The sequence below is a fragment of the Lissotriton helveticus genome, chromosome 2_2, assembly GCF_964261635.1.
Source record: "Lissotriton helveticus chromosome 2_2, aLisHel1.1, whole genome shotgun sequence".
Lineage (NCBI taxonomy): Eukaryota > Metazoa > Chordata > Amphibia > Caudata > Salamandridae > Lissotriton > Lissotriton helveticus.
The window spans coordinates 485,989,938-486,278,295 of NC_136060.1; the positions used below are offsets into that span (position 1 = coordinate 485,989,938).

The 288,358-nt window shown below is 47.7% G+C and overlaps 1 protein-coding gene across 1 annotated transcript; it reads right to left on the reverse strand.

The window, feature by feature from the left end:
* Positions 1 to 82,085: 82,085 nt before the first annotated feature.
* Positions 82,086 to 231,450, reverse strand: LOC144821558 (retinol dehydrogenase 12-like). Its single transcript, XM_078678744.1, has 8 exons — positions 231,224 to 231,450; positions 200,331 to 200,570; positions 172,544 to 172,633; positions 139,842 to 140,033; positions 127,032 to 127,141; positions 92,241 to 93,225; positions 90,831 to 91,850; positions 82,086 to 82,807 (listed from the first exon to the last, which is right to left on the reverse strand). The coding sequence occupies exons 1-6, from the start codon at positions 231,378 to 231,380 to the stop codon at positions 93,031 to 93,033; spliced, it is 984 nt and encodes a 327-aa protein (XP_078534870.1). The 5' UTR covers positions 231,381 to 231,450; the 3' UTR covers positions 82,086 to 82,807; positions 90,831 to 91,850; positions 92,241 to 93,030.
* Between the last annotated feature and the right edge of the window lie 56,908 nt (positions 231,451 to 288,358).

The following is a 288,358-nucleotide window of genomic DNA, read 5'->3' on the forward strand; positions in this document are numbered from 1 at the left end:
TCATCCCCATAGGGTTATGTGGATGGTGTTAAACCTAGTGTTTACTTTGGGCACACGAATTTTGCCACATTATAAGGAGCACTACGACCAAACGCAATGGCATTTATTAATTGTTGTCTGTTTGTGTTTGTGTTTGTGTGTGTATTTTCACTCCACAGGTGCTGATACTCTCCTGATTTTGGAGGATTTTTGGGATTGAGCTATTCGCTCTCCTTTTTCATGCACTTTTTTTACCTTTTATAATTTTCACTTTCACGCCCCCAGGTTAGGGTGGACGATTAGAGAGTCCATACCGCCGGGGTATAGTCCTGATGAATGCCTTGGTAAATTTATACCTCCCATATGGCAGAAACATGTTGACTGACTGATTTATTGTATTTCTCTGAATTTTACCATTCCTAAACCTTGGCAATTAAATTCAGACACATAATACCTGTAATACGTGTCTTAGGGATCATCTATTAAAAAAAAAAATTTTGATACCCTCTTAGACACTTTTAATTTCACTCACCCTCACAACACGCCCCTCTTCACACAACCAGCTCCGCAGTCTTTCTGGCGTCGTAGTACACCAAAGAGGCACTCGGCCTCTTTGGTGGGGCCCGATGAGGAAGCATGACACTGACCAGGTCGGTGTGTGAGGGCTTTCCTATTCACCCAAAGTGAGTGTGTGATCCTTATCTATCTCGCTCCAACTTAGTGGCAATTCTGAGACTGATTTGGCCTCTCTCTTTTTGTTTATTTGTACGGTGATATGTGGCAGTTCACCAGGAGTGGAACAGGCGCCCTGGTGCATAATGAGATTTCCCCTTTCACTGGGAGTGGAACAGACACCCTGGTGCATGGTGAGATCTCCCCTTTCACTAGGAGTGGAACAGATTCCATGGTGCACGATGATATGTAGCATTTCACTAGGAGTGGAACAGACGCCATGGTGTATGGTGATATTTGGCATTTCACCAGGAGTGGAACAGACACCCTGGTGCATGGTGAGATCTCCCCTTTCACTAGGAGTGGAGCAGACGCCATGGTGCACGGTGATATGTGGCATTTCATTAGGAGTGGAACAGACACCATTGTGCACTGTGATATGTGGCATTTCACTAGGAGGGGAACAGACACCCTGGTGTATGGTAATATGTGGCATTACACCAGAAGTGGAACAGATGCCCTGGTGCACGGTAAGATCTCCCCTTTCACTAGGAGTGGAACAAACGCCATGGTGCATTGTGATATGTGGCATATCACTAGGAGTGGCAGAGACGCCATGGTGTACGGTGATATGTGGCATTTCACCAGGAGTGGAACAGGGCCCGTAGTGCATGGTGAGATCTCCCCTTTCACTAGGAGTGGAATAGACACGATGGTTCACGGTGGAATCTCCCCTTTCCCTAGGAGTGGAACAGACGCCATGGTGCACGGGAGATCTCCCTTTTCACTAGGAGTGGAACAGACGCCATGGTGCGTGGTGAGATCTCCCCTTTCACTAGGAGTGAAACAGATGCCCTGATGCACGGTGAGATCTCCCCTTTCACTAGGAGTGGAACAGACGCCCTGGTGCATGGTGATATATGGCATTTCACTAGGAGTGGAACAGACGCCCTGGTGCAAGGTGAGATCTCCCCTTTCACTGGGAGCGGAACAGACACCCTGGTGCACGGTGATATGTGGCATTTCACTAGGAGTGGCACAGATGCCCTGGTGCACGGTGAGATCTCCCCTTTCACTAGGAGTTGAACAGATGCCATGGTGCACTGTGATATGTGGCATTTCACTAGGAGTGGAACAGACGCCATGGTGTACGGTGATATTTGGCATTTCACCAGGAGTGGAACAGACACCCTGGTGCATGGTGAGATCTCCCCTTTCACTAGGAGTGGAGCAGACGCCATGGTGCACGGTGAGATCTTCAATTTCATTAAGAGTGGAATAGACGCCCTAGTGCACGGTGAGGTCTTCCCTTTCACTAGGAGTCGAACAGAAGCCATGGTGCACGGTGAGATCTCCCCTTTCACTAGTAGTGAAACAGACGCCATGGTGCATGGTGAGATCTCCCCTTTCTCTAGGAGTGGAACAGACGCCATGGTGCACGGTGAGATCTCCCCTTTCACTAGGAGTGGAACAGACGCCATGGTGCACGGTGAGATCTCCCCTTTCACTAGGAGTGGAACAGATGCCCTGGTGCATGGTAAGATCTCCCCTTTCACAGGGAGTGGAACAGACACCCTGGTGCACGGTGAGATCTCCCCTTTCACTAGGAGTGGAACAGATGCCATGGTGCACGGTGATATGTAGCATTTCACTAGAAGTGGACCAGACAGCCTGGTGCACGGTGAGATCTTCCATTTCATTAGGAGTGGAGTAGACACCCTGGAGCACGGTGAGATCTCCCCTTTCACTGGGATTGGAACAGACACCCTGGTGCACGGTGATATCTCCCCTTTCACTATGACTGGAACAGATGCCATGGTGCACGGTGATATGTGGCATTTCACCAGAAGTGGAACAGATGCCCTGGTGCACAGTCAGATCTCCCCTTTCACTAGGAGTGTAATAGACGCCATGATGCAAGGTGATATGTGGCATTTCACTAGGAGTGGAACAGACGCTCTGGTGCACGGTGATATGTGGCATTTCACTAGGAGTGGAACCGACGCACTGGTGCAAGATGATATGTGGCATTTCACTAGGAGTGGAGTAGACCCCCTAGTGCAAGGTGAGCTCTCTCCTTTTACTAGGAGTGGGACAGATGCCCTGGTGCACGGTGAGAGCTCCCCTTTCACTAGGAGTGGAACAGACGCACTGGTGCAAGATGATATCTGGCATTTCACTAGGAGTGGAACAGATGCCATGGTGCACTGTGATATGTGGCATTTCACTAGGAGTGGAACAGACGCCATGGTTCCCGGTGAGATCTCCCCTTTCACCAGGAGTGGAACAGATGCCATGGTGCACGGTGATTTGCGGTATTTCATTAGGAGTGGAACAGACGCCATGGTGCGATCTTCCATTTTATTAGGAGTGGAGTAGATGCCCTAGTGCACGTTGAGATCTCCCCTTCTACTAGGAGTGGAACAGACGCCCTGTGCATGGTGAGATCTCCCCTTTCACTAGGAGTAGAACAGATGCCCTGGTTCACGATGAGACCTCCCCTCTCACTAGGAGTGGAACAGATGCCATGGTGCATGGTGATATGGAGCATTTCACTATGAGTGGAACTGACGTCCTGGTGCATGGTGAGATCTCTCTTTCACTAGGGGTGGAACAGACACCCTGGTGCACTGTGATATGTGGCATTTCACTAGGAGTGGAACGGACGCCATGGTGTACGGTGATATGTGGCATTTCACCAGGAGTGCAACAGATGCCCTGGTGCACAGTGAGATCTCCCCTTTTACTAGGAGTGGAACAGACGCCATGGTGTACGGTGATATGTGGCATTTCACCAGGAGTGGAACAGACGCCATGGTGCACGGTGATTTGCGGTATTTCATTAGGAGTGGAACAGACGCCATGGTGCGATCTTCCATTTTATTAGGAGTGGAGTAGAACCCTAGTGCACGTTGAGATCTCCCCTTCTACTAGGAGTGGAACAGACGCCCTGGTGCATGGTGAGATCTCCCCTTTCACTAGGAGTAAAACAGATGCCCTGGTTCACGATGAGACCTCCCCTCTCACTAGGAGTGGAACAGATGCCATGGTGCATGGTGATATGGAGCATTTCACTATGAGTGGAACTGACGTCCTGGTGCATGGTGAGATCTCTCTTTCACTAGGGGTGGAACAGACACCCTGGTGCACTGTGATATGTGGCATTTCACTAGGAGTGGAACGGACGCCATGGTGTACGGTGATATGTGGCATTTCACCAGGAGTGCAACAGATGCCCTGGTGCACAGTGAGATCTCCCCTTTTACTAGGAGTGGAACAGACGCCATGGTGTACGGTGATATGTGGCATTTCACCAGGAGTGAAACAGACGCCCTGGTGCACGGTGAGATCTCCCCTTTCACTAGGAGTGGAATAGACACCCTGGTGCATGGTGAGATCTCCCTTTTCAGTAGGAGTGGAACAGATGCCATGGTGCATGGTGATATGGAGCATTTCACTATGAGTGGAACTGACGTCCTGGTGCATGGTGAGATCTCTCTTTCACTAGGGGTGGAACAGACACCCTGGTGCACTGTGATATGTGGCATTTCACTAGGAGTGGAACGGACGCCATGGTGTACGGTGATATGTGGCATTTCACCAGGAGTGGAACAGATGCCCTGGTGCACAGTGAGATCTCCCCTTTTACTAGGACTGGAACAAATGCCATGGTGCACGGTGATATGTGGCATTTCACTAGGAGTGGAACAGACGCCCTGGTGCACGGTGATAAGTGGCATTTCACTAGGAGTGGAACAGACGCCCTGGTGCACGGTGAGATCTCCCCTTTTACTAGGAGTGGAACAGACGCCATGGTGCACAGTGATATGTGGCATTTCACTAGGAGTGGAACAGACGCTCTGGTGCACCGTGATATGTGGTATTTCACTAGGAGTGGAACAGGCGCCATGGTGCACTTTAATATGTGGCATTTCACTAGGAGTGGAACAGACACGCTGGTGCACGTTGATATGTGGCATTTCACTAGGAGTGGAACAGACACCCTGGTGCACGGTGATATGTGGCATTTCACTAGGAGTGGGATAGACACCCTAGTGCCCGGTGAGATCTCCCCTTTTACTAGGAGTGGAACAGACGCCCTGGTGCATGGTGAGATCTCCCCTTCACTAGGAGTAGAACAAACACCCTGGTGCACAGTGAGATCTCCCCTTTGACTAGGAGTGGAACAGACGCCCTGGTGCACAGTGAGATCTACCCTTTCACTAGGAGTGGAACAGACGCCCTGGTGCACTGTGAGATCTTGTGTTAGACCTGGCACCTTGGCGTGAGTCTCCCTTCCACATTTTGCTGATGTGCCACCGATGTTTTGCTGGTGTTCGCTGCTCAGGGCACTGCGCCACGGCCAATCCGTGCCGCAGTGCAAGTGCTCCCAATGTAACTGTACCTATAATTTATTTCCATGATTGGCTCATTGGATTTACTGTCAGTCCCCAGTAAAGTGCACAAGGAGAGCCAGGGCTTGTAAATACCAATACTGCTAGTGGGTCTGCAGCGCTGGTTGCACCACCCACAGAAGCAGCCTTTTCAAATGTGTCTAAGGTCTGCCATTGCAGAACCTGCGTGCAGTCTGGTACTGTCATGCTGGCTGGGCAAGTGCACACACTTGCCAGCCTCTAAACCTTCCCTTAACTTCATATCAGTCACCCCTATGGTAGGCCCACGGGCAGGCTGCATTGTAAGAATAAGGTAGGACAAGCCCTGATGTGTGTGGCATGTCCTAATAGTGAATTACAGCCCTTTTTCGTTCTTCACTATTGAAGGACTACCTGTTCTCATAGGCCAGAATGGGCTGCTGTAATTATTACATGCTATAATCCCGGCAGGCTCAGGGAACACAGTGGCACGTTAAGTTTAGTATGCCTGAACTCAGAATAATAAAATACTTCTTTTAGTAAAGTTTATTTTAAAATCCTGTGTTTGCAAATGCTACTTTTAGAAAGTTAGCATTTACTCGCCTGACTATTTCAGCCCACCTCTGCCAGGATGTGTGTCTGGTTTGTGTGAGTGACAGGGCTGGGGAATTCCAGGGGACAGCCTGGGCTACCAGGTGGTGAATAGAGAGATTGCACCAGGATGAGTGGGAGGAGTAGCCCTTGACTCTGAATAGGGATGTGCTCTGCCACCACAATGCAGGCTCCACCTCCTGCGGAGCGTCTGATGTCCCTGCCCTGCACCCTGAAAGAAGAAGGCAGCTTCCTGTAAACAGAGTACTCCAAAACTGGGTTAAACCAGGCTCAGGCCCCCTGGCCTGCAAAGACAAAAGAAACTGAGTATAAATATAGGAGCCCTGCTCCTAACAAATTAGATCCTGTTTTGACCACGACGAACCTCTGCCCGACTAGAAGGACCAGGAATAGCTGTAGGATGGAAACCTGTTCCTGACCTTGGGGACTGGCCTGCAGTTGGTGCCTTGCTGAGAATGGAGAGGAAAAGACCAGAGAGGACTTTGAAGACTTGTGCCTGAAACGATCTCCAAGGGCTTGATCTCGAGCTTGCCCCCTGAACTGAACCCCAAACCAGTAGATTCAATTCTGCCTGTGCCCGTCTGCTGCTGGGCCCTTGCGTTCTCTTCCCTCACCGGAGCCGTGACTCTGGTGCCCTCACCCCTCCTAAGGTTGTGACAGCCCGGAGCCTGGCCGCCCCTGCCCGCTGAGAGCCCCGCTCGAGTTTGAGTCGCTCTCTACACGCTGTGCTGGGCCACCAGCTCTACTGTCACCTCGCCTGCTATGGAGCGCGTTGTGCGTCTCTCACCCTCTCCCGCCGGAATCTGCACGGAGCGCATCTGATAGCCCCAGACGGTCCGTATGTCGAAACGTACCTGACTGTCCCGCTTTGCCCTCCTGCATACCAAGGCCTGTGCCGCACCTCAAGAGAGCCTCCAGTACGTCCGGTACTGGAGGACCCGTGCCACACCTGTCTGCCCGAGAACGTGACGCTCCCACAGATCCACAGGTACTATCCTGCAACACGGACTGAGAAGAGTTTGCCGCGCATCTCTGGCGTGCTAAGACGTAGTACGCCCTGCAGGCCTGAACGGCACCTCACCCCGTGAGCTGCTCTAGACCCCAGATCGCCTGCAACCCTCCACATCGTCCCGCTCACCTGCCTCGCACCTCAAGGGGGGAAATTCAAGCCAGATAATTCCTCAGAGAACCGCCGGCCCCATCCCGGGTCCGCCCTCACCTGTGGCCATGCCTGAAATGCCTCGGACACCTGCAACAAGGTACACTTGAACTCGATCCAGGGTCGGATCCAGGGTCCGCAACGTTTGTTTTCCCTGTCGTCCTTCATTCACCTACGGGTCGCTTCACCAGCGCGAAGCGCGCATCGACCCCCAGCGTACCTGGCTGACAAGAACACTAAAGAACTTTTTGCCTATTTAAATCTGGTGGCCTCATTCGCTAAACGTTATATGGTCTTGTAAAGTAATCCTGCATATGAAGTATATCTCTGCATAAAGACTACGTATTTTTGATACAAACCTTACGACTGGTGTCCGTCTGTGGTGGGTCATTGTGTACTGTTTGTGATCATAAATGCTTAACTAACTAGCGCCCTGAGGATTAGCCTTGTCTGCTCACGCCAGGCCACCTGGAGGGTGAGCAGGGGTTATTCTTACGGAGTAGTTCCCTTGCCCTGACTAGAGGAGAGGGTCCCTGCTTGTCACAAGTGCATACCTGTGCCAACCAGAGACCTCCGATTCTAACATTGGAGGCAGCGGTGAGGATTTTTGAATTTGCATTTATGATTTATGTACAGTAAATTATTGATCACCACATAGTGAGAGCTGACCTATAACGCAGCCACAGATTTATTGTCTTTTTTAATTTTTGTTGAGAGATCTCCTATCGTTAAATCATGCCTGGTTCACTCCCCGCAAGAGCAGCCTCTATCATCTCTGGAGTAGACGACGTAGATTGGGGAGAAGAAGGACTTGAAAGCTACAAAGTGGAACAGTTAAAAGGTTTCTTCTTGAAGTTCAGAGTCTCCCAATCCGGGTGCAGAAATAAATTCCAACTCATCAAGGCGCTGAGGGCCTGGAAGGAGTCAAGGGAGCCAGAGAATCAGCTGGTGGTGGATCCACCAGATAGCATTGTCGAGGTGAACGGAGTCCTGTCGTCAAAAGAGCTGGCGGACAGGGCCGTATCCAGAGCGCATGAAGTGGAGATGGAAAGATTAAATGGACAAATGGAAATGGAAAAGCAAAGATTGGCAATGGAGGAGAAGAAACAAACTCCAGTTAGATCATGACATGAGAGTGAAGGAGTTGGAACTGAAAGCCAAAAGTTTGGAAACTACACCCTCTGGTGGCAGCACAACGCCGGTGCAGGTAGAGTCAAGGGTCTACATGCCTAAGGATGTGGTAAAGGAATACTTTAAGGACATAGGACAGCGGTTCAGGGCCTACGAGGTAGCCATGTCCTCCCACCGGGTCCTTGAGAGAGATTGGGGAGCGGGGTTGTGGAGGCGGTTCCTTACTGAGGGGCGGGACACTCTGCTAGATCTACCCTCCGAAGTTTACAATTCCTATTCCCACATGAAAGATGCCTTAGTATCCAGGCTTGGGTTAACCCCCGGAAATGTATAGACAGAGATTTAGGGGTTGTACTATGATTCCTGGGGGTACGTATGTGGAGTATGTGACCTTTTTCTGCAGAGCCCTGGATGGTTGGGTGAAGGGTAGCAAAGTAAATGATTTTCAAGGGCTTCTTGATTTAATGGCGTGGGAGCACTTGTCTAGTAATTGTTTTCCTGAGCTACGCCAGCACCTGATCGATAGCAAGCTGACTAACCCGAGGAAGCTTGCTGAGGAGGCGGACCTCTGGCTCAGCACCAGGGTCCACAAGGATCCAGTGGGAGACTCAGCCAAGGGTGGGCAGGGTCCCCAGCAGAAGAGTGGGGGGGGGGGACAGGGGTAAACAGAAAGGGTTCCAAAAAGGCCCCCAAAGTAATCCCCAAGGGAACCAAGGGAAAGGTTCTCAGCCTCCTCCGCCCCCGAAGCAGACCGGGCCCCGACAGGTAAACCTGTTCAGAGAGGGCCCATCACCTGTTACAGGTGTGGTGAACTGGGTCACATTGCCACTGATCCTAAGTGTCGCCTATTGGAAAACCCGCACCCACTGGTGCTCCACCCCGGCAAATGGCTAGTGTTAATTTTGGGGAGGAAGTAGCAGTCCAAGGGGGTGGGGATCCCGTACAGATGACCCTAGTCTCGCTAGGAGACAGTGAGATGGTCCCTGAGAACTACCTGCCCTCCAACACTAAGAAGTATGGGCAGGTAGTGACCATCAATGGTAAGAAAGCGGAGGCTTTTCGAGACACAGGAGGCAGTGTGACTGCCGTCCGGCAGCACCTGGTATCTCAAGAGCACGTTGTACCCCATGCATTCTGCCGGGTTGTCAATGCTGACAACTCCGAGAGCCAGTGTCCGATGGCTCAGTTCCCTTTGAGTGGGGGGGGTCTCTGGTACTCTGCAGGTCGCTGTGAGGACCGCCATGCCTGTAGATTGTTTGCTAGGAAATGATTTGGAGAGCTCCCCTTGGGAAAAGGTGGCGAAAACGACTCACCTGCGGATGGCGGGTTTACCCAACTGGGCGTGCGTGACCACCCGGTCCATGGCAGCCAGTAGGGGTGTTCAAGAAGTACTGGAGCCTGAGGGAGAGGCCCAGGAACCGGACTTAGAGAGAAGGCACAGGGGGTGCGGCAACCGGCCCACGAAGTTCCCACGGCCCAGGAGGAAGCAGACTTTGAGGGGGAAGCCCTGGAGCCTACCGGGGAACAGATAGCCGAACTGGGGGACCTGCCTGAGCTGACCCATTGGCAGCAAGAAGGAGGCCCCTCCAGGGAGGAATTCTGCAAGGAGCAGAAGGAACGCCCTTCTCTCGTGGGTATGCGGCAGCAGGCTGCAGACCAGGCCAATGGTGTTCAGTCCGGAAAACATTTCGTTTACTGGGAGAATGACCTCCTGTATTCAGAGCCTAAGGTTGCTGAACCTGGGTCAGCCCGTGCGCTGGTGGTACCCCAGAAGTTCAGAACCTTCCTACTGGGGCAGGCTCACGATGTGCCTTTAGCAGGACATTTAGGGATGGACAAGACCTTTGACAGGCTTGTCACCCACTTTTATTGGCCCCTAATGCACAGGAGCTCAGACGCTCACTGTAGAACGTGTCAGACTTGCCAGGCAAGTGGTAAGAGTGGAGGGAAGCACAAGGCTCCTCTCCAGCCATTCCCCATCGTCAGTGCGCCATTCCAGCGAGTGGGAATTGACATTGTGGGGCCTCTGGACCCCAAGACAGCCATTCATCCTGGTCTTGGTGGACCATGCCACCCGGTACCCTGAAGCCATCCCTCTGAGGACAGTGACGGCCCCCGTGGTGGGACGAGCACTGATGGGAATTTTCTCCCGAGTGGGATTCCCTCTAGAGGTGGTGTCTGACAGGGGCACCAATTTCATATCCAAGTATATGAAATCCCTTTGGCAAGAGTGTGGTTTAACCTACAAGTTCACCACCCCTTAACTAACCTATTTCCTTGGGCGTGGTAAGAGATTCAACCGAACCCCTAAAGGCATGATTATGAACCTAGAAGGACCAATGAGGCGTAAGTGGGATGTCCTCTTACCAGGCCTTTTCTTTGTATACAGAGAGGTGCCACAGAAGTCTCTCTGGTTCAGTCCCTTTGAGCTTCTGTATGGCCACCCAGTCAGAGGACCTCTGAGTCTGGTTAAGGAAGGCTGGGAGCAATCTCCCAGGAAACCTCCCCAGAATGTATACAGTTACATGCTGGTCTTCAGAAACCAGACCAGACGATTCAGGCAACTTGCTGAGGAAAACCTGGAAGCCAGCCAGGAAGAGATGAAGCGGGAGTACGACCAGAACGCCACTCTGGTAGAGCTTCAACCTGGACAAAAGGTGTGGGTCTTGGCCCCAGTGGAGCCTTGTGCACTTCAGGATTAGTGGACAGGTCCATTTGAGGTTGTGGAGTGCAAAAGTCCTGTCACCTACCTGGTAAACTTGCAATCTCCCAGGAACCCTTTGAGGGTCCTACATGTTAACCGCCTTAAGCCCCACTTGGAGAGGTCCGAAGTGGGCATGCTCTTGGCCACTGATGATGGGATAATAATAATAATAATAATCCACATTTGTAAAGCGCACAATCACCCGTAAGGGTCTCTAGGCGCTGGGGGCCGTCGGGAAGATTAAGCAAGCTATTGCCCAGAGTCACATGGTGCTGGGCTAACCTGCCGCCGGAGCCGGGGATCGAACCCTGATCCCCAGATTTCAGCGTCAGTTGCCCTGGCCGCGGCACCACACCTCTCCTGGAGGAGGAGACTGAGCCTCTTCCTGACCTCTTGGTAGCCTCGGAGCGAGATGGGTCAGTGGATGGAGTTAACCTCTCACCCACCCTGACCCCCGAGCAACAGAGTGACTGCCGCCACTTGCTGGGGCAGTTCTCTGATCTGTTCTCCCTGGTTCCTGGTGTCACAGATTGGTGCGTCCATGATGTGGACACAGGAGACAGCTTGCCTGTAAAGCACAAGGCTTACAGAGTAACTGACAGGGTAAGAGCCTGCATCAAGGAGGAGGTCTCGAAGATGCTTGCTCTTGGGGTGGTTGAGTCCTCCAACAGTCCTTGGGACAGCCCAGTGGTCTTGGTCCCGAAGGCTGCAACACCGGGAGCCACACCTGAACTCCGGTTCTGTGTGGACTACAGAGGACTCAATTCCGTCACGAAGACTGACGTGCACCCCATCCCCAGAGCTGACGAGCTCATCGATCGGTTAGGGGGTAAGAAGCAGCCCCGGAAAGTGATCTGGACTTACACCTGTCAGGAAGCATTTGACACCCTGAAGACTGCCATGTGCACGGTGCCCGTGCTCCTGACTCCTGACTTCTCCAAAGAATTCCTAGTACAGACAGACGCTTCAGAGCATGGTGTAGGGGCTGTTCTCTCACAGATGTCTGAGGAGGGCTGGGACCAACCTGTAGCCTTCATCAGTCGGAGGTTACTTCCACGGGAACAAAGGTGGAGTGCGATTGAGCGACAAGCTTTCGCTGTGGTCTGGGCATTCAAGAAGCTAAGACCCTACTTGTTTGGGTCTCACTTCCGGGTTCAGACAGACCACAGGCCCCTCAGATGGTTGATGCAGATGAGGGGTGAGAACCCAAAGCTGTTGAGGTTGTCCATTTCCCTACAGGTATGGACTTCACGGTGGAACATCTCCCTGGCATAGATCACGCCAATGCTGATGGTCTATCCAGGTTTTTCCGCTTAAGTGATGAGGAACTCCCTGGGGTAGGGTAGTTCTACCCACGTTTCAGCTGGAGGGGACACGTGTTGGACCTGGCACCTTGGCGTGAGTCTCCCTTCCACTTTTTGCTGATGTGCCACCGATGTTTTGCTGGTGTTCGCTGCTCAGGGCACTGCGCCATGGCCAATCCGTGCCGCAGTGCAAGTGCTCCCAATGTAAACTGTACCTATAATTGATTTCCATGATTGGCTCATTGGATTTACTGTCAGTCCCCAGTAAAGTGCACCAGGAGTGCCAGGGCTTGTAAATACCAATACTGCTAGTGGGCCTGCAGCGCTGGTTGCGCCACCTACAGAAGCAGCCCTTTAAAATGTGTCTAAGGTCTGCCATTGCAGAACCTGCGTGCAGTGTGGTACTGTCATGCTGGCTGGGCAAGTGCACACACTTGCCAGCCTCTAAACCTTCCCTTAACTTCATATCAGTCACCCCTATGGTAGGCCCACGGGCAGGGTGCGTTGTAAGCATAAGGTAGGACAAGCCCTGATGTGTGTGGCATGTCCTAATAGTGAATTACATCCCTTTTTCGTTCCTCACTATTGAAGGGCTACCTGTTCTCATAGGCCAGAATGGGCTGCTGGAATGATTACACGCTATAATCCCGGCAGGCTCAGGGAACACTGTGGCACGTCAAGTTTAGAATACCTGAACTCAGAATAATAAAATACTTCTTTTAGTAAAGTTTATTTTAATATCCTGTGTTTGCAAATGCTACTTTTAGAAAGTTAGCATTGGCTCGCCTGACTATTTCAGCCCGCCTCTGCCAGGATATGTATCTGCTGTCTGGTTTGTGTGAGTGACAGGGTGGGGGAATTCCAGGGGACAGTCTGGGCTACCAGGTGGTGAATATAGAGATTACACCAGGATGGGTGGGAGGAGTAGCCCTAGACTCTGAATAGGGCTGTGCTCTGCCACCACAATGCTAAGTCCACCTCCTGTGGAGCGTCTGATGTCCCTGCCCTGCACCCTGAAAGAAGAAGGCAGCTTCCTGTAAACAGAGTACTCCAAAACTGGGATGAACCAGACTCAGGTCCCCTGGCCTGCAAAGACAAAAGATACTGAGTATAAATACAGGAGCCCTGCTCCTAACAAATTAGATCCTGTTTTGACCACGACGAACCTCTGCCCGACTAGAAGGACCAGGAGAAGCTGAAGGATGGAAACCTGTCCCTGACCTTGGGGACTGGCCTGCAGTTGGTGCCATGCTGAGAACGGAGAGGAAAAGACCAGAGAGGACTTTGAAGACTTGTGCCTGAAACGATCTCCAAGGGCTTGATCTCGAGCTTGCCCCCTGGCCCGGAACCCCGGACCAGTGGGTTCAATTCTGCCTGTGCCCGTCTGCTGCAGGGCCCTTGCGTTCTCTTCCCTCGCCGGAGCCGTGACTCTGGTGCCCTCGCCCCTCCTAAGGTCGTGACAGCCCGGAGCCTGGCCGCCCCTGCCCGCTGAGAGCCCGCCTCGAGTTCGAGTCGCTCTCTACATGCTGTGCTGGGCCGCCCGCTCTCCTGTCACCTCGCCTGCTACGGAGCGCGTTGTGCACCTCTCACCCTCTGCCGCCGGAATCTACACGGAGCGCATCTGATAGCCCCAGACGGTCCGTACGTCGAAACGTACCTCAGCAACACCGGCATCCAAGACAAGGCACTGGAGTGGATCATCTCGTTCCTCGCTGGAAGAACACAAAGAGTCCGCCTCCCCCCGTTTCGCTCCGAGGCCACCGAAGTCATCTGCGGCGTCCCGCAAGGATCTTCACTCAGCCCCACCCTCTTCAACTTCTACATGAGACCTCTTGCTGCCATTGCACGCCAACACAACCTCAACATCATCTCCTATGCCGACGACACCCAGCTGATCCTCTCCCTCACCAGAGACCCCGACACCGCCAGAACCAGCCTTCATGAAGGGATGGAAGACGTCGCCGAGTGGATGAAGAACAGCCGCCTGAAACTGAACTCAGACAAGACGGAAGTCCTCATCCTGGGACCATCACCCTCCGCCTGGGACGACTATTGGTGGCCCCCAGCCCTGGGCACCGCTCCCAAGCCAACAGACCACGCACGCAACCTGGGCTTCATCCTGGACTCCTCCCTCTCGATGACCAGACAAGTCAACGCCGTCTCCTCATCATGCTTTCACACCCTCCGCATGCTTCGCAAGATCTTCCGATGGATCCCGACCGAAACCAGGAAGACGGTCACCCAGGCCCTCGTCACCAGCCGACTGGACTACGGAAACACCCTCTACGCCGGAACCACAGCCAAGCTACAGAAAAGACTCCAACGCATCCAGAACGCCTCCGCCCGACTCATCCTAGACATCCCCCGACGCAGCCACATCTCCGGCAACCTGAGGGACCTGCACTGGCTCATCGTCAACAAGAGGATCACGTTCAGGCTCCTCACCCACGCACACAAATCTCTCCACGACCTGGGCCCCAAGTACCTCAACGACCGCCTGACCTTCTACACGCCCACCCGCCAGCTACGGTCTACCAGCCTCACCCTTGCCGCCGTACCACGCATCCGAAGAACCACCGCCGGAGGCAGATCCTTCTCCTACCTGGCGCCAAGACATAGAACTCCCTCCCCATCCACCTTCGGCTGACTCAGGACCACCTCGCCTTCAGGAGACAACTCAAGACCTGGCTGTTCGAGCAGTAGCGGACCCCTTCCCCCAAGCGCCTTGAGACCCTTCCGGGTGAGTAGCGCGCTATACAAATATTATGATTGATTGATTGATTGATTGACTGTCCCGCTTTGCCCTCCTGCATACCAAGGCCCGTGCCGCACCTCAAGAGAGCCTCCAGTATGTCCGGTACCGCAGGCCCCGTGCCGCACCTGTCTGCCCGAGAATGTGACGCCCCCACAGACCCACAGGTACGATCCTGCAACGCGGACTGAGAAGAGTTCGCCGCGCATCTCTGGCGCGCTAAGACGTAGTACGCCCCGCAGGCCTGAACGGCGCCTCGCCCCGTGAGCTGCTCTAGACCACGGATCGCCCGCAACCCTCCACATCGTCCCGCTCACCCGCCTTGCAACTCGAAGGGGGGGCTTCGAGCCGGATAATTCCTCAGAGAACCGCCGCCCCCATCCCGGGTCCGCCCTCACTTGTGGCCGCGCCTGAAACGCCTCGGACACCCGCAACAAGGTACACTTGAACTCAATCCCGAGTTCACATCGGATCCAGGGTCCGCAACGTTTGTTTTCCCTGTCGTCCTTCATTCACCAACGGGTCGCTTCACCAGCACGAAGTGCGCATCGACCCCCAGCGTACCTTGCCGACAAGAACACTAAATAACTTTTTGCCTATTTAAATCTGGTGGCCTCATTCGCTAAACGTTATATGGTCGTGTAAAGTAATCCTGCATATGAAGTATATCTCTACATAAAGTCTATGTATTTTTGATACCAACCTTACGACTGGTGTCCGTCTGTGGTGGGTCATTGTGTTTACTGTATGTGATCATAAATGCTTAACTAACTGAGGATTAGCCTTGTCTCCTCGCGCCACGCAACCTAGAGGGTGAACAGGGGTTATTCTTACGGAGTAGTTCCCTTGTCCTGACTAGAGGAGAGGGTCCCTGCTTGTCACAAGTGCATACCTGTGCCAACTAGAGACCTTTGATTCTCACATCTCCCCTTTCACTAGGAGTGGAACAGACGCCCTGGTACACGATGAGATCTTCCATTGCATTAGGAGTGGAACAGACGCCCTGGTGCACAGTGAGATCTACCCTTTCACTAGGAGTGGAACAGACACCCTGGTGCATGTTGAGATCTCCCCTTTCACTAGGAGTGGAACAGACGCCATGATGCACGGTGATATGTACCATTTCAGTAGGAGTGGTCGCTGTCATAAATTAATTATGTGGGTGGGACCTGCCAAGTTTGTACCGCATGGGAGTGAATTAAGTTCATTCTGCTGACAGAAGTGAATATCCTAGCCCAGGTGGCAGGCAGGGAAATATGACTTCCAGAAACACAACACCCTTCCCTAATTACTGCGCCCTCCATGGAAATACTGTGTTGTCATTTATCCTTCGGGTAAAAGTACTGCCTGGGTGGAAGTGTCAAAGCTGCATCGGTTGCTTGCAGAGTAGAGTGCCCAACCTCCACAGATGCGCCCTCTTTCAGAGTAACATCCGTGCGGTAAATTCGGTGAAATCTGCACAGAGAGGCTGGCGGGAGCACGGTAATAACTCCCATGCTAGAAGAGCACCACGATGGGGTGAGGTAGCTCAGTGCGTTGAGCGCTGCTGTGGTGATCACGCTGGAGAGCTGCCGGGGGCTTGTTTATAGGAGAGCCATAGAATGAACATTATACACCTGTGAGATGGGCTGTTCCTGGAGCCCGCTGGACGTGTCAGTGTGAGGCGTTGGCTGCATTATTAAAGTTGAATACTCACCGGGCGGAAGAGCGGGACGGCCTCTGTCAACGGACCGGCTCGCCCAGTTCATGCCAGGGCAGGGGCCCAGGGTCGAACTGGAGAACCGTGGTAACCCCCAACACCAGTCACAATCTAAGACAGGGGTATTCAAACTGTGGGGCGTGAACCCCAGGGGGGCCTTGCAGTGATAGAAAGGGAGTCGCGCATTCCCAGTCACACTTCTGCCCAGGCCCATAGGACTACAAGAGCTTCAGACCCCCTCCTGCCCCGCCGTGTGTCTCACCCTGGGCTGCTGCAGTGCAGCTCGAGCTGCTGTGGGCTCGGCTGGGCAGTGTCTGGAGTCTTATCTCCAGCTGCCCGAGTTTTTCACAGGTCTTTAAAGACCATTTGCAGATTTACATAGCTTTTGTAAACTGGTTACCGAGGCTTAGTTTTTTTTGTGGTTCCAGTCCCCCCTGGGCCTACACTCTGCCTATTCCTTACATTTGTATTTTACATTTACTGGGGTAGTGTGAGAATGCATTTCATGAAAAGGAATATAAAGTAGGGTTGCCAAAAGAAAAATGTCAGCCCCGTGTAGTTTAAAGAGCTTGCAAAGAACTTCTCTTGACACTAAATATAGTTAAAAATAAAAAAATATGTCTACATTTGTTATGTGACTTTTCTGTCTTTGTTCCCTTTAATTATCAGTCATGGATCATTGAGTCAGCCCTAGAACACAATTAAAAGTGCTTTCTATTTATGTTTGGTGTTCTAAGTATGCACAGATAAGTGCTGATAATACAGCTTTAGGTGACTGCTTATTTTCGTACCATCTAGTACATCAAAATAATGAGCTGGCAACCCTAATCATAGGACTGGGTGAGGGGCAGCAGTGATATGGGAAGAGAGAGAGTACTGGGTTGGGTGCTGAGCAGTGATTCATTTGTAATAAAACAGGTGTCAGGGCCCTCACCAGTAGGCCACTGTAACCACCCACCTATTGCCTGGCCTGCGCGGCCAATGACAATACCTATGCAACTACCAACCATAACACTTGTGCAAGTGTGACTATTCAGAGTATATCAAGCCCCCCAAAGCTTTAAGAATAGCATGGGTGTCAGGAGTTTATTGTTTTTAATGTATATTGAATTAATAAACAGCTGTTCTGCTTATCTTTCAATCACACAGACAGAGCCACCATGTAGCAGACTGTCATAGTGCCTGTGTGCACAATTAGGTGCCAGTGTGGAGCACCGGAAACCACCTGCTCAAATTAAGCACTGGTGCTGAGCTACCAGGGGAGAGGGAAGTTGGTTCAAGAAGGCGTGGTAGAACAAAGGGGAGATGGGAAAGATGAATGGAGGGACTGAACAGGTGTAAGATACAAATAGACAAAAAGTTGAATGGAGAGACTTGAGGTGAATGAGAAGTGCTGAGGGGCACGGGGTGACGGTGCCCGAGAGGCCATGAAATAAATGTGAGAGACTGTTAGAGATGAGGGCAGTGAAAAGACAGAATGGCAGAAGGTAATTAAAGGTGAAGTGAGAGGTTTAATGGGGAGATTTCAGAAATTGTCAAATGGGGTGATAGAAATGGCCTGCAAAGTGAGAGAGGGATCCGGGATTAGGACAGGAGAGGGGGTGAGAGGAAAGCGGCATAGGTAAAGTGCTTAATTCTGCACAAGACCGCCAGGGTTTTAAGGGACCCCTGCTGGTCCCGGCCAGGGCCAGGTGAGCTTCTAATGTGGCAGCACTTATTCCTGCGGAGTGGAAGGCCCATCACAAAGGTTGACTAGACATCTTTCTGATGTTAATTGCTGTATTTTAGTTCTAAACTGCTACTGATGGGGTGAAATTGTTTCTCAGTGTTACTGTCTGTAAAAATAATGAAGCAATGCTTTCCCAAAATACGCAGCATTACATAACAATATTTACATTTTTTTCCCACACAATTTTGTCAAGCCTGTCACGTTACTTGGTCCTCACCTGCCTCATAATTCCAGTAGCCCTACCTACAGATTTAGACATTTTTGTCAGGAGGGGGTCCTTACGACTGAAAATTTTGACAGGGGGTCTTGGCATCCTAAAGTTTGAAGACCTCTGCTCTAAGAGGACAAACACCCTCTCCGACCCACTTACACATGCTCACGCTATCCTAGACAGCAGCTACACAGACTTTTACTTGTGACCTTAGGCATGCACGCCCACAAATAAAATCACATACTGACACGCAGATACTATAACACAGAGAAACATGCACGTGTGCATACACAAAGAGTAACACACGCACACCCACTAAAACACACACACAAACAGGCACCCACACAGACACACACACACACACACAGTAACGCACTCGGGGACATACACACATATACTAACACAGACAGTAGTGCACACACACACACAAAGAGTAGCACACTCACTAACACACAGACAAACAGGCACCCACACAGACACACACACAGTAACGCACCCGGCAACATACATACACATACACATACTAACACAGACAGTAGCGCGCACACACACACAAAGAGTAACACACGCACACTCACTAACACACACACAAACAGGCACCCACACAGACACACACACAGTAACGCACTTGGGGTCATACACACATACACATACTAACCCGCTCATACTAATACAGACAGTAGCATGTGCTTTTGACAGCATGATTGTTTAGATGCTATTAAAGAGTTAAACATGCTGTCATTGCTCAGTTGCGTGCTTTCAACTATTAATGCTTTCTTTTAGGTTTCAATCGCTGGTGAAATAAAACCAATATCAAGGGACGCCTTCTCATGCTCTCCGAACGCGGCATATAATGTGAGCTTACTTAACAATATATCCTGCAAGAAGACTGTGCAAAACCACAGCAGCATCAGCGCTGCATCAGCGCAGCACAACTTCAGTACTACTCAGCGTCACTTCAGCACTAGTCAGCATCACTCCAGCAGCATCCAGCATCACTTCAGCAGCACTGCTGCACTGCCGCACAACCACCTGAGCATCACTCAGCAGCACCTGAGCACCACCACAACCCCAGCACAGCCCCAACTCAGCATCACTTGGCACTACCGCAGCATCAGTGCAGCACCGCCTCATCATCAGCACAGCACCACCTCAGCAACATTGCACTGCCACCTCAGAATCAGCACAGCACCACCTGAGCACCACACACAGCACCATTTCAGCATTAGCATATCACCTCCTCTGAATCAGTGCCGCACCAGCGGTGCAGCCCCACCTCTGCATCAGCACAGCCCCACCTAAGCAGCAACACAGCACCAAAGCAGCCCAACTTCAGCTTCAGCGTAGCACCACTTCCGCATCAGCGCAGCATCACAGCATTGCACCAACTCAGCATGACTCAGCACCACCTGAGCACCAGTACAGCAACACCACCTCAGCATGACTCAGCACCACCACATCACTCAGCAGCAACACAGCATCATTTCGCAACCCCACAGCATCACTCCGCAGCACCACCTTAGCATCTCCACAGCATCACTCAGCACCACCTCAGCTTCTCTACAGCATCACTCAACACCACCACAGCACCACATCAGAATCAGCACAGCACCCTGTCTGCAGCACTGCATCACCACCAGCTTAACTTCAACTCAGCACCAGTTCAGCCCCACCTCAGCAACAGCGCAACACCACCAGCGCAGCACCACCTCAGCAGTAACTCAGCACCAACTCAGTACCACTTCATCATTAGTGCAGCACCACTACTGCACCAGTGCATCACCTCAGCACCATCACAGCACCAACTCCGCTTCAATCAGCACCACCTGAGCACCAGCACAGCACCACCTGAGCACCAGCACAACATCACTCAACAGCATCTCAGCATTCTCTCAGCACCAACTCAGTACCAATTCAGCATTAGTGCAGCACCACTACTGCACCAGTGCATCACCTCAGCACCATCACGGCACCAACTCTGCTTCAATCAGCACCACCTGAGCACCAGCACAGCATCACTCAACAGCATCTCAGCATTCTCTCAGCACCACCCCAGTACCACTCCGCATCACCTGAGTACCACCTCTGCACAAGCACACCACCACCTCAGTATCACTCAGCACCAGTACAGAACCACCTCATCATCAGCGCAGCACCACCTCAGCAACAGCACAGCACCACCTCAGTATGATCACAGCACCACCGGAGCACCACCATCACAGCACCATCTAAGCATCAGCACAGCACCACCTCCTCATCAGTGCACCACCACCAGTGCAGTACTATTTCATCATCAGCACCAGCACATCCCCACCTCAGCAGCAATTAATTACCAACGTAGCACCACCTCAGCATCCATGCATCATCTCAACACAGCACCAACTCCGCTTCAATCAGCACCACCTGAGCACCAGCACTGCACCACCTGAGCACGAGCACAGCATCACTCAACAGCATCTCAGCATTCTCTCAGCACCACCCCAGTACCACTCCGCATCACCTGAGTACCACCTCTGCACAAGCACACCACCACCTCAGTATCACTCAGCACCAGTACAGAACCACCTCATCATCAGCGCAGCACCACCTCAGCAACAGCACAGCACCACCTCAGTATGATCACAGCACCACCGGAGCACCACCATCACAGCACCATCTAAGCATCAGCACAGCACCACCTCCTCATCAGTGCACCACCACCAGTGCAGTACTATTTCATCATCAGCACCAGCACATCCCCACCTCAGCAGCAATTAATTACCAACGTAGCACCACCTCAGCATCCATGCATCATCTCAACACAGCACCAACTCCGCTTCAATCAGCACCACCTGAGCACCAGCACTGCACCACCTGAGCACGAGCACAGCATCACTCAACAGCATCTCAGCATTCTCTCAGCACCACCCCAGTACCACTCCGCATCACCTGAGTACCACCTCTGCACAAGCACACCACCACCTCAGTATCACTCAGCACCAGTACAGAACCACCTCATCATCAGCGCAGCACCACCTCAGCAACAGCACAGCACCACCTCAGTATGATCACAGCACCACCGGAGCACCACCATCACAGCACCAACTGAGCATCACTCAGCACCACCTGAGCACCACCTTAGCACCGTCCCAGTATCAGCACCAATCTTAGTATCAGCACAGCACCACCTTCTCATCAGTGTTACAGCAACAGTGCAGCACCAACTCAGCATCAGTGAAGCACCACTGCCACATCAGTGCACCACCAGCAGTGCAGCCCCATCTCAGCACCAACGCAGCACCACTTCAGCATCAGTGCAGCACCACCTCAGCATCAGTGTAGCATCACCTCAGCACAGCACTAACTCAGCATCCCTAAGCACCACCTGAGCACTAGCACAGCACGACCAGGTCAGCATGACTCCGCACCACAACAGTATCATTCAGCACCAGCACAGCATCACTCAGCACAACCTGCACCAACAAAGCATCTTCTCAGCATCACTCAAGACCACCACAGCAGCACCTCCGCTTAAGCACAGCACTACCTCCGCATCAGTGCACCTCCACCCCGAGCATCAGCAACTCAGCACCAGCACAGCATCATCACAGCATCAGCACAGTGCCACCTCAGCACCAGTGCAGAATCAGCCCAGCACCACCACATCAGCAACTCAGCATCAACACTGCCACATCAGTGCACCACCAGCAGTGCAGCCGCACCTCAGCGCAACGCAGCACCACTCCAGCATCAGTGCAGCATCACCTCAGCATCAGCACATCATCAGCACCAACGCAGCACCACCTCAGCATCAGTGCAGCACCATCTCAGTATCAGCACAGCACCACTGCTACATCAGTGCACCACCAGCAGTGCAAACGCACCTCAGCACCAACATAGCATCACTTCAGCATCAGTGCAGCATCACCTCAGCATCAGCACAACATCACCTCAGCACAGGACCAACTCAGCGTCACTAAGCACCACCATAGCACCAGCGCAGCACCACCAGCGCAACCCCACCTCAGCACCAGCACATTCCCACCTCAGCAGCAATGCAGCATCAGCGAAGCATCACTTCAGCACCACCTGAACACCAGTGCAACACCACCACCACATCATGATTTAGCATCACGCAGCACCACTCAGCATCACCTTAGAATGTACTCCACACCATCACACCACCACCTCAGCACCACCTCAACTTCACTCTGCACCACTGCAGTATCACTTAGCATCACCTCTGCACCACCTCAGCACAGTGCTTAATTTGTAAAATTTGAAGTCCAGGTGCTCAAATGTTTGTCGGAGGCCACACCCATTTCCCCGGCTCCACCCACCTCCTTCACTAGCTCCACCCACTTCATCTATTGGCTCCACCCACACCCTCAACTGGCACCCAAGCCATAAACCTTTAAAATGTCACACATGTCCTCAGGCCAGAACACATGGAAATATTACACATAGTGGTATTGGATCCCACCTGCACCAGTCAGCCAAAGACAGAGCCAGAGAGGCTGGCTCATGAGTCAGGGAAACCGAGGCAGCGCCGGTGGGGCAGTCGCAGTGAGAGTGGGTGCAGCAAGCTGCTGTGCTCACTGGTTGCAGCATAACTGATGACACATCGGTGGCAGTAATATATCATGCGACTGGGAAGGACCAAGCCTACCGGGCCGCATCCAGGCTCAGTTGCCCAGTGACGATCATGAATAATTATTAAGTGCGGTGCCTGAAAGAGCAGGTAATCTATTAACTAAACTGTACTTATCAATTATGGGCGGTTCGGGGGTCCAGGGGCCCCACAATGTCTATTCCCACCCGTTCGAACGGGGTGGTGACGACGGGAAAAGGCTGCAAGGGTGCTTTGGTTTTTCGGCCACTTTTTCCGCTGGCCTGGCAGGTGGGGCAGGCCCTGCAGTGGTTGGTGACATCTTTTCGCATTCGGGGCCAGTAAAAGTGGGTCACCAGGCGGTCGTACGTTTTGTCCTGTCCCAGGTGTCCGGCAAGGTGTATATCGTGGGCTAAGTTCAAGAGGAAATCTCTGAAGCGGAGGGGCACCACCAGCACCCGCCTGGCCCCCAGTTCTGCAATCCTTTGCTCACTGTAGAGCAGGTCATTGTCCCAGTAGATCCAGTGGGCCCCCGAGGTGTCCCCTGCGCTCTGGGCAAGGGCTTGCTGCCGGAGTCCCTCGAGGGAGGGACAGGTTCTTTGTTCTTGTTGGAATTGTTCCTGGGTGGGGCCCCCCTCTTGACGCCACTGGGCCAGGTCGGGGAGGTCCGGGAGCCGACCGGGTCCTTCTTCGGTTTGGGCCGGGAGACTTGCTTCTGGGGTGGCCTCCTCCGGGACAATCGCGGGAGGAGGCTCCGGCCACTCGGGTTCTTCTGGACTGGGGACGGCACGGGCGGTCATGGACCGGGTCGTAGCACAGACCCATTCGGGGAGGCCCAGCATCCCCAGGTGCTCTCTCCGTTCGACTGCTGCCCAGGGAGAACTTTCGAGATCGTTCCCCAGGAGGCAATCCACGGGGGCATCATCGCGGACAGTTACTTTCAGCATCCCTGATACTCCTCCCCATTCGAAGGGGACGTAGGCCATTTGACATAGACTTTCTGAGTTGTCGGCCGACCGGACAGGGCAAAGAATGTTCGGCAAGATATGGTCCGGGGCCACCAGATGACAGCGGACCGCAGTCACACTGGCCCCGGTGTCGCGGAGGGCTTCCGCCCGGCGGCCATTAATGTTGACCCACTGGCTGTACTTCTGCGTGTTGGCGGGAAGGGGGGCCCGAGGGATCAGGTCTCGTTCCCCTAAGCAAACCAGGGACATGGCGGCCGGTTCCCACTCAGGCTGGTCGTTTTCGTACTCTTCTTGGTCTTCTGGGTGCTGCTCTTCCCCCAGGGCTGCAGCAGCGACCTGGCGGGGTAAAGGGTTCGGGTTCTTTGGGCAATTGGGATCATTTGCGTAGTGGCCGGGTCGCTGGCATCGGTGGCAAGTGATGTTGGCTCGGAAGCCGGGTCGCATCGGGGGGTTTCCCCTGCCGGCCGGGGGCGGGGTGTTGCTGGCGGGAGTCACCGGGCCGGTGTCCCTACCCCGGCCCTGGCCTCCTCCTCCACGGGGGCGATGGGGCCCTTGGGCAGTTCTGTGCGCTTCGCTGGGTCCGTTTCGGCCAACTCGGGTGCTTTCCCATCGGTCAGCTTCGGCGGCGAGTTGCCGAGGTTCCGTTAGTTTACTGTCCAGGAGGTGCTGCCTGAGTTCGATGAAGCAGTTGTTAGAAAGGTGCTCCCACACAACAAGGTCAAAGAGCTGTTCGTAGGTGGTCACGTTGCTGCCCTTGATCCACCCCTCGAAGGCCCGGCTAAAGAAGTTCACGTATTCCACCCAAGTTGTACCCGGGATCCGTTTGCAGTCGCGGAACCGCTGGCGGTACATCTTGGGTGTGAGTCCGTATCGAGTGAGGAGGGCGGCCTTCATGTGGTCGTAGGATGTCATCAGATGGTCCGGGAGTTGCAGCAGGGCGTCTCGCCCTTCGTTGACAAACCTCCCCCATAACCCGGCTCCCCAGTCGCTTCGGGGAATCCGGTGGGAGGTCATGGCTACTTCGTACGCTTTGAACCATTGCTGGATGTCATCGTTCTTGTAGTACTCTCTGACGACATCTTTGGGTATGTGGACCTTGGGGTCTGTAGGGGCAGGAGTGTTTGTGCGCTCGGGGACCCGAGTTCCTTGTTCTGCTTCCGAATCTCTAGTTCTTTGAGGTTGCGCTCATGTTCGTAGGTTAGCTTCTTCTCTTCTAGCTCTCTCTGCCTTTGTTTCTCTTCTCGCTCCTCTCGGAGCCGTGAATGTTCCAACGTTATTTTTTGTTCCGCCAATTTGAGCTCTCCATCTAAGCGAAGTCGTGCCAGTTCTAATTCATGGAGCCTGCTTTTTTCCCGTTCCCGGACCTCTTCTGGGGAGAGACCCGATCTTCTTTCTTCCGTCGGCGTGGGGCTTGTTTCGGGTGTCTCGTGGCTTTGTGTTTGGGGTACGGTCGTACCCGTCTCCGCCCAAGATTCCAGGGCTCGTTTGAAGTCCTCTTTCGTGCTCAGTCCTGTGGTTGAAATGCCTAATTCCATGCAAAATTGTTTCAGTTCTCTGTGGTTGTATTCTTCCAGCTTTTCCATCTGGAATTTTTCTGTTGCTCCGCTCTCTTTTGTTGTCATGGTGGTTGTGTGTCGTGGGGCGAGTGACCCTCTGTACGATTATGCGTAGGTTCGGATCGCGCCGCTGGCCACCAATGTTAGACGGGGACCCAGAGGGTCGGCCAAATACTGGGGGAGAGGCCTCCGATGAGGGCCGTCTCCGGCGATCGTACAGACAAGTCACTACCCTCCCCACAGATAGACACCACACCAGGATGAGATCGACACTCTTTATATAGGGTTCTTGCGGCAAGGTTATCAGCGGTACAGGAGATTCAGGACTCAAGGGTCCTCTCAATTCTAGTCTCTGTAGGGAAAGGGGTAGCGGGACAGTCTTGGTACCGGGTCGGTACGGAGGGTGGTAAGAGAGAAGCTCACAATCCTCGAGCTTAGGAGTCTGCAAGGTCGGGCCGCGGCAGCGCCAGCCGGCTAAGATGAAGGTCGACAACGAAGGGGCCGCGGCAGAGCCAGCAGGCCAAGGCGATGGTTCAAGTACAGAGGGCCGCGGCAGCGCCAGCAGGCTAAGGCGATGGTTCAATGGGAAGAGGGCCGCGGCAGCGCCAGCAGGCCAAGGTGGTAGTCCACGTTGCAGAGGGCCACGGCAGCGCCAGCAGGCCAAGGTGGTAGTTCACGTTGCAGAGGGCCGCGGCAGCGCCAGCAGGCCAAGATGATGGTTTCACGAGGGTGGACCGCGGCAGCGCCAGCAGACCAAGACGAAGGGTTCACAGGGCAGGGCTGCGGCAGCGCCAGCAGTCCGTCAAGGATGAGTTCTTCTCGGTGTCTCTCGACTCCAGGATACAACTGCCCTCCTGGTCGGGGGCTCCCCCAGTTATAGGTCTGGATCCCTTTTATGCCCGGACCCTCGCGCCTTGAGGTCGGGAGGTTCGGAATGAGGGGGTCCCAACACCCAGCAGGGGGTTGGAGCCAGCGCCCAGGGAGGCCGGGGGTGATCGACACCCGGCGGAGGAGAGCCGTTGACGCCTTCTTCTTTCATTGACCTGCCAAGTGGTCTCTTTACCTCCTGTGTGGAGGTTGGTGCCGCGATGTCGGGGCCGGGCCAGGCCCAGGGTTGGGGTCGAGTCGAGGCCATGCGGCCTCGTGCTGTAGTGTCCAAAGATGGCGGCTGGGCCGGGGCCATGGTGCTGACGGGGACCAGGGCCAGCCGGTACGGGAGGGTTCAGGAGCTGGCGTCCCGTTGTGGACGGGTTGTGGGTTGCCTCGGGGGGATGCCGGGGTGGCTCTTGCTGGGGATTCAGGGAGAGCCGGGGTCCGGGCCCCGTTGTGCGGAGGGGGGACGGCCCAGCCACACGGCCTGTCCAACAAATTACATCTTTTTTAACACTGCTCTGCAGCTGTCGTGTATAGATTGCTGTTACAGTTTTGAGCTATGTAACTAGGTTAGTGTAGTACTAGTAGGTACTAGTACTTCTGATTCTTATTTCCTCCTTCAGCCTGTGCCCCAGCCGGGGCCCTCACTAAGTGTTCCTGTCGACACACCTGGCAACTCTAGAACTCTGCTCTGAGTCCAGCAGAGCCTGAGCCGGTGGTGTTTAGGGCAGGCGCTCGCACACTATCAGAGCTGTGCCACTGTGACTAGTTTTGTATTCAGAGCTCCTCACCAGCAAGGTGACTGGGGGCAGATTAACTTCGCTACCGGCTGAGCCAGTGAGTGAGACATAGAGAAACTTCTCAAGGACATCGGCAGCTGCATTATTATTATTTTTCCCTACCTAGGTGCACCAGTGAAATGTTGTGACTTTACTAGAGACAGAAGTATTTATTATAAAATTAACGCTACCACAGTGATTTTACACAGATGAGAGGTTAAATGTCCCTGTTGAAAGCACTTGACTGTACCAATGATGCACTGCATATTCCCAAAATTATGATCACTGTACAAGGACACTAGGTTAGTGCCCTTTCATTTCTGTGATTTGGAGCAGTTTTAAGATTTTCTTAGTTTCTTGTTCCTCCAATGTGTGTGTCATTTCTAATGTTTATATCAATTTCCCTTGTCAATACTGCTTGATTTTGCTTGCAAGTACAGTGTCACTCATAATGGTTGAAATGTCACTCATAATTACACTTAAATTATAGAAATGTCACACTAGCAATTTGAAACCTTGGCAGCTATGCATAAGCACCCATGCCATAAAAACCATAGAAATGTCACACATAAGCAAGCATCCAAGCCATAAACAGTGGAAATGTCTTACTTAAGCCCTCAGGCCAGAAAGCATGCCATAATCCATGACAATGTCACACATAAGCATCCAGGCCAGGGCTAGGCCAAAAATCGTGAAAATGTCACACATAAGCATCCATGATCCACGCCATAAACCATGGAAATGTCACATACAGGCATCCAGCCGGGGTGTGTTGTTGACTTCCAGACACAGTACAGCTCTGATCTCATATACGCATCTCTGGGGCAGGGCTTATCACCACAACACCCAGCTAAGCACCCATCGTGGTAGGGGTGGCTTAATTATGCAAAGTATAACGCAGAATTACTGAAATAACTCCTTAATTGAAATTCAGGCCAGGCCTTCTTGTAAGGAATCAGTGTCTCGGACACTACACCGTGCAACAAAACTGTACCAGCATTGATGGACAACGTGGCAGGGCGTCTGGCAGCAAGGATATAGAAGGGAACATCATCACAGACAGGAGGGGTATGAGCCAAAGGCTGACAAGAATGAGGCCATGTAGAGTGACGGAGAAAGAGAAATTGTGATAATGGGGTAGAGAGTGAGGGAGGCAAATATAAAGAGGAAGCAGGAGAAATAAAGGTAAGAAAGAAAATAATGTGGAAGGGAGAACAGAAAGAAAGATGCATACACGTGGAAAGAATGGGAGACTGAATGAATGAAAGGATGATGTGTGCGCACGTGAAAGGATGGATATTTAATGAGTGGATAGAAAAGTGGGCGCAAGGGAGAAAGCATAGCTAAATGGTTAGTTGGTGGGATGGAAGGATGGCTGGGCTGAATGGTGCAATGATGGACACATGAGGGGCAGAGTAGATTGGATGCAAAATCAAAGGATGGATAGATAGGTGAAGGTTGGTGGTCAGATAGAAAGGTATGATAGGAAGAAGAATGGACGGATGGATGGATGAATAGATTAACACATGGGCAAAAGGATGAATGGATATGATTGATAGATGGATGAATGTATGAAAGGGTAGACGGAAAGGTAATAAAAAGGAGGGCTGGAAGTGAGAGACGATTATAAATGGGTACGTGGGCGGATGAAAGGATGGTGGATAAATGGAGGGAAGAAATGGTCAACTGAGCTCTTCACAGGTGTGTTGTGTTTGCTTGCTTCAAAGTGGAGATTCTGGCTACTCTTGTTAGTTTCGTACCTGGGTTTTTGAAGCAGGGTTCGGAGTTATTTTGGCATAGTCCTGCCGAGCGCTGTTCTGGATTGATTTAAACACTGGAAACGTTGGATCTGGACAGTGCAACCGCGCTCTGTCCAATTCGAATTAGACATTACAATACTGCCCGGACATAAGAGGCCATACTCGTGATATGCCTAAAGGAAGTGGGTGTGTACTTCTATGTAACTGTAATGATAGGCGCGGGATCATATTTCGTAGGAGGTCAGAATTAACAATAGGTACCTGGCAGTGGCACCACTATTTCACGATTCTAAATTTTAAAAGTCAGCGCTATATCAGTATTAGCAGTATAGTATTATATAGCTCAGAGCCCGGTGCCAACACAGTTTGAATTCGAGAGAGGCAGCCTTCGGTCCGTGGTGTCTCCTGTTCCCTACACCCTTCAGTGGCAGGAGATATCCTTCTGGCGAGGGTAGGGGGGCTATTCCTGTCAGGCTGGGGGAGCCCCGCTGACTGTGGATTGGACTGGACAAGGCGAGTGCTCCAGGTGTCAGACAGGCTAAGTCAGGGGTGGGGGCCAGGATGAAAGGCAGCCGCTGAGGTGTGGGGGCAACGGATGGCTCGGTCTGAGTCCTGGGTATAAAGTTGAAAGCGGCCCGGGTTGCACAGAGAGCAGCAGCACCACCAGACACAGAGACAGCCTCGCCCATAATAACCACTCTGGCTCCGATGCTAGGGTCCGGGGCCCACATGACGGGGCCCGCAGTCCTTACTTTTCTACGATCCACAGTTAGAAAATACCAGGCAGTAAAAGCGGAGGGTGAGGTCCCTTACTCCTGTCCTAGTCCAACATTGTTGGCGGGGTGTCTTTGACAGCAATATCAGACTGGGGCAGAAACAGGCACATCCGTCTTACCTTATAAAAGCGTAAGGGCTGGGGCAGTGTCGGTCAGGCCCTTGCCTGCCCACATCCTCTTGATAGTCCGTGGTCAGAACTGGATTACCATAGATCTTTCACGCGAGTGCCCCTAGTTCGGACAGTCACAGACCAATACCTCAGAGTCTGGAAGGCCTAGGTCAGATTCAGCCACATACCGGTGCCCTTGAAAGACCAGTAACTTCTTCCTATATTTACTCCTTCTCTCCCCCATACCCAAACGCTTCTTGTAGCCTGCTGCCTTCTTAGCAAACTTCCGGCTCTCGCTCTGGCAACATGACTGGAGGTGAGGACTCCCCCCCCCCTCCCCCTGCGCCACCCCGGGCTGATTTTTTGCATAACATCCTGCCTCAGTGGCGCCGCGGGCATCGGAATAGGATACATTGTAGCAGCAGTGGCGCAGCTCCAATCACCACGGGAGCAGTGTGCAGGCCACAGCGCTGGAGCGATGACCCTGTAATTTGCGCCTGCCCGAGGCCACGCAGTGGCCATAAGGAGGGCGGGCCACTAGTCACGGAGGGCTGTCCCACCCCCGCATGACGCAGTTGTTTCCTCACCTGAGGCAGTCTCCCCTGGTTGGTGGAGACTGATAAGTGATGCACGTCCGGGGCGGCTGGGAGGAGCCGTCTGGAGTACATCAGACCTCTGCCCCGCTGGGGAGGCCTCTTTGCCGCTCCGGACGTCGCAGTTCCATGTTGGGACACTCTTTTTGTCCCGTCGGGACACTCTTCCCTAGGGTCGCCGTCTTGAGGTCCGGTGTTTCGTCGATGTGATAGCTCCGACGTGCCGCTTTGCGTTGCATCCGGTGAGTGGGGATGTGAGACGGCTGCTAGTTCTTTGTCCCTCGGTGTCTGTAGGTTGCCTCCCTCCATGGTCCTGTCGCCTGCCCCCAGCGCCACATGTTCGTGGGTACATGCGAGGCGCCTGTGGCGGGGCTTCGCGCCTGAGTTTTGGCGTGGTTGTGTATTGGCGCGTCTGGGAAGGTGAATGTAGGATTCCTGGGACATCCCCGTATTCTTTGCACCCTTTTGAGCTGCGGGCGGGTTTTTGTAAGTTTCTGTTCGTTCACCACGTACCCCACCCCGCCCTCGCGACCCTCGTCCCTTTGTTCGCTTTGGGTCCGTGTAGCGCACTGAGCATTATTTAGGTTACAATGTCGTTTGGACAAGGGGTCGTCTATGCGGGGGATATCAGTTCGTTTCGGCGTTTTCAGTTATGTTCATGCTTATTTGTCGCCTGATGCAAGTGTTGTTATTGTACGGGGTGGGTGGTATCGATACTAGTTAAAATATATTCGCTCTGTGTTCGGTGACCTGTCCACGTGGTCTTACGGACCCGACGAGCAAGTGAGACAGGCCAGGACATGCCAGACACATTAGTGGCGCGTTCATTCTTTCTGCCGAGTCTTGCCTGGGAAAATACGCGGGCGTCTGTGGCCCGACGGCTTGACTGTCGAGTTGGTACTGGAGTCCGGGGTTCGAGCCTCGGGGTCACGCCTCCCATGGGTGATCGGGGTATTTCACTTATTTGAATTTTGCCACTCCCGATTTTAATGTGAAAAGAATTCGAGCTCATCACAGGCCACGGTATGCTATGTGGTGTTTTCACCGTATGTACGCTGGCCTGCTATGGCGTTTTCTGGTATCGCAGGGCGCAGATGCCGGTCATTTATTGCTTGTCCTTTAATTTGCAGGCGTTTGCCTTGCTGTTCACGTGATGTGCCACCCCGTAAGCGGAACTTGTTGGTGGGCCCCTGCCTACTTGATTGTTATGGAGCCTGCCTTCTTCTCTTAATGTGTTCCTGCAGCGGGGGGCCCCCATGCTACAATATTGACGTTAACTTGGTTTGGCGACTATTGCTCTAAGATTGAGCGCCACCCCACCCCCCACCCCCCTTTGTTGTGTGTGTTTTCCTAGGGGCCTTCCTCCTCGTGCAGTTCCTTAGCCCGCGACGTTGGTCAAGTCTCGGCCCCCCCCCCTTTTTTTGGCCCATGATCATTCCCCCCCTGCGTCTTCATCGGCGCATTTTCGCGCTTGCATTCCCGTGCATGGCGTGGGGTAGCCATAATGCTGGGCCCAGTGGCTGTGTCGCTCGTGGGGGGGCTTGGCCTGCAGGCTGATGGAGGACCGTTTGTCCCGCCCCCCCCCCCGGCCATTTTGTCTTTGGGGTCATGTCTCCCAATCGCCCTACGCGCGGGGGGCCTTTTAAAAACTGCTTGCCGGGGTTATTCCAGAGTGGGCTCTACTCGTTTGGGTGTGATCGTTCCTTGTTTCTCCTGTAATATGATCGAATCGCCATCCTTGCGCCGTTTCGGTGGCCTGCATTACGTCATATTCCGAAACGCTTTCCGAGTGGGGGGACCTTTGGACACTGCTCGCCGGAGTGGGCCCCACTCGTTGGTATGTTCGTTTCTTTGTTTCCCATGCTACCGGCTCCCGGTATATGAAAAGGGGAGAGAGCTGCTCTCCATTGAGGATTTGTGTTTCGAGTCCCAGCCTGCCGGGAGACTGATGGTTTTCAGTAGGTGATTTACGATCGGATCGCCCGTTGTGCACCGTTCGGCGTCGTGCATTATGTGCATACTTCCTACTGTGTTATGTGTTGTTGCAGCAGTGAGCCAGTGGTGTAATGGATAAGCGTCTGCCTACGGAGCAGACCATTCCAGGGTCAACTCCATGCTGGCTTGATACTGAAGAGTGCTCTTGCCGGGGGGAAACCATTCGGGGGGGGTCAGCCTTTCTAGGGGTTTCGCGCGTGGTGTGGCGAGGATATGGTGCTCCACTGGGGGTACTTCGGGGCACTTCGGGGCACGTGGAACTTGCATGCTTCGATTCCGGGCGGTGGCGGGCAGATGCACCACCGATTGACACCAAAATTAGGTCAATTAGTAAAGGGTATTGTTTTACAGCCCTGCCCCAGGCCCATCCTCGGCGCGCCCGTCCTGGTGGTCGACCGCCCCCCCCTCCCCCAGCAGTATCAGTATTTCGTTGGGGAATGTTTACGCGGCTGTGTCGTCGTCGCCGGGTTTGTTTGGCAGCGTGCCACCCCCCCCGTGCGCATGCGACGGTATTCCTATTCCCGGCAGTACATGGCCCTCTGCATACCTGTTGCGGCCCAACCGGGTGTTATGACGATGTGGACGCTTCAGCCTGCTAGTCCACAGCGAGCCAATTTAGCTTGCGTGGTGCCCGTGAATTGCACGCTAGAGATCCTTTACAAATCAGGGGTACTTCAGTGTTAGTAGGTCCCTTCTGTGTTCACATCCTTCGACGTTGGTAGGCTACCAGTGGCCGGGCCATTCAGTATAATCCACATGTAAGATGTTGCCTGCCGCATATTTGTGAGAGCTGTTGACACGTTTGTGCAACCACGTTTGCGTATGCCCAGCTTGTGTACATGTGATTGGTGATATCCGCGTGCTTGCGGCGCTGCTTACGGCCAGAATATGTTTTAAGGGTTCAAAAAATGCAGCATGGTGTCTGACTCGCCAGCCTTGGCCTGGTTGGTGCGAGTCTGCAGGAGCCGCGGGACAGACCATTGCGGGGTGGGGGGGGTCTCGGCCCGGGTCTGTCTCAGCCCGGGGATGCTTCTACCCGGTGCCCACGCGGGGAATTCAGGGTCCCGGGCTTGTGCCTCGGTGAAGACACCGAACAACCTGTAGTACAGTGAGCTATTATCTGCCATCTAAGAGCTGCCTGCTAACTGCAAGTTTTAGGTCGAAGCCTTATGTTGTCTCCCGCCTTTTTCATTTCCCTAACGTTCCTAAGATGTGACGGCGTGGATAGGAATGCATTCTTTTAATAATGCCAATTCCAACCTCTGTGGTATGTTTGGAGTCCAGAGTTGGTGCATTCCCATACCAAACTCATTTAAATATGCTGTCTACTGGTAGGGATGCATTTCTTCCCCACACCTTGTTATCCTGTTTGTCTTGTTATCTCCTATAGACCGATTCAGCATGTTTGGTTCATCGTCTGTGTTTAATGTGTGCGGGTGATGTTAAGTGCTCTGACCCCCTACACTGGTGGGGTAGTGCTATGAAACAAATGAAATGCATGTGAGATACGTGCCCTATGCTGAATACTTCAGCATCGCGAGTTGACTTCCCCTTGGAGCTCTCCATTCGCCCTAATACCACAGCCGCTCTAGTGTACACACGATTAGATTGCGTAGCTTTCACAGTATGCCCCCCCCCCCGTTAGGCACTACAATGCGCCCCACCCATCCGAGGCCCGGGGTCTCTGGCTCACTGCCAGGGAAATAATCCTATTCACGTTGTTTTCCCCGAGTTGTGTAACACGCTTTCTTGAATAAATCGTGCGTGTTCGCGCTATTTATGCCCTGGGTTAGCCACTGGCCGGCCCTGGCTGTGGCGGTCGGTGAGTATTGTTGTGATATTAGTCTATACTCGGTCCTTTGTCTCAAGGCAAGCGTCCAGACCCCTGGTCGTGAGTGTTAATCTTTTAGGACTGCTCTCTAGGCCATCTATCCTACAATGTGATCTCCTCTCCACGGCCTCCCCGCTCACACCCCAGTCTGGCCGCAGTTCAGACCTATCTTTGTAGACTTGCACGCGGGTGTCGGTTCAGAAGTAATACTTGCGTGGTGGTGTTTGACGGTCTGGAGAGGGATGGTATGGTGTTAACTTGCAGGTGACAAGCGCTTATCGCGGGCTTGATTAGTCATTGCCTGGATATCAGTTTCTGAAAATTCTAATCATTCATTACAAGTTTGGAGCCGTTGATTCCAGTCCAGTGTCGGCGTACACGTGGAGACGTCTGGCGGTCGCGCCAATGTTTAGGCTTTCAGAAGCAGGGCTAATATCTCTCTAGTTTATCGTCATATATATCGCGGACCCAGGCACTTGTCTCCTGCTCTATTAGCCCATTGGGGGGCTAGGCCAATTTCTCTCACGGTGTTTCACTGTATGTCATGCTTCTACACCGGTGCCGGACAGAATTCCTTGTCAGGATGACGCAAAAGATGGTTGCATGCACAGGGTGTCTTGCTATGATGGCCTCTAACGACCCTGGATGGCCAGGTGGGTATCGGTGGTTGTGTTGCAACTGGCGTTTGCTTATGCATGTTTGCTGATACAAATGCTGCGGTCTTTCGCGGGGTGGTCAGTTTCCGCCGCAGGACCTCCTATCATTAAATGTTCTGCTACTACCGCCGGTCTTATTCTTGTAGTAGGGAAAGTGTTCCTTTCGGCAGCAGTGTGCAAAAGTCTGGATTATACCTGCGCTAGGAAAGTACTCTAGTGCCCTTAGCATCCCAGTGTATCGCTCTGGTATCCAGTGACACTATGTCCGGGGCATTAACGGTACCTGTCTTTCCATCCTAAATTGATAATTTGTATAGAAGTCGCTGGGGTCTCCTTTAAGTTGTCTGTGGTGCAGAAATGTCTGGACGGCCAGGGGTGTTTGCAATCTTGGTGGGGGCCCGCTGTGCTACCGTCACTATCATAACCCTTCGGTGCTGCGCCTCCCTCCTTTCCATAGCCCTCTCTCTAAGGTATTTCTTGGTGTGGGGGTTTCTTCTGTTACATATGTAGGGTGAAGGGGCCTTGCACTCGACAAGTAGTGGTAGTCACTACCTACCGGTGCGTCCTGTACAGTCTCGGGAGTATTCGAATACCCTGTACCCCTATTCTAAAGCCCACCAGTTGGGCCCGCTGTGTCGAGCTAGGGCCAGACCAGTTTCCCTTGTTACTTCACGAGTGAGCTTTTGGGTCCTTACAAGTGGAAAGGGTCCGGTATGCATGCGGCAAGAGTATATTATGTGCAGGTAGGGGGGTGTTTTTTAGGGTGTAGTGCGCACTTTCAGTAGTGGCCCAAGCGCAGAGAACAGGTAACTTGCTGCTTAATATGGGTGGGGGCAGTCCTTCACCCCATCTGTACTCCTTGGGAGGACCTCTGGAGCCGGGGGAAGTTTTTACCCTACATTGTGGCTCCTTTTAGTCCAGAGCAGGGGCTTGTTATTTCAGGGAAAAGTGACAATGCAGCAGTCTTCCTGTCCTACTCTTGGAACATGTAATTTAGTTTCCTGCTGCCCCTCTTTGCGAATATGGTGGTCGACCTGCGTTTAGTCTCTGTCATCTCTCTTGGCCTTGGTGGTGTGCGGCATTCACGGCCTTGTCCCACCTCAGGATCGCATACTTATATGTGGGGGGGATTGGCCTTTGGGGGCGTGTCGGGACTCCTTATCGTCATCCCAAATAAGATAGTGTTGCGACGGGCAGAACAGCAGGTATGTAAATCTTTCGGCGGGGAATCAGTGTGCATCAGGTGCTAATCCTTAGCCACTTGGCATGTATTCCACGTAGTTTGGTCTGTTTGGCTGGGTGGAACTTTTTGTTGGCACCTTATTTCATGCACATGTCAGTTTTGCCGCTGTTCTTCCTCCTGTGACGCAAAATTGGGTAGGACCCTCACACCTGGGGTTTTTATCTTACTGTCTGGCTAGGTTTGGCTACACGGAAGACAGTCTGGGATGTGCCGAAGTGGGAGTGTTAGCAAGTCCTAGGCTCAGCCCTACACTGTGGGAATATCCCCTGGCGCATTTCCACTCCGGGGGGCCTCATCCATGAGGTATAGCAGGTCCTCCTACCTGTACACCCCTGATACCGGCACATGTGTTGCTCTACCATGAGTAGGGAAGGTCATATGTCAATAGTCATTTCTCCCCTTCCATTGGTCCTGCTGTCTATCTTTTATCCTAGGCTCGGGTACCTGCTGGCAGCCCACCCGCAGTCTGCAGCCTTCAGTGTAACACTCAATTCAGGTATAAGTGGAACAACTGTGGCTTCCACAGCCCGAGCCCGGACTTCACAAGAGTGTACTAAGCACAACTTTACAATAGAATTTGGAGAACGGCGCTTCGGCAATAGCCGTACATCTCTGGGTGTGGTCTGCTGATGCTTTGTGTGAAGGTGTGTAGTGGATCTCAGTGTCAAGTGCCGGTTCTCCTATTGTATTTCAGGGAGAGATGCTAGCAGGGGTGGCACCCTCGTCACCTGGTCTTTGCCTGGGGTATGGCCTCACGAACCTGAGTAGTCTACACTATGGTTGTAGTGGGATTGCATTCGGGGGTATAGGCTGAGTAGAGTCAGAGGGGCATTGTTTTCTGCAGCGTGCCTTGATGCAGGTCAGGATCTCTTTGGGACACTTGGTCTCATTCAGCATACCCTGGTGGGTGGTTGTAAGTCAACCTACAGACAAGCTATCTTGGTGGTAGCATGGCCTAAGCTGCTTCAGACTAAACCCAAGAGGGCAGGTGATGTCTGCGGTAATACTTGATATATATCCTGGATTTAGCATAGGTTGGGACTTCACCCAAGTTACATAGTATATTCTGTGCTGCTCCCGCCAATGCCCCTGTGCTCTTTTGAGTACAGCAGCACAAGCGTGCTACGTAAGCACACCTTCCCAAAGGTGATGCAGAGGACGTCGTTGCAGCAGTTGCTGTATCTTCACCTGGGTGTAGTCTTCTATCGCTTGGTGTAAGGTGGTGTTTCGAGTACCAGTGGTATGTGCGGGAACGCCTATTTATGATAAGGAGGGCGTTCAGCAGTAGGGGACCCTCCTCCTCCTAGGTCCTTCCTGTTAGTATGGCCTCTCGAACCGGGGATGGTCTATCTATGTTTAGGACCCACGGGGGTCTACAGATTAGATGCAGAGGGGCCTTGGTTCCTCGATGCATGTACTGTTCATGTCAGGAGCCAAGGTCGCTTGGAGCTGGAAAGTGCCCCCTGTCATTGGTCCGGTCCTTGGACTGGCTAGAAGCTCTGCAGAGCTAAGGTTGTAGGTCAGGGGTTAATTTAGGCAGATGGTGTGCATCTCGCTTGTGGGCATAGACCCGTGACCTCCGCGATCGGAGGAAGCTTTCCTGAGCAAAGCTTGCAGGTAAGAAGTAGTAGCAATGGTGGGGGGCCCGTGCGGCAGCGGGTACCACCGCACGGGCTGTGGCGGAGTTTCTGGGCGATCCGGAAGAAGAGAGGTGCAAACGCTGGACGTCAGCGGGCACATAGGGGTGCCAGAGCATAACCTCAGAGCCTAACCTGTAACCTCATGGGAGGTGCAGGAATTCGTGTCGGCGCCCCAGTAGTCCTTCGGGCGGTTGTGGGCCTGTGCAACCGGGGGTTTGCCTAGTCACGCCCAGCAATGGGCGTGTCAGTATAATTATGGTAATTGTGCAACAGTTGGGTGGTTCGCCACTGTGTTGTTTGGCTCAACAGGCGGGCAGGTGGCGAAAAGGCGGCCTGCCCTAGGATCGCCCGTAAGTTATCCCACCGTCATTACATATGTTGTATGTAATAAACCTGCAGCAATTTTTTCCCAAACCTAACACTTGTGTCTTTGTGTTATTTGCGGGTTTGGGCATTTGTGGGGCGGGGGTTCTTGTGGCCCTGATGTGACTATGCGCCTGCCCGAGGCCACGCAGTGGCCATAAGGAGGGCGGGCCACTAGTCACGGAGGGCTGTCCCGCCCCCGCATGACGCAGTTGTTTCCTCACCTGAGGCAGTCTCCCCTGGTTGGTGGAGACTGATAAGTGATGCACGTCCGGGGCGGCTGGGAGGAGCCGTCTGGAGTACATCAGACCTCTGCCCCGCTGGGGAGGCCTCTTTGCCGCTCCGGACGTCGCAGTTCCATGTTGGGACACTCTTTTCCCGCCCTTCCTCTAACCCAGAGTGTCGGCTTGAGGGGGCTCCGGGGGGAGCTTTTAATGTGTTCCTTGTTTCGTTGCAGGCGGAGTTTCTGGGCGATCCGGAAGAAGAGAGGTGCAAACGCTGGACGTCAGCGGGCACATAGGGGTGCCAGAGCATAACCTCAGAGCCTAACCTGTAACCTCATGGGAGGTGCAGGAATTCGTGTCGGCGCCCCAGTAGTCCTTCGGGCGGTTGTGGGCCTGTGCAACCGGGGGTTTGCCTAGTCACGCCCAGCAATGGGCGTGTCAGTATAATTATGGTAATTGTGCAACAGTTGGGTGGTTCGCCACTGTGTTGTTTGGCTCAACAGGCGGGCAGGTGGCGAGAAGGCGGCCTGCCCTAGGATCGCCCGTAAGTTATCCCACCGTCATTACATAAGTTGTATGTAATAAACCTGCAGAAATTTTTTCCCAAACCTAACACTTGTGTCTTTGTGTTATTTGCGGGTTTGGGCATTTGTGGGGCGGGGGTTCTTGTGGCCCTGATGTGACTATAGGACGAGCAGAGGCCCTCCGGCCCTGGCAGTTTCTAAGTGTGGCAGTCTGCCTCTGAGGCGGGCTGCTGCTGCGGCATCCAATTTGCACAATTTTACCCACAATCGCGTGCAATACCATCTCTTCACCGGGGAGACCTGTGTGATTTTAGTGAACAGCCAACATCATGTGTAGACCCGGCCCTGGAAATTAAGTGCCGGTGCTTAGCAATGGAAAGCACCGGCACAAATTAAGCACTGCCTCAGCACCACCTGAACATCATCTCAACATCATTCAGCACCACCTCAGTATCACTCAGCATCACCTGAGTACCACCTCTGCACAAGCACACCACCACCTCAGCATAACTCAGCACTACCCCAGTATCACTCAGTATCACCTCCACACCAGCACACCACCACCTGAGCACCACCCACAGCACCAGCTCAGCCTCACTCAGCACCCCCTCAATCCATCCACTGAATGTGTTGTAATTCAGGTACTATTTACAACCTCCACCCTCCCCTTGTTTATGCCCCCCACCCGATAACAACAAAAAGCTATAACAAAGAAGCATTAGAACAGGCAGGAAGAAGTTGCTAGCATTACAAGGACCAAAAATCCAGAAGACATGTTTTATGTTAATTCTTTTTTAATTGGATCCTTCAGTTGTACATGTCTTCTTGGATATATATTTATACGGTTGCAGACACTCACCCGTCACAGATCTGGGTTGAATCCATCATCGTTCATTACCTCACTTTGCTACCTCAGTTCAGACCCAGCCATATGCAAATCAGTCTTGACCCTGTGCCTCATGGGAACAGTCCAGACCGAACTGCCAAGCCATGTCTTCCCTGGACCGGAATCAAGCATCCAAGGACCGGTTTCTGGATATCAGCCCTCATCAGCCAGGCTTGCTTGAATCCAGTGGCAAAGTGAGCCCGTCTCTTGTGGATCAGGCTCAGTATATGTGTACAAAGGGGTATGCTACCTTTACAACGCACCTTTTACCACGCAGTGCTGTTACAACGCATGTATTACAACGAAAACCATTACAACGCATTACACTGGGGGGCGCTCTAGGATAAGGAATAGTTTTAATTTACTATCCAACACCTTCCCTAGTGTCCACGGGGACTGGAGTTGGAATAGTAAATTAAACAATTCACTATCCAGCACCCCCAAGTGTAATGCGTTGTAAAGGTTTGCGTTGTAACAGCATGCGTGGTAAAAGCATGCGTTGTAACGTCATACATCCGTACAAAGGCTGTAACAACAGCCTTTCACGTTGTGCTCTTGCAGTGCAGACGGGCATGGCCCTAGTTGATTGGACTGCTAAGTCCACCAAAAAAATGGCCCATCAACTGGCGATGGCCAATGTCTGATCGCCCGCCTTGCCAATCTGAGCCTGCCCGTCTCCCAAAAATGAGTGCTGGTGACCCCCAGGCCAGCTCTAAGGCGATGCTATCGGTGCCACAGCAGTGGGCGCTGAATTCAGGGACCACTGTGTTGTCAAATATATAGTGGGTTTAAAAGAACCTGCTGCATTCCTTTCCTCCAGTGATTTTCAGGCAACAATAAAAATGTCACAATAACTCTGGCGATTAATGGACCTGCTGGAGAGCAATAGAGTTTTGTCTGGTGAAAGTTTTGACTCATCATAAAGTAGCAAAGAGGGTTAACGTGCCTGCTGCAAAGCACATGTACCATGCAGATCACAGAAGTGTATATAATGTCAATAGTTCAGTGGGTACTGTTTTTGTCGGAGAGATTCTATTGTTATGTGCAATTTATAAATGTACAGCCTAATATAGAACTGTGAGCTATCAAAGAGCTGCATGGAAACCGCAAGGAATAGGTTAGAGCATCATGACCCCCCCCCCCTCTCTCTTTTTCCTAATGCTTCAAAAAGGGTTCATTTGGGTAGAAATCAATTCTTATTAGTGAAGGCAACTGCTAACCACGGTGTAACATTTTAAACCCTGAGTTTGTGCTTCCCCAGACTTAAACTATACTGTCTACCAGCATGGGTGACGTGTGGCTCCTATTCCGTGCAGTCCTGTTTCTTATGTAACATTTTCTATACATGTATTTACATGTATGATTCCTTGTCTCTGAGTAATATGTGTGTGATGTAAAGTGCTCTGACAACCTACACTGGTATATGTGGCGCTATGAAACAAAAGAAACGCAGGTGAGAGAGAGCGGTTATGAAGACTTGGGGGGCACTGTTCAAGGGGGGTAGTGAGGGAATCCGTAGAAGGGGGTCTTTGGGGGGGCGCCAATAAACATGGTCGCACTGGGCGCTGTTGTGTTGGGGGATGGATTCTCCCAACTATGCACTTGATATGAGCGGCGTTTTCCCCTCCACCCTGAAGTATATGACCCCTATGGTATAGGCCTCTAGTGACAGGCAGTAATACAGGGCTCGAGGCCCCGAGGCTGAATAGTACCACCTTTGCCCGTGTGCTTACTTGCTAGGAGTCCTTCCCTTAGCCTGTCTGGGTTCCTTTGCCCCCATGGGCAGGGCCGCACCCCAACAGAACAGGTGCCACCAGCTGTTAAGCCGGCCCTAGGTGCCCCCCACCGGCAAGCACCGGCTCAAATTAAGCACCGTCCCAATGCTCCCCTGCCGAGTGCCCCTCTACGGGGTAGGTTTGGAAGGAGTTTTCAGAAACGCGTGGTGTTTGCTTCGGCCCCGGGCCCCTCAACAGGCCGGGGCCTGCCCCTGCTCCAGCCATCTGTCACCGGCCAATGCGTATCTTCATCGCAGCATCTCCGAGGAATGTCAGGGTAGAGAGAGAGGATTTTTGAGCACATACCTGTCCCCCACCAGGAGGCGCCTGGGGCCTCATTTATGAAAAGTGACGCATCTCTGCGTGAAAAAAGCGATGCGTCACTTTTCACTGCTCTCTCCCTGCGACATGATTGATGTGTCATATTTATAATATGACGCATCATGTCGCAAGGAGTTACAGATACGTCAGTATTTCTGCCGTATCTGTAGGCGCAAAAGTGACGCATTGCTGGAGTATGTCACAAAAGTGACGCAACTCCAGCAATGCGTCCTTTCACATGGGGCAAGCCCCATGTGAAAGGGCCTGCGTCAGTCTTACGCCTGCTGTGAGGCAGGCGCAAGATTTTGACGCAACAGCGTCCTAAAAGTGACGCAGTGAAATCTCATAGTTTTCACTGCGTCACTATTACGAGGCATTTTGCGGGTGAACGCCCCCCCCTGCATACATTATACCTGGCGCAGGTATAATGTGGCGCAGGGGTTTACAAAGTGACGCATCTGCTTAGATGCGTCCCTTTGTAAATAGTGCGCAACAGGAGGCATGTTTTACGCCGCCGATGCGTCACAAAAAGTGACGCATCGGAAGCGCAAAACTCACGCAAGCCTCATAAATGAGGCCCCTGGAGCGGTGAGCAGAGGTGGGAGGCGCTGAACACCAGGACCAGGAATTCATTCCACACCCGGCCACAACCGGAGCCCCAGGGCAGGGAGCGCCCCCGCCTCCAAGACCTGCTCAGGTGGAGCTGACAGCCCCCCACCCCCTACCCCCCCCCAAACACACACATCCCACCACCAGGGTTGGGTTGGATCAAAATTAGCCCAGCCGTCGACCCCCCCTCCCCTATTCCCCTTCCCCCATTAAATGTGAGCAGCACAGACTGCGCAAGGGGTCACTTTCCAATCTGGTTGTAGGATATAGGGGCATGTTCCCAAGGGTGACGATAGGCAATTATCGCCGGTTTAGCGGCCGTTTTCGGCCGCTAAGCGGCGATAATTCTATCGCTCTATTAGCAAGCTGTCGCTAACTGATGTTAGCTACAGCTGTTAGGCGATAGCGAGCGGTTTGGGGCCCACATTCCATGTCAGCGATATTTATCACTAATGACATGCAAAGTGGGCGTACCCAACCTGTTAGCGACTGAAAGCAGTTGCTAATGTCGCTATCGCCTATTAGCAAGGCAGGCGTAGCGATGGAAATATTCCCGCTATCGCCAAAAACGAACGCCTGCTCAGACCAGTTCTTAGCCATGTTATCCAATGGGAGGTGGATAACATGGCTAAGAGCATTTTGTCGCTAATTCGTGAATATCGCTGTATTCTCAGCGATATTCACGCATTTCGCCGCTATCGCTGGATATTTTAGCACAATGGAGAAAAACGTTGCTAATAGCATGTTTTCTCCGCTAACATATCCAGCGATAGGCAGCGATGAAATAATCGTCGCTAAGCCTATTTAGCGATAATTATCGCTACTTGTTGGTAATATGCCCCAGAGTTTTTTGTTTTCTCTGTTAGGGTTTAAAGTATTGTGGTTGCATCTTACAGCCCAAGCTGAGAATTTTGATATCTGTCAGGCGAGGTGGTTTTTAGGTCGAGCGTAGCGAAGGGACCTCTAGTATACTTTAGTATACTTTGTAAATGGGACAGGGGAGGTGCACGCGCTTTCCCTCGCCGATTTGACCTCGTGGGCGCGCACGCCCAGGCCGGCGCCGTGCACATCCCCTGTCCCCCTTTCACTGCAAGTCAGCCTCTCGCGCGCGCACACACAGCCACACTCACGCATGCACACACGCATACAAACAAGCACACACACACACGCGCACACAGACACACATACCGCCGCCCCCCACCCCGCGTCAGCGGACTCAGCCGCCACTCCTGACACCGAGACACTGCCAGGTAATTTATAGCCTAGGCCCTAGGGTGAGTTAGGCATCTCCTTGAATCCTGTATCCCTTAACTCGGTCTTCGGAGAGATCCGCTGCTTCTGTCTGAGCTGCTCGGGCGGAGTTTCCTTTCTGAAACACACCGGGGTCTGGACTGCAGCAGAGCATCTGTGGGCGGGGCGCACAAACAGGAGCAGGCCGCTCATTAGATCATAATCGCGTCTGTTCTTTTGTTAGTGTGGCGTCATCACGGATTCTCCCCTCCTGAGAACGGGTCTTCTCTCTTCGGGGGGCGACTGATCCCTTTATTGTGGGGAAAAAAAGCATTTCCGCTCCTCGTCTGCTTTCCAATAGGCGACTCCTTCGGCCACGCTATTATTAAAGCTCTACATTGTGACATTCCCAGTAGTTTTCCTGTGTATAGGAGGCAAATACTTTTTGACGTACCTGGGTCCCCTCTGTCGTGTTCCCTTCCCTCTCCACTCCATGTATTAGCTCTGCGTTGTAAGAAGGGCTGTGGCAGGGCCCCGGTGTAAGCAGTAACAAAATGAGCACCCGAGTAAAACTTCCGTAATGAAGGTGTAATGTTCCTTTAGACTCCTGGGCTTCGGTGTCACTGCACTCGCCGCACTATTGGCACCAATACCGCCGACAAAAGTAGAACTTCACCTTTAGTTTCATCTGTTCACATTTTCTTCTCCCCAAACATCAGAATGGATGTAAGACCCACTCACTAGTTTCTTCTTTCCTTGGGACGAGGCATCTCAGTGTCAAAAAGGTGACGCCAGGAGTTGCATACTCTGTAGTATAATGTCTCACTGTAAATCACAGAGGACAATGGCTAGTCCCGCACGTTAGTCTTCTGTCCTTAGGCGGAGCATCTCGCCGTGTTGTAAGACGAGGAGGACGCTTTCTGGCAGTCTGTCTTCTGTACTTAGAGCCCATCGTCTAATCGTGACGTTACAAAGTAAGAGCTACCCCCTTCACAGCTGTCTGTGGACGGGTCAGCTCGCCGTGACATCACAAGGTCTGTTCGTCTCAGTGTTTGCGTGAGGTGGATCATATAAAAGCGATGTCACAAGCAGAGGTGCTATACCCCACGATGTCTTATGGAGGGGGGGTAATCTAACTGTGACGTCACAAAGCTGCTCTTCTTATGTCTGCCTCATGTCCATAATGTGGACTATGTTTTAGTGACGTCAGAAATGTTTTTCTCCTCAAAATGCCTTCTATATATGGAGATTGGAGAGGGAGAGGATCATTTCATTGTGACCTCACAGATGCATGAGTTACCCTCCCCCACCACACCACACACCTTGTGACTGAGGCTGAGCATAGCACTGTGACGTCACAAGGGCTAGTCTTTGTCTTTAGTCCATGGAGCGGATCATCTCATCATGACGTCACAAAAGCTTGGACTGTTCCCCTCGCGGTTATCTTGTGTCCACGGGCGGCTCATCTCATTGTAGAAGCACAGATGAAGAGGGCGAGAAGCATGGCAGACTACTACCCAAAGCAGGAGAGGCTCCTACCCTCCGGCACTTCCCTGCCCCCCCCCACCCCTGCTGAGAGCTCCTGTGTTGCACTCGACCCAGGGGTGTCCAATGCAGCTCCAGGAGGGCGAGAAGCATGGCAAACTTCTACCCAAAGCAGGAGAGGCTCCTACCCTCCGGCTCTTACCTGCCCCCCCCTCCCCCCCCCGGCTGGGAGCTCCTGTGTTGCACTCGAGCCAGGGGTGTCCAACGCAGCTCCAAGAGGGCGAGAAGCATGGCAGACTTCTACCCAAAGCAGGAGAGGCTCCTACCCTCCGGCACTTCCCTGCCCCTCCCTGCTGGGAGCTCCTGTGTTGCACTCGACCCAGGGGTGTCCAGCGCAGCTCCAAGAGGGCGAGAAGCATGGCAGACTTCTACCTAGAGCAGGAGAGGCTCCTACCCTCCGTCTCTTCCCTGCCCCCCCTGCTGGGAGCTCCTGTGTTGCACTCGACCCAGGGGTGTCCAATGCAGCTCCAAGAGGGCGAGAAGCATGGCAGACTTCAATGCTATTAAAACAGAGACTTTTAAGGTCGTTCCTGAGCAGCGCATGTGCTGCTCTTCGAAGCACGATGTATTTAGGTATGGACTTGTTAAGATAAGCTTGCAGTTTTGTCCTATAGCTGAAGGTTGGTAGGTTGGGGAAGTAGTGTCTGGGGCGTCCTTTAAACAAGCATTTGCAATGCAATAGGTCTCATTTTTGCGAGAGTTTAACCTTTTCCATGCTCATGACGAGCTGAGCTCGTCATGGGCCATGGAACGCTCAGGTGCGGGGAGAATTCCCCTGCTGTGCTGAGCGTTCCACGGGAACCAATGCACCTATGACGAGCTGAACTCGTCATGAGCACAGGAGCACTGTAGCTCATGACGAGCTCAGCTCGTCATGAGCATGGGAGCGCTGAGCGCGACCCCCTCTCCCCCAGCACAGCGGGGGAATTACCCCCGCAGCGAAGGGGCTAAGCTATTAGCATTGTAAATGTTTAAAAACAAAAACATAAATAAAAGGCATTGCCATTTACAATGCCAATAGCTCTAACTTTAATAATGCGAGACCTATTGCATTGCAAATGCTTGTTATACACAGTGCTTTAATTTCCCTTCTACCCCATTGCGCTATGCATGCCCTTTGTGCCTAGACCAACATCCTTAAGGGGCAAGGTGTTTTCTGGGGGTACTTTTTCAAGGGCGTAATTGCAATTGTTTCTCTGTACATCCCTCATATGTGCCAGTTGTTTGGTTTTCATTCCTGTTTTTTCCTCAACCTTATTTTTCAGTATATGTGGACCCAGTGATATTGTTGCTTGTATGACATGCCACCACCTTTTTTCGTTTTTTCCAGGTTGCGCACCCTGTAAGGTGCAGTGATTGTATTTTACGTGCAGCAGTTTTGGGAGACCTATGGGTGCGCTGCGCGGTGCGAAAGTGCATGTGGCGTTAACGGGCGCAACTGCGCTTCAGGAAATTTACAGTTGTAGGAGACAGGCTGATAGGGTGGGAATGTGGTCCAGTGTGTGATCCTCACGCAGTTTATTTTAGATATTTTGAAAAGTGCGCGGCTTCCACTGGTGTCATGGCGCTCAAGGCGGAATTACTGGAAGCCTTGAAAGTAATTCAGGATGCGGGCAGAGAAGACCTGCTGTCTTCAGAGGGTGGGTTGGTGGCGGAGGCCCCTCAAAAGTTGCCCAAGCACCTAGCTGCTAGGGGAGTCCAACGTGCAGTTGAAGCATGTTTACCTCAGCATGCGTCACAAGGACGCGGCCCTGCATGTCTGCAGCGGAGTAGACCTCACAGCGTGGGTGCCGGTACGGATGTGGTGCGACAGGCGGTGAAGAGGAGGGTGCATTCTTTGTCCCCCGCAACCCCTTTGAGCCCCCCCACCAAGCCCAACAAGCCCTTAGTGTTTTTGAATCCGTGCACGGTGCGGTTGCGCCTGGGAGGGAAAGTGAGAGTGTTTTGCGAAAGCGCCGAGCGCCGCCTGCCGGCCTCAGGTCCCGAGGCGGAAGAGGCCGGGGGTTTGATAGGGCCAGGTTTTTGTCAAATGAGGAGGCGACAGGTATGCAGAGGATTGATTTGGGCGTGGTTTCGCATGATGGCCCATTTTTTAATGGACAGGGCGGCAGGCTGGGGAGATTTGTGCAGCAGCCAACCCCTCAGCTGGTCGAGTACCCTAGCGCCAGCGATGAGGAGTTTAGTTTTTCCCTACTCCCCCCCACCCCTTCCCCACCACCAGCCTATAGAGAGTTTTGTTTTAAATACTGTGTCTGCCAGGGAACTGGAACAAGATGTATTCAATGGGTCCACCATTACTGTTAAGGACCCTAAGTCTAGCGGTTTAGTGAGTCAGCCTCACCTGGTTGGTGTCCGCGGAAGCTCGGAGGGCTTAATTGAGATTGATTTAGGCTTAGAAGAGGTTAGGCCCCCCCATCAGGCGAGCTTGTGCGCTGGTGGGCAGTCAGGGGCCTGTGACAAGCCGTTAAGCCGCTTCCATACGGAGTATATTTTTCCACGCGCCTGCCCTCCTCCAGGGCAATGCCCCCCACCTTTGGTCCATGGTGGGAGCGAAGCAGGGGGTCGATGGGTGTGGATAGCTTCTGCAACCGACGTCGGTTTGGAACGGGAGGGGACGAGTCGGAAGTGTGTGAGGAAGAAGGATGATTCGGAGCGGTTGCACGGCTCTTTGGGTTTGAGCGACCCAAAGATGCAACTTGGTGTGGATCAAGAAGCTGCTCATGGAGTCCATAAGGTTATACGGCGGCACCAGTAGCGGTTGCCACAAATTTCATTCCAGTCTCTGAGGGGTCCTGTGCGGATTCTAGGTGTACGGGCAGGCCGGTGGAGTGTCGGTCTGTCATTGATTGGCGGTATTTTGATGGAGGAGTGGGAGAAGGGGAGTGTCCAGGTAGCAGTAAGGTTGGAAAGGGTGTGGGGGACTCTGATGAAGGTGGGGAAGTTGGTTTTGGTGATCTGGAAGAGGGTGAAATTTACGAAAAGTTGCACAAAGGATCAAGTTCTGTTGCATTGGAAAGGGAAAGGGAGGTGGGTGGAGGGGTGAGGACAATTTCCTTTGTTAACTAGTTGCAGAAGTCAAGAGCGGACCCAGCAGTTACAAGGAAGAGGCCTCAATACAGAGAACACGGGAATTTCAAGAAAGAGCGGATCAGTTAACATGTGGTAAGCAGAAGTGGTGGGGGGTATGGGATTCTAATGATATTATTGTGGGTAATGATGGTGATGAAGGGGATTTGTCACATAGGCACTTTAACAAGAAGGTTCGATTCCTGGGTCGCTGAGACTGAGGTAGTTGACACATACACTGGAAACAAAGGTGAGAGGGTGAAACAAGTTGTGCTTAGCAACACAGATACCCAAGGCAGTGTGGGGACAGGTGCTAATAAATGGCTTCTATATATTGGGCTGGCTATGCCATTGGGTACTCATTTATCAGAGGTCACTAAGAGACGAATTTGGGATCACGAGTACATGGATGTCTTTAAGTTATTACATAGGGAAGTGCAGATAAGGGAAGGGTCGAAGGAAGAAGAGTGGGAGTTGGCGAGGCACCCAAGAGTTCCTCGTAACATTGAGAATTGGACCTCGGCATTCCTCATTTTTGCGAGTATATATGCTGAGAGATATCCTGACAGGGCAGTCGCTCTTTTCAAGTACATGGACATAGTGAGGATGGCTCAGATGCATTTTGGGGGGTATTCCTGGCTCAATTATGATGAGGAGTTTAGAGCCAGGATGAGCATTTGGGATGAAAAACCCTGGGGGGAGGTTGATGCGGAGTTGTGGTTACAATTGATGTCGTCAGCACACACATCGGCGTCAATGCACACGGCAAGTGGCCTGCCCGTCTTATATCGTCCCTTTCTGCAGCGTCCCGTCCCGCAGGGGGCGGGTGGAACAGGTAGAGGTCAGGAGGCTGGATGGGGAGCGTGCTGGAATTTTAATCGGGGATTCTGTGACAGGCCAGCATGTCATTTCCGACACGAATGTTCACAGTGTGGGGGACGACATGCACTTCTCCAATGTTTGTCAGGGGGCCCAGGGACAGGGGGACAAGGTCCACAAGAACATGGTTTTCATGCCACAGGACGCGGGGCAGCATTCCCTCTTATGGCAAAAAGCGCATACCCCAGTTAAGTTAGAGGCATTGGCACCCTGGCTAGAAAGCTATCCTGACAGGCAAGCGGCAAGTAAGTTATTTTTGGGTTTTAAGGAAGGGTTCAAGATCAGTTACCAGGGACCCCGAGTAAGGCGTTGGGCGGATAACCTCCGATCGGTTAAGGAATTACCACAGATAGTTAGAGCAAAATTGGAGCAAGAAGTATCCCTGGGTAGAACTGCAGGCCCCTTTTTGCATTGCCCTTTGCCTAACTTGATTGTATCACCTTTAGGGTTCATTCAAAAAAAGACAACTGGGGATTACAGGATGATCCAACACTTGTCGTGGCCGGAGGGCGGCTCAGTCAATGATTTCATTTCTCCATCAGACACGGTGGTGTCATACACGTCAGTTGATGAGGCAATGCGAATAATACATTCCCTAGGCGAAGGTACTGAGTTGGCTAAATGCGACATAAAGTCGGCTTTCAGGCTTTTACCAATTCACTTGACAGATTTTGTGCTTTTGGGTGTATTTTTTGAGGGAGCTTGTTATGTAGATAGAGGGCTCCCCATGGGATGTGCGGTGTCTTGTGCACTATTTGAAACTTTTAGCTCTTTTTTACATTGGGTTTTTTCCCAAGTTTGTACGTCAGCCATGGCCTGCCATTACTTGGACGATTTTTTGTTCATGGGGCAAGCTAGGACACAGCAATGCCAACAGGCGTTGATGACATTTCAGAAGCTAGCTCAAGACTTTGGTGTGCCGTTGGCGCCCGAAAAAAAAGGTAGGTCCCAGCTCTCAGATGGTCTTTTTGGGCATTGAAACTGATACCAGCTCCATGATTGCCAGACTACCACAGGATAAGTTGCAAGAAATACAAGATTGTGTTGGGGAGGCGTTGGGCAAAGTAAAACTGGAACTACGCCAAGTGCAGCGTTTACTTGGATACCTCAATTTTGCATGTAGAGTCATTAGAGCGGGTCGTACGTTTTGTAGATCATTAGGCATGGCAATGTCTGGAGCGGTACACAGACAAAATATCGAAATTAAAATATCGACATACAATAATATCGATGTTGTAATATCGATAGTATAGAATATCGATGTCCAAAATATCGACAGACAGAATATCGTTTTTTAAGGTATGTATGTTACTAATATCGAATTTTACTAATATCGAAATTTTGTTTAGTGTTATGTATTTTAATGTGTTGTTTATATGTTTGTTAAACATGTTTTGTAATGTATGTTTGAAAATTTGTAAATTTGTTTAAATTTTGCGTTTTAGTATCAGAGCGGGTTGTGGGTTTATAGGGGAATAGGGTGGGAAGTAATTTAATAATAATTAATTAATTAATATATGTTTGTAAATATTTTTAATTAATACTTAATTGGTAATTAATTAATATTAATTAGTTAATTAATTGATATACTTTTGTACATATTTTTAATTAATAATTAATTGGTAATTAATTAATATTAATTAGTTAATTACATTAATTAGAGTAATTTTTTTATATATAATTTTTTGTTATTGTTAATTAATTAATTGGGAAACTATAATATTAATTAGTAAATTAAATTATTTACAGCTAATGTGCTAATATATTTACTTTATTGTTATTGTTAATTAATAATTAATTGATAATTAAATAATATTAATTATGTAATTAAATTATTTAGAGTTAATGTGCTAATATATTTAATGTGTTGTTATTGTTAATTAATAATTAATTGGTAATTAAATAATATTAATTATATAATTAAATTATTTAGAGTTAATGTGCTAATATATTTAATTTTTTGTTATTGTTAAATAATAATGAATTGGTAATTAATAATTATTAAGGGAATACATGATATGATTTATTTCTGTGTAGTGGGTTGTGTGTTTATAGGGGGATAGGGTGTGATATAATTAAATGTAATTAATTAAAAAGATTGTAATTTTCTTTGGTATTTATTGTTAATTAATTAGTAAGTAATATGTGTTATTTAGTTCATTTATAATTACATCAATTTAGTAATATTAATTGTTATTAATTGATTAATTGAAATTTATATTAATTGTCTTTTTTATATGTGTATTGTGTTGTGTGTTAAAGTGGGAGTAGTGTGGGAATTAATTTTTACCCCCATGCTATCCAACGCTTTCCCTACTGTTGCACCCTCTGGAGTGTGAATAGTAATTTTTTCCCCTACGCTATCCACCGGGGAAACAACCTTTACAACGCAACTTTTACAACGCACTACCATTACGAAATTTTTACAATGCAAAAACCATTACAACGCATGTGTTTACAACGCATGTTTTTACAACGCAGGTACCTTTACAACGCATACCATTACAACGTAAGTATAGGTAAGTATATAATAATATTTTAAATTTTATATGTTTTAGTTTTTTTAAGGGGTATTTTTAGGGTTCAGGGTCAGTTTTCAGTTTTTGGGTAAAAGGGTATTTTTAGTGTTCAGGGTCACTTTTCAGTTTTTTGGGTAAAGGGGTATTTTTAGAGTTCAGGGTCAGTTTTCAGTTTTTGGGTAAAGGAGTATTTTTAGGGTTCAGGGTCAGTTTTCAGTTCTTGGGTAAAGGGGTATTTTTTGGGTTCAGGGTCAGTTTTCAGTTTTTGGGTAAAGGGGTATTTTTAGGGTTCAGGGTCAGTTTTCAGTTTTTGGGTAAAGGGGTATTTTTTGGGTTCAGGGTCAGTTTTCAGTTTTTGGGTAAAGGGGTATTTTTTGGGTTCAGGGTCAGTTTTCAGTTTTTGGGTAAAGGGGTATTTTTAGGGTTCAGGGTCAGTTTTCAGTTTTTGGGTAAAGGGGTATTTTTAGGGTTCAGGGTCAGTTTTCAGTTTTTGGGTAAAGGGGTATTTTTTGGGTTCAGGGTCAGTTTTTAGTTCTTGGGTAAAGGGGTATTTTTTGGGTTCAGGGTCAGTTTTCAGTTTTTGGGTAAAGGGGTATTTTTAGGGTTCAGGGTCAGTTTTCAGTTTTTGGGTAAAGGGGTATTTTTAGGGTTCAGGGTCAGTTTGGGGTTTTTGGGTAAAAGGGTATTTTTAGGGTTCAGGGTCAGTTTTGGGTTTTTGGGTAAAGGGGTATTTTTAGGGTTCAGGGTCAGTTTTGGGTTTTTGGGTAAAAGGGTATTTTTAGGGTTCAGGGTCATTTTTGGGTTTTTGGGTAAAGGGGTATTTTTAGGGTTCAGGGTCAGTTTTTAGTTCTTGGGTAAAGGGGTATTTTTTGGGTTCAGGGTCAGTTTTCAGTTTTTGGGTAAAGGGGTATTTTTAGGGTTCAGGGTCAGTTTTCAGTTTTTGGGTAAAGGGGTATTTTTAGGGTTCAGGGTCAGTTTGGGGTTTTTGGGTAAAAGGGTATTTTTAGGGTTCAGGGTCAGTTTTGGGTTTTTGGGTAAAGGGGTATTTTTAGGGTTCAGGGTCAGTTTTGGGTTTTTGGGTAAAAGGGTATTTTTAGGGTTCAGGGTCATTTTTGGGTTTTTGGGTAAAGGGGTATTTTTAGGGTTCAGGGTCAGTTTTGGGTTTTTGGGATACAGGCGTACAGGGTAAAAATAAAATAAATGTATATTTAAATTAAATCAATTAAATGAAATTAAAAAAAATAAAATTACATTAAATTATTACGTTTTTAATTTATTTATTTTAAATGTATATGTATTAGTTTTAATTTTTTAATTATGTTTTAATGTTTTTATTTAATATTTGTAAAATTATATGTATTTTAAAATTATTTTTACATTATTATTTATACATTTAAAAAAACGATATTTTTAATTTCGATATTTTTGTACTACGATATTAATTTTTCGATATTTTTGTACTTACCTTTATGAAGATATGACTCCGATATTTTTGATTTCGATATTTTTGTGTCGATATTTTTGTATGTCGATATTCTGTCTGTCGATATTATGTCAGACAATCGTCTGGAGCTAGTTTGCCTCACCATAGAGTGCGCATTTGTAAGCAGGTGAAAGAGGATCTGAAGGTATGGCTCATTTTTTTGAAAGATTTCCATGGAGTTCCTTTGCACTTTGTAGAAGAACCTTTAGTGTGGCAGGTGCAGCTATATTCTGATGCGGCAGGCTACAAAGGATTTGGAATATTTTGGGATGGCCGCTGGTGTGCGGAAAGCTGGCCAGAGACTTGGTTGAAACAAGGACGGAGTATTGCTTTCTTAGAGCTGTTTCCCTTGCTCGTGGCACTGCTGGTTTGGGGCAATGAATTCCGGAACAGGACAGTCCCTTTTAATGTCGACAATATGACGGTAGTGAACTTGATCAATCACCAGAAAGCTAGGGATGTGAAAGTTTTGAGATTGCTGTGTGAGTTCATGTTGTTAAGTTTGAAGTGCAACATTGTTTTTCAGGCAAAACATATCCCAGGAGTGAACAATTGTATCGCTGACGCACTCTCACGTTTCCATGTATATGTATTAGTTTTATTATTTTTTATCTTTATATTTATTATCTAAGCGATGCGTCACTTTTCACTGCGCTCTCCCTGCGACATGATTGATGTGTCATATTTATAATATGACGCATCATGTCGCAAGGAGTTACAGATACGTCAGTATTTCTGATGTATCTGTAGGCGCAAAAGTGACGCATTGCTGAAGTGTGTCACAAAAGTGACGCAACTCCAGCAATGCGTCCTTTCACATGGGGCAAGCCCCATGTGAAAGGGCCTGCGTCAGTCTTACGCCTGCTGTGAGGCAGGCGCAAGATTTTGACGCAACAGCGTCCTAAAAGTGACGCAGTGAAATCTCATAGTTTTCACTGCGTCACTTCTACGAGGCTTTTTGTGGGGGAACGCCCCCTCTGCATACATTATACCTGACACAGGTATAATGTAGTGCAGGGGTTTACAAAGGGACGCATCTGCCTAGATGCGTCACTTTGTAAATAGTGCCCAACAGGAGGCATGTTTTACGCCGCCGATGCGTCACAAAAAGTGACGCATCGGAAGCGCAAAACTCACGCAAGGCCTCATAAATGAGGCCCCTGGAGCGGTGAGCAGAGGTGGGAGGCGCTGAACACCAGGACCAGGAATTCATTCCACACCCGGCCACAACCGGAGCCCCAGGGCAGGGAGCGCCCCCGCCTCCAAGACCTGCTCAGGTGGAGCTGACAGCCCCCCACCCCCTACCCCCCCCCACACACACATCCCAACACCAGGGTTGGGTTGGATCAAAATTAGCCCAGCCGTCGACCCCCCCTCCCCTATTCCCCTTCCCCCATTAAATGTGAGCAGCACAGACTGCGCAAGGGGTCACTTTCCAATCTGGTTGTAGGATATAGGGGCATGTTCCCAAGGGTGACGATAGGCAATTATCGCCGGTTTAGCGGCCGTTTTCGGCCGCTAAGCGGCGATAATTCTATCGCTCTATTAGCAAGCTGTCGCTAACTGATGTTAGCTACAGCTGTTAGGCGATAGCGAGCGGTTTGGGGCCCGCATTCCATGTCAGCGATATTTATCACTAATGACATGCAAAGTGGGCGTACCCAACCTGTTAGCGACTGAAAGCAGTTGCTAATGTCGCTATCGCCTATTAGCAAGGCAGGCGTAGCGATGGAAATATTCCCGCTATCGCCAAAAACGAACGCCTGCTCAGACCAGTTCTTAGCCATGTTATCCAATGGGAGGTGGATAACATGGCTAAGAGCATTTTGTCGCTAATTCGTGAATATCGCTGTATTCTCAGCGATATTCACGCATTTCGCCGCTATCGCTGGATATTTTAGCACAATGGAGAAAAACGTTGCTAATAGCATCTTTTCTCCGCTAACATATCCAGCGATAGGCAGCGATGAAATAATCGTCGCTAAGCCTATTTAGCGATAATTATCGCTACTTGTTGGTAATATGCCCCAGAGTTTTTTGTTTTCTCTGTTAGGGTTTAAAGTATTGTGGTTGCATCTTACAGCCCAAGCTGAGAATTTTGATATCTGTCAGGCGAGGTGGTTTTTAGGTCGAGCGTAGCGAAGGGACCTCTAGTATACTTTAGTATACTTTGTAAATGGGACAGGGGAGGTGCACGCGCTTTCCCTCGCCGATTTGACCTCGTGGGCGCGCACGCCCAGGCCGGCGCCGTGCACATCCCCTGTCCCCCTTTCACTGCAAGTCAGCCTCTCGCGCGCGCACACACAGCCACACTCACGCATGCACACACGCATACAAACAAGCACACACACACACGCGCACACAGACACACATACCGCCGCCCCCCACCCCGCGTCAGCAGACTCAGCCGCCACTCCTGACACCGAGACACTGCCAGGTAATTTATAGCCTAGGCCCTAGGGTGAGTTAGGCATCTCCTTGAATCCTGTATCCCTTAACTCGGTCTTCGGAGAGATCCGCTGCTTCTGTCTGAGCTGCTCGGGCGGAGTTTCCTTTCTGAAACACACCGGGGTCTGGACTGCAGCAGAGCATCTGTGGGCGGGGCGCACAAACAGGAGCAGGCCGCTCATTAGATCATAATCGCGTCTGTTCTTTTGTTAGTGTGGCGTCATCACGGATTCTCCCCTCCTGAGAACGGGTCTTCTCTCTTCGGGGGGCGACTGATCCCTTTATTGTGGGGAAAAAAAGCATTTCCGCTCCTCGTCTGCTTTCCAATAGGCGACTCCTTCGGCCACGCTATTATTAAAGCTCTACATTGTGACATTCCCAGTAGTTTTCCTGTGTATAGGAGGCAAATACTTTTTGACGTACCTGGGTCCCCTCTGTCGTGTTCCCTTCCCTCTCCACTCCATGTATTAGCTCTGCGTTGTAAGAAGGGCTGTGGCAGGGCCCCGGTGTAAGCAGTAACAAAATGAGCACCCGAGTAAAACTTCCGTAATGAAGGTGTAATGTTCCTTTAGACTCCTGGGCTTCGGTGTCACTGCACTCGCCGCACTATTGGCACCAATACCGCCGACAAAAGTAGAACTTCACCTTTAGTTTCATCTGTTCACATTTTCTTCTCCCCAAACATCAGAATGGATGTAAGACCCACTCACTAGTTTCTTCTTTCCTTGGGACGAGGCATCTCAGTGTCAAAAAGGTGACGCCAGGAGTTGCATACTCTGTAGTATAATGTCTCACTGTAAATCACAGAGGACAATGGCTAGTCCCGCACGTTAGTCTTCTGTCCTTAGGCGGAGCATCTCGCCGTGTTGTAAGACGAGGAGGACGCTTTCTGGCAGTCTGTCTTCTGTACTTAGAGCCCATCGTCTAATCGTGACGTTACAAAGTAAGAGCTACCCCCTTCACAGCTGTCTGTGGACGGGTCAGCTCGCCGTGACATCACAAGGTCTGTTCGTCTCAGTGTTTGCGTGAGGTGGATCATATAAAAGCGATGTCACAAGCAGAGGTGCTATACCCCACGATGTCTTATGGAGGGGGGGTAATCTAACTGTGACGTCACAAAGCTGCTCTTCTTATGTCTGCCTCGTGTCCATAATGTGGACTATGTTTTAGTGACGTCAGAAATGTTTTTCTCCTCAAAATGCCTTCTATATATGGAGATTGGAGAGGGAGAGGATCATTTCATTGTGACCTCACAGATGCATGAGTTACCCTCCCCCACCACACCACACACCTTGTGACTGAGGCTGAGCATAGCACTGTGACGTCACAAGGGCTAGTCTTTGTCTTTAGTCCATGGAGCGGATCATCTCATCATGACGTCACAAAAGCTTGGACTGTTCCCCTCGCGGTTATCTTGTGTCCACGGGCGGCTCATCTCATTGTAGAAGCACAGATGAAGAGGGCGAGAAGCATGGCAGACTACTACCCAAAGCAGGAGAGGCTCCTACCCTCCGGCACTTCCCTGCCCCCCCCCCACCCCTGCTGAGAGCTCCTGTGTTGCACTCGACCCAGGGGTGTCCAATGCAGCTCCAGGAGGGCGAGAAGCATGGCAAACTTCTACCCAAAGCAGGAGAGGCTCCTACCCTCCGGCTCTTACCTGCCCCCCCCTCCCCCCCCCCCCGGCTGGGAGCTCCTGTGTTGCACTCGAGCCAGGGGTGTCCAACGCAGCTCCAAGAGGGCGAGAAGCATGGCAGACTTCTACCCAAAGCAGGAGAGGCTCCTACCCTCCGGCACTTCCCTGACCCCCCCCCCCCCCACCCCTGCTGAGAGCTCCTGTGTTGCACTCGACCCAGGGGTGTCCAATGCAGCTCCAGGAGGGCGAGAAGCATGGCAAACTTCTACCCAAAGCAGGAGAGGCTCCTACCCTCCGGCTCTTACCTGCCCCCCCCTCCCCCCCCCCCCGGCTGGGAGCTCCTGTGTTGCACTCGAGCCAGGGGTGTCCAACGCAGCTCCAAGAGGGCGAGAAGCATGGCAGACTTCTACCCAAAGCAGGAGAGGCTCCTACCCTCCGGCACTTCCCTGCCCCTCCCTGCTGGGAGCTCCTGTGTTGCACTCGACCCAGGGGTGTCCAGCGCAGCTCCAAGAGGGCGAGAAGCATGGCAGACTTCTACCCAAAGCAGGAGAGGCTCCTACCCTCCGGCACTTCCCTGCCCCTCCCTGCTGGGAGCTCCTGTGTTGCACTCGACCCAGGGGTGTCCAGCGCAGCTCCAAGAGGGCGAGAAGCATGGCAGACTTCTACCTAGAGCAGGAGAGGCTCCTACCCTCCGTCTCTTCCCTGCCCCCCCTGTTGGGAGCTCCTGTGTTGCACTCGACCCAGGGGTGTCCAGCGCAGCTCCAAGAGGGCGAGAAGCATGGCAGACTTCTACCCAAAGCAGGAGAGGCTCCTACCCTCCGGCACTTCCCTGCCCCTCCCTGCTGGGAGCTCCTGTGTTGCACTCGACCCAGGGGTGTCCAGCGCAGCTCCAAGAGGGCGAGAAGCATGGCAGACTTCTACCTAGAGCAAGAGAGGCTCCTACCCTCCGTCTCTTCCCTGCCCCCCCTGTTGGGAGCTCCTGTGTTGCACTCGACCCAGGGGTGTCCAGCGCAGCTCCAAGAGGGCGAGAAGCATGGCAGACTTCTACCTAGAGCAAGAGAGGCTCCTACCCTCCGTCTCTTCCCTGCCCCCCCTGTTGGGAGCTCCTGTGTTGCACTCGACCCAGGGGTGTCCAGCGCAGCTCCAAGAGGGCGAGAAGCATGGCAGACTTCAATGCTATTAAAACAGAGACTTTTAAGGTCGTTTCTGAGCAGCGCATGTGCTGCTCTTCGAAGCACGATGTATTTAGGTATGGACTTGTTAAGATAAGCTTGCAGTTTTGTCCTATAGCTGAAGGTTGGTAGGTTGGGGAAGTAGTGTCTGGGGCGTCCTTTAAACAAGCATTTGCAGTGCAATAGGTCTCATTTTTGCGAGAGTTTAACCTTTTCCATGCTCATGATTAGCTGAGCTCGTCATGAGGCACGGTGCTCCGGTGCTCATGATGAGCTCAGCTCGTCATGGGCCATGGAACGCTCAGGTGCGGGGAGAATTCCCCTGCTGTGCTGAGCGTTCCACGGGAACCAATGCACCTGTGACGAGCTGAACTCGTCATGAGCACCGGAGCACTGTAGCTCATGACGAGCTCAGCTCGTCATGAGCATGAGGGCGCTGTGCGCGCCCCCCTCTCCCCCAGCACAGCAGGGGAATTACCCCCGCAGCGAAGGGGCTAAGCTATTAGCATTGTAAATGTTTAAAAACAAAAACATAAATAAAAGGCATTGCCATTTACAATGCCAATAGCTCTAACTTTAATAATGCGAGACCTATTGCATTGCAAATGCTTGTTATACACAGTGCTTTAATTTCCCTTCTACCCCATTGTGCTATGCATGCCCTTTGTGCCTAGACCAACATCCTTAAGGGGCAAGGTGTTTTCTGGGGGTACTTTTTCAAGGGCGTAATTGCAATTGTTTCTCTGTACATCCCTCATATGTGCCAGTTGTTTGGTTTTCATTCCTGTTTTTTCCTCAACCTTATTTTTCAGTATATGTGGACCCAGTGATATTGTTGCTTGTATGATATGCCACCACCTTTTTTCGTTTTTTCCAGGTTGCGCACCCTGTAAGGTCCAGGGATTGTATTTTACGTGCAGCAGCTTTGGGAGACCTATGGGTGTGCTGCGCGGTACGAAAGTGCGTGTAGCGTAAACGGGCGTAACTGCGCTTCAGGAAATTTACAGTTGTAGGAGACAGGCTGATAGGGTGGGAAAGTGGTCCAGTGTGTGACCCTCACGCAGTTTATTTTAGATATTTTGAAAAGTGCGCGGCTTCCACTGGTGTCATGGCGCTCAAGGCGGAATTACTGGAAGCCTTGAAAGTAATTCAGGATGCGGGCAGAGAAGACCCGCTGTCTTCAGAGGGTGGGTTGGTGGCGGAGGCCCCTCAAAAGTTGCCCAAGCGCCTAGCTGCTAGGGGAGTCCAGCGTGCAGTTGAAGCATGTTTACCTCAGCATGCATCACAAGGACGCGGCCCTGCATGTCTGCAGCGGAGTAGACCTCACAGCGTGGGTGCCGGTACGGGTGTGGTGCGACAGGCGGTGAAGAGGAGGGTGCATTCTTTGTCCCCCGCAACCCCTTTGAGCCCCCCCACCTAGCCCAACAAGCCCTTAGTGTTTTTGAATCCGTGGAAGGTGCAGTTGCGCCTGGGAGGGGAAGTGAGAGTGTTTTGCGAAAGCGCCGAACGCCGCCTTTGATAGGGCCAGGTTTTTGTCAAATGAGGAGGCGACAGGTATGCAGAGGATTGATTTGGGCAGGGTTTCGCAGGATGGCCCATTTTTGAATGGACAGGACGGCAGGCTGGGGCGATTTGTGCAGCAGCCGACCCCTCAGCGGGTCGAGTACCCTAGCGCCAGCGATGAGGAGTTTAGTTTTTCCCTACTCCCCCCCCCCACCCCTTCCCCACCACCAGCCAATAGAGAGTTTTGTTGTAAATACTGTGTCTGCCAGGGAACTGGAACAAGATGTGTTCAATGGGTCCACCATTACTGTTAAGGACCCTAAGTCTAGCGGTTTAGTGAGTCAGCCTCACCTGGTTGGTGTCCGCGGAAGCTCGGAGGGCTTAATTGAGATTGATTTAGGCTTAGAAGAGGTTGGGCAGTCAGGGGCCTGTGACAGGCCGTTAAGCCGCTTCCATACGGAGTATATTTTTCCACGCGCCTGCCCTCCTCCAGGGCAATGCCCCCCACCTTTGGTCCATGGTGGGAGCGAAGCAGGGGGTCGATGGGTGTGGATAGCTTCTGCAACCGACGTCGGTTTGAAACGGGAGGGGACGAGTCGGAAGTGTGTGAGGAAGAAGGATGATTCGGAGCGGTGGCACGGCTCTTTGGGTTTGAGCGACCCAAAGATGCAACTTGGTGTGGATCAAGAAGCTGCTCATGGAGTCCATAAGGTTTATACGGCGGCACCAGTAGCGGTTGCCACAAATTTCATTTCAGTCTCTGACGGGTCCAGTGCGGATTCTAGGTGTACGGGCAGGCCGGTGCAGTGTCGGTCTGTCATTGATTGGCGGTATTTTGATGGAGGAGTGGGAGATGGGGAGTGTCCAGGTAGCAGTAAGGTTGGAAAGGGTGTGGGGGACTCTGATGAAGGTGGGGAAGTTGGTTTTGGTGATCTGGAAGAGGGTGAAATTTACGAAAAGTTGCACAAAGGATCAAGTTCTGTTGCATTGGAAAGGGAAAGGGAGGTGGGTGGAGGGGTGAGGACAATTTCCTTTGTTAACTCGTTGCAGAAGTCAAGAGCGGACCCAGCAGTTACAAGGAAGAGGCCTCAATACAGAGAACACGGGAATTTCAAGAAAGAGCGGATCAGTTAACATGTGGTAAGCAGAAGTGGTGGGGGGTATGGGATTCTAATGATATTATTGTGGGTAATGATGGTGATGAAGGGGATTTGTCACATAGGCACTTTAACAAGAAGGTTCGATTCCTGGGTCGCTGAGACTGAGGTAGTTGACACATACACTGGAAACAAAGGTGAGAGGGTGAAACAAGTTGTGCTTAGCAACACAGATACCCAAGGCAGTGTGGGGACAGGTGCTAATAAATGGCTTCTATATATTGGGCTGGCTATGCCATTGGGTACTCATTTATCAGAGGTTACTAAGAGACGAATTTGGGATCACGAGTACATGGATGTCTTTAAGTTATTACATAGGGAAGTGCAGATAAGGGAAGGGTCGAAGGAAGAAGAGTGGGAGTTGGCGAGGCACCCAAGAGTTCCTCGTAACATTGAGAATTGGACCTCGGCATTCCTCATTTTTGCGAGTATATATGCTGAGAGATATCCTGACAGGGCAGTCGCTCTTTTCAAGTACATGGACATAGTGAGGATGGCTCAGATGCATTTTGGGGGGTATTCCTGGCTCAATTATGATGAGGAGTTTAGAGCCAGGATGAGCATTTGGGATGAAAAACCCTGGGGGGAGGTTGATGCGGAGTTGTGGTTACAATTGATGTCGTCAGCACACACATCGGCGTCAATGCACACGGCAAGTGGCCTGCCCGTCTTATATCGTCCCTTTCTGCAGCGTCCCGTCCCGCAGGGGGCGGGTGGAACAGGTAGAGGTCAGGAGGCTGGATGGGGAGCGTGCTGGAATTTTAATCGGGGATTCTGTGACAGGCCAGCATGTCATTTCCGACACGAATGTTCACAGTGTGGGGGACGACATGCACTTCTCCAATGTTTGTCAGGGGGCCCAGGGACAGGGGGACAAGGTCCACAAGAACATGGTTTTCATGCCACAGGACGCGGGGCAGCATTCCCTCTTATGGCAAAAAGCGCATACCCCAGTTAAGTTAGAGGCATTGGCACCCTGGCTAGAAAGCTATCCTGACAGGCAAGCGGCAAGTAAGTTATTTTTGGGTTTTAAGGAAGGGTTCAAGATCAGTTACCAGGGACCCCGAGTAAGGCGTTGGGCGGATAACCTCCGATCGGTTAAGGAATTACCACAGATAGTTAGAGCAAAATTGGAGCAAGAAGTATCCCTGGGTAGAACTGCAGGCCCCTTTTTGCATTGCCCTTTGCCTAACTTGATTGTATCACCTTTAGGGTTCATTCAAAAAAAGACAACTGGGGATTACAGGATGATCCAACACTTGTCGTGGCCGGAGGGCGGCTCAGTCAATGATTTCATTTCTCCATCAGACACGGTGGTGTCATACACGTCAGTTGATGAGGCAATGCGAATAATACATTCCCTAGGCGAAGGTACTGAGTTGGCTAAATGCGACATAAAGTCGGCTTTCAGGCTTTTACCAATTCACTTGACAGATTTTGTGCTTTTGGGTGTATTTTTTGAGGGAGCTTATTATGTAGATAGAGGGCTCCCCATGGGATGTGCGGTGTCTTGTGCACTATTTGAAACTTTTAGCTCTTTTTTACATTGGGTTTTTTCCCAAGTTTGTACGTCAGCCATGGCCTGCCATTACTTGGACGATTTTTTGTTCATGGGGCAAGCTAGGACACAGCAATGCCAACAGGCGTTGATGACATTTCAGAAGCTAGCTCAAGACTTTGGTGTGCCGTTGGCGCCCGAAAAAAAAGGTAGGTCCCAGCTCTCAGATGGTCTTTTTGGGCATTGAAACTGATACCAGCTCCATGATTGCCAGACTACCACAGGATAAGTTGCAAGAAATACAAGATTGTGTTGGGGAGGCGTTGGGCAAAGTAAAACTGGAACTACGCCAAGTGCAGCGTTTACTTGGATACCTCAATTTTGCATGTAGAGTCATTAGAGCGGGTCGTACGTTTTGTAGATCATTAGGCATGGCAATGTCTGGAGCGGTACACAGACAAAATATCGAAATTAAAATATCGACATACAATAATATCGATGTTGTAATATCGATAGTATAGAATATCGATGTCCAAAATATCGACAGACAGAATATCGTTTTTTAAGGTATGTATGTTACTAATATCGAATTTTACTAATATCGAAATTTTGTTTAGTGTTATGTATTTTAATGTGTTGTTTATATGTTTGTTAAACATGTTTTGTAATGTATGTTTGAAAATTTGTAAATTTGTTTAAATTTTGCGTTTTAGTATCAGAGCGGGTTGTGGGTTTATAGGGGAATAGGGTGGGAAGTAATTTAATAATAATTAATTAATTAATATATGTTTGTAAATATTTTTAATTAATACTTAATTGGTAATTAATTAATATTAATTAGTTAATTAATTGATATACTTTTGTACATATTTTTAATTAATAATTAATTGGTAATTAATTAATATTAATTAGTTAATTACATTAATTAGAGTAATTTTTTATATATAATTTTTTGTTATTGTTAATTAATTAATTGGGAAACTATAATATTAATTAGTAAATTAAATTATTTACAGCTAATGTGCTAATATATTTACTTTATTGTTATTGTTAATTAATAATTAATTGATAATTAAATAATATTAATTATGTAATTAAATTATTTAGATTTAATGTGCTAATATATTTAATGTGTTGTTATTGTTAATTAATAATTAATTGGTAATTAAATAATATTAATTATATAATTAAATTATTTAGAGTTAATGTGCTAATATATTTAATTTTTTGTTATTGTTAAATAATAATTAATTGGTAATTAATAATTATTAAGGGAATAAATGATATGATTTATTTCTGTGTAGTGGGTTGTGTGTTTATAGGGGGATAGGGTGTGATATAATTAAATGTAATTAATTAAAAAGATTGTAATTTTCTTTGGTATTTATTGTTAATTAATTAGTAAGTAATATGTGTTATTTAGTTCATTTATAATTACATCAATTTAGTAATATTAATTGTTATTAATTGATTAATTTAAATTTATATTAATTGTCTTTTTTATATGTGTATTGTGTTGTGTGTTAAAGTGGGAGTAGTGTGGGAATTAATTTTTACCCCCATGCTATCCAACGCTTTCCCTACTGTTGCACCCTCTGGAGTGTGAATAGTAATTTTTACCCCTACGCTATCCACCGGGGAAACAACCTTTACAACGCAACTTTTACAACGCACTACCATTACGAAATTTTTACAATGCAAAAACCATTACAACGCATGTGTTTACAACGCATGTTTTTACAACGCAGGTACCTTTACAACGCATACCATTACAACGTAAGTATAGGTAAGTATATAATAATATTTTAAATTTTATATGTTTTAGTTTTTTTAAGGGGTATTTTTAGGGTTCAGGGTCAGTTTTCAGTTTTTGGGTAAAAGGGTATTTTTAGTGTTCAGGGTCAGTTTTCAGTTTTTTGGGTAAAGGGGTATTTTTAGAGTTCAGGGTCAGTTTTCAGTTTTTGGGTAAAGGAGTATTTTTAGGGTTCAGGGTCAGTTTTCAGTTCTTGGGTAAAGGGGTATTTTTTGGGTTCAGGGTCAGTTTTCAGTTTTTGGGTAAAGGGGTATTTTTAGGGTTCAGGGTCAGTTTTCAGTTTTTGGGTAAAGGGGTATTTTTTGGGTTCAGGGTCAGTTTTCAGTTTTTGGGTAAAGGGGTATTTTTTGGGTTCAGGGTCAGTTTTCAGTTTTTGGGTAAAGGGGTATTTTTAGGGTTCAGGGTCAGTTTTCAGTTTTTGGGTAAAGGGGTATTTTTAGGGTTCAGGGTCAGTTTTCAGTTTTTGGGTAAAGGGGTATTTTTTGGGTTCAGGGTCAGTTTTTAGTTCTTGGGTAAAGGGGTATTTTTTGGGTTCAGGGTCAGTTTTCAGTTTTTGGGTAAAGGGGTATTTTTAGGGTTCAGGGTCAGTTTTCAGTTTTTGGGTAGAGGGGTATTTTTAGGGTTCAGGGTCAGTTTGGGGTTTTTGGGTAAAAGGGTATTTTTAGGGTTCAGGGTCAGTTTTGGGTTTTTGGGTAAAGGGGTATTTTTAGGGTTCAGGGTCAGTTTTGGGTTTTTGGGTAAAAGGGTATTTTTAGGGTTCAGGGTCATTTTTGGGTTTTTGGGTAAAGGGGTATTTTTAGGGTTCAGGGTCAGTTTTTAGTTCTTGGGTAAAGGGGTATTTTTTGGGTTCAGGGTCAGTTTTCAGTTTTTGGGTAAAGGGGTATTTTTAGGGTTCAGGGTCAGTTTTCAGTTTTTGGGTAAAGGGGTATTTTTAGGGTTCAGGGTCAGTTTGGGGTTTTTGGGTAAAAGGGTATTTTTAGGGTTCAGGGTCAGTTTTGGGTTTTTGGGTAAAGGGGTATTTTTAGGGTTCAGGGTCAGTTTTGGGTTTTTGGGTAAAAGGGTATTTTTAGGGTTCAGGGTCATTTTTGGGTTTTTGGGTAAAGGGGTATTTTTAGGGTTCAGGGTCAGTTTTGGGTTTTTGGGATACAGGCGTACAGGGTAAAAATAAAATAAATTTATATTTAAATTAAATCAATTAAATGAAATTAAAAAAAATAAAATTACATTAAATTATTACGTTTTTAATTTATTTATTTTAAATGTATATGTATTAGTTTTAATTTTTTAATTATGTTTTAATGTTTTTATTTAATATTTGTAAAATTATATGTATTTTAAAATTATTTTTACATTATTATTTATACATTTAAAAAAACGATATTTTTAATTTCGATATTTTTGTACTACGATATTAATTTTTCGATATTTTTGTACTTACCTTTATGAAGATATGACTCCGATATTTTTGATTTCGATATTTTTGTGTCGATATTTTTGTATGTCGATATTCTGTCTGTCGATATTATGTCAGACAATCGTCTGGAGCTAGTTTGCCTCACCATAGAGTGCGCATTTGTAAGCAGGTGAAAGAGGATCTGAAGGTATGGCTCATTTTTTTGAAAGATTTCCATGGAGTTCCTTTGCACTTTGTAGAAGAACCTTTAGTGTGGCAGGTGCAGCTATATTCTGATGCGGCAGGCTACAAAGGATTTGGAATATTTTGGGATGGCCGCTGGTGTGCGGAAAGCTGGCCAGAGACTTGGTTGAAACAAGGACGGAGTATTGCTTTCTTAGAGCTGTTTCCCTTGCTCGTGGCACTGCTGGTTTGGGGCAATGAATTCCGGAACAGGACAGTCCCTTTTAATGTCGACAATATGACGGTAGTGAACTTGATCAATCACCAGAAAGCTAGGGATGTGAAAGTTTTGAGATTGCTGTGTGAGTTCATGTTGTTAAGTTTGAAGTGCAACATTGTTTTTCAGGCAAAACATATCCCAGGAGTGAACAATTGTATCGCTGACGCACTCTCACGTTTCCATTGGCAGCGTTTCCAGGAGTTGGCGCCTGGGGCAGAAGCCACAAAGACTCCAGTTCTGTCCGGCGTTTGGGCCCTAGGGGACTGAGAATTGCGCAGCTCATAGAGAATTCTTTAGCTGAATCTACAAAGCGGACGTACAGACAAGCATGGTTGGAATTTTTAAGTTATGAACAGGTTTTTCAGGGCAACAGAAATACACAAGACCTCACTCCCCTTATTTTAGATTTGTCCCTGTTTTTGGCTAACAAAGGTTTGTCTTATACCACAAAATGGGGGAAGTTGGCGGGGGTGTCTTTTTATGGCCAGTTATTTTGGGGTTTTGATCCGGTAGACAGTGTTCTGGTCAAGAAAATGTTGAAGGGTTTGAGCAGGGAACAGGCCACGGTGGTGCAGCCCCGTGCTCCTATCACTTTTCAACTTTTACAATGCATTTTACTTCAGTTGCCAGTTTTTTGTTACAGTGAAGCAGAAGTGGCTAGCTTCAGATTATGTTTGATATGGTTGTTTTTTGGAGCATTTCGGATTTCTGAAGTTCTGGGTTTGAGGGACAAAGTGGGCCTTTGTTATGAGGACGTTTTCTTACTGGAGAACAAAATTAGGATCTGGTTAAAGCGGTCCAAAACAGACCAGTTGGGGAGAGGTGTTTGGGTTGTTCTTAAAAGTAGTGGTATAAAAAGTTGCTGCCCAGTGTTGGAGTGGGCACATTTCCATTCAGTGTCCAACCTTCAGCGAGGTGCCATATTTGTGCATGAGTCAGGTCATATGACTACCAGCCCCCAGTTGCTATCAGTTTTAAGGAAGGCATTGCTCTTGATTGGGGAAAATCCTACAGCCTTTGCGACTCATTCATTTAGAATTGGGGCAGCCACGGAGGCAGCGAGATTGGGGATGGGTTGGGAGGCTATTCGAAGAATAGGGAGGTGGAATCGAGTTGTTGTGCTCGATATGTGCGCAAATAATGCTTGTATTTTCTGTTAAGCTGTCTATTGTTGCTAATTGTTTTTTCCAATTTAGGTGACATTCGTGCTAATTACTATGAGAAACAGCAGGTGTGGATAGTTGGGCATTCTTTTGTGAAATGGGCGGCCCTCTTTGCGGAGTAGCAGATTTATGGACGAAGCTCTTGGTGTACCCAGTGCAAAGCATGAACTGAGGTGGTGTGGCAAAGGAGGAATGAGGTGGGACGATCTATTCCCGACCATTGACAAAATGAGGTATGACAGAAGACCACCAGAACTCCTGGTAATACACCTTGGCAAGAACAACCTAGTGTCTCTTTCGGGTTTAACATTGATAAAACAAATGCAGTTAGACTTGGCTGTTATAAAGAATAATTGGTTGGGCACCCGCATTGCATGGACGGAATTTATTTACAGGCAGCAGTGGAGCCAGGCACGAGACTAGTCAGCAATGGACAAAGCGCGCCGAAAAATCAACAGGGCAATGAAAGTTTTTTGCGCAGCAATGGGTATTAGTTATATATTTCACATGAACATATCACTAGCTAAGAAGGCCACTTATTCAGGAAAGACGGGGTACACCTTTCAGACTTGGGTCTTGCCTACTACTTATTGGAAGTGCGTGATTTCTTATCTCAAGAGCTTCAGGTGAATTTATGGTGCAATGTACCACATGTTTAATTGTGCACATATTTGTTTCAGTAGCAGGGTGGGGACCAGGAATACTCGTTGGTTTTCCTGGGTGGCGAATTTGGGGGGGGTGGGTAAGTCTGGAGCGGGCTTACCCATCCTTTTTGGGTGCTGAAGGAAAGGTAATAAAGCAAGGTTTTTTGGAAAAAGTTACAAATATATATATATTGATGTTTTTGCTCAGAAAGTTCAACATTTAAGTAATGAATTGTAAGGTTTTAACCCATTTTACCAAATTGTGTATACATGTGAAATAAAGAGTATTGCTATTTTAGAGAGTTTACCTGATCTAAATAAAGTGGCCTTTTTTGCTATACTGATAATGTGTTTGTCTGTTAATTTTGGGCGATGATCAGGAGATGAAACTCCCAGAGCTTCCCGCAGGCACAAGAATGTAGGTCCTATTGCTGCGGAGCAACAGATGCTCCGAAGGGGAGTGACTGGCGGACTCCTTATCAGGCGACCTGGAACAACCTCGCAGTGGACCCACGAGTGCTCTAACATTGTGGAAACTGTAGACCGGGATGCCTGACCCCATGATGGCAGGTCCTCGTGACCGGACACCTCCACAGTGTGGCTCACAATGATGGCGAAATGAGGCTTTCTGATGATTTCTGCCTCTTATTATCCCCCCCGTGTGCTTCAGTGCTTCTTCTCGCTCCGGTTCAATTGACGACCAACCCGGACGTGCCGGACTCAGCAACTAATTTGACACGGTAAAGAAATTTCCGATGCATGTCCCCAAGATGGTGGCCCCTTGCGACCTGATACCTCCATCGTGCAGACCACAATAAAAATAAGGTGTGACTTCTAAAGTCCCCGGACTCCTTTATTTCCACTGAATGCTCCCACTCACACTGGCTCCTCTGACATCCACCCCAGTCATGTTAGACTCTGCAATGACGAGGCATGGACACGTAACCATGGATGCCTGACCCTAAAATGGCGGCTCCTTGTGACATGTTACTTCGAATTCAACATCAAGATTCCACTTATTTTCCTGAAAACTGCCTGTTGTTTTGAAAATCAGGCTACAACTCGAAGGGTGTGGGGAAACCTCGGCAGCCCCCCCGCCTCCGCCCCGAACGAAATGGAACTGGCCTGACTCGAGTGAGGTCATTAACAGTTATTTTACTTCCAAAGAGACCCACCCAAGTCCTTGTCTAATTCCATCAAGCCCTTTCACCTCACCAACCTCCATCCTACTTCAGATGCCTGACCTTAATATGGCGGACCTACCTGCAATCAACCACCACCAAATTGGCCTCCACCCACCCCCTTCTCATTCCATTGGTCTGCAGCAAAGAGAAAAGCCTCTCCAACCACACCGGACTACATGGACTGGCTCTCCGAGCTTACACCAGCGAGGGATGCTCTCCCACAATCCTCCCCCACTCAGATCACCTATCATGATTCTGAATATGTGATTCATCTTTTTTCTTTAAATGTTTTACCAGTAACTGCACTTTGATATCTTCAGGTTTAAGCTATTTTAATCCTGAATTCTGAGACCTGAGCAACATGGCTGATGCCCGGTGGAGCTGCTAGACAGCTAATGAGGAGATTGGCCCTGGTTTCCCCTTCGACCGTCACCTACCCAGCCGGACATTGGACACAGGGGCATATTATCAAGGAGGTTTATCTCCGCTTTCTTGGCTTTAAAAGCCAAGAAAGCGGAGATAAAATTATCTCCCTATTACCAAGCTGTCGCTAACACCAGTTAGTGACAGCTAATAGGAGATAGCGACCATCTTGGGCCCCGCTTTGCATGTCAGTGATATTTATCACTAATGACATGCAAAGTGGGCGTGCCAAGATGTTAGCGACTGGAAACAGTCGCTAACATCGCTATCTCCTATTACCAACTTTTGGAGATATTCGCGCTAAGCGCGAATATCTCCAAAAGCTAACACCTGCCCTGAGCAGTTCTTCACCATGTTATCCAATGGGAGGTGGATAACATGGCTAAGAGCATTAGCTCGGTAATGCATGAATATCGCTGACTTTTCAGCGATATTCATGCATTGCGGCCGTTTTTTATCGCATTTGCGATAAACCTTGCTAATAGCAAGGTTTATCTGCGATAAAAATCGCCGCAGCTCGGCGATAATTTTTGTCTCTAAACAAGTTAGAGACAAACATTATCGCTAGTTGTTGGTAATATGCCCCACAGTTCCTCCTCGTCTGCCTGCTACTGACTCCTTCCTTCCCTCCCTCCCACAAATTCTTGCAACATTATATTTGTGTACTGTACCTTTCCATGCTCTTGTAACTGATGTAACTTTTAGCATAATGATCCTAAATGTAAAGGGCTCTGATACCCTCTTGGGTCAAGTTCGCGCTATATAAAACTTTATGAATAAATAAATAAATAAATAAAAATAGGTATCTTCTGTGAGCTCCAGTGCTGTAACACAGCTCTCCTCAACCTTTTCATATCTGTGGACCCCAACCAAGTTCACTAATTGAAGACAGGGACCCCAACTAAGCTAATTTCCATGATTTAAGGGTCAAAACAATAATAAAACATAGAATCGAGTACATCTCAGGCAAATACACACGTTTTAAAATACTAGCTCTAGTAGGAATCCATGGGAGGACCTCTCATTTACCCCAGTTTATCTTGTGTCCCGACAAAGACTCAAATCTGGACATCAGATTTTGGAGAGAAGTATCAGGGCTGGTGACTGTTAGAAGTACGTCATCAGCTTGGAGAAGACTTCACCCAACCACATACTGTATCAATCCCTTCGATGATCGGCGATGATCGTATGGCAACTGATAGGGGTGCTATGGCAAGGAGAAAGAGAAGGGTATTTATTTATATATGTTTTAATTTGTATAATTGTGCAACTACCACTAGGTGTCATGGCGATGGTATAAGGCAGCTAAACACTGTGAAGCTAGAGAGGGTTACATGAAATTCAGAGGCAAGGACAATTGAAGTTCATGAAATCGGTAGGTTTTTAAGGCCTTACAAAACTTTAAAAAGTTGAGGGGCAGATTTACAATCCCCTTGCGCCACCAGTACGTCACTTTTCGTGACGTACTAGTGGCGCAGGGGGCTCCTCCATATTTACAAGGACAGGAAAAGCCACCCTGCGAGACTTTTCCTCTCCTTGTAAATACGGCCCCTTCACACGCAGCACTTTGCATTGAAGGGGCGTTCCATGGGTGTTGCTGTGGGTGTTCCCACGCAACACCCATGGAATAAGACACATCTCCAGATTTATGAGCAATCGTAATTCTGGAGATGCGTCTGAATGCTACGTCACCCTAGAGGTGGCGTAGTGAGGCGCAACGAGGAGAAATGTTTTCATTTCTCCTCGATTTTTCCACTTTCAATGCGTGCTGCATTCTACAGCACGCATTGAAAGAGGAAAAAGCCTTCAGTGATTGTTTTTGAGCAGGAAGGGGCTCCTTCCTGCACAACAACAATCTCCCCACGACGCAGGCATCCTTGCACCATGGTGCAAGGATGCCTGCGCTGGCGCTTGGCAGCTGGTTGTGCGCCAGCGCAGGGGAGAGCACAGGAATGCGGCATTTCATTGTAAATATGTCACATTCCTGTGCTTTAGAAAGTGCTGCAGAGTGGCGCAGCCAAAGGGCTTGCGGTGCCCCGCTGCGGCACTTTCTTGTAGATCTGTCCCTGAGTTTGGAACGAAGTTCAGTGGGCAGCTGGTTCCCCAGCTGTGGAAGGACTATTGACTAAAGACTCGTCCGCCCATTCTTGATCTGCGAATCTTAGGCACAGTAACCTTATGTTCCAATGAGGAAGGGAGCACTCTTGAGCGGGCTGGTTTTTTTGAACATAGAGGAAATATTGTAACCAAGTTTGGGGCAGCAAGCCTTATGGGATATACTGAGAGCCTTACACCAGCATCTCTTCTGTACTGGGAGCTAATGTAACTTCTTTCTATATGCCGGACTGCTGTCAAATATCAGTCTAGTAGCCGCGTACTGAACTAGCTCCAATTTGCATACCAAATAGACAGGGTGGTTAACATAGAGTGCATTGCAATAGTCCAGCCTGCGGATAATCAAAGCTTGGATTAGAAACTGTCTGGACTGTTGAGAGGTGACTGGTAAAACCTTTTTTAACTTCTTCTTAATCATGAGGCAGATATTCATAAGTTTCCTTACGGGAAGCTCAAATGACAATTTATTATAAATAAGACACCCACGTAGGGAGCAGTAGTTGTCGGGGTTGGACAGGGTCCCAGTGGAGGAGGCCACCAGGTGGAGGGCCAACAAGATCGGTTGCCGAACACTAATACTTCAGTTTTATCCAATTTTAATTACAGATAATCAGCATTCATACAGCTGGCTACCTCAGCGAGACAATGTTTAAACTGGTCTTTCTGGTTGCTGAGATGACCCACCATGTGGACAAAAGAAACAATCAGATCGGTAAAAGCACCACGTAAATGTTAAAGAATGTATGGCTGAGTGTGGAGCCCTGAGGGGATCCGCGGACTAGGGGACTTATTTACGAGAAGCTTCCGTCATGTTTGAACCACGCGAAGTGGTGTATGTGTGGCACAAACCTCTAAGTCAGATTTATGAAGAGACGCATGGCAGCCGATGGTGCACCCTCGCAGGAGGAAAAGTCAGGAATCCTGCCGTATGCTTTAAATACAGTGCATTTAAATGCTTAAAAAAACATTGCAGTGAATACCGATTTTACCCGGTCTCTTCAAAAGAGCCGTATGAGAGACCGTGTCAAAGGCCGCCGACAGATGAAGGAGGATCAGAGCAGCAGCGCTCCCTTCGTCCAGGATCGTACGGCTATCATTGCAGCAGCTGTACGCGCTGTTTCAGTGCTAAAGGAGTACCTAAAACCCATTGAAATTCATTAACAATGTTATTTTCTTCAATGAAATATATCTGCGTGTTTACCCAACCTTCCAGAATCTTAATTTTCAAAAAAGGGCCAAGAAGTGGGGCAAGAGGACAGCCCAGGCTCTTTCTGTGATTGAGGAGGAGTTCCCCAAAATAAAGTCACCTCAATTGCCCTACGCTAATGTGTTTTGCATAATACCATTTGACTTTAAAGATAAAGCATTGCCCCAATCCCACTCTTTCCATTGTGCGGAAGAGGTAACCCCAATTAATGCCGTTGAACCTCTTCTCAGCGTCTATGGAGACCGTTTGTGCTTCTAAGGGGCTATCGTACATATACGAAAGAAGATTGGCTTGTGTTCTCAGGCGGTCTTGTGAGGACCGTCAGTGCACAAACCCCACTTGAGGCTCACGTACAAGGCAGGCAATTACACTGCATAGAGTCCAGACCAACACCGTTGCCAATATTTGAACCATGGTGTTGATCAGGGAGATAGTGCGACAGCTGTCACCTTCTAGAGAGTCTTTACCTTCTTTTGTGACCAGAGTTATGAATGTCTTTTTGGGAGTCTGCCCTAAGAAATCCAACATGTCCATCTCTTTGAATGCCTCATCCAGCATGGGTACCAACAGTTCTTTGCCCGTTTCATAAAATTCAATGCGGAAACCATCCCCCCCTTGGTATTTGCAAGTCATTACTTTTGTCCGACATGGCAAGAGTGAGCATTTAGTGTATCATCAATTTTCACAAAAGAGGTAACTTTCAATTCTCATGTCTTTGATGTCCAATCCATTAAGAATGAAAGTCCAGGAGCACACTCTGGGGCATATTGCCAAGCTATAGCGATAATTATCGCTAAGCTTGGTTAGCGGGTATAATAATATCGCCGCGCTCCGACGATTTTTACTGCTGAGATACCTTGATATTATCAAGGTTTATCTCAAAAGCGGTAAAAATTGTGGGAAATGCATGAATATCGCTGTAAAATCAGCGACATTCATGCATTATTGTGACAATGCCCTTAGCCATTTTATCCACCTTCCATTGGATAACATGGCTAAGAACTGCTCTGGGCAGGCGTTAGCTTTTGGAGATAATTGCGCTTAGCGCGCTTATTTCCAAAAGTTGGTAATAGGGGATAGCGATGTTAGCGACTGTTTCCAGTCGCTAACATCTTGGCACGCCCACTTTGCATGTCATTAGTGATAATTATCGCTGACATGCATAGTGGGCCCCTAAATGCCCGCTATCGCCTATTAGCGGTCGCTAACTGGTGTTAGCGACAGCTAGGTAATAGGGCGATAAAATTATCGCCGCTTTAGCGGGAAAAATTCCCGCTAAAGCGGCGATAAGGCCCTTGGTAATATACCCCTCTGTTCTTCTTGGACCATGAGCTCTTCTTCCTGTCACTAGGTATGTTGCTTATATTTATTTATTTATTTATAAAGTTTTGTATAGCGCGAACATGACCATTGCAGTTATCAAAGCGCTTTGCAAATAGGAGAATTCGAAAAAGAGGTTCAGAATTAGATGAATAATAAAAACGTCAACTCATTGCCTTGTTCAAGTTACATTCAGAAATATGTGAAGTCTTGTTCAAGTCTGATTTTTGTTTTTTTGTAAAGATGTTTTCAATGTGATTTTTTGTAAATTACATGTTTACTTCCAAAGGACTGTAAATAATGTGCCTTACACAGAATTGTGGTCTGAATAATATGTTTAGATGTCTATTTATTTATTTATAAAATTTCTAGAGCGCACAAATACCTTACGGTGTCTCGGCGCTGGAGTTCACGAAGATTGCAAAGGGTTCCTGCTAAATCTACTGGTTAAAAAGCCAAGTTTTAAGGTGTTTCCGGAATATTAATAAGGATGAACTTGATTTGATGTAAAGGGGAAGCTTGTTCCACAGTTTCGAGGCAGCAACTACGAAGCGTTTGTCTCCCCATGTTGCTTTTATAGTGCGTGGGATGTTTAGCAGCTGGGATGCCGAAGAACGTAGAGATCGATTGGGTTTATAGACACTGATAGATTTTTTAAAGAAATCTGGTCCAGTGTTGTTCAGTGTTTTGTAAATGATGCACAAGGCCTTGAACTTTGTGCGACATCTAATCGGCAGCCAGTGTAGTTGGCGAATGATGGGAGATATGGATGAGAATTTATGTGTGGGCCGGTTAGGATCCTTGCAGCGGCGTTTTGCACAAGCTGTAATTTGTTCAGTACTTGCTCCTGTGCATTCAACAATAGGCCGTTGCAATAATCAACCTTTGACAGAACCAGAGTGGACATTAAGGTTTTACCTGTGTTTGGGGGTAGAAAAGGGAGTAATTTCTTCACCATTCTCAAGGTGCAGAAGGAAGCTGATACTACTGCGTTAGCATGGCTGACAAGGGTTAGCCTATCATCGAATAGGACTCCAAGATTCCTGACTTTTGATACCTGTAGGGGAGGAGCTCCCAGCTCTGATGGCCACCAGACTGGGGACCAGGACGGGGTCAGTTCACCAAATAGCATGACCTCCGTCTTATCGGAGTTTAATTTTAAACAGTTTTGGTCCATCCAGGTGCTAATCGCTCTCATACCTTCCTGGAAATTAGCGGCCACTACTGCTCCGTTTTTGTGGATAGCCAGGACTAACTGAGTGTCATCGGCGTATGATGTCAATCCAATGCCAAATGACTTAATCACCCTCGCCAAGTCCGACACATAGATGTTAAAAAGCGTCGGACTTAGCGAGGAGCCCTGGGGAACTCCACAAGGCAAGATGAAATCAGGCGAGTAGTAACTCCCCATTTTCACAGACTGCTCTCTGTCCGATAAAAAGGATGCCAAGAGAGCCTTAGCTTTGCCCTGAATGCCAATGGCAGCGACACGGTCGATCAAGATGTTATGATCGACCGTCTCGAAAGCTGCAGACAGATCTAGCAGTATCAGGACCGCTGTACCGCCTTGGTCCATAATTATCCTGATCTCTTCTGCTGCTTTTATCAGAGCAGTCTCGGTCCCATGGCCCTTTCTAAACCCAAATTGGGTATCATCTAACAGCTCGTTCTTGTCAATAAAGCTTGATAATTGTAAGTTAATTGCCTTCTCGAAAACCTTAGATGGGTAGGGGAGCGAGGCAATAGGTCGATAACTTTTTAACTCTGCTGGATTTAGTGTTGGTTTTTTTTAGGAGGGGTTTCACAATGACTTTCTTCCAGATTATAGGGTAGTCACCTGTCACCTGTCTATGAAATATAAACAAATATTATGAAGTCTAAAAAACCACAACATTAAGGCATTTAAATTACTTGATCTTATTTTTGACTGAATAATTAAAGTCTGTGTTCATTTGAAGTTTTTGGATTTAAAAGTGGCCCAACCCAGCTGGTTAAAGGCCCAATCCCTTTGCATGTAACTTTTAGAAAGTGCGCATTTTCTTGCTTAACCATTCTGTGCCTCTGCTTGTCTGTAGAATACACATTTGAGTTTGCTGACAGTTGGTCTCTTGTGCATTCACTCTAGACAGTCACACAAAGGGAGCTGAGGTGTGGCTTGCATAACCTAATGGGCCATCACCAGGCAGTGTCTGGAGCCAGGGCAGGGTAAGGCAGGGTCTTGTGCACTACAAAGACTTCAAAGGCAGAAAAGGGTATGAGTATTGAACCTCTTACACTCCCAAATCAGAAGACTTCTGGACTGAGGACTTTCTGCCGGGCAGGAGAGCTGGATTCTGTAGGAGGGACTGCTACTCTGCCTGTTGCATTGTTGTGCTGGCCTGCTTCTTGCTGCTTCTGCCCTGGGAGTGTTTGACTCCTGTTAAGAACTGTCAGGGCCATCAAAGACTTCACCTTCCAGAGCCTGGGCTCTTCTGCTGAGAGTCCGGACTTGCCAAGTTGTGCCAAATTCAGTTCCTGGGCCCTTGGAAGTAGACGCTGGTGATCTGAAGGAGAAAATCCATGCATCGACTCCCAGCATCTGTTTTTATTGGCACATCGCTACAAACTTCAACGCATTGCCCCTGCCACCACCAGAGCATGGTTCCCGCTTGACACAACGATCGGGGCTTACAATGAGGGCCCCAGCTTTCCATCGCAGTGCGTCTGAAGAACTGCTTGAGTTTTGACCACCGCATCACCAAACTCCATGACACACTGCTCCAACTCTTATGCAGTGCCTGCTTCATCGATCTGGAATTGATGCAACACCTGCAATGCCGCTGTGAAACCGATACAGTGCTTGGGGATTTTTGCTGCATCATCCCTGGGTGCCTATTCTTCATCAACACCGCAGCGTAGTAAGGAACAGAGGCTCTGTGTTTGTAAACCAACGCATCACCTCCCCTTCCAGTAAAGAGCCAATGCATCACCACTCCTGACATTAAGGAATCGACGCATGACCTCTCCTGCCTATCAGTAAGGAACCGGCGCATCACCTCCCCTAGTAGTAAGGAACCAACGCTTCACCTCCCTTGAGAGTAAGGAACCGATACATTGCTTTGCTTTTCGTGCGCCTCACCTCCCCCGCACCTTACACCATCTTTGATTTTTGACGCATCCAAGATACTTTGTGCTCAAAGAAACGCATCCATACATTTCAATAGACTGAACTTATTTAACCTTTAAAAAGTGATATCTTTACTTACGTGCGTTGGATATTTGTGTTTTGGTCTTGTTTTATTCAAATAAATGTTGGCTATTTTTCTAAAGTAGTGTGGTGTCCTTTTGTAGTGTTTCACTGTGTTACTGTGTGTGTGTATATGCTTTACACATTGCCTCTTAGATGAGCCTGACTGCTCATGCCAAGCTACCAAAGGGGTGATCAGGTGTCATCTTAGATGTGTAATCCCCTTACCCTGACTAGAGTGAGGGTCCTTACTTGGACAGGGTGCAAACAACTATGAACTAGTGACCCCATTTCTACCACCAGTGAATGTCCAATTATTTGCATACTCGGAACCCCACAGTGCTCCTAGTTTTTCAAAACAGTGATTCAGCTTCCAGCAAATAAGGATGCCGGCAGCGCCCGTCCTATTCCTATGCAGAAGTCGATTCAAAGTGATGGGGCTCTCAGCAGCTTGCTGCGCCATGATGATTGTATTTAGTGTGTGCCTGGAGCTGCTATTGGTGGGTTATTAGGAGGGAGGTGCAGCCCTTGTGGAGGCCTCCCATGTGCTTCCCAATCCTGATCTTCTCTTGGGTGTAGGTATTTTAGGTAGCATGGCGGAGCAACATGGAGGGTCTACTGGTGTGCGGCTCCTCCAGTGGTTGGCGCAACCTGCTGCGGCGGCCACCTTTACGCTGACCATATAATGGTGCAGAGGAGAAGAAGGACTAAAGCAGGTCTTGGATCCTGCAGCCAAATATCTAACACATTACCACATGGCAGACATCTTTGAATGTCTGCCTTGTGGAGTGATGCAGATGAAATGGGGAGTATAACAGGACAGGCGTCTATACAGAAAAAAGAAAACAAGTGCAAAGCCTGAGGAAAGAGTGCAGAGCTCAGATGCCACTGTGGAAACAACTGTCACCAGCAACTCATGTGGAGGCAGGTGAGAGTGTCACTGGCACGGGACCGGGGCGTTCAGTTATCAGTGCAGCTGGGGTGCCAGTTATAAACAGTTTGGAGTCCAGTCACCAATTAAAAACTGCAATATAAACTCCTCAGAGCCACCCTTGCTAATAACAAATGATGATGGAGATGTTGAGGGACAACAGACACAGAGGAAGGACTAATGCACATCTTAGGGCTTGCTGACAAAGCTATCCAAAGCATTGCAACACAGCAGCCATCTTTGCCTAGTCCTCTAAAAATCCTTCTGCCTGGGGTTGGGACTTACAATGCTGAATCCTGAGTCACAACCCCATGCCTTTCACATGAACCAAGGCAATCCTCGGTCAGCGGGGGAGGCTGTAGGATCAGCACTCTTACTTTAAGCAAAATATGGATTTGAAGCACCTCTTAATTGGCACACCCCTTGCCAGGGCCATTTTCTGCTCACACCACACACATGTGTAACAGATTTGTACTTATTTATTTACATTTCTAGCACCAATTATTTGCACATAACAGACACATATGTAACTGATTTGTGCTTGTTTATTTACAAATTGATTGCTATCCCAGTCTTGCTGGAAAAACAGGTGTTAATATCACCCCAGTAAAGTTACTTATTTTACCAACTTCAGAAAACTGTGTTGTCCACGAGATTTGTACATGGCCTTCAAGTTGTGTAAACATTTCAACCATATTTTTATCTATTTCCCAGTTCTGTATAGCACCACGTGAATATTAGCGCGCTACATGCTAGTCACATACAATAGCATATTAGTAAAGAGGACACGACAAATGTTGACAACATAATCAGGTCAGAGAGGACTCAGAGCCTGGTTTGGACTTTGGCAGACAGGGTGTTCTGTTGCAACCTTGATGGCTATCCTGCCCACCTTATTACAAGTGCATTATATCCTGTGACACTTGCAAGAAGGCTCTTAGTCAATATTCAACAAAGAAAATGTATACTTATGCCACAAAGTGGCTGAAAAGATGCATGTTGAACTGATATCTGAATGTGAATACAGTGATTGAGTTCTGCGATCCAAAGATGCGAGATAATTCCAAGAAGCAGCATCAGGACCATGAAGGATTAGTTTGAGCTTGGGCAATTTTGATTCTTGGAACTTCCAGATGTAAGGAGAACAGTAGGAACATTAACCCACTGAGCTGTCTGAACAGCTATATCTTTTGGTGAAATGTAACAGCTAGTACAATAGGCTAGCAAGTTAAGGCACCCACTGTTACCCAGTAGAACCCAGCTTCCATTACTAAATAGATGGCTTGGCTAATTTTTATGTTGCAGAACACTGGGCCATATCTACAGTGACGTGGCGGAGGGAGGCATTAGCCTTCCTTGCTTAACGTCTCTCTCCGCCTCTGCAGCCTTGTGTTTCACCCTGCGATGGCGCTAAGTAAAGCAACTTAGCGCCAACGCAGGCACCCTTACTCGTTGGTGCAAGGGTGTCTGCGTGCAGAGGAGGATTGTTTATTTGTAGGAAGGTGCCCCTTCCTGCACATAAACAAACCTTAAATGCAATGTTGTCACTTTTATGTGTGCTGCTTCGTACAGCACACAAGAAAGTGACAAACTGGCATTTAAAAAAAAGTTTGTTTATGTACAGGAAGGGACACCTTCCTACACATAAACAAACAATGGCATTTTGCTTTTTCCATTTGTGCTGCACAAGGGAGCACATATGAAAAAAGCAAATACGAGGAAAAATAATGCATTTCTCCTCGTTTCGCCATCTTAAGACCAGTGTTTACCTGGTCATAATGTTGGCGCTGCCTCCTATGTACGCCACCCTTATACATAGGGGGCAGCATCAAAATGAATGGGTGTTGCGGTGGAATGCCCACCACAATACCCACTGCCCACCCCTTTCACGATGACCATAGCATGAAAGGGGGCCTATGTACAAGGCAGGGTTAAGCCACCTCAAGTGGCTTAACGATGCCTTGTACATAAGGCGCAACCCCTATCGCCATCACAACGTCACTATAGGTGATGTTGTGGTGGCGATAGGGACTTGTAAACATTCCTCTGTGTGTGTAGTTTCCAGATCACAGGTTTGAAGATTCTGACAAGATAGCTCAGTGGACTATGAACCTAAAGCAAAGCGCTACATGTGATCTGTAGGTCATACATTTGAATTTCTGAAAGGCTTTTTCAATCTTTCAAAGGTCTGAGGTTGAAGCAATGATTACCACAGAAATGGGTAGTAACTAACTTAGCTGAAACCCTGAAAGTTCTGCTGAGGCCTGTGGAATACAGTGAACCAGTAATGACAGACATGGGCCTTTGCTCCACAATTCCAATGTTTCCCTTTCTGTTTCTTCATGTTTAATTTAGAACATCCCACCCTCTGCAGTAGACCTGTTCTGATATCATTATATCCCTTCTGCTTATGGCAGTTGTTAAATGCCCTCTCTGCTGTCATCGGCCAGTCCCCGCCTCCAGTGGGAGTTGTACCTCAGGGACAAGGAATTTAAAAACCAGTGTGCTCCTCTGCAGTGGTCTGTCATGTTATGTAAATAGGAGACAGCAAACAGTTAAGTTTGTATTCTACACATGTTTGACATTTGCCCTTTCTGCAGGATCACCCCAGGTTTTTACTTTCTGTTGCTGAACCCATTTCTTGTTGGCCTTAGGACTTTGTGCATGTTACCTCTGTTAACCGGTGGTAAAGTGATTGTGCTCTCCTCTCTAAACATGTTAAAAGTCCAATTGTTGTTTTGAATGTCATTTTATATATTAATATATATTCTCATTTTTCTATTCTGGTATTCTGTATTTCTGGTTTGGGATTTTCTTCCTTTGTGTTTTCACTTTATTACTGTTTGAGTGCTGTATACATATGTTACACATTGCCTCTAAGTTAAGCCTAACTGCTTTGTGCCAAGCTACCAGAGGGTTAAACACACATGTATTTAGTGACTTTTGTGGCTCGCCCTGACAAGGACTGTCTTTATTATTTGAGGTGGCTTCTCAATTCATTCAACCAATAACCCAATTCCTCACAACATAGTTAATGCTAGTATAAATATTCTGTCAGACTTACAGAACATGAACTATATTGGAATAACAGTAACTTTCTATATATCAGTTTGTAACATAGGACGGCCACTTCTAAACCCTGTAATAACAGATGGGGTTGTTGCCCAGTTCGATGAAGCTTATACACTACATGGATGCCCTTCTTTCCCTGAAGACAAGACTTCAACAACGTCTGCTGTTTCTCATCCCACAAGCTTTGCTCACTTTGTTGTTGAACATTGTTTGCCTTTTTAGCAGTCAAATGATTTTCAAGCTCTTGAGGGATTTTTCAAACTGAGGCAGAGTGCATTGTGGGAGAGGCATCATGGCGCCCAGACTTACTCCAGTGCCTCTGACCCTCCATAGACTTACCAAAGCAAGGCTGAAGGGTAGTTATTGACTGTCCCTGCTCTGTGATTAGACAGGACTTGGACCCCCTATTCTCATCTGCACCTTTTACTCCTCTGTAATCACCTGGGCAGGGCAGCCTGTTTTTATGAGTGCTTTTGCCTCGTCTTTCAGTGCTTTCTCCTTCTTTCTCCCCATGTTTCTGTGTGCTTTCTCCTGCTTTTGCCTCCTTTTTTAATGCTTTCTTCATCATCTCCTCAATTTTTCCGAGTGCTTTCTCCTGCCTAATTTTGTTACTACTTTTTCCTTCCTTCCTTCATGTTTTTCTGAGCACTTTCTCCTGCTTTTGCCTCATCTTTTACTGCTTTCTCCATCCTTTACCCCATTTTCTTGAGTGCTTCTCCAGCTTCTGCCTAGTTTTTCTTTACTGCGTTCTTCTTCCTCTCCCCTTGTTTTTCTGAGTGCTTTCTCTGGCTTTTGACTTGTTATTCACTGCTTTCTCCTTCTTTTCCTCACATTTTTTAGTTTTCGTTTGCGCAGCACTTCCGCTATGCTAGTGAAATCTATTGTATTCAATAATTCTTAAAAGGGACCTTCTCTTTTTATTGGTCTGTTTGCTTGCCACTTTACTTTTCTTCCATTTTATTGTGGTAGCATTTTCTCCCTTCTGTACTTTCCTTATCAGTTTCCCGTGGCTCAAGTACTCTTTCCCATCCGCTGTGGAGACTGGGACTTTTTTCTTTTGAGCCTCCTTCTGTTATGTACTTTTTCACGAGTTGTCGGTACACATTTTGAATCAGCTTCTCTAGTGCTGCATGTGATAAATCCTCCCCAGCCCCAGTCCCGTACATGCAGCCAATCTTTCCTAAAACCAATTTTCAGGCTAGCTTTTGCTGAAGGTAGCCGTGCTCTCAGATCTCCAAGCCACTCTGATGACAGCCCTAGCTGAGGCGAGGTGGCAGCTAGGCATCGATAGGGCTTGAAGTGCTCTGTGTGCTCCTTGAACGGATGTGGAAAATTAGTACGTTTTGGTGAACATTATCTGCGCCATCTTGCCTCTTCCCCTGATGCCACACTTTTGTCGTGCGCGCCCGCCATTTTGAGATGCCCCGATCAGAACAAACCCTTTTGCATGCCGCTGGCCCCTGACATAGCCCTTTGCCTTCACTAAGCCTGCACGCTGACCACCCCCTGCTTGCACCTGCCTTGAGTCATAAACCCCTCTTCGGCGCTGCTCTGCCCCAGGCCCTCATCCTGTTCCCAGCGCGACACCTCCCTGCTTTCCTTTCATGATCTCCGGCCCTTAGATGCAAACCCCCTTTTCCCCGTGTGCCCGTTTTATCCTCCCCGTTCCCAAGCCGACACCCAGCTCTGCCGATACCATCCTTGCCCCTCCCCGTACAATAGAAAGCTTCCCCCATCAAAGAATCCCCGGGTTGATCAAAGCCCCCACCCCATGAGATCCGATCAAACTCCCCACATTCCATGAATCGGCGGATTATCCAGCTGCGCGATGCTCATCACCCGTTGTGACTAGGGTGGGGACTTCAACTGTAAATGTGTGTGGGAACGGGCCCAAAGGGGAGTTCCGAGAATGTCTTTTCCGTACATCAAAGCTTTAAACATGTATGTGTAATCTACAATAAAGTCATAAATGTGGGTATAAGAGGCCAGGCCTCAGAAATACAGTTAGAGCACCTCAGAACGATACCTTCTGTCCGTTTCGTTGTGTTCTCCTCCGGAGAGAATAAAAAACCTTGTTTCCTGCTTTCCAGTCTCCAGCGCCTGCCTCTTCATTGATTTAAATAACTAGGGGGTCACAGAGGCAATACCGCCGGGCAAATATCGATTGTCCCCGACCGATTGAACTTTTTACAATTGGCGTCCCAAGCGTGGGGCCCATCAGCGACTCGTGGATCCAGTGGGAGAGGTCCCGACGACAGAGTGAACGACTGCAACGATCGGGAGAGCTCTTGCCCAATAGACCCTCGTCTGGCAGCCGATCATCCGAACTTCACTAGTTCCGAACAGACCTCTCTCGAGTGATCTACGGTCCTGACTGGGAACCATCAGGAGTGCCGTGAGAAATACGAGAAAAAGAGGACGATCGGGCGCTGGATTCGGAAGACAAGAAACTGTCCACATGGTCCGGGTAAGGTCGTGTTGCCACGACAAGTTGCGAAAAAAATTTGTTTTGATTGCTTGATTGTTCAAAATACTAGTATTGCTCTGTTTATTTTTATTTGAGATTCACTGTCTGCAAACGGAGAAACAACAGGCTTTCTCTCCCTTTGCAAGCAGTGGAGGATAGGTAGGGTAGCAGCCGTGCTTGTTCTTTTTCTCCCCCACTCAATAATTGCTTGAAACTGAACTGTTGTTCACAAAACTATTGTTTCCTGGAGATTCCCTGTCTGCAAGCAGGGAAGAGACCACCCTTTTTGCAGATAGTGAAAAGGGTAGGTAACGCAGATCTTTGCGGACCTACTCATTCTCCCCATTGTTATTTATTGGTCGTTTGGTTTTATATTTTTTTTGATCCATGAGGTATTCACTACCTGCAAACAACGTAGAATAGAAATATTCTGTCTAGTCTTTGCACCTAGTGATAAGATAGGCAGTGCTGACTTTTTAGTCCCTCGTTACGAGCCGTCATGTCTGTCTTCTCCCCACTGATAAATAGCCTGTTTAGCCCGGACCGGGTGTTGGAGGTGGACCATATAGCTCCACTAGAAGGCACCCCTAATAAGGACATGTTCATAAACTATGGGTTAGTCACCATAGCTTATAATAAATTATGGCACAGGTATACCGAAGATAGCCAAGACAAACAGTGGCCACTGGCAGGATCCTTTGACCTTGATAAAAATAGAAACGTTAGAAATAGCCCTTCGAAATAATAAGACGACGCCAATTATGCTCGACAGTCTCGGTATGTGGCGCAGAGAGGCTACGAAACGACAGAGAAAAGACGAGGATAAACCAAGTAGGGAAATATACCGACAGGACAACCCCAGGACACCGCTACCCACAACTTATCCCCCGACACTATGCAAAGGACGACCAGACTTAGGGTCAGACCAATGCGCTTTTTGTAGGTATGTCGGACACTGGAAAGCCCAATGCCCGACTCTACTGAGCGTGAGTAAAGGCAAAGGGCCGACAAGAACGACAGACCGACAGTACGAGAAAAGGCGCGAGACAGAGAAGAACCCGACTTACATAGACAGACCAGACAGGACCACCACGTTTGATTATGCCCGATGGCACAGATTTCGCCAGGAAAATCTCAGCGGCATGCTCAAGTTCTCCTAGGTCGGGCAATGTCAAGACGGGAACCCAGCCTCGTTTAAAATTCACAGACGGAAAGAGATAATTATGACCAATAACTGTTTTATATTCGTCTTGGGTCTTTGTATGTCGTACTTGTACTGTCCCCCGTCTGAGTTTGTGTGTATGTAATGTGCAAATCTGCGTCATCCCTCTACACGTGTTTCCGTGTTACTCGACCTCTGTTAGCAGAAACTTAGCATAAAAAGCAACCTGGAAAGAAAGAAATGGTAAAACAAAATCCGTAGACCATTAATAAACTTGAACTTTTAATTTAACACAACAAACAAGGAATAATAACGATAAACTGTAGAAAATGAAAGTCAAACAGAACATTCGCCCCCCCCATTCTGGAACCTTCCAAAGTAGGGCAGGGTTACGGCTACGCCCAACCAACGGCAACCCAAATAAGGCGAGCCCCGCCGCCAACTCTTGGTCAGGAAATCTTAACGTATGGGGGAGCCGGAGGAGAGGCAGGAGCCCGCAGCCTGGGCATTTGCAGGTAGTCCCGCCACATGTCTCCTTGGCCGGCAGCAACGGGCCTGGAAAGACTAAGGTAGTCCCGCCACATGTCCAAAGGAGAACGAGGCACCTCTTCCTTTTCTCTTCCGTCACAGCCGCAGCAGTCCTGGACGGCGGGATGTCCTGCACGTACCTCCACAACAATTTGTCCAAGTTGGGCTGGGAGGGAGAGGCGACGCGGACGAGCCTCTCCCACCTCCACCGGTAGGAGGTTTCCCAGCCCCCAGCCCGACGCCGAACATCCCCAGTCAGGCGATGGTGCCCATACTTCCACAGCACCGAACACACAATGGTGGCACCCCAGTATTTGCGCAGCACCGAACGTACAATGGTGGCACTTGGGGAACACCGGATGTGGAGAGGCCTTCATGCGGGGCGATGAAAAGGAGCGGCGTGGAGTGCACCGGGAGAAGGAGACGATGTGAACGAGTCTCCCTCGCCCCCCCAGGTGGGGGCATCACAGCTGCACCCCAGCTGAACGTCCCGCTCTCACAAAACAGGGACCTCTTCCTTTCACTCCGAAGGGTCTCTTCCATTCTTGCAAACTCGACGAGAGTGGCCCCTGTAGGGCCTCAAAATGGCGTCTGGATCCGCTGGAAGGCGGGCCCCGGCCACTAGAGTAACTTTGGCCAGCCGTATAACTCGAACATTTGTCCCATGGAGCACGAGCCCCCATCTCCGACAGCATCTCCGCAGCCTTGAAGATCATACAAAGGTCCCCGGCGGAACCTTCGGCCTTTGCAGGTTTCCGGTAAGGGACGGCTGCCTTGATCGCCAACGAAACAAACATGACATTGCCACACCTTCTGTTAGCGTGAATTCTAGAACTGCCGAAAAGGACTCTGGTCCAAACTGCCAGTAAAGGAAACATTTCCCCCTGATGCTGCTTCCGGACTGTGCCGGCCCCGCCCAAAATGGCGCTGGTATCAATCGGAACTTACAAACACCTCGTGGTGTTCCTTCGCACTAATATAAACTTGATGTTCTGAGATTTTATATGATCCTTTGTACACTTGGCTAGAAAAGACGAAGAGAACTCACTCGACGAATAGTGTGAAAAAGATCCCCGTTACAAATGTTGATTACGAATGTACAATGTATTATATTTTTATAACTGATGTAAACCCCATTTACGACGCACACGTACGGTATGCATATAGGAAATCTGATTACAACTGTTATGATTATGCTTCTAAATTATGAAAATATATGCCCCCGAACCCCCAGCCAATGAATAGACGTTTTAGTCTCTTACAAATGAATGAGTAAAACTTTCCGATGTTTTTATTGCTGCAAACGACACCCCCCACTGTACGCACTTTAGCCATTGCCACGACCGACCAAATACGACCGCACCCTCATAATCCATATGCTGAAATGATTTTGCAAAATAAAGTCTTTGAAACTATGGACGGGTATTGCATGCTTTATTTTAAAACAATATGGGATGGGTGGGAAAGTTCTTTTCTGTGCACCCTACTCTGCTCTCTCTTTAAGGTTAAAAGAAGATGGTTGCCCAGCCCTGGAGGACGGATCGGATCGACAACACGACACTCCGCCTCCAAAGTACGCGACTGACTCATGAACTCTCGCGTGGAGGAAGACCTTGACTTCCAAGGATGGGTAAAACGAATGGTGTAAATGAGGGAATGTAAAAGGAGGGTGAAATGAAATAATGTAAATATTATAAAGTACAACGTTCCAAAGTAGCAGGGACCCAAGAACCGAAGAACTTTAGAACGCCACGGCGTTGAAAGAGGTTTAAGGATCCCGATAGTGAGATATATCCTTTGACTAGATACCTCGCACTAGGCACCTCTGGTTTCCTTTTTATGTTTCCCCGCACACGCCCTACATGAACGCACTACCCCCCCTCGACTCCGGAAACCATATCCCCGGGGACCCTGCCCCAAGGAGGAAAGACGAGTAAGAGGTAAGTAAAGGACTTATGAATCCATGTATTTGAATGCGCGCGAATGCTGTCTCCCCCCCCCCCCTTTTTCCTCCCTCTGCAGGTTACATCAGAGATTACAGCCAAGGTGTGGCGAAGATCTGAGACCTTGCCATGTCTAAATACACGAAACGGACTAGCGCCGCAGGGTGGTGTCTAAGCACGCCTGCAAACTACTCACGTATCGAACAGACCCGGAAAATTAGCACAACTTGATAGAAAGTGATCACCCTTAAACCAGACCGGACGAATGAACCCATGTCACGTATGATGCGAAACTGTGAGGAAATGTGTGTGTGTGTGACTGAGGCGTTGACCCAACTGGTCAAAGGACCGAGAATGCGAGAAAGTGCGACAAAATGGTACCTCCTTTCTTCTTTCCTTTTTCTCGAGGCACGTCCCCTCTACCCTGTCTAATGCTCAAACTGCATGATTACAAGATTCTAACACGGACTCGTGAATACCCTTTACTGTGTAATGCACTAAATAGCCTTTCTTGAATACACTGCCACCCTCTCTGTTGCACGTGTACTATTTAGCCTGCCGTTGCACTCTCTCTCTCTCTCTCTCTCTCTCTCTCTCTCTCTCTCTCTCTCTCTATTTCTGCACTCCCACTCTTCCGAGTGGTTAGCCCCGAAATTGGCAGATCGCCACCCCTAGCACACCACCTAATTGGCTTCAAATACCGTCAGTATTTGCACACAAACTTGTCTCTAATACAATCACCCTGAAGCCGCGTCATTACCTCTCCTTTTCCGCTAGAAGTCAATGAACCCAGGTTGGGCCGTAGGGGAAAGGACAGGTAAGGCGACAGAGGTTCCCTAATCTGACCCGAAATAAGGGAACTACATGTCAAACGGCTCCTATAGTATAAAACAAGGACCTCAGAATACGCGACCCTCCCCTCCCCGAATTGTCGCAATACCCAAACCGGAAAAGTGACCACCCCCGTTACCTCCCCTGTCTATGTCCCTGGTTGTTTCCCATAAAACCCCTGTCCTTCCTAGTTAAGTAACCGGGCTGTAAAAGGTTACGTAGGACCCAGAATGATGTTTTACAAGGTTAACAGACTAGACCAAGGTAAAGAAATCATCAAAATGAACCCCGCAGTAGTTGAAAAACAGGATGCACCGATAGAAAGGAAATGTTTAGCCATGTTCGTCTCTCAGCAAAATACCTGTGTAGTACCATGTTGACGACTCACTGTACCCTTTTGTAAATGTAAAACTCTAGAGAACGGCATATCTTTGCCAGATTTGTCTCCCGAAGGTGGGTTACCATCAGATGAACTGTCATGCCTGTAATAAATAATTATGAAGGAAAGTCATAATAAATCCAACAGGTCCGTCACCGGTCATTCATATGCCAGTTGTGAACATTAAATATAACGGACATTTTCATTCTTTGCCTGGAGCTGGGAGAGAAATAGACTTTTTGATTATCTTCATCTGCAAATTTTCTAAAGACTGTCTTTTCAAACTTGTTTAAGGGTACTGCTGTTGGAGGAGAGAAGGACCGGATGTGGGAGCACGAGGCCCGACTGCAGACTAAGGAACACCTGCGACATTAGCCAAGGCGAGACCACGACTGAAAAGAGCTGCAGGACGAGGCACTGTTTTCGACAGCATGAAAAGAAAGGGTCGACCTGATGCCCCTGCTCGACGTCCAGTGCCTGTCGACAAGTCCCCGCTCTCTGAATTCCGTCACACGCCCGCCTATTTGAAGTCTCTCGTTCCCCTAGTTTGTTCCCAATTTGGCCTTGCTCCATCCCCCTTTTTCCTCTGACCTACCCTATGGACTGTTTTGAACGCTCTTCTTCCATCGGAACTTTCTGACAATCACCTCAAAGGACACAGGGCGTAAAGGACCTTTCCGACCAGAAACGCGAGGAAAGGGTCGTGCCCTGCAACGCAGAACTTAGAACAGAGCTGGACTTGTAGCTCCACCGCCGGTGCTCAACAGCGCCAACGAAAGATCACAAAGAACAATGAGAACTCATAAAACTTCGAACATTTGACATCCCCAACCACCGTTTTGCTACGCCTCATTTCTCTCCCAGCCGCCATTGTATTGATCCTGCTCCAATCCGAATCTGAAATATGTATTAACCTGCCAGTTCACGTTATGATATGTACTTGCTGCTCGCCGTTTTTGTATTTCATTCCTATGACTTTCCTGCTGAACAAATTTATCAAAGTTTATCGAATAGGTGCACCTCCTAAAAACTAGAAACCTCAAAATGTATTGTTTGCAACTCTTTTTCATCTAGGGTTCCTACCGTTTTCTTTCTCATGCTCACCACAGTAGAACCGAATAGAAAATGAACCAGCAAGATGTCTTGAATATGTTAAAGGGAGGACTGTGGAAAATTAGTACGTTTTGGTGAACATTATCTGCGCCATCTTGCCTCTTCCCCTGATGCCACACTTTTGTCGTGCGCGCCCGCCATTTTGAGATGCCCCGATCAGAACAAACCCTTTTGCATGCCGCTGGCCCCTGACATAGCCCTTTGCCTTCACTAAGCCTGCACGCTGACCACCCCCTGCTTGCACCTGCCTTGAGTCATAAACCCCTCTTCGGCGCTGCTCTGCCCCAGGCCCTCATCCTGTTCCCAGCGCGACACCTCCCTGCTTTCCTTTCATGATCTCCGGCCCTTAGATGCAAACCCCCTTTTCCCCGTGTGCCCGTTTTATCCTCCCCGTTCCCAAGCCGACACCCAGCTCTGCCGATACCATCCTTGCCCCTCCCCGTACAATAGAAAGCTTCCCCCATCAAAGAATCCCCGGGTTGATCAAAGCCCCCACCCCATGAGATCCGATCAAACTCCCCACATTCCATGAATCGGCGGATTATCCAGCTGCGCGATGCTCATCACCCGTTGTGACTAGGGTGGGGACTTCAACTGTAAATGTGTGTGGGAACGGGCCCAAAGGGGAGTTCCGAGAATGTCTTTTCCGTACATCAAAGCTTTAAACATGTATGTGTAATCTACAATAAAGTCATAAATGTGGGTATAAGAGGCCAGGCCTCAGAAATACAGTTAGAGCACCTCAGAACGATACCTTCTGTCCGTTTCGTTGTGTTCTCCTCCGGAGAGAATAAAAAACCTTGTTTCCTGCTTTCCAGTCTCCAGCGCCTGCCTCTTCATTGATTTAAATAACTAGGGGGTCACAGAGGCAATACCGCCGGGCAAATATCGATTGTCCCCGACCGATTGAACTTTTTACACGGATGCACAGTATCCTGCGCCGGGTTGGGAAGTCTAAGATTTACACACCCCACCACTGACCAGAACTGGACATGGTTCTACGCCATGAGTGCCGAGGAAAAGCCGGCACAATCTGACTGCAGAATGGAGTTAACTTCAGCACATACATATTTCAGGTCAGGGCATTGGAGCAGAATCATGAAAGTACCCAGACTAGCAATGAACACTTAAAATACTCCAATGTCATTAACATACTTGAACGTGAAGCAAGGGCAATTGGAGCACATGAGACATCATGTTTAGTCCACAATTTACTGGGTCAAGAAATCCCATGCATTTATTATATTTAGCAACAATGATGTTTACATGGGACTCCGTCCAACCAGTTCTTTGGCGATTTCGACAAGCAGAGCCACTCTGTATCACCCATCCCGCTCAGTTCTTTCAATTTCTTACTACCGTTCCCTCATTTGGGTTGGAGCTGTATTTTTTAACACCGTTTTGATATAATAATTATTTTTACCTTGGCTTCCTTCATTACATGCCAAGTCCTAATTTCTATTTGTACTTTAGCCAGTATGGCTCGTCACCACTGCTTTGACACATTTTGCAACACAAGCGCAATCCAAGATGGCCGGATTTTGTGGTAGTTCCTCTACACAGTCTTCTCCTTTAGTCCACTCTTTATTTCATGCATGAAGGTAAAACAGCGTCCTGTTCCTATGCTTAAGACGCCACACCGACTAGCGAGACCTAATTTTCATGTACTTAGCTCAGGAGATTTATTTTTATTACTACTGAGTTTAGTCTCTGCTTCTTAATGTTAGTGCTAATGGTTATTTTATTTAAGACATACCGGTGGGATCTTATCAGGGACTCCACATTTCATCTGCTGACTGACATCAAACGCTATTGTCAGCACATTCTTTATGTTCAGCAGGCGCCATGTGATACCTTCAGCCAGGGACAGCTTTGAACACCCTTAAGCCCACAACTGCTCACCAAACAACTTACAACAAAAAACAGCTGAGTATTAACAAAATAGGTGAAACCTAATGCATTTACCAATGCTTGTTCTAAGTGTTTTCTTCTGCTCTTGCCCTGTTTTTCACTGATTTCTCCTTCCTCTCCTCCATTTCCTGAGTGATTTCTCCTGCTTTTGCATCATTTTTCACTCCTTTCTCAGCGAAGCAGATAGCAACTCCAGCGTCTCGAGACCCTCATGGGTGATTTGTTGTGCTTTATAATCCCTGATTGATTGATTGATTGATTGAGGCAAGGTGTTGCAGTGAAAGGTGCAGTAGAACTCCTTCTGGAAGAGTGCATGCTCAGTTCGAGGTCTTCAGTCTGAGCTAAGGGAGGTCCGGAATCTGAAGCGTTGAATTGGATCAGAAGGTCGCTGCATTGACATCCGGCATTGCTTGGACTCTGAAATAATATTCCCGCCATGGCCCAGGGTAGAAACAACTGAAACCCATTTTTAGACAATCACATGCATCTGTGAAAACTTCTAAAGAGGTAGCTATTTTCGCTAAAAGTCACACTTAAATCAGTGCTTAATTTGAGCCGGTGGGTTCCTGTGCTCGGCACCAGCACTTAATTGTCAACACCAGGGTTTGTAACAGTCTGCCACATGGAGGCGCTGTCTGATTTAACAATGGCCACAACAACAGTTGTTAATTAATTAAATATAAATTAAAAATGAATATTAACTGCCGCCCAAGCCATTCTTATAGATTTGGTGGCCTGGAATAGTCACACTTGTAGGAGTGTGAAGGTTAGTAGCTGTGTTGCTACTGCCATTGGCAGTGCTGGGACGGGCAATGCGTGGTGCCAGCTGCAGCGGCCCACTGACGATGGCCCTGGCACTTATTGTTTTTACAAATTAAGCACTGACATAAATGCACCCTGGCCAAACATTTACAATTGAAATCACCAGCAAACTTTGTTACTGCAAACTCCATCTTCTACGCCTTTCGGACAGTCACTGATGAATTCACACTTACAACCACTTTCAGAAAGCGACAACACCCCGAACACACTAATAACGCTCAGAGATACTGATACACCAATAAACACACCCAGTCCAGTACCTATGGAGAAACACAATAAATTGCTACTCACAAATAGGCACCCAACACTCACAGACAATGACTCACAGAACTTCACAATTACCCCTAGTAGATGGGGGCATGTCCTGGGCACACTTGCTACTATTTCATCACTTATTGGTCTTTGGTGTCACTGAGTCCAGTCGCCCGCTCACAGGCGTCCCAGAGTTTAGTGGCCAGGGCCATGTCTCTCGCCTCTTCGCTCGGCAGGACGAGCGAGCAATCGCTGTCGAAGTACTTCCCGGAGATCCCGGACACGTCCTCGGCGACCGCGCAGTAGATGGTGCTCGATGCTCCTTCCTCAGGCGACTGCAAGACACAATGCATCTAACCAGTTAGCACTGTTACATTGATTCATTTATTATTCTTTTTTAATGTTTCCATTTTAGTTTCCTTTACAGCAACATCAAATTCTTACAAAGTATAAGAATAGGATTATATGGTTAAGGTTAAAAGAAGGTAACATCGATAGCAAGGATGACATTTGATGCTGTACACACCCAAATCGTGCTGAGGTTATATCTATCAGCAATTTTCAGTACATAAAAATGATACAGAGAAAATCAAATAATTTAATGAGGGCTATCAGGAAGAATGTGGTGGACAATGGAAAGAAACTTCATATGCTGGGTCAGTTCTGAGGATGACCTAATTTCAGAAGGATGCACTTGTGATCCCTCCGATCTCATGAGTGTCCTCAATGGTAATGATATGATTTACTTATTTGTATCATTTCTAAAGTTTCAAATTTGTAAGTTTCAAATTAGTGTTTGTAGAGGACGATTCCTTACACACTAATGGGCATATTAGCATGAACCTTGTAAAAATTATTGCCGTTTTAGCGGCAGGAAACTGCCGCTAAAACGGCGATAATGGGCTTGCTAATATGCGTTATGGAATTCCAATAGAAGCCCAGGTTAGATGTCCTGCACATCTAACCTGGGCTTCTATTGGAATGCTATAACGCATATTAGCAAGCCCATTATCACCGTTTTAGCGGCAGTTTCCTACCGCTAAAATGGCTATAATTTTAACAAGGTTCTTGCTAATATGCCCCTTAGCTATTTCACAAGTGACATTTACCAACTCTGCTTTACATGCACAGAGTTCTCATCCACCCAGTCTTATACCTAGTTTATCCCACGGTAAGTGAGGTATAACTGCTCTAAAACATCAAACTTTCATCTGGAAACAAAGGTTCATCTCTAGAGGGTATTCTTGTAAATTGATATGCTTAGTAAATTCTTGGGTCCTGGGTGAGATAAGAGGCACTTCACTGGTCCCAAAGAATAGACATATTAGAATGAAAGACAAATATAGGTTTATCACAAAATCCGTGATGCACAATACACGATTTGGAGGATTAGTTATGTACGCCCTGATTTAGAAGGCTAACTGCCATATTTACAAGAGGACTGTGCCACAGAAACGCCACTTTTACTGACGTTACGGTGGTGTAATACCCTGCTCCATAAATACCAAGTGGCATTAACACCGCTTTGTAACTATGTTACCCTTTCATGCAGTTTTTTGTGTGAAAGGGGTGTGTAATGGTTGTTGCTGTGGGCAGTTCCACCACACCACCCATTGATTTTTAATGCTGCCCCAAATTTTCAAAGATGTGTAAATCTGTGGCAGCGCGAAAAATGAACGCCATGCAAGAGAACACGTTAGAATGGCGTAACAAGAAGAAACACTTTTATTTCTCCTTGTTTTTGCAGCTTAGACCCCAGCAGGCTGCCTCTCTGGATAAGCCGGAGCAGCTCTTATGTGGACTACTTAACGTCCGGTCCCTCTGTAAACACCACACGGAGATTGTCTTTCTTATTGAGTCCTGCAGACTCGATGTGCTTTTCCTTACGAAAACTTGGACTCGGGCGGACAGTGAGGTAGAACTCGGTCTGGCGTGCCTTCAGGGCTATAAAATCAGGCATACTCCTCGCTTGAAGAACAGAGGGGGAGGTATAGGCTTTATCTTCCGGGAAACTCTAGCACTTTCGCAGCTTCAGATCAAGGAGGTGCCGGGCTTTGAGCTTATGGGCTTCTCCTTTAAAGGACAGGAGAAAACGCTACATTCAGGGGTGCTTTGCTATAGACCACCGGGCAATGCCCCTTCTACTCTGCCGGATTTTATTGATCTTATTTACGATCTTTCCAACTCCCACAATAGACTGCTAGTTCTGGGTGATTTTAATCTATGGCCGCACGGGCCTCTAGACTCTGCCTATCATGATTTCTGCCAGGCCTGTAGCAACATTCAGCTGCAACAGCTGGTTCTCTCTGCGACCCATCAGAAAGGCCACGCTCTAGACTTGGTTTTCGCTGACGCCCAGCATGTAGTGGTGAATGACATCATGTCCCAATGCTGGACGGACCATGCGCTTGTCTCCCTTCATCTTTACCTTCCTGCAGCCCGAGTGATACAGGGCTGAGTAATACCAAAATGGGCAGACCTTGGTCCAGACTCCTAAAATCTCCAGCCCTGCCTATCCTCCTTCCGGAAGGTTTTGCACTAGGAAACGGTGTCAATGAAAGCTATGCCAGTTTATGTCGGCAGATTTCCGACTCCCTGGATAAGGTGGCCCCACTGCGCAGATCAAGGATTAGACAGAACCGTGCCATGCCGTGGTATACCCCTGACCTCTTGCAGCTGAGGCTGAGATGCAGGCGGGCAGAGAGAGTGTGGAGGAGGCACTATCTGGACTCTGCGGAAATCACCTTTAGATTGACATTACAGGAATACAAAGCACAGATTAAGCGTGCCAAAGCAGTCTATTTGGAGGATATGTTAAATCAGACGACTAACAAGTGTCAGTCCTTGTTTAAGATTGTGAATGACCTTTCCCAACCGGCTGGTGCCATGAATACTATCCCAATCTCACAGGTCTTGCGTGATTCTCTGGCAGCTGCTTTTGAGGATAAGATCATCACGATTCTGAGTGGACTTGCCGGGGGGGTTTCGCCTTTGTCGGCCCCCTTGGACAATCTATCTAGTCAGGCTCCCCTGGGAGGTCTCCCATGCTGCTCTCAGTTGGGAGTTCCGGGTGAACCTTCCAGTCGACCCCAGCGGAGTTACTTGTACCTCGGCGCGGGAGATCTGGAAGAGTCCTCCAGTCGACCCCAGCTGAGTCGTCCTTCTCCTAGTCCGGGAGCTCCGGGCGAATCTTCCAGTCGACCCCTGCCGAGTTGTTCTTCTCTCGGCGAGGGAGCTCCGGAAGCGTCTTCCAGTCGACCCCGGCAGAGTTGTTTGTCGCTCAGCTTGGGAGCTCCGGAGGAACCTTTTAGTTCTTCCCAACGGAATGATCCCCCTCTTAGCCTAGTAAATCCGGGAGTACTATCCAACTGTCTCCTGCCAAGTCGCCCCTCTTCTAGTTTGGTGGCTTTGGAGAAATCTCCCAGTCAACCCCGGCAGCACTGCTCTCTTCGTGGCCCGGAAGCCCCGGGTGAACCTCCCATTCAACCTCAGCTGAGCTGCTTCTCTCTTCCCTCCTTTGAGGAGTTTTGTAAACTGGCACAGACTGTATCTTCAGGCTCTCCGCTGGATCCTCTCCCGCATAAATTCTGGAAGTTATTCCAGGACGAACTCTTCCACCCTCTGTATTCCATCTGCCATCAGTCGCTTGTTACTGCGACTGTTCCGGAGAGCTGGAAGCTGGCGGTGGTCTCTCCCCTCCTGAAAAAACCTACACTTGACCCCTCCTGCTTGTCAAATTATAGGCCTATCTCCCTGCTCCCTTTTCCGGTTAAGATCTGGGAGAAGTTGGTCACCCGCTCTCTATCCAGTTTCCTAGAGGATAACAGCTGGTTGGATGTGGCCCAGTTTGGGTTTCGGCCAGCGCATGGGACGGAATCTGCGCTGGTCGCCGTGTTAGACAATCTTCGTTCGCGGATCGACACAGGTCGGGCAGCCTTTTTAGTGCTGCTCGACATGTCGGCCGCGTTCGACACGGTCAGCCACTCCATCCTCATTGAGAGACTGGAGGAGATCGAGGTTACGGGGCTGGCCAGGGACTGGTTAGTCTCATATCTTAACAACAGACAGCAGGTGGTGGCTCTGCCGCCTTTTAAGTCGGATGTGCGGAAAGTTGGGCAGGGGGTACCGCAGGGCTCAGCCATCAGCCCCATATTATTCAATCTGTACCTCCGCCCTCTGATCCAACTGATAAAATCTTTCGGTATCTCGGTGTTTAATTACGCCGACGATACCCAACTGCTCTTTTCTTTGGAGGGTAAAGACGCAGTCTCTTTAGAGACATTCCATCGCTGTCTGACTGCTACATCAAACTGGTTACGCTCTAACTCCCTCCAGTTTAATGGATCTAAGACGGAGGTGCTCTACTGCTCCAATGATCGTGTCCCGCTTGTACTACCGGATGATTTCTGGCCTCCTTCCTTCTCCGGGACAGTGACTGCTGCAAAGTCTGCTCGAAATCTGGGGGTCATGTTTGGCCCCAACTTACAACTGGATCTTTTCGTTAACAAAACCGTAGCTACCTGTATGATGTTGCTTCGGATGTTGCGGAAAGTCCTACCATTACTCCCAACGCAGGCTAGGCCGGAGGTGGTGCGGGGTCTGATCGTAAGCAGATTGGACTACTGCAACGCACTGCTCCTGGAGGCGCCCAAAACGCTGGTGGGCAGGCTGCAGTGGGTCCAAAACATGGCAGCCAAGGTGGCACTTTCTCGACCGCGTGCCGCCTCCTCTACCTTGGCACTACAGGACTTACATTGGCTGCCTGTTCATCAGCGGATCCTTTTTAAAGCATCCTGCCTGGTTTTTAGAGCTGTACATGGGCAGGGCCCAGTTCTGTTACAGAACCTTTTCTCTTGGTACTCTACATCTCAGAGCCTACGCTCCTACTCTGCTTGTCTGGTGATGGTTCCCAGAGTTCAGAGGATCAGGATGGGAGGGCGGTCGTTCAGCTTTGCGGCCGCCAGGATTTGGAATTCACTCCCACTCTTGTTAAGGAGTCAGGGTGAATTCTCGGCTTTCAAAAAAGGGCTGAAAACTCATCTGTTTCCTAGAGTAGCCTGAGCTCTGCATCGGTGGTTTCGGCTTGCTGAGTCAAGCGCCAGGATACCCTCTGGGTGACAGTACAGCGCTATATAAGTATGCAAATACATACATACATACAGCTCCATGCTCTGCCATTTCCTTGAAAATATGCCCCTGAATTTCTCAATTCCCTAAGATCATGGACGGCTGATTCCATTAGAGAGATCATCGTAAGAAGTACATTTGTGAATTAGAAACAAAAATACTTGTTAAATGTTTCTTCTGTGTGCCTTTTTATAGGAAATAAATGTAAAATGCATTAATTATTTATGAACAAGTGTACAAGCATTCAGAACTTCCATGAGGATTTAAGTGTGAGATCCGATTCATGGATAAATTGTCAATCAGGCTTTGAAGAATATGCACTTATTTGCACTTATTTTTTCTTTGTAATTTCTTGTACATAGGCAAGCGTTAGTGCAGGCGAGCCATTATTTTATCACGCTGCTGCTGCGCTTGTTTTTCTAGAAACACCTAATTCTAACTGTGGATTGGAACTTAATTGTTTTAGCTGCCATATGCTCGGCGCTTAAGAACGCGAGTCTGTGCATTTTAATTTTCGTAATTTTATAGCAACTCTTCACCATTTGGAATCGTGGTGCTTAGCGGGCTTCTTAGGACATACCTGCATTTAAAAAACTGATATTTCCACCGCTGTTCGGCGGCTCGTTAGCTGGTCTGGGGGTAGGCGCCATCTTGGGAGGGGAAGTGCCGGCAAGGCACGCCATCTTTGTTGCCGCTCTAGTTGTCGCGGCAGACATAGCACGATTGGGTGCTACTTAAACGCCCCCATGACGACGCGCAGCGGTGACGCGCAGCGGGCGCGCCTGAGACGCGCCGGAGGCTCGCCAGAGGCGAGCCCATCTTTGCCCATCAGTGACCATCCGGGACCCAGGGCCAGAACCCCTGGCCCTTTCATCCGCTATTCTAGACGTGATCTTCTGGGGCTTAACTTGGGTAAGTCCCTTCTTGCCCAGGGTTGCTTAAATACGCTTGCCTTAGAGGGGCTTCTTTCTACAACTAGGGACCCTAGAGAGGGGCTGCGCGATTCCAATGCGCATGCTCTAAATTTTGGCCTGCTGAATACACGTTCTTTGCAGGCTCATAAGTTGGAGGTCTTTTCATTGCTGGAAGACGGTGAGCTAGATGTTCTCGCGCTTACCGAGACATGGCTGGAGGACTGCTCGGCGCCAGACTTAGTGGCAGCCTTACCAGGAAAGTATCTGGCTCTCCATTTTAATAGGGAAGGAGCCAAGAAAGGAGGGGGAGTAGCCCTTTTCTATCAGGCCCATCTCCGGGCCGAAATGTTTCTATCTGAAACCCTAGGGGGTGCAGAGGTCATGGGGGTAAAACTCAGGCGGGGGGCGGTCTGTGTGGTGTTTTTGGTGCTATACCGACCACCCTGGGCTCCACCTGAATTCCCGGCTCTTCTCATCCGACTGGTTCAGGACCTCCGTTCGAGGTACGACAAAATGATCATTGTCGGTGATTTTAATTATCACTGGGAAAAATCCCCTAAAGAAGGACAAGCGTTGCTGATCGAGGAAGCATTCTCCTCGTTGGACTTTACTCAACAAGTGAGTGGACCAACACATGAGAAGGGACATGTGCTTGATCTAGTTTGGACCACCATGCCAGCCCAGGACCCTTTAGAAATCTTGCCATGTGTGTGGTCTGACCATTCCTTGTTAAGAGGAAGAATTCTACTGAATGGGCATTTGTCCAAACCGGGGGAAGGTTGGAAAATGGCCCGGAAGTGGAAAAATATTGATGGGGAGAAATTGGTGTATCTCCTGGAAGAATCCCCCCCAGCGATGGGGCAGGAGGGCAATATCGATGCTCTTAGTGGACAACTTCAGCAGAGACTGGGGAGAGCCATTGATTTGGTGGCTCCCCTTCGGAGGATGAAGAAGGTGGAGAGAGGAGCTGGTGCTCCGTGGTATAATGACACCTTACGGGATTTGAAACGTGCGGTGAGAAGGAAGGAACGAGCATGGCGGAAGGAGTACGACGCCATTGCTAAGAAAGATTATATTTCTTCCTTGTCGGCGTATAAATTAGCCATTCAATCTAGGAAGGCTGTGTTCTTTGAGGAAAGAATAGTTGCGGCTAGAAATCCGCAGAAGGAAATCTTTCGGGTCCTTGCTGAGCTCAGGACAAATGAAGGGCAAAGCACTGAGTTCACCCAGGCGGACTGTCAGAGGTTCCAGGATTTTTTTGTGAATAAGATCTCCAATATCCTGGGAGAAATTGCCGCAACTATACCCCTCGATTGTCCTTGCCTATCCGTTCTCCCCATCCCATTGGACACTTTACCGCTGGTTGAGTTCATCCCAATGGCAAAACAGGAGCTACGTACGATCATGGATCGGGTTAAATCTGGATCTAAGGTCGATCTTTGCCCTCCGGATGTGTTCAAACTGGCTCTGCCAGGCATTGAGAATGAAGTTCTACATTTGCTGAATGCCTCTCTTTTCACAGGACAGGTGCCTTTAGCTTTTAAAGAGGCTCGCCTGATCCCTTTAATAAAGAAACCTGGATCAGACACGAAGTGTCTAAAGAATTTTCGACCTATCTCCCAGCTGCCTTTTCTGGCTAAAGTTATTGAGCAGCATGTGCTGGCCCAGCTCTCGGGACATCTGGAGAGCAACAACCTGCTGGAGTCCAACCAGGCAGGGTTCCGTGCTAATCATAGCACGGAACTAGTTATGCTCTCTATTTTGGATGAACTGAGGAGTCGCGCCGATATAAAAACATCGAGTGCCCTGGTACTATTGGATCTCTCCGCGGCATTTGATACCGTGTGTCACGAACAACTACTGTCGCGGTTGAGGTCCTTTGGTATCAGGGGTACAGCGCATGCATGGCTCACTTCTTTCCTGCAGGGCAGGACACAGAGAGTACAGCTGGGGGATTTGCTTTCCACTTCCTCCCCTATTACTTGTGGGGTTCCACAGGGCTCCGCCCTGTCACCCCTACTCTTTAATGTATACCTGCAGCATCTAATAGCACTCCTGAATAGGATGGACTGCTTGGTGTACAACTATGCTGATGACACCCAGATAATCATCCGGCTGGATGATGGCCCGGGAGCGTCCACCAGGTTGCAGGATATACTTAAAGTCACCACCAACTGGATGTCCGAGAATTCTTTAAAAATCAACCCGGACAAGACGGAAGTGCTGCCCATTTCCATCACGGGCAACCCTTGGAGCGAGAGATTCTGGCCTGTGGAGCTGGGTGCGTCGCCGGAGCCGGCGTCTGCAGTAAAAAGCCTGGGTCTATACGTGGATGATAAACTTTCTATGAAGAAACAAGTCACCACGGTAGTGGGCACTTGTATTGGCCTGCTGCGACAATTGAGGAAGCTCTCCCCTCTACTCTCGTTTTCCACCATGAGACACGTGGTCTCAGCCACAATTCTAGCTAGGCTAGATTACGGTAACTCCCTGTATATTGGCCTACCCCAACGGCTGTTGGATATGCTACAGGGGGTTATGAACGATGCAGCTCGGCTGATCTATAAAAAACCTAGAACTGCCCACTCTTCCCCACTGATGCAGGAACTACACTGGCTCCCGATTCGGCAGAGGGTTGTTTTTAAAGGTTTATGCATCGTACACAAGGCGCTGTATGGTAATGCACCAAGTTACCTGAAATCTCGCTTGTCCCCTTATACACCAAGTAGGACTCTGCGCTCGTCGGATGCGACCCTCTTGTCCCAATCCCGCTTCAAATTGGCCACGGTGGGAGGACGTGCTTTTTCTAACACGCTTCCTGCCCTGTGGAATAAATTAGCTCCAGAGCTAAGGAAGGAATGTAACCTGCTATCCTTCAGAAAAAAATTAAAAACTACTCTGTTTAGGCAAGCATGGTGTAGCCTGTAAACGCTGTGGTAACATCAAGTAAAGGCCTTACCCCCACTACGTAATTCTGGACAAACAGCGCTTAGAGACCCCGGTGGTTATAACGCGCTATACAAATTAAATTAATTAAATAAATAAATAAATAAATACAATTAGAATAGTGAAGTTAGAACATCTTCACATAATCAAACATGTGGATGCAATTTATTTATTTTCCCTTCATTTTGCTGAAAAATATGCAGGCAACCCTATTGCGATTAAGGCAGTCGGCCTATATAGAGAATTAAACTGTGACTGTGGTGGTGATAGCAAACAGTTTAAGCGACACGTGCAAAGCATGAAATAATCTGCAGAGAAAATAGGCCTGGCCACCAAAACAAAAGTGGCCTCCATTGGTGAATTAGAAAGGGCATATTTGCAAACTGGGGCAGTTTTGAACTCGTAAAGACACGCTGTGTAAGTGTTTTGCAAGGTACTGCATGGATTTGAGCTTGCTGCGGGTAATGTTAGGGAAAACCGGGCCAGCAAACCATGAAACAGGCTCACAAACAGCCATAATTCAGCACACACACTGGCCTGTTAGTCTAGCCAATCGGGCACTACCTGATTGCCCTTTAGGCCACTCCGACCCTAATGGAAAGTAAAATTATAGTTACATTACAGACAAACTCACCAAGAGGTCTTAATTCAGAAGAGAAGCTACATGTTTTTGTAACTCTTAACCTGCTTACTGCCCTGTCCTTTCTCTTTATCAACTGAACAATGAGCAACACAGGATCTGTTTACTTGATATTCCCCTAAGTCATTTGTATATTTTTTGTGCAATGGTCCTTGTTACAATTGGTGAACAGGATGAACAATAAACACTCCATTTTGGGATTTGAGTATTGCCCTAAGGTAACTGTAACCTGCGCCTTCGAAATGAGAAAACTGTGCATGACGGGGGCACAAGTTATAGTTACTCTAGGGCACAAGCCATAGTTACTTGAGATAACAATAACTATAACTGCTGAATTTCTATGGTTTTGTGTGTGTTAAATCTGAACCTAACTATAACACCCCTATAAGATTTGCTTTTTTCAGTGAATATGTATATATATATATATATCACCCACTGGGAGTCGCCACTAGCAAGTTATAGTTGGGACCATGTTTCCATAGGAAATGGATTCTGTTTTGGCGCAATCAGTCAAACGGGGGTTAAGAAAAAGGTGGGGGGGGCGTGGCCAAGATGGCGTCGGAGTAAGACGCACTTCTGAGTCGCTCCGGCGCCCGATTTTCTTAGCATTGAGTAGCGGTACCAGCGGGACCTAGAGCCGCTCTGCAACGTTCACGGAGGTCGGCGGTGCTGAGCTGAGGGGTCCGGTGCTCTCATCGCGTCCCGGAGCGGCCATACGGCGTCACCCGGTGTCCTTCCGGGCCCGGCCCATTGAGCACCGGCCTGGAGTAGAAGCGAGGCCGCCGGAGAGTGCAGCGACTCGGCGTCGACTGGGCGGGGCTTCGCGGAGCGGCGGCCCCTTCCTTCGGGCTACATAAGCGGAGCCCGCCCGGGTCCACCCATAGTGGCCCCCGCCAAGCAGAGGCCGTCGGAGCTGCAGTGTGACCCGAGGCGACCAGGAGCCCACCCTGTGCCTCGAGTGCCGGAGCACGGCTGCCCCGGTGGGGCCGTGCGGGGAAGGGGCGGCCTACCGATGCCCGCCCGGATCACCCGTAATCAGCGGAACCGCATCGGAGCCCACCCGAGTGGAAGGTGACGGCCTGTGGACCGGCGGGGAGCCCGGCCAGCGGCCCCCAGTGGCGCAGGACCAGCGGAGCCCACCCGAGGCCTGCGGATGATACCTGCGACGTGCGGTGATCTGCCGAGCACCGTGGCTAAGTGCGGACCCTACCCGCCGAACGAGGACATTGCTCTGCCTGTGACGGCGTCGGACCCTGAAGTTGTAGTGGCGCGCGGGGCCGGCTTACCCTATTACCGGCTGCCGCTGCACAGTGCGGACTGGGGAAGAGGAGTGGCGGGGGCCCGACACAGCAGCGAGCTCCTCGAGGTGTGCAGGTGAGCTTGGGCCGACTGGAGAGACCCTGCACCTAGGTGCCCGGGCGTCATCGGGCGTCCTTTCGGCCTGGGGTGTTTCATCTATCCTTGGCCCTACGAGACCGCGCGGGGGGCCCCCCGAGCACTGCGCTGCCTGTGATCTGGGACTATCTGGGACTATCGGTGTGTGCGGAGCATCTGGGATTCGCCTTTACCGTGGAACCTTGCGCGGCCTATCTCCCGACGGCCTAGTATCCGGGGCTCTGCCACGATGTCGAACTTGCCACGCAAAGGGAGGACGGTGAAAGAAGGGGCCTCGAAGGGATCGCAACCGCCGAATTCCCCTGGAGCGAGTGGCTCGACCAGACAATCAGACGATGAGGCACCAGCCACCAAGGCCTTCATGGCGGAACTCTTTGCCTCGATCAAGGAGGACATTTCTGAGCTCCGTGCTCAGTTGGCGTCGGACCTGCGTGAGCTCCGGAGAGATGTGGACGGCATTGGAGAGCGGGTGGCCGTGCTAGAGGATCATGACTTAACTATGGCAAACGACGTTCACCAGTTACAGCAGGATGTTCTTCGCCTTGCGGATCAAAACTTGAACTTGCAGGCATATGCCGAGGACCTGGAGAATCGCTCCAGAAGGAACAACATCCGTGTCAGAGCGGTCCCCTGGGATGGCGAGGCTGGTGACCTGAGGGGGTATGTACATGCCCTCTTCCTCCAGGTGCTGGCCGAGGAAGATGTGCGGGAAATTAAGTTGGATCGAGTGCACAGAGTTGGCCTACCCAGGCGGGGCGGCCCCCCCCGGACATTCTTGCGTGTGTCCACGACTTTCAGATTAAAGAACGCATCCTCCGGAATGCCAGGGCTCTCGGTTCCCTAAGCTTCCGAGACCATCAGCCTCAGCTCTTCCAGGACTTGGCGGCATCCACACTGCAAAAGCGGAGGGACTTCCGGCCTGTGACTGCCTATTTGAGGGAACAGGGCGTCTCCTACTCCTGGGGGCACCCTTTTAGGATTATCTTCCGCTGGCAGAACAGGTTGGTGCAGCTCCGCTCTCTGAAAGCCGCCAGGGACCTGTTGGGTCTGGAGGAAGATTCGGCTTCGCAGGCGACACAGTCCTCCTCTTCGCGGCGCCGACGCCGCTCTTCATCCTGGCACCGAGTTGGAGCTTCCCCGGAACGGCTGAGACCGGATCACTCTGTTAGCCTCCTGGAGAGGGGAGCGGCGGTGGAGTCGGTGGCCTCGGCCACTCTTGCGGACTCTCAGCGGTCCTCTGGTGCGGCGTGACCCCTGCCTTCTTTGATGTTCGGGCGCCGGAGCGCCTCTGTCCCTGCCCTGGGGTACTATGGTACTTTTGGAGAAGACACCCCGGGCCTTGGCCCTGGGGGCCCTCGTTCTGGAGCCCCCACCCCGATACCAGTCTGATGTGGACCCTGTGCCTTGTGGCCCATTGGAACTGCCGAACCTTCGTTTCATGTTATGGGCCTGGTGCTCTCTGTTTTTTGTGTGGGGGTTGTTTCCGGGGGGCGGGTTGGTTGGTGCTCTGCAAGTAGTTATAATGGCAGTGCGCTTTGGGTTGAGAGGGGGGTTGGGGGGGGTGGTGGTGGCGACCTTGAGTGTTGAATGTATGATGATGGTGACTTCGACGGTGTTTGCTCCCGTAGCTCTTGTTTTGATCTGCCTGATGTCTCCCTCAGCTCTTATTCTTCTTGGAGGAATGTCCGTCCTGAGTGGTTCGAGGAGTAGACGGGCGGCCCCCTTCCTGTGGTTAGGGCTGGAGTCTTGCCCCCGGTTCCCCTTGCTTGATTGTCCTCGATGGTCTTGGGCTCCACAGTGTGGCGAAGGGTTGTCTGGGCTGAGTGACTTTCTAGAGTGTGCATGGCGTGGGATTTCAATTTACCATCATGCCTGTTAGCGTAGGCACTTGGAATGTCAAAGGCCTTAACTCCCCGCAAAAGCGACAGAAGCTTTGGAAGTACATTTTGGACCATCATTTGGATGTGGTTGCTCTCCAAGAGACCCACTTAGCTAGGAGGGACGAACTGAGACTTCGTCATAGACAGTTCCCTCTTATCTATAGGGCTTCTGCGACCACGAAGCATAGAGGGGTGGCCCTTCTCTTCCGGGCTTCCCTACATTTTCAACCTGTGGGGGTGAGTGCTGATAGGGAGGGCCGCTGGCTTATGGTGAAGGGGATGTTACATGGCCGCCTCTGTACTTTTGCAGTGCTGTATGCCCCAAATACAGGCCAGAATGGCTTTTTGCAAGGTTTGCTGGACAAGGTTGGGGACTTTGTGGAGGGGCATTTGTTTTTGCTGGGTGACTTCAATATGGTGTGGGACAGGGACTGGGATAGCTCTGGTGCGCGTAGAGCGGACACTGGCGTTTTCACGGAAGGAACTAAACGCCAGGTGAGTGATTTGGGGCTCATAGACAGCTGGCGCTTTATTCATACGCAGGCTCGGGACTACACCTTCTTTTCTAGCGTTCATCGCTCGTACTCCCGCATTGACTATATCTTGGTTAGTCAGGCTCTTCGGGGGGATATACGACTGTCTGCTGTCTTCCCACTCTCAGTGTCCGACCATAGCCTGGTGGTTCTGGGGCTACATTGGACCGCTGGGGGGGACGGTTGGCGTAAGTGGTACTTTCCGGCCGCTCTTGTCAGAGACGAGCTGTCTTGTAAGGCCCTGCGCAAGGCTATTGGCGAATTCTTTCTCCTCAATCCTCCTTCGGATACCTCGGTATATAACACGTGGGACGCGTGCAAGGCCTCCTTGAGGGGCACGTGCCTTGCTCTTAACGCGAACCTGAACAAGCTGAGACGCGAGGAGCGGGAGGCCCTCGAATCGGAACTTGCCACCCTGGAACAGGCCCATAAGGCGAACCCTTCCAGGGTGACTCTGCGCCCCCTGACGGCGGTGCGAGGGAAGCTGAGGGCCCATTATAACAACAGGGCGGAGTTTACTCTTTTGCGTCTGCGACGTGCCTCCTACTCCCAAGGCAACAAAATTGGGCGCCATCTGGCACGGCAACTTCGTGACAAACGCGAGCGTGATTATATAGGGGGTATACGTGACCGCGCGGGCTCTGTTCAACATAGGGACGCGGACAAGGCGGCCGTCTTTGGGCGCTTCTACTCGGAACTTTACGCGGGTGATACTCTCGATTCGGAGGCTCAATCCGAGTTTCTGGAGGGTTTGCCTCTTCCGAAAGTCTCTACGGAGTGGAACGACTTGCTGTCCTCCCCCTTCACGCGAGAGGAGGTACTAGATGCCATCAAAGGTCTGAAGCTGCACAAGGCCCCTGGGCCTGACGGCTACACGGCCCTTTTCTACAAGACGTTCGCGGCTGACGTTTGCGACTATTTAGTCTCTCTCTTCAATGCCATGGCGACTGATGGTCGGACCGCGGACTCTATGGCCGAGGCGTTGATTACTGTCATCCCCAAGCCAGGGAAAGATCCCACTTCTTGTACATCTTATCGCCCAATAGCGCTTCTCAATCTTGACGCTAAATTGTATTCCTCCATCTTGGCGGGCAGACTGCAGGACCTGATGCCTGCCCTGATCCACCCTGATCAATCTGGGTTCATTAAGGGTAGACAGACTCACGATAATCTGCGCCGCGTTGTCCACCTCATTGAAAAAGCGGAGCGGTTCCGCGTGCCTGCGGTATTGATCGGACTTGACGCGGAGAAGGCCTTCGATCGTGTCGATTGGGGGTTTTTACACAAGACTCTGGTGGCCTTTGGGTTTTCGCCCCGCTTCGTGCGAATGATCGAAGCTAACTACAGTAGCCCTACTTCCCGAGTGTTGGTCAACGGCCATAGATCCGGAAGCTTCCGCCACTCCAGGGGGACTCGCCAGGGATGTCCCCTCTCGCCTCTCCTCTTCGCTCTTAGCATAGAGCCGTTGGCGTTGGCGGTGCGGGAGAACGAGCGGATTCTGGGGCTTCCTTTTGCAGGAGAGCAGCATAAGATCTCGCTCTTTGCCGACGATATCTTGTTGTCCGTTCGTGACCCAGCGTTGTCACTCCCCTTTGTTCACTCGGTACTCTCCGCCTATGAGGGTGTTGCAGGATTTCGGGTTAATCTTGATAAGTCCTACCTCTTGAACTTGACCCTGTCACCGGAGGAGGCACAGCGGATCCGGTCGCTTACCCCGCTTCCATGGGCGTCTTCATCCTTGATCTATCTGGGAGTGCGGCTGACTCCCACCATAGGTGCCCTGTTCCAAGCTAACTTCCCATCCATCCTGTCCTCGACTCGGGCTGAACTGGAGCGATGGAAGCCCAAATTTATTTCGTGGCTGGGCAGGATCCCTGCACTCAAGATGGTTCTCCTTCCCAAGCTCTTATATCTGTTTCAGGCGTTACCCATCCCGATAGGGCTGGACTTCTTTCGCCGACTGAAGTCCATGATGCTGAAATTTGTTTGGCAGGGTGGCCGAGCGCGACTTCCGTTTGTGGTTCTTCGACGCCCGCGATTGGAGCGTGGAGTGGGCTTTCCAGATATGCATCTGTATTACAAAGCTGCCCAATTGAGAATTTTGGTGGAGTGGTCCCAACAGCTTTCGGAGAAACATTGGCTCCATATGGACCGAAGTGTCGCGGGTCACTCCATCTGGGATTTGGCCTGGAAGCCCAAGATGGACCGACCAAGAAATGCGTACATTAGCACCCCCACGAGCACGGTTTTGAAGGTTTGGGATACGATAAGCGGCGATGACCGTTGGACCACATTCCCATCACCATTCACCCCCATCCATTTTAACCCAGCCTTCCCCCCTGCTCTGTCGAAGGGTCCGTTTGAGACTTGGAGGGAGGTGGCTGCAGAGCCCTCACCCACCTATTCCATGGCACCGCTCCCCTCACTTTCCACAACTGTATGAGGGACTATGGGGTTCTACCTACGGAGCGCTATAGGCATCTCCAGCTCCTGCATTGGGCGACGTCGCCTGCAGTTATGGACGCCGCCACCAGACCTCTGACGAAATTTGAGTCCTTTCTTCTCTGCACTTCCACCATGAGAGGGGCGATCTCTTTTCTGTATAGATTACTCTTGGATACTACTGTGTCCCCGCGGCCGCGCTAACAGGAACACTGGGAGTCCGCCCTGGGGAGGGACATCTCCGTCACCGAGTGGCAGGGATTATGGCGGGATGTAACGGCACATAACCACTCAACTGACCTTAGGGAGGCCCACATGAAACTCATCTTTGACTGGTACTTATATCCGTCTAAACTACACCGCATATTTCCAACTACCTCAGATAGATGCTGGCGGGGTTGTGGGATGCTGGGAGACTTTAGCCATATTTGGTGGGATTGTCCCACCATTCGGCCGTTCTGGGCCGAGATCCTCTCCCATTTGAAGGATATTCTGGGCTATCCGATTCCTGATTCCATGGCCTTTGTCCTATTGGGCCTAAGAGATCCGATGCTTGAACACCAAACTAGGGCAGATAAACGTGTCATGTGGTTGTGTTTGGGTGCGGCTAAGATGACTTTGGCGGCTGCTTGGAAGTCCCCATCTGCCCCGGCTGTTTCCCTGTGGCATGCCCGGTTATGGCGTTTGTTGAGCATGGAACGTCTATCTGACATATTCCGGGGGAACTTTCAGAATTTTATGTGCAATTGGGGCCCACTTGTGAGATTTCTGTCCCGAGGCCTGCCTTCGGCGGTCTGCCCATCAGCGCTGAGGTCCCTCCATCTCTTTCAAATTTGAGCACTTGAGGGTGGTCTCCCGTGCGTTGCGGGAGTCGCTGTGTTGATCTGTGTGCTTGACTGTCGCCACCACTGGGGGGGAGGGTGTGAGGGGTGGTTGTGGGAGGGGGGGTAGTTGGGGTAGTTAATTTTGGGTTCATTCTCCTGTTATGACTTGCCTGGCTCTGGGGTTGGTCATTGGACCTCGGCTGAGGTTGGGGCTGCCTTTATTAATCACGACCACTGCATCCACGGCTGGGGCGCCGGGACTGATCTGAACGCTGTGCTGGGCGGCCTTCTGGCCCGAACCTTGTTGCTTTGCCTGGCCGCTGACATCATGTGGTGGACTTGGAGTTCTACTGCCCCCCCCTTTGCGAATGCTTACCTCCCCGAATTTTTTGCTCCCCCTGTGTGGGGATTTGTGGTGATGTGTCGCCTGTTTTTCCTTTCCTCTTTCTTCTCATCTTGCTCTATTTCCCCTCCCCCTTTCCGATTCACTTGCATATTACAAAATAAAAAATTTTAAAAAAAAGAAAAAGGTGGGGGCCCAAAACTTGTTTTCCTCATGCAATTTTTCATAGGAAAATTGAACAGCAATACTGCAAAAATTGCTGAATGGACTCACAACAAATTTGGCAGAAAGCTCGATCTTGGTCCAGACCGTGTGCTTTTTTGTGATATGGTGTAAATCCATTCAGTAGTCTTTGAGAAATGAAGGTTACATTTTTGTGCATATATAGGGATGCGGATCCTCAGCAGATCCAACGGATCTAAAGATAAGATCTGTTGGTTGCCACTGTATCAAGAAAGAGGTGGAGGCAGCAGTTTTAGGACTTGAAGACTCAGTCCTCGGTTCTGTAAAACAATAAAAAATATAGGGACTTATTTATGAGCTCCTTGTGACACTTTTGCACCGCAGTTGCATCACTTTTCGTGGAGCAGTGGCGGCATCAACAATGCACCATGTTGCACCATATTTACAAGGTGAGGCATCATGGCAGATGCACCACCATGTAAATCCCTGCGCCACATTATACCTGCGTTAGGTATAATATATGGAAGGTGGGCATTCTGATACAAGACAGGCTTGTAGAAGTGGCGCAGTGAAATCTATCAAATTTCACTGCACCACTTCTGGGATGCCACTGCGCCAAATCCTTACGCCTGCCTGATAGCAGGCGTAAGGGCGACGCATTGCTATAATCATATCCCTCTCCCTGCATTGCTGGAGTTGTGTCATGCTTCCAACACAACCACAGCAATGCGTCAGTTTTGTGTCGACAGAAGTGTCAGTAATACTAACGTATCTGTCATTCCTTGCAACATGATGCATCATACAATAAATATATCATGCATCCAACATTTTGCAAGGAGGGCGTGGTAAAAACTGTTGCATTGTAGTTTTCACACATCGATGCAACAGTTTTCATAAATAGGGCCCATAGAGGGCACTGTAGGGATACCCTGCCCACCCTCAGACCTAGAAGGCAAAATAAGGAATTACACTTTTTTTTTAAAAAAATAAGCCCACCAGGTTGGACTAGGGCTTATAGGGTCGCTAATTTCTTTTTTGGGGGGGGGGGGGTTAGGAGGTAGCCATGCAGCCTCCTTCTTCCGGCTTTTCTAAGACCCTAAGGATCCCATCACGTGGGTTCAATGTACGAATTATGGAGAGGGGGTAATGAGGCCCCTTTCCCTGAGACTCCGTAAGATCTTCAGGTGAGTGAGTTCTCTCACTTGGGAAAAGTCACTGTGGATTCAGAATTTGGTGTTTGAGGGAGTGAGTTCAGTCACTTGGGAAAAGGTACTGTGGATCCACAAATTGGTATTCAGGGAGTGAGTTGCCCCAGTTGGAAACCGTCAGTGTAGATCCAGAAGATGGTGTTCGAGGAAATAAGTACACTTAGGGACATATTCACAAGGATTCATCTCCAAATTATCCTCACTTTAACGCATTTTGGGGCATATTAGCAAGAACCTTGTTAAAAGTATTGCCGTTTTAGTGGCAGGAAACTGCCGCTAAAATGGCGATAATGGGCTTGCTAATATGCGTTATACAATTCCAATAGGAGCCCAGGTTAGATGTCCTGCACATCTAACCTGGGCTTCTATTGGAATTCTATAACGCATATTAGCAAGCCTATTATCGCTGTTGTAGCTGCAGTTTCCTGCCGCTAAAACAGCGATAATTTTAACAAGGTTGTTGCTAATATGCCCCCAAATGAGGTGATAGAATTAACACCCCATTCACAAGCTGGTGCAAACTGCAGACAACACCAGTATTCCCGTGATAACTGCCCCCAAATTTATCTCCACGGTGGACACCACCAACGTACACTAATGAGATGCAGAGTAGGCGTTCCCATGCAACAACACATGAGAAAACCACAACACCACATTCACAACGAACTACCAGATCTGCGAAGCGAAGCAAAAGCAGGGGATAACCCGCGGTAGCACCTGGGATTTTACACCTGCCTTTTGCTGGTGTTAAGCAGGATGACAACCTGCAGCATGGACGGGAACACTGCCAGGAGCCTTTTAAGATGCAGGTATTCCAGAGGGACGGTGTCTGCCTAAGTTAGTACCACTAAAATGACAGTGTTCTTGATTAAAACAAATGGTCAGACTTTGAGGAAGCTGATTGCTGCGGTCCCCATGCTACCAGTCTCAGAGTGACACCTGGCTTCCAGCAGGGGCAGTGTTGGGCTGGAAGCTAAAAGTAGTGATGATGGGACTTTGCAGCTGATTATCGGCCATTCACAACATATCCCCTGCTAACGCAGGATTTCAATGCGCCATCGCGATGATTAGTACGTCGGTTTTGACACCCCATTCCCTCTTACTATCGCCATGCTTAAAAATACCCCGCCAACTTGGCGATGTGAATCAGGTTAGGCAGTGTTACATTTTCTGCCGCTAAATTACTATGGCGATAGTTATCGCACGTTCTTGTGAATATGGCCCTTAGTTGGGAACAGTCAATGTGGATCCAGAAGTTGGTGTTCGTGGAGTGAGTTCATTTAGTTGGAATTCATCACTGTGGATCCAGAAGTTTGTGTTGGGATGAGTGAGATCACTCATTTGGGAACAGTCACAATGGATTCAAAGGTTGGTGTTCAGGAAGTTAGTTGAATCAATTAGGAACAGTCACTGTGGATAAAGTAGCTGGTTTTCAGAGGAGTGAGTTCATACAGTTGGTGGAGGAGTGTGACTCAATGGTTAGAGCGTGGAAGGGTATACTCAGATGTGAGTCCCTTGCTCATTGCACCATCAGGATTCAAGCAAGCCGGGCCGACGACGGCTGAAATGCCAGAAACCGGTCCCCGGAAGCTTGTTTCCTTCCCAGTATAAGAATTGGCTTGGTAGTTTGGTTTGCCCTGTTCCCATCATGCACTGGGACAGGAACAGACTAATTTGCATGTAGCCAGGTTCTGAGCTGGGATGGTGCAGTGAGCTAAAAAACGGTTATGGATCAAGCCCTGATCTTTGGACTGGGTAAGAGTGGTCTGCTTAATTCAGACACTCTGTTCATCACCACACCCTTTTCTGAATCAATGGTTAGAGCGGCAGACCCTGATGCACAGTTCTGGCCAGGGACCAGGGTTCGATTCCCACCTCGGCGGGTCTCGGGCTCAATTTCCTCGGGCCTGTTAATTCTCGCCTCGGTGCCTACTCTAATCAAGGGCCCCACGCTGCAACTCTGGGCAATAACTTGCTTAGCCTCCACACCGGCCCCAACAGCGCTAAGGATGCCTGGCTTCACCCTGGGGGTGCTCAGGAGTGTACACTTCACAGGGAAAGCCAGGAGGGGTTCCACAGCGGTATGAGTATCAGCACCAGGAAGCCGAATAGGCGACACCGCAAGGTGACCGTCTGGTGACAGTGCGCTCTATAAGCACCATGACATTTACATTTACATTTACAGTTGGAACAGTCGCTTTGGATCCAGAATTTGGTGTTCGTGGAGGGAGTTCACTCAGAAATAATCACCGTGGATCCAGAGGTTGGTGTGAGGGGCAGTGAGTACACTGGGAGCATATTTACAAAGAACTGGCACAGGGCAGCACCACAAAGCTTCTTGCTGTGCTCCTGTACGCCACTTCGAAAGGACTGGTATGCACCGCATTTACAATATACAGTGCATTCCTGTCCTTTCAGCCAGTGCCAGTGCACAATCAGCAGCCATGCGCCAATGCAGGCTCTCTGTGGTGTTGACACAATTGCTTTTGTGCAGAAAGAGGCACCTTCCTGCACAACAATAATCGCGAGAGGCATTTTCCTCGTTCCGTGTGCCCTGTAGAATGCAGCACATGTAGAAAGAGGAAAAAAAAGGCGAAATCTAAACATTTACCCCTGTTACGTCGGCTCTAGGTTTTGGCGATGCCCTGATTTACAAGAAGCTGTTAATCTGGGGCAGTGTTAAATTCCATGGGTGTTGCATGTGAACACCCACTAAAACACCCGTGTAACGCCTCATTCACGCAGAGCAAGGCAAGGGAGCGGCTTGAGCTGCCTTGCCTCACTCCACATCTACACGTCCATGAAAAGCCTTGCAAAGTGGCTGTACGTGGCCTTGCAGCTATGGGTAAGCCCTGCGCGCCACCGGAATATCATGAAGAGAAGCGTGGCTCAATGGTTAGAGCGGCAGACCCTGATGCAGAGGTCTGGTCCGGGACCAGGGTTCAATTCCCGCCTCGGCGGATCTTGGGCTCAAAATTCCACGGACCTGATAATTCTCGCCTCGGTGCCTATTCTAATCACGGGCCCCACTCTGTGACTCTGGGCAATAGCTTGCTTAATCTCCACAACGGCCCCCACAACGCTAAGGATGCCTGGCTTCACCCTGGGGGTGCACAGAAGTGGACATTTCACAGGAAAGCCAGGAGGGGTTCCACAGTGGTATGAATACAGCGCTGCAAGACCTCTGGGTGGAAGCGCGCTATATAAATACAAACACATGAAAAGTGATGTACCGGCAGCGCACAGGGCTTCTAAATATGCCCCACAGTTGGGGACAGACATGGCGGATCAAGGTTTTGGTGTTGGGGGCTGAGTTCAGTCAGTTGGGAACAGGAGTGGGGATCCAGCAGCTGGTGTTTCACTGCTCATGTGTTTTTTGATTGTGCCCAAGGTTTTAGAAAGCATGGACAGTCTAAAAGTAATTGAAGTGACAGAATTTACATTGCAATCAGCAGAGGTAAAGTCACCAGCTTTAACCATTTAAAAGCTTTAACTTTTTTTTTTTAGCTTGTCTAATGTTCAATCGTGGAATTAGTTAAGATAATTCAGTGAGTTTTTCTTGCCAAGTAGTGCATAGTTGAAGAAATTCATTATATGCATCCTGAGTAAACAAAATCCAATTCACTGTTATTCCAAATGATAGGGACAGCACAGATCACGTGGATTGCTCTGCACGTGGCATATAAACTACAAATATTTTCACTGTCCGATCAGTGGAAAAATAAAATTTGCCACCAGTTAATTTGTAGAAAAATAAGTGCAAAGATGCAGGGGCTTTAGCGTGATATATTTGCACTTTGGTGAAAATCTGCAATGGATCCGCGTGTGTAATATACCTATTTGAGCAGAAATATAGATAGATCAGTGTTCAACAGAGCTGTTTTTGGCGCGGCATGAACACGTCAGACGTGACGTGTACACAACAACAGTAAAGTGTAAAGTGCAGCGTGGGGTGACCATGTCCTCGGCTTCTTTCCAAGGCACGGGCGCGCAAAGTCCACAGCGATGGACGCATCAGCGGAGCCCAGAGCTCAGGGCGTCACGTGTGAGGTTACACCTCCACTGCAGGTCAAAGTTCAAAGGTAAATGTAAGCTTGTTAGGGGGCGTGTCCCTGGCTGCCACCCGTAGAAGGCCTCGCAGGGATGGGTCAGGTGTCCAGACTCCTTAACGAAACAGGCACAGTGTTAGGAGGCGTGTCCATACCTACCACCAGTAGAAGGCCTCGCGGGGATGGGTTAGGTGTCCAGACTCCTGAAGGGAACAGGCACAGTGTTAGGGGGCGTGTCCATACCTACCACCAGTAGAAGGCCTCGCGGGATGGGTTAGGTGTCCAGATTCCTGAAGGGAACAGGCACAGTGTTAGGAGGCTGACCCTGTCTACCACCTGTAGATGGCCTTGCAGAGATCAGGTGTCCAGACTTCATAAAGGGTCAAGAACAGTGTTGGGAGGTGTTTCCCTTGTTGTCACACAGGCCTCGCAGGAATGGGTCAAGTGTCCAGACTCCTTAAGGGAACAGGCACAACGTTAAGAAGCATGTCCTTTGCTGGCACCCATAGAAGGCCTCGTAGGGAAGGGTCAGGTGTCCAGACTCCATAAGAAAACAGGCACAGTATTAAGGAGCAAGTCTCTGCTTGACACCAGTAAAAACCCTCACTGGGGTGAGTCATTTGCACAGACTCCTTAAAGGTTCAAGCATAGTGTTGGAAGGCGTATCCCTGGCTGGCTCCCCTAAAAGGCCTTGCGGGGATGGGTTAGGTGCCCAGACTCCTTAAAGTTTCAAAAACAGTGTTAGGATGTGTGTTTCTACCTACCAGCTGTCGAAGGGCTCTCAGGGGGGGGTCAGGTGTCCAGACTCCTTAAGGAAACAGGCACAGTGTTAGGAGGCGTGTTCCCACCTACCACCCGTAGAAGGCCTCGCAGAGATGGGTTAGGTGTCCAGACTCCTGAAGGGAACAGGCACAGCGTTAGGAGGGGTGTCCCTGCCTACCACCTGTAGAAGGCCTCACAAAGAGCCCAGGTGTCCAGACTTCTTAAAGGTTCAAGAACAGTATTGTGAGGTGTGCCCCTGCTGCCACCCATACAATGCCACGCAGGGATGGGTCAAGTGACCAGACTCCTTAAGGGAACAGTCACAGTATTTAGAGGCGTGTCCCTACCTACCACCTGTAGAAGGCCTCGCAGGGATGGGTCATGTGTTCAGATTCCTTAAGGGAACAGGCACAGTGTTAGGAGGCATGCCCCTGCCTGCCGCGGGTAGAAGGCCTCAAAGGGATGGGTCGGTGTCCAGATTCCTTAAGGGAACAGGCAAAGTGTTAAGAAGTGTGTTCTTTGCTGCCACCCGTTGAAGGCCTCAAAGGGCCCCAGTGTTGGATGCCTAGAGTGCTTAAGGAAACAGGCACAGTGTTAAGAAGTGTGTACCTTGCTTTCACCCATCGAAGGCCTTGCAGGGATGGGTCAAGTATCCAGACTCCGTAAGGGAACAGGCACAGTGTTAGGAAGTGTGTCCCTTGCTTTCACCCATAGATGACCTTGCAGGGATGGGTCAAGTATCCAGACTCCGTAAGGGAACAGGCAAAGTGTTAAGAAGTGTGTCCTTTGCTGCCACCCGTTGAAGGCCTCAAAGGGATGGGTTGGATGCCCAGAGTGCTTAAGGAAACAGGCACAGTGTTAAGAAGTGTGTCCCTTGCTTTCACCCATAGAAGGCCTTGCAGGGATGGGTCAAGTATCCAGACTCCGTTAGGGGACAGGCACAGTGTTAAGAGGCGTGTCCCTGCCTACCACTGGTAGAAGGCCTGAAAGGGATGGGTCGGGTGTCCAGACTCCTGAAGGGAACAGGCACAGCATTAAGAAGCGTGTCCCTTGCTGCCACCCATAGAAGGCCTAGCAGGGATGGGTCAACTATCCAGACTCCGTAAGGGAACAGGCACAGTGTTAAGAAGTGTGTCCCTTGCTTCCACCCATAGAAGGCCTTGCAGGGATGGGTCAAGTATCCAGACTCCGTTAGGGAACAGGCACAGCATTAAGAAGCGTGTCCCTTGCTTCCACCCATAGAAGGCCTTGCACGGATGGGTCAAGTATCCAGACTCCGTAAGGGAACAGGCACAGTGTTAAGAAGTGTGTCCTCTGCTGCCACCCATAGGAGACCTAGCAGGGATGAGTCAAGTGTTCAGGCTCCTTTAGGGCACAGGCACAGTGTTAAGAAGCGTGTCCCTACCTACCACCCATTGAAGGCCTTGCAGGGATGGATCAAGTATCCAGACTCCATTAGGGAACAGGCACAGTGTTAAGAGGCGTGTCCCTGCCTACCACTGGTAGAAGGCCTGAAAGGGATGGGTTGGGTGTCCAGACTCCTGAAGGGAACAGGCACAGCATTAAGAAGCGTGTCCCTTGCTGCCACCCATAGAATGCCTTGCAGGCATGGGTCAAGTATCCAGACTCCGTAAGGGAACAGGCACAGTGTTAAGAAGTGTGTTCTCTGCTGCCACCCATAGGAGACCTAGCAGGGATGAGTCAAGTGATCAGACTCCTTTAGGGTACAGGCCCAGCGTTAAGAAGCGTGTCCCTACCTACCACCCGATGAAGGCCTTGCATGGATGGATCAAGTATCCAGACTCCATAAGGGAACAGGCACAGTGTTAAGAGAAGTGTCCCTGCTTACCACTGGTAGAAGGCCTTGCAGGGATGGGTCGGGTGTCCAGACTCCTTAAAGGAACAAGCGCTATGGCTCTCTCCCTTGTGTGCTGCTTTCCCGTATCAAGTACCCCTCTGTCATGTTTGTTCCTTCATCCCCCAACTTACTCTTCCATTGGACCCCCAGCTTGCATGCCATTCCCCTTCCTCACCTCAAGGGCCGCCACTGCCTCCCCACACTAGCCATGCCCTGTTTGCTTCACCCTGCATTCACTTATCCCCAAAGTTCTCCTTCGTTGTTGGTTCTCTGCCCCCTCTGGGCAAGTATTTAAATAAAGAAACTTTCTTCTTACCTTTTTTGAAAAGTCCGCGATCTGCCTTTTATTGCCAGGCCATTCCTTTGGCAATATGCTTTTTTGCATACATTTAAATTGATTTTTTACTTACCGCTCAAGGATCTTGTGATCTTGTCATATACACATATATCATCCCTATGGGCCACCGTAGCACCAACCTCATGAAGCAAATACATGCACGTGCCATGACGCATGTTCATTTAAGTCACTGTGCTTTTTCCATGTTTTTTTCATATGGTTCACAACATCGGCAAAAAGCTGTTCTTTCTGCGGATGCTGAGCAGCATTGGGAAAAAGCATTGGAAAAGCCAACAAATAGATCAGCGGGATGTAGGTAAGAATGCCACCTTGGTGGGGGGTCCTGGTTGTGACGGTGGCCACACCCAGAGCTGTGGTGGAGTTACAGAGCGATCCAGAGGCTGAAAGGTACAGAGGCTGAAAGGGACCACAACAAGGGTGCAAAGGCCAAATTTCCCCACGGGTTCCTCGCGTTGGACCCCGGAGGAACGACGGCGACCTGCTAGTCCTACGGGCGGTTGTAAACCTGAGCAACCGGGGGCTGCCTGGATATGCTCCTCCCCCTTCAAGGGGTGTGAGTAGATGGGTAGACTGGCGCATCCACAGGAGGGAAGGGGTAAACCCTCCCCCCAGAATTGGTAAGCGTGGATTGGCTAGTGCCACAATGCCGTTTGGCTCATCAGATGGGCAGGCAGCAGAGGGGCTGCTTGCCCTTGGATCGCCCGTAAGTTAACCCACCATGTTGGCATATTTCGGTATGCAAATAAATCTGCAGCAATTTTCTCCAAGAAAAGGGTGCCTTGTGTGTTTATTTCATCATAAATATGCACCACAGTTTCAATGTATCTCCCTGTAACAACAGTTAACCTGAACTGTATGCGCAAAAGGTGATTTACAAAGAGCCTGCAGTATGAAACCCCTGGCCTGCCCTACCTTGCATAATGCTGATATTGCACGTAAATATAATAGTGGTATTTGTGAGACGTACTTGTTACATTTACAAAGTATGCAAGCTTTTGCACCCGCTTTGAACGCCGCCACCTCATCTGTGACCAGATGCTTTGAAATGCAACTGTCCTCCCACTGATGAAGAAACCCCCCATGAACCCTTCAACGCTTGGCAACTACAGACTGATATCTCTGCTATCATTCCCAGCCTAGAGTTTCAGAAAAAATCAACAACAGATTCCTCGCTAAATGCCTCATTGACCACCAACTTCTCAACATCACCCAGTCTGGCTTCAGACTCAGGCACAGTACCAAAACTGCCCTCATCACCACCACAGATGACATCTGCATGACTCTGGATGGAGGTCACACGGTGGCTCTCAACCTCCTGGACCTCTCCACAGCATTTGACTATCCTCACCAATACCTGCTCGACATTGGCAGTCAAGGACATGCATTTTGATGGATCTGCTCCTTACTGACTGGAAGAACCTAGTCAGTCTGCCTGGCACAGTACACCTTGCATGCCCACGACCACTTCTGTGGAGTCCCACAAAGATCCTTTTTGAGCCCGACGCTCTTCTGTGCATACAAGATTAAATATGAGCACAAAATCCGTTCCGCTCGCGGATTTTGCGGATTTTCGGTAATTTCACGATCCGCGAACTCCCGCGAATTTACCAAAAATCTGCAAATCTGCAAGCGGCGGATCCGGGGGGCAAAAGTTCAAGCCTTCAAGCTTGAAGTTGTTGTAACTATTTTAGGATGGCGCCGGCAAGCTGCCAGCGCCATCCTAAAATAGTTACTAAGTTAGCTTCAACAGGAAGCACTAATAGATAAAATAAAGCTGGTGCTCGAGCACCTGCTTTATTTTATCTATTAGTGCTTCCTGTTGAAGCTAACTTAGTAACTATTTTAGGATGGCGCTGGCAGCTTGCCGGCGCCATCCTAAAATAGTTACAGGATGATGGACAGCTCACTCAAGGGACCCCTGCGCACATCGGTGATATGAAGGGCAGGGTTCATTCTGGCACGATGGTCCTGTCACAAAAATTAAACCTCAACAGGAAGCACTTACAGATATCAATAAAGCATGTGCCCTAGTTGAAGCTCAAATTCAGTGACGCATTCATCAGCCCAAAAACAATCGTGAGCGTTGTAGAGGCTGGGCAGGTGTGCTTTCTTCCCAAATCTACCATCGAAAATCAGCTGTGATGCTGGATAGAGGCCTTTGTATCCTTGACTTTTACGAGCGCAATCGCCGTGCTGTTCCTGTGACCAGGAGCTTCCTTCTCCTTATCTGCTGCTCTGATCGGTCTCTGACCTTTTATACACACTAGAGGCATGTGAACTCGCATGGAAACCCTGCCCGTTTGGCCCCGCCCACACACTCGCGGTATGCACAGTGTTCCCGCCATTTACCCACTATGATGGACAGTTGAAGCTCAAATTCAGTGACGCATTTATCAGCCCAAAAACAATAGTGAGCGTTGTCGAGGCTGGGCAGGTCTGCTTTCTTCCCAAATCTACCTTCGAAAATCAGCTGTGATGCTGGATAGAGGCCTTTGTATCCTTGACTTTTACGAGCGCAATCGCCGTGCTGTTCCTGTGACCAGGAGCTTCCTTCTCTTTATCTGCGGCTCTGATCGGTCTCTGACCTTTTATACACACTAGAGGCATGTGAACTCGCATGGAAACCCCGCCCGTTTGGCCCCGCCCACACACTCGCGGTATGCACAGTGTTCCCGCCATTTACCCACTATGATGGACAGTTGAAGCTCAAATTCAGTGACGCATTTATCAGCCCAAAAACAATAGTGAGCGTTGGCGAGGCTGGGCAGGTGTGCTTTCTTCCCAAATCTACCGTCGAAAATCAGCTGTGATGCTGGATAGAGGCCTTTGTATCCTTGACTTTCACGAGCGCAATCGTTGTGCTGTTCCTGTGATCAGGAGCTTCTTTCTCTTCATCTGCTGCTCTGATCGGTCTCTGACCATTTATACACACAAGAGGCACTTGAACTCGCAAAGAGGACACCCCCCATTTAAAAAATTCGCAAATCCGCGAATCCGCAAATTCGTGAATTTTGCAGATCCGCGAATATGCAAATTCGCAAATTCGCTAATCGTGAATTCGCAAAATTCGCCCATACTTATACAAGATCCCTTTATCCAACATAATTTGCTCTCATGATATCAACGTCCTCTACTACACTGACAACGCACAAATCATTCTCTCCCTCACAGACAAGACGTCCAGAACCCAGATCAAGTTCAAGAACCAATGAAAAAAAGAGGGAGAGTCACCCTTAATCACAAGGGAACAGGGTAAGAAATCAAGAAAAACAAGAGGATTCCCTTGGATGTATTAATTTTCGACAACCAGTATGGTACTGGCCTTTATCCACTAAGATCTGTTTTTATGGACTCATAGACCGTACACCACTCACTTCATGCACCCAATGAACTATTGACCCTTTTGCTAAAAGTGACACCACAAAAGCACTTACAATCTACAAGGAGTAATTATGCTGCCAAAGAGAAAAATATTTTCATTGTTTTATTTCTATATTGGTAAAAACAAAGAGAGTCACAGCCTATGCACAAACTCTTGTGCTTCTGATTTTTAGATAATCTACTATATCAAAAGCAAATTGCCTTAAAGTTGGTGCAATACAAACAATATTTCAATATTCACTATTCAATCAAATATACGGGATGTATATGTTAAAAACATTTCATAATACAAATATTAAAAATGTGTCGACGCGTTTCGGTGGATCCTGCTGTGCGCACCACCTTCTTCAGGACAATTAAAAAAAATCTTACTCCACCTGATGGCCAACAGAGCTAGTTCCGACACTCCAGAGATTAAATTATACTGGTGTTTTCTAATGTTCGGCACCAGCACTTATTTCTTAACACAACACATATTACTGACAACCAGCCACATGGTGGCACTGTCAGCCTATTTTTAAAAGGGCAAAGGAGCAGAGTGTTTAATAATCTAATATTAATTGAAAATTATAATACCAGCGTGCCTAAGCCATGCACCTAGCGTTAGTTCCCCTGGTATAGTCCAAATTGTCACTTTTGTAGGAGTGTGAGGGATAATAGGTGGTGTTGATACTAGTATTTGACATGTTCTACAGATCCTGTAAGTGGTGGAAGCTACAGTGGCCTCCTTGGGCCCTGGCACTTCTTTTGTTTTTACAAATTAAGCACTGCAACACCCACTCTCACCAAGATACTCAGAATTGTCATTGACCGCAAACTCGACATGACTGCTCAAGTCAATGTCGTCACTGCCTCATGCTTCCCAAAAACGGTTAAGCATGCCCTTGTCACAAGCAAGCTGGAATATGGTAACACCCTCTCCTCTCCGCTGCGGTCAACAAAAAACCATCATAAGGCTGCAGACCATTCAGAACTCGGTGGCAAGAATCACTCACAACCTCCCACACTGCACGCACATCACACCACACCTGAAGGAGCCCCACTGGCTCCCCATTCACAAACAAGCAAAACTCAAACTCCTCATCCACACTTTTAAGGACCTACATAACTAACACTGGCCCAGCATACCTCAACAATCAAATCTGCTTTCACAAACCTTTCAGACACCTTTGTTTGTCCGGACTCCTACTTGCACTCATCCTATACATACGGAAAAACAGATCTAGTGGTCGAGACTTCCCCTACATCGACTCTAAAGCATGGAACGGCCTGACTCTACACATAAGAGCCTCTTCCTCAATTCTTGCCTTCTGCAAGAAGCTCAAGGCCTGGCTTTTCGAGTAGTCTGACTAGGCACTAGGTGTGGTGAGACTCACATCTCCTCGGTGCCAGGATACCCATCCTCCACCCCCCGGTGACAGTGTGCCCTACAAACCTGCATTACATAACAAGCTTCTCCATTCAGTATGGTCTCATATTCCCAAACTGCGTTAAACCTACCTGGATACAATTACCTGCAGTTCAACCTTTGGTATTTGAGTGTAAAGAACTGTCCTTAAAGTTTTCACCAGGAAAATGAGTGTACCTGCCCCCCACGGGATGCCCATTGGGCCATTCACAATCTGTCTACCAGGAGTTTACAATGTACTGGATTGAGTGGATTGGTGTAATCTAGTTGTATGTTTTAGTTAACTACTAGACCTCAATTCTGAAATCCCAGAAACGCAGGAGTTCTTACACGGTTCCATGTGCGGGTCTAAAGCCAGAACCAATTGTTGACAAACCTCATGACCATTCAATACGGATTAAAGATGGCTGCCCACTCACTATTGGTTGAGAGTTATCTGGAACAGTTGTGCAGATTTTACCCTGGTTGTATCCACCTCAAATGGGCCCTACTTAGAGTGTACAGCCAGGATGCGCTCTCAATAGGGTGGGCAAGACAGCCGCTAACCTTTGGCAGATGATCCACATCCGCCAAATTCTAATAAAATCCCAAAATGTTTTGACTTAACCCCTCGCATGCTGGTGACGAACCCCAGCCGTCACGCTCCGCGGTGCTCGAGTGCGGATGACGGCTGGGGTTCGTCACGGCCCCGCCCTGTTAGTTTGTTTACCGCACAACGGCGAAAACGGGCCAGCAGCGAAGGGGTTAAAGGATTCACCAGGTCCTCTTTAAGAGACTTGAGTATCCCTAGTAGATATATTATTGACATACTGGTCAATGGGGGAACAAAGGAGAGGGGATTGCCTCAGTAGCCTGACTCAGACGGAGTCTGTCAAAGAGTCTGGTTTTAAACTATAACGACTTGCGGAGAACAGCCATAACAACGCGGGGATTACCCCACACTGCCATTACAACGCGGGGATTACATCGAAAGTCGTTACAACGACTTTCGCTGGAGGGCGCTGTTGGATAGGGAATAGTTTCATTTTCTATACAACACCTTCCCTACTGTCAACGTGGGCTGGAGTTGGAATAGAAAATTAAACTATTCCACTATCCAGCGCCCTCCAGCGAAAGTCGTTGTAACGACTTTCGTTGTAATCCCCGCGTTGTAATGGCATACAACCCGACGTGCGCCCGTGTCACCCAGAGCTTCTGGTTTGAACTGGACATGACTGCGCTGTGGAGACTGGCCAGTATTGACTGGAGGTGTACTGAAGTGACCTGGTCTCCTGTCACAATTGTCAACACTGACCAGGTTCAGGAACACTGATCACCCTGACCAGCTGGCATTCTGAGAAGTTATCCAGTATAATTAGGCAGGACCCCTGGCAGGCTGGCACGTGCAGCATCAGATTGTTAGTAGTACACAAAGTTTGCTTGCCTGGCACCGGATCAGTGACGGCATTAAAATCCGACACTGAATTTAAACCGGTTGTCATTTCTCAACAGCATTTACTCAGAGGGCCACTACACCCCAATATTTGCATGCTGTATATCCACTTTTCTATTCCTTCCACAATTTTATAGACACATATATAGGGTTCTGAATTGATGAATGCTGCTGTTGGTTACTCTATCAAATTCTTTCATACAAGAACTTATGCTACTAGTTGGTATGGCTTTGATCCAAATATTTGTAACCATGTAGTAACCATTTAGTAAAATGGATAATGTGAACCCATTACTGAAACCATTTTTGGCTTAAAGAACCCTCTCTAAACATCCCCCTGTCCTGGCGCTATATTCAGCTGCCTAACGACAACGCAGGCAGCCTTGCACCATAGTGCAAGAGTGCTGGTGATGAGGGGAAGATTGTTTATGTGCAGGATGGTGTCCCTTCCTGCACATAAACAATCTTTAAAAGCTGTTTTGTAACTTCTATATGTGCTGCTTAATGCAGCACACATAGAAGTTGCAAAACAGCATTTTATTAAAGTTATTGTTTATGTGCAGTAAGGGAGACCTTCCAGCACATAAAGAATCATTGGCATTTTGCTGTTTCCAAGTGTGCTCAAGGCAGCACACATGTAAACAGAAAAAACGATAAATAAAGCATCTCTCCACGTTTCGCCTGTTTAAGACCAGGTTTCCCTGGTCTTATTTTTGGCGCTGCCTCCTATCTACGCTGCCCTTCTAATTTGGGGGCACCGTCAAAATCAATGGGAGTTGCAGTGGAACACCCATCACAACACCCCATTGCACACCCATTTCACGCTAAGTGTAGCATGAAAGGGTGCCTAGTTTACAAGGCAGCATTAAGCCACTTTTAGTGGCTTAACACTGCTTTGTAAATAAGGCGCAGCTCCTATCGCCATTACAACGTCACTAAAAGTGACGCTGTGGTGGTGATAGGGGCTTGTAAATATGTCCCCAGGTATTTTACTGTGGTAAGTTCCCCTGCAAGGATGTATTCCATCAGTAAGAGGTACTAGTGCACTTAACACTGTCCATTAGTCAAAATAGTCACTAGACAAAACTCCATCTCTCTCCAGCAGGAAGAGTAAACACCAGAGATATGTTGACACTTTTACTGAAAACTTCTGGATATACAATGAACGCTGCATCAGGTGCTTTTAATCCATAACATATTTCAAAGCACAGGGAGGCTGGATCGAAGGTGAGTGCTGGGTGGATTGTGCTGCACTCCTGATTTTGCATATAGCCATGTCTGAACTGGGGTGGCAGAGTGGGCTAAAGAACGGTGATGGATTAAACCCAGATCTTTTGACAGGGTGTGACTGTTTGATTGGTTCAGATGCTCCGTCCATCACCACCCCCTTTTGTACTGCTTTGGCCGCCATAAGTGTGGCAGGGTATGCTCAGACGTGAGTCCCTTGCTCACTTTGCCACTGGATTCAAGCAAGCCAGGCTGAAGACGGCTGTAATGCCAGAAACCGGTCCTCGGAAGCTTGATTCCGGTCCAGGGAAGGCATGGCTTGGCAGTTCGGGCTGGACTGTTCCCATGAGGCACAGGGTCAGACTGATTTGCATATAGCCATGTCTGAACTGGTGTGGCTGAGTGGGCTAAAGAACGGTGATGGATTAAACCCAGATCTGTTGACTGGGTGTGAGTGCTTGATTGATTCAGATGCTCCGTCCATCACCACCCCCTTTTGTACCGCACTCCTGATTTTGTAACAGGAGGCCGATATGGCAGCACTGCTGCAAAACCGACCCTCCCTCGCCTAACAAACCAGGCCCCAGGCACAAAACCATCCCCCAGAAACAAAACTAGCCCCCAGTAACAAACCCAGCCCCCCAGAAACAAAACCGGCCCCCAGAAACAAACCCAGCCCCCCTGAAACAAAACTAACCCCCAGTAACAAACCCACCCCCTAGAAACAAAACTAGCCTCCAGTAACAAACCCACCCCCCAGAAACAAAACTGGGCCCCAGAAACAAAACCAGCCCCCCTGAAACAAAACTAACCCCCAGTAACAAACCCAACCCCCAGAAACAAAACCAGCCCCCCTAAAACAAAACTAGCCCCCAATAACAAACCCAGCCCACCAGAAATAAAACCAGCCCCCCTAAAACAAAACTAGCCCCCAGTAACAAACCCAGCCCCCCAGAAACAAAACCAGCCCCCCTGAAACAAAACTACCCCCAATAACAAACCCAGCCCCCAGAACCAAAACTGGCCTCCAGAACCAAAACCGGCCCCAACCCCTCCAGCCTCCCTGGGAAATGCCCGATGCCCGGTATGGCCAGTCCGGCCTTGACGTCAGGAGTAGAACCTCTGGTGAGCGCGAGCTCTTTTTGCAAGACGCAGTGTAATTATTAGCCACTGACACATGAATCCGTCCCCCTGTCCATTGTCGCGCACCTACGCCCACAGCCCCGCCTACCTTGAAGAAGAGTAAACCAATCGCGTGAAAGAGAAGGCGCAGGATCCAGGAGTAATTCCGCATCACTTCCGTCCTCACGATACCAGGATTCACAGAATTCACTATCAGTCCTGTAGGAGAGGAACAGGAAAGAATAGTTCAATTCAGGCTACCTTTCCCCATCTGTCTTACATTGATCCTGGAATTGACATGGAGAGCTCACTCCTGTAGAGCAGATCAACAATCCCAGGGATAAGTAGTTTCAAAGTTTCCTTTGAAAGTTTTACAATTGAGCAAAGTGCTGTGCCTTTAGATTCCCTTCTTCACTGTGCAACCTTTTCAGTTCTACTTGAGCTAGCACCCTGGCCTCTTGACCTCTGACCTCTTGATCTTTCTGCCTGGCATGGGTCTACTTAACAATGTCCTGAGATCCTTCTGGGTATGAGTTTCTCCCCAGTGAGCCCTCAGGCACCAGTCATGGTCCTTCCCCAGCCAGCATCTCATTACCCCTTACCACGTATGTCTTACTTCTTCTTCCAGGATACCCCCAGCACCCCTGCTCCAGCTGGCCCGACCGCACATGTAATCTCCCATCTACCTGCTGCTGCGCTTTATTGACTCCACCCACCAGCGTCGGATTGGTAACGCGGCACTCCGGCAATGCCCGAGGAGCCGGTGCCGAGTTCCAACTGTGGGCTGCTTTTTGGAGCAGTCTGGGGGCAGATTTGGGCAGTGTCGCTGTTGTTCAGATACAGCCAGCGGCCCAGTGGGTGTCTGAGTGTCCTTTCTGGAGGCAGATGGGCGCTCATTACCTCACATTTAGCAACAGGCCGAGGTGTCACTTTTTTTCTCTTGCACAGCCGGCCCATTAATGTATGCATACCTAGTGGGACAGGGGGCCTGAGCAGAAGTAGCCTCACTTGTTTTCAGTCACCAGTGTAAACAAACCTGAGCATTTTTTTGTATTCCCCCCCCCCTTTTTTTAAATAAAATTTCGCCGAAGCAGTGTTTTGAGGAAAGGCAATATGCAAATGTGGGCCACTTTTTTTTAGCATGCCTGGGCATATTTTTGAATTCCATTCCAACCCTGCCACCCACATACAGATGATTTCTCTGAACTTCTGACATCTTCGTCTTATCTCACTGAGGTCTGGGAAGTTCATGGAGAAAACAACTGTGCAGCAGGTTGGGTGCAACTTTTGGGCCATTTCCGGTGAGCAAGAAGTGAGTAATCACATATGTCTAGATTTCCTGGCAATCCATGAAGCAATATATATTTAAGAACATTCACAGAGCAACCTCTGCGGCCAGACCACCCGAGCAATCATGTATGCCTCCCTGTCATCAGCAGGGTTCCACAGAGGACTAAAAATGTCTGAGATCAGACCAATTTTCAAGAAGCAAAGTTTGAACCCAGATGACCCAACAAATTACAGAACTATGGGCCATATGTATCAAGCCAAATTGAATTCGCAAACGCCGAAATTCGCAGAATTTCGGCGTTTGCGAATGCAATTTAGACTAATGGTATGCATCAAGCAAATCTGCTTTAAAAATAAGGAATCGCAAAATAGCGATTCCTTATCTTGCGATTGCATTTAAGGAATCGCAAATTTTGCGATTCCTTAAATGCAATGTAAGAAGCCAAAAAAATTTGCAAATTGGCCTTAAAGAAACGCAAATTGCGAATTCCTTTCAAAATGCATATCTTTTCAATTTTCTAAGTGCCATGTGACGCACATACATGCCCTTAGGGCATGTATGTGCGCCACATGTGCACCCATGCCGATTTCAGGGGTGCAACAGGGTGTCCTTGGGACACCCCTGCACCCTTGAAAATATTCACAATTTGCGATTAGCAAATTGCGAATCGCAAATTTCCCCTTCATTCCTATGGGCCTCCTGGCCCATAGAAATGAATGGGAAATTATTCCCTAATTGCGATTAGCAATTTGCTAATCGCAATTAAGGAATTTTAAGAAATCTCTAAAAAGAAGCTAATTTCTACATACATACCATTTTGCGATTTCTAAATAGCTATTCCTTAAAAATCGCTATTTAGGAATCGTAAAACGGAATGTTGATACATATGGCCCTAAATCAAATGGATCTTTTCTGGGGAATCTGCTTGAAAAAACCTGATTCATTCAGTTTCTGAATCTGTTTAGAAAAAATAAAATTCTCTGGGATCAATAGGAGGGTTTTAGACCAGGAAGAGGCATTCAAGCAGACAATGTCTGGGACCACGTCAAGAATGACGTAGATTCTGATTGGGTCGCTGTTGGAACTCTACTGATGCTTTCAGCAGCTTTGGACTCTGTAGAACACAAATGACTACTCAAAAGGCAAACAATACAGGACAAAGGTATAGCTAAAATGAGTATTCATACCTCTCTGGCAGAACACAAGTCCTGTCATTGCCTCCGTTGCTGTCATCACCACCCCACAACAGGCGGTGTTCCCAGGGATCGGCAATCCACCTCTGATTTTAGCTAAGCCTGACCCCGCCCTCTGGGCTTTAAACTAAACTATGCATATACCACATATATAATAGACCATGGACATCATATGCTAGGGTCTTAGAGGTAAATTAAATATGCCAATTAGAGGTATGATGATTGCATGCTGAAAGCTGGGAGCCTAAGCATTTTACAACTGGCCAACAAAGGGGAAAATACACAGAGGTCTATTAGCCAGCAAAAATAGGGTTCAGCAAAAAGGAAAACAAAATCTGGGGTGATGCTGCAGAAAGGCAAATTTCCAGCAGAGAAGAACTAGGGGATGTGGAAGGGTGGGTCACGGAAATGAGCCAATATTACTTCTTTGGACGTACTGAAGTTAAAGCATGCCAGCGAAAATGGTGCCAAGATACTTGCAAAAGAGGGGAATACTCACTTATTTGCACTCACATCCTGTGATAGCCAACATTAGTTGTTAGGAACTGATATAGGAACTATGGGGTGACGGGTTGGTAATGAATTGGGGAACTGCAGTGCGGGCGAGGTGGAGGGAGATAAATTGGAATTACTTTTCATTTCCCACAATTGCAATGCACATGGAACAGCACTGCTGATATGTGCAGTAGGCGTGGAGCACAAGTAGGGACACGCCGACCGCGGCCACCCTCATTGGATACCCTGGCAGAAAATAACAGCAAGATCCAATTGTATGGGAAGATGACAGTTCTATCATGGAATGTGAACAACCTGGGAGCAAATTAAAGAGAGGGATTTTACACAAATTATTAAGAAGCACCTCCTCCTCCCCCCAGACATGACTCTCCAACAAGAGACCCATCTTACAGGTGCACATTGCCAGTTGTTGGAATGAGGTAACTATTGGTTGTTCTTGTCCTTGGCAAGAACATGGACTCTGGAGTGGATGTATGACGTTACAACGCATACTTTTACAACGCCTACCTTTACAACGCGGTTTTTACAACGCATACCATTACAACGCATAGCGCTTTGGGGTGCTGGATAGTGAATAGTTTAATTTACTATTCCAACTCCAGTCCCCGTGGATAGTAGGGAAGGTTATTGGATAGTAAATTAAACTATTCCCTATCCTAGAGCGCCCCCCAGAGCAATGCGTTGTAATAGTTTGCGTTGTAAAAGTTGCATTGTAATGGTAGCTCGTTGTAAAAGTTTCGTTGTAAAGGTTGTATACCCTCTGGAGTGCGGGCTATACTCATCACAATATTGTGTCCCCTCCACAGTCATAGAGCGATCCTATGTTGATCTGCAGGGCTGCTAAGCAGTGTTGGCCAGAATGTGGAAGAGGGTATGAGTCCTGGTTTGTTCTGCTAACCTCCCATCTAGGCATCTGTAGTTCTAGATATGTTGGGTACTCACCCGCTGCACAATAAACATAAAGGTATCCCTCTGCCTGAGACAATTTTCAAGAGGGTGGCTGATAAGTGCCATGCCCACACACCACCTCAGGAGACAGGCAAAAGAAAATTAATCCTTTTTCATAAGTAGCTCTCACATACTCAGTAGTAGCATGTTTCATCAGCGGGTTCATTCTGACCCCTAACAGTCAGGCTTGGGAGCTCTTCATATATTTCTATCAAGGGGGATGTAACATCTAAAGAAACAGTTCTCCTCCACTCCCACGGTATCCCTTTATTAGCAGGGTGGATGTTAAAGATTAAACATAACTATGAAAGGGGCACTGAGGATACTATGGCACAATGACCCTTATTGCGCCAACATGTTTCTGCCCTACACTACTAGTCATTTAAGGTCCTGGGCAGTCGTCAGGGTGGGTTTGTTTTTCTAGCACTCCCCCGATGACTTATACAAAGTCCTCAGAAACTTTTATGTGGCATGCATACCAAGATTAGGTATGCAAAGGCAGTTTATACTTGGCTATCCAAAGTTACCCTAGTACTGGGTAAATTGTACCCGTCTGGGGCAGACGGGGTTGGTGGCCCTGTAGTCAAACAATTGTCAAGGGTCTCTACCATCCATTACACCTACTGTGCGGCCGCTCTCCCCGGTCCAACTCTGGCTACAACTTCCAGAAGGAATACTGATGATGGAGAAGACAAATCTCACAATGGACCAAGAATTAGGCAGATAATATGGTGGAGAAACTCATATGGATGTCTATGGCCAGGCAGATGTTTGGCAACAAAATGATCCAACAGAGAAGCAGTTTTTTTTACTTTTGGGCTCATGTCTCCTACTCAAGGATAGATTAACCCATTACATAAGCGATGTATGTAAACAGATATAATAATGTAAACTACGTTGCTAGGGGCATGTCCAATGTTTCACCATTCGAAGTAGATGTAGATAAAAGTAGAGTATCAGATTACCAGGGATGGAAATTGGATATCTGGCTCCTTAACAAAAGGAAGAGGTAGATGGGTTACAACGAACAATGGAGAACGATTTCATTGAAAATGACTGTAGGCTCTGGGAATAAGGTCTGGGAAGCATATAAGGTTGCGATCAGAGGACATAAACAGATGCACTAAAAAACATAGAGATGGAAAGAAGCCACTAGAATAGAGACTGATATCATTCAACAATGTCATATGCATATTGATGATGGTGAGCTACAATATCAGCTTAACCTGAAACAGCAGGAGTATCAGGCACTTTTTGGAAATGAGGCTAGAAATCATTTTGTGGCATCACAAAAAAATGCTAAATATAATAGGTTGTAAAACTGGCGAAACGCTGGCCTCGTTAGACAAAAGAGGTGAACGCATGAGATGGGAGCCTGGAATAAAAAACACACTGGGGAGAAAAGTAGAGAGAATGTATATTGTTGAAATATTTCTGAAATATTTCAATACATCAGAAGGTGGATCTGGGAAGAGGAAATTCAGGCTTTCTTGGCGAGTGTCCCTCTGTGATGCCTCCCTGACCGGTAAAGCATAGAAGCAGACATGACAATTGAACAGGGTCCAATGGCCTACTGAGCTAATTGTGTAAAACACCTATCTAGTGGACTTACGGCACACTTAATGAGAGTTACCAAATCTATCAGAATTATATGGTCCGTGGAAACATCACAAACCTGTTGGACTTGACCTGCTTTTCCTGGAGCCAGGAAATTGTACAGAGGAATGGAGAATGACTTGGATGCAAAATTACACATTCACACAGCAGTTCTTCATATCTCAGGGTTCACCTAAGAATACCTGCTAGCTATGCCCTCAGGGAGATATCGGGATCCCTAGTTGTGCATCTGGGTGTGGGTCCAGGACACTCAGAATGAGGCCAGTAATGCCTGGCACCTCAGAGACCCACAGTAAATAACACTGTAAGCATTGTTGACTTGACGAAAGGCTGTCCCTACACTGGTCACACTAGGCCAATGGCCAACAGAAGGATAGCCTTGACCCCTGGTCTGTGCTCAGGAGTGTTGACCTGGTTCAGGTCACACTGGTCCTACATCAGCTGTTTACAGAAGGTTCCTGGGAAGCCTGTCCCATCGGTGCAGACCTTTGGCCCTTGTTCCACAGGCGGCACATGCCCGGGGAGGGTTCATCCCTTTCTAAGCACAAGATTTAAATAATCTACCAGAGTCAGATCCAATCCCTCTCTCTGTGAATGCAGGAAAATGACATCAAATTCACCCTTAGGAAACACATTAAAGAGAGTCCTCTTTTAGGCTTTTATCTACTGTATGATGAAGAAAGGAAAGCCCAAATTTCCATGAATTACGAATTTTAAGACGAAACCCTGAAAAGGCCATTTTAAGAGGAAACCCAAAGGCATGTGTCGTAGGATGGGTCTTTCAGATAAGGGATTGATTACAGCTAAAGAGATGTTAATGAATCTATACAACTTACATCACTTCAATCTTACTGTGTTATTAGAGAGAGCATTTTGAGAAAACCTCAAAATCAATCTTGTGAATGTTAAAGATTGTTTTTTTATTATTAAATTGTGTTTAGTAAGACAGAAGCTACCCAAACATTTTCAGAACGAAATTTCAACATGAAAAATTAAACACAAACATACACAAAAGATAGGTAATACTAAATACAATATATTTGATATATTATCCATAAGATATCATCCAACTTATATTTTCAAATCTTCCAATACTAATCTTCTGAGGTACTGCACAATGAATTACGGGGCATATTATCAAGGGGGTTTATCTCCGCTTTTTTGGCTTTAAAAGCCAAGAAAGCGGAGATAAAATTATCTCCCTATTACCAAGCTGTCGCTAACACCAGTTAGCGACAGCTAATAGGAGATAGCGAGCATCTTGGGCCCCGCTTTGCATGTCAGTGATATTTATCACTAATGACATGCAAAGTGGGCGTGCCAAGATGTTAGCGACTGGGAACAGTCGCTAACATCGCTATCTCCTATTACCAACTTTTGGAGATATTCGCGCTAAGCACGAATATCTCCAAAAGCTAACACCTGCCCTGAGCAGTTCTTAGCCATGTTAACCAATGGGAGGTGGATAACATGGCTAAGAGCATTTGCTCGATAATGCATGAATATCGCTGACTTTTCAGCGATATTCATGCATTGCGGCCGTTTTTTATCGCATTTGCGATAAACCTTGCTAATAGCAAGGTTTATCTGCGATAAAAATCGCCGATGTGCGGCGATAATTTTTGTCTCTAAACAAGTTAGAGACAAAAATTATCTCTATTGGTTGGTAATATGCCCCTGCATCCTTTCTCACCAATAATTTCCTACTTTCAACAAAAGTTTTCTCAGTGATATCGCACATCTGAACAATGCTTTTGGTCCTGTGGTCATATGGCACAAGGACAAGGTTCAAAATAGAGACAGTTGTTTATATTTATCAGTTTGTTTATGTGAAAACAAATTATTTTGAAGAACAGCAGGTAATGGCATGGAATATGGATGCCACACACCACCATATCTCCTCCACTATGAGATACTTAGGAATTATAATAACTCAGGATGTTGGGAAGATCCCTGAATTTAATCTTGATCGTATCTTTAAAGTCTGCCAAAAACAGTTGAAATCCTGGGCCCACCTTCCTTTATCCATTCTGGGTAGGATAAATTTAGTTAAAATGTCTATATTGCCCAAGTTAACATTTCTCTTTAATTCCATTCCACTAGCGTTTGACACGAAGCAAATAGTGAAATGCCAAGGAGAATTAAACTCATTTGTATGGAAATACAGAGCTACCAGGTTAGCTTGGAAAAAGCTTAGGCGGAAGAGGGAGAAAGGAGGACTGGCAATGCCTGATTTGCAATATTATGCGTGGGCATTCCAGTTATCCCATTCAAGAATGTTGTTGAAAATGCCCACTATTACAACTGTGGGAGAGATGTTCAGGGCCATGTTAAAGGGAGTTGGATTGTCGGAAGTGGGTTATTTGTTTAAGTTTGGGGACCAGAAATGTAAAAAAAAAGTTAAACTGAAAGTCCTTTAGTCGATAGCATGAAGTTGGCTAGCAATAAGAAGGAGAGTAGGGTTGGGATACTTCTCATATTGTGCATCTTTATGGGACTCTCCGGGCACTCCTGCATGTTTCCAGGAAAGTTTGAGTATCCCGCTGAGAGATTCGGGGATCTCAACGTGGGGGGACCTGTTGCAAGGGGCCTCTTTGCCCTCTTGGGAAGATCTCCGGGAGAAAGTGGGGTCCGGCCTCTCTAAATTTAAGTATTATCAAATGAATAGCTGGATACAGTCACAGGCTAAGCACGACACATTATTAGGGAAGGATAGTTACTTAGAAGAACAGCTTGTGGCAAAGCCGGCAGGCAAAGAGGAGGTCTCATTTTGGTATTGGGCTATTGAGGAGGAAGCAGACGGAGAATTTAAACTTGCCGATGAATTGTGGGGAGAGCAGATGAATATGCATTGCGATTCGATTTGGATGGATTCATTTAACACTCTGTATAGAATAGTTAAACCTGCTTGGCTTAGGCGTCACCACATTTTCACAGCCCACAGAGCATATCTCTCCCCGCTTAATGTTATGTTATGTTAAAGGGGATTTCTATAGCGCTCGGCTACTCCGAGAAGTGTCCCGGCGCTTACGATCCTCATCGGCAAGGGAATGGAGGGCGAGAGAGGCAACTACTGATCAAAAAGGAGAGTTTTAAGATTTTTCCTAAAGGCCAGCAAATTGCCGTTAGTTCTGAGTGTAAGAGGTAGAGCGTTCCATAACTGCGGTGCGAGGCGTTTAAAGGAGCGTCCACCGGGCGCGATGAATCGCCGAACTACGGCCAGGGCCTGAGTGGAAGATCTGAGTGATCTGGAAGGAAGGTAGAATGATATCCGCTTCTGGAGATACCTGGCGCCCGAGCCATGCAACGCTTTGAAAGCCATCGTTAGCGTTAGGAATACGATACGCTTTCGAATAGGGAGCCAGTGAAGAGTTTTGAGCAGGTCACTGGCGCTGGCTCTCCTATTAGGACCGAAGATGGCACGAGCCGCAGAGTTCTGGACGACTTGTAAGTGAGCCAGGAGGAACTCGGGCAGACCCAGATACAGCACATTTGAATAATCGAGGCGCGAACCTATCAGGGCCTGAACCGTAACTCTTCAATGGTCCACAGACAGAAGGGGCAGAAATTTCCTAATCATCTTGAGGATGGCGAAACATTTACCCGCCAATCCCAGGACCTGGGTTTTGAGCGAAAGGCAGTTGTCGATCTGTATACCCAGGTTTTTCGCGGCCTCAGAGTCGCTTACAGGGGGAAACATGGCAGTAGGCCACCAGTCTTTCCACCTGGGGTCCGAGGGGCATCCAAAAAAGAGCACCTCCGACTTGTCGGAGTTGCATTTAAGGCTGTTCTGACAAAACCAGTTAAAAACCGCCTCAAGGCAATCCCTGATGTTCGCTCCATCAAAGTCGGAATCTCTGTCGCACGTGAACAGGAGTTGCGTGTCGTCAGCGTACGACACAATCTGAGCCCCGTGAGCTTCTGCCAGTGCCGCCAAAGGGGTCATATAGATGTTAAAGAGAGTTGGGCTCAAAATAGAGCCCTGAGGGACTCCCACCTCCAATGGCGGCATGGTGGCAGAGAAAGGAGAAGCCCAGATCGTTTGTTGTCGATTGGCTAAGAAGGACTTAAACCAGCTGAACACCGGCCCCCTTAGACCTATCTCCCAGAGTCTAGCCAGGAGACGGTCATGAGGGACGGTGTCAAAGGCCGCCGAAAGATCCAGCATTATCAACATAGCTTTCCCTCCCTGGTCCAGTGTTTCCTTAATGGCCTCGGTGACTTCAAGCAGAGCGATCTCAGTGCTCAAATTAGAGCGGAAACCGGACTGCGACTGGTGAAGAATATCATGTGTCTCGAGGAAGTTAGCGAGAGTGTGATGGACATGCTTCTCCACAACTTTTGCCAGTGCAGGAAGGAGGGAAATAGGTCTGTAATTTGCATGGACCTTTGGGTCTAGGTTGGCTTTTTTTAGGAGAGGCAAAATCAGGGCCTGTTTCCACGGCTGAGGGACCACCCCTGTACTGAGGGAGAGGTTCAGCAGTGGATTGATTAGAGAGTTAAGCACAGGAGCCACGTGAGCGAGGAGTTTAGCGGGGCAGGGGTCTAACGGGGAGCCTGATTTCAGTTTGGAAAGGAGATCCAGGGAGGTTTGGAGGGTGAGCGGTGGAAAGTCCCAAAGAGCGGGACCTTCCGGGTTCGGGAGCAAGAAGGGCAAGGGCTTTTCCTGATCACCGACCACATTGGCTGCAGTGAAGGAGGCCTGGATGGTCTTTATTTTATTGGCGAAAAAGTTGGCAAGCTCGGTGATCCAGAGCTCTGAGTGCAGCGTTTTGGGGGTGCACCAGGAAGGGGAGATGAAATCCTTTACAACCCTGAAAATTTCTTTGCAGGAATTAGAGGCTGCATCTATTCTTTTCGCCAGATAAGATTTTTTCCCTGCGGTAATGGCATGTTGGTATTCTCTAATGAGCTCCTTATAAGCTTCTTTAGCACTGATGTCGTAGTGCCTGCGCCATGCTCTTTCAGCTTTTTTGCATTGTCGTCGCATCGCAGCAAGCGAAGAGGAAAACCAAGGGGCGGAAGCAGTCGTGGAATTGGTCCGATGGGCCCGGGGGGGAGCCAATTCATCGAATCGTTGGGAAAGCCAGGTTTGCAGAAGCTCGAGATCCGTCTCCAGCCGCCCTGACAGCTGGCATGGGTGGGTACAAAGAGCCTGAGCCAACATGGCTGGTGAGACCCTGTGGAAGACTCTAACATCATGGGCTGGACGAACATGCCCACTGAAGGAGCCCGTCACAACGTGAGTGATCTGAAATTCTGCTAAAAAATGATCGGACCAAAGAACCGGTACGAGGGAGGACAAATTAATCGGGATTGTGGAGAATACCTGGTCTAAAGTATGACCCTTACTATGCGTAGGGGCCAAGAGATAGGGAACAAGCCCTAGTGAGGAGGTGATGTCAATCAGCTTGATGCTGTCTGGGGCATCCACAGTGTCCATATGAATATTAAAGTCTCCTAAGAGGAGACAGTGTTTAGACCTAAGACAAAGCGTGGATATAACAGAATAGAGCTCATCCAAAAAGGAGCCCAAGGGGGCCGGGGGCCTATAGACCAGGAGCCCTACACATGCTTGATGTGGCGACAGGGAGAGAGAGAATCCTAAAGTCTCGCAGCCCTGAATGTAATCCGTGGGTATAACTGAGCAGGCCATGCGCCTGTCGACCACCATGGCGACTCCGCCCCCCTTCCCGGAGAGTCTGTCTTTCCTGAGGATTACGTGACTGGGGGGGATAGCAGTGGCAATATCTGGACCTGAGCTCTCTCCCAGCCAGGTTTCAGTCAAAAAAAGACAGGAAGGATTTGTATCTATCAGTAGATTGAAAACATCCAGAGCATGCTTCGCCAAGGATCTGGTGTTGAGTAAGAGACAATTACTCTTGTTGGGCATGGGAAGAGGATCTGAGATTGTGCCCTTACCAGGTAGCCAACTGCAGCCAGGACAACGCCGGTTACCCTTGGGAGGTTTGGGGAAAACCGTGCGACAGGATTTGCAGTGTTCCCTGAGAGCAAGGAGCTCCTCCTGCGTATATAAAATCATCCTGCCCACTAGCCCCGCCCGCGCCTGGCCACCTCCACTAAATTCGTAGCGCGCACTGCATGGCAAAAAGCAATGCTGTGCGCGCTATGAATTTCGTTTTATTAATTAAATTGTGTACTTACCTGCAATGATCCATATGCCTGTTTTTAGCACCCTCTACCCTGCCCCTCCCCCTCCCCGCCTCCCTGCCCCACCGTAACTCCCTCCACGGCCCGCGGCTGATTACATCGCAACATCCTTTACATAGCATGCCATTACAACGCAGCCATTACATTGCATGTCACTACAACGCATGTCATTATAACGCATGTCACTACAATGCAGGCATTACATCTTAAGTCATTACAATGCATACCATTACAACGCATTGTACCTTTACACTATCTAACACTTACCCTATTGTTGCACTCACTGGAGTTAGAATAGGAATTTTTACCCCTACACCATCCAACACTTACCCTACCGCTGCACTCACTGGAGTTAGAATAGGAATTTTTACCCCTACACTATCCAACACTTACCCTACCGCTGCACTCACTGGAGTTAGAATAGTAAATTATTACCCCTATACTATCCAACACTTACCTTAAATGCAATGTAATGGTATGCATTGTAATGGTATGCGTTGTAAAGGTATAATGTGATGTAATGGAATACGTTGTAAAGGTAGTTTCTGAAAATGTGATGTAATGGCATGCAATGTAAAAGAATGCGTTGTAAAGGATGTTGCAATATAAAAACGGCGTTGTAAAGGCATGCATTGTAAATGTATGCGTTGTAACGTCATACATTCTGATATTACTGACCACAGCAAATTAGGATATTTTGTAGTCACTCACTTATATAATAATTTAAAATGGCAGAAACATGTATGCAGGTGAATTTAGTGGTATTAGCAAATTCTGGCACAGCATCTGTAAGGGCACAGGTTTTTAGATGACAGGTATTTTTCACGGGCTAGAATGTTTCGCAAAGGCACTTCCTCTGTTGCGGCACACATATTGGTCTGCTGGGCATCCAGTATTTCCTGCCCATGGAAAGGTTTCGGATGGACAGATAGATGCATTGGCTACCTCATGGGCGATTACTCCATGCCACAGTACCAGACGTCAAAGTTTTGGTTAATTTCAGAAGCCATATTGATGAACTTTCTCTAAATCTTGTGTCTTAGTAATCAATACATTTGAATACAATGCCTTACACTGTGTGGTTTGTCCAATTTTTTTAATAATATTTGGGAGAAGCTCAGGGTGTATCTCCCATAGTTGAATGGAAAGACTCCAGTGGTGTACCACACTCCCTCTCACCCACCTGTGCCCTGCAGCCTCCTTGCCAGCTCGTTGCTGAAGAGGACGTTCATGAGTTTGGTGTTGTTGTACGCTCCATTCATGCTCAACTTTTGCGTTCCCTCTCCTTTGAGGTGCCTGAGGTCCACCTTCCCTTGCCGGTGTGTGAGCGAGGAGACAACCACGATTCGTCCTTCCGTGGACTGCCTCATCAAGCCTGTAAGATGGAGAGGTGGTTAAGCACAAAGACACTGCAAAGCAGGAGTTGGCCAGAGATTTCATAAATAACAACAACTGAAACCTGTAAGAGAGACAGAAGTAAGGGGGGCCCCCACAAAAGACAATTCTGAGAAGGTATAAGCTCCACATGAGATGTGAGCACCCCGCTCCTCCTGCCCCATTTCCTTACTGACCGGACACCTCTCTGCACCAACACTACAACGGATGTACGGCATTACGACGCGTACTTTTATAACGCGTGCCGTTACAACGCGTTTTTTTCAACGCAAGTCGTTACCACGACTTGCCTTGGAGGGGGTGCGGACTTAGGAATTTTTTAATTTACTATTCCAACACCAGCCTACGTACAGTAGGGAAGGTGTTGGATAGTAAATTAAAAAATTCCTTGTCCTGCAGCGCCCTCCAGCGCAAGTCGTGGTAACGACTTGCGTTGAAAAGACAGCGTTGTAACGGCACGGCGGTGTAACAGCCACGTCGTAAAGGCTGTTCACCCACTACAACATGCATCATGTCCTCCATCCACTCAGAATCTCCTACTGACCCTTGCCCCTACCACGCCTTCAACCTCAGACACAAAGAAATCAGACCCCCGCTCACCATCATCATCAACGCAGCGTAGAGCTCCACCACCTTCCCAGGTTGATTGATGTGAGCCATGCTATATGGAGTACACTTTCCTCGAGGACCATGACTTTATGCATGTACATTTACTTGATTACAAACAATATAAGATCATAATAGCCAGTATGCTGTACACCCTAGACGCAATTAAGTTGCCGTTATCGTCTTACTGTAGGAATTCGCCTGTCATGTTGCTCACAGTGAGAGAGGACAGTCTCAGCCAATGCTTTACTAAACCAGTCACTTGTGAAGCAATGGGGGATTTAACTTAAATGTACTTATTTATCCTTTTGTGAAGAGGATGATGATAAAAAGCTTTGGCTACAGTAAATTTAACTAGGATGAACAAATGACTTGTTTTACGAGTGTAACTCTACATTCATGATTCTTAAAGAATGAACTTACAATTGTGTAAAGATTGACCTAAACTTACCTGTGCACAAGGGCAAATCTTCTTCAAGGCTCAGTGATAGCAGGTCAGGGATGTTGCAGGGTGGGGGTGCACACAAACTGATGAGATTATGGTGGCATTTACTGGAGACACTGGAATTATGCTACAGAAGAGGGCTAAATTATGCAGCAAGAAAAGGTAAATTATGTGGCATAATGTGGCACATTTTGTAACAGTATTGCCTCATTATTTCATCATTTTTAGGGCTCGGGCCTACGTCACCACGGAGTGGGGCGGAGCTCCGAGCTCTATAGTAAAAGAAAAAAAAAAAAAGTGTCTTTAGGGGTCCGGACAGCCACATTCCTTAGTGCACGCGCTTTTTTTATGGCATGTGCATGTTCATTCGTCTTCGCTGTGCTGTGTTTTTAGTAGCCTTGACATGATAGGCTATCTGTAATTTAGCGTGCGTCATCTTGGCATTTTCTCAGTGGTTACGCGCACAGGAGTCCATTAATTTCAATTATGAGCTGTCAGGGTGCCGCGATAATGTAATGCAGATGTTGTGGGCGCGTTCACCAGTCTGCTGGGAATGGCGGCATTCGTGCTTTTCCTGTGTTTTCTTTCCGTGTAGGGCAGACTTGAAAGGCATTGTCTTAAGAGGAGAAGGCCATATATCTTCAATTATCTCGCCATCACGGTGGAGATAATTGAAAACATATGCCTGCAGTGGCGAGGCCGAGAGCTGAGCAGGATGACTCCATGCCACAGTGTAAGAAAGCATCTGCATCAAAGCAAAGTGTAAAACTTTAAAAAAAAACAAATTGAAAAAGCGAGTGGCTGTGGGTGTCCAGGGGTGCAGCAGGTGCAGTGACACCGGGGCCTCGAGGGTCTCCTTTAACCCAGACAGTGCTGTATTTTACTACCAGTGGCTGTGAGGGTGCAGCAGGTGCAGTGACACCAGGACCTCGAGGGTCTCCCTTAACCCAGACAGTGCTGTATTTTACTACCAGTGGCTGTGAGGGTGCAGCAGGTGCAGTGACACCGGGGCCTCGAGGGTCTCCCTTAACCCTGACAGTGCTGTATTTTACTAGCAGTGGCTGTGGGTGTCCAGGGGTGCAGCAGGTGCAGTGACACCGGGGCCTCGATGGCCTCACTTTACCCTGACAGTGCTGTATTTTGCTACCAGTGGCTGTGAGGGTGCAGCATGGTGCAGTGACACCAGGGCCTCGAGGGTCTCCCTTAACCCAGACAGTGCTGTATTTTACTACCAGTGGCTGTGAGGGTGCAGCAGGTGCAGTGACACCGGGGCCTCGAGGGTCTCCCTTAACCCTGACAGTGCTGTATTTTACTACCAGTGGCTGTGGGTGTCCAGGGGTGCAGCAGGTGCAGTGACACCGGGGCCTCGAGGGTCTCCCTTAACCCTGACAGTGCTGTATTTTACTACCAGTGGCTGTGGGTGTCCAGGGGTGCAGCAGGTGCAGTGACACCGGGGCCTCGAGGGTCTCCCTTAACCCTGACAGTGCTGTATTTTACTACCAGTGGCTGTGGGTGTCCAGGGGTGCAGCAGGTGCAGTGACACCGGGGCCTCGAGGGCCTCACTTAACCCTGACAGTGCTGTATTTTACTACCAGTGGCTGTGGGTGTCCAGGGGTGCAGCAGGTGCAGTGACACCGGGGCCTCGAGGGTCTCTCTTAACCCAGACAGTGCTGTATTTTACTACGAGTGGCGGTGGAAGTCCAGGGGTGCAGCAGGCCTCACTTTACCCTGACAGTGCTGTATTTTGCTACCAGTGGCTGTGAGGGTGCAGCAGGTGCAGTGACACCGGGGCCTCGAGGGTCTCCCTTAACCCTGACAGTGCTGTATTTTACTACCAGTGGCTGTGGGTGTCCAGGGGTGCAGCAGGTGCAGTGACACCGGGGCCTCGAGGGCCTCACTTAACCCTGACAGTGCTGTATTTTACTACCAGTGGCTGTGGGTGTCCAGGGGTGCAGCAGGTGCAGTGACACCGGGGCCTCGAGGGTCTCCCTTAACCCAGACAGTGCTGTATTTTACTACGAGTGGCGGTGGAAGTCCAGGGGTGCAGCAGGTGCAGTGACACCGGGACCTCGAGGGTCTCACTTAATCCAGACAGTGCTGTATTTTACTACCAGTGGCTGTGAGGGTGCAGCATGTGCAGTGACACCGGGGCCTCGAGGGTCTCCCTTAACCCCGACAGTGCTGTATTTTACTACCAGTGGCTGTGGGTGTCCAGGGGTGCAGCAGGTGCAGTGACACCGGGGCCTCGAGGGCCTCACTTAACCCTGACAGTGCTGTATTTTACTACCAGTGGCTGTGGGTGTCCAGGGGTGCAGCAGGTGCAGTGACACCGGGGCCTCGAGGGTCTCCCTTAACCCAGACAGTGCTGTATTTTACTACGAGTGGCGGTGGAAGTCTGTCTGCAACCCTTAACCCAGACAGAGTAGTGAGTGCAGAGTAGTGAGTAGTGAGTAGAGTAGTGAGGGTATGTTACCTTTATAACGCAACTTTTACAACGCACTACCATTACAACGAAAATTTTACAACGCAAAAACCATTACAACGCATGTATTTACAACGCATGTTTTTACAACGTAGGTACCTTTACAACGCATACCATTACAACGTAAGTATTGGTAAGTATATAATTATATTTAAAATGTTATATGTTTGGTTTTTTTTAAGGGGTATTTTTAGGGTTCAGGGTCAGTTTTGTGTTTTGGGGAAAAAGGGTATTTTTAGGGTTCAGGGTCAGTTTTGGGTTTTTTGGGTAAAGGTATATTTTTAGGGTTCAGGGTCAGTTTTGGGTTTTTGGGTAAAGGGCTTTTTTTAGGGTTTAGGGTCAGTTTTGGGTTTTTGGGTAAAGGGGTATTTTTAGGGTTCAGGGTCAGTTTTGGGTTTTTGGGTAAAGGGGTATTTTTAGGGTTCAGGGTCAGTTTTGGGTTTTTGGGTAAAGGGGTATTTTTAGGGTTCAGGGTCAGTTTTGGGTTTTTGGGTAAAGGGGTATTTTTAGGGTTCAGGGTCAGTTTTGGGTTTTTGGGTAAAGGGGTATTTTTAGGGTTCAGGGTCAGTTTCGGGTTTTTGGGTAAAGGGGTATTTTTAGGGTTCAGGGTCAGTTTTGGGGTTTTGGGTAAAAGGGTATTTTTAGGGTTCAGGGTCAGTTTTTGGTTTTTGGGTAAAGGTATATTTTTAGGGTTCAGGGTCAGTTTTGGGTTTTTGGGTAAAGGGGTATTTTTAGGGTTCAGGGTCAGTTTTGGGTTTTTGGGTAAAGGACTATTTTTAGGGTTTAGGGTCAGTTTTGGGGTTTTGGGTAAAAGGGGTATTATTAGGGTTCAGGGTCAGTTTTTGGTTTTTGGGTAAAGGGGTATTTTTAGGGTTCAGGGTCAGTTTTGGGTTTTTGGGTAAAGGGGTATTTTTAGAGTTCAGGGTCAGTTTGGGGTTTTTGGATAAAGGGGTATTTTTAGGGTTCAGGGTCAGTTTTGGGTTTTTGGGTAAAGGGGTATTTTTAGGGTTCAGGGTCAGTTTGGGGTTTTTGGGGTACAGGGGTATAGGGTAAAAAAAGTAAAATAAAAATTAAATTAAATTAATTAAATGAAATTAAATAAAAATAAATTAAATTATATTAATTTCAAATAATTGACATTTAAAAAATTAATATATACTTACCAATACTCACGTTGTAATGGTATGCGTTGTAAAGGTACCTGCGTTGTAAAAACATGCGTTGTAAATACATGCGTTGTAATGGTTTTTGCGTTGTAAAAATTTTGTTGTAAAGGTAAGCGTTGTAAAAGTATGCGTTGTAACGTCATACATCCAGTAGTGAGTAGTGAGTGTAGTGAGTAGAGTAGTGAGTAGAGTAGTGAGTGCAGAGTAGTGAGTAGTGAGTAGAGTAGTGAGTAGAGTGGTGAGTAGTGAGTGCAGAGTAGTGAGTAGAGTAGTGAGTAGTGAGTAGAGTAGTGAGTAGTGAGTAGAGTAGTGAGTAGAGTAGTGAGTAGTGAGTAGAGTAGTGAGTAGAGTAGTGAGTAGTGAGTGTAATAGTGAGTAGTGAGTAGAGTAGTGAGTAGAGTAGTGAGTAGTGAGTGCAGAGTAGTGAGTAGTGAGTAGAGTAGTGAGTAGGACATCACAGGCAGCAGCTGTGCAAGCTTCTTACACTCACAAGTAGACCACAGGCAGCTGAGTTGCAAGCTTCTCCCACTCACAAGAAGGACATCACAAACAGCAGCGGTGCAAGCTTCTCACACTCACAAGAAGGACATCACAAACAGCAGCGGTGCAAGCTTCTCAAACTCACAAGAACGACATCACAGGCAGCAGCAGTGCAAGCTTCTTACACTCACAAGGAGACCACAGGCAGCAGCGGTGCAAGCTTCTCACACTCACAAGAAGGAAATCAGAGGCAGCAGCTGTGCAAGCTTCTTACACTCACAAGGAGACCACAGGCAGCTGAGGTGCAAGCTTCTCCCACTCACAAGAAGGACATCACAAGCAGCAGCGGTGCAAGCTTCTCACACTCACAAGAACGACATCACAGGCAGCAGCAGTGCAAGCTTCTTACACTCACAAGGAGACGACAGGCAGCAGAGGTGCAAGCTTCTCACACTCGCAAGAACGACATCACAAGCAGCAGTGGTGCAAGCTGCCCTTACACACTCACAGCAGGTACTGTGCCAAGGCAGCAGCAGCAACAGAGCAAGAGTCCCTTACAAAGAACAGGAACAGCACAGAAATGCACAATGCAATCTTCTCATACTCCCAGGCAGCAGCGGTGCAAGCTTCTCACACTCACACGAAGGACATCACAGGCAGCAGCTCTGCAAGCTTCTTACACTCACAAGGATACCACAGGCAGCTGAGGTGCAAGCTTCTCCCACTCACAAGAAGGACATCACAAGCAGCAGCGGTGCAAGCTTCTCACACTCACAAGAACGACATCACAGGCAGCAGCAGTGCAAGCTTCTTACACTCACAAGAAGGACATCACAGGCAGCAGCAGTGCAAGCTTCTTACACTCACAAGGAGACCACAGGCAGCAGAGGTGCAAGCTTCTCACACTCACAAGAAGGACATCACAGGCAGTAACGGTGCAATATTCTCACACTCACAAGGAGATCACTGGCAGTACACACCACATGAACACACTCCATAACACATAGCAACAATACATTGGCATTTACAATGCCATTAGCTCAAACTCAAATAAATCCGAGCCCGATTGCATTTCTAATGCTTGTTAAACTTGGTACCACTCCCTAGGCATCGGCTGTGCCTCATTAGTAGCAGTTTAGCACCCATATATAGCAATAAACAACCGAAAGGTGACCAGTCCAGTTTGAAAAGGGCCTTCCACTGTGCGGAAAAATGTGTTGTTGCATTTTTAGTAACTTTTGAACCCTTTTAGCTCGAAACAAAATTGTTTTTTTGTCAAAATCTGCAGATCTTGCGTAGATGATGGATTTAAGTGGCAAATGCGCCAAGTCTAAAATCATGCGAAAATCGCGACAGCCGCAGAATTGGATAATTCCAGTGGCCCTGCTTATTCCCAATCTCGATACAGTTGGATATTTATTTGTGCCGAAGATATCCCTATGTTAAGAGTGCACAGAAACCTCTCCCAAACTGGAAAGGGTTGAAGAACAGGGTTTCTCCATAGGGGAACATATTTTTCCTGTTTAGAAAAAAAGGTGAAAAAGTGTTTATAGCACAATTGCACTACTGTGTGATTACATATGTACATTTTTGTGTTTAAAGGTATAATTAGGGGTCGCGTGGCTTGGACGCCACCAAGATGTACACCAGACCCTAAAGCTCCTGATCCCCCAGCCTCACAGGTGAGGATTTCCACCATCTTTCCATCCTGTGCGAGATGACGAGGGTGAGCGGGGTCAACAGACGCATCAGGAAGCAGCATGGTCTACTTTTCTAGTCACATTAGTGCCTTGTAACAGTTTTACCAATCTTTTCTTCCTATCCTCAGGGGGACTAGTTGGTCTCATCCTACTCTATTTTTTCTCATCTTTCTTCCTTTCTTTTATATCTTCTTATTTTTCTACTTTTTTTCCATTATGCGTTACGTATTTGCTATGGTACCAGTTTAATCTTATGCTATTTTTCACCAGACTTGTTACTCTTATTATGTATACATTCAGTTTTTTTTAACCTAACGGTACAAGCCCTAGTGCTGCCAAAATTGTACGACGGAAGCACCACTCTATGCAGATTTCCCTCATACAACTTTGCCCGCTGAGGGCATCTCTTAATGCTGCGGGCAGGCTGGTCTCTGGAATAAAAAGAAATAACCACATTTCTCTGACCATAAAAGAACTGCATTGGCTACCCTATGAGGCAAGAATACAACTAAAGATCGCCTGCATGACCCATAAAGCCCTTCATTTTAAACCCCCAGTTACTTAGCACAAAAGTTAGAGCTGTCTGGAGGTTGCAGACATTCGCGAAGCGTGAGCTCACTACTACTGAAACCACTATCCTTTCATAAAAAGAGAATGTGCTGCAGAGTCTTCTCTGGTATCGCACCAAAGATTTGGAACTCCTTACCTCCAGATGTACGCAAAATCCCTTCCTTCTCCAATACATAAGTGAAAATGCTTCTAATGAACAAATTCACATCCTAAAACTTTAAATCATACGTTACTGTTAGCAACATATCTTATCTTATCTACCACTGTCTACCTCTTTTTGTATTGAATGTTGAATATTGAATGTATGTATATTACCCCTTGAACCATCTAATGTTCCTGAATGTTGTAATGTAAAGCGCTCTGATACCCTCTAGGGTCATGTTCAAGCTATATAAAACTTTATAAGTAAATAAATAAATAAATAAATAAACTCATAGTATAACAATAATATGTACTTGTAGCTATGAACTGCCTTTGAATAATTTCCTGGCATGTCAAAGGCCTGCTAGACCCAATTAAGAAACAAAGGGTTATTATTCTAGCCCAATTAAAATGCCAAATTGCCCTCCTGCAAGAGATTCACTTAACGAAAAAAAGACTTAAATTCATTAAAGAAAAATTGGGTTAGGCACTCCTTCTGTTCTCCTGCTACAAATAACAAAAATTGGGTTATTATTTCACTTCACAAATCTTTATTGGTCCCAGTGGATCATCAAAAAACAGATGATGAAGGTAGATGGATCTTGCTACATTTTAAGATTAATGATATACCTTTACCGTCTATGGTCCTACTGGGGTTGATTCAAATATTTGGCATAATGTTTCAGTAAAGTTAATGTCTTGTTCTAACACTAATTAGGTGATGGGAGGTTTCTTGATTTTCTAATGTCGTGATAGACAATCCTCTTCACGCTATATACCTAATAGGATGAAAAAAAAGATGAAACATTCTATTTCTTCTAGGGGTTTAGTTGATCCCTGGCGTATTTATAATCTTGATCTTGTAGAATATACTTTTTATTCACCTTTACATCACTATAGATCCAGGATAGGTTATATTTGTTTGAGTCCCACCATCTTAGGTTCTCTAGTAAATGTAGAAAGAGATGCTATTCTGATCTCAGACCATAGATCTAGATCTTATTCTTGATACACTTAGATCCAATAGATGGCGTTTCAATACATCATTGCTAAGAGATAACCTGTTTGTTGTCAAATTTGAAATTATCAGCAATGAATTTCTCTTACTCGCTGATGCTCAAAATATGTCATTTGACATGATATGGGATGCTTTTAAAGCAACAACCAGAGGTTTTATTATCAATTACATAGCGGTAAAGGAAAAAGAAAGCAATAGCTGAAACAGGCTCCATTTTAAAATGAATCAAAGACCTTGAACATGAATATTTCTCCTCAAAACAAACTACATTAGCCCGTTTATCCCTAGCTGGATTAGATTTCAATAGGAACTCTACCCTTTGCACATGTGGAACATTAATTAAAGTTAAATCTAAATATAACGGTTGACATAATAGAAATGGGAAGATGTTAGCTAACTATTTAAAAATATGAAAAGAAAGGTAAAAATTACTTTTATTGCTGATAAGCAAGGTCACAAACACCATAAAGATTCTGTGCTCTTTGGTTGTTTTATGGATTATTATCAGCAACTGTATACCCCACAAAGGTCACCCTCAGATATTGAATTAGATTCATTTTTGCTACCAAACCCAAGATTCCCCAAAAATGGGTTGATATCCCTGCGTTAAACAAAGACATTAATATTCAGAACATTTCTGCTGCTTTCAAAAATGTACCTCATGATAAAGCACCCGGTCCTGATGAATTCCCTGTTGAGTTTAATTTGTGTTTTTCAAAACTTCTTGTACCGAAACTCCTTTCTTAGTTCTTTCTTCTCAAAATCTGGTGCTTGTAGGACATTTTGAGAAGCTATGTAGTGTTTGGTTTCATAAGAAAGACTGGAATGTATCTGCTGGTAAAAACTATAGACCCATTTCCCTTATTATCACAAAATGCGAAAGGTTGGTTAAACTTTTAGCCTTCAGAATTTCAGAATGTATTCCTGACTTAATAAGCATTGAAAGAGTCAGGTTTTGTCAAAGGCAGATACATCACAGATAATTCCATAACCTTCCTTAAAGTTACACATGCTGCATCTCGTAGTATGCTACCAATTGCTGCACTTACACTAACTGCTGAAAAGCCTTTGATAGACTAAAATGGAATTTTTTGATGAAAGCCTTATACTGGCATGGATTTGGCCCTAATATTTTAAGATGTATTAACCTATTTTATTCTGCACTTTCAAAAGTCTGTGTTGTCAAAGATCTCCAATCTGCTTATTTAAATTTAAGAAAGGGTACTAAACAGGGCTGCCTCTTCCCCATTTTTATTTATCCCTGTTATCTGGAACACATTTGTAGATCGCCTGGTTATAGGGACTTTAGGCATGGGGATTTCGAGGTCAACAGCATATGCGACGGCATTCTATTATTATTACATCTAATCCAGGATTTTCTCTCCCAATTTTATTTATTCATTGCAGTAATATTCTTGGGTAGCAGCACACAATTTAAATACTGATAAAACAGATGTCATGCCATTGAAAAAATATTGTTTTAAAGACATGCTTTAAAATTCTGGCTTCTCATGGAACTCTACATGAATCAAATGTCTAGGTGTTAAATAGTCCTCTTCAATTTATAGGGGCTATTGCTAGTAATCTGGAAACAATCTAACATCATCTCCGTCCCCTTTGTACATGATAGTCGCCTTTATTTATTTCTTTACGGGGAAGGTTAGACACTATTAGGATGATGATGTTCCCAATTGTCAACTATAATTTAGTGATGCTCCCTGTTAAGATTCCTCACCAATTTTTAAAATCCATTGATACCATTGTAAGGAAATTTTTGTGGAATGGTAAAACGTCACGCATCTCCTTATAAAAACTTTAAATTTCAAAAGATAAAGGTGGAGTCAACTTCCATGGCTTCATTAGTTACCATTCTGCTTTTGACCTCAAATGGACCTTGCTATCCTCATGATTCTGTTGTCACTCCCACATTTTGAAAGTGTATTGTACTTGATTCTATTTCTCCTTTTCATTCAAAGATTTAGTATATTTTATGCATAAACCTCATTTTCTTTCCTCACTAATTATGAATCACTCTCTATTCTTTGTTAAACCATTTATTCTTAAACCCACATTTCCATCATACAACTTTTGATTCTCCTACCTATGGCATAATAAAAATACCAAAAGTAATAATAGTTATTTTCTGGCATAATTAAGTTCACAGATGACTGATCCTTCATTCATTGTCATTGATTTTGGTATTGAGTGGAAAAAGTCTCCCATTTACAATGCTTTATTTCCTTCAGACATCTCCAGAGAAAAAACTATAGTAGAATTACAGTGGGAAAAGGTTTATCTCCGCTTTTTTGGCTTTAAAAGCCAAGAAAGCGGAGATAAAATGATCTCCCTATTACCTAGCTGTCGCTAACACTTTTAGCGACAGCTAGTAGGAGATAGCGACCATCTTGTGCCCCGCTTTGCATGTCAGTGAAATTTATCACTATGACATGCAAAGTGGGCGTGCCAAGATGTTAGCGATGTTAGCGCGAATATCTCCAAAAGCTACCACCTTCCCTGAGCAGTTCTTAGCCATGTTATCCAATGGTAGGTGGATAACATGGCTAAGAGCATTAGCTCGGTAATGCATGAATATCGCGGACTTTTCAGCGATATTCATGCATTTTGGACGATTTTTATCGCTTAGGAGATAAACCTTGATAATAGCAAGGTTCCTAAGCGATAAAAATCGCCGCAGCTCGGCGATAAAAATATTGCCGCTAAGCCAACATAGCGATAATCATCGCTAGTTGTTGGTAATATGCCCCACAATTTGGTCTAAAACTCACTCCACTTCCCATTCAGTTAGCACTACTCAAACACTATTTTTCTTTTATGATAGGTTATATTTAACCCCTTACTCTCTTTATAAAATGAATCTCACTAGTGCTGGTCCAGCAATGCAGATAATAGTGATGTTCTACATATATTTTTTTAATGTCATAGTGTATTTTTTTGGATTACAGGTTTGGGATAAGACTGTTGATATATGCTCTGCTGAATTACCATGTGATATAGTTTACATTTTACCAGGAAGATCCTCTTGTACCTGGAAGGCTGATCCCATGACTGGAAAATGTGTGGACCTTCGTATTGCTTTTCCTTTTCAAATAATAACTTTAAAGTGGAAAGAGACTTCGCAGATTACTTTCATGAGATGGCGGATCTTAACATGTCTTAATCACAGACATGGTAGTGTTTATTCATCTTCTGTCCAGTACATGATAACCTACTTTTTGTCAAATCATGCTCAAAATACTTCTCCTGAACACAGGGTATTCAATCCCCTTCAGGGCTCCATCAATGTATGTATTAGTTGATTAAGTTAGCTCATTTTACTGGTGTTCTTACAACAGTTTCCACGAATTGTTCCTTTTGTTAGGATCTTCTTTACTCTTCTCCTCCCATTTCTTTTCTCTCTTTTCTTGTTTCTTGATACAATCTACATAAAAGCTTTGTAACTCTATATTAGCAGCTTAGTATAATATTGAATTTGCTTCTGTTCATTGTGTAATTCCATGACTGAACACTGCATTTAATGGACTAATTTGGAATGGTAAAATTTCTATGGTTATAAAAAAAGCATTTTTAAATTTAAAAAAAAGGGTGTAATTACAAATGCACAAAATAAATCACAGAATACGTCTGGGATTATGTCTGAATCTCAGGTGTACTGCTGGTCTCTGTTGTGAATTAAAAAAAGTGAGAAATTTGCTTGAAATGTAAGAGCAAACCTGCGGGATTATATTTCGGAACACTAACAGCCTTATTCATCAACGGGCCGTTTTGCGAGCCCCTAATAGCGATTCATTGCGAATCGCTATTAAGGGCTCGCAAAACGGTATTCATGTAGGAATTGCTAAATAAATAGCGATTCCTACACATTCCTTATTTGCGAGTAGCAAATTGCTAATCGCAAATAAGGAATAACTCCCCATTCATTCCTATGGGCCCAAAGGCCCATAGGAATGAATGGGGAGTATTCCTTATTTGCGATTAGCAATTTGCTAATCGCAAATAAGATAGCGATTTAAAGGGTGCCAGGGGTGTCCAAAGGACACCCTGTAGCACCCCTTAAATGCAAATTGAAACAGGTGTTGCGCACACACATGTCCAAAGGACATGTGTGTGTGCAACATGCAACTTAGAAAAATGCTTTTAAAAGCATTTTTCTAAGTTTTTGCTATTTACCGAGAGGTCTGACCTCTCGGTAAATAGCGGCCCGAAATTGCGAATTAGCAATTTAAAAATGGTTGATGAATTGCATTTAAGGAATCTCAAATAGAGATTCCTTAAATGTAATTCCTCGCAATTTAGCGAATTAGCAATTACCGATTTTTGCATTTGGGATGATGAATCCCAAATGCAAAAATTGCGCTTGCAAAGGGCCAAATTCTCAGATTCTGGCCCTTTACGAGCGCAATACGGCTTGATGAATCAGGCTGATAGAGACTAGTAGATCCCAGGGACAGGCAGGTAGGAATTCTTGTGGCTTTGGTTATTACATCTTCAGGTGCAAGAATGAAGGACCAGGTGTCCGGCTGGCCGGAGCAGTATTTTAAGGTTGGTAGACTATGCCCCTTCATCACTGTATGCATATATTTTTGGTTTTTCAAGTTTGTTCAAAGCTAGGAAATTGTTTCTTTAACCATTTTTTTAAGCTTGTATATTCAGTGTCCACTTAAAATCTTATTTAAAATACATATTTGTCACCTTACATCTGCTGTCAAAACATGTGCCTTCATTTCCAAAAGCACTGAACAAACTGTTTTTGCACCTGCTTGAGAATGTTTGTGTACTGAAAATACAATTTCTTGTATGTAATATGTCTAATTATAAATATGTATTTTAGCTCGAAATTGCGCACCCGAACACTTTTATGTAACCGATTTGAACTTCATGTTTGAAATGTAATATGTGGTTTGCTCACCCATTCTGTTATTCGCACACAACAGTTGGTTCATTACATACCACTTTCAAGCTCTTTAGTCGATGTAAACAATCAAATCCATCTAATGCCCTATGTATCAATGTATTCTTCAAGCAACATTCCTGATCAAAACAAAATTATGAATACTTCACAATTTAGATACCACTAGGATAGACATCTTTGAATATATTTGAATCAGAATCAGGCACATGCAGCAAAGCTTTTTGCGATCGCAAACGGTGCGATTTGCTAAAATCGGCCGTTTGCGATCGCAAAATTAGCTTTTGCGATGCATGAAACAACTCGCCCCTTGCAATTTAAGAAATTGCAATTTTTTGCGATTTCTTAAATTGTGATTGCATCAGGAATCGCAATTTGCGATTCCTTAAATGCAATAAAGTAAAAAGAATAGCGATTTCGCTAATAGAGGGTGTAAATTACATGAAGTTGAACTTCATGGTAATTTGCAAAAACTTTGAAAAATGCACTTTGGTGCATTTTTCAAATTTTCATATGTGCACATATCAATTTCAGGGGTGCAACAGGGTGTCCTTTTGACACCCTTGCACCCTGAAATTGCATGCGCAATTTGTGAGGACCTATTGGTACTCGTAATTTGCTCATGCAATTTCCCATTAATTCCTATTGGCCTGTAGGCCCATAGGAATGAATGGGAAGCCAATCCTTATTTGCGACTTGCAATTTGCGAGTCGCAAATAAGGAATGTGTAGGAATCGCTATTTTCATAGCGATTCCTACATGCATAGGCTTTTAAGAGTCCTTAATTGTGATTCCTTAATTATCGCAATTAAGGTCTCGCAAAATCATACCTTGATGTATGTACCTGTAAATGTTTAGACTAGTCAAAGAATAAGCCTTTATCTAGTATTAACCTATTTTTAGTTTCTTGAGTTGAGAACTGATACCAGTGTTTTTTTATATTTTCTTTAATTCTTATTTTATTTGTGTGATGCCTTTGTGAACTTAACAGGATATCACTCATTGATTCATCCACTGCTTTGATTCGTGGATTCACTTGGCATGTGGTAATGCAGGCATGTTGCGCACAATAGAGTCAGGCAAGTATCATCTAAGCCTACAAGTTCAGGTTCGGTCGTCACTTCCCCTTTCTCCTCTTTGACTCTCAGACTTAGCTAAACCCAGCTGAAATTTAATTTACACAGCCATAATCTTGCATATTTTTTTAATTTTTCATTTCAGTTGTTAGGCAAAATGTCTACTATATTGCCAGGCTGGATGATGAAATTTCCTTTGGTTTAAAATACTATTGCAGGAGCACAGAAACAATGCAAATTGATCAAACAACAGGGCTATGGTCTGCATTACATTGGTTTTTGCACTATTATTTAGAGGAAAATAAACCTTCGCGTCCAATTTGGAAGTAAGATGCTACCCCAGTATTTTGCATAATGAAGTGCAATTTCAGTTAATAGAGCAATTTTTTTGGGCATTTTACGTAATTTCCTCAGAGGCAATTTCACGAGTTTCACGCATGCCACAAGCTAGTGCTGGTCTGCTTGTTCAACAATTATATCATAGTGTGAATACAAAATGCTTCATCAATTCTATGTATCACACTTATCTAAAATATTGACCCCCCCACCATGGGAGGCCTGTTCATTGGAGAGGCTGTACCAAAAAGCCCAACTTACTCGGCAACCTATTCAGAGACTTTTAAATATTCCAAATTGGTTCCTAAACCCTATAAATACTCAACTACACCAAAAGGATAGGAAATCTAGAAAACAGATGGACCACCCATCAAAGGCCTTCTCCATGGCAGATTTTGAAATTTCTCTACCTGTGAATTGAATTTGAAGCCCTTCTGCTGCAATTCTATCTATAAACTGGCCTCCCTAGGAAAATTCTCCACCTGAAGGGTGCCTACGTAAAGTGACCAAGAGGACTCTCCTGGGGAAAACACTACCAGAGGTCATCTCTTAACACAAAAGTTCCCCTTAAGAAACCCACTTTGGGTTTTTCTCTGGTAATGGCTGAAAGATATAAAAAGTTTTGTAAATTTGAAACACTTTCTACTCAATACAAAAATCAATGACAGTCAATGAAGGATCTGTCATCTGTGAACCCAATAATGCCAGAAATTAACTCTATTATTAATGTTGATGTTTTATTATGCCATAAAGGAGAGAACTAAAAGTAGTATAATGGAAATATCATTTGAATAAAAGGTTCAGCAAGGAATATAGATTGGTGAGGAAATTTGATAATTGGTTAGAAGAGAAAACAGGGTTTAGAGTACTATATAAGAAAAGAGAAATATAGAATCCAGTTCTATATGCTTCCAAAATGTGGGAGTGACGACAGAATCCAGGGAAAGCGAGGTCCATGCTTGAGGACAAAAGCAGAATGGTAACTAATGAAGTCAGGAAAGTTAACTCCACCACTGTCTTTCGACATTTTATGTTTGTATAAGGAGATATGTGGCATTTTACCATTCCACAAACATTTCCTTAGAATGGTATCAATGAATTAAAAAAAAATGTGAGGAATCTTCACTGAGAGCATCAATAAACAGTAGTTTACAATTGGGAGCATCACAATCTTAATAGTGTCTTATCTTCACCACCATCCCCACCAAGTAAGAAATAAAGACGTCAATATCATTGTTAGAAAGTGGCCTTTTGACATAGTTAGCCCACGCCCCCACACTTTTTGCCGGGTACCTAGTGCAACTTTGACTGACTGAAAGTGTACTGGGTTCCTGCTAACCAGGTCCCCATGACCAGTGTTATTTCACAAAACTTTTATGATTGCTTCACAATTAGCACACCCTTAGGATTCCTGTAAGTCCCTAGTAAGTGATGCCCCCGGTACCTAGGGCCTTGGAACTAAAGACGGTCCATACGGGCTGTAATATGAATTGTGTCACCCTAAGGGACCCCTCACCAAGCTCACACAAACTGCCATTTCAGCCTGCGCGCCTAGGTGCAGAGAAAAATGGAGAGTCGACTTGGCACACACCTCAGTGTGCCATACCAGCGAAACCTTGCATGTGGTATAGGTAAGTCACCCCTACAGCAGTTCTTACAGCCCCAAGGCAGGGTGCACTACACCCATGTGAGGGCATATCTGGGGGAGTGGATATGTCCCTGTGATATTTAAGCTCACCCTTGGATATCAGAAGTGCATAGGGAAGCCATGACAAGCACATGGGCTGGACACTCGTGATTATGAGTTCCCCAGCTACATGGTAGGTTCAATTTACCCCAAGGTGTTTGATGTCAAACACCTCGTCTTGATAAAGCCTCAGTGATGTCAGTTTTGAATCTATTAAAGAATGCACCCAGAGAGTACCTTAGAGGTGCCCCCAGAAAATCTACTGATTACTGGTGTGTGGACTTCCTAGTCTGGACCAGCCAGCCACCATAGACAGGTTTCTGACCTCCTGAGGTGAGTGCCTTCGGTCTCATAGGCCAGGAACAAAGACTGCTCAGGGCGGAAGTGTTCACACCTCCTCCACTCAGGATGTGCATTCTACAGTGGGAAGCTTCAAGGGCCCTGCCGCCTTTGTTTAGGTGAACCAGGCCACTCCAGATAGTGGAGATGCCCACCCCCCTGTCCTGACCCCACTTTTTTTGCGGGAAAATTTGCAAGATTAGAAGGTGTGCCCACATTCAGCCGGCACCACCCTAGAGTGGGACAGCTGATGTTGACCCCATTTTTCAAATTCCTCCATCTTGTTTTAGATGGACTTAGCATTCTCGGGTCAGGGTTATGCCTACTTCCCACAGGAAGTGGTGACATAGAGGGTGTAGATACATTAAAGGTAGGCAGCCCAATGGCTACTAACTGTCACTCCCTTTAATGCCCCAAAATTGAGTATTTAGGTGACACTCTTGAAGCCAAGAACTCAGATTCGACGGATGTAGAGATGAAGGACGAAGAAAAGTCACTGCCTGATGAGAATTGCAGACCTGTGGACTTTGGCACGAAACCCGGCCGTTCCCAGCCCTCTCTCAGCAATCGCAACAGAGTGACTCGTCATGAGAGCTGCAGTACTACCAAAGCCTGGGGTTGCCTGCCAGCACTTTGAAAATCATCTACAGTCTCCCTTGGAGTAGAGGAGCAACTACCCTGCAGTCCACAGGCACTGACTAGCAGAGGCCGGTCCACCACCTTTCAGTTCCCTGGCCCGACCGATGCGGCAGACAACCAGGAGAAGGCACTTGTGCTAGGGAAGGTCAGATCTGTCTCCCCACTGAGTGTGAAGACACCAGGACCAACCAAAGCCGTAAAGCACCAACTCCCAGGGTAACGGACAACCTACACCAAACACCCACAGAGTCAGTCGAGTTCAGATTTTCACTGCACCAGGACCAAGCAGCAGTCAAGGGATGTCGGATTCACTGAGACCGCTACTTTGAGAGTGGCCCAGCTGCCTTGATTATGCCTCTGCCAGCTGTTTGTCCCTGACTGTGAAGTGCATCTTTGCCCACCAAGCCCAGTTGACCAAACCACTCTGCGCTGAGCCGCCTGGCCTGGGTCCGAATGAACTGGCTGTGCCCCCTTGTTCCAAGACCCCTTGTGACCTAAGCCCTCATTTGGAAGCTCCCGGACTTTCCAGGTGCCCTCCTCCTCTGTAGTGTGCCAGCTACCAGTAGTGTGCCAGCTACCAGCCCCACCAGCACCCTGCTCCCGGAAGACCCCAGGTGATTTCTGAAGACCTGCTGGTAGTACTTTGGACTGTAGCATCGTGCTACAAATAACTACAGACGCTGATTATGCTTAACTAGAGCCTTTATTACATATGTCCAGCTCTCATCCTGTCCCTACTCTAACTGCCCACCAGCCAGTCCCGGCTCCTCCTGTTCCCCTTCCTGGCTCCGCCCTCCCAAACACTAGACTGCACAGAACAATGCTACATGGACCTTGGCCCAGTATGATTCGAAACCCAGATGGTGAACCCCGGAACCTGACTGTACGTACCTTTATGCATCTCTGACTTTTCCTCCCGTAGGATTGCATTGTGCGTAAAAGTGCACAGGTGGAATGTTTTACTTACCTGTGAATAATGCTAACTTTGAACAAAGTCCTTGGTTTTGAAATATATTTTATTTTTTATTTGTGTGTTTTGTAAAGCGCGCAGTTGCCCCAACGGGCGTCCAGTCGCTTTTTCCAATTTGGTCTCAGATTTATTCTTTGAGAGTGTATCTTACTTATTACCTCTTTGAGTACAACAAATGCTTAGCACTAACCTCTGATAAGCCTAACTGCTTGCACACACTACCACAAAAAGAGAGCATTAGTATTATCTTCTTTAACCTCTGTTAATCAATTGGGGACCCACTGGACTCTCTGCACAGTCTACTTCATTTTAGTGCACTATATAGAGAGCCAGCTTTCTACAATCGTGTAAAAAAGGGAATGGAGATGCTGTTAGATTTCTTACAGCTTAATAGCAATAGCAATAAATCGAAGAGGAGTATTTAACACCTAGGCTTAATAGTCTACAAGGTAGCTCAGTGAGCTGGACACCAGGTGCTAACAGACGCTTGTACTGGTGTCATGCGCTTGAATCCCCGTACTGCAGATTACCTCTCCATTTATTTATTCCTACAGCTGGTATAGATGTATGTTACCTGGGTATTTTATTCCCTATTCTAATCTTGTTCCGGTTTTGGGCATAAAGGTCTGTCCTGTGTTGTATACTAAATTGCCCTGGATGCAGTCCTTGTGCTGTTTCGATTGGTTGGCAGATCCTGTCTGACCTGGAAGTCCTTGCTCCTGTATCTCAGCCCTTGCCTCCTGTCAGTCTTCCACAATCCCTGCACTTGTGGCCTCCACCTTTTATTGCTCTTTTCTCTGATATCTTCTTACTCCGAATATTATCCTGAAGACACAAACATTGACCCATTTCTATGACTGAGAGCATGACTGTAAACAGAAATGACAACATACTGCCAGCTTCACAAAACGTGTTTATTGCACTTTGTAGAAATGGCCTTGTGTGCTTCTCTCTGGCTTTAGTCTGTGAAACAATAACTTTTGGGTTCAATGAACTCTGGTCCGTGTGGTCCAGGGCCTGCCTGACTCCAAGGGTCACTTTATGTTTGACAACAGATAACAGTTGTGGTTTTGTGTGACCCTCAGGATCTTCACCTGATCCAAACAGTAGTGACTTTGGGGCATTTTGTGTGGGAAAGGTGCACAGGGCAGCCCAGCAATTGACCTTGCTTATCTATGATGCTGCTTCGGATGCTGCGTAAAGTCCTACCATTGCTTCCAGCGCGGGCTAGGCCAGAGGTAGTGCGGGGCGTTATCCTAAGTAGATTGGATTACTGCAATGCACTGCTTTTGGAGGCGCCCTGAACACTGGTGGGCAAGTTGCAGCGGGTACAAAATATGGCAGCTAAGCTGGCACTTTCTCGTCCGCGCAATGCCTCTTCCACCACGGCAGTATTGGATCTACACTGGTTGCCTGTGCATCAACGGATCTTATTTAAAGCATCCTGTTTGGTTTTTAGAGCCTTGCATGGACTGGGCCCAGTTTTACTGCAGAATTTATTCTCATGGTACTCTACATCTCGGAGCTTACGCTCCTCCTCTGCGTGTCTGGTGACGGTTCCTAGAGTCCAAAGAACCAGGATGGGAGGTCGGTCATTTAGTTTTGCGGCCGCTAGACTTTGGAACTCTCTTCCGATACAGCTGAGGAGTCAGGGTGAATTTTTAGCCTTCGAGAGAGGGTTGAAGACCCACCTGTTTCCAAGAGCAGTGTGACTCCTGCATTGGTGGTTTCGGCTGTGCTGAGTCAAAATGCCAGAATACCCTCTGGGTGACAGTGCAGCGCTATATAAGTATGCAAATACATACATAGATACATGTGCATCACAGCAAAAGGGCAGGAACGCACCCTATTTATCAATACCTTGCATTCCTGTCCTTCCCCCTTGGCTGGCGACGTTTTTGGCAGACTAGCGCCAACGCAGGCACCCTTGCACCATGGTCTAAGTGTGCTTGTGTTGTAGGCGGGATTCTTTTTGAGCAAGAAAGGGCCCCTTCCGGCACCAAAACAATCCATAAAGGAGTTTTCCTTATTCTAAGTGTTCTGCACAATGCAACACACATGGAAAGAAGAAAAATCAAGGAGAAATAGGCATATTTCTCCTCATTATGTCTCACCTGGCGATGTATATATTTTTGGAGCATTTCCAGGTTTACTAGGTTTGGTACATCTGGGAATGTGTCAAACACCATGGGATCTGTGTGGGAACACCCACCCCAACGCCCATGGAATGCTTCCTTTGTGCAGAGTAAGGCAACGCAGCGATTTGCGCTGCGTTGCTCTCCTCTACATTTATGAAGCCATTAAAAGCCACGCAGAGTGGCTTTGCGTGTCTTCAAAATCTGACTTAGAGGCTTGCGTCACGCGCGCACCACTTTGTGTGGTGCTAATCTTACCCACGCCTCTCATAATTATGCCCCTCTGTGACCTGCATACTTGTGAGGTGGCGGAGGAGGACACGGGGAGGTGGCATGGAGGCGTACGTGGCAGGGGGTGGCATGGAGGTGCACGCGGCGGGTGTGGTGTAGGAGGTGGGCTACAGGTCAAACGGGTGTGTTGGCCAGAGGAGTGGCTTATCCTGAGTTGTTTTTCATGCATCTTCTTATTCCAAAACAGAATATAAATCAGATGCAGGGGATGTGAGAAATTCCTGAAAAGGGATGTAATTAAAACTTGCTCATCATCCAAATGTTTTTTTTAATTGCCATCTCCGAGAAAACTTGTGATAGTTGTGTACAGTAAATCTGCACTTCATAATATCTTAAGTGTAAAAACACAGTGGGGCTATGTTATGATTTATAATGATTTATGCGGTCTGGTATAGAGATGACTTTAGATCATGAATGAAAAAAACAAAGATTTCTACATATGTAGAAGGGCTATAGGTCAGGCCTATTCCACCATGGGCCTGTTCAACTATCACCCATATTTTGCTTCCAGTCACCCCAGCTTACAGCATGGGGCAGTTGTTCAGCCCACTACAGCCACTGGCTTTCTCGCACGTGCCTGGTGGTATTTTTCCTGCTCACCTAAAAAGAAGTGCACCTGAGGGCCAGGGCTGGTGAGATTATACGTCCTTAATGTTTTTTTTCTTCTTGTTGGTATTTTTTCTTAAGTTATCCAACTGTGGTCAAACTATGTATTCAAGTTGCAGCAATAGTCTATTTTCTTTATGCCCAACAATCATATTTTCCTGTGAATTGCATTAAAACGAAAAATGTCTTTCTCTACCTGTTGTAACTTAGGGTGACCAACCGTCCGTAAATTTCACGGACAGTCCGTAATTTTGGCCGTCTGTCCGTTGTCCGTGAAGGATTCTTTAACGGACGCCATTTGTCCGTAATTTTAACCAGGCACAGCTTCCACCCACCTCCCTTCTTGACACCGATGCTGTTCCAAAGCTCAGATACCCCGCAGCATTGGAGAGGCACAGCGGGATGGCAACCCTCACACCTTCAGCCCTTGACTTCAGCCTGTGATGAGCTGTTAAGAGGTGCTTGAAGGTGACAGAGGGGGGCGGCAGCTTCAGGAGCAGGGGCATCTATTCAGATGCAAACAGCCCTGAATGCGTCACCTCTCTGCAATTTAGAGGGGCCTCACACATTCCATTTCTGCCAAGGGCCCCAAACATCCTAGACTCGGCCAGATTACACAGAGGCAGCACGTGGTTCTCTCTCGTCACAGAGCTTAATTACTGCACTAAATTGTAAGCAAATCTCGGTTCTTCAAACATGCAGTCTATAATGTAATAAAATTAAGAAATGGCACAATCGCACCCACACCGATTAACAAAGTATGGAGGACAATCAGTTAAACCAGTTCTCTTAGAGTATCTCCTGTAAGTACTGTACATCACAGTGGGGGATGGCATTTTGGACAGAGAGCCTGTCATCTCGTTGTCCTGAGCAGGAGGGGGTGAGGAGCCCAAGATGATACTAGAATACTGCATGCCCACCCCTGTGTCCACCCTGGTTGATCCTATTCCCCCTCCTGTGATGGCTCCTGTCCCCCTCCCCTCCGCCTGTAATGGCTCCTGTCCCCCCCCGCCCTGTAAATGCTTCTGTCCCCCCACTGTGGTGGATCCTGTCCCCCTCCCCCACCCCTGCCTGTGATGGCTCCTGTCCCCCCCTGTGGTGGATCCTGTCTCCGCCCTGGGTGGCTTCTGTCCCAGTCCTGGAACGGCTCCTGCAGCGAGGGTGAAGTTCCTGATGGGCCTCTTCTCAAAAGGGCTCAGCTCAAATTAATATGGAAAGGTGGGCGAGTAAGTAAGTGAAGGGATGGGTGGATGGCTGGTGAATTAGTGAAAGGGTGAATGGATGAATGAAAGTTTGAATAAATGGATAATGAGAGGATTGATGGATTGATGAGTGAGGGGAAGGTTGGATGAAAGAAAATGTAAATAGCTGGATGTATGGGTGGAAGGGTAGCTGGATGATGGATGAGGAGAACGATGGATGAGGGGAAGGATGGATGGATGAGTGGAAGGATGGATGGATGAGGGGAAGGAAGGAAGGATAGATGAGGGGAAGGAAGGATAGATGAGGGGAAGGAAGGATAGATGAGGGGAAGGATGGATGGATGGAGGGGAAGGATGGATGGATGAGGGGAAGGAAGGATGGATGGATGAGGAGAAGGATGGATGAGGGGAATGATGGATGGATGGAGGGGAAGGATGGATGGATGGATAGATGGGTGAGGGGAAGGATGGATGATGGAGGAAAGGAAGGATGGATGAGGGGAAGGATGGATGGATGAGGGGAAGGATGGATGGATGAGTGGAAGGAAGGATGGATGGATGAGGGGAAGGATGGATGAAGGGAAGGATGGATGGATGAGGGGATGGATGGATGAGGGGATGGATGGGTGGGTGGGTGAAAGGATGGATGGATGATGAGGGCAAGGATTGTTGGATGGATGATGAGGGGGAGGATGGATGATGGGGGGAGGATGGATGGATGATGAGGGGAAGGATGGATGGATGATGAGGGGGTGGGTGAAAGGATGGATGATGAGGGGAAGGGTGGATGGATGATGAGGGGGTGGGTGAAAGGATGGATGGATGATGAGGGGGAGGATGGATAGATGATGAGGGAAAGGATGGATGGATGGATGATGAGGGGGTGGGTGAAAGGATGGATGATGAGAAGGGTGGATGGATGGATGGATGATGAGGGGGTGGGTGAAAGGATGGATGATGAGGGGAAGGATGGATGGATGATGAGGGGGTGGGTGAAAGGATGGATGCATGATGAGGGGAAGGATGGATGGATGGATGATGAGGGGAAGGATGGATGGATGGATGGATGATGAGTGGGTGGGTGAAAGGATGGATGGATGGAGAGTGGGTGAAAGGATGGATGGATGGATGATGAGTGGGTGGGTGAAAGGATGGATGAGTGGGTGGGTGGATGGAGAGTGAGTGAAAGGATGGATGAGTGGATTGGATGGTGGGTGGGTGGGTGAAAGGGTGGATGAGTGGGTGGGTGGATGAGTTTGATGGTTGGGTGGATGATGGGTGGGTGGGTGGATGAGTGAAATGATGGATGGATGGATTGATAGATTGATAAGTGCATGGGTGAATGAATGTACGTATGAGTGAAAGGGTGGATGTAAGGATGGATGAGTGAGGGAAAGGGAGGGTAGATGGACAAAAGGATGAATAGATGTGTGAAGGAGTGAAATGATAGATGGATGAGTGATAGGGTCAATGGATGGATTCATGAGTGGATGAGTAGATGGATGGATAATGGATGGATGGATGGAAGGAAGGATGGCTAAGTGAAAGGGTCGATGGAGAGAGAAAGGGAGGATGGATGGATGACTAAAAGAGTGGATGGGTGGAAGGATTAGTAAGTGAAAGGATGGCTGGATTGGTGAACGGGTAAATGGCTGGATGGATGAGTGAATGGATTGATGGGATGAAGAGTGGATGGATAAGTGTACAGATGGATAGGGTGAAAGGGTGGATGGATGGATAATGGATGGATGAGTGAAAAGATGGATGAATGGATGGATGAAGGGATGGATGAGTGAAATGATAGATGGAAGGATACATGATGGATAGGTTTGCAAATGGTTGAATATGTTTGGAAATGGCTGGGCTTAATTATATACTATTGCGCAATCTCTGATGTGTCTGTAAAACTTACCTATTGTCCTGAAGTTTTGTCCTGAATTTTGACCTCCTGTCCTGAATTTATGTCCTGAATTTTGACCCTTTGTCCTGAATTTTTACACTCACCGTCCTGAATTTGCACCAATGCCAGTTGGTCACCCTATGTAACTCCACCTGCCTGCTAGGAAACACCTTGTTCTGTTCGAATGAAATTACACACAATGGTTATTATGTCTATTAAATATGAAACATTGTATTGCAAGCATAAGGCCTCCATATTTAAGCGGCTACAAGATTTATTATGCTTCCTCCTTTTTGTCTTTGGATCATATCCTTGCAATAAAAACAAAATCAACACACAGCTTGTCAAGACCAGACATATTGGCTTTTCCAGTGCTTGTTTTTTACATAGTGCTTAAGACCACAGACGCTAGCATTTCTAAGCTCTGTAACTGACAGGTATTACTGTTACCCAAGGTAATATTGGTTAACATATTAGCCTCAGGCAGCTGTATCATGTCCTTGATAGACTTCAGACGTGTTCTGTGGATCATACACACGTCAGTGGAGGGCTCATGACTCGCTAAGACATCTACTAACCAAAAACCTTGGATTGGGAGCACAGAATGCACGTTCTTTGTATGGAGAGCCATGATTTCTTGGCAGATCACCCCACCCCCTCTGAGCATGAAGCCCAAGGCTCAGAGATGCAGTTGTGGATGCTGCAGGGGACCTGCTGCCACGGATGAACGATAACACTTGTAGCGCCAACACTGCCCGCGACAGGCTCTTCGATCAGGATGCAGTTGTTGCTTGTGATATTGTAAGGTTCTGCTTTGCTTTATGTGATAAGCATTATATTACCCCCCTCCTCCTGACTCCATCCTCCTTTTGTGTGACTGACTAGCTGAGACCTGGCTGTGGGAGTCAAGGGCGGGGGGTGGAACCTTAACTTGCTTTGTATTGTCTGCTGTTGTTATTGTCTGGAAAGTTTTATTTGTGCATCACATGAGAAAAGCAATAAATATTCTTCTCAAAAGTATATTTAAGTACTGTTATATAACTAGATTCCACACAGGGCACGGTAAAGAAGAAGCCGCATTGTTTGCAACACGGGAGGATATAAAAAATTCGCTTGATTCCAATGGATCAGAAGTACTACTCGTACTGGACCTTTCATGCTCTATTGACACTGACACTGTGCATCACCCTACATTCCTCGACGTCATGAGTTCCAGGTATCAGCTTTGCAGCTCCTGCATCTCCCTGGTCCATGAACTCCCATACTTCTCTAATTGTCCCTCCATCCACAGCTGGTGTCCCTCAAGGGTCCACCATTGCCCCTCTCCTCTACAACGAGGACCACAGCCTCATCTCCTCCATCAAACTAAACTGCAACCAGCAGCACACAACAAACGCGCAAACATTCACAAATCTTTCAAAAGCTTAAAAACCCATCAGATCGTGATAATGTGCCCTACCAAATGAGTGGTTGACAAAGTAGTTGCTAATTAACCACCTCTACCTGAAGACATTAAAAACTAGAGATACTAGCTCCTGGCAAATGGACCATCTACCATCCGCCCATCATCTGGCCATATGTACACCAAACCTGTGCACAACTTCCCGTCATTGTGCAATTTTGCATAATTTTCCTAACATTTTGAGCAATTTCAGAGAAAGAAATTTGTGGTTTCAGACACAATGACCAAACCCTTCAAACCAATTAAGGAAACTGGAGGGGATTCCAAGCTCTAATCTCTCCCTGTTGGCCCCAGTTAATTACATTTCCAAAGGATCTATGTACGTAATTCAATCCCAGCATAAAATGTTCCCATACCTAAATCTCCATCTAGGGGTAGATGCCTTGGAACTCCTCTCCTCTTCTCAAACTTCAGACAAACAACACATCAGAAAGAAATGAAGAAAACCCACTCAGGGGCCCCAACGGACCCCTGTCCACCGCACATATTTCACAGGGCCACCGCCGCCATCACACCCAAACTCAGACTTACCATCAACGCATCCTTCATGTCTGGCATCTTCCCAGAAAGCTGGAAACAGGCAGAGGTTAAACTACTCCTCAAGAAACCCACGGCCGACCCAACTGACCTGAAAAACTACCAGCCCATCTCTCTCCTCCCTTACGCGGCCAAGGTCACCGAGAGACTTGTGAACACTCAGCTGACAACCTTCATCGGAGAGCACTCCATCCTTGATTCCTCCCAGTCTGGATTCCGCAGCAACCACAGCACGAGACCGCCCTTCTCGCCGCCACTGACGACATCCGCATGCTACTCGACCAGGGTCACACCGCAGCCCTCATCCTCCTAGACCTCTCCGCAGCCTTCAACACCGTCTCCCACCGCACACTCGCAGACAGACTTCACAACGCAGGGTTACAAGGAACCACCCTCAACTGGATCCAATACTTTCTTGCCGGCAGAACCCAGAGGATCAGACTCCCTCCCTTCCTCTCTGAACCCACTGACATCAACTGCGGAGTACCCCAAGGGTCATCGCTCAGCCCCTTGCTCTTCAACATCTACATGGCCCCCCTCGCCACCATCGTCAGACAGCATGGGCTCAGCATTGTATCCTACGCCGATGACACCCACCTCATCCTCACACTCACGAAGAAACCCAAAGACACCAGACTCCGCTTCCAGGAAGGAATGAAGAATGTGGCTGCCTGGATGAAGGATAGCTGTCTGAAGCTCAACTGACAAGACCGAGGTCCTCATCCTCGGACCATGCATGTCTGCCTGGGACACCACCTGGTGACCCTCAGCCCTCGGGAACCCCCCCATCCCTATGGACAACGCACAAAACCTCAGCATCATCCTAGACTCCTCCCTCTCCACGAACTTCCAGATCAACGCCGTCGCTTCCACCAGCTTCAATTGCCTGCGCATCTCCACAAGACCCTCAAATGGATCCCCACACTGCAGAAAGACCGTCACCCACGCACTCATAACCAACAGATTGGATTACGGCAAGGCCTTATACGCCGGAATCAAAAGAGGTTTCCTACGCAGCCTTCAGACAATCCAGAACGCTGCCGCCAGACTCATCCTTGGGACTGCGCCACAAACACATGACCCAACACCTGAGAGAGCTCCACTGGCTCCCTGTCGAGACGGGTCACCTTCAAGCTCCTCACCCACGCCTACAAATCTCTCAACAACGTCGGACCCAAATACCTCAACAAGAGAGTCTCCTTCCACGTACCCAAAAGGAACCTCCATTCCGCTGACCTCGCCCTGGCAGAAGTCCCCCGCATCCGCAGAACCAGAACAGGCGGGAGAGCCTTCTCCTACATCGTAGCCAAGACATGGAACAAGATCCCCGTGCACATCAGACACTCCGCGACCCTGCACAAGTTCAGGAAGGACCTCAAGACCTGGCTCTTCGAATGAGCCGAGGCAGCGACTGATCCAGAACTGCCCCTCCTCTAGCACCATGAGACCCTCATTGGTAATTAGTGCACTTCACAAACCCTTGATTGATTGATTAATCTAAATAAATGGATCAGCCTTTTAACAACTGTTCAATAATTAATCAAGCTTTTTGTGGTTTGATCACATTGAAAGCAAATGTGTCATCAATGGCACAGTTCCACTGTTGTTTTAGCACAAACTTGGTAAATATCCCAGACCAGCATCCTCTAGGCTGCAACACCTCCATCTATTCACAATGCCCTGTATTTGTGGGCGGTAAGTCTTACTTCAGACAGTCAGAATCTGAAGATCAATTCTTTCAAAAAAACTATGTTCTGTGGCGTTCATTTCATGGTTCATAAAATCACTATAACCCATGCGCTTTATTATAGCCTAATAGCCCGCCGTAGAGGGCTATACCGGCTATTAAAGGCCCTCTCCAGCGTGCGAGGGCCTTTAACAAGGGAGAGGGACTTTAATAGCCAGTATAGCCCAGCTACTTTAATAGCCAGTATAGCCCAGCTACAAAGGGCTATATAAGGCTATTAGAGGGCAGAATGTTCTAACAAAAAAGAACAAAGCCTTATGGGAGCGCGAGGGGATTGGAATCCCCTCAGGCTCCCTGAAGCCTTTGTTCAAAGCCAAAGCTTTGAACAAAGAAACTTTGGAATGTTGGAGCTCCAGGCTTATAACAGCCATTAGAAGCCCGGAGCACTCCATTGTTTTCAATGGAGCTCCCAACATTCCAATGTTCTAAAAGAACTTAAAACATAACATAACATAACTACTATCAGTTAAGCAAATTTTTAGCAAACCAATGTGTAGAATTGTGTCAACTTCAAATGGATTCACATAATAAGCATTCACATCATCAATTGTTTCAGTACATCACTGCTTATATTTAACTTTTTGAAAAAGAAGTCTTTAACGTTTCTGCTCAGGAATTCTCCACCATTGTTCCATGCTCAGCTTCCTGCAATCAGACCCTCCAAGATTTCGCGAATTCGCGGTTTGCTGCGAAATCGGCACTTTTGTAAAAATGCCGTGATTTTTACAAAAGTGCCCGCGAAATCGGCACTTTTGTAGAAATCGCGGCATTTTTACAAAAGCCGCTATATCCTGGGGGGTCTGGCTATAATTGTCATCAATAGCGGTGTATGTTGTCATCAATAGCTGTGGTTGTAGTTGATGTCTTGCAGTCAGTATGTGTGTTTCTTCCTTTTGGCTGACACTGCTCCATTATCTATGAATTGCCTGTTTCAGGGTAATATGGTGATGTCAGTGTGCACCTACGCAAAATAGTGTTGCTTTGGTCTTTCATTGGTTGCTGTGTTCATCTATAAAGACCGTGTGCCTTCCTTAATTTTCGTCCTCCTCAATCACCGGAACCGCGAATCTTTACTTAGCGTCGGTTATTTGCTGCCCTTGCAGCTGCTGCCCTTCCAGGGCCTGATCCTTGCTTTTGGGGAGCCGCCGCCGCTGCATTTAATTGCGCAAAGAGCTTAACACCTTGGCTGCTAAGGCTTTTCCCCTCCAGTGCTGGAGATTTATGTTTCCCATTATACATGACGAGTTGACCTTGTCATGAGCACAGATTCAGTGTGCCTCATGACGAGTTCACCTTGTCATTAGCATTGAAAAGGTTTTAAATATGTCTTGAGAAGTGCTGGGCACGGCACATTTCGCAGAATGAGGCCCCGCCTGAGAGGCCGAGATAGCATTTATTTCGATAGCAAATGCGAAACCTGTAAAGCCTGGTTGAGGTACTGTCGATGAGCTTTCGAGTTAAGGTAGCTAGCGGCGCCATTTTATAGCCCACGATTCTTCGTGCATCACCTCAAGCTGTTCTCAGTCGTCGGCAGCACAGAAACACAATCGAGGAGAAATAGATTGGTGTGACTGTAATTTTACGGATTGTGGAACCTAACCTCCAGAGCCTATAGGTATTTCTTGCTTGTGAACATTTATTTTTGCTTTTAACAAACTTTCGGTGGTCCCTGTGGAACACGGTGCGTCCTTTGCGAAGCACAATTATCAACACAGTGATGTAGGGGGTTCCTGAGAGAGTAACATTGCTGAGTCTGGATAAATTGCTAGCAGAGAAATGTTGTAAACTCAAGTTGTTAAACACTCGGAAAGAAACACACCTCCTGTCCTAAATGCTGGGGAAAATGACACATATTCTAGGATATTGCGGTGCAGATCCAGCAATACATTAAGGCGATTATAGTGGGAAACGGCTTTTACAACGAAGCCGTTTCCACGAAATCTTTAACCACGCATGCAGTACAACGCATGCGTGGTTACAACTAATGCCTTTACCACGCATGCCTTTACTACGATGTTTGTAGTAAAGGCATATGTGGTAAAAGTAAAAAAAAAAAGGGGGGGGGCTTGGGGGGTCTCCCCCCCAAATAAAACAACTCACCATAAGTCACGTCGGCATCAGAGTCGATTAAGAGAAATCGGTAAAAATATGCCGTTTTCTCTTCACGACGTATGACGTCACCACGCAAATAGTCGGTGAAAGGTTTATGCGTGCTAAACGAATTCCGTTGTAACGCATGCGTGGTAAAGGCATGCGTTGCAACGGAATTCGTTGTATCATCATATATTCGATTATAGTCAGTGGCTTTATAGGGCACTACCAGTAGTAGAATTGTTTTTTTGACTAAATAACATTGCACCAGAGTTTCAGGAGTGTAGGGATATCCATAACTGAGATAAACAAGCATTGGCAAAGCCAATAGGCCTCGTCTATGTGTGATCTAAGAAGTTCATTTGTTATTGGGAGTGTGAAATGCCGCAAAATTGCCGCTTAATTTCCATATTTGTGCCGCTAAATTTCCATTTTTGTGCCACTAAATTTGCTAATCCATGCCGCTATATCCTGGTATTAGCTCAATGTATTTGATTACTTTTTTCACAATACAAAACATAAGCTAAAAGAAGAAAAGCACACATACATAACTGTTCTTTTCTTATCGCCTTCCTACAGAAGTTCTGACTTTGATTGTACACTATCTCATTCAATGACATGCCAAGAGGCAGGTATTTATTTATTTTTGTAGTTTTATATAGTACGAACTTGGCCCAAGATCACCAGAGCTCTTTCATGAGAACCAGACATTATACATGGGAGCCAGACATTACGGCCCGGATTATGATGTCGGTAGTAGTTGCCTCCGACCGACATCGATGCGGATGGGAAACCGGCCAACCTCAAGTTGGCGGTTTTGGCACTGCAATTAGGATACTATCACATATGGTGTAGTCGCAAGCTTTCATTTTGCAATGGGAGGTTGTGTGGCCGGCCAAAACCGCCCGCAGACCAAACACCCATTGAAAGATTTACGTTTTTAAACATCTCTGCACCGTGTGGCAGGCACCTGATGGTGCCTGCAACATGGTGCAGGGATCTGAGAGGGTCTCCATAGGTGCCCCTCAGGGAATAAATATGGAGGGACTGAGGGCCCCAACGTCACTTTTCAACAGCAGTTCCATGTTGGAAAGGCCGACATGGAACTGCTGTCGGAAAGTCATTATCTAGACGGCAGCGGCATCGCCAGCATATTACTATCCTCACGCCGCTGCAAGACGACCCCTGGCAGTCGCTGTGGTTCTGTGGCAGTCTAACTGCTATAGTCAGAATACGGCGGATGGACCGCCACCACGACCACCGTGGCCCAATGGACTGCCTTAGTTGTAATAAGGCACTTTGTATTCTTTGAACTACTTTGTGCATTCACGTGTCTTAGGTTTCCTCCTTCTGACATTTGGTCTCTCTGTTGCCTTAACATACTGATTTAATGTTGCAAAGGTCCATGCTTGTTCAATCGTACTCAATATAGTGTGGTAATCCACCTATGTCAATAGATGAACTAAACCTTAATTACAAAATATAATTGTTCACAAGCTTTAAAGCAGAGATAAAAGACATAGGAAACATTCTTTTCTATATAAATCATGTCAGTAGAGTTACATACACATGTTGGTCACTGTCTTCTTGCTTCTATGTGTTCGGATGTCTTGTTTTGTCAGTTTTTAACACTTTTTTTTGCTTTTTGTTTTCTGAAATTACATTGGCGGGGGTAATTCCCATATTATTTTGGTTGAATGTATTTGTTGTAATAAAAACTCGAAAATCTGATCATCGAATCGGACTATGGGCAACAACCCGTAAAGCGCCCACTTCGGAAAGCGCCTCAGGACCTTACAGATGTGGCAATGAGTTATACAAATCATGCACTGATCATAACACCAGGCAGGAGAAGATTCTGCAATAACACAGAGGGAGGGGCACTCACCTCCTCCGCCAAAGACTTACTCCTGGCGACCCCGCGCCCTGGTTCTTACCTAGCAGGAGGTTGGTGAGCAGGAAGGCGCCCAGCTGGTTAGTGGCATACGTGAGCTCCAGGCCCTCGGAGGTGACAGATAAAGGGAGTCCTGGCAAGCACAAAAAATGCTCTGAGTTATACTTCATTCACATATTGGGTCATAGATGTTCATTTCTTCATCCTAACTTGATCATTACAACCTAACACCTTTATAGGTGTGTCTTATGAGCGTACAAGCTCACGATAAATATGGTGCAGCTCGGCAAGCACGTAAATAAACAGACAACAAATATACATAATTCATATGTAAAAATATAAATAAATATATATGCACCAAATAAATATTTTTAACACTGTTGGTTCTAGCTCCTTGTCCTTACCTTTGCTGTTCCTGTCAAATATGAGGTATCTCGCTTTCATTACAAAGCTGCATTTGTAAACATCAAACTATGTTAGCTAAACCTGTTTCAGCCAATAAGTGATAAAAATAAATGTCCTCATTTTATCACTATAATCCATATAAATATTTTATTAATTTTGGCTCAAAAGAAGTTTGGAAGAATTGTATTCGTTTTATCATGGCCAGCTCTGGTGACTTAGTCTTATAAAATAATCACTAAATTATATTCTTATAAAAATATCACACTCATATGAACATATCTGATTTTCCACAGATAATCATGTTAGCTCAGTGAAATTTTTTTTTACCAACAAGAAAAAGTTGACCTCACAAATGGCCTCCCTGCAGGGTGAACCAGCCATGTCTGATTGACACAAATCTCTAAATTTCACCTTACTAAATGGATCACAGCTTTCCGCACCACAGCTTCTCCCAAATCCATGGCACAGCACCTCAGACATATAAGATCAGCCATTAGAAACAAAGGGGCTCACTTATGGGATTTTGGTGTAGGGCAGCGCAGCAAGGCGCTGCCCTACACCAAAGTGAACATGCAGGAATGCACCGTATTTAACCCTTTCGCTGCGGCGGCAATTCCGCCGCAGCGCTAAGGGGGTGGGGCGGCCGCGCGGCGCTCCGACGCTTATGACGGAACCGCTCCGTCATGGCCCTCGGGTGGGCTGTGCTTGTGACGGAGCGGTTCCGTCATGGCCCCGCCCGTTCTTTAGAACGTCAGCGCAGGCATGAAATCAGCGCCGCGCAGGCGCAGCGAGCGGGCCATGACGGAACCGCTCCGTCACCAGCACAGCCCACCCGAGTGCCATGACGGAGCCGTTCCATCATAAGCATGGGAGGGGTTAAGCAATACTGTGCTTTCCTGTCCTTTCTGCCTGTATTGGTGCCGTTTCGGCAGCCTAGCGTCCACAAAGGCAACCTTGCACCATGGTGCAAGGATGCCTTCAGTGCATGCAGCACTGTTTTTGTGCAAGAATGAGTACCTTCCTGCGCACAAATAATCTTAAGAGGTGTTTTCCTCTTGTATATGTGCTGCAGAATGCAGCACACATGGAAAGAGGAAAAAACAAGGAGAAATTAGCATATTTCTCCTCGTTACGCCTCACCTCAGGAGGCGTACAGATTTGGCGCTTCCCCAGGTTGTTTACATCACTGTGTAAATCTGGGGCCGCCTCAAATTCCATAGGCGGTGCATGGGAAAAATCGACCGCAACGCGCATGGAACGCCTCCCGAGTGCAGAGTAAGATGAAGCAGCAATTTGCGTTGCGTCCCCTTACTCGTGATTTACGAGGCCACCCAGAGCCACGCAGGGTGGTGCGTGGCTTCATAAATCGAAATGAGAACCCTGCATGTACCGCTTTATATTCGGAGCAGGGGTCATCAAAAAGATGAGAAAGTAGAAAAAACGATATAAAGGGATACATTTCACATTTAATGTTAGGAATCAAGAAAATTTTTAATTATCTTGTTCTATACAACTTAATGTAACCACATCTAATTAAACAAAATGTATATGGACATATAAACGTATCACAAGAACAAGTGGCACACAGAATTAATCCTATGGAAACACAGATCACAAAATATACATATATACAACAATTATATACAACATATACAATATATAAACAACGGCGTACCCTAAGAGAGGCAATAGAATCCTTTCTCAAAATATATACACTCCCACTTATGAGTGATATAGATTTGAAAGGAAGTCCTAAATGGCGCCTGAGAAAAGAATTCTCTCACAAAAGTACCTAAATAAGGCGCAAGGAGTTGAAACAAGTACAAATAATGATAGGGGGACTCCTTCAAAACAGAAGTGTCGACGCAGTCGCGGTCGCGTTTCCGCCAGTAGACTCTTTATGCCTTCATCAGGACAGGGGTACTTGCAGAAAACCGATCAATAAACACGCCACTCCCACCAGGGGAGGGCAAAAAGGGAAGAAATCCTCTCAAAATAATGCCCGGGGCCCTCTTGGGCAATCACTGGCGTGCAGGGTCCACTTGTCCAAATAAATGGGGAGATAACACGCGTGGAATGTGTTAAATGGCACAGGAAAGCAGGGCGCCAAAATTACGCTCCTACAGCTCCTTACAATGGAGTCGCACTGGCTCAAAAAGCGGCATCAACAATCCACAGGCAAACAACTCACAAGTTCGTCTACCGCTTTATATGGCGCAAAAGTGACCCAGGGCTCTTGTAAATAAGTCTTTTAGTACTTCTCTGCGCCAGTGCCATAGCCATTGCTATTTCACATTCTGGTCCATCAAATATCTCATTTCCTGTCATACGATAACAAGGGCCTTGGAGTCTAGCTTGGCTGTTATGTACTGAGATGGAATGGAGTAGGAGTTTGAGACTGGCCAGTAGATACCAGTGGCTACATTCAGATGAATATGCTGAACGGCTATATGCCAGATAGGGAGCACATTTAAGATGATGCTGAATATATATGGGTGTAAACATCAACAATGAATTGCTCAGGACCCATCCCAGTCCACTGTTTTTCATCCACCATGCAACCTCAGTTTGGACCCAACCATATGCAAATCAGCCTTGACCCTCCTCCACTGTAGATAGTCTAGCCCGACTCACCAGGCCAGGTCCTCCTTGAACCACAATCACCAAAGACCGGTCTGGCCGTGATTAGGACTGATCAGTATCTTGCTTCCAGTGGCAGTGTAAGCACGGGACCCACGTCTCGGCACACCCGTCACACTTAGGGTGTCAACTGCAACAACAGCAAGGTGATGAATGGAATGCTTGAATTAATCTCAGCCAATGGCAGTCGATCAGAGCCGCATCTCAGTCCATCGTTCTTAACCCACATCAGGGGCGGCTCTAGGCTCATAGCGGCCCTGGGCAGGGAGCGTAGGTAGGGGGCCCCAGAAGAGGGGGTCCGGATGGGGCAGAGCGTGGGGGCCCGTGAAGGGGGGAAGTCAGGGTGTTTGGAAGTGGAACAGAGCCGGTGGCTGCCAAATCCCTGCCCGGGGCCGCCACGCAAATATGTATCCATCCTCAGAGGATTATTATATTAAGGATATATGTTGACGTGGTGGCCCCTGGGGTTTGGTGGCCCTGTGCAGGTGCACAGCTTGCACATACCTAAGGCCGCCCCACCCACAATGCCAACCCAGTTTGGACCCATATGCAAATCAGCCTTGTTCCTGCTCCAATAGGAATAGTTCAGCCTGAATACCCAACATTTACTTCCTGGGTTCCACTTATGTGTGGAATAAGCCCTAGACTCAGCTCCAGTGTAAGGTGCATCCCTCTGCAGGAGGGACTGGAAATAACTTGAAAACATAAGTCCAGTCAGGAACACTTCTATATACGAAAGAGGAGTCAACACGGGTGAGCAGTGGGACTCGTACACACGTGCTTGGTGCCTCAATCACATTATCACAGTGGAGAAGTGTGGCTCACTGGTTAAAAGCGGCAGTCCCTGATGCAGAGGTCTGGCCCGGGACCAGAGTTCAATTCCCGACGCGGCAGGGTCTTGGGCTCAATGTCCGTGGACTCGATAATTCTCGCCTCGGTGCCACTCTAATCATGGGTCCCACTATGCAACTCTGGGCAATAGCTTGCTTAATCTCCACAACGGCCCCAACAGCGCTGGGATGCCTGGCTTCACCTTGGGGGTGCCCAGTAGGGAGCATCTCACAGGGAAAGCCAGGAAGGGTTCCACAGCGGTATACAGTGCCAGGATGCCCCGAGATGGGGCGGCAGTGCGCTTTGCAAGTATACCTTTTAGTGCATTTGTGCTGAGCAGCCTTAAAAGCTGACTGTAATCACATCCTGAGTGATGAGCGGCCTAAGAATGATGTCTTCACATGGTGCAGAAAGCACCTTTCAGCAGATGCCACGACGGCCTAACTGAGGTGCCGAGGACGGATGCTATAACGTCGCTGTACACACAGCGTGTCACTGGCTGGCAAAATACACAATTTTACTAGGGCTCAAGATACAACACGTACTCGTGTGTGTCGGAACCGATAAGGACAAAGAAGCGGCGACTCTTCTAAAAAAAATTTACCCAGCCATATTAAGGCCGGGACGGAATTATAACCGGCCAGAAGGCTCAACACATCTTCCTGAACATATAAAGCCCTGAGGAAGTCGAGGGTCTTATTCCCGATCGCCGAAACACGTTTTGGCTGGAACAACAACAAGAAAACATTAAATCCACCTATATTGGTCGTACTTGTTTACCTTGTCATAAGTTATTAACTACTTGTATGTAAATACTGTCTGTATGTGTGTCAGGGCCTGATACTAATTTCGTGGTGGAAAATACTGCACACCGAAACGCTGCGTCGACTGTTTTTAACTCATTGTAAATGTCTCACATAAAAAGAGACATTATAATTCATTTTCATCTGTTTAGACTGTAACCATTAGGGAGGCCCCAGGTTGATGATATATGAAGAAAATAAAAAAATAATAAATTCTTGTTTTTAATGACTTTTTGTTTAGATGCGGTTTCATAAACGCTTTGTGACACCCAGAATATTATTGGACTATTCTTCCATTGCTTACTGTTGTCCTGCCTGTTGTAGCATAAAAATTATCTTAGACACATGCAAGGAATATACCTTGCAATCAATAGCTGACCGTTTATATACTGCTACGTGACAGCGTTGATGTCCTTTTAGATTTAATTAGGTGGACAGTGGGAATTGTGGCCACCCAAGTCGTTCTCTGTGGAACCGCTGTGCTATCGGCCCATTATAAACTTTCACGTACGCTCGACGGATGGACAGGGAGTCTGAAGTGCCCAGAAAGTCATGGATTTGTGGTTCCAGACCGTAACTGCAGGGTGCATACCTTGGGTGTATTCCGGTAAACAACCTTTACAACGAAACTTTTACAACGACCTACCATTACAACGCAACTTTTACAACGCAAACTATTACAACGCATTGCTCTGGGGGGCGCTCTAGGATAGGGAGTAGGTTAATTTACTATCCAATAACCTTCCCTACTATCCACGGGGACTGGAGTTGGAATAGTAAATTAAACTATTCACTATCCAGCGCCTAAAAGCATTATGCGTTGTAATGGTATGCGTTGTAAAAACCGCGTTGTAAAGGTCGGCGTTGTAAAAGTATGCGTTGTAACGTCATACATCCGTGTATTCCATTGGCGGAGTCGTATTTAGACTTGAATTGGTATAGAACATGGAAGATCAGGACAGGTTATTCGGAGCAGGTGTATTAACTAGCACAGATGCAGGATTTATTACTGCAGTGCAAAGCTCAAAACCTCTGTTTGTGCCATAGTAAAGCTGTGTCTTCTGGAACTAAATCACTGCTGCTCACTGAGGCCCATGCAAAGGGATTGTGTGGAGTCTGCTTAAATGTCTATAATGCACGAGCAGGAAGATAATGCAATAAACCATACATGTGAAGAGGAATACTATTTTTAATGGGGATCATAATGACCCAGTCGAAGCTTTGCCTCATGAATCGTCACGCCTTCCCACACACAATGAGTATATACATATTGTACTCTGTATAAATGTCATGGGGATTTTCAGAGTGTATATGCCACTAATCAAGTTTCAGCAACAGACCTATTCAAGCATCAGGTGCTCTGCAGTAGAGGTAGGCAAGCCACTTGAAGGCTCGAGCCAGATGCTTGACTCTGGCTGAGTGGGAGTAACTTTTGGGCCCCGAAGCATAAAATGAGTGAACCTTCAAGTGGCTATGCTTGATGCCCGTGAAACTCATTCGCCAGGAATTAAAGAAAAAGTATGAACCCATTGATTTGAGAAGGAGAGTAAGATGCCCATCTATTGCGTAATGAGAAATCTGGAAAACTTGAGATCAGGCCTGGCTTTCCCACTCGTCCAAACTGTGTGATCTTATAAGTTTTGTCACTGTACCTACCATTTCTTCATTATGAGAACACCTTGTAATACCGGAGTTCGGGTGTGCGCTGTGCTAAAATCTCGTTTTATTTAATAACGATAATACTTCTCAGTGTTTAATCTTCTAGGCCACATATGGTGCATATGACCGCTGACCTGCCTCTTAGTTAACAGATTATTGTGGTAGTGGGCCTGGTGACTGGGAGTGATCAGATGTATGTGTGGTAACCAGATGAGTCCACTCCTGAGTCCCGACAGAACCAGACCCAGTAAGTCATCTTCGCTATGTCCTTGTCGGCCTGCAGACTATAGGGGCACATGCAGCCTGCGGGGAATGAATGTATGGTATAGGTAGGTAATTCCCGCAATCAGTGCTTGAAAGGAAAAACTGAAGATTTATAGAGGATTTAAAATTTTAAAAAAGCACTGAGCGGCATCGCCGTCCTTACGCGCAGGGATCACGGGACCTGAAGTAGTCTGTGCCCGAGCTGGGCATGCGTGGCACCGTGGAGGAACCTGCACGGCACAGCCTGTGACCGGTTCCAAAACACCAGCGCCTTCACACGTACACACTCGCGCCTGATTCTGCCGGAGGGCGGTGCTCTTCCCAAAAGGGAGGGCATCCCAATGTATTACAAAAAATGCTTCAGAAGGGATACGTAGGGTTGATATGGTGAGCAAGAAAGGAATATATGACGTTACAACGAATTCCGTTGCAACGCATGCCTTTACCACGCATGCGTTGCAACGGAATTCGTTTACCACGCATTACATTTACCACAATTACTAGCGTGGTGACGTCATACGTCGTTAAGAGAAAGCGGAAATTTATTTTCCGTTTTCTCTTAAACGACGCTGATACCCGACGTGACTTCAGGTGAGTTTTTTTTGGGGGGGGAGACCCCCCTAAGCCCCCCTTTTTTTCTTTTTACCTTTACCACATATACCTTTACTACAAACCTCGTAGTAAAGGTATGCGTGGTAAAGGCTTTCGTGTTAACCACGCATGCGTTGTACTGCATGCGTGGTTAACGATTTTGTTGTAAAGGCTTCGTTGCAATGGCCGTTTTCCCAAGAAAGCAGTGTAAACAGACCCCTGCAGGTCATTAATAGAAATATGCCCACGTCTAACACGTGTTTGGTCCATTTTAGCTGCACATATAGGAAACGTATAATCCAGGCTTCAATTTGGATGAGATCTGTTTGGCCAGAAAAGTCTGTTAGTTTCCATTTTAGGTCTTGCAGACCTGCGTGGCAGCGCATGCGCGCTGCTCGCTCGGCGAGACCTCTCGTGATGAAGGACATTTCAGAAGGGGATTTGAAGCCCCGCCCCTCAGTTTCTTCGGAAGGTGTCATCGTTTATGGTAAACAGTGGCCTTCCATTGAAAATTATGCTTCTTTGTTGCCTCCCTTTCGCCTTTTGGTCCGGCCCATCTGGACTGGATCGCCTGCTTCACGGCTGTTGTGAAGCAATTTCTTATCTCAAGGAGGCGTGTTATATAAACAAACCTGTTGAAATCCAGTCCAGATGGGCCATCCCAAAAGGAGACAGGGCACCATGTGTTTTTATTTTTGCATCAAGTGAAAGCGTGATGCAAAAATAAACAGCGGATGCTTTCCCCAAATGGCCAGCGCTAGTTCTTTACAGCGGGTGCCCCCGCTCAACCGCTGCCCTCCCCACTCCGCCTCTAGGCTTTTCGCCACTCAAAACTGCGGTGCCGTTTACTTAAGCGCTGCAGCGCAGGTGGTGAAATGTACGTTGGCATAATTAGAGCATGCTGCACTAAGCCATGTTTTCAAGGCCGTTCTCTGCGCCTTGACACATCGTTTGATCTTGTTACCTCCACTGGGAGTTTCTGAGATCAGCTTCCCTGTAGGCCGTCCACCTTATACGAATGTAGGCATTCTTGAAACGTGTTGGCAGGTTGCGGCGTAGAAGGTGGGTCGGATTCACAATGGGTCAGGTAGGCATTTTTTATTTACTCAGTGTCAGAACCATTCTAAGTCCCTGTAGTCGCGGGACATGGAAGCTGGCTTTGGGTTCAGCGATCACAGACCCTGCTTGGTTACCTTTCATCCTCCGGCTGCATCAGAGCGGATTTTTTTTTATTTAATTGCGCAATGGCGACAGCTTTTTTTTAAAATTTTAGGACTTTTGCCCTGTGCCTATTTGTGAGTGAGGGAACAAAGCAAGGCGCATACATACCAGTGGGCGTGAGGAGGGCACATAGGCTTCTGGAAGGGAACATGGCACAATTTTGTAGGCCTTTTGTGCGCACGCCATGCGCTGTGCTGCCCTGCAGCCCTGCCAAGTATCACGCATCAGGCGTGATACTAACGCATTTTTGTGCAGTGATCCGCATCACCGCACGAAAATGTAAAGTCACGCATTTGTATTGCCTCCTTGACACCACCGGCGGTGCAGGAAATCGTTATCCTGGCCAAACAGTGCACTCCCGATGAGCACGCGTATACTGCTCTGGCAGAGTGTGTGATTGTAGTAGTGTGAAAGTCTGCTCAGGTCAGGAGCATCGCGCCGAACTGGTGGCTCATTGCTGTCCTGTCTGCAGCAATGAGCATTCATAATTAGCCCAGCTGCTGCCGCCGGCCGGTTAACACGGCAATCACGTGACATGGTGAGGTCACGTGATTGCAACAGACACTGTATTCGTAACTCTCAGAGAGCGCGGCAGGGTGAGTGTAGTAGTATTTTTCTTTCATTTGCCACTGCCCGCCACTCTGCATTCATTATTTTGTCAATGGTGCCCCCTCACCGGCGTTCACTGGACAGATCACTCATGACAAGAGGCAGGAGCAGATTATTATTATAAAGATCATCCAGAGCAGCTGAGGAGAGGAGCACGCCAGCGCTCGCACCACCACCAGCCTGCCTCCGCCTCTCTGAAGCTCACCGACCCCCCTACGTTGGCTGCTGATGACCCGCTGTTGTGAGCCTGCTGCCGCCCTCACTGCAGAGAATATTGTTCACCAGTGCACTTTCGGCCTGCTGCTCAGTGCACAATGCGTAGTGTGGTATATATTCATGATCCTGCCGTATTAGGGGTCAGTGACTCGGGGGGGGCGTGGCTAAGCGCCCGATCTGAATGGCGGTGCGGGAGTGAAGCTCCGTCCGTGCCGGGGCTGACAGGCGGACCGCGCTCAGCATTTTTCACCGCGGATACAGCGGCAGCCATGAGACAGAGCCAGGCATCCAGCGATCGGACTTTTGTTCCGTATTGAAGCCCCTATAGGCGCAGAATCTCCTTTTCGTTCCGGTCGCGGCTCTGAAGCGGCCGCGACCGCCATTTTGTCTACCATTGCGGAGCTGCGCACCGGCGCTTCAAGTCTGCCTTCCAATTCTATGCAGCCTCCAGGTTTCTCCACATCTTCTCTCCTGCTATGAGGACAGCTGTGAATTAATTCAGGTGACTTTTCTTTGCTCTCTGGACCTACCAATGGAACAAATTTGGCTCTTTGCATTCTCCTCAGAGCGAGACGCCATTTTGTAATGCGCTTTCTTCATTGGCATTATTCTTGCGCTTTCTACTAGGAGTTTCCTTTCTCCTTTGATCGTTTTAATATTTTCCTTGCTCCTCAATCTGCATTGACTCTTTTTTGGGCTTCCGCTTTCTTTTTGGACGCTTTTTGCCTGTGTCGCCCATTCTTTGCATGCTCAGACTCTGGGAGTGCGTCTTCTAAGATCCTCCGCACGCACGTCTGCATGGCGAATCTTACTGGGAAGACCCCCAAGCGCACTTACATCAAAAATTCAAAACTATTCTCAGCGTTGGCTCATTTAGAGGCTTCCACATCCATTGACGCCTGTGACTCAATGTCTACAATGGATCCTTCTCCACAGAACTCCTCTAAGACCACCCCAAAGAGATTAAAGAAAAACCCCCCTTCTCCCTCAACACCCTCCTCAGCCATCTCCATGGAGCTTTTACTTGAGGAGATTAGAGCATTACGCCCATACATGGAAGAGACTAATACCAAGTTGCAAACGCTCACGGACAATTGGTCTCAGATGGACGCCAGGGTCTCCACTGTGGAAAAATCTGTCTCAACTCTTCGAGAGTCAGCCATCAAAATTCCCCACATGGATGCGCAGCTGTCCTCTCTCCAGAAGCAGGTGGAAGACCTTGAAAATAGGAATAGACGCAATAATCTTCGTCTTTACGGCCTGAAAGAGGGAAGCGAGGGGAATGATCCCATCACCTTCTTCAAATCCTTTTTGCCCAAGCTCCTGCATCTACCCGAAGACACCACGCTCAACATTCAGCGTGCCCACAGGCTGGGCCGACTCCCTTCTTCTCTTTCTCCAAATACGAAACCCAGGGGAGTCATAATGTATTTTCTGGAATACACGGATCTTTTGAAGGTCCTCCTGGCGGCTAAAGCTTCTCCGCGCTTAATTTGGTCTGACTCCACCCTTTTCTTCGCCCAAGATTACGCCAAGGCCACAGCAAGTCGACGTAAAGCCTTCCTAGACATGAGAGCGGAACTTCGATCTATTGGAGCAAGATATGGCTTATTCCATCCTTGTCTATTCAAGGTTACCCACAACAACAAGACCACGACCTACGAAGATCCAGTGCGCCTTCGCAGTTTCCTCAACTCCTGTGGTCCTGGCAATATGGAATTCTCCGGCTCCGGTTCTTCCTCATCATTTCCTCCGTGACTTTCTTGCACTGTTGTCCTTGGATTTCCTGATGCTCTGTTACCTTGTTTATCTTTGTTCTTCTCGTTCTATTGATTGTTCTCCCTCGACCTGGTTCATGATTAGTCTTTTTTGATGGAGACCCTGTTTTGTTGTCTCTTACATTTTCTGACATGTTTGTCTCATATTTATTGTTGTCTCTGTGATATTTCTTCTCATCTAACTGTGCTGTTTTCCCTCTTTTTGCAGATCCCTGTTTTAGCGCCCCATCATGTCTCCCTGGCTGGACGTTTCGTCGCCCCGTTCCCGCCCTTCGTTGGTTGGCCTTACCCCCCCCCCCCATCTCATCTTGTCTCCGTTTTCATCCCTTTCGTCTTCTCTTCAGATTTTGTACCCTCACTTCTTCACCCTTGTAAGTATCTGGCCATTTTTCCCTCTCTCGTTATTAGTTTTCCCATCACTGTTGGTCGATTTTGTTTACCTGAATCTGCCCTTTACATGTTCTTTTTCCGTGTTCTTTCCCTTTTTTTATTCTTTCGATCTTTTTCGTATCTTTCTTCTTGTCTTGTTCACAATGCATTTTCTATATCCTTTCCTTTGTTTCTTCTCTTTGAGGCTTTCTTCTTTTTTATCTTCTTTTTTTCATCTCTCTTCTTTTCTGAGGCTTTCTTAAGTCCCTTCTTTTCCTTTCCACCTGCTAATTATTCTTGATGTCAGTACGCGTTGTTTCCTGGAATGTTAAAGGTTTACATTCACCCATTAAGAGGCAAAAAATCCTTTCTCATCTAGCTAAGTTAAATGTTGATGTCGCCTTTCTGCAAGAAACCCATTTATCTGATATTGAGGCTGCTAAACTTCAAAGGGGTTGGGTTGGAAAGGTTTTCTCAGCTCCTGGTGATGGCAAGAGAAATGGGGTTGCTTTGTTACTCCGAAAGACTTTCTCCCATTCTGTGGTGCATTTTGAATCTGACCCCGATGGTAGATGGTTAGTTGTCAAATTGTCCTCAAAGGGTGTACCTATTTCCCTACTTAATGTTTATGCCCCCACAGGTGGGAACCCTATTTTTTGGAATGCACTTGCCTCTCGTATTACTGAATGTATTGATGATAATTTTATTTTAGCTGGTGATTGCAACATGCCATTGGATCCCTTTTTGGATCGACACTCCAAATCTTTTTTTACTCCTAACAAGTCCCATAAGTTATTCACACACGCCATCTCTCAACATAACCTAGTCGATGCATGGCGCATTTGTAACCCAACCAGTAAGGAATTCACATTCTATTCCCCGGTTCACCACTCTCAATCCCGTATTGATTATATTTTTCTTTCTCACCATGTTTCCCAATCCCTCACCCATGCTGAAATTGGTCCCATTGTTTTTTCTGATCATGCCCCAGTTCTCATTCAGATTGATCTTTTACCCAAATCCACCGGTCCTAAGAGATGGCGTTTCAACAACGCCCTCCTTCTAGATCCCAAATTCTCTGCCTCCTTTATTGAGTTCACCACTGAATTTTTTGCCATCAATGATACCCCCTCCCTAGCCACTCATACTATTTGGGACGCTTACAAAGCGGCGGCCAGAGATTTCATCATCAGACATGTTGCCGCTAAGCGCAAGCTTGCCCGTCAACGTACCGCCGATCTGCTATCTCAGATCAAAGCTTTAGAACACTCCTTTTATACCTCACACACCCAGAACAGCTTAACAGCTCTTGTGACTGCAAAAATTAATTATAACAAACAGTCTACTGAAGATGCATCGTTGTATTTATTAAAATCTAGTTCTAAATTTTATGGGGGGGAAAAATAAGGCGGGGAAAGTTCTTGCAAATTATCTGAAAGTTAAACAAAACAAATTGAATATTGAGTCTGTTTTTGATGCTAATTCTGTTTTGCAACATAAAGATACTGCTATCTTGGAGGAATTTTCTCGTTTCTATTCTACACTTTACTCTTCTGAAACTCAACCCTCTGCTCAATCTATTTCCACCTTCTTTAAGAGCATTCAACCTCCTCCCAACTTTCCTGTTGACTTGTCATCCCTTGAAACTCCCCTCACCACTCAAGAATTACAGACTGCACTTCATTCTCTAAAAAAAGACAAGGCCCCTGGTCCGGATGGTTTCACGGTCGAATTTTACCAGCACTTTGCCCAGATTTTATTACCCAAGCTACATCACCTTCTTGACTCCTTCAAAACTTGTGGTGCCTCCTCGGGTACCTTCTCTGACGCTTATATATGCATTATACCGAAGGAAGGGAAGGACACCCAACATTGCAAGAATTACAGACCGATATCACTTGTCAACATTGATTATAAATTATATGCCAAGTCTTTAGCCATCAGATTGGATCCTTTTCTTCCGGATCTCCTAGGCCCTGAACAGTCAGGATTTGTTAAGGGACGCTTTATCTCAGATAACACCAGACTCCTTTTTAATGTTTTATCTAAATCGTCCCGATTTAATGATTCCTTGGCTGCAATCGCCTTAGACGCCGAGAAGGCATTTGATAGGGTTGAATGGCCTTTTCTATTCTCCGCATTAAAATGGTTTCGGTTCGGTCCTTACTTTATTTCCCTCATCTCCTTCCTTTATACCAACCCCAGAGCAGCAGTTTGTGCTAATGGCCTGATCTCCTCCTTTTTTAACCTTGGCAGAGGCGTCAGGCAAGGTTGCCCTCTTTCCCCTTTTCTTTTTAACCTTGCCCTAGAACCCTTTCTGTCCAAGATACGTCAAAATCCAAATATCCACGGTTTTTCTTTATCTCATTCACAAGTCAAATTGGCTGCCTACGCTGATGACATTTTACTATTTATTTCGAACCCATCTGTTTCTGTCCCAGCTTTCCTTACCGAAGTAAACACTTATTCTCAACTCTCCGGTTATAAATTGAACAACGATAAGTGCGAAATTCTTCCCCTCACTAAATTCACCTTTAAACCGGACTTTGTAATGTCCAACTTCAAATGGAGTCCGACCCACATAAAATATCTCGGTTTGTGCATCACCCCTTCTATTCCAGACACCATCTCATCATGCCTTACTAAATGTATCCAAAAATTATCTGACCTTACATCCAGATGGCACCCGCTTTATCTCTCTTGGTGGGGCCGCCTCGACACCATAAAGATGATGTTAACCCCAATTGTTCTCTACACCATTTCTAATATCCCTATTTCCATCCCTGCCAAATTCTTTGCAAAAATCAATACCACTTTATCTTCCTTTTTATGGTCTGGCAAGACACCGCGTATGTCTTTGTCACGATTACGCCTTCCCAAATCGGAGGGCGGGGTTAACTTCCCACATTTCCCTGCTTATCATAAAGCTTTTCTCCTGAAACAAGCTTCTATTTGGCTTAAAGATCCTACTGAGCCTCTTCCCCTCTGGGCTGAACTCGAACGCCTTTCTCTCTCCCCCTTCTCTTTTGCTGAATATCTTTCCTTTTCCCGTAAACCCCAATTCTTATCCTCTCCCATTCACAAATATACTGCGAAATTACTTTTGGCTTCCACTCCAGATCCTCCTTCTTCCACTACTGAACTTCTTACCACCACTATCTGGCATAATACTAGCATTCTCATCAACTTAAAACCTTTTTACTGGAAAACCTGGAGGCAGCGCGGTTTGATCTGGGTTTCCCAATTATTCACGGGATCTGCCTTTACAACTTTTTCTGATCTTCGCCGTACCTTCTCCCTCCCCTCCTCCTTTATTCATAAATACACCTTACTCAAAACTGCGGTTCTGTCTGCATTTGAATCCCTCCCCCACTCTTCTCCAGTTACCTTTGCTACTACCGCACTCTCTTCTCTACATTCTCAATTGCGCTCTGTTCCTTCAGCATCCTCCATCTACCATTCTTTCCATCATCCTCCCTCGCCTCGGCCAAAAACTACAGTGGAAGAGCAATGGGAGAATGACTTAGCCGTCTCTTGGCCCACCTCCTTGTGGGATAGAATATGGACCAAGCTTCGCAAATCCTCTAGAGCTGCCTCTCTTACTCAAACACTTTTCTTCCTTTATAATCGTCTCCTTCACACACCAGCTATCCTTCACAAACGATTCCCTTTGGTCCCGGACATCTGCTGGTCCTGCTCTACCCCCAATGCAACGCTTTTTCACATGCTCTTTCTCTGTCCTCTCACACACGCCTTTTGGATTATGGTATGGAACCAAATTAACTCTATTTTCCACACTTCTATCCCCTTTTCTCTCCCTGACCTCTTCCTTGGCTCAATCTCTTCCTCCTGGTCCGCAGTTGACATGAATGTTCATATAATCGATTTATTATTAGCTGTTGCGTTTCAACAGATTACTGTGAATTGGAAAGACTCAAAGGGCATTACTTTCAAAGCTTGGTGGTTTAATGTATGTTATAATCATAGATTGGACACTGCCTTTGTTTATCCCACTAACTTGGCCCCGAAGAGACATGCGCTATGGCTTCCTGTCACCCTCTATCTTGATGTTTGTGCCAAGCGTACCTCTCAATTGTCCCCAATTCAGCAAGAAGTTTCGAAACCCCCCTGAGTTACCTTTCGTTCCTTCTTTTTTCTCCAGTATTTATTTCTTTGCGTATATATGCATTACTTCCCATGTTACTATGCCTCTTCTGATGTGCATTTTCCGTTTATAGCCTCATTCCCTTCTCCTTTCCTTTTTCTTCTCTTTCCTCCTTTTCCCCTCTCGCATTTTGTACCCCTTGATACTTATTGCACCATTTTACTCCATTATATCTATTGATGATACTGTTTACTTTTCATTTTTGTAATATCAAATTTGTTTCTCCTAATAAAATTTTTATTTGAACTTTAAAAAAAAAGTTAATAACGAATAAAGGTCTAGCGACCCAAAAAAAAAAAAAAAGGGGTCAGTGACTCGGGCCGAGCTGCTGCCTGCAACTGTGAGATCATGTACCAGCCTGCCTCAAATCCAAGTAAGCAAGTGCAACATTAAACATTACTTATAACATGTGAACTCGTAAAACGATCAGTTCAGTGCTCTTAATAAAATGTAACGTTTGTCAGAGCTGAAGAAATTAAGAGGAACACCTGCTCAAAATTTCGGTAGTGGAGTCTGCGCCTCGGATACATTCAGTACCCCAGCGACCGATGATGTATGATTTCAAGTGATGAGACCCAATCTGGAAAACAGTCTTCATCGCCTTCTTTTCTCCCCCCCCCCTCTCCTCCTTCCCCCTTATAGCAGTAATTTTGTTATTCTGCACGTGTTGCGCCGGTTTTGCAACACATAATCTGACCCTACTACAATAACTCCTGTTGCTAAAATTTAGAGAAACCTTCTTTTGTTTGCAGTGGTGCGGCGCGCACTGCCAATGAGTGGTGCATATCTGCGTCCTCGTTTTGCTTAACAGTATGGTCAGCTTAGAAGGTCACTTGGTGCTTCAGTTTCTGATTATTTCCAACAGTTTAAACATCTTCTTAGAGAGTTTTGTTGCTCAAATGGGTGCAATTGCTGTTATTTATATGTTTACCTAGTCTTCCTTGCTTGATTTTGTTTGCGATAAAGTGTCACACATAGTCCTTGAAATGTCACTCATAATTTCACTGGAATTATGAAAATGTCACACACAGCAATCTGAAACCTTGGCAGCTATGGCCCTGTCCTTTAAATCAAGCACATCGTCCATAGAACTGCCTGCTCTACACACACACATCTGCGCTTGAAGCGGACACCGCTGGAGTTCTGGATGGCGCGTGCTCTCCGTCCCTGTTTATCTGGCGCATGCGCACTTCCACCCAGCGGCAGCCCTGCATGTCTCCACCTCGTGCTTCACATTTAACCTGTGGCGATTATTAGAGACGAAGGGACATGCCGAGTGAGCTGCAGGCAGTCACAGGCTGGCATGTGCGGACTGCCAGGCAAACATAGCGGACCCACACATGAGCACATTTCTCTCTTTGGGCTCTTTTTTTTTCTGATTCGATAACATAATAAATAACTTTACTTTACCACTTACAGTACCCTGACTGACAAGGGCGCCTGGAGTTCCGATGAGCAGAGCTAGGGAATTGAAGCCCTGTGCAATCTGAAGAGAGATAACACCTCTTTATGGGAAATTTATCAGGGACTGGGTGACCTGGAGAGTCTGATAGACCTGACAGAAGCTGCATTACTAGGAGAAACTACTGTTTTATTTCAGAAACATTAGTCGCAGCCAGACAGCGCCTTGAAACTTTTGGCTCCTGGGTTTGCCAATATTCCAAAAATATCTTCACAAATGTATTTGCTGATGAAACACGTCTTGCATGTGTTCTGCTAGCCTGCTTCAGAGACCCCGCCATTTGAATCTGTAAATATTTTGTGTATATGAACGAGTCATTTTGACAGTGCGTCCCTGTGCAGTCTGATGCCTGTTGTTGCTGCGCTCTTCATTGCGGACAGATTGACAGACAGACAGATGCATCGGTGCTTCACCGGTGATATGCAGCACCGAAAGGCTGCCACGGTCCTCCAGGGAAGTCGCGGCCAGCCGCCCTCAGATGTCTGCGGGGTTTCTTAGGGCCCCTTATGTTGAGTGATTCGGACCCTAAACCTTCTAGTCCGGCGAAGCGGGACCAACTTGCATCGGTATGGAGCTCACTCTGTCTGGCTGTGTGATACTTCAGTCTTCAACTGACTGAAGCTTGAAGGCTTGGGCTTTGGAAGAGGGAATTTTCAGGTCTAACCCTCACTTCCCATTGACATTTTACTCCCCCTTTCTTCGACTTGTCCCTCCCCAACTCCTATCGCCTGAATCTATAGCCGTCTGCTGTTCTTTTTTATTTATATAAATTGTGTTGTAAGCTCAATCATGTTATCAGCCCCATATCAGTTCAACGATTTCATTAAAAAAGGAAGCCACCATATGTTCTTAAGTTTTCTTCAAGTAGGATTATCGCAGCTAATCAGCTAAGGTTGCATTATTTAAAAGAATTAATTAAGATCATAGCGCCTTCTTTTCGACTGCTTTCTACTTGCAGCCAGGTCAGGCGCCATGGCCTCCTTTCTGTCCCTTCATGCACTCTCATATCCCCACTTCACAGGACGGCAGCGCCTCGAGTCAGCACTTCGAGGCTGCCTTCACCTGTTGGGTAGATTGTAGCCTATAGCGCGCAGGCTTTCTCAGGGCCGACCGACTAGCTGTCTTTCCAGCACTTGTTGTCTCGTAATTTGTAAGTACAATGGGGTCAAATTAGAAAATTCGTTCAAGGTGTGTGTTCCTGGGAGCATTAATCGGTCTTCCTTCGGGGACCTTAACTGCTTTCAATGCTGGGATAGCATAGGGAACACCCCTATGTAACCAACTCCAGACTTCACAGCAGACAGCACATCAAACCTACCTAGCGCCATACATTTCCGACAGAGGAGGTCCATGCGGTAAGTCGTGAGGGGGTGACACCATGAGTTACCCGCACCGGGTGACACCAACCCTAGTGACGCAACTGCTGGGAGGCTCACAACACACCGAGCAGCGGCCTCACAAGGGTGCATGGTGGATGCAGGGAGTGGGATGACAGTGCGCAGGGGACAAGAGTGCCCCTCACTAAGGTAGATGCCTTCAGAGCAGTGCTTAATTTGAGCAGGTGCTTTCCGGTGCTCAGCACCGGCACCGAATCCTCAGGACCGGCACTTAAAGCACCAATTAAGGACACACTCATTTGGAAGGCAGATGATTTTCCCCAGAATCACAGGATGTTGAGCCACGCAGTGACTCGAACCCGGTTCCCCAGCTCTGATATCAGCAGCTCTAGCCATTAGGCTAAGTCCTCTCCAGAATAATAAGTGCCGAGGCTCTAGTCAGGAGACAGTTTGCACCAGCACATTTCTCCTGTTAGCGCTGCCACCTGAGGAGAGCCCCTGCAGTTTTTATTTTACAAATCAACCACTGCTTCAGCGTGGACGCCGTCTTCCCACAGGCAGGCACGAAGGATTCACTCTGGGAGCAGCGGAGCAATATCGTGGCTGAGCTACAGATATTTCTAACTATTATTTAGTGACAATTTAGAATAAAAAGTGGATATTTGCACGATTTAGTTACGTTATACGGTTTACTGTTGTTAGTGGTTACGTGACGGGTACAATCTAACTCCACTAACTAAAAGCATGGTGCACCAGATGCAAAGTACCGACCGCGGCTACTCGGTCCCAGTGCTTTGCTCGTGCACTGGAAGCGCAGCACACTTGACCAACTGTGCCCGGGGCAGTAATCCCTCTCATCCCCAAATGCACACACTTTCAGTAGACAAGTCAGAAGGGTTTGCCAATCGTTCAATTGCGCTCGGACTCTGGGGATTTGATTTGCCATTGATGAGTAAGTGACCTCTGTGAATACCAAAATGAGTAAGTGCCTTCTGTGAATACCAAAATGGTAGTAAGTTTAGGATTTTGTCTTAAGTTAGTTCTGTGAATCGAGCCTAGTGTGCATATGGAACAAGGTAGGGCTGCTATTGGGGAAGCATTGGTTTCTCCCTGGAGCCTGAGGGGGGGAGGGGTGGCGGTGAGTCTGCAATGGTGGGTGGGGTCCGGTTGAGCAAGTTTGTGGTATTTTATTTTGGGTCGCAGTTCATCTAAAGCTGGCTTGTGTAAACGTCAGCAGTTGCGGTTGGCACCTCCAGCCACGCCGTTGAGTTTCACCTTTAAAACAGTTTGAGGTTTTTTCACCAGCATGAACTCATTCTTATTCTCTCTCCCTCCCTCTCCCTGTCTCTCACCCACTCCGCCCATAGTGATATGCACCTGTCACTCTGAAGCTTGAATAAAGACATTGCATGCCCTCGAGGGTAAACCAGCCAATGCAAATGAGCGGTGACTGGGAGATTCGAGGAAGAAAAGATACTCCTCAGTGTCTTACCACTAAATTCAATTACATTTGAAAGAAAGGAGGAGTGAGTCAGACGCGAAACTCTGAATACTCAAACTTAATTCATATGGTTTGGAGCTGTGTGGCTGTTGCTAGCTAGTAAAATGTAGTGGTCTCCAGACAGAAGTCAGTGGTAGGTAGTCTGATTGGATGTACAAATGAACATTGTCAACAGAGGGTAAAATACATTGTCATTTACAACGACATTACTTGATTAATGCTCCACGAAGGGAAAAAAACAATGTAATTCAATCAATCAATCAATACATTTGTAGAGCGCGCTACTCACCTGTAAGGGTTTCAAGGCGCTGGAGGGGTGGGGGGTGGGAGGGTGAGTGCCGCTATTGCTCGAAGAGCCAGGTCTTGAGGTGTTTCCTGAATGTGAGGTGGTCCTGGGTCAGTCGTAGGTGGGCAGGGAGGGAGTCCCACGTCTTGGCCGCCAGGCAGGAGAATGATCTTCTTCCGGCGGTGGTTCTTTGGATCCGTGGGACGGTGGCGAGGGCGAGGCTGGCGGAGCGGAGTTTGCGTGTTGGAGTGTAGAACGTGAGGCGGTTGTTGAGGTATTCGGGGCCTATGTCGTGGAACGCTTTGTGTGCGTGGGTGAGGAGCCTGAACGTGATCCTTTTGCTGACGGGGAGCCAGTGCAGGTCTCTTAGGTGGGCTGATATGTGACTGTGGCGGGGGATGTCGAGGATGAGTCGTGCGGATGCGTTCTGTATGAGTTGGAGTCTTTTCTGAAGTTTGATTGCGGTTCTTCCATACAGGGCATTCCCGTAGTCTAGTTGGCTGGTGACGAGGGCCTGGGTGACCGTCTTTCTAGTTCCGGTGGGGATCCAACGGAAGATCTTACGGAGCATGCGCAGGGTGTTAAAGCATGAAGATGAGACGGCGTTGACTTGCTTGGTCATCGTGAGAGAGGAGTCCAGGATGAATCCCAGGTTGCGTGCGTGGTCAGTGGGTGTCAGTGCGGTGCCCAGTTCGGTGGGCCACCAGGAGTCGTCCCAGGCGGATGGGGATGGTCCGAGGATGAGGTCATTGCGAGACCTATTGCATTGTAAATGCTTGTTCAAATCGGCAGTGTTGGCAGGTACCGTAACTGTATGCGTTGCATTAAAAGGCAGATTTGGAAAGTCTAGTTTCTTGTAGGTCTTTGGCCTCGTTAAGTAAAATGAATAAAATGTCTCTGTATATGCACCCCCCACACACACTGCAGTATGTGTGAAATTAAAATAAATTGCCTCGATGACGTGATATTAAAGTATATAGCAGGCCTGGTGAATGTACATTCCCTATCAGCTGGCATCGCGACTTGCTGGTGTGCAGCAGTCCAGGAAGCAGTCAGAGGCGACTTTATTCTCGTGGCGCCCTGGGTGCAAACACATTTGGCACCCAGGCTGCTGCTGGTCATTTAAGCGAGAAGCAACAGGGATCCCGGGCCTTATTTATGAGGCATTGCGACAGTTTTGCATTTCCGTTGCGTCACTTTTTGTGACGCATCGGCAGCGCAAACATGCCTCCTGTTGCGCCCTATTTACAAAGTGATGCATCTAAGCAGAGGCGTCACTTTGTAAACCCCTGCGCTACATTATACCTGCGTCAGGTATAATGTATGCAGGGTGGGTGTTCCCACATAAGTAAGCCTCGTAGAAGTGACGCAGTGAAATCTACCAAATTTCACTGCGCCACTTCTAGGGTGCAAATGCGTCAATATCTTACGCCTGCCTCACAGCAGGCGTAAAACTGACGCAGACCCTTTCACATGGGGCTTGCCCCATGTGAAAGGACACATTGCTGGAGTTGCGTCACTTTTGTGACACACTCCAGCAATGCGCCACTTTGCGCCATACAGATACGTGAGAAATACTGCCGAATCTGTAACTCCTTGCGACATGATGCGTCATACTGAAAATATGACGCATCCATCATGTCGCAAGGAGGGCGCAATGAAAAGTGACGCATTGCTGCTTTCACACAGTGATGCGTCACTTCTCATAAATGAGGCCCCCGTTTCTAGTGCTACCTTACGCAGTGAGTCCCTCTGAACGCAAACACTAATGTGCCTCCCCCAAACTCCCTTAACGACCCACCCCACATCTTACCTCCACACTGGCGAGAAGGCGGTGGGGTAATGGGGTGTGAACATGTGGGATTTCAGGGAGCTGGAGGGGGATGGGAGGAAGATTGCAGGAGTTAATGGGTGCTGAACAGGGTGTGTGCAGCATATTAAAAGAAAAAAGATTATATGCAATTGTGAAGAATAGCGATCCCAATTGAAAGGTAGACTACTGCGTGCACACCCTTCATGCAGACATGTCTGTGGGCCCTTCTAAAGTTTGCCAACCTGGGCCCAACTCGCCCATGCCAAAAGCAGACACTGGAGGCAACTCCCTCGGGAGCACACAAAGTTAGAACAAGCATTGGCACAGCCAATAGGTCTCACCTTTGGAACTTATAAGCGTTTAGCCATGCAACAGTTGATGTTGTTGCACCAAGGATATTGTGCTGGATAACTAAACACTTATAAGGTCCCAAAGGCGAGGCCTATCGGCTATGCCAATGCTTGTTTTCTTTCTCTCTAGATCTGTTATTCTCAGTCTGCCTCCCTATATACCCATCTCTCACCATCTCTTATGTCTTCGCTCTCTCTTTGTCCCTCTCTTCCCTACCTCCCTCGTGTCCATCTCCCCCTCCTTATTTCTTCCCTCCTGTAATGGGTTGTTTTGTCTTGTTCCATAATGCAGTTTCTTTATTAGCTTATATAAGCTTAAGCCACCTCAGTTAAGTTGCATTCTCCGTTTGGTTTAAAATCTTTAGAAAAATGTATGAAGCCCTCTCGAGGTTGGGGTTATCTTCTCCATCAGATCAAGAACGCGAGCAATCTAATGCACATTCATACATAACATAATTACCAAAAGCTGGGTCATTTTTAACCATGTCAGTCTTCACTCCCAGACTCAACCAATGGAGTTTTTCTTTAAAGGTACAGAAACCATTATAAAGTTTTCTTCCAAATAAAAACAAAACAAACATCAAGCTCCTTTAAAGACCTCTCAAAGGGCCTCCAAGCTATGAGTTGTCAGCAACTACCTTGACAACATGTGCAACACAATCATAGGGAAATTCATTGAATGCAAAAGACCACTGAGAACATGACCCATAAAGTCAAACCCTTGAAAACTTCATACTCCTAAGACCTCTCATAGAAGGCATGCACTGAGTATTATTATTATTATTATTATTATTATTATTATTATGCGTTCTTATATAGCGCTCGATTACCCGCAGGCATCTCGGCGCTTGCCTTGGGAACCCGTCCTGGCTTTTTCCCTGTGAGATACCCGTAATGGGCATCCCCAAGGTGGAAGCCAGGCTTCCCGCCGCGGGGGGGCCGTAGTGGAGATTAAGCAGGCTAATGCCCAGAGCTGCAGAGTGTGAACCCGTGATTCGAGTAGGCACCGAAACGAGAATTATCAAGTCCGTGGATATTTGGGCTCAAGACCCTGCCACGTAGGGAATTGAACCCTGGTCCCGGGACTGACCTCTGCTTCAGGGTCTGCCTCCTCTAACCAGTGAGCCACACTTCTCTACTCCGGGAAAAAAGATGGATAACCCTCCCCCCATGACCTCACTCTTCTCAAAGCAGTCAGATTGTACACCACTATCAAAGCCACCTCATACTAAAAGAAATAGTCCAGGAAAAGCAAACACTCTTCAAACTGTCCAGCATTGCACCACTGTCCCTGTCAGAGACTTCGATCCTTCTATCAGTCAACAAGTGTAAAACATCAATCGCTTCTTAACCCAGAAATCCACAAAAAGAGATCCCATTTGAAACAAACATTATATCAGATTACTCTTCTCCAAACTGGAAAGCCTTCAACCTTATTTCACACAATGAACTCACCACCATCTTTTTCACTCAAGGACACATCATAGAAAGATAGCACTTTCAGTCATTAAATGCCTTAGGTGAGAAACCATGACCCTTGTCTCAACTTGGTCAGTGTCTTCCTCAGCTAAGGCACCTTCATAAAAACCATAAAACAGGAGAGATCCTATTGTTGCTGTAAAAAACGGATCCAGTTGACCTCTCCAACCAACACCACATAAACAAGCATTGGAAATGCAATAGGGCTCGCATTAGGAAAGTTTGAACTATTGGTCTTATAAATGATTTTTTTTATGTATGTGTTATTTTTTCAAATAGTTAAATTAATAGCTTTGTCATTTTCAATGCCAATAGTTATAACTTTCGCAAATGTGACACCTATAGCATTTGTAATGCAACATGTTTTGTATTTACGTGACTTAGATGCATTGATATTACAAATAACAAAGCTTTTAATTTTTTTTAAAATAATACTTAAATAATGTATTTAATTTGTAATGGCAATAGCATACATTTTTGTAAATAACTTTTGTGAAGATTATGTTCAGTGTTTTTTATTGTGATGAAAATCCAAGAACAGAAGTGAAATATTAACATCTTTTTGTGATTTGTAATAAAGCATGAAAGCTTGAAAACAGCTTGAAACATTGAAAGAACATATTTGAACCAGTGATGCTGTGGTGGTGCTGAGTGATGCTGTAGTGGTGCTAAGTGATGCTGTTGTTGCACTGAGTGATGCTGTTGTTGCGCTGAGTGATGCTATTGTTGCGCTGAGTGATGCTGTGGTTGCGCTGAGTGATGCTGTGGTTGCGCTGAGTGATGCTGTGGTTGCGCTGAGTGATGCTGGGGTGGCGCTGAGTGATGCTGGGGTGGCACTGAGTGATAATGTGGTGGTGCTGAGTGATGCTGTGGTGGTGCTGAGTGGTGCTGTGGTGGTTCTGTGGTGGCGCTGAGTGGTGCTGTGGTGATGCTGAGTGGTGCGCTGAGTGGTGCTGTGGTGGTGCTGAGTGATGCTGTGGTGGTGCTGAGTGATGCTGTGGTGGTGCTGAGTGGGAGATGGGGAGAGGAAGAAAAAGGAGAGGAGGGAGAAGGTAAAGAGAGGGAGAGAGGAGAGAGAGAGAGAGAGGAGAGAGAGAGGAGGGAGAGAGAGGAGAGAGATAGGAGAGAGAGAGGGGGAGAGAGGAGAGAGAGACGGAGACGGGGAGAGAGGAGAGGGACGAGAGGGAAAGGGAGAGAGGGAGAGGGAAGTGAGGGAAAGGGAGAGAGGGAAAGGGAGAGAGGGTAGAGGGAGAGAGGGAGGTTTAGAAGAGAGGGGGAGGACGAGAGCGAAGGACGGAGGGGAGAGAGAGGGGCGGGAGAGAGAGAGGAGAGCAGGCAGAGGGGGAGATGGGGAGAGGGAGAAAAAGGAGAGCAGGGGGAAGGTAAAGAGAGTGAGAGAGGAGGGAGAGGGGGAGAGAGGAGAGAGGAGAGAGAGGGAGAGGGTGAGAGAGGAGAGAGGAGAGAGTGAGAGGGAAGTGAGGGAAAGGGAGAGAGGTAGATGGAGAGAGGGAGAGAGAGAGTGAGGGGAGGGAGATAGAGGGAGGACGAGAGGGAAGGAGGGAGAGGAGAGGGAGTGGAGTGAGAGAGTGAGAAAGAGAGAGGAGGGCAGGGTGAGGGATAGAGGAGGAGAGAGTGAGAACCATGTTATCGACTCCAGCACCATGAAATACCAGGAAGGCACGTTTGGTTTAGGAGCTTGATGCATAATAAACAAGTACAGAAAGAAGAGAATTGAAGGCTTCCCCTGCTTGCTGGACAGATAGCAGCAAATCACTAGTCAGACGGCTCGTGTACAGGAGATCGAACTAGTGCCAGGATTGTGAATTATACTGGTGCCGTCTCCAGTGCACAGGCCAAGAAGTGCTTCTATAGGTCAAAACTCACTGTGAAGAAAACCCGAAGGAAACGGGCTACTTAAGCACCTCAGGTCAGTGCAACGATGTTGAAAAGATCTTTGAGGGGCGTCCAAGGTAAGAATTCTACAGCAGGAACAAAAAGCGTGTGCCTCCATTGAGAACACATTAATCCGGTTTATCAGGGCTAAGACATAATAAGCTTCTGTGAACGTACTCCTTTTTACGTTAGCTAATAAATACTAACCCCAGAAATCCAGAAACCCAGCTGGTGGTTGGTGTTTCACACCTAGATGCACTCTGATTCGCAAACTGGGCACTAGTGCTCTTACATTTGCAAGTAGCGAGAAATTCCGGTCCAATAAGGTATCGAATCTGAAAAATATTTCAGAAACGATATCAACACTTGGGACATTTTTGTACAAGGGTTTCCCCAATCAATGTTAATAAAAGAATCTCAATGCCTGGAGGCGATCACAGTTCAAAGGCCAGGTACTGTGCGAGGTTAATTAGAGGTAGTGGGCACGTCCGTAGGTTCTTTTCACATTAGCTGACTCGCCAAAGCCAAGGATCACCAAATAAAGAATAACTCGGAAAGTTAAAATATAAGGAGACACGGCCTGCCGGCAGTGAAACTGAAAGCACGGCGAGGCGCTCTGGGAAAATAAGTAGGCACCTATCAGAAAACGTTCAGAACTGAATGAGCAGAGCGATTTTAATGAAGCCACAAAGAGGAAAAAGAACAGCAATATAAAAAAGCTTCAGAACTGAATGAGCAGAGCGATTTTAATGAAGCCACAAAGAGGAAAAAGCACAGCAATATAAGACAGCAGCACACAGCTCTAAACATTTACAATGCCCGTAACAAGCAAAAATCAATCAAATCTCTCAGCGGAACAATTGCTATTTTCTTACAATAATGTGCAGAGCTCAAAAGACCTCAAATGCTAACACCGCGACAGACACAGCAACTAATTTAAGTCCAATTTTCCACAACAGGGAAAATACAATCTGCCTTTTTTGAGTGGCAAGAATAACTTGGAAAGTTAAAAGAAAAGGAGACACGGCCTGGCGGCCGTGAAAGCCTTTGATGCAGCAGGGGGCGGAGCGGGAAGAGCTGCTGGCGGCACCAAGCTGGGGAACAGATGGCTGGCTTTGATGTGCACGCGCTTTTTAGGTCAATGCGCTTGCGCATTGACCTAAAAAGCGCACGGGCACAGCATCAAATCGCCAGTTTGTTAAGCTCTGGATAAGCCCCTTTATGTCTCGACCTCTGAATGCGCAAGCGAATTGCTGAGGTCGAGCCCTAAAAACGAGCTGCTTACCAAAAGAAACGGAGAAGAAAATTCAGAGAAAGAAGTATCCACACGCGCCCAAGAGTAGATCTGAAAGAATAACATCTTCAGGATTACCAATCCATTTTAAGATAAAGGTGTAGCAGGTGAGCAGCTACTCCTCAAGTTTTTGACAATGCCCTGCTCATCAGAGGCAAAACAGTCCTTTCTCCTGATCTTGCTGAGCCTCTCTGCAGCCCCAAACACAGTCTGCAGTTTGATAACACGCATGGATTTCTCTAACACATTCCTGCTAAGCCTTTCTGCTGTCTCCAGCACAGTCTGCATCTTTGAAATATGCATTGATTTATCTAACAAGCCTGATAAGCCTTTCTGTAGCCTTCACCACAGTCTGCAGTTTGAAAACACACATGGATTTCTCTAACACAATCCTGCAACTGTTTGCCTCCTCTCCAGACAGCAGCTATTGCAAATGGAAGCCTCAACATCCTAGAGATTGCCCATGTCCTGCAAAGTTCCATAGGGTTATATATAGAGCGCCATCTACTGCAAGTCGATGTAATGACTTGCGTAGTAATGGCATTGCGTGGTAACAATGCGGTCGTTGTAATGACAGCATTGTAATGGCATTGCGGTTCAATGACTGTAATGTAAAGGTCGTTTCCCATCCTATGGTGCTTTCAATACCACCGATGGATATCCGTCACGTTTGTGATGGAGTATCCTATCCGCCATGATCGTAATCAGGCCTTATAGACATTGCTAGTGTTAGTGGGTTTGGGCTTTTTTATTAAATCATGTTTGAGAATCTAGTCTCAGAGGATTAGCATTACAGGTAAACCATTCAATCTTCACTGAGACATGAGTAACCATCATATTTTTAAAAAAGAAAGCCACACATACCTGATGCACCAGCATTATTTACAAGGATATCCAGGCGCTTCTCTTCGCGGAGCACTTGCTCAGCAAATGCGCGCACTGAGGCCATGGAGCTGGTGTCGATGATCCTCAGGACCACATCTGGATTTCCGGTCTTCTTCTGTATTTCTGTCAAGGCCTCCTGCCCCCTCTCTCTACTTCTGCATGCGAGGAGCACACGGGCATTCCGCCGTGCCAAATCCAAAGCAATGCACTTGCCAATGCCTAGAGCAGAGGAGGACAACAATAAAAGGTGATTGCCTATTATTAGCAGATAGAAGTAAATTTATGGTGCAAAAACAGTTTTATGTATCCCTCCTACCCTATCATACGAACAGCATCACACAACAAGCCTTCATCGTGACTAAGTACTACAAGATGGAGTGTACACCAACACAAAGCTACAATGAAACTATTGCGGTAGACTGATATATTGGCCTCACCTTATATTTATTTAATCTCCCTCACACCCCAGGGACACTGGACATTACATTCTGTCTATTGACAGAATTCCATATTCAAACTCTTTACTTGATTGGAGGGATGTCCTACCATGCACAGAGTCTGTTCTAAGGCACACATGTGGTCCAGGATGGAATTGTGGGGCACTCAGTCTATTCTGTAGGTAGGAGATATGTGAACTAAAACATTTGCCAAGGAACTATAGCACAGGTAGGTTAGAGGAAAGCAATAGAAGCCAGGAAATTGTTCTTCATTGAAGGCATGGTCAAGGTATGACAGGTGAACAAGTTACTAACCTTCGGTAACAACCTTCCTGCTGGATACCCTAATTAATCGTAAACCCCTCACCATGCAAATATTCCCCAGATAATAGAATGGATATAGAAACTTTTAGAACCTATATGCTGATCGGTGGCATCGTAGGGCATTAATGTTGTTCCGCTATGAAAGTGATGAGCAGAGCTGCCTATTGGCTCCACCTATGCGTGCTGACGTCAGTTGCTTTCTAGGCTGTCATTGCCATCAGATGCAGAGCCAATTGGGGTGGGTATGACCAGTGTGCAGAGCCCTAGACTTGGGACCTTTTTGGATAAAAAAAAGAAGAGTCCACTTCACAGAAGAGGGGCCAGATGGGTCGGTGAGGAACCTGCAGTTGGACAGAGTTTGGAGAAGTGTGGCTCAATGGTTAGAGCGGCAGACCCTGATGCAGAGGTCTAGCCCGGGACCAGGGTTCAATTCCCCGCCTCGGCGGGTCTTGGGCTCCAAAAAAATTCCACGGACCTGATAATTCTCGCCTCGGTGCCTATTCCAATCATGGAGTCCCACGCTGCAACTCTGGGCAATAGCTTGCTTAATTTCCACACAGGCCCCAACAGTGCTGGGATGCCTGGCTTCACCTTGGGGGTGCCCAGGAGTGGACACCTCACAGGGAAAGCCAGGATGGGTTCCACAGCGGTATTCGTACAAGCGCCTTGAGACCCTTGCGGATGAGTAGTGCGCTACACAAGTATCAATTTACATTTCTGAAGACTTATTACTGAAGATTGACAACTTGTTCTTCTGATGTATACTTTTAACCGCTGATTCCTCACCTAGTGAATAAATACCATAGTTGTACCTTCCAGCGTGGTGGGTCTGTGAACTGGCTCATACAAAAAGGTCCTTCAGGGCTGAGTGGGAAAAATGCATCTCTTGACAAGCCTGACTGTCAGGGCAGTATTGCTTTGTGAACTTGTTTACTGAGGCCCATGTAGCAGCCTGACAGATTTCCAGAACAGGTACTAGGCCTGCTAACACAGTGGTGGCAGCTTTGGCCCTTGAAGAAGCTCCCAATCTGCTGGGGGATGCTTCTTTGCCAATGTGCAGCAGATATTTAAGCAGGAGACAATCCATCAAAAGATAGGTCACTTTTGCATTGTCCTGTGCTTCTTTGCCGCAGTGAGCTGGTGGACATGACAGCTGACGGCTGTGGGTGTTCTGGCCAGTGGCATTAAGATGTTTATAATTCTCAACATAGTCTCTCTAGTGACTGGTGGTAGAGGTGACAGCCGCGGGCTGTGGGTGTTCTGGCCAGGCGTATTAAGATGTGTACATTTCTCAGCATAGTCTCTCTAGTGACTGGTGGTGGAGGTGACATTCGCGGGCTGTGGGTGTTCTGGCCAGGCGTATTAAGATGTGTACATTTCTCAGCATAGTCTATCTAGTGACTGGTGGTGGAGGTGACATCCGCGTCTGTGGGTGTTCTGGCCAGGCACATTAAGATGTGTACATTTCTCAGCATAGTCTCTCTAGTGACTGGTGGTGGAGGTGACATCCGCGGGCTGTGGGTGTTCTGGCCAGGCACATTAAGATGTGTAAATTTCTCAGCATAGTCTCTCTAGTGACTGGTGGTGGGGGTGACAGCCGAGGGCTGTGGGTGTTCTGGCCAGGCACATTAAGATGTGTAAATTTCTCAGCATAGTCTCTCTAGTGACTGGTGGTGGAGGTGACAGCCGAGGGCTGTGGGTGTTCTGGCCAGGCACATTAAGATGTGTACATTTCTCAGCATAGTCTCTCTAGTGACTGGTGGTGGAGGTGACAGCCGAGGGCTGTGGGTGTTCTGGCCAGGCACATTAAGATGTGTACATTTCTCAGCATAGTCTCTCTAGTGACTGGTGGTGGAGGTGACAGCCGCGGGCTGTGGGTGTTCTGGTCAGGCACATTAAGATGTGTACATTTCTCAGCATAGTCTCTCTAGTGACTGGTGGTGGAGGTGACAGCCGAGGGCTGTGGGTGTTCTGGCCAGGCACATTAAGATGTGTACATTTCTCAGCATAGTCTCTCTTGTGACTGGCGGTGGAGGTGACAGCCGTGGGCTGTGGGTGTTCTGGCCAGGCACATTAAGATGTGTACATTTCTCAGCATAGTCTCTCTAGTGACTGGCGGTGGAGGTGACAGCCATGGGCTGTGGGTGTTCTGGCCAGGCACATTAAGATGTGTACATTTCTCAGCATAGTCTCTCTAGTGACTGGTGGTGGAGGTGACATCCGCGGGCTGTGGGTGTTCTGGCCAGGCACATTAAGATGTGTACATTTCTCAGCATAGTCTCTATAGTGACTGGTGGTGGAGGTGACAGCCGCGGGCTGTGGGTGTTCTGGTCAGGCACATTAAGATGTGTACATTTCTTAGCATAGTCTCTCTAGTGACTGGTGGTGGAGGTGACAGCCGCGGGCTGTGGGTGTTCTGGCCAGGCACATTAAGATGTGTACATTTCTCAGCACAGTCTCTCTAGTGACTGGTGGTGGAGGTGACATCCGCGGGCTGTGGGTGTTCAGGCCAGGCACATTAAGATGTGTACATTTCTCAGCATAGTCTCTCTAGTGACAGGAGGTGGAGGTGACATTCGCGGGCTGTGGGTGTTCTGGCCAGGCACATTAAATGTGTAAATTTCTCAGCATAGTCTCTCTAGTGACTGGAGGTGGAGGTGACATCCGCGGGCTGTGGGTGTTCTGACCAGGCACATTAAGATGTGTAAATTTCTCAGCATAGTCTCTCTAGTGACTGGAGGTGGAGGTGACATCCGCGGGATGTGGGTGTTCTGGCCAGGCACATTAAGATGTGTACATTTCTCAGCATAGTCTCTCTAGAGACTGGAGGTGGAGGTGACATCCGCGGGCTGTGGGTGTTCTGGTCAGGCACATTAAGATGTGTACATTTCTCAGCATAGTCACTCTAGTGACTGGTGGTGGAGGTGACATCCGCGGGCTGTGGGTGTTTTGGCCAGGGGCATTAAGGTGTTTACATTTCTCAGCATAGTCTCTCTAGTGACTGGTGGTGGAGGTGACATCCGCGGGCTGTGGGTGTTCAGGCCAGGGGCATTAAGGTGTTTACATTTCTCAGCATAGTCTCTCTAGTGACTGGTGGTGGAGGTGACAGTCGCGGGCTGTGGGTGTTCTGGCCAGGCGCATTAAGGTGTTTACATTTCTCAGTATAGTCTCTCTAGTGACTGGTGGTGCAAGTGATAGCCGAATGATGCAGTTCCATTAGAGTACTGATATATATCCCGGAGTTTCAGTATACACAAGGTGCTCTTCCATGTAACCTCTATGCTGCCCGCTGGTGATGACAGCACTGTGCTGTAGGAGACAACCCTCCTATCCATTGCAAGGAGTGTATTTCTCAAAGTAATGTCCGTGTTGTCAGCCGTTGATCACAGCAGAGTGCTGCAGAATACATACCTGCTACCCATTGCAATGTGTACATTTCTTAACCCGTTTACTGCGGCCGTTATTTCGGCATAGTGTGGGCGTCCTGAAGAGTGGGCGGGGCCGCGTCAGCCGTTGAACATTCGCAGCACCAGCCAGGTAGTGCTCCGAACGTTCAGCGGCCGACGGCAGCATCAATGGGGTTAACATAAAGTCTGTGCTTTCAGCTGGTGATCACAATAGAGTGAGACGACAGCGGAGTGCTGACAGTGTATTGCCTCTTATTCAGGGCTGGATTGGGATCACAATTTGGCCTGGGTACTGCCAAATAAAGTGCCCCACATTCACAGTGCATGCCCTTTCTTGAAGCACCATTTAGTTACACTCATGTGTAGAGAAATGTTTGGTAAATTAAGCATTTGAAATCTTATAGAGCCAGTAACATTGGTGAAGACTTAGAGATCTCCTTTTTAGCCCCAAACCGGAGGTCACTTTCTGACAGGATTTTCATGTCGGAAAGCCCGAAATGCAAAGCCTATGGGAAACCATCATAATCCCAAAGGCAGAAATGCCATCCTTAAGGGATTATGTGCCTGTTCCTACTGTCCGACGGGCTCCGTGAGTTTGTCGGAAGCCAGCTGGAATGACCGTCTCGTTTGACTTCCGACCGCCTACATTGTTATTAGACGGTTGGAGGTCAAACCTTGGATGTCGGTCGGAAAGCCACTGACCTGCCGACAGAGGCTTCCCGACTGACATCCAAATGAGGCCCTAAGTAGTAAATGTGTTCTAAAGCTAAGCAATTGTTGTGTAGGTCCTATAAACCTATATAGGATCTGCACGTTTCGACAACATACACTGAGGGCTTGGTGTCCAAACTGATTCCGCTAGCTCACAGTGCCTCTACAAACCCCTCTTACCAAGGGGAGAATAGTTATTGGCAACTATCGTACATGACAAACCTGATCCCTCAGAATCGTGTAAACAGTGAAACAGTGCAACTAGTCGCTCAGTCATTCGTGCTCACTTTGTCTTAGAGAGATACACAGAATAAACGATGGGGACGTTGCTCAACAAGTATTCATTGAAACAGCTTCATTCTAGTGTAAAATAGATGAGCTGAAACAACCATTAGACAGTAACAGATATAAATGATTATGAGCACTAACAGAGTAAAAGGATGGTAGATTTCTACCATAGTGCTAAAACAACGAATACAGGCAAGTATATAAAATACATGACTGTAATAAAAGCGTACTCCTTCGATGCGTCCCTAACTAGATGTACCTAAATGTATCTAGCATGAATGTGGGTGTAAAGCAAAGACTCCCTCTAGGATAAAGTCAACCCCATTACCTGAAGTGAGAGATTGTGGGACCCGGTCCTGGTCTCGAGGTGGACATGTCAGACCAATGCGAGCTGGAGTGTCTGCCTGAAGGAGCCTCAGCGTCTCGCGTCAGTGTGTCGGCATGGGAGTTCTTTTCTCCTCTCTCGACCTTAGCAAGAGATGATGTATATATACTCAAAAGTGATACCTCCTGGGGATATACCTCACTGTGTCATGTCAAACTAGGATGACGGAAGGAATGACCCTTGTACATAGTTTTCATGCAGGAGATGTTCGGCCTGCTGTCCAGCTGTGATTCCAAAAATTCTCATGCATAATGATCGAGGCTTAGGCCTTTCGGAGAAAACCCCAGGTCCTGTAGTCATTACCTCAACTAGGTAAAAGGTCAGTCGTAAGAACCGTTATGTGGTGCAATGTGAGGGCAATGTAGGTTACAAGTGCCTGTAGTACCTGAGCCGATATTGGAGTACCTATATGAAAAATAAGACAGTTAATGTCCATGTACAGAAAAACATTGTATTGTTCACATCTGTTTCTGCCTTGAAGTCTGGGCTGTGGAGAGATTCAGTATTACTCAATCAAGAGTTCCTACCGCAATGCACTTCTGTTTGCAACTAGGGACCTCATTTACAAGAACTGATGCATCGCTGCGTCAAGGCAAGCATGCATCAGAATAAGTTAAACTGTGCACTAACAGAAAATAGCGACATGGATGAGCCATTTTTATGGTATGGTGCAACATGTCGCAAGCTCTCAGGGTGAGTCAGAAATTCTGACCCATCTGTGAGAAGAATGACACAACGCATCTACCCCCAAAGTGACGCACAGCTGAATTTGTGCTTAGGACAAGCAATGAATCCCAAAACAGAGGCGATGTGTCGGTTCTGACTGACGCTACTGGCCTACTATGTGGGAACTAATGTAATAGTATGTGAAATGGTGGAAAAGTCACCTTGGACACTATTCAATTGGTCTTGTATGTAAAGCCTACAAGTATGGAGTATCACTACTGTGTCATGTTACACACTACAGGCATAGTCTACTTATGTGTACAAAGATACCTAAGTATGTGTGACTTATTGAGTGAAACTTTAATGTGAGTGGATACAAGTAATTAATGTAATATAAAGGGACAATTCCTGTGTTACCTACCTTTGTGGTTTGGAGTAGGCTTGGCTGAACTTGAGGACCCATTCCCATATGGATATGTGGCAACACTGGACTGTCCCTTACATGCAGTACGAAGCGTCATGTTAAATTGCTGCAGTAGATGATAACATATAAGGGTCATGTGTAGGCCTGATACTAGTTGAGGGGATGTGATTTAATTAGTTATTACAGTGTTTTAAGAGACTTCTGCTGCTCACTTTACTATAACTCAGCCACTGCGTCATTCCCTATGCCTCGGTTAGCTGAGGCACAGGAATGTTGGCGCATGCCGGGCTCTGTACGCCGCTGCCCGATGAAGTGTCACTTTTGGAAAAACTCATGAATATCACAGTGTGTATTTTTTTGGTGGGTTTTAGCCTACCTTGCATATATTAATTTCTGTGTGCCACAGCTGGTTCTAGTGCAGGTATTTTCTGAGGTAAATGACGCATTGGGCCTAATGCATCGTCTTGTAGATATGGAGCAAAGAAAGCGTCACAGAACCATAAAAAATATTTGGCGCAACAGCGGCGCAAGCTTCTTGTAAATATGCCCTTGAGTCTATAATGTCATCATCTTTCAACTGAGGAAGCACATTCCAATCCAATCCAATCCAAAATTCTTTATTTCGGTCTATAAGACCATAAAAGATACATAATATACATTTAACAACAATTTTGGAAACACATTACATAAAATAATTACATGCCGTTCAAACAAGATGGGCAAAAAGATAAAACATTTCATAATCAAGGGGAAAACATACATGAATTGTTGAGAAGATCACAGTCCGTATTTAAAAACAAAATCATGATTTGAGGTATTAAGTATTTAACAGTTTTCTCCTAATGCGCCACATAGCCATAATGAATTTGGCCATGGCAAAGACTATGTGGGGCAGAGTACTAGTTCTCAAAACTCTATAAGCTTCTAAGTGGCTCCTGAAACCCAAATTCCTGCATAGGGGGACCAGCCAATGTTTCCTTGGTCTATAGTATGCCGGACAAAAGAAGAGAAGGTGGGTTTCTTCCTCATCATGGGAGTTACAACCCGGGCAGGTCTTGTCTTCCCCTGGAAGCCACTTTGAAGTAAAGATTTTAATAGGTAAAGTACCCAGCCGCCACTGAACAAACAGTTTTCTAGCTTGTATTGGGAAAATAATGTCCATAAAAGCCTCAAATTCATAGGAATTTTTGGATTGCAAAAAACGTTCGGTTAGGGTGCCATTAGTAGTCGAGGTCATAAGTGACTCAAGGCTTTTTTCCTTATAGGTTTGGGCTAAGCGTTTCCGGGATAACCTCTGACAACCCAGTTCTGGAGTCTCCCAAAGCTCAGGCAGCTTTAAACGATATAATTCCTTCTTAACGAAGGTCAGCCATGGGATTCTATCTCCGTGGTTCACGGCCATTACGTGGGTGAGATCATTCCTATAATGTTCAAGCTCGCTGGTGGACCAGAGCCTGTGCCAGAATTTTACTGGCTTAGACTCCAGCTCAGCAGCGATAGGGACCAAACCCACATCCAGCCTAAGGGGAGTCAGAGGAGTGCTGCGAGGGAGGGCTAGAAGGCGTCTAAGAAAGGTGTTTTCTACTTTGGCAAGATCTGGGCCAGCTGGAAGCACATTCCATTCAACTGCCATGAGCACACAGGCTCCAAGGTTTTCCTGACCAATATGGTTTCTTAGGCGGGTTTTGATGCACTTCAGTTTTGCAAAAACTTCTCTCACCGGCTACTTGTGTACAGGCTAAGGGCAAGACATTTGTATGCTGCTGAACAGAAGGTACTTTTTGCAAGATAGAGTAACAACTGTCAGCACAGTTACGGCAAGTATTGCACTTGTAGGTCCAGGCTCAGGTTCCTGGTGAAGTTCTTCCTCTAGCAGTGATGGGTCTTCTTCATTAGTCTTGTCTTTTCTGTCATACTCTTCAGGTAGTGTCCTCTTTAAATTAGCCCGTTGAGCAGAAAAATCTTGAAGTTCTTCCTGCAAAGCCTGCACAGTTATGGATCTATCTATTTTTGTCAGCACGGAGCAAAGTTTCACAAGAGCATTGCCTGGGAGACTCTGATTGAAGTTCTTTGACTCTGATTGAGGTCCAGGCATTCTGTATAAGCTGCAAACGTTAAGCGGGCCTTGAAACGATTGGCCAGACTTTGAGTAACCATGTCCATTATCGTATTCTGCACCCCAATACGAAATTGATTTCCGCTAAGTCATATGCTCATCCTTTGTGCTTATCCCAGGCATCTTTTTAAAGGACACTCTCCCTTCAGGAAGTGCCATTTCTACTACTTGGTTACAGTTCCTTTCTTCTAACCCTTTGTTGGCCCACTCTGCAACTTTTTGTGTGGGTGTAAAGTACACAGCATCATATAATAGCAGGAATCTGTAGCAAGGAGTTTTATTGTGTCTGACACCATTCTCTGTGCCTGCTGGATATCCATTCTACTTGTTTGAAGATACTTAGACAGGGGCGTGGTTGAACCAAAAATGCGAAGAAACAATTGGGCAGTTAGGACTGTTTGAAATTTGCATAGCCCATCAGCAAATTGTAAGGCTTGGCACAGAACAATTGGAATTATGAAATTAGGAATTATGAAAGACGTAGACCACATCAATAAAGATGGCATTGGCAGGGTTATTGAAAGAGCCAAAAAGGTTCTTGAGATCAGCATCTTTTGCCCACTGCCTGTCTCTCCAATGATCTGGAATGTCCGGCCGTCCTTTGCCAGCTCACACCACACATTCATTTCTTTATATGACTCCCAGAGAAAGACTGCACAAGAGGGAGCAGTCCAAAGAGAGGAGGACGCCGTAGATTCTTAGGTCACATCAATAAGTACAAGGTTTAACACAAGTGCATAGCACCAGACATGTATGTGACTTAGCCATGTACTGAGTCCATTGTACTTGCTTGGCACCGTCAGCTGAATTCCCAATGCACTTGGCTATGTCAAGACCATTTTGGTGAATTGAAATCCAACTTGAACAATCCTTTTCCTGTTGACAAAGTGCAATTTCTGACTGCTATTAGGTGTTCATGCACAGTGCCTGTGACATATTGGATGATAACTGCACACTGGTCATATCTTGAGAGGTGTGTATCTGGATTAAGAACATACCTGTGTCGTGTATTTGTTCAGTAATGTATCTTTTAATCAGTTTAGAAATTATTTCTAGTACAGAGCCAATAGTGGTCTTTGACATGAAGGTCACAGATGCACTACGGCCACCTTTCTGTTTTGCTTTGGAAGTAAGAGACTCAATGTGTTGTTTGAGAGGTTTCTCATATTTCCACAGGAGAAGGATGAGTTCATGAAAGTTGGCAATGATCAAGCAAATTGTTATCCAACTCAAAAACAAACTCTGACTACCTGCGATAGCTGAGCCCTTTCTTACCAATCACTTTAATAACTTTAACCACACGCTCCAATATTTCTCTTCTTCTTCTGACTTGTACTGCTCGAGTTGTTGTTTGCCGAGATGAGAGTGATTATGTTAACTCCAGAGATGGTCAACATATATGTATAAGTGTATCTTTTATGGAATTCGGATGCCTCGTGATCTGTAATGCGCATGTACAATTTGCTAAATGCCAAGCAAACTGTGCGAAAGAAAACTTTTTGGATGTCCAAAAGGCTTAACCAGCATTGCATACTTCCATCTTTTCTCATAAATGCCAACTGCCCATTAAACTTTTGACTTTGGGAGGTTGGATCACGATGAAGCTGAAAAAATTCAAAACGTCGATCGTGCTTTGACCATTGAAGGAAAACATCAACTATCTGTGCTTGGTCCATTCCTGGTGTCTCCTTCATATCTTGGAGCCCAGTTTCTGGAAAAATTGACAAAATGGATGTAGTACTACCTGGCACAATGGATTCAGTATTCTCATCAACTGGAGCGGCCTTTGCAGTGGATTCTGTTGCTTCTTCCACATTTTCTCCAATTGGTGCAGAAATACTGGTTTGTGACTCCTACTCACTAGTGACACCTTTTCCTGCATCAATAGACAGGATTCCTGCTTCCTGCGAGTTTATATCTGCCATTCTTTCAGAATCATCTTCCTCTATCAGTTCCTTGCAAGTGGAGTCTTCTATTAACCTCTTCGACGCTGATGACGGAACCACTCCGTCATCAGCCGCAGTGGCGCTGTGCTGATGACGGAGCGGTTCCGTCATGGCCCATCCGACGCGCCTGAGCGGTGCTGATTTTGCGCTTGCGCGGCGCATTCTATTGAGCGGGCGGGGCCTTGACGGAATCGCTCCGTCATCAGCACAGCTCACCCGAGGCTGGTGACGGAGCGGTCCCGTCACCAGCGTGTGAGCGCCGCGCGGCCCCCCGCCCCCTTAGCGCTGAGGCAGAATAGCCGCCGCAGCGAAGGTGTTAAAGCAATGACCAAAACATTTGTACCTGAAGGCAGAGGACCAGCTGCTGTAATACAGGGTTTGTGATACAGCTTTTTGGTTGGGCATTGTGAACATGGGGAATATGTTTCTGTTTTGTTTTCTCTCACATCTTCAAGACGTCTTCTCTTCTTCTCTCGTACTTTTTTAGCACCCCCTTTCTTTTCTTCTTTCCCATTTCTTTCCCTAGACAAATAAAACCTCCTGTTGTTTGTGCCAGACATTCAGGCTCAGTGAGACCAACCATAAAAGAGGAACATTACTCAGCAATGTGTCTTCTCAGGCTACTTGTGCAGCGTGGTTATTTGCTGAGCACAGTTTGTCATTTTATTTTCACAACTTATCAGTTTTTAGTTAGAACACTACCCATGGAAAGCACTTTAGGTCAGTGATACTCAAAGAAAGCACATTCTTTCCCAGTGATACCCAAAGTATGCCTGGGGGATGTTGCATACAGCACTCCAGACTTTTAAATATGGCCACCTAGTCAACAGTAGTAATGGGCAATTGTTTACTCAACTCAGCACTAACATTCATGATGTTAAACAAACAGGTAAGCATTTATTTAAAGAGTCATTGAAGTTAAAGAAAGAAAGTAACATGGGTATCCTGCACTGCTCAACTTTGGACTCACCTACATCTTGCAGCAAAGGTTTAAAAGTATGATAAAGTCTGTTAAAAATGCAAATACTGCATTCCATTAACATGCAGAACCATTTCATCTTAGTACATCAGATGATATCAATGCATTGAGAAGTATTTTTGATATTTTTTTAACATGATCTTTTTAACCCCTCCCCCGCGGGGCTAATTGCCTGCTGTCCTGGGTGAGAGGGTGCGCGCACGCCGGGGTGCTCATGACGAGTTCGGCTCGTCATGCAGGACGGTGGTGCTGTGCTCCTGACGAGCTGAGATCGTCACAACCACACCCGTTCCAATGGAACACCCAGCACAGCAGGAGAATTATCACCGCGTGGGCGCGACACAACTGTCATGATGAGCTCAGCTCACCATGAGCACAACGCGACCGTACCTCATGACGAGCTGAGCTCGTCATGAGCAGGGAACGGGTTAAAACATGAATTCAGAAACATTCATTCTCTGTTGCTCCCTTGACAACAATGCTAATAGTGAACTGAGAGGCGAGTCAGTTGTTATATGCACTCTTTGGATGGCCTGTAGGTACCATTAAACATGAACAACATTATAGTTTATTAAATCGAAGACAGGAGAAGGTTTTGTACAGCACATATCCTGAAGCCATGTATTTTGAGGTCCTTTTATATGAAAATGAAGAAAAAGGAGGGACAGTGAAATACAACAATTTCCTAGGATCACACAATTTGGTAGCCAGGATTAATCCCAAATTTCTGGATTCATATTGTTCAATTCACACACACGATGCATATGTCTCACTTCCATTACACCCACCTCATCACAAACCGCCAACCTGCTGTTATCAATGTGGCCCTCACACACATCATAGACCACATATTGTGCATCTGCCCATCGTTGAAAATTTTGAGACGTTATTATCTACTGCATGTATTTCGACTTTTTCAGATTAGATCATGCCGCCCAGCTGTCATGCTAGCACTGAATAGTCACCATCTGCAGTCAGCTTGTAGGGCCGCCAGATTCTGCCAAAAGGCATTGCTGCTAGTAACGAAGACTGAGAATAAAGATCACTGAACACTCGAACAAGAATGCCCGAAGAGTTATGAACAGACTCTGAATTCCCTTTTACAAATATACCAAAAATATTGACATTTTAGTAAGATATCTCTCTGCTTTATTTTTTTTTAAAGATCAGCTAAAGTCGTACACTTTATTTTTAAAACATGTGTTTTTATGTAACCATATTGTAAAGGTTTTAATTAACTATATACAATAAAAATTTACTTACTTACTTACATCATAGACCAAACTTTGCAGCCCTTGGTAAAAAAATGTGTGAGTACCCACGTTCTAGCCTACGCCATAACATAATACAATCTGGAGCAACGCTCCAAAAATATTCTTTGGGTGAATGTGTCCATTAAATTGCAACAACAACATTTTAAGTGGAATTCTGTGTGTAAACAGCCTATTCCTTGCATTTTTAGTGGTAAGGTAAGTGTTGGACTTGGCCCTTCCTGCTGGGTCATCCCTAAACTTTTTGCCTTTTTCCTCCTATATTTCCTCTGACCTGTTTTTGTTGGTTTAATGACTCTGGGCACTTTACCACTGCTGACCAGTGCTAAAGTGCATATGCTCTGCCTGTTGTAAATTGTTACATTGATTGGTGTCCTGATTGGTTCATTGGATTTACTGTCAGTCCCCAGTAAAGTGCACCAGGAGTGCCAGGGCTTGTGAATGCCAATACTGCTAGTGGGCCTGCAGCACTGGTTGTGCCACCCACAGAAGCAGCCTTAAAATGTGTCTAGGGTCTGCCAGTGCAGAACCTGCGTGCAGTCTGGTACTGTCATGCTGGCTGGGCAAGTGCACACACTTGCTAGCCCCTAAACCTTCCCTTAACTTCATATTAGTCACCCCTATGGTAGGCCCAAGGGCAGGGTGCATTGTAAGTGTAAGGTAGGACATGCTCTGATGAGAGGGGCATGTCCTAATAGTGAATTACAGCCAAATTCGTTTTTCACTATTGTAAGGCTACCTGTTCCCTTTAGGCCAGATGGGCTGCTGGAATTATTACACTCTATAATCCCAGCAGGCTCAGGGAACATGGTAGAAAATAATGTTTAGTATGCCTGAACTCAGAATAATAAAATACTTCTTTTAGTAAAGTTTATTTTAATATCCTGTGTTTGCAAATGCTACTTTTAGAAAGTTAGCATTTGCTTGCCTAACCATTTCAGCCCGCCTCTGCTTGGATGTGTATCTGACTGTCTGGGTTGTGTGAGTGACAGGGCTGGGGGATGACAGGTGGTGAATGCAAGGATTACACCTTAGTGGGAGGTAGGAGTGCCCTGGACTCTTCAGCAGGCTGTGCTCTGCCACCACAATGCTGGCTCCGCCCCCCTGGGGAGCAACTGATGACTCAGCCTGCACCTGGCCCAGGAAGGGCGAAGCACTGTCATCAAGGTACTCCTGACTGCCCCTGTCCCCACAATGCTGGCTCCGCCCCCCTGGGGAGCGTCTGATGTGCCTGCCCTCACACTGAAAGCAACAGCCAGAGTACACCCAACAAGTGCTCAGAGACTGAAAGGAATTATGCAGAGGCCCCCCTGGCCTGGAAAGACAAAGGAAATGGTGTATAAATGTAGGAGCCCTGCTCCTTGTAAATCAGATCCTGTTTGCGCAAAGAAGAAGCTCTGCCTGAAGAGAAGGACCCTGGAAGCTGCATGGAGATGTACTGACTCTGACCCCAAGAGACTGGCCTGTGGTGGGTGCCTTGCTGCTGAAGGAGAGCAGGAGAAGAAAGACTGAAAGACTTTGCTTTTATTGAACTTGTGCCAAACTTTTACCAAGATCTCCAAGGGCTTGCTGTGGAACTTGCCCCTGAACTGCGCCCCAGGAACAGTGGGCGCTACCCCCCCCCCTGGAAAGAGAAGCTGCCGTGAGATCTGCATCTGCCTGGTAAACCCTCCTGAGGAAACGTGGAGTGCGCTGTGAAGGAATCACTGTGCCCTCTGAGAGGCCCTTGGCACCCCCGTCCCACCGAGCAACGCATCTGCTTCCTGGCAGGCCCCAGATAACATCGCCAGGACCAGCCTCGCTGGCCCCAGCACTGTGCCTGTCGCCTGCCTAACTGCGGACTGCACCGGAAGACCGGACTCTGCCTTTTGCCCACCTGTTCCTGAAGGAGAGAGTGCCTTGAAGCCCCAGCCGCCGCCGTTCGTGTGCAGCAGCGGCGTGGGGAGAGAAGGAGCACTCCCTGTGCTTTGCCAAGGCTTGTTTGTGCCTCACTTTGCTGCCCGGGGCGCCGCCCCCTCTTTCCAGGACTCGAGGCGCTTTATCTCTCTGACCCGGCCCGCGCCGCAACGCCAACCTTCAAGCCCGAGCCGAGCCGCCGCTCTGACTGGCCCAGGAAGGAAGACACCGCGATGCGAACACCGAGCCAACCTTGACCTTGCCGCCTCGACCCTCTTCAAGGATCTCTAAGGTACTGTGATTGCCCCCGTGGTGCGAGCGTCCTGCCATCCAAGCTCGCACCGCCCTCTGTGACCTTCTGTGCCCCGGGAGCCCCGCAGCTGCAGTCTGCACCTCGGCACGAGCCCCCCTCTCCAGAGAGGCTCGCACCGCTCCTGGCCCCCCCAGCCCCCCCCTGACATTCCCCGTGGCCGGCGCCCCCTCTGCCTCGAGTCCCACACAGCTGTGTGACTCATCCTGAGAGCCAGCCCCGGTCGTGCCCTTCGCCGCTCACGCGAGAAGCGTGAGCTTTGGCAGGCCGGGCCCGATCTTCAAGCAGGAGGTGCACAGAGGCGCTGGGGAGCACCCAGAAGCACTAGAGAACATTGCACCTTGGGGAAACTGGGCAGAAGGCCCCAAAGAATACTTTTTAAGCCTATTTTGAAACGCTGAACAAAGAACTGTGGCAACCTAATTACAAGTAACTGGAACCATTTTTTGTACAAAGACCGCATTTACAAGCCTGCTTTAAAAATATATAAAAAGAAGATATTTTTACAAGAATACAGTCTAGTGTCATTGTGTGGTGGGTTGTTGATTATTGTGTTTAACGCTATGTACTCCAGAGTTTAGCCTAGACTGCTTGTGCCACACTACCTAGAGGGTGAGCAGGGGTTATTTCTGGGAGTAATCCTTTGCCCTGACTTAGAGGAGAGGGTCCCTGCTTGTCGCCAGTGCTGCACTGCGCCAACCAGAGACCCCCAATTCTAACATTGGACGCAGCGGTAAGGATCACGAATTTACATTTGCGGTGTCCATGCAGTGATTGTTGACTCTAGCACAGTGATGACCGTCCAGTAACTTAAGCCACAGACTCTTTTTTTGATTTATGATTTGCGAGAAGAGATCTCCATGTGTTTTTGAAGTCATGCCTGTGTCAGTGAAAATGGAAAAGGCAGCACCCATTTCTTCTATTGACTGTGATTGGGAGAAACTAGAAAACTACACCAGGAACAGCTCAAGAGCTTCTGCAAAAATTAGAAAATTTCCACGACCGGACTCTCCAGAAGGGAGCAGTTCCAAAAGGCGCTGAGGGCCTGGGTCAAGGCAAGGAATGCCCCTGGAAATGATATTGAATTTGAGGATGCAGAACAGCAGCTGGAGGGACCCCTAACTCCAGAGTGGAAGGGTGCAACCTCCCTATTGGGTAGCAGTGTTTCTGGCCGAGGTCTGTCGCCAGAGGAGCTGGCAGACAGACAGGCAACCCGAGATCATGAATTGAAGTTGGCAGAGCTGGAAATAAATGGGCAACTGGAGCTAGAAACCAAGAAGTTGGCCCTGGAAGAAAGGAAAATACAGCTTACCCCTGACTTAAGAATGAGGAAACTTGACATGGAGCTCGAGGGGCTTGAGGCCAGGAGGGCTTCAGCCCCGCAACAAGAGATTTCTGTAGCTCACAGATTGAGCTTTGCTGAGTTGGAGGTGGAGTCCAGCTCAGATGGTGGCAGCAACATTAAGGTAACCAGTGCTGACAGCATAGTGCGCGCACCCAGAGATGTGGCACCTGGCTTGGAGGGGGTTAACTTACACCAGGAGGTTCAAGGGCATGAGGTAGCCCCAGTAGTGCGCAGCGTCCCTGAAGGGAATAGGGTAGCTGGCGTAGGAGTTCATGGTCCTAGTGGTGGGAGGGGTTCCCCCATGGTTGAGGTCCTGGTGGGTGAGAGTAACGACCACCCAGAAGAGTGTGGGTTGTGTGACAGAGACAGTCCGCTACTGTCTGGCCAATCTCAGGAGAGTGGTGTAGAGTATGTGTGTGAGGCGCTGGATGGGGAGGTGGAGGATAGTTTGGTTAACCCTGCTACGGGGCTGTGTAATCCAATTGTGGGAGAGCATACTTTAAGTCCCAGTTTTCCAGAGCTATGCCAACACCTGTTTGAGAGTGAGTTATCTGACCCCAGGGAGCTCACATTGGAGGCAGACCTTGTGGTGGATTCCAGAGGGTCTGGAGAGGCATTGGGGTGTGATCCTATGGGGAGTGGCTCAGGTATCTTCCAGCCCAGAGAGGTGGAAGTGGCGCAGAGTAGCCCAGCTAGGTCCTGTAGCAGTGAGAGGGGTGTAGGGCCTCACGTCCTGTCCTTAAGGGGAAGGAAGTGAGAATGGGTGTGCCCAACCTCAGTCTCAGAGCCTGGATGGTTCTTTAAGGGAACACCAGGTGGGGAGCCTAGGCTGTCCGGATGAGTCACCCGCTGAGGGGGATCCCCCAGTGGCTAGAGAACGTGGAGGCTCTGTAAACAGTGCTCCAGTAGTTCTGGTGTCTGGCAGTACCCCTCCAGTTGGGAGGGTGCAGAAGTCCAGAAAGAGGGGCAAGAGGGGGAAAGAGTCCCCAGTGGAAGAACCAGTGGGTCAGGGGCCAGCCAGCAGGGCTGCGTCCCCAGTGAATGACCAGGGGGACACCACTTCTGTCCTGGGGGATCTTCCCACCCTGTCAGAGGGACAGAGGTTGGGAGATCTGTGCCAGGCAGACTGTCGCACGGCACATGAGCTATGTGCCACCCTCAGGGGGGGCAGGCGTGCTCCCCGGGAAGTCCTGGTGTGCCAGGCAAGTGTTCAACTGCAGGGTTGGGTCCCTGAGTTGGAGAGCCAGGTTCAGGTGTTGTCTGACCTGGAGGGTGGGACCACTGTAATCAGTGTCCTGACCCATGTCACTTCTAGGGGTACCACTCCAGTGGGGAGTGGGCAGTACTCTGGAAGGGGGTGCAGAGGGAGGGAGTCCTCGCCTCTGACCCCGGTTCAACTAGAGGGTTTAGACCCTGGGATAGAGGGCCAGGTGCAGGGTGTCCCCCCTGACCTGGTGCCCCAGTTGCAGAATAGCACCCCTGAACTGGTGGGCGAATTGTGCAGGTCACCTGCCACAGGTGCCCTGACAATTCTGGAAGGGGGTACCTCTCCAAGTGGGAGGGTACAGAGCCCCAAGGAGGAGGACCGGGTGTGGGAGAGGCCACCCCAGTCTTTGGTCCAGTCGCCAGGTACAGGCCTGGGGCTGGTGGGTCAGTGCCAGGATGTCATACCTGACCTGACAGGAGGGAGAGTGGACAAAGGGTGCCAAACACCTGGGGCTACTGCCCCCGCTCTCTAATGCCACAGAGGTTCGAGAGCCCTGAGAGGCATAATGCCTGGGTCTCATTCCTGACTACTGTCAGTGGCCACTGTGACATTTTTCTGTCTGCCTGTTGGGACACACCTGTGAGTGAATTAAGGCTAGAGGCTGCACAGGTGGTGCCCACAGGTGTAGAGAAGGGTTTCCCATGGATTGGCTTTGTGGACCCTGAGAGCATACCCAGAGGAATTGAAAAAGGTTCAGTTTGGCGTAGAACTGGAGTCTGCCCCTGAAGTTGCGGGCCAGGTCCTTGTTCTATCGCCCAAAGCAGTGAAGACCATCAAGGTAGTGATTGGTCTACCCTGCGTTTTGGCTGGAAGGGGGTTGTGTTGGACTTGGCCCTTCCTGCTGGGTCATCCCTAACTTTTTTGCCTTTTTCCTCCTATATTGTTGGTTTAATGACTCTGGGTACTTTACCACTGCTGACCAGTGCTAAAGTGCATATGCTCTCCCTGTTGTAAATTGTTACATTGATTGGTGTCCTGATTGGTTCATTGGATTTACTGTCAGTCCCCAGTAAAGTGCACCAGGAGTGCCAGGGCTTGTGAATGCCAATACTGCTAGTGGGCCTGCAGCACTGGTTGTGCCACCCACAGAAGCAGCCTTAAAATGTGTCTAGGGTCTGCCAGTGCAGAACCTGCATGCAGTCTGGTACTGTCATGCTGGCTGGGCAAGTGCACACACTTGCTAGCCCCTAAACCTTCCCTTAACTTCATATTAGTCACCCCTATAGTAGGCCCAAGGGCAGGGTGCATTGTAAGTGTAAGGTAGGACATGCTCTGATGAGAGGGGCATGTCCTAATAGTGAATTACAGCCAAATTCGTTTTTCACTATTGTAAGGCTACCTGTTCCCTTAAGGCCAGATGGGCTGCTGGAATTATTACACTCTATAATCCCAGCAGGCTCAGGGAACATGGTAGAAAATAATGTTTAGTATGCCTGAACTCAGAATAATAAAATACTTCTTTTAGTAAAGTTTATTTTAATATCCTGTGTTTGCAAATGCTACTTTTAGAAAGTTAGCATTTGCTTGCCTAACCATTTCAGCCCGCCTCTGCTTGGATGTGTATCTGACTGTCTGGGTTGTGTGAGTGACAGGGCTGGGGGATGACAGGTGGTGAATGCAAGGATTACACCTTAGTGGGAGGTAGGAGTGCCCTGGACTCTTCAGCAGGCTGTGCTCTGCCACCACAATGCTGGCTCCGCCCCCCTGGGGAGCGACTGATGACTCAGCCTGCACCTGGCCCAGGAAGGGCGAAGCACTGTCATCAAGGTACTCCTGACTGCCCCTGTCCCCACAATGCTGGCTCCGCCCCCCTGGGGAGCGTCTGATGTGCCTGCCCTCACACTGAAAGCAACAGCCAGAGTACACCCAACAAGTGCTCAGAGACTGAAAGGAATTATGCAGAGGCCCCCCTGGCCTGGAAAGACAAAGGAAATGGTGTATAAATGTAGGAGCCCTGCTCCTTGTAAATCAGATCCTGTTTGCGCAAAGAAGAAGCTCTGCCTGAAGAGAAGGACCCTGGAAGCTGCATGGAGAAGTACTGACTCTGACCCCAAGAGACTGGCCTGTGGTGGGTGCCTTGCTGCTGAAGGAGAGCAGGAGAAGAAAGACTGAAAGACTTTGCTTTTATTGAACTTGTGCCAAACTTTTACCAAGATCTCCAAGGGCTTGCTGTGGAACTTGCCCCCTGAACTGCGCCCCAGGAACAGTGGGCGCTACCCCCCCCTGGAAAGAGAAGCTGCCGTGAGATCTGCATCTGCCTGGTAAACCCTCCTGAGGAAACGTGGAGTGCGCTGTGAAGGAATCACTGTGCCCTCTGAGAGGCCCTTGGCACCCCCGTCCCGCCGAGCAACGCATCTGCTTCCTGGCAGGCCCCAGATAACATCACCAGGACCAGCCTCGCTGGCCCCAGCACCGTGCCTGTCGCCTGCCTAACTGCGGACTGCACCGCAAGACCGGACTCTGCCTTTTGCCCACCTGTTCCTGAAGGAGAGAGTGCCTTGAAGCCCCAGCCGCCGCCGTTCGTGTGCAGCAGCGGCGTGGGGAGAGAAGGAGCACTCCCTGTGCTTTGCCAAGGCTTGTTTGTGCCTCACTTTGCTGCCCGGGGCACCGCCCCCTCTTTCCAGGACTCGAGGCGCTTTATCTCTCTGACCCGGCCCGCGCCGCAACGCCAACCTTCAAGCCCGAGCCGAGCCGCCGCTCTGACTGGCCCAGGAAGGAAGACACCGCGACACGGACACCAAGCCGACCTTGACCTTGCCGCCTCGACCCTCTTCAAGGATCTCTAAGGTACTGTGATTGCCCCCGCGGTGCGAGCGTCCTGCCATCCAAGCTCGCACCGCCCTCTGTGACCTTCTGTGCCCCAGGAGCCACCTGCACCAGTCTGCACCTCGGCACGAGCCCCCCTCTCCAGAGAGGCTTGCACCGCTCCTGGCCCCCCGAGGCCCCCCCTGACATTCCCCGTGGCCGGCGCCCCCTCTGCCTCGAGTCCCACACAGCTGTGTGACTCATCCTGAGAGCCAGCCCCGGTCGTGCCCTTCGCCGCTCACGCGAGAAGCGTGAGCTTTGGCAGGCCGGGCCCGATCTTCAAGCAGGAGGTGCAAAGAGGCGCTGGGGAGCACCCAGAAGCGCTAGAGAACATTGCACCTTGGGGAAACTGGGCAGAAGGCCCCAAAGAATACTTTTTAAGCCTATTTTGAAACGCTGAACAAAGAACTGTGGCAACCTAATTACAAGTAACTGGAACCATTTTTTGTACAAAGACTGTATTTACAAGCCTGCTTTAAAAATATATAAAAAGAAGATATTTTTACAAGAATACAGTCTAGTGTCATTGTGTGGTGGGTTGATGATTATTGTGTGTGATGCTGAAAATGTTTAACCCTATGTACTCCAGAGTTTAGCCTAGACTGCTTGCGCCACACTACCTAGAGGGTGAGAAGGGGTTATTTCTGGGAGTAATCCTTTGCCCTGACTTAGAGGAGAGGGTCCCTGCTTGTCGCCAGTGCTGCACTGCGCCAACCAGAGACCCCCAATTCTAACAGTAAGGGTGATTTGATTGATGTTTAGTGAGCTGGCACATAATATCACTGTAAACCATACGAGCATTGTGTGTGCATTTGTAGCTTTAGTTATCTTTACTAATAACATTCTTACAGCAACAATGACGATCAAAGTCTGTTCTGAGGAGTTTCACCGTTTCATTGGGTGAAATGTAATACTTTCCTCCTCATATCATTCCCCCGCCCTGTCTCTCTTCCCCTCTTTCTTGGAGTGAACCACTCTGGTTAGATAGTAATCCACAGTTCTATAGGTAGTAGCAACTGGTGGGCTGGGGGAAAAGAGGAGGTGAACAGAGAGGAGAAGAGACAGTCTAATGCATGGGTACTCACAAACATTTTCCCGGGGCTGCAAAGCACTATTTGTGGCATGTGCGAGGGCTGCACTGATGCCAGAAATAAGAGGGTCAGATGATGAAAGGTGGGGGCAGGGTACGCAAAGCAGGTGCATGGCGTAGACAACAAACCGAGCCTTCATGTAACTTCTGTCTGCCACCAACTCTCTATTCTCATGCGTCAAGAATTAAAGTCAAACAATGAACTTCTAATGTAAATCGTGAGAGGGAAAGAGATACTCATCTGATGGCTTCCCCACTTGATGAAATTGTTTTATCCTAGACAATAGGTTAATTACATTTGGCTACTATTTGTTAATTACCATATACGAGAACCCCTTAAAATATGCGAGCTAAGGATGTGTGCTGTACAAAAGTTAATCTTGTGTTTTATTTAATAAACTACAAAGTTGTTCCAATTATATAACAATCAAGGCTACACACAAGATACACCTGACAAATGACGCACTAATGGCATTGTTTTCAGAATGGGGGCGCCCTGAATGTTCCCAAGATCATGTTTGAAAATGATTACTGCTAATAAATGCCTCTCAATGCAGTGATACAATCTGATCTACTAAAGTAAACCGCTCATGCATGTTAAGAAAACAAACTACCTGCAAACTTCAAAAAAGTGCATCATTTTTATATGTTTTGTGCAAGATTTGTTTAGAACTAAAGGTGTTCCTGAAGATAAGCTTTCTAGGACACCTTCTTTTCTTCTTTACCCTCACTTTGGTTAACGTTTGTTTCTCAGCCTTCTGAGTGTTCCTGCTCGGTCAAGTGAGCAGCAGCCCAGTGCTACTGTTCCCCAGGGGGCCGCAATTAAAGGTCAGGAGGACCGCATGCAGCCCCCGGGCCGTACTTTGAGTATTACTAACAACAATGGCCTTCCCTATAATACTATGGGGTATATACCCCTAGACAGATTAATTCTCTATAACTATTAGTAGGCTGAGGGTCAAACTCACCCTTCAAGCCCAATACGCTACTTGTGGTCGCTTAATTCTACTATCATTTGTCTAAAAATGTGTGTGTGTGTGTATGCCTCCGTTTATCCCCTTTCGTTTTGGGTTGACAGATGCTGATGATGATAAGTGGGGATTCAGGCGAGTACCAGTCTGTCATATCCCCCCCTGGGTGTTGCTCCCGTGAGGCACTGTCATCCCCCCCTTCCCCTTTTTTCACAGTAGGATAGAGGAGGAAGCAGATAGTACCCACTGGAGGCATACACACACACACACGTTTTTAGACAAACGATAGTAGAATTAAGCGACCACAAGTAGCGTATTGGGCTTGAAGGGTGAGTTTGACCCTCAGCCTACTAATAGTTATAGAGGATTAATCTGTCTAGGGGTATATACCCCATAGTATTATAGGGAAGGCCATTGTTGTTAGTAATGATGTGAGTGGGGGGCGGCCTATCCCTTTCGCAATTTCCCTCTAAGGCTCCTGTGTTGAGTGACCGTACTTTGTGTATGCCTGGTCTGATGAGAGAGGTGAAGTAGAACTAGAAATCAGGTGGTGATATGGAGAGACATAAGGGAAACACTGAAAGATCAGATAGCCAGAAGAAAAACATACACAGTTGTAGTAAGAGGAAGAGTTAGGCAGATAATGAGTGAAAGAGTTATTGGTAATAATTTATGGTTAAAACACATGCAAACCTATCGTGTATATATATATAATTTCAATAAAAATGTTACTGAAATAAAAAACACATGCAAACCTATAACATGCACCGTCATCACTTTTGCAAAGAGAATATGGTTCAAATACCACACAGAATTCAGAAAAAGCAATAAACACTCTCTGTTCTCAGAATCATGGTTAAAGTGAACTGAAAACAACCAGTGATATTGGTTTATATATTCCATCTGTGTAACAATCCCTCACAATTCTTTACGTGTCGCTCCATGTGGAAGACACGTGCTGTAGCAGCCAATCTGAAGTACGATCTGTGTGCCACACGTATGATAACAAAACACAACCAACCTGTAAAAGTTGTGCATATACCAAATGTCCCTCCTCTTGCAGACAGAATAGAGCTACGTATTTAGTCATAACAGGGCCTAAGCCTAACGACCTGAGGCAATTACCTTACAGAAAATCTCCTTTATGTAAATGTAAAATGTAAATGTGTGTATACTTGTAAAGCGCACTGCCGCCCCATCTCGGGGCATCCTGGCGCTGTATACCGCTGTGGAACCCATCCTGGCTTTCCTTGTGAGATGCCCCCTCCATGGCACCCCCAAGGTGAGGCCAGGCATCCCAGCGCTGTTGGGGCCGTTGTGGAGGTTAAGCAAGCTATTGCCCAGAGTTGCAGAGTGGGACTCCATGACTGGAATAGGCACCGAGGCGAGAATTATTGAGTCCGCAGACATTGAGCCCAAAACCCTGCCGTGTCGGGAATTGAACCCTGGTCCTGGGCCTGAACTCTGCTTCAGGGTCTGCCACTTCTAACCAGTGAGCCACACTTCTCCACATGGGGGGCAATAATCATGAAAAAACTGTAAATCAGCGAAAAGGACATATAACCTCACCATGCTGGAAGAGGCAATCCTGCTGCACAGAGAAAGAAGTGTCAAGTTTGCAAATGTTGCTTAGGCCTTGAGCAGCAAGAATGAGGCTCAAACAGTTGTCTTTTGAGAAAGCACATGAACACAAAGGCTTAAACATGTTCTGAAATCAACACACAAATGCAGGCTCATTCCATCCAGGACCTGAAACAGAGTCTAGTCAGAATGGCCAACAAACTACAGCCAAAACTAACCAAAAGTTACTGAATAATACTACTGGCAAATGGAGAAATAAGTCCTTGTCTGCATTATGGATGAGGCTTTTCAAATAGAACGAGAGTTGGACTGGCCCACAAATGATTCCGTTTAATTGTGAAAAGAATTGGCAAAAGGTCCATAAAAATGATTTCGACCTGTTCCTTCTTGTTGCATAAGAATGGGTCGGGTAGTGACACGCTGTGGTACTGGGTGTCTTGGCGCTGGATGTGGTATGTCAGTAAATCTTTTGGGTAGACCCACAGCACCGAGCCAAGTGCAGGATTTTCTGGCTGTGGTGGAACTGCGCTTGTGGGGCACTTGATGTGGCTTGGAGTACTGCTTTACTCAGCCTTTGGTAGGCCTATGGAGGGTAGGAGTAAAGGATATCGGATGCATGGATGTCATTTGGGGGTACTCAAAGGTCACAACTGTGACCTCTGGTTTGCTCTCGGCTACTCCTGGCGCTTCCTTTGCTACCCCTGGCCTCAGAGGCGGCAACGTTTGTGCCTCCTCCGAGACCAGGGGTCGCAAAGGAAGTACCAGGAGTCGCAGGGAGCAAACTAAAGGTCACAGCTGCGACCCCTGACTACCCCAAAATGATGTCCATGATTAGATGGCCCCCTTGAGTTGGAGCCTGGTCCGGTGGTGCTTTAGGCTTAGGAGAGTAAGTGAAAAGAATAGCCTGGGTGAACACACTGGAGTTCTGCGTGGGAGGGTTGTGACTGCCTTCTGGTTACCCCTTCGCCGCTGGCGGGATTCCCCCGATGTGCTGGGGGTGGGGGGCACGTAAAGCGCCCCCATGCTCATGACGAGGTCAGCTCGTCATGAGCCACGGCGCTCTGGTGCTCATGACGAGCTGAGCTCGTCATGACCGCGCCCGTTCCAATGGAACGTTCAGCACAGCAGGGGAATCAGCCCAGCGTGCGAGCGTTCCACGGAACGGGCGCGGTCATGACGAGCCCAGCTCGTCATGAGCACCGGAGAGCCGTCGCTCATGACGAGCTGACCTCGTCATGAGCGTCCAAGAGGCTAAGCCTCAGGTGTCACAGATGGGCCACTGAAGGCCTAAGCATGGATTCCTTCCTCCTGGCTGGGCAGGAAAACGTTGGGGCCTAAAGACAAGAAGTAGGCTGAAGCAGCAGTCTGTTGAAGCAGGTCTTGTGTGCGCTGGGCAGGTCTACATTTTGACCTCTAGCTGCGACATGTGGATAAGTTCCTCCTGGTGGTGGGCACTGTGGAGCCCAACTTGAAGTTGTCTGTGAAAGTTGCTAGCCAGCCGCTTTTATGTCCCCTGGCTAATATGGGCATGGTGATGGGGAGGTGATAGGGAAATCTATCAAATCTCATCCCCACTTCAATTCAGAAAATGTGTCTTAATGTCTTAGGGCTTGATTCACAGAACTAATTTACGACAAAATCCTAAATTTACTACTTTTGGAATTCACAGAAGGCATTTAGTAGTCTTAAATTAGGATTTTGTCTTAAATTAGGATTTTGTCTTACATTAGGATATTGCCCTAAATTAGGTTTTTGTTTTAAATTAGGATTTTGTCCTAAATTAGGATTTTGTCTTACATTAGGATTTTGTCCTAAATTAGGATTTTGTCCTAAATTAGGATTTTGTCTTAAATTAGGTTTTTTTTCTTAAATTTGGGGTTTGTCTTAAATTAGGGTTTTGTCTTAAATTTGGATTTTGTCTTAAATTAGGATTTTGTCCTAAATTAGGATGTTGTCCTGAATTAGGATTTTGTCTTACATTAGGATTTTGTCTTACATTAGTATTTTGTCCTAAATTAGGATGTTGTCCTAAGGTAGGATTTTGTCTTACATTAGGATTTTGTCCTGAATTAGGATTTTGTCTTAAATTAGGATTTTGTCTTAAATTAGGATTTTGTCTTAAACTAGGATTTTGTTTTAAGTAAAACTTGAGTTTAACTTAAGTTTCTCTTAAATTTAATTTCAGACAAAATCCTAAATTAAGACAAAATGCTAATTTAAGACAGAATCCTAATTTAGGACAAAATCATAATTTAAGACAAAATCCTAATTTAGGACAGAATCCTAATTTAAGACTACTAAATTCCTTCTGTGAATTCCAAAAGTAGTAAGTTTAGGATTTTATCGTAGGTTAGTTCTGTGAATCGGCCCCATACTTACTGACTGACAGAGAAAAAGGGGTGTGGCCAGAGCAGCACGGCAGAAACCCACAGGCCTGCTATTTTCCACTCATGCAGGCAGAGAGGGAGGGTGTGGCCATATGGAGGTGAGTCCCTTGCTCACTGCACCATCAGGATTCAAGCAAGCCGGGCCGAAGACGGCTGTAATGCCAGAAACTGGTCCCCGGAAGCTTGTTTCCTTTCCAGTAAAGAATTGGCTTGGTAGTTTGGTCTGCCCTGTTCCCATGATGCACTGGGCCAGGGTCAGACTAATTTGCATGTAGCCAGGTTCTGAGCTGGGATGGTGCAGTGAGCTAAAAAACGGTGATGGATCAAGCCCTGATCTTTTGACTGGGTAGGAGTGTTCTGCTTAATTCAGATACTCTGTCCATCACCACCCCCTTTATGAATCATATGGAGGTGAGGCAGGAAATTTGAATGTCCTTTTCTGCTGGTGACTGAAAGGAAAGCCACAAACATCACCCAACAAGGAGGTCCCCACTGCAGGCTGAGGAGGGAGTCACTGGAAAATATTAACCCAATAAAATGTGGGCATCCTAGTGCAAGCCTAGGTTCTCCCAGAGTAACATAAAGAACATAGTAGCGGAATGGTGCCCCCAAGAGGGCGCGTAGAATGACTTAAGTGACAGAGCACAGCATCCGCAACACAGAAAACACAGACAGACAGGCGCTAGGGGGAATGAAGGGGACATTTTGCATCAGTGTTCACTGGAAGACTAAATTGGCCCACTCTGCAAAATGGGACATTAATTGCATTTTGGCCAGGAGGGCGTGGTGACGTGGCCACAGCACCTGATCGGGCCAGGTTTGCCACCTGGCCTGTTTGTTAATGGCATGGCCGGTATTTTCACATCCTGGCCAGTACCAAATAAACATAATCAGCCTAATCCGGTATTCATCCATGCCTTTACACTGCTCTCAGTTTAGCTAAAATTCACATTTTTAGCTTTTGAAGGATCAATGTCATTCTGACACTCATCTCATCTCATGGCTTTGACGTGGCTAACATTGAGATGATAGTTTATCAATTAAATGACAATGATTGGTTCATTTTAATCATATAAGGGGTTCTTTAATAGGTTCACGAGGACTTTGATCATATATTGTACATTTGCTGCTATGGGTTTGCACGTTTTCTACAATTTGTTTAGGTACAAAACTTCATTTTCTTGCAATATTATATTTCTGTTCTGCTATATACACCAATTGTCTATGTATGAATCTGTGAAACTTGTACATTTTTATTTCTTTTTTTCTACTATGTTGCTTTGTTTTGTTGTGCTTTTGATTTTCATATTCTTGCTCATATCTCATAATGTATCATTGGCATTGTCAGTTTATATGAAAACATTTGTTTATTGATCATTGTTAAATCCCTACGTGCTGGAAAGCACTATAAAATGTGTTCTGAAGCACTTTAAATGTGTTCTGAAGCTCTTAAAATGTGTTCTGAAACACTTAAAATGTGTTTTGAAGCTCTTTAAAATGTGTTCTGATGCTCTTTAAAATGTGTTCTGAAGCACTTTAAAATGTGTTCTGAAACACTTTAGAATGTGTTCTGAAACACTTTAGATGTGTTCTGAAGCACTTTAAATGTGTTCTGAAGCTCTTTAAAATGTGTTCTGAAACACTTAAAATGTGTTTTGAAGCTCTTTAAAATGTGTTCTGGTGCTCTTTAAAATGTGTTCTGAAGCACTTTAAAATGTGTTCTGAAACACTTTAGATGTGTTCTGAAGCACTTTAAATGTGTTCTGAAGCTCTTAAAATGTGTTCTGAAACACTTAAAATGTGTTTTGAAGCTCTTTAAAATGTGTTCTGATGCTCTTTAAAATGTGTTCTGAAGCACTTTAAAATGTGTTCTGAAACACTTTAGAGTGTGTTCTGAAACACTTTAGATGTGTTCTGAAGCACTTTAAATGTGTTCTGAAGCTCTTTAAAATGTGTTCTGAAGCTCTTTAAAATGTGTTCTGAAACACTTAAAATGTGTTTTGAAGCTCTTTAAAATGTGTTCTGGTGCTCTTTAAAATGTGTTCTGAAGCACTTTAAAATGTGTTCTGAAACACTTTAGAATGTGTTCTGAAGCACTTTAAATGTGTTCTGAAGCTCTTTAGATGTGTTCTGAAGCACTTTAAATGTGTTCTGAAGCTCTTTAAAATGTGTTCTGAAACACTTAAAATGTGTTTTGAAGCTCTTTAAAATGTGTTCTGATGCTCTTTAAAATGTGTTCTGAAGCACTTTAAAATGTGTTCTGAAACACTTTAGAATGTGTTCTGAAACACTTTAGATGTGTTCTGAAGCACTTTAAATGTGTTCTGAAGCTCTTTAAAATGTGTTCTGAAACACTTAAAATGTGTTTTGAAGCTCTTTAAAATGTGTTCTGAAGCTCTTTAGATGTGTTCTGAAGCACTTTAAATGTGTTCTGGTGCTCTTTAAAATGTGTTCTGAAGCACTTTAAAATGTGTTCTGAAACACTTTAAATGTGTTCTGAAACACTTTAGATGTGTTCTGAAGCACTTTAAATGTGTTCTGAAGCTCTTTAAAATGTGTTCTGAAACACTTAAAATGTGTTTTGAAGCTCTTTAAAATGTGTTCTGATGCTCTTTAAAATGTGTTCTGAAGCACTTTAAAATGTGTTCTGAAACACTTTAGAATGTGTTCTGAAACACTTTAGATGTGTTCTGAAGCACTTTAAATGTGTTCTGAAGCTCTTTAAAATGTGTTCTGAAACACTTAAAATGTGTTTTGAAGCTCTTTAAAATGTGTTCTGGTGCTCTTTAAAATGTGTTCTGAAGCACTTTAAAATGTGTTCTGAAACACTTTAGAATGTGTTCTGAAGCACTTTAAATGTGTTCTGAAGCTCTTTAGATGTGTTCTGAAGCACTTTAAATGTGTTCTGGTGCTCTTTAAAATGTGTTCTGAAGCACTTTAAAATGTGTTCTGAAACACTTTAGAATGTGTTCTGAAACACTTTAGATGTGTTCTGAAGCACTTTAAATGTGTTCTGAAGCTCTTTAAAATGTGCTCTGAAGTTCTTTAAATGTGTTCAGAAACACTTTGGATGTGTTCTGAAGCACTTTAAATGTGTTTTGAAGCCCTTTAAAATGTGTTCTGAAGCACTTTAAAATGTGTTCTGAAACACTTTAGAATGTGTTCTGAAACACTTTAGATGTGTTCTGAAGCACTTTAAATGTGTTCTGAAGCTCTTTAAAATGTGCTCTGAAGTTCTTTAAATGTGTTCAGAAACACTTTGGATGTGTTCTGAAGCACTTTAAATGTGTCTTGAAGCCCTTTAAAATGTGTTCTGAAGCACTTTAAATGTGTTCTGAAGCTCTTTGAAATGTGTTCTGAAGCTGCCTAAATGATCCATGACTGACAATTAAACTGAACAGAGAGAAGAGCGCACGGGCGAGTTTATATAAAGCGTCCTCTTTCATGATCATGCTCCCTTTGCAGCATCACAGAGCATGAACAGATGATTATCATTTATTGTTGTTCTTTTTTGACAGTTTTTTATGGTGAGAGCTCGGCCCGAGGCGAATGCTATTGGGGCGCTATGCAGGAGACCCAGTTACATTACACGGGATCGGATACTTGTATTTCAGGGCCTGGGAGATGAAATGGTTTGCCCAGGATCACATGATGTTGGGCAGACGCCGGGACTCCAAACGGATTCCCCTTCACGCCACTTTCTAGGTGGCCTAGGCACACGCACCCTACATCACCCTACAAGGGATGGGTCGACCCTGGGAAAGACAGGGGGGAAGGTGTGAGGGGGGTGTGGGGGAGCACCTGGCCCCCGGCCCTCCATTGCCCGGCTGTGACTCACCGGTGTTGGCCCCGGTGACGATGACAGTCTTCCCGGACAGGTCCAGGGGGCCCCCGGGGGCCATGGCCCCAGCACTGACCCCCAGTCCTCCATTGCCTCAAAGGCCCCTCATGACTCACCAGCGTTGGCCCCCAGCCCTCAGGGGCCCTCACACCCTCCATGGCCTCAATGGGCCCCTCATGACTCACCGGTGATGGCCCCCCAGCCCTCAGGGGCCCTCACACCCTCGGGGCCCCTCATGACTCACCGGTGTTGGCCCCTGGACCTCCATTGCCTCAGGGGCCCCTCATGACTCACCGGTGTTGGCCCCGGTGACCAGGGCCGTCTTCCCGGACAGGTCCAGGGGGCCCCCGGGGGCCATGGCCCCCGCACTGACCCCCTGGCCCTCCATTGCCTCAGGGGGGCCCTGATCCCCTGCTGTGACTCACCGGTGTTGGCCCCGGTGACCAGGGCCGTCTTCCCGGACAGGTCCAGGGGGCAGAGGCGCGGGTGCCACGACGCCCCCCTCCGGAGCCGGAGCAGCAGCGCCAGCAGCAGGGCGCAGAGGGCCCAGGCGGGGTGCGAGAGGAGGCCGAGCGCGTCCATGGCCGTGCGGGGCGGCGCCGCCTCTCATCCTGCGGGGCCGAAGGTCTGCAGCGCCTCTTATCTGCGGCTGCAGCTGCCGGGAGGGCAGCTAGCGCCTCGGGGCGGAGAGGCAGGCGCACGGGAGGGGCGGGGAGGGGGGAGGACAGCGCTCCGAGGCCGACAGAGGCGCCTGGGCGGGTATCCTGGATGGGGGGGGGGCAGCGCTGGGGGGGCAGCTAGCGCCTCGGGGCGGAGAGGCAGGCGCACCGGGCAGGGGAGGGGCAGGGCTCTGACAGGCGCCAGGGCGGGGATCCTGGGGTGACAGCGCTCGGGGTCCAGGTTAATCATCTCCAAGGCGGCCTTGAGCGGGCCACAGGCCCGGTGCATTCATGGCACTCCGGCCTTGGACGAGGCCGGATCTCTCTCTTGTTATTTGGAGGAAGACTTCCCACTACTGATAATTTCTACCTCCCATGACCATGGAAGTGCCTTCCCAGTGTATTCTCGTGGTTGGAGTGTCTGCCTTTTTGCAGTATTTTCCATGTACTGGTGTTTGGTGCCCTTTTGTAACATGCTCACACCACTTTGCCCTTGTAACACACGGCTGCTACCTCTCACATGGTTTTACCTTTGATACTTGCACAAGTGCCACCTTTGCCTACGTAACGCTTGTTCCTGAGCCTGAGTGTCTAGCACTTATTGCAGTATTATACCTCAAATTATACTTTGTATTCTCTTGTAACTGCACACTTGTCACTTTTTCCTCTTGTGCACTTTTTACTACCTCATGTATTTTTGGTTGCTCACAATTTTTACTACCTCATGTATTTTGTTTGCTCACAATTGTCACTATTACCTTACGTAACGTAACGTATGCTTTTGTAATCTGTTCTTTTGTAATGTTTCTCATTATGTTTCATTTCTGTTCCTATTGTGAAGCGCTCTGACGCCTTCGGGTAAAGTCCGCGCTATATAAAAATGCATAAATAAATAAATAAATAAATAAAATCTCTCAGACTCGGGACCGCAGCTCCTCTGATGGGCAGCACCTGCTGCACCTGTTCAAAGCAGGGCGCTAACAGGGGTGCTGCACGTGTTGCACCTGTTTAAGACAGGGCGGTTTGCTGGGGTGCTGCTGTGCTGCACCTTCAAAGAAGGGCACTTCGCTGGGGTGCTGCACCTGTTCAAGACTGAACGCTTCACATGGGAGCTGCAGGAGCTGCAACTGTTCAAGGCAGGGCGATTTGCAGGGGTGCTGCAGGTGCTGCAACTGTTCAAGGCAGGGCACTACACTGGGGTGCTGCACGTGCTGCACTGTTCAAGGCAGGGCGCTTCACAGGGGCGCTGCACCTGTTCAAGGCAGGGCGCTTTGCAGAAGTACTGCAGGTGCTGCACCTATTCAAGGCAGGGCACTTCGCAGGGGTTCTCAAGGTGCTGCACCTGTTCAAAGCATGGCGCTTCTCAGCGGTGCTGCACCTGTTCAAGGCAGGGCGCTTCGCAGGGGTGCTGCACCTGCTTAAGGCAGGGCGCTTCACACGGGCTCTGCACCTGTTCAAGGCAGGGCGCTTCACATGGGTGCTGCACCTGCTTAAGGCAGGGCGCTTCACACAGGCTCTGTACCTGTTCAAGGCAGGGCGCTTCACATGGGTGCTGCACCTGCTTAAGGCAGGGCGCTTCACACGGGCTCTGCACCTGTTCAAGGCAGGGCGCTTTGAAGAAGTACTGCAGGTGCTGCACCTGTTCAAGGCAGGGCGCTTCACATGGGTGCTGCACCTGCTTAAGGCAGGGCGCTTCACACGGGCTATGCACCTGTTCAAGGCAGGGCGCTTCACATGGGTGCTGCACCTGCTTAAGGCAGGGCGCTTCACACAGGCTCTGTACCTGTTCAAGGCAGGGCGCTTCACATGGGTGCTGCACCTGCTTAAGGCAGGGCGCTTCACACGGGCTCTGCACCTGTTCAAGGCAGGGCGCTTTGAAGAAGTACTGCAGGTGCTGCACCTGTTCAAGGCAGGGCGCTTCACACAAATGTGCTGCACCTGTTCAAGGCAGGGCGCTTCACAGGGGTGCTGCACCTGTTCAAGACAGGGCGCTTTGCAGGAGCTTGGCAGGGCGCTTCTCAGGGGTGCTGCGGGTGCTGCACCTGTTCAAGGCAGGGCGCTACACAGGGGTGCTGCACCTGTTCAAGGCAGGGCGCTTCGCAGGGCTGCTGCAGGTGCTGCACCTGTTCAAAGCAGGATGCTTCACAGGGGTGCTGCTCCTGTTCAAGGCAGGGCGAAAATGGAGGTTTGGGTCCTATCTCTGACTGGCTTTGACCACTCTAATATACCAAACAGAACAGGTAGCCAGACAGGTTCACTTTTTTGTCATTGGAACACACCCAGCCTATGAGTACTGAGTGATCTACTATTTTATTTAAGTTTTTTTTAATCTTATTTTACTTTTTCATTTAGTTTTTTGTATGTCATCAAAAGAACAGTTATCAAACAATAAAGAATACATTCAGAAAACCATGTGCACAATATATACAAGTGTTCAATATATACAGAATCACTACTCAATTTCAAAAACACCAACGATACATTACAACGGAAGAATGAATTCATACAATGCCTAAAAACAATTTTTGAAGTAGGCACCAGTCCTTCATATGATATACAAGAAGCCAGGCGGACAACAGAGTTCGTAGATAGTGCCTGCCTGTCTCACTAAGCCAGGGATTAGATGATTGTGGGGTTGCACTACTAGGGATGGAAAGCGTTGTTGCGTTTAAAAAATAAAAATGAAAAGTTTTCCTTACATTTTTTTAAGTACAGGTATTGGTCCGTGGGACCACTGCTTGCTCTTAAATTTTTTTTATGAACATTCACAAAGAAGAAGGCCATTTATGAATGGGTTACCACCTACTTGAAGTAGATGGTAAAATGCAAAAGTTTTTCAACTGCATTTCAGCCGCAAAACATTCATACATACCCCTGCGATTTAAAATTAGGAAGGGACTCCCTGAACACACCCCTTACTAAAACATAATCGGTAAGTATTTGCAATTCCACAATGCAATTCAGTGACATGTTACTGAAGCGCAAATTGGAATTCATACATACCAAAAAGCATTTTACTGGTCTCAAACAGCCCGATTCTGTGGACCGGGCCATTTGCGACAGGTAAAATGCATGATACATGTGGCATATAATGCCTATCAGTAAGGATGACTTGATTCTTACATCTTGCTGCTCACATTGTCTTATGTAACATTTCCTAACAGTGATATATACATTTGTATGATTTATTGTCTCAGTGTACTATGTGTGTGTGACATAAAGCGTGCTCTGACACAACACATTGGGGTTATGAGGTGTACTGATGGAGGGAGGTAGTTAGGGAATCCACGGAGAAGCAGACCATGGGCAGTGGGGCGGAGTGCCAGCAAAGATTGACATACTTGGTGCCTCTAATGCGAAACCCAGCCCTGGGAGTTTGTTTGAGCTGCCCTGGATTTACAAAGTGAGACACAGTGCCAATCACCCATCCATATTTCATTTTCCATGGTGCAGAATCCCCTGACTTACCTCTTTACTTAGATCATTATGAACTCTCCAAACTAAGTTTTTTCATGTTCATTTAAATGGCCTGAACGGACAAAAATAATATATAGATAGGAAAAAACACATAGTGAAATGGAACCCAGGTACGCCCCATAAGGTGAATTGGAACCATTGGTAAAAAAAAAAAGAAATTATCTTTAAAAAGCATATTTGGTCCTGCAGGTATCTCTAAAACGTATATATTATAACTCTGAAAGCTACAAGACAAAAAAAAAATGCTTCTTGAATGCATAACCCAAATGCACCTGATAGTACACTGAGGTTGTATATATGATCACATTTTACTATTCGTGCCTGGCAAATTTGACATAGTAGTGTGTACGTTTTCACTTATACCCACACTTTCCTTCCATCATTTGAGAAACCTCAGCTGGTTCTAGCTTTTTATCCAAGATCACTGTGCATTCTGGAACTTGTAGTGTTGTGTTTAGCTTGGGATCAGAAATCCTTGTTTGCACTGTGCTTTTGGAAAAAATGTGAATTCTGATGTCCATACTGTAACTTTTCTGTGCAAGGAAAGTTTCTAGCGTTGTTGCTCGTGGCATGCCTGGTCTTTGTGTGAAGGAAGCTTGCACAGAAGTTGCCTCTGCTATGCCTATTTTGCATCAGGAAATCTTGTAGTACATTGCTGTGTTATTTCTCTTTTGTGTGAAGAAAACTTACAATGGTGATGCTTGTGCATAACCTGCATGAGGACATTTTCCTCTCCTTTGCAATGCTGCTACCTATATACCTGCATAATTGCAACACTTGTTGATCTACTTGAAGCCATTTGTATCAGTGAAAACCCTGCTGCTAGCTTTGAGGTAGGTTATGAGGGTGAGGTGCTTTAAACCAGTGGGTGGTAGAGTGATCGAATAAGGGGGGCCCCTTGCAGTACATTGCAGGGCGACCCCCTAAGGATTTGTTACGCCACTGCTTCACGCTGTGAACATGTGTGCTCTGAGTGCCTGCCTTCACGCTGTGACCATGAGTGATCTGAGTACCTGCCTTCACAGTGTGACGAGTGTGCTCTGAGTACCCGCCTTCATGCTGTGACCATAAGTGCTCTGAGTACCTGCCTTCATGCTGTGACCATAAGTGCTCTGAGTACCTGCATTCATGCTGTAACGTGTGCTCTGAGTACCTGCCTTCATGCTGTGACCACGAGTGCTCTGAGTACCTGCCTTCAAGGTGTGACGTGTGTTCTCTGAGTAACTGCCTTCATGCCATGACCATGTGTGCTCTAAGTACCTGCCATCATGCTATGATGTGTGCTCTGAGTATCTGCCTTCACGCTGTGACCACAAGTGCTCTGAGTACCTGCCTTTACGCTGTGACTGTGTGTGCGCTGAGTACCTGACTTCACGCTGTGACATGTGCTCTGAGTACCTGCCTTCACGCTGTGATCGTGTGTGCTCTGAATACCTTCCTTCATGCTGTGACCGTGTGTGCTCTGAGTAACTGCCTTCACACTGTGACCATGTGAGCCCTAAGGACGTGCCTTCACCATGTGACTGTGTGTGCTCTGAGTACCTTCCTTCACTCTTTGACTGTGTGTTCTCCGAGTACATGCCTTTTTGTGCTGTGACCACAAGTACTCTAAGTATCTGACTTCACACTGTGAAGTGTGCTCCAAGTGTCTGCCTTCACGCTGTGAACGTGTGTGCTGTGAGTCCCTTCCTTCACAATGTGACATGTGCTCTGAGTACCTGCCTTCATGCTGTCACATGTGCTCTGAGTTTCTGCCTTCCTGCTGTGACCAGCTGTGCACTGAGTACCTGCCTTCACGCTGTGAACGTGAGCTCTGAGTACCTGCCTCCATGCTGTGAATGTGTGCTCTGAGTACCTGCCTTCATTCTGTGACCGTGTGTGCTCTGAGTACCTGCCTTCATGCTGTGACGTGTGCTATGTGTACCTGCCAGCATTCTGTGACCATGAGTGCTTTGAGAACCTGCCTTCACGCTGTGACGTGTGCTCTGAGTACCTGCCTTCACGCTGTGATGTGTGCTCTGAGTACCTGCCTTCACGCTGTGACGTGTGCTCTGAGTACCTGCCTTCACGCTGTGATGTGTGCTCTGAGTACCTTCCTTCATGCTGTCACCACGAGTGCTCTGAAAACCTGCCTTCAAGCTGGGATCACAAGTGCTCTGAGTACCTGCCTTCACGCTGTGACCGTGTGTGCTCTGAGTACATTCCATCATGCTGTGACTTGTGCTTTAAGTACCTGCCTTCACGCTGTGACCACAAGTGCTGTGAGTACCTGCCTTCACAGTGTGACGAGTGTGCTCTGAGTACCTGCCTTCATGCTGTGACCATAAGTGCTCTCAGTACCTGCCTTCACGCTGTGACGTGTGATCTGAGTACCTGCCTTCACACTGTGACATGTCCTCTGAGTACCTTCCTTCATGCTGTGACCACAAGTGCTTTGAGAACCTGCCTTCACGCTGTGACCACGAGTGCTCTGAGTACCTGCCTTCATGGTGTGACATGTATTCTTTGAGTACCTGCTGTCACAGTGTGACATGTGTGCTCTGAGTACCTGTCTTCCCGCTGTGACCGTGTGTGCTCTGAGTACCTTACTTCATACTGTGATGTAGACTCTGAGTACCTGCCTTCATGCTGTGACCATGTGTGCTCTGAGTACCTGGCTTCACGCTGTGCCGTGTGCACTGAGTACCTGCTTTCACGCTGTGACAAGCTGTGCACTGAGTACCTTCCTTCACGCTGTGACGTGTGCTCTGAGTACCTGCCTTCAGGCTGTGATGTGTGTTCTGAGTACCTGCCTTCACGCTGTGACCGCGTGTACTCTGAATACCTACATTCACGGTGTGACGTGTGTTCTCTGAGTACCTGCCTTCATGGTGTGATGTGTGCTCTGAATACCTGCCTTTACGCTGTGACCACAAGTGCTCTGAGTACCTGCATTAATGCTGTGACCATGTGTCCTCTGAGTACCTGCCTTCACGCTGTGATGTGTGCTCTGAGTACCTTCCTTCATGCTGTCACCACGAGTGCTCTGAAAACCTGCCTTCAAGCTGGGATCACAAGTGCTCTGAGTACCTGCCTTCACGGTGTGACATGTGTGCTCTGAGTACCTGCCTTCACGCTGTGACCGTGTGTGCTCTGAGTACATTCCATCATGCTGTGACTTGTGCTTTAAGTACCTGCCTTCACGCTGTGACCACAAGTGCTGTGAGTACCTGCCTTCACAGGGTGACGAGTGTGCTCTGAGTACCTGCCTTCATGCTGTGACCATAAGTGCTCTCAGTACCTGCCTTCACAGTGTGACGAGTGTGCTCTGAGTACCTGCCTTCATGCTGTGACCATAAGTGCTCTCAGTACCTGCCTTCACGCTGTGACGTGTGATCTGAGTACCTGCCTTCACACTGTGACATGTCCTCTGAGTACCTTCCTTCATGCTGTGACCACAAGTGCTTTGAGAACCTGCCTTCACGCTGTGACCACGAGTGCTCTGAGTACCTGCCTTCATGGTGTGACGTGTATTCTTTGAGTACCTGCTGTCACAGTGTGACATGTGTGCTTTGAGTACCTGTCTTCCCGCTGTGACCGTGTGTGCTCTGAGTACCTTACTTCATACTGTGATGTAGACTCTGAGTACCTGCCTTCATGCTGTGACCATGTGTGCTCTGAGTACCTGGCTTCACGCTGTGCCGTGTGCACTGAGTACCTGCTTTCACGCTGTGACAAGCTGTGCACTGAGTACCTTCCTTCACGCTGTGACGTGTGCTCTGAGTACCTGCCTTCAGGCTGTGATGTGTGCTCTGAGTACCTGCCTTCACGCTGTGACCGCGTGTACTCTGAATACCTACATTCACGGTGTGACGTGTGTTCTCTGAGTACCTGCCTTCATGGTGTGATGTGTGCTCTGAATACCTGCCTTTACGCTGTGACCACAAGTGCTCTGAGTACCTGCATTAATGCTGTGACCATGTGTCATCTGAGTACCTGACTTCACACTGTGAAGTGTGCTCCGAGTACCTGCATTCACGCTATAACCATGTGTGCCCGGAGTAGCTTCCTTCACGCTCTGACCGTGTGTGCTCTGAGTACCTGCCTTCATGCTGTGACCATGTGTGCTCTGAGTACCTGCCTTCACGCTGTGACCAGCTGTGCACCGATTACCTCCCTTCATGATGTGACCGTGTGCTCTGAGTACCTGACTTCACGCTGTGACGTGTGCTCTGAGTACCTACCTTCATTTTGTGACAGTGTGCTCTGAGTACCTTTCTTTACGCTGTGACCACAAGTGCTCTGAGTACCTGCATTAATGCTGTGACCATGTGTCCTCTGTGTACCTGACTTCACACTGTGAAGTGTGCTCCGAGTACCAACATTCACGCTATAACCATGTGTGCCCGGAGTAGCTTCCTTCCTGCTCTGACCGTGTGTGCTCTGAGTACCTGCCTTCATGCTGTGACCATGTGTGCTCTGAGTACCTGCCTTCACGATGTGACAGCGTGTACCCTGAGTACCTGCCTGCACACTTTGACCGTGTGTACCGAGTACCTGCCTTCACACTATGACTGTGTGTGCTCTGAATACCTTCCTTTTTTGCTATGACCACAAGTACTCTGAGTACCTGTATTCACGCTGTGACATGTGCTCTGAGCATCTGCCTTCACGCTGTGACCATGTGCTCTGAGGTCCTGCCTTCATGCTGTGACCGTGTGTGCTCTGAGTACCAACCTTTACGCTGTGACGTGTGCTCTGAGTATCTGCCTTCACACTATGAATGTGTGTGCTCTGAGTACCTGCCTTGCCGCTGTGACCATGTGCTCTGAGTACCCTCCTTCATGCTGTGACCACGAGTGCTCTGAGTATCAGCCTTCATGGTGTGATGTGTGTTCTCTGAGTACCTGCCTTCACAGTGTGACGTGTGTGCTCTGAGTACCTGCCTTCATGCTGTGACCGTGTGTGCTCTGAGTACCTGCCTTTACGCTGTGACCACAAGTGCCTTGAGTACCTGCCTTAACGCTGTGACGTGTGCTCTGAGTACTTGCCCTCACGCTGTGATATGTGCTCTGAGTACCTGCCTTCACGTTGGGACCGTGTGTGCTCTGAGTACCTGACTTCACACTGTGACCATGTGTTCTGAGTACCTGCCTTCATGCTGTGACCGTGTGTGTTCTGAGTACAAGCCTTCACGCTGTGACGTGTGCTCTGAGCATCTGTCTTCACGCTACGAACGTGTGTGCTCTGAGTACCTGCCTTCACGCTGTGACCAGCTGTGCACTGATTACCTCCCTTCATGATGTGAACGTGTGCTCTGAGCACCTACGTTCATTTTGTGACAGTGTGCTCTGAGTACCTCTCTTTATGCTGTGAGTACGAGTGCTCTGAAAACCTGCCTACACGCTGTGACCGCAAGTGCTATGAATACCTACCTTCATGGTGTGATGTGTTTTCTCTGAGTACCTGCCTTCATGGTGTGACGTGTGCTCTGAGTACCTGACCTGCCCTCAAGCTATGATAATGAGTGCTCTGAGTACCTGCCTTCATGCTGTGACCGTGTGTGCTCTGAGTACCTTCCTTCATACTGTGACTTGTGCTTTGAGTACCTGCCTTCACAATGTAACTGTGTGTGCTCCGACTACCTGCCTTCACGCTGTGAGCACCTGTGCATTGAGTACCAGCCTGTGCGCTGTGATGTGTGCTCTGAGTACCTGCCTTCATGCTGTGACGTGTGCTCTGAGTACCAGCCTTCACGCTGTGAACATGTGTGCACTGAGTACCTGCCTTCACGCTGTGACCACGAGTGCTCTGAGTACCTGCCTTCACACTGTGACGAGTGTGCTCTGAGTACCTGCCTTCATGCTGTGACCATAAGTGCTCTGAGTACCTGCATTCACGCTGTAAAGTGTGCTCTGAGTACCTGCCTTCATGCTGTGACAACGAGTGCTCTGAGTATCTGCCTTCACGCTATGACTGTGTGTGCGCTGAGTACCTGACTTCACGCTGTGACGTGTGCTCTGAGTACCTGCCTTCACGCTGTGATCGTGTGTGCTCTGAGTACCTGCCTTCACGCTGTGACCATGTGTGCCCTGAGTACCTGCCTTGACGCTGTGAACGTGAGCTCTGAGTACCTGCCTCCATGCTGTGAACGTGTGCTCTGAGTACCTGCCTTCATTCTGTGACCGTGTGTGCTCTGAGTACCTGCCTTAATGCTGTGACGTGTGCTATGTGTACCTGCCAGCATTCTGTGACCATGAGTGCTTTGAGTACCTGCCTTCACGCTGTGACGTGTGCTCTGAGTACCTGCCTTCACGCTGTGATGTGTGCTCTGAGTACCTTCCTTCATGCTGTCACCACGAGTGCTCTGAGAACCTGCCTTTCCGGTGTGACATGTGTGCTCTGAGTACCTGCCTTAACGCTGTGACCGTGTGTGCTCTGAGTACATTCCATCATGCTGTGACTTGTGCTTTAAGTACCTGCCTTCACGCTGTGACCACAAGTGCTGTGAGTACCTGCCTTCCCGGTGTGACATGTGTGCTCTGAGTACCTGCCTTCACGCTGTGACCGTGTGTGCTCTGAGTACATTCCATCATGCTGTGACTTGTGCTTTAAGTACCTGCCTTCACGCTGTGACCACAAGTGCTGTGAGTACCTGCCTTCACAGGGTGACGAGTGTGCTCTGAGTACCTGCCTTCATGCTGTGACCATAAGTGCTCTCAGTACCTGCCTTCACGCTGTGACGTGTGATCTGAGTACCTACCTTCACACTGTGACATGTGCTCTGAGTACCTTCCTTCATGCTGTGACCACGAGTGCTCTGAGAACCTTCCTTCACGCTGTGACCACGAGTGCTCTGAGTACCTGCCATCATGGTGTGACGTGTATTCTTTGAGTACCTGCCGTCACAGTGTGACATGTGTGCTCTGAGTACCTGTCTTCACGCTGTGACCGTGTGTGCTCTGAGTACCTTATTTCACACTGTGATGTAGACTCTGAGTACCTGCCTTCATGCTGTGACCACAAGTGCCTTGAGTACCTGCCTTCATGCTGTGACCATGTGTGCTCTGAGTGCCTGGCTTCACGCTGTGCCGTGTGCACTGAGTACCTGCTTTCACGCTGTGACAAGCTGTGCACTGAGTACCTCCCTTCACGCTGTGACGTGTGCTCTGAGTACCTGCCTTCAGGCTGTGATGTGTGCACTGAGTACCTGCCTTCAGGCTGTGACCGTTAGCTCTGAGTACCTGCCTCCACACTGTGACGTGTGCTCTGAGTGCCTGCCTTCATGCTCTAACTCTCTGTGCCCTGAGTACCTGCCTTCCCGCAGTGACCGTGTGCTCTGAGTACCTGCCTTCATGCTGTGACCGCGTGTGCTATGAATACCTGCCATTACGCTGTGACGTGTACTCTGAGTATCTGCCTTCATGCTGTGACTGTGTGCTCTGAGTACCTGCCTTCATTCTGTGACCGTGTGTGCTCTGAGTACCTGCCTTCATGCTGTGACCTGTGTTCTGTGTACCTGCCAGCATGCTGTGAGCATGAGTGCTCTGAGTACCTGCCTTCACGCTGTGACGTGTGCTCTGAGTACCTGTCTTCACGCTGTGACGTGTGCTCTGAGTACCTGCCTTCACGCTGTGATGTGTGCTCTGAGTACCTTCCTTCATGCTGTGACCACTAGTGCTCTGAGAACCTGCCTTCAAGCTGTGATCACGAGTGCTCTGAGTACCTGCCTTCATGGTGTTACATGTGTGCTCTGAGTACCTGCCTTCACGCTGTGACCACAAGTGCTCTGAGTACCTGCATTAATGCTGTGATTATGTGTGCTCTGAGTACCTGACTTCACACTGTGAAGTGTGCTCCGAGTACCTGCATTCACGCTATAACCAAGTGTGCCCGGAGTAGCTTCCTTCACGCTCTGACCGTGTGTGCTCTGAGTACCTGCCTTCACACTGTGACCGTGTGTGCTCTGAGTACCTTCCTTCTCGCTGTGACCACAAGTGCTCTGAGTACCTGCATTAATGCTGTGACCATGTGTGCTCTCAGTACCTGACTTCACACTGTGAAGTATGCTCCAAGTACCTGAATTCACGCTATAACCATGTGTGCCCGGAGTAGCTTCCTTTACGCTCTGACCGTGTGTGCTCTGAGTACCTGCCTTCACGCTGGGACCACAAGTGCTCGGAGTACCTGCCTTCACACAGTCACACAGTAACTGTATGTGCTCTGAGTACCTGCCGTCAGGCTGTGACGGTGAGCTCTCACTACCTGCCTTCACACTGTGATATGTGCTTTGAGTACCTGTCTTCACGTTGCCACTGTGTTTGCTCTGAGTACCTGCCTTCACGCTATGACCGTGTGCTCTGAGTACCTGCCTTCATGCTGTGACCGTGTGTGCTCTGAGTACCTGCCTTAACCTTGTGACGTGTGCTCTGAGCCTCTGCATTCACACTATGAACATGTGTGCTCTGAGTACCTGCCTTCCCACTGTGACCATGTGCTCTGAATACCTGCCTTCACACTGTGACGTGTGCTCGGAGCATCTGCCTTCACGCTACGAACGTGTGTGCTCTGAGTACCTGCCTTCACGCTGTGACCAGCTGTGCACTGATTACCTCCCTTCATGATGTGAACCTTCTGCTCTGTGTACCTGCCTTTAGCTGCCTTCACGCTGTGACATGTGCTCTGAGTACCTATCTTCATTTTGTGACAGTGTGCTCTGAGTACCTTTCTTTATGCTGTGACCACGAGTGCTCTGAGAACCTGCCTTCACGCTGTGACAGCAAGTGCTCTGAATACCTACCTTCATGGTGTGACGTGTGTTCTCTGAGTACCTGCCTTCATGGTGTGACGTGTGCTCTGAGTACCTGCCTTCACGCTGTGACCACGAGTGCTCTGAGAACCTGCCCTCAAGCTGTGATAACGAGTGCTCCGAGTACCTGCCTTCACGGTGTGACGTGTGTGGTCTGAGTACCTGCCTTCACTCTGTGACCGTGTGTGCTCTGAGTACCTTCCTTCATGCTGTGACTTGTGCTTTGAGTACCTTCCTTCATGCTGTGACCACGGGTGCTATGAGAACCTGCCCTCAAGCTGTGATCACGAGTGCTCTGAGTATCTGCCTTCACTGTGTGACGTGTGTTCTCTGAGTACCTGCCTTCCCGGTGTGACGTCTGTGCTCTGAGTACCTGCCTTCACGCTGTGAACGTGTGTGCTCTGAGTACCTTTCTTCATGATGTGACTTGTGCTTTGAGTACCTGCCTTCACGCTCTGACGTGTGCTCTGAGTACCTGCCTTCACGCTGTGACCAGCTGTGCACTGAGTACCTCCCTTCACGCTGTGACGTGTGCTCTGAGTACCTGCCTTCACACTGTGACGTGTGCTCTGAGTGCCTCCCTTCACAATGTTACCACGAGTGCTCTGAGTACCTGCCTTCATGTAGTGACCATGTGTGCTCCGAGGACATGACTTCACACTATGAAGTGTGCTCTGAGTACCTGCATTTACGCTGTAACCATGTGTGCCCATAGCAGCTACCTTCACGCTCTGACCGTGTGTGTTCTGAGTTCCTGCCTTCACACTGTGACTTCATGTGCCTTGAGTACTTGCCTTCATACTGTGACCGTGTGTACCCTGAGTTCCTGCATCCCCATTGTGACCGTGTGTACTCTGAGTACCTGTCTTTACGCTCTGACTGTGTGTACTCTGAGTGCCTTCCTTCACGCTGTGACTGTGTGTGATCTGAGTACTTGCCTTTTTGCTATGGCCACGAGTGCTCTGAGTATCTGCCTTCATGCTGTGACTGTGTGTGCTCTGAGTACCTGCCTTCACACTGTGACTGTCTGTGCTCTGAGTACCTGCTGTCACGCTGTGACTGTGTGGGCTCTGAGGTAGCTGCCTTCATGCTGTGACCACGAGTAGTCTGAGTACCTGCCTTCATGCTTTGACATGTACTCTGAGTGCTTGCCTTCACGCTGTGATGTGTGCTCTGATTACCTCCCTTCACGATGTGACGTGTGCTCTGAGTACCTGCCTTCACGATGTGACTGTGTGTGAACTGAGTACCTTCCCTCATGCTGTGACGTGTGCTCTGAGTACCTGCCTTCATGCTGTCACCGTGTGTGCTCTGAGTACCTGCCTTCACGCTGTAACGTGTGATCTGAGCATCTGCCTTCATGCTATGAATGTGTGTGCTCTGAGTACCTGACTTCATGCTGTGACCAGCTGTGAACTGAGTACCTCGCTTCATGATGTAACCATGTGCTCTGAGTACCTGCCTTCACGTTGTGGTGTGTGCTCTGAGTACCTGCGTTTACTCTGGGACCATGGGCTCTGAATACCTTCCTTCATGCTGTGACCATGAGTGCTCTGAGAACCTGCCTTCATGCTGTGACCACGAGTGCTCTGAGTACCTGCCTTCATGGTGTGACGTGTGTTCTCTGAGTCCCTGCCTTCATGGTGTGACGTGTGTGCTCTGAGTACCTGACTTCAAGCTGTGAAGTGTGCGCTGAGTACCTGCCTTAACGCTGTAACCATGTGTTTCTGGAGTAGCTTCCTTCATGCTGTGACTGTGTGTGCTCTGAGTACGTGCGTTCACGCTGTGACCATGTGTGCTCTGAGTACCTGACTTCACGCTGGGATGTGTGCTCTGAGTACCTGCCTTCATGTTGTGAAGTGTGCTCTGAGTACCTGCCTTCATGATGTGACTGTGTGTGCACTGAGTACCTGCTGTCACGCTGTGACTGTGTGGGCTCTGAGGTAGCTGCCTTCACGCTGTGAGGTGTGCTCTGAGTACCTGCCTTCATGCTGTGACCACGAGTAGTCTGAGTACCCGCCTTCATGCTTTGACATGTACTCTGAGTGCTTGCCTTCACGCTGTGATGTGTGCTCTGATTACCTCCCTTCATGATGTGACGTGTGCTCTGAGTACCTGCCTTCACGATGTGACTGTGTGTGCACTGAGTACCTTCCCTCATGCTGTGACCATGTGTTCTGAGTACCTGCCTTCATGCTGTCACCGTGTGTGCTCTGAGTACCTGCCTTCACGCTGTAACGTGTGATCTGAGCATCTGCCTTCATGCTATGAATGTGTGTGCTCTGAGTACCTGCCTTCACGCTGTGACCAGCTGTGAACTGAGTACCTCGCTTCATGATGTAACCATGTGCTCTGAGTACCTGCCTTCACGTTGTGGTGTATGCTCTGAGTACCTGCGTTTACTCTGTGACCGTGGGCTCTGAGTACCTTCCTTCATTCTGTGACCATGAGTGCTCTGAGAACCTCCCTTCACGCTGTGACCACAAGTGCTCTGAGTACTTGCCTTCATGGTGTGACATGTGTTCTCTGAGTACCTGCCTTCACGCTGTGACCGTGTGTGCTCTGAGTACCCGACTTCAAGCTGTGAAGTGTGCGCTGAGTACCTGCCTTAACGCTGTAACCATGTGTTTCCCGAGTAGCTTCCTTCATGCTGTGACTGTGTGTGCTCTGAGTACCTGCCTTCACGCTGTGACCATGTGCACTCTGAGTACCTGTCTTCACACTGGGATGTGTGCTCTGAGTACCTGCCTTCATGTTGTGACGTGTGCTCTGAGTACCTGCCTTCACGCTGTAACCATGTGTGCCCGGAGTAGCTTCCTTCACTCTGTGACTGTGTGTGCTCTGAGTACCTGCCATCACGTTGGGACTGTGTGTGCTCTGAGTACCTGCTTTCACGCTGGGATGTGTGCTCTGAGTGACCGCGTGTACCCTGAGTACCTGCCTGCATGCTGTGATTGTGTGTACCCTGAGTACCTGCCTTCACGCTGTGACTGTGTGTACCTTGAGTACCCGCCTCCACAGTGTGACGTGTGTGCTCTGAGTACCTTCCTTCACGCTGTGACTGTGTGTGCTCTGAGTACCTGTCTTCACGCTGTGACTGTGTTTCCTCTGAGTACATGCCGCTTATGGAATTACCGTACGCTCATGCGCCCGCATATGATGATGACACCAATCCCCCATGGCCCCCACCTAGAGTGGTGTGCTTCAACAGTGGGTTCCACATCTAGCACCAAGAGTACCACTGTTCCCTGCTTGCACAGTCTCCTAGCTGTGGGTCTCTAATGGCTGAGGTCATGTCCAGTGTTTTAAATGTGCTGGTTCTGTCCGGTACGGAGAACCAGCACTTTTTTATTTTGGAAGGGAGAGTACCGGCCCTTCTCAAGAGTGACTTAATACTTTTAATTGGAGAGTACAGGCACTTCTCAGAAACAAGCAAGTACTCTGGTACAGAGTACCTGCACTTCTATTTTTCCATTTCAAGCACTGGTCATTTCCCTTATATCAACATTTATGTTCTCCCTTTATTATGTAAGTAAGTAAAATGGTAGACACTCAAAATATCGAGTTTTTAATTTCGAGTTACATTAATATCGAGTTAAAAATATAGAATGGACACAATATCGAATGGACACAATATTGACTACAAAAATATCGAATAGAATAGCATTAATATCAAATCAAAAATATAGAATGGACAAAATATCGAATGAACAGAATATAGACAACAAAAATATAGAATGGACAGAATATAGACAACAAAAATATAGAATGGACAGAATATAGACAACAAAAATGTCGAATTTGAAGTAAGTAAGTTAATATTCATTTTTTAAAGTATTTTTTATGTTAGTATATGTGTGAAAAGTGTATATTTATTTTATAATTTATTTTAATTAATTAATTTTATGGTATTTAATTTTTGCGTAATATAATTCTGTAGCGGGTTGTGGGTTTATAGGGGAATAGGGTGGGAAGTAATTTAATTATAATTAATTAAATATGTTAATTTATTTATTGGTATTTATTTTGAATTAATTGTTAATTATTAATTAATTGGTAATTAATTAAAATATAATTGGTAATTATTTTAATTAATTGATTAATTGATAATTATGTTAATTTTATTAATGTATTTTCTTTAGGGGGTTGTGGGTTTATAGGGCAATAGCGTGGGAAGTAATTTAAATATAATTATTTAAAATTTTAAATGTATTTATTGGTATTTATTTTGAATTAATTGATATTTAAATTTTTAATTGGTAATTAAATCAAATATAATTGGTAATTAATTTTAATTAATTGACTAATTGATAATTATGTACATTTTATTATTGTTTTTTTGTAGCGGGTTGTGGGTTTATAGGGGAATAGGGTGGGAATTAATTTAATTATAATTAATTACATTTTTTAATTTATTTATTGGGATTTATTTGGAATTAATTGATATTTACATTTGTAATTGGTAATTAAATAAAATATAATTGGTAATTAATTTTAATTAATAGTTTAATTGATAATTATGTTAATTTTAATAATTTATTTTCAGTAGCGGGTTGTGGGTTTATAGGGGAATAGGGTGAGAAGTAATTTAATTGTAAATAATTAAATATTGTTATTTATTTATTGGTTTTGTTTTGTTGTAATTTTTAATAATTTTTTAATTGCTAATTAATTAATTGTTAATTGGTAAATAATTTGTATTAATTGGTAATTATTTGTAATAATTTTGTTGTATTTTTTTAATTGATTAATTATTATATTGTATAAAATTGTTAATTACTTTTAATTTATTTGTATTTGGGATTCATATTTAATTTATTTGTATTCATAAATGAAGTATTTACTTTCCCTACTGTTGCACTCTCTGGAGTGTGAAAAGTAATTTTTACCCCTACGCTATCCAACGCTTTCCCTACTGTTGCACTCACTGGAGTGGGAATAGTAATTTTTACCTCTACGCTATCCAATGCTTGCCCTACTGTTGCACTCTTTGGAGTGGGAATAGTAATGTTCACCCCTACGCTATCCAACACTTTCCCTACTGTTGCACTCTTTGGAGTGGGAATAGTAATTTTTACCCTTACGCTATCCAACACTTTCCCTACTGTTGCACACACTGGAGTGGGAATAGTAATTTTTACCCCTACGCTATCCAACGCTTTCCCTACTGGCGCACTCTTTGGAGTGGGATACGAAATATGCTTGTGGTTGTTGGGTTGTGAAGGAGTTCATGATGGTCCAGGCATGCCGACGTTTTGCCAATAACTCTTTGTCCTCCAAGAAGGATTTCCTTTTTGCTGACAAATTGGCTAATTTACTTAGCCTTGCTTTGTCTGTCTCAGATTTCCAGACTGCTTCCAGCTCCAACTTTTCCACACTGAGTTTCAGATACTTTCCCCAGGTGTTCGGGGTTTCGGTTTCCCCCCATTTTTTAATTTCCTCCCAGCTTAGCCAGTCCAGTGTTTCTAGGTCTGCAGATCTAAGTTTGTAACAGAATTTCACGAAGCCGCTCATGCTCCGGAACTTCTGATTTTGCAGACCAAATTCGAGCCTGACTTGTGAGGCAGAGGCGGATTTTGGCAAATTGAAAACCGATTTGTAAATTTTGATCTGTAAATCGTTTAAAAGATCGACCTCCTTGCCACACCACGTGACTAAACCGTAGGATAGGGTGGGCATAATCTGCGATGCCATTACTTTTAACAGATGGTTATAGTTGGGACAGTCCATTTTTTCCTTAAGAGAACGGTACGCAAAGATTAAAGATTGTACTTTCGCTTTTAGTGCTATTTTGTGATCCTTGTCATTTGCTCCCTTGGTGATTGTAATTCCCAAGTACTTGTAGTACTCTTGTTCTTTGACTGGTGTTCCTTGGGCCATCCATTTATACTTTAACTTTTGTGGGTCTACTAGACGGACCACTTTGGTTTTTTCTTTGTTAAGTTCTAGGCTTTCACGTTCTATATACAAGGTTAATTTGTTAATAGCTCTTTGTAGGCCGATTGGAGTTTTGCTCAACAATACGATATCATCGGCGTATTGAAGGTAGTGTATTGGATTGTTGGCCAAAGACGGAGGGTGGCTATCTGTTGAAGCGATCACGCTTGAGAGATCGGAGAGAAAAAGGTTGAAAAGGGTAGGGGCCAATACACAGCCTTGTTTTAGGCCTTGGTGCGTTTGTATGCTACTGGTTGTACTGCCTCCGTTTCCCAGTTTCACTCTTACCCAAGTGTGGTGATGTAGGGCTTGGATGGCTCTTAAGAGTTGATATGGCACCCCCCAGCTCTCTAATTTTCTCCACAAACGCTCTCTGTTTACCCGGTCAAAGGCAGACTTGATGTCTATAAAACAGGCGTACAAGCGGGTGCCCTTAGCTTTTGCTTGATCCGTTAGGATAGACAGACAAGTTAGGTTAGTTGTTGTTCCCATTCCTTGCCTGAATCCTGTTTGAAATTTTGGGATGATTTTTGTTTCTAATATCCAAGCTTGTAGTTCGAGCAGGATACAGGAGGCGTAAAGTTTGGCCTCTACGTCTATTAAGGATATTAGTCTAAAATTCGAGGGATTGCGATGGTCTCCATGCTTAAAAATGGGATGGATGATGCTGCCTTTCCAAGAGGCGGGTAACTCTGCTTGTTTGTATATTTGGTTGAACAGAGGCGTTAGGGTCTCTGCCCACAAGTCCGGGTCGTGCTTAAAGATCGCGTTTGGCAGCCCATTTGGGCCTGCTGCACCCTCTGAGTTTAATCTTGAAACTATCATCCTCAGTTCGTTTTTGGTGGTTAGGTCAACTAGCTCTGTTGACCTCTTCTGAGGTTCTTCCCGCTCTGGTTCCCTGTATTCCCTGTGATTCCTCCTTGTTATCCTTAGTTGTCAATAAAGTCTTTAAAGTGGCCTGAGTCTGTATTGCTATATAGGGTTTGCATATGTCTGATCCAGGTTTCTGCTCCAACACCTGCTTCTTGTTGCAGTTTTGCCCCTTGGTTAAGGTCATTTATTATGCCCCAGAAGTCCCGGCTATTAGGATGTTTTCCCGCGATTAACAGTTTGTTCCAGATAATTTCTTATTATTTCATTCATTTTTAATTAATTTAAAGCATTTGAAAAAATTCGATATTTTGACTAACTATATTTTTTACATCGATATTTTTGGTTCGATATTTTTGTACTTACCTGTTTGGAGATAGGAGGTCGATATTTTGGTATTCTATATTTTTACCTCGATATTTTTGTAACTCGATATTCTTGACGTCGATATTGTTTCAGTGATCCAAGTAAAATATTATTACAGTTAACATCCAGACACATGCAGACCCACCTCACAGTCGACCTGCAGTGCACAATAGCATGCTGTTCTCATTTCGTGCATATTCACCTAAATCCTGAACGTAGCCCATGCTTTAAATGGGCCGGGACTCACCGGAACGGAGTACTGGCACTTTTTTATATTCTTCCCTTGAGTACCAGAACTTTTCCTTGGAGAAGGAGAGTATCAGTACTCCTAGGGGGCTGGTTTCGACGGGAGTGGCGTTGCTCATATAGTCCCGCCTCGGCAGCAGCTTCTCTCCGCCCTGCACAGGTAAACTCCTTGCGTGCTCATGACGAGCTCAGCTCGTCATGAGGCACATTGGTGCTGTGCTCATGACGAGCTCGCCGCGGCGCTCCCTCACGGGAATAATTCCCCCGCTGTGCTGAGCGTTCTATTTAAACGGGTGTTGTCATGACAAGCTCAGCTCGCCATGAGCACAGCGCCACCGTGCTGCATGATGAGCTGAGCTCGTCATGACCACCGCGGCGCCCGGGCGCAGCCCCCCTCCCCGCAGCACCGCGGGGGAATTAGCCCCGCGGCAAAGGAGTTAATGCATGCCTTTGAAACGGGGATGCCGGGACTCGGCTGGTACCGGAACCGCAGCTCGGGTCTCTAGGACACAGCCACCTACGTGTGCTGCTGTGGAAGTTGTGAGAGGAAGAGTGTGGCTGCATGAGAGATCTTTATCCTACACAGTGCGGGTAGAAAGGTGACTATCAAACCTAATGGGCAGGGGGTGTGCGGCGTATTGTTCACAACAGTGCAGCTTGTGTAGCATGCCCTTTTTAAAAATGATTTCAAATTTTCATGCAGCAGCATTTTAAATTAAAGTCATTTGCATGAAAAAAATCCCTGCCCTCTCCACCAATTTCTCTGATTAACCTCAAGGAAAGATTACACTTTTTTAACATTTTACAAGTGGCAACCTCTTGCTTCAGATGGAAAATCAAACCTAAAGCCATTGTGACAGGTGGTTCCATGAAGGTGTGACACTTTCATGCAGTTTTCGATTTTAGTTGGGTAACCTTTGCATTCTGGCATTTGTAGTTTCCTTTTCTCATTCTATGCAAGATTAAAAAAATCTCACCATACAAAGCATGTATTGTAAAATCGGGAATAGATCGAAAATGTCACATACCATAGTGGCACTTGGGAATACCAGCCCCATCTCACATATTTTGTGAGTCCACGCACATCATGCATATAAGCAAACATGTGATTCACAGAAATAACTTAAGACAAAATGAGTAAGTGCCTTCTGTGAATACCAAAATGAGTAAGTGGCTTCTGTGAATACCAAAATGAGTAAGTGCCTTCTGTGAATACCAAAATGAGTAAGTGGCTTCTGTGAATACCAAAATAGTAGTAAGTTTAGGATTTTGTCTTAAGTTAGTTCTGTGAATGGGGCCCTTTGTTTTATTATGCTGAATATTGACTCCTTTGGGGCATTGCTTCTGGCACAGGCTCTATGTGTTCATTTAAGCTGTCGAGGCATTCTTTCGATCTCCTGGCATCTGTTAGAAAAGGGGAATAGGGGATAAGACCCACCCTGGCAGAGCACGCATCCCCCACACTAGATGCCCTGCTGATGCTCGAAGTGGAATGATATACAATAATCTAGTCTTAAATCAGTGCATGAATAATTACAAAGAGCTGCAATTTATTAATTCCTCAGTGTGCCATTTTTTTATTAAATGTTTCTTATAGAATTGTAAACTTCTTTAGTGATTTGGAACAGCCAAATAAATCACCTTCTAAGTAACTCTTCTCCAATGAGACAAACCCTAGGGGGGCCCTGAAAACGTTTCCATAGTAAACATATTGCACAAAATGCAACTCCAAACTAGCTGTTGTACCTGGTAAAATGTGTGAGGGCTGCCACTGTCCAGCAGAGCATGTGTAAGACAACGTGAGAGAGAGGGAAAGTAAAAGCAAAAAAGTTTGCGAGTTTGCAAGAATGGGTATACCTGTGAGAATTAACTGTGGAACTTGTGTGTTTGTCTGAAACTAAATGTGATTCTAAGCATGAAAGGGGTGTTTAAGTGTGCAAGTATGTCTGAAAGGGGGCAAATGTATTTAGGGCCTTATTTATGAAGGCCTTGCGCCACTGGTGCGTCACTTTTAATATGGGAAAAAGTGACACACCGGTGGCGCAAGGCCTTCATAAATAAGGCCCTTGGACTTTTTTGAACGTGGTGATAAGCGTGGCTCAAATCCACCCGAGTGACTTACCACACTCACCTATCATTACCTAATAATAAGTCAGCCGGACAGTGGAGAAGAATAAACAAGCAATTTTATTAGGCCACAAACTCCCATATGAGAGGGCCCTGTCCGACCTCACCCCTAAGAGTGCGCCGAGAGGACTGACTCATACCATCACAGTAACACATTATAATATGAAAAAGCAGAGTAAAACACGCCCCTACTGGAAAAGTACTGGACCCCGGAGAGGGTGAACAATGGCCTCATACAAGAGGCATCTGCACCTGTAATAGCAACATTCTGTTATCTCGTCCCAAGGCCGCGGAGCCAGGCCTCAGCATCTTCAGCACATGAGAACAGTTTGATAAGGAGTTTCGCTAGGAGTTTCAGTCACAGTAAGCCAAGAAACAAAAACTGCTGACATGTGGAATATTCCTATTCCTACGGGAGGGTGTCAAGACCTCTCTGGCTGCTGTTCAAATGGGCGAACCAAACCCCCGGAAAAAACCTCTGAGGAAATCGCCATTTAAATATCAACGTTGGAAACGACGCCATGTGGTGTCTGTCATTTTCTTCATACTGTGTTTGTCCTGTTTAGGCGCTTATGGGCGGAAAATGGAGGACTCCTTGTGCCGCGGCAAGACTGAAGGTTGCCGCTCTAGTGTTTAGAGCCTCGCGGTTGACAGCTGAATGAGGCGCGCGATTAGATTATCAACTGCACACTTCAACTGTGACCTGACCGCGAGTGGCAGCGTGTTCCTGAGTTCTACATTACGAAATATTTTTGACCTGATTCTCTGCAAGTATCTTAACGCATGCGCAACGAGGGATACCAGTAAGAAATTCTAGCCTTGAAATTGTGACTGTGAACCGTATTTCATTTTTGCACTTCGTGAACTATTAGAAGAGCGAACAGAGTATTTTTCAAGGAGGACTTCATAACGCTACCCACAGTGAGAGCTTGGGTGTTCTTTTCGAGCTCTAGGAAAAAGCCTTTCCAGTTAAAATTTTCTTTTCTTAGTACTGAGCATTCAAAAAGACTTTAGGTTGGAACTTGTTATACATAGTGAGGGTTCAAAGCAAATCCCTAGTGCTGAGTATAAAATAAACTAGGATAGTTTGGACTCCTTTACAGTTGAAGAAATACTCCGAGACTTCAGAATCTGTAACAGGTATCAGAACCTAAGTTTATTTACCAATTGACCTTGTTTAAAACCTTGCCCTAAAAAAAACGTTGTAGGGAATGTACTAATATGTGTAATGTGTCATGTTATTTGCAGTACCACAGATTCGTGAATGCTAAAAACTTCTTCCTGAGAGAACAGCAATAGCCTAAGGTTTCAGGGTAAGACATAATTACAAATGTTAGTAGTCTTATTTTCAAGGTTTGGTAGTTTGGTGTTGTACATGTGTTTTTTCGTGAAGGGCACAAACTCACAAGCCCAACGGAACCAGCAGAAGTACTGCATCAACCACGAAGAGGCTGTCTCTCTCTTTTTTCTTCCACTTCCCCTTTCCCCCCCGTTTCAGAGGTTGCCTCGACATATATTGTTGGGCGGCTACTGAGGTGGTGGGGCGCTGGGACCCGCATCGGCTCCTGTGGATTCTTGGCAGCTTGACAGATTGAAGTGCCGTTTATCCACCTGAGTCGATATGGCTGAGGGGTTGGATCTAAAGTCTTTAGCAGGGATCTTAGAGGGATTACAGAATCAGCTATCACAATCTGCTGAGGAGAACAGAGCCCTTAGAGATGAAATAAAACGTTCTCAACAAGAAACTCATCAGGTGAAACTACAGATGGAAAGGTTTATGGCTGAGACTACCCCCTTGCCCAGATTAAGTTCTATTAACACTTCCGCGGCAGAAGCAGCTACCCAGGTGATCCACTCTGTGGCTCCGGTAGTTCCCCTGGCCAATCCTGAGAGGTTCGGTGGGAATCCTAATAAGGCCCAAATTTTTCTTACCCAGTGCTCCCTACATTTCCTGTGCAGGTCAGTGGTGTTTAAAGAGGATCAAGTTAAGGTCGCCTTCATGCTGTCGTATTTGAGTGGTGATGCCGCAGCCTGGTCCATGCCTTTGATCACTCGAAATGACCCAGCTTTGTACGACTTCGAGCTGTTTAAAAAGGAATTCCTAAGAATCTTTGACAGAAGAACAGCCAATCAAGCTACAGACAATGAACTTTTGGATATCAAACAAGGAAACCGCTATTTAATAGCTTACATAGCTCAATTTAACAGATTGATTGTAGAGACAGACTAGCCAAATGAGAAGCACACAGCTATTTTTTATCGGGGCCTCAAGGACGAATTGAAAGACGCTCTTGCGCAGATTCCGAAGAGACCACAAGAGATTTCAGAATTAATTTTTTTTATTCCTTCAGATTGACCATCGTCTGTATGAAAGACGTTCCGAGAAGAGAAAAGAGTTTAAATCTTTCATTCCGCGTCTAAATCGTATAAAAACTGAAGGTAATAAAACAGATGTTAATGGAGGCGAAGAACCCATGAACCCGTGGCCCCCCTTGCTAGACTAGTAAGATCGCAGGGGATGGAGGTGGTGTCCTACGCCGATGACACCCAGATCATGGTGTCACTGGCTCATTCCTCTGTCCATACATCTGCCATTAGCTTTAGGTCATGCATGCAGCATGTGGCAGATTGGATGATCATCAATTCCCTAAAGCTAAATGGCGACAAGACAGAGGTCTTGGTCTTTGGGAAAGACCAAGATGTTTGGTCAAGCGATTGGTGGCCTTCATCTCTTGGCATCTGCCCCACTCCCTCCCAATCAGCCAGAAATCTCGGCGTGGTCTTTGACACCTCACTCTCTATGACGCTCCAAGTAAATAGGACCGTGGCCACTTGCTGGGGTGTCATTAGGATCCTAAATAGGATCCGTAACTATCTTTCTCTCCAAGCTCGTAAGCAGATTGCAGTCGCTCTTGTTGGCTCCAGGCTCGATTATTGCAACTCCCTGTATGTGGAGTCCAACAAGGGCCTTATCCATCGACTGCAAATCGTGCAGAATGCTGCAGCACGTTTTGTTCTGGCCCTTCCCTTGGCATCTTCAGCCACGACTGCTAGGAGAGATCTTCATTGGCTCCCTGTTCAGCATAGAGTCTTTTTTTAAGATTCTATGTCTTACATACAGAGCTCTTGCGGCTGGCACGGACGATGCACTTGGGTCTCTGCTTACCCGCTATATCCCAACCAGATCTCTTCGATCTGCTGGGTTATTTAAACTGGTAGTGCCCCGTACAAGGCTAGCCAGATGGGGAGCGAGAGCCTTTTCTGCTGCCGCTCCTAAGCTTTGGAATTCTCTTCCAATTGAGGTCAAATCTCTACCCTCAATTGATCTGTTTAAAAAGGCCCTTAAGACGTGGTACTTTATCAAAGCCTACCAATGAGAGATTGCTGGTTTGATTTGCGAGCTGTATTATTTGAATTAGGCGCCTTGACGCCCATTGGGCAAAGTTTGCGCACGATAAAACTCAGTTCATTCATTCATTCAATAAGAGGGCCACTGTCCAAAGAGGAGAAAGAGAAGCGGCGAAATAATCATTTATGTCTCTATTGTGGGGCTTCAGGCCACTTCGTGAAAGGTCCTAAAAAGCCAAAAATCAATCAAGGGTTAAAAGACAAATCCCATCAGTAGAGGGAGTTGCCCTGGTGGGATGTTGCAATGAGTCAACTCGAGAGCATCAGCAATTGATCAACACTTTACAGTCATCGGCCCCCCATCTTACCGTCTCTTTCACAGTAAAGTTTGGTTTGCACGAGATTAAAGGAGTCTCCGTCATGATTGATTCAGGTGCAACGGGAAATTTTTGCGATTTGAGCTATGCCAAGGAAATGGCCATCAACTCTATCAAGAAGAAGCACCCGGAAGTAGTAAAAGCAGTCGATGGAACCAATCTTACCTCTGGTCCCATAGTAGAAGAAACTGAGACATTGGCGCTAAATGGATTGCAGGGTCATCGGGAGATTATAAGATTCAACCTTATTGATGCCCCGCAATTTCAATTAATTTTGGGATTACCGTGGTTGTCTGAGCACAACCCTACTATAGATTGGGGAGCGTAGAACAGTGAAGATGGATTCAGAACATTGTCGTTTGAACTGCTTCTCCAGAGTCACACCTAAGGTTGATTAATTCCCTGCTTCTATGCTTGCACTGCTCAGCACAAACATTTGTGTAGTCGAAACCCAATCAATTACTAAAGAGTATCATGATCTGGTTGAAGTTTTTGATAAAAAGAATGCAGAAAGATTACATCCCCATCGGGAATACGACTGCAAAATGGAACTTGAACCGGGAGCGATACTACCATGCAGTCGTATAAACGCATTAACCGAAAAAGAGAATCTATACCTAAAAGAATATTTGGATGAATATTTAAAAATCGCCTTTATCAGGCCATCCCAATCACCGGTGTCATCGCCTTTGTTTTTCCGGCCAAAAAAGGATGGAACTCTTCGAACTTGTATCGATTACAGAGCCCTGAATCAAGTCACTGTGAAGAACAGATACCCACTACCACTCATTTCTCAACTCCTGGACCAAGTAAAAGGGGCTAAGATCTATACCAAACTCGATCTGCGGGGTGCATACCACCTGGTAAGAGTCGCCGAGGGTGACGAATGGAAGACAGCATTCCGGACCAAGTATGGGCTGTACGAATATCAGGTGATGCCTTATGGGTTGAGCAATGCCCCCGCAGCTTTTCAGCACTTGGTTAATGTACTGCGAGAATTTCTGGATCGAGTGGCAGTAGTATATATTGATGACATCCTGATCTTTTTAAATTGCATTGAGGAACATGTTATACATGTGAGAGCCGTTTTGCAAAGATTGCTAGAGAATCATTTGTTTGTAAAGCTTGAAAAATGCTCGTTTCATGCGGAACGAGTGGAGTTTCTGGGATTTATCCTGTCCGCTGATGGAGTGGAGATGGATGATTCAAAAGTTCAAGCCATTCTAGATTGGGCTTTGCCTAAAAGCGTGAAAGTAATACAAAGCTTCATCGGGTTCGCTAATTTTTATCGAAGATTCATACCCAACTTCTCAGATAAGGTTTCGCCTATGACTCAACTGTTAAAAAAGGCGAAGTAATTTGAATGGTCCAGTGACGCCGAGATGGCGTTTCAGACTTTAAAAAAGGCTTTTGTGACCGCCCCTATCTTGATGCACCCAGATCCTGAACAAGCATTTTATGCGGAAACAGATGCTTCAGATTTTGCCACAGGTGGAATATTATCACAGAGGGACAAACAAACTGGGCAACTTCATCCAGTGGCCTATCGTTCAAGGAAATTATCTGAGCCAGAATGTAATTACTCGATAGCGGACAAGGAATTGTTGGCGGTCAAGGAGGCGTTTCAGGATTGGCGTCACTATTTATTAGGAGCAAAACATTGCGTGACAGTGTTCACTGACCACAGAAATCTACAATTCCTGAAATCCGCAAAAACGCTCACCCCACGACAACTAAGGTGGTCTTTGTATTTCTCCGAGTTTGATTTCGTGATTACATTTAAACCAGGTGCTAAAAATGGTAAGGCTGATGCTCTGTCAAGAATGAACCCATCTGAAGAAACTAAACCTTCACTCCCAGAACCTATCATTCCCTCGAGTAAAATAATAGGAGCAATTCATTTACAGGAGTTTACTGATGACATCCTAAAAAATCACTCTGAGGAGTTAAAAGATTGGGCAGATTCAGATGAAAAGAAAACCGTCAAAGGTGGCCTACCGTTCTACGAAGATAAGCTGTACCTGCCTACTAAAGAAATGCAAGAAAAGGCCATGAGAAGTTGCCATGACGATCGTCTAGCTGGTCATCGAGGAGTTAAGAAAGCCTTAGAGTTGATCAAGAGGCATTTTTGGTGGCCAGGCATGGCGGCTCAGATAGGACAGTATGTATCGACCTGTGAACTGTGCATTAAAGGGAAACCTAGTCGAAGAGCCCCTCAGGGACTGTTACAACCTATGCCCAATGCGCCACATCCCTGGCACATGGTGACATTAGATCTGATTGTCGATCTCCCAGCCAGTTTGGGTAATACTGTCATTTTAGTGTTGATTGACTCATTTTCTAAAATGGGGCACTTCATTCCCCTGAAATCAGTGCCCACTGCCCCTCAGTTAGTGCAGATTTTTAATCAACACATAGTACGTATTCATGGAATTCCTAAGGTCATTATATCCGATAGAGGGTCACAATTCATATCAAAATTTTGGAAAAAATTCATGCACAATCTAGGAGTGGACACCCGATATTCTACCAGTTCCCATCCTGAAACAGATGGTCAAACCGAAAGAGTCAACCAGGAATTAGAACAATATCTTAGACTCCATTTGTTGGAACAGGAGGGCAACTGGTCAGAATTATTGTGGACAGCAGAATTTGCTTACAATAATGCGGTGCATGATTCTACGGGTTACTCACCATTCTATCTCAATTCAGGTAGACACCCAAATCTAGTTGTTGGTAAATCAGATGAAACAGTACCAGAAAATACAAAAGTCCTGACTGAATTGAGGGTATCTTACGATAAAGCTCAAAAGAATTTGATTAGGGCAAAAGAGTCATATAAAAGACAGGCTGATAAGAAAAGAAGAATTGGGCCTAGTTTTGTGGGTGATCAGGTATGGTTGTCTACTAAATATTTAAGGTTAAAAGGAAACAGGAAATTCCAGCCTAGATTCATAGGTCCCTTCAAGGTGTCAAAAATCATAAATCCTGTGGTAGTGAAACTATTGCTTCCTAAAACTTCAAAGGTCCACTCCACTTTTCACATATCAATTCTAAAAAAGAATCCCGAAAAGGCAAGGCTCGAGGAAACTCCTTCACCCATAGAGATGGAGTCTGGTGAAGAATTCGAAGTCAGTAGGATTTTAGACTCAAAGGTAGTTAAAAAGAAACTATATTATTTGGTGGAATGGAAGGGTTTTGGACCAGAGGAAAGATCTTGGGAACCATCCACAAATGTCCATGCCTCGAGACTGATCAAGGACTTTCACAAGGCTTATCCAAAGAAACCCACATTGAGGGGACCCATTTTGGAGGGAGGTACTGTCAAGACCTCTCTGGCTGCTGTTCAAATGGGCGAACCAAACCCCCGGAAAAAACCTCTGAGGAAATCGCCATTTAAATATCAACATTGGAAACGACGCCATGTGGTGTCTGTCATTTTCTTCAAACTGTGTTTGTCCTGTTTAGGCGCTTATGGGCGGAAAATGGAGGACGCCTTGCGCCGCGGCAAGACTGAAGAGTGCCGCTCTAGTGTTTAGAGCCTCGCGGTTGTCAGCTGAATGAGGCGCGCGATTAGATTATCAACTGCGCACTTCAACTGTGACCTGACCGCGAGTGGCAGCGTGTTCCTGAGTTCTACATTCCGAAATATTTTTGACCTGATTCTCTGCAAGTATCTTAATGCATGCGCAACTTGGGATACCAGTAAGAAATTCTAGCCTTGTAATTGTGACTGTGAACTGTATTTCATTTTTGCACTTCGTGAACTATTAGAAGAGCGAACAGAGTATTTTTCAAGGAGGACTTCATAACGCTACCCACAGTGAGAGCTTGGGTGTTCTTTTCGAGCTCTAGGAAAAAGCCTTTCCAGTTAAAATTTTCTTTTCTTAGTACTGAGCATTCAAAAAGACTTTAGGTTGGAACTTGTTATACATAGTGAGGGTTCAAAGCAAATCCCTAGTGCTGAGTATAAAATAAACTAGGATAGTTTGGACTCCTTTACAGTTGAAGAAATACTCTGAGACTTCAGAATCTGTAACAGGTATCAGAACCTAAGTTTATTTACCAATTGACCTTGTTTAAAACCTTGCCCTAAAAAAAAACGTTGTAGGGAATGTACTAATATGTGTAATGTGTCATGTTATTTGCAGTACCACAGATTCGTGAATGCTAAAAACTTCTTCCTGAGAGAACAGCAATAGCCTAAGGTTTCAGGGTAAGACATAATTACAAACGTTAGTAGTCTTATTTTCAAGGTTTGGTAGTTTGGTGTTGTACATGTGTTTTTTCCTGCAGGGCACAAACTCACAAGCCCAACGGAACCAGCAGAAGTTCTGCATCAACCACAAAGAGGCTGTCTCTCTCTTTTTTCTTCCACTTCCCCTCCCCCCCCGTTTCAGAGGTTGCCTCGACATATATTGTTGGGCGGCTACTGAGGTGGTGGGGCGCTGGGACCCGCATCGGCTCCTGTGGATTCTTGGCAACTTGACAGAGGGGGAATGAGCAAGTGCAACTCGCACGCAGAGAGAAATGCTTCAAAATGGTGGCACACAGGCTAAGCTAAGAAAAACTGGAATAATGTCACACACACGCATAGATGAATAACTAATAAAAGAATATAAACGTAAATGCATAAATGAATATATCATTAGTTAGACACATTCTGCTAACTCATAAGCGTGATATATGCAGTGCTCATAAGCGTAATATATGCAGTGGTCGGGGCATGGAAAACTGAAACCTATCAGCCCCTCCTTTTAGCAGAGTGTGGTTAACATGGGTGTTACCTTTATTAACCAAAAGGAGAGCCTTTACATCAAATTCTATGGGCTGGGACACTACACTAATCAAAAATATTGTCATCAATAAGCATTAGCCAGTGAATATCATGAAGCTCAACATCATTGGAAACAGGATATTGTCTTGTTGGTCTTTTGGAAACTAGTATATTGCTGGCACACATAGAACAACAAGGGGGAAGGCAATAAACGCAGAGACAGCAAGTCAGTAGTACACCAACGATCCCTATAATACCCATCAAAATTTTCCAACCCCAGGAAGAGAAGATGCCCCATAACCATGTCTGCAGTGACCATGTGCCAGTGTCCTGATGGAGTTCAGCCGCTAATCCATCGAGTTTCTGCACAGCCAAATTAACTGTCGGGCTGAGTCAGGAATGTACACACAACAAGACGTCCCGATGACGCGACAGGCTCCACCACTATCTGCAAGGATGACGTCAAGCACCATCCTGTTCTGAATCGTAAATAATCTCATAGCCTGCATCTCAATGGACATATTGGCTGCAATATCAGCCTCCGTATTCACTACCTTCTCCATTACCCTTGAGAGACGTCTAATGGCTCTACTGTTAAAGATAGGACCCCAGAATGGCAATAAGCCCTTAGAAAAATCCGTGAATTGCTGCCCAGGGGTGTCAGTCTGATCAACGTCCTCAACCTGGAGGTCCCTCCTTTTACGCTGTCCTGGCATAATGGCAAACCTCCGGGGAGTCTTATGATAATCTGAAGGTGCCGCGTAAACAGGGGGAAGTAAATAGGCTAAATAACAGATCCCACCCCAGCCCTCAGGCAACCACAAATATCCATTACCCCCGCATACAAAATAGATATTCGGAGGAGTAACTAGTGAAGGACTAAGGGGCAGGCGAATTGAAGCAGTCACATTGCAGGAGCTGTCACCCACCTTAATGGGACCTTTCCCTAGAATACAAAAATAAGGTGAAGGCCCCACAGTCGCTAAGGGTATCAGAGAACGACCACTACTGTTTGCCGCAGGAGGGTGTCTATAGGCCAAGGAAGAATTCAATTTCAGGAAACTTTCCCTCACTTTGTCAGTATTGTTGGGTGTCACAAATCGTTCTACCTTCTTCGAGCACGTTTCTAAAAATGTTTGATCAAAACGACCGTCAGTAAACAACCGTCCAAGGGATGAAGAGGGCAGAGGGCGTACCCGCATAGTCAATGTTGACCCAGTACCAGGTAGTCGGGGATTCAGAAAATCAGGCTGTTGAAAGAATTTCACCATACCAATCAAAGTATACCAGCCCACGCAACTATTCACAGGTGTTAAGGGAAGTGCCAGCAATCTGCCCTTCTTATATGCAGCGGGAGGGAGCAACCCACAGACCCAGCAATCTGTCACATTATACACAGCATGAGCATGATGTAGAGTCTTAATGAAAACATTATTACGATAGCCCTTCCTCATGCATTGTTCACCATAATCAACAGTAATCATGTGTTGCTCTGGTAAGGGAGAAGGAGTAGGGACGAGCTTGTGGACAGGGTAAGCTTCATCTAGAAAGAACAGTATTCCAAGAATGATCAAAAATATGATGATGAATACCACAATAACGACTATTTTTCCTTTTCGGGGCAGTGCATGCCATGGTGAATCTGATTCTGATCTGCGAGGAGCAGAAAAAGGCTGCTCCTCCTCCGGAATAGGACGGCCAAAAGGATACATTTCTCCTAATTAAGAAAAAGGTCCAAAAGTAAACTAAGGGGGTACTCTAAAAAGTTCAGACACTCCAAAACCGGCCGGAGGGGTTCTTCACCCTTAAAAGGGATCTTCTCCCTGTGTCCGTTAAAGCCTCACAGGTAGGCTTTCAATCTTGTAGTCCCTAATCCCTCGACGGAGTCGCACAACTGCAGCAACTCAGGAGCACTAAAACCTGGGCCCAAACGCAATCCTAGTGTCCCGTTCAACAATGTCTCGATAGTGCACCAGGGCTCTTACCAGCAGTCCATCCCTGTCACTAAGCTAACCTGTTCAGTATTGTCCACCTCTAGTCCCTACCTCAGCCCTTCTTCCAGTGCTCAGTTCTTTTGCCTCTCTTTCCTGGGCCGCAAGTTATAACGAGTGCTCCCTCGCACTTCAGGATCTGTGAACAGAATGGGGGAATCAATGGCAGGAGAGGTAGCTTCCGGTGTTTGCTCACTGTGACCAGGAGAGGCCTCGCTACTTGCACTCAGGGCTGGCCTCCATTCGCTTTCACTCTGTCCCTCACCCGTCAGTGAAGCATCCGAGAAAGGAATATAACGAGGAACTGTGTCTGTCTCGTGATCAGCAACACCACCTCTCACCCATTCGTCATAAGGCAGTGGGAGAGGAACTCTCTTGACATGCGAGGCATGAGTCCACGCCTTCCGGCCTTCAACTCGAAGTGCGGTGCGGGTGGTGAGGAGCACCTGCCTCGGCTCCGACCACCTGGGCTCCAAACAGGACTTCCGCTGGTACCTTTTGACGACGACCCAGTCCCCTGGGTTAATGCAGTGTCCGGGCCCCTCAGGCAACGGCTTCAGGGTGTCTGCTACCTGCTGATGAATAGAACGAAGATCTTTAGTCAAAGTATACAGGTAATCTACCAACAAAGGATATTCAATTTCTGAGAAACATTTAGGTCTAGGAACACCCCACACGTTGGCGGGCCTGCCAAATATAACTTCGTGGGGAGTGTTAGACTTGGGCCTTAGGGCAGGTTCACCCCTAATCTTTTTGCCTTTATTTGTGACCCTGTGTAGTGATTTTTGGGTCTTGGCGCACTTTTTCCCTGTGTCCCAGAGTGAAAGTGCGTGCGTGTAGTATGGCTGGCCTGCCCTCCCATAGGAATGCATGGGGAATGTGTGTGCCCTGGTAGTTCCTGATGTGTGGGGAGTGCAGGCTCGAGTTTAGTATGTATGAACTCGTGAGAATGAATGCTGCGCAATGGTATGTGCGGCTTGTATGTGTCTAGAAGGGAAGTGCTACTTCTGGACATTGATGTATGTGTGCAGTGAGGATACTGGAGCGTGATTGGCTGGAGCTGGCTGGCATGCCAGGCTCCAGGAAGTCTGGATGGGTCTGCCCGGTGGTGAGTGTGAGATCAGCATGAGTGATGTGTGGGAGGAGTAGATCTGTGTCCTGGATGGGCTGGGTTTTTCCCCACACAATGCTGGCTCCGCCCCCCTGTGGTTTGTCTAATGACCCAAGCCTCCCCAGTGAATGAAAGGGGTGGTTGGGCCATCAAGGGTACTCCCAAGCCAGCTGCAACTGGTTTCCCCCCACCCTGCACCTCCTAACAAAGGATTTCTCTGTATAAAAATGGGGCTGTGTCCCCACAGAAATGGTTCTACTTGTGGATCCTTGCCAGAGGGGGCTGCTGCTGCTGCTGGGGCCAGGAGGACCGCCACTTGGACTGTCTCCCTGCCTGGAGACCCAGTGTGCTGGCTCTGGCCCTGCCCTGCCCCTCTGCCTGCCTCCAGTCCCTGCTGGAGCTTTTTGCTTTGACTTAGAGTGCCTGGAGGCGCTCTTATTTGATTTATAGCGCTAGGCGCGCTTTCCTGGTGCCCCAGCGCTCAATAGCGCTTTGCTGATATTTCTAGCGCTAGGAGCGCTTTCCTTTAGCCCCCAAGCGCTGGGTGCGCGTTATTTCTATTATAGCGCTGAGGAGCGCTTTTGCCGCTTTTTGGCATTAGCGAGTGCCCCCTCGCTTTACTTTTTATTTTGAGCGCCGGTGCCCACCCGGCATTGCCCCGTTGTGGGATTTTGTAAATACCTCGAGGGAGCCCACTCCTCGGGTACTGGGAGCCCGCCTGCCTACCTGGAACGGGCCGCCGCGCTGCCCGCGACGACCCGGAAGTGTTCTGGCCGACCGGCCAATCACAGCGCGGCCCCTCGAGGCCAACCGGAAGTCCCGCCCCGCAGCCGAGCAGCACGAGAGGAGCAGCCGGTCCCGTCTTCGAGGCTCCCGGAGTGAGGGAGAGCCCCGTGCCGACCAGCCGAGGAGACGCGTCCCCCCCCAGGAGACCCGGTGAGTGCGGGGGCGGTCGTCTTTGTTCCCGAGCGGCCCCAGTTGGCAGAGGGCCGCTCCAACGTGGGCAGCATTTCGTTGTAGGAGCCCCGAGGCTCCTGGGGGCCATTGGTATATGTCGAGCCCCGAGAGGCTCACCGCCCATATTGTTCTTGAGCCCTGAGAGAGGCTTGGGCGCCAGTTATTGTTTAGAGCGCTGACGCTCTTTATTGCCTATTTGTTTGCGAGCCCAGGGAGGCTCTTGAGACCCAGGCAGTTGTTCTACAGAGCCCAGAGAAGGCTCACAGCGACCACATTTGTTCTAGAGCCCCAGAGAGGCTCTTGGGTGCCAATCTTTGTTCTGTGAGCCCGAGGGGCTCCAGCCACAGTTCATTTACGGGCCCGAGGCTCCGGGGGCAATTGATCTTTGTCGAGCCTGCGAGGCTCCCGCCCTATGCATAATTACGAGCCCCGAGGCTCGAGGGGGCATTCGTTCTAAGAGCCCACGAGGCTCCAAGCACCTGCATTTGTTCACGAGTCCCGAGAGGCTCTTGAGCGCCCATCATCGGTTTAGAGCGCAGAAGCTCTTTGGTGCCAGCACATTTGTTTTGCGAGCCAGAGAGGCTCAGGGGACACGAGTGTGGTCAGTAGCCCCGAGGCTCCCACACAGTGTCTCCTCCCAACCAGTGCTCTTGAGCCCACGTGGCTCCAACGTTTGCCTACCTGCTATTCACAACTGTCCAGCACTTAGTGGACAGTTGCTACGTTTAGGCTTTTGTGTGCTGTGCTGCCTGCGCAGCCTTCCCTGACATTGAGACTCAGGGCATTCCAGCCCTTTCGAGGCCATTTGGCCTGGGGGACAATTCTAATGTTGTGCCATGTGCACCCTGCGCAATTTATGATTCACTTGCTAATTTGATTTCTGCGCAAATGTTCTACCTGCACCTCTGAATGTGTTTTAATGTTTCATGTGCAATTCTTGTTTGTTATTACCTTTGCTAAAAGTGACCTGCTTAGGTGAGTCTTTGTTCTTTTATTCCCCTTTGCTAAAAGTGACCTGCTTGGAGGAATGTTCGTGTTACCTTTGCTAAAAGTGACCTGCTTAGGTAACTCTTTATGTGTTTATCCCCTTTGCTAAAAGTGACCTGCTTAGAGGATTGTTTATGTCATTACCTTTGCTAAAAGTGACCTGCTTAGGTAATGCCTTGTGCTTTTATTTCCCTTTGCTAAAAGTGACCTGCTTAGAGGAATGTTGATGTTTTATTGCCTTTGCTAAATGTTACTTGCCTAGGTGATTATTTTAGGTTTCCTTCCCTTTGCTAAATGTGACTTGCTTAGGTGATAGGTTTTCCTTCCATAGGTCCTGATGATAAGGTCCTAGTTCCCTGCGTGATTTCCCTACAGTGTTTAGGGTGGCGTAGGAGGTATTTTCCCTTTACCAGTAGTTACTGGTTGTATGCTACATTTTCTATTTCTGTGTTACAGTCATTATATGTTGATGTGCTAAAGTGTTATACCTACAAGTATTAATTCTAAAAAGTGCATACCCCTGACAGTGGTCCAGGTGGCCCTGTCCTGTACATAATCCCTTGTAAATCTTGCCCGTGCCTGTTGGCACATTGTAAAGTGTGTGTGTTATCTAATGTGTTTTTATTATTATAATACAAAGGCTATTTTTGATATAACCTTGTGTGGAGTTTCCTTTGTGGTGGGCCTTTGGTTGTTGTCGCTGGGGTGCGCGCGCAAACGCTTTACACATCGCCTCTGAGATTAGCCTTGCTGCTCGCGCCACGTTACCTAGAGGGTGAGCGGGGGTTATCTTGGTGTGTGACTCCCTAGCCCTGACCTTGGAAGTGGTGGTCTCTGACTGACCTTGGCGCAAGCCTTGGCCAGCCAGAGGTCCCGTTTCTAACATTGGTGGCTAGCGGTGCGGATTGGACTTGCGTTTGCGCTGTACCACAGTGGCGACAGGCCACACTTCAAAACTCTGCAATTTTAGATAACCACATTTTTGGGGATTATTGTTTTTTAGGGAAGTTCAGTTTTGCTTCTCCTGAAAGGTGTCATTTGTATTTTGTCCAGTACCTTGTTCCCCGCCCTGCTCCCAGAGTTTGGTACCTGTGTCGCTAGTGGTCAGGTTGAGATAATCAGGGGTGGTAGAAACTGCCTTACCAGTCCGAGGGGAGGGTTGTGTGTGAATGAGTGTGTGTTACGCTGGATAGTGGAGTGCAAGCTCTGAGATAGGAATCTTGCTGAGTTGTGTTAATTGTGTACTCCTGTGTAAGCTCAGACCCCCAGGTTCCCTGTGTCAAACTCTTCTTGAGAACGTCCGCCAAAATGGAGCCTGTTTTTGATCTCTGTTGTCTTTTTAGGTACAGTAGGTCAGAGCTGGTCAGATTCTGTGAAGAGGGAGGCATGGAGGTGAGTGTGTCGGATACTCAGTCCCAGCTTAGGGACAGCCTGATCCAATGGCAAAACGGTCAGTGGGATCTTGAGTACAGTGAGAGAGAGAGGGCCCGGGCCGCACGTCATGAGGATGGTGAGTCTGTGGAGAGCCCTGAAGAATGTGAGTTGTATGATGATGACAGTGGATGGATGTCAGCAGATGGTGAGGACCCCATAGGTAGGGAGTCCCTTGCTGAGTCCAGTGTCAGTACCAGCGCCCCATCCCTTGTCCTGTCCCCAGAAGAGTGGGAAGATAGGGAGAAAGAAAGGGAGCATCAGTTAGCCATGGAACAGCTCATGTTAGAGCATGCCCAGGCTATGGCGCAGCTAGAGATCGAGAGACTCTTAGCGCAGGAGAGGATAGAGGTGGAGAGAAGGGCCATCATCCATGAGAGAGCAGCCCTAGAGGATAGACTCTTCCCTGCGCATAATTGTAATTGTCTGGATTCCCCAGGGAGGGTGGAGTCCAGTGGTGGCAGCTTTTTAAATATAAGTGTAGACAGTCCCACTCCCAGCTCCCCGAGTATGGTGCCTGTTTCCCCAGAGGAGGAGAATAGGTTGAGGTTCAGGAACCTTAGGAGACTACCTCACCAGGAGTGGCAGTATTTTGTGGATGACTGTTCTGATGCAATGTGGGATTGGCTGACGGCTAACTCGGACAATGATGTGGACGGAGTAGTTAATATGTTCCTGAAAGAGAAGTTGCTCAGTGTTGTTTGTCCGGAGTTGCGCCAGCACCTGCTGAAGTTGAAATGTTTTTGTCCTTGGGACCTTGCAGAGGAAGCAGAGCGTTGGGACAGTGCGAGAGGTTCTTTTGAGTCACTAGTGAGTGATTCCAACAATAGTGGGTCAGGTGTCTTCCAGCCCAGTGTGGTGGAGGAGGGTGAGAGTAGCCCAGCTAGGTCCTTGGTTAGTGAGAAGGGTGTAGGGGCTGACTGCCTGTCTCAGTGGAGCGGGAGTGAGTGTGTGACCGAGAGTCCCCAGACGCCCGAAGCCCTGTCACAGAGCCTGGATGGTTTCTTTAGGGAACACCAGGAAGGGAACCTAGACTTGCCTGTTAGTTCACTTGAGGGAGATCTCCTAGTGGGAAGAGGACCTGGAGCATCTGTAAGCAGAGCTTCTATGGTTCTAGAGTCTGGCAGTACCGCTCCAGTAGGGAGAGTACAGAAGTCCAGTGAAAGGAGTGATTTGGGGATAGGATGTGAGTCCCCAGAAGTCCTGGAGTGCCAGGCATTGGTTCCACCAAAGGTTGTAGACCGGAGGTTGGAAGGCCAGGTTCAGGATCAGCCTGACCTGAAGGGTGGGACTACTGTAATCAGTGTCCTGACCAGTTCTTTCTCCAGAAGTACCGCCCCGGTTGGGAGGGAGCAGGACTCTGGAAGGGGGTGCAGAGGGTGGGAGAGCCCACCTCTGACCCCGGTACCACCTGAGGGGTTAAACCCTAGGTTGGGAGAGTGGTGTTTAGAGGGTACCCCTCGCAGGAGGAGGAGGAACCCTAGGAGAAGAGGTAAGGGGAGGAGAGCCTTCCCTGAGACTCCTGGTCCACCTGAGGTTGTAGACCCTAGGCTGGAGAACCAGTGGCAGTCTAGCCCTGTCTTGCAGACAGGAAGAGTGGAAAATGGCTGTTATGTGCCAGGGGTTACTACCCCCCACTTTGTGAGTAGGCAGGATCCAGTGGTACCTGGATGGCCTAGGGCCTGGTCCTGGCCGAGGGCAGCTGGAGAGTACCAGTGGGGTACCCCAGTTAGTCCCTACAGTAGTTTTAGAAGGAACCCTAGGGATTCACCGTGGCGTAAAACAGGAGGGTGTCCCTGCAGTTGTGGGCCCGCGTCCTTGTTTTATCGCCCCAAGCAGGGAAGTCCATCACGGTGGTGATCGGTCTGCCCTGCGTTTTGGCTGGAAGGGGGTCGTGTTAGACTTGGGCCTTAGGGCAGGTTCACCCCTAATCTTTTTGCCTTTATTTGTGACCCTGTGTAGTGATTTTTGGGTCTTGGCGCACTTTTTCCCTGTGTCCCAGAGTGAAAGTGCGTGCGTGTAGTATGGCTGGCCTGCCCTCCCATAGGAATGCATGGGGAATGTGTGTGCCCTGGTAGTTCCTGATGTGTGGGGAGTGCAGGCTCGAGTTTAGTATGTATGAACTCGTGAGAATGAATGCTGCGCAATGGTATGTGCGGCTTGTATGTGTCTAGAAGGGAAGTGCTACTTCTGGACATTGATGTATGTGTGCAGTGAGGATACTGGAGCGTGATTGGCTGGAGCTGGCTGGCATGCCAGGCTCCAGGAAGTCTGGATGGGTCTGCCCGGTGGTGAGTGTGAGATCAGCATGAGTGATGTGTGGGAGGAGTAGATCTGTGTCCTGGATGGGCTGGGTTTTTCCCCACACAATGCTGGCTCCGCCCCCCTGTGGTTTGTCTAATGACCCAAGCCTCCCCAGTGAATGAAAGGGGTGGTTGGGCCATCAAGGGTACTCCCAAGCCAGCTGCAACTGGTTTCCCCCCACCCTGCACCTCCTAACAAAGGATTTCTCTGTATAAAAATGGGGCTGTGTCCCCACAGAAATGGTTCTACTTGTGGATCCTTGCCAGAGGGGGCTGCTGCTGCTGCTGGGGCCAGGAGGACCGCCACTTGGACTGTCTCCCTGCCTGGAGACCCAGTGTGCTGGCTCTGGCCCTGCCCTGCCCCTCTGCCTGCCTCCAGTCCCTGCTGGAGCTTTTTGCTTTGACTTAGAGTGCCTGGAGGCGCTCTTATTTGATTTATAGCGCTAGGCGCGCTTTCCTGGTGCCCCAGCGCTCAATAGCGCTTTGCTGATATTTCTAGCGCTAGGAGCGCTTTCCTTTAGCCCCCAAGCGTTGGGTGCGCGTTATTTCTATTATAGCGCTGAGGAGCGCTTTTGCCGCTTTTTGGCATTAGCGAGTGCCCCCTCGCTTTACTTTTTATTTTGAGCGCCGGTGCCCACCCGGCATTGCCCCGTTGTGGGATTTTGTAAATACCTCGAGGGAGCCCACTCCTCGGGTACTGGGAGCCCGCCTGCCTACCTGGAACGGGCCGCCGCACTGCCCGCGACGACCCGGAAGTGTTCTGGCCGACCGGCCAATCACAGCGCGGCCCCTCGAGGCCAACCGGAAGTCCCGCCCCGCAGCCGAGCAGCACGAGAGGAGCAGCCGGTCCCGTCTTCGAGGCTCCCGGAGTGAGGGAGAGCCCCGTGCCGACCAGCCGAGGAGACGCGTCCCCCCCCAGGAGACCCGGTGAGTGCGGGGGCGGTCGTCTTTGTTCCCGAGCGGCCCCAGTTGGCAGAGGGCCGCTCCAACGTGGGCAGCATTTCGTTGTAGGAGCCCCGAGGCTCCTGGGGGCCATTGGTATATGTCGAGCCCCGAGAGGCTCAGCGCCCATATTGTTCTTGAGCCCTGAGAGAGGCTTGGGCGCCAGTTATTGTTTAGAGCGCTGACGCTCTTTATTGCCTATTTGTTTGCGAGCCCAGGGAGGCTCTTGAGACCCAGGCAGTTGTTCTACAGAGCCCAGAGAAGGCTCACAGCGCCCACATTTGTTCTAGAGCCCCAGAGAGGCTCTTGGGTGCCAATCTTTGTTCTGTGAGCCCGAGGGGCTCCAGCCACAGTTCTTTTACGGGCCCGAGGCTCCGGGGGCAATTGATCTTTGTCGAGCCTGCGAGGCTCCCGCCCTATGCATAATTACGAGCCCCGAGGCTCGAGGGGGCATTCGTTCTAAGAGCCCACGAGGCTCCAAGCACCTGCATTTGTTCACGAGTCCCGAGAGGCTCTTGAGCGCCCATCATCGGTTTAGAGCGCAGAAGCTCTTTGGTGCCAGCACATTTGTTTTGCGAGCCAGAGAGGCTCTGGGGACACGAGTGTGGTCAGTAGCCCCGAGGCTCCCACACAGTGTCTCCTCCCAACCAGTGCTCTTGAGCCCACGTGGCTCCAACGTTTGCCTACCTGCTATTCACAACTGTCCAGCACTTAGTGGACAGTTGCTACGTTTAGGCTTTTGTGTGCTGTGCTGCCTGCGCAGCCTTCCCTGACATTGAGACTCAGGGCATTCCAGCCCTTTCGAGGCCATTTGGCCTGGGGGACAATTCTAATGTTGTGCCATGTGCACCCTGCGCAATTTATGATTCACTTGCTAATTTGATTTCTGCGCAAATGTTCTACCTGCACCTCTGAATGTGTTTTAATGTTTCATGTGCAATTCTTGTTTGTTATTACCTTTGCTAAAAGTGACCTGCTTAGGTGAGTCTTTGTTCTTTTATTCCCCTTTGCTAAAAGTGACCTGCTTGGAGGAATGTTCGTGTTACCTTTGCTAAAAGTGACCTGCTTAGGTAACTCTTTATGTGTTTATCCCCTTTGCTAAACGTGACCTGCTTAGAGGATTGTTTATGTCATTACCTTTGCTAAAAGTGACCTGCTTAGGTAATGCCTTGTGCTTTTATTTCCCTTTGCTAAAAGTGACCTGCTTAGAGGAATGTTGATGTTTTATTGCCTTTGCTAAATGTTACTTGCCTAGGTGATTATTTTAGGTTTCCTTCCCTTTGCTAAATGTGACTTGCTTAGGTGATAGGTTTTCCTTCCATAGGTCCTGATGATAAGGTCCTAGTTCCCTGCGTGATTTCCCTACAGTGTTTAGGGTGGCGTAGGAGGTATTTTCCCTTTACCAGTAGTTACTGGTTGTATGCTACATTTTCTATTTCTGTGTTACAGTCATTATATGTTGATGTGCTAAAGTGTTATACCTACAAGTATTAATTCTAAAAAGTGCATACCCCTGACAGTGGTCCAGGTGGCCCTGTCCTGTACATAATCCCTTGTAAATCTTGCCCGTGCCTGTTGGCACATTGTAAAGTGTGTGTGTTATCTAATGTGTTTTTATTATTATAATACAAAGGCTATTTTTGATATAACCTTGTGTGGAGTTTCCTTTGTGGTGGGCCTTTGGTTGTTGTCGCTGGGGTGCGCGCGCAAACGCTTTACACATCGCCTCTGAGATTAGCCTTGCTGCTCGCGCCACGTTACCTAGAGGGTGAGCGGGGGTTATCTTGGTGTGTGACTCCCTAGCCCTGACCTTGGAAGTGGTGGTCTCTGACTGACCTTGGCGCAAGCCTTGGCCAGCCAGAGGTCCCGTTTCTAACAGGGAGAAACACCTGTCTTGGAATTTACTGTCACTCTAGTAGAAAGTAAAGCAAGGGGAAGTGCGTCTGGCCAGCGTAACCCTGTACTCTCCTGTATCTTGGCCATATTAAGCTTCAAAGTACCATTGAATCTTTCAACCAAACCCGCAGCCTGGGGATGTTGGGCTGAGTGGAACTTTTGAGAGATTTGCAACCCTTTACAGATCTGCTTCATCAGCTCAGCATTAAAGGATGTGCCATTGTCACTCCAGATCACCCGAGGCAAGCTGTACCTCGAGAAATACTCCTTAATCAGCATCTTAGCTGTCGAGATGACTGTACAGTCTTTAGTTGGAAAAGCCTCCACCCATCTACTAAATGAGCATACCACCACCAGGACATACTTGAGGTTGTTAATCCTTTCCATCTCAATGTAGTCCATCTGTATCACCTCAAAAGGATAGGATGGGGGAGCAAAATTGCCCACAGGAACAGGAGTTCCCTTCCCAGGATTATGTCTTAAACAAACCATGCACTGCTGCACCAAATGTGTTGCCACCTTGGAAATGTTCTTATTGCTCCACACTGGATCTAATCATTTGCATATCCCTTTTGCACTAATGTGAGCTGGTCCGTGAGCCATGGTCACCACTGGGAGGACATATGCATTCGGGAGTAACCATCGTCTTTTATCTGACACATCCGTCCAACACTCATCTGAATCCAACCGCCCCCTCCATTCTTCCATGTTCTTAACTCATTCTCAGTCGCTTTTTCTTGTATGTTCCGCACACTCTGTACAGTGTTCGCAAACATATTAACATCCGGTACCCACCTAGCTGGTCCTGCCACAAACATTCGTGGGAGTTTTGTCCTAGCCGTTTCTTTAGCTGTTTGGTCTGCAAATGCATTTCCCCGTCCTACGTCATCCACCACCGCTTTGTGTGCACTACACTTAATCACAGCTAGTCGTTTAGGAAGTGTCAAAGCTGTTAACAGTCATAATATCAATGGGCCATTCTGAATCTTCTGTCCGTGTGATGTCAAAAATCCCCGCTCTGCCCACAGTCTCCCATAACTATGAGCCACGCCAAAAGCATATTGGCTGTCAGTGTAAATATTCACATCCAATCCTTCACTCCATTCACACGCTCGCATCAATGCTATTATTTCTGCAGCTTGGGCTGAGTTGTACGGGACCCTAGAAGTCTCCACCACTGTTTCCAATGTCGTTACTGCGTATGCTGCAGTTGTGGTACCATCTGCTAATTTAAAACAGGAACCATCAACATACAGTTCCCCGTCCGGCTCATCAAGGGGAGTATCCGTCAAATCTATCCTTCCCTTCGTCTCCTCTTCTGTCCAAAACAAACAGTCATGAATGTCATCTTCCTTTTCATCTGAAGGGATGGGTAATAGCGTAGCTGGGTTCAAAGTGGCACATCTCTTGATCGTAACATGGGGTGCAAATAATGTCATCTCATAACCAGTAAGACGAGCACTAGTTAAATGCTGCGTCTGCGTCCTGTTTAATAAAATGTCCACAGCATGCGGTACCATTACTGTGAGAGCTGAACCCAGTACGAGCCCTGCCGACTGTCTAATTGAAACCGCAGCAGCCGCTGTAGCCCTTAGACAGCTCGGCAATGCTCTCGCCACGTTGTCAAGCATAGCAGAGAAGTAAGCGCAAGGTCGCTGTTTCCCCCCGAAACATTGAGTTAGGACAGACAGCGCGCAACCTTCCGCCTCGTGCACATAAAGAACAAAAGGCTTCTGGTAATCAGGAGTTCCCAAAGCAGGTGCAGAACATAAAGCAGTTTTTAGTAACTCAAATGCTTCTTGACATGCTGGAGTCCAAGGTAGGGGTTCACGCACTTCTTTAGTAGTCAGATACAGAAGGGGTTTTGTTAATAAGGCGTAATTAGGTATCCACTGGCGACAATACGAAGTTATGCCCAAGAATGCGCGCACCTCTCGCTGCGTGTTAGGTACAGCCATGTTAGTTATCGCCTTAATGCGCTCCATTGTCAGCCTCCTCCCCTCCTTCGATAGGAGATGACCGAGGTAGGTAACCTCCTGTCGGCAGTATTGGAATTTAGGAAGGGACACCTTGTGTCCTTTGTGAGCCAAATGGTGTAACAATTTAACAGTAGATTCTCGACACCCTTCTTCAGTGTCTGATGCTATGAGAATATCGTCCACATGTTGCAATAAGACATTACTCTGTGAGAGTTCCAAATCATCCAACTGTGCCTTCAAAGCTTGACTATAAATGCTTGGACTTTCCGTATAACCTTGGGGAATTCTACAAAATCTAAAACTTCGGCCAGCCAATGAGAATCCGAAAAGGTAACGGCTATCTGGGTGCACGGGAATACTAAAAAAGGCATTCTTAAGATCCAGTACAGAGAAATACTTAGCCGAGGGAGGTATCATGGTCAAGATCGTGGTAATATCGGAGACCACCGGGTATTGAGGCTCAACCACCTTGTTAATGTGGCGCAAATCAATCACAAATCGATAGACATCAGGTGTACCCTCACTGGCATCAGAGGAGGGCCTCTTAAGAATAGGAAGAATAGGACTATTACAACTATTAGAATCTGTCTCCTCCACCACCCCTGACCGGATTAAATCCTGCATTGTTTGCAACAGAGCCTTCTCTCCATCCCTAGATATTTTGTACTGGGGTATCCGAGGCAGTCGGGCTCCCACCTTAACCTATATTGACACAGGGGCAATGTCCATTTTTCCCACGTCAGTATCACTGCTAGCCCACAGACTCTCGGGAACCCCCCCCAAACTCAGTCGGGAGGGGCTCATCTCTTGAAAAGCACTGCTGCGCATGCGCGACAGAAGGACCCAACGTGAGGTACACACCATCTGGGGAACAATAAATCGTAGCATTCAATCTTTTCAGCAAATCCAAAGCCAGCAGATTCTCAGCGCAATTTGAAGTTAAAAGGAAAGGAGAGTCAACAGTAAAAGGACCAATCGTAAGTGCAAGTGGTTTAGAAATGGGGCTAATCACCGGAGTACCTGAGAACCCTACGGAGATATTATTCTTGCCAGACAGAGCCGCCCCTGGGACCTGGGAACGGGCCACCGAACTTTTCGTAGCACCCGTATCCACTAAAAATTTCTGAGGGGACCCCGACAAATCTGCAGTCACGTAAGGCCCCCCTTGATCAACATCCACAGAAACCGGTCCCACGCTCTGTCCTACGCTGTCCTAGTTATAAGAGAATCCGGTCAGGTCATCCATAGCATATGCATCGTTGTAGTACTGTCTATCCCCACAATTGTCACCCTCTTTCTGAAAGTGTTGTCGATCCCTTCCTCCGTCAAAGTAATTTCCTCCCGGTCTCCTACCTTCCTCGGACTGCTTATCGTCCCTGCGAAATTCACCCCGACCTCGTCCTCTGCCTGGCCCGGCAGCGGACCGAAGTTCCGGACAATCTCTCCACCAGTGCCCCACCTGTTTGCAGTTGGCGCACTGATTCTGTCCCAAACGCTCTCTTTTCTCTCCCCTTCCGTAACTACTTCCTCCTCGACCAGCTACCATAGGCGGGGCTCCACGTCCCCGACCCTTCGCCACCTGCTGCAGTAACACTCTTGTCTTTAAATCCTTGGCCTTCTTTTCCTGCCTGTCCTTATTCTCATTCTCCCTATGTTCGTAATACTGAGCCATACTCAGAATTCCAGAGGGAGTGGATGTCGTCCACGTACTCTCCGAAGCCTGCAATCGGGCTGATATTTCCGGCAACAAATTCGTTACGAATCTATTAACGAAAAGTCGCAGACCTCCATCTTGAGAAATATCTTGACCGCTAAAATCCATGAACGTCTCTTCAAAACGAGAAAAAAAATCCGAAACTGCCTCATCCTTTTTCTGCCTACATGCAGTCAACTTATCCCAATCTACCTTCTTAGGAGGGATAAGTGAGTGCATATATTTTATTATACGCCCTGGTAATGCTAAAATCTCGGCCTTCGGCTTCTCCCCTGGCTTTCGCTCCTTGTACCAATCCTTGAATGCTTCCCAGGTACCACCCAGCTCCTCTGCATGATATGAACCCTTTACCTGTCTCCATACATCCACCGGAACCAATAAACCAAAAAACAATTCTATATCTGCTAAAGTCATGACCGTCGAGGAAGCTGCTTCTGTTAACTCTTTGTAATAAGCGGTCGGATTTTTACTCGAGTCGGGCAACTGAGCCTTCAGAGCAAGTACCTCGCTCCGTTTCCAGGGTGTTTATACCCATTGTTCCTGGAAATGAGCGTCGACACGAGCTCGGGTGACAGCATGTGTTATCGGGTCTAACACTTCAGGTACTTCAGGATAGAAAACAGGATGTACTTCCCGCATGGGATGTATCCCGGGAAAATGGGGCACTCCCCCTGATGGTAACTCATTTCTATATTCTAACAAGGACCTCAGACTGTGTAACACATCCTTCATTCCAGTGTTAGCCCTATAGGCTTAATTCTTAATGTCATGAAGAATCGCCGGTGCCTCTCCACCATATCCCTGTTCCCACAACGCTATCAATGTCGTCGACATATGCCATAAAGCATGCTGTTGCATCAACGGCTCGTAATCTTTCATTGTGGACCAAATGTCTTCGAGTGAGTAAATATTTTTCCTGGCCCATTGACAAGCTTGATTAGCTACCACCGTCTTTTCATCCAACCCAACAGCAGAACGCGTAAGTAACTTCCATACCTGAGTAAACAGCCCGCCTCCCGCTCCTCGAGTCGGGGTCAGTAACGCGCCCTGAGGGGTAGTACTTTCGGAAACAGTGGCAATAGCAGAAACAGTGGGGATTGCTGGGGAGAGCACAGAAGGGGTTGGTGGGCTCGTCGCAAAGAGAGAGAGCAAGGGCGCGGTGACAGAGGAGAGAGTTTGTTCAACCACAGAGGAAGCAGGGATACCGGAGGAGGGAGGGGCACCCATTTGTGGAACCAAAACCACCGCCGGGGAGGCGGAATCCGTCAACACGGGGTACAATGGCTGTGGTGCATACGGGGGAGGGGGTCGAGTGTTCAAAATGTCCTCCATCTCATCTTGGTCTTCTTCTCTCACTACATAGCTTTTATTGTCCAGTAACCTGAAACGTCTATCTGCGCGCTCAATCCGCAGCTCATTCTCTTTCTTAGTGTGTTCCCTCGCCTTCTGCGCCATGGTCTGAGCCGCCTTCTTCTGAGCCATCTTCTCCTCCCTCATCTGTCGTTCCCTTACCTCCTTTTTCCACATCCTTAAAGATTCAAACATACTCTGGCGACTGCGCCTGGCAAACAATCTATCTTGTAAATAGTCTAATTTTGCTCCGTCGAAAGAGCCAAGCAAAGGCCACTGTAAATCCACATTACCCTTTGTATATTTATGCTACAAAGTAGTAAACAAAATCGGAGACAAGCCATGCTTGACATACATTTCAAAATTTGGGGAGCCCTCCACCGGGGCAGGTTGGCTCTCGGCCAATCTAGTGTCCGAGACACCGCAACAGCACCCTAGACACCGTAATTTACTAAAACACGGCATCTCTGCTCACACAATCACACACCAACACAAAAACTCACACTCGCCCACTCACCCCCAATACACCACACAATCACTACTTAATATACACTACATCAAAACCCTGCCAAAACACGTGTTACCAAAATAGGACAAGGCCCGTCGACCAAGTCCTGGGGAACCTGGACCCTACCGCAGACCGAACAGCACACCCGCTGTTCCGAGATTGGAGAACACATCCGTCTCTTGGGCAACACTACAGATCGGTGCGCACTACACCGCATGGGATCCGGCACTCATTCCCCGCGAACCGCCACCCTAGGGCCTCGGGTAAGTCCCGGAATCCTTCTGCAGCAAGCCACACACCGACCGCAGTACTACCCAGTCGGATGACTGCAAACCAACGTCCACCCAATCTCCGCCAAGTCTGTCAGAACGCCACTCGCACTCTGAGTTCCCCGGAGCACACTAGCCCCAGGAGCACACCGGCTCCTCCAATCACCAGAGACACACCAGTCTCTCGGAGCATTCCGGCTCCTTCAATCAACAGTTGGACCACTCACCTTCTGTACGTAGTACCGACCTTTACCATTCTCCACCTCCGGCTGCCAGGACCAACACGGTCAGCTCCAAAGTTCCGCCTTCCGGACTCCGGCGTAGGATCATGGACCGGGACCTCTCCCGATCAGCAGGGCGGGGCAGCGCTGCGAGAACCAAGCTCAGCATCAAAATGGGTACCCGGACCCACCGTGCCGACCAGAGGGTCTCCGGCCTTCTGCTACCCACTTACGGGTGAGAAAGATCCTAATCGCGGAGTTCCTGTTCCGGCGCCATCTGATAAGCGTGGCTCAAATCCACCTGAGTGACTTACCACACTCACCTATCATTACCTAATAATAAGTAAGCCGGACAGTGGAGAAGAATAAACAAGCAATTTTATTAGGCCACAAACTCCCATATGAGAGGGCCCTGTCCGACCTCACCCCTAAGAGTGCGCCGAGAGGACTGACTCATACCATCACAGTAACACATTATAATATGAAAAAGCAGAGTAAAACACGCCCATACTGGAAAAGTACTGGACCCCGGAGAGGATGAACAATGGCCTCATACAAGAGGCATCTGCACCTGTAATAGCAACATTCTGTTATCTCGTCCCAAGGCCGCGGAGCCAGACCTCAGCATCTTCAGCACAGGAGAACAGTTTGATAAGGAGTTTCGCTAGGAGTTTCAGTCACAGTAAGCCAAGAAACAAAAACTGCTGACATGTGGAATATTTCTATTCCTACGGGAGGGGGAATGAGCAAGTGCAACTCGCACGCAGAGAGAAATGCTTCAAAATGGTGGCACACAGGCTAAGCTAAGAAAAACTGGAATAATGTCACACGCATAGATGAATAACTAATAAAAGAATATAAACGTAAATGCATAAATGAATATATCATTAGTTAGACACATTCTGCTAACTCATAAGCATGATATATGCAGTGCTCATAAACGTAATATATGCAGTGGGCGGGGCATGGAAAACTGAAACCTATCCGTGGAGAGAATGTGTGTGTTAGCAGTCCATCTCTGTCTTTGCCAGAGAACATTTTGAGATGTTTAGTGACTTGGTGAAATTCTGTGAATTTCTGTAAGACTTGAGCAAGGGCCAAAAACTGGCAGCAAAAAGTGGGCTGGGTCAGAAAGCAAAGTCTGAGGTTATTTCTTTTTTTAAATCTCTGACAACAAGACCAATATGATAATAACTCGAGTTTGACTAGCTTAAGTGATCACAGCAGGCTGCTTTTTGAAATATCACCTGATACAGATGTCTGTGTGTATCCAGCCCGTTGTAGGGCACAATGACTCTTAATAACTCTGGTAGTTGATGAACTTTCTGAACAGATGTGTTCATTCTAATCAAGGTTTGACTTAGCAGAACATTGCATATAGGATGAATGCGCCGGCCTTAAAGCAGGAGTTTGTCTCTGAACTAACGGACGGCGGAGCCTCAGCAATTCACACTGAAGGGTTCCTTTGACCGCGGGTGACTTGGGGGAATCTTAGCGCCAGAGGCACCCCTGGTGACTTCGTGAGAGCGTGTATCTAAAGGTGGTGATCGATACATATAAGTAATACTGGACTCCTTCTCCTTATATCGTATACTTTGGAAGGAAAGCGTGAGTCCATCCCCGTGAGGCAAGAAGTTGTGTATATCCCTCAGGGTGGTGCCTTGGCACTCCCTGACTGGGGGGGTCCCAGTTACCAACTCCTTTACAGTACCCTTGTCCTGACGAAGCCAGAAGATACAACTGGCGGAAACGCGACCGCGACTGCGTCGACAGATAATTAACAGACAGACAATTAATAGTGTTTTGTTTCACCCTCTCCTACTTTTTGTGTTTAGGGTACAGAATTGTATATTTGTATATATTGTAATTACTTCTCTTTTGATTACTGTATATAGTCTGGTTTTTTTCCCCCCCGGTTTTTTGACCCAATATTTTGTCCTATGTTAAAATTATAATCATTTATTGGCAGAAAAGAGCATTTAAAAAAAACAGGTTAATAAAGTGTTTCCTGTTATAAAGTAGTGTTGTTTAATTTATCCCTTTATACCTTTCTGTTCTACTTATTCATCTAATTGATGTTCCTTGCCCAGGTATGGGAGGGTAATATGGGCAGAACCCCTGTTCATTTCACGGCCTTAAAGCACAGCATGAACCATGAAGATCACTGCTCTGCATATGTAGATAGCTCAGTTGGTCATTGTTTTTGTGGCAGAGATCCTTGTGGTACCTGCCGGCCACAAGTTAAAGCCCTTGTCATCATATAGGTTAGGAATTCATGATCCGACATCAAGGAAAAGCAAGCAAACTGCAAGGCATACCTTTGGAACCTTGCAGTTTTTTGCTCAGTATGTGGTTAAGAATACAAAAGAAGGGTCACTTTGGTTAATAAGCACTTATTAGTAAGTCCTATATACATGGTTTTGGTGTAATAACTCATTGACAGTTACATCAGACATTCTTACAGTGCATGCAAAATTCTGGCATACAAAGGTTAGAAAGTTAAATAGCCTAGCCCCCCGCTTGCCCCGCCCTTAGCACCACCCTTATGCTTGCCCCAAACTCCACCCCAGTCCACCACTTCTTTTTGTGAGTGGCTGCACTTATTTCTTTCCATTTGAAGCTCTGAACGCAACCAAAATCCTCGTTCCGGTAGGATGCAAGAGCAGCTACACAAAAGGTGCGGCACAGTTTCTCGACAAGCATGCCCAGCCTGCATCTGTTCACTGGTGGCACATCCACCCACTTTGGTAACAAGCTTGGAGGCATATTATCAAGAACGGTGTTAAAAATTATCGCCGGTTTAGCGGCAGAAAACTGCCGCTAAAGGGGCAATAATGGGCTTGATAATATGCCCTTGAGAATTCCAATAGAAGCCCAGGTTCACATGGACTTCTATTGGAATTCTCAAGGGCATATTATCAAGCCCATTATCACCGCTTTAGCTGCAGTTTTCTGCCGCTAAACCGGCAATAATTGTAACCCTGTTCTTGATAATATGCTCTTAGTGAGGCACAATTCCCATATTGAAGCAGCAGCAGCCGTATTTTGAAATATCGACTATAATTTTCTGCTAAATATCTTTGGTGATGCAGACCTTGTATGAATGAATGAATGGACATCCAGCTGTGACCTCTAATCCTGAAGGTATCCTTATCTCCTAGGTATGAGTGCAGCTTTCATTGCTTATTTACTATCACGCTGAAAGTGTTGTACGGGTGATTCTGGTTCCCCTACCTATCAGCCTGGAGGTCTTTCAAGTCAGAAGACAACTCTATCATCCAGGGGTTTCGTGAAGTCCCTATCAGCATCTCTTTCCATGAGCATGCTTTTAGAGTACCATCCTCAGCATCATCCAAAGAGACGGCATCCTTAATCAATGAGGCCTCCTGTGCTGCCTGCTGATCCATGTGAACAAATTCAAGTCTCACCTGGGCTTGGGATGCATCTTTAGGGAAGTGAAAACCCAGCCGGAGCACCTTGCTTTGGTAGACATCTAAAAAAATGCTTATGCTAATGAATCATAAGGGGCAGATTTACAAGCCCCTTATGCCACATTTGCGCCACGGTTGCGTCACTTTTGTGACGCAGCGCCAGCGCAAAGCCAGCGCCATGCTGTGGGGTATTTATAACGTGACACATCTAGGGAGATGCATCACGTTGTAAAGCCCTGCGCCGCATGTGGGCGTTCCTGCACAGGGGGGGTCGTTCTGGCACAGGAACGCCTCCAAAAAGTGGCTGAGTGAAATCTACAAGATTTCACTCAGTCAATTTTAAGCCCATGCTGCGTCAAAACCCTGCGCCTGCTTGAAGCAGCATGTTGGGAATAGGGGCACCCCAGTCCTTGCTGGAGCTGCATTGCGCTTGCGTTGCAATTCCAGCAATGAGCCGCCTTTCCACCGGGGGATGCGACACGCATCTGCACATCCATGCGCCACCGTGCACCACATTGTAAATGCGGTAATTGCAAACACAACAGTGTCAGCGCTGATTTGCATATCGACATTGTCTAACCCAGGGTGGTGTGGAGTGGAAAAACGATGGATTTGGGCCCAGATCTTTGGACTGGGGTGAATGTGTGACATTGATCCACATTCTGTCCATCATTGTTGTGTTTGCAATAACACATTGTAAATGCGGCGCATCAGTGGTGGCGCAGGGGTGGGCAGATGCGTCGCAACTCTTCTGGAGCATCCTTGCTGATTAACAGAGATGCTCCAGAAGTTGTGAATCTGCCCCTCTAGGTATTACTTTTGACTTAATTACCTGTAGCAAGGAACCTAGGGATGGATTTGGCAATTTGCTAAGACCGGTGCTGCCACCTTCAGGGCGTTCTTCAGCAGCACATGTGATATGCGATCTTGTAGTCACACCCACAATATAAAGTCCACATTTGTAAAGCGCACAATCACCCGTAAGGGTCTCTAGGCGCTGGGGGCCGTCGTGGGGGAGCTATTGCCCAGAGTCACATGGTGCTGGGCTAACCTGCCGCCGGGGCCGGGGATCGAACCGTGACCCCCAGATTCCAGCGTCAGTCGCCCTGGCCGCGGCGCCACACCTCTTCCACTTTATTTATTTATAGCTCAGGCTTCCTTTCATCTTATTATCACCTAGATTCCAGATGCCTTTCTTATTTACCCTTTCCCAAAAATGTCCGCATTTATTTTAGCATAATTGGTTGACATAAAATTTAGCTTGCAGCATTCATCTAACACATTTAAAAGCCTCTGTAGACTACCTGTTTGGTTTAACCCCTCCAGCCCCTGCCTGAGTGCCGTCACGGTGCTCAGGCAATCACAATGCTGCATTGCAGCGTTGTGATTGACTTAGGAATGGGAGCCTGGCTGCCTGCTTCCTGTTCTGACCTGGAGTCGGACACAGGAGAGCAGGAGCAGAGACGCGGCACCCGGCGGCGGCAAGGTTAGTGTTATTTTACTATTCTTTTTTTAATTGCAGCCTGTGCTCCCGTCTCCCCTTCTCACTCCTGCGTGCTCGCCCCACCACCCGTGAGCCGTGCCAGCTGCCCCTGCATATAATCCTTTTTTGTACAGAGGGTGTAAAATCAACCCTTTCCAAAAGTCGGGTCTGGCATCGACCACCAGACAGTAGTTGAAGACATTCTGGAAGACTCGTCGCGTCAGGAGCACTGTCCCCTCAGTATATAGAGATTTGTTTAAGTATTTATTAATAATTATTTTAAAAATGTATATAGTGCACAGCTACTTCAACCGAAGTGTCCTGGCGCTGAAGGTCTAGCTCCAGTGATCCAAAAGCGTAAAGCAGCCCAGAGCATAGGACAGCGGGAAACATCCTTTACAACGCAACTTTTACCACGCAGTGCTATTACAACGCAGGTTTTACAACCAAAACCATTACAACGGATTGCGCTAGGGGGCCCTCTAGGATAGGGAATAGATTTAATTTACTATCCAACACCTTCCCTAGTGTCCACGGGGACTGGAGTTGGAATAGTAAATTAAACTATTCACTATCCAGCACCCCAAAGCGCTATGCGTTGTAATGGTATGCGTTGTAAAAACTACATTGTAACAGCATGCGTGTAAAAGCATGCGTTGTAACGTCATACATCCTAGGACAGCAGCCTAGCTGAATACCCAGGTTTTCAATTTTTTACAAAACATCATTTCAGTCTTTGCCTGTTTTAAGTAAAGGGCAGAGAATTCCACAGCTTGGATGCCAAAAAGCTGAAGGAACTGCCCCCTATACAGGCTTTCTTCACAGCGGGGACCCCGAAGACCTGAGACGCCTGGAAGGGGCGTATGGCTTGATGAGGGGGGCAAATAACGAGCACCAGTATTTGAGAAGGCCCTGTAGCAGTAGAACAAAGCTTTAAAAGAAAGACGCTTTTCCGCAGGGACAGTGCAGTTTACAAAGTAAAGGGCCCGTCGAGGCGCCTCTTGGACAGCAGTCGAGATACAGAGTTCTGCGCACGCTAAAGCCTCATCAGGTGAGATGGGAGAAACTCCCAGATAAAGAATATTGCAGTAGTCCAGCCTAGAAATAACCAGCACCTGGACTGCTGTTATCTTGGCAGATTCTAGCAGGAAGGAAATGATGGTCTTGAGTGATCTTAGGATCCCAAAACACCTGCCTGCCAGGGCCATGATCTGGCTATTGAATGTAAGGTTTTCACCAAACCAAATGCCCAGGATTTTACATAGGCTTTGGTGAAGGCAGAGATCCAAGCGAATCTGGCCACCCGGCAGGAGACCAAATTAAAGGCTGCTTGCCCAGGATAAGAACTACAGTCCTGCTTGCATTTAATTTCAGGCAACTGAGGTCCATCCATTGGGTGACTTCTGACAAGCTAGTCCTCAGGGAAGTGGCCACGCTGACGGAATTCTGTGACAGTGGGACAAAAAGCTGAGTATCATCTGCGTACTATACGATATTAAAACTGCACTGCTCAACGATTTCAGCCAGGGGACTCATATATAGATTGAATAAACCAGGGTTCAATGATGAGGCCTGAGGCACCTCCTGCCAGGGGTGGCTCCTCTACGTGGGCGGAGGAGCATCGCCCCACTGCTTTCTCGCAGTGCAAGAAGCAGAAAAATAAAATGGTATTTTAAATATCATTTTATGTTTCTGCTTCTCACACTGCAAGAAAGCAGAAGAGTGTGCCTGGTTGGGGGCTGGTGGGTGGGCGTTCCTGCTCCAGGCAGGGGAGGAGTGGCTTGCCCACTCTGAGTGCGCTGACTGTGTGGTCGGCCCCAGGGCTGACCAAACCAGTCATATGCACTCCCTATAGATGCCTGTGGGGTCCAATAACAATGCTGCCATTGCAGCATTGTGATTGGCTTAGGGGAGGAGACTCCCTCCCTGTGCGACCCTCCACCACTCACCCACCCGCGAGTCATGCCTGCTGCGACTTCCTCCTGCTGTAACGGAAAAACCTGGGATTTAAAAGGTTTTCACTGCACCTGAAAGGTGCCACACTGAAGAATAGATATTTTTAAACAACAGTGGTCCCTAGAACAAAGATTAATTTCTTAAATGAATATAGACTCCATAGCAACTATATTTTGGGGACAAGTCCAGCCGGACAGAGGTCTAATTTTTACTTGATCAATATCATCATCAGGACCGTTCAATTGCGGCGTCTCATCTACGTGCATTCACACAGATGAGACGCCGCGATTGAACAGTCCATGCCTCATCCATAACGGCGATTCTGCCTGGATACAGACCTCGAAATCGAATGCTTCTCGCCGGCTCATCCCACCGGCTCCCTCCACACCTGCCCTATCCAAGCCTACAGCTCGAACACCGTCGATTAAACCATTGCCATTGCGCCCTGGAAATCGGCTCTGTATACTACTCTGAACACCTTCTCCAGGCTGGACAGCAACTTAATTTCTGCCCATGAGCGTACCTATAACCCCTTAATCCTTGAGATAAACAGGCTAGTACAATTATAGGCATGTATCCCATGTCCCGATGATAATCCAGATATCCTCATGGATGGATCGAAACGCCGTCGACACCTAAAAAGCACAATGGTTCATTGAAAGTGTAAAGGTGTAACCCGTGATTTGTTGCTTTGTTGTGTCATTGTGCATTTCCTTGTGTAACAAACCGTCAGCTGTGTTCCCTCCCTCCCTGTTTGTATATTGCTAACTAGGACACAGGCTTGTGTCCCACTTTATGTATTGTTTTGTTAAAACTGTCTAATATTATTGATCAAGTAAAAATTAGACCTCTGTCGGGCTAGACATGTCCCCAAAATATTGTTGCTATTGAGTCTATATACATTTAAGAAAATAATCCTTGTTCTAGGGACCACTGTTGTTTAAAATATTGATTCCAGAGGTCCCTGGTCGAATTCTCTGGGCCCCCTTGTTGTTTTGAAACATGCTGGAGAATAGAGGCCAGTCATTTCAAAGCTTTATGATCGACACCGCAGCTCCACAACGTCTCAAGTAAGAGGCTATGAGATACAGTGTCAAAGGCTGCGCTCAGGTCCAGCATCAGCAGTATCACTCGTATCCACAATCTGCTGAATGGACTTAGAGGCAAGCAGCAAAGCCGATTCTGTGCTATAGAGAGGGTGAAATTCCGAGTGCATCCTATGTAGAAGCTCCTTGGCTTTGATGAACATCGATAGTTGTTGGTTGACATTTTTTTGGGCAACTTCAGATGAAAACGAGAGCAGCAATATTGGCCAGTGATTCTCAGGTTTAGTAGGGTCAAAGGATTTGTTGTTTTATAAGGGGGTACTACTGATGCATGCTTCCAGTACAGAGGGACCTGTGCTGTCACAAAAAAGCTATTAATGAATTCCCCAAGCACAGGAAAGATCTCTTCCACGTCTCGCTCCAGAAGCGCAGGAGAAGTGGGGTCAAGTGGAGAACTAGATTTAACAGGTTACAGAAGGAGGCGTAAATCGTCATGTTCAGTAGGTTGGAACTGAAGTATCCTTGAAGGAGACACTGAAGGTTCAAACCAAACATTAAGACTTGGGGCATTTCTACCAGCCTCTGGAAAATAAGAGTAAATGGATGCTACTTTATCAGAAAAGAACTTAGAAGCACATCACAGCTGTCCTCTGAAGATGGAGTTAAGGTTGAGACTTGGTTCAATGAGGGTAGAGGCTTCACAATCGCGAACATTTCTTGAGATTAATTTTGTGACGCCTCAATTATCTCAGCATAAAAGTCACAACAAACGTTTCTGATGCGACTGTGATGTGCCTTCAGAGCTGACAGAAAAATGGCCTTGATAGCAGAGACAAAAGTCTGCACCAGGCGCATTCCAATCGCTCACAGATTTTTTTAAGATCAAGTAATTCTTTGCGAAACCAATTGGCCATAGGCTTAGTCCTAAGTAACAATCTATCTACCGATGGGGCAATTTGTTCCTGCGCCCCAGATACCCAGTCATCCACCTGCATATTGGCTGAATTAACGCA

Coding starts and splice junctions, on each gene's coding strand:
- LOC144821558 (XM_078678744.1), bottom strand. CDS start 231,380: ATGGACGCGCTCGGCCTCCTCTCGCACCCCGCCTGGGCCCTCTGCGCC. Junction 200,571..231,223: donor GGTCACCGGGGCCAACACCG/GTGAGTCACAGC, acceptor CCTCTGCTCTAG/GCATTGGCAAGTGCATTGCT. Junction 172,634..200,330: donor AAATAATGCTGGTGCATCAG/GTATGTGTGGCT, acceptor TGTGCTTGCCAG/GACTCCCTTTATCTGTCACC.